The following is a 288,358-nucleotide window of genomic DNA, read 5'->3' as shown; positions in this document are numbered from 1 at the left end:
GAAAATCCTTTGCAGTCAATGACTGCCTGAAGTCTGGAACCCATGGACATGACCCAATGCTGAGTTTCCTCCCTCGAGATGCTTTGCCAGGCCTTTTCTGCAGCTGCCTTCAGCTGCTGCTTGTTTGTGGGTCTTTCTGCCTTCGGTCTTGTCTTCAGTAAGTGAAAAGCATGCTCTATTGGGTTGAGATGAGGTGACTGACTTGGCCATTGAAGAACATCCCACTTCTTTGCCTTGAGAAACTCTGGGGTAGCTTTTGCTGTATATTTTGGGTCATTACCATCTGCAATATGGAGCGGCGTCCTATCAGTTGGGCAGCATTCGGCTGAATCTGAGCAGAAAGTATAGCCCTACACACTTCAGAATTCATCCTGCTGCTTTTAGCAGCAGTCAGGTCATCAATAAACACCAGTGACCCGGTTCCATTGGCAGCCATACATGCCCATGCCATAACACTGCCTCCACCATGTTTGACAGATGATGTGGTATGCTTTGGATCATGAGCTGTTCCTTTCCTTCTCCATACTTTTCTCTTCCCATCATTCTGGTACAAGTTAATCTTGATCTCATCAGTCCAAAGAATCTTATTCCAGAACTGGGCAGGCTTTTTTAGGTGTTTGCTGGCAAAGGCTAATCTGGCCTGTCTGTTCTTGAGCGTTACCAGTGGTTTGCACCTTGTTGTGAAGCCTCTGTATTTACATTCATAAAGCCGTCTCTTGACTGTAGATGTTGACAATGACATGCCTACCTCCTCAAGAGCATTCTTGACCTGGCTAGATGTTGTGAAAGGTTTCCTCTTCACCATGAGCAAAATTCTGCAGTCATCCACTTTAGTTGTCTTCCGTGGTCTTCCAGGCCTTTTGCTGTTGCTGAGCTTGCCAGTTAATTCCTTCTTTTTCAGGATGTTCCAAACTATTGTATTGGTCACTCCCACTGTTTTTGCTATCTCTCTGATGGGTTTATGTTGTTTCCTCAGCCTAATGATGGCCTCCTTCACTCGCATGGACACCTCTTTGGACCTCATCTTGGGAGTTCCAGTGAACAGCTACCAAATGCAAATGTAACACTCAGAACCACCTCCAGGCCTTTTATCTGCTTGGTTGGTCATGGGGTACACAGGAAACAGGTCACACCTGGCCATGCAGCTGCTTGTCAGCCATTCGTTCCATTACTTATGAGCCCCCACCGACAGGTGTGTGTGTATGCCACTGGCTGTACTTCCTGAATGGTTAGTGCCCCACTTTTGTCAAACCCCTTGAATTACAGCTGAAAGTCCTGACTTCGCTGCCATCTGGGTGTGTTTCCTTTCAACTTCAATGTGGTGGTGTACAGAGGCCAACTGCCAAAACAGTTATCCTTGTTCCGATATTTCTGGCCCTGACTGTATATTTAAAATAGGCCAATTAATTAATCTCCATATTAACCTGGATTGTTGTCATTCTGCCACTGTCCTTACCGTATGCCTGCAATTTAGTGTTGCTGTAGTATTCAAATCAGCACCTGTCTTCAATACAACTGGAATAAATAATACTACTCTTTGTCATTATTCGGTGCTTTCTCTAAGAATTTTTTTTTAAAAAAAAATCTGTTATTGCAAACATATTAGGTCTTGTTCTGTTGTCACAGTTTAAAGAAACATCTCGTGGTTTTCTGTTTTGTACCTGCACCTGAGACTACATACAAACAACATGGTACAACACGGGCATGTGTGTGAGACTTTCAAGACCACACTTATGCCTTCAAAAGGTAATGTGAGAAGCAGAACTAAGGGTGCTTCCAGACGGAGAGTTCCTAGCACTACCAATCAAAAGGCACTGAACAGTTAGCTTTAGTTTCTTTCCTCCTTAATGTATTTTTCGTGGGGGTCAAAGGTGGAAAAAGCAGTGGGAAAACACAGGATTACAAATAGAAGACATGATTATCTGAACCCCATAAAATTCTGTGCATGAGGCAGGGCAAGTTTTGCATAATAAAAGCCTCACCTGGAAGCAACCCAAATTTCACTGTTATCTAGGGATGTACGAAACTCATACCTGGCTCCACGCCGGGCAACCCGTGGGGGCGGGGAGGCGCTCCGTCCCTCCCCCCGGAATCCTCCCTGGCCGGCTCCGCTCCGCAGCAACTCTGCGGAGCCGCCGGCCAGGGCCGCCCACAGCCGGACATCCGGCCGCTGGGCTGCACAGGGACGCAAATGGCGGCCGCCGTAGCCGCCGCCATTTGCATCCATGTCTTTAGCCATGATAGGCTACATAAATATATACATAGCCTATCACAGCTAAAGACACGGATGCAAATGGCGGCAGCTATGGCGGCCGCCATTTGCGTTCCTTCCTATTGCCATGATAGGCTATGTATATATTTATGTAGCCTATCACGGCAAAAGACATGGACACAAATGGCAGCAGCTACGCCATTTGCGCCCCTGCCCTGAGCTGTGATAGGCTACGTAGATACTTACATAGCCTATCATGGCTTGCCAGGGACGTAAATGGTGGCCGGCATAGCGGCCACAGTCCGGCAGCAGCTGGAGCCACCAGAGCCACCACTGCTGGAACTGCCGCTGCCGCCGGAGCCACAGCCATGTAGGCTCCATTTCACGGGGCTTTTGCGGGGTGGTGGGGTGGGTTGCTCCGTTCCACCATGGATTACGGGGGGCCGAATTCCCTGGAATTCAGCCCCCCTGGAACCTGTGGCGGAATTCTCTAACATCCCTACTGTTATCAGTAATTTATTCAGAGCTAGTTTAATATGAAAGTTACTTTGCTCTTGGCTTTAAAAATATCAACAGTATAAAAGGGTGTGGCAACCATGAAACCAGCTAAACTGTTTTTGTTTTCCATATGATCCATTTCAGGAATCTCCTTCTGCTAAGACTTTGGGAATCAACTTTCATCATGAAAAATGTCTAAAATGATGCAAGCTACAATCCAATACCCACTTACCTGAAATTAAATTTCCTCGAGCTCAGTGGGACTTAATTCTGAACAGACATGCATAGGATTGCACTGAAAGTGACTAAGGGCGCAATGTTATGCATGTTTAGACAGAGAAAAGGCTTACAATTCCCAGCATGACCCAGCCAGGCAAGCTGCCTAAGGCATTCTGGGAGATGTAGGGATTTTTTCTGCCTAAATATGCATAGGATTGTCAGGATTCCCTTAGCCCCCACTTTACTTCAATGCCCAAACATACACAGACGAGAGGCTTCAGTCTACAGCTTTTAATCCATTACTTCACAGGGTCATACAGATGCAAATTCTCAGAGGCTCTCCATCTATAAAGGAATGCCTTCAGGGGATTCAAATGGAATTTATGAGAGTTGCCCCCCATTTGAAGAGGGAGGCAGTCTGGCTAGCCTAACTTAAGGGGGGGGAGGCCCCTCTCTTGTTGTGAGGCCTCCAAGCACAGCTTCTCACACAAGGCCAATCGGGTAGACCGTCTGTTCCGCCCCGCCTTCTCTCTCTTTGCTCTGCACCTGTACCTGGCATCTATTAGGTCATCCTCCCCAAACCCCACCTCCTCCTGTTCACTGCCTCTCATGGGGGGGGTGAGGAGGGACCCTCATGCTCAGCCATCTGGATGTTTGTAACCTGAGAAGCCGGCCTACTCATATCTGGACTAGCCTGGGAAAACACCTCCCCCATGTCTGATGGTTCTCCTTCCTGCTATCCCACTCCCTGCACTCAGAAACACCCCTGACATCATCCCCGCTTCCATGATGCCCCCCACCTGCTCTCCCCATAGGGCCCCAGGCTTGTGGGGGTAGTGCTAGTGAAAATGGTGTAGCAGCAAAGGTGCATAAAATGTTTGGCCGCTTTCCAGGAACGTTCATCCAGCCCATACCCCGCCCAGTCCACCAAGTATTGCAGTCACCTGCGGAAAAGGCACAAGTCCAGGATGTCAGCGACTTCAAACTCCTCCCACCGCCACCACTGGAGGCGGGGGGGCAGGCAGAACAATGGCGGTCACCAGAGACCAGTGGGAAAAGCAAGGAGGGATGAAAAATAGGATGCACCTTCATGGAGGGGGGAGAGCCAGTCAAAAAGCAACAGGGTCAATCTGGGCCATAATCTGGAAATGGTCCATCCAGTGGGCTGTGAGCTTCTTAGTGGGGGGTGAGAGGGGAGGTACTGGGTGGACAACCACACCCAGTCCCCAACCTGCAGGGGCGGGGCAGGCTGGCGACGCTGGTTTGCAGTTTCTTTATATGCTGCTTTCGCTTGCTTGACGTTGTCCCGTAAGAGGTGGTGCACAGAGCGCAATTCCTCTAAAAATTCATGGGCAGTGGGCATCGAGGCAGGGCCGAGCGAGGAGGGGAGGGCCTTGGGATGGTACCCAAAATTGGCAAAGAAAGGAGATTGGCATATGGAGGCATTGTTATAAGCAAATTCCGCCAGAGGCAGCAGAGAAACCCAGTTGTCTTGTTGGTAGTTTATGTAACAGCATAAGTATTGCTCCAGCATGGCATTGGTGCATTCGGTCTGCCCATCCTTCTGGGGGTGGTGAGCGGAGGAAAGCCTGAGCGTCACACTGAGCAGCACAAGCTACTCCCACCAGACACGAGCCGTGAATTGGGCCCCCTGATCCAAAACAAGCCCCTCAGGCCAGCCATGCAGCCGGAAAACATGTGTCAAAAAGAGTTCTGCCGTGTCCCTGGCCGTTGGCAGCCCAAAGCACAGGTTAAAGTGGGCTATTTTCGAAATAAGTCCTGCACCACCAGAACGGTTGTCTTACCTTGTGAATGGGGCAAGTCGGTGATGAAATCGAGGGAGAGCAGCTTCCAGGGGCCAGAGGGTGTAGGCAGGGGATGAAGTAAGCCAGTGGATTTGCCTGTGGGGTCCTTCGCTCGTTGACAGATTTCACAGGAGGTGACATATGCTTTGACATCCCAACACACTCGGGGCCACCAAAAGTCCCCCGTAACTCCATATAAGGTCTTAGAGAAGCCAAAATGCCCAGCGGTGAAGGAGTGATGGCACTGATGGAGGACTTTTTCCTCAGAAGCATTTGGAAGGCACATAGACCCTGCATGAGTGGTAAAGCAGCCCACCTTGCAATGAGAAGGGGGTCGACTTGGGGGCATCAGCCGTGTGTCCCAAGACCACCACCTTATTGCGCACAAAGGGATCTCAAGCTTGTTCGGTGTGAAGAAGCTCTATCCAAGAGTGAGGTTCAACAGCAGTTGCCAGGCTTTGGGGGGAAAGGATCAGAGCAGGGGAGGGGCTCTCCTCACCCCCCGGCTGCAATTCCGGCTTACAAGAGAGTGCGTCAGTCTGTTGGTTGTCGGTGGCTCTCACATGGCAGATCTTGAGGTTAAATCTTGAAAAAAATAAAGACCACCTAATTTGATGCTGATTTAAGGCCCAGGCTGTCCAGAGATGTTCCGGTGGTCACTTCTCACTTCAACCGGGTGCTGTGCCCCTCCAAAAGATGCCACCACGTCTCTAAGGCCAACTTTATGGCTAACAGTTCTTTCTCCCAGATGGTATAATTCCGCTCGGACATGCTTAATTTCCTGGAGTGGTAAGCACAAGGCTGCAGCTCACCCTCTGCCGTTCCTGGCTGGAGGAGCATGGCCCCGGCTGCAAAATCAGAAGCGTCCGTTTGCACTACAAAAGGCTTCCGTGGGTCAGGATGTAAAAGGATTGGCTCAGAGCTAAATAGCCTCTTTAGCTCTTCAAAAGACTGTTGAGAGGAGGCTGACCAGTGAAAGGGAGATTTCCTGAAGGTCCAATTTAGTGAAAATCTTGGCTTGCCCCAAGTGCTCCAGCATCTCAGGGATTAGGGGGAGAGGGTATTTGTCAGGGATAGTAATGGCATTGAGGTTCCTGTAGTCATGGACAGGACGGAGCTCCCCCAATTTCTTTTTCACAAACATAGTTGGAGTGCTGGCAGGGGAGGTGGAGGGGCAAATAAAACCATGCTGCAAGTTAGTGTCCAAAAACTCCCATAGAGCTTGGAGTTCTGGCTCTGACATAGAGTACAGTTGCCCAGCTGGGATGGTAGCTCCTGGGATCAGGTCAATGGTGAAATCATGGGGGGGGGGGAGTTGGTCAGCTTCTTCCTTGTCGAAAACATTCTGGAAAGCCACATATTTTTCTGGTTGGTTCACCAGAGCAGAAAAGCTGCTTGGGGAAGATGAAGAGGGAGAGGAAAGGGTTAAAGCCTGAGCCAGGGCCATGGCAGCTCCCAGGAAACAATGCTGTTGACAGTAGGGGAATGAAAAGTGCACTTGATGAAGCTTCTAAGAAATCTCAGGATTGTGTTTAGAGAGCCAGGATATGCCCAGCACATTTGGGTGCTGAGGCACCTTGGCCAGGTGAAATTGAATTTGCTCCACGTGCCCCTGGGAATGTAGGGTGAGTAGAGTTGTAATCCGAGTGACTGCTCCAGGAGATAGGACGCCCATCAATAGTCTCTACCTTCAATGGGGCGGGCAGGAACAGAGCAGAAATGTTGTGTTGCCGAGCAAACGTTTCATCCATAAAACTGGTAGTAGCCCCAGAGTCCACCAGCACCATGACATGTCCCTCCCCCCCGGAAGAATGGAGGTGCACAGGGAGCAGCAGATGGGATGGGGGAAAGATGTTTGGGTGGCGTACTCCGGTTGCAGATGGTCCCTCCTCACTGGAGACCCCCAACAGACTTGGGGAGTGGTCTAGTCAGGCTTTGGGGGCAGGGGGTGGTGAGGGAGGTGGGGCTGTTGGTCAGAACCAGCAGAATTTGTCAAAGTGACTTTGCTTTCCACACCTGAAGCACCGATGTTTGGCATGCCGACGTTCCAGTTCTTCCAGCGACAGCATGGATCAGGTTGCTCCTACTTGCATAGAGGTCTCCTCCGCCCATGCAGCAGGGCTGGGGGGGGAAGCAGCTGCGGGGGAATGGGAGGAAGGAAATCCCAGCTAACAGAGCTCTACTTGGCTTGCCGGCACCCTTCCAGCTGACTGTAGACCTGCAGGCACGACTAGATGAGCTCAGCCAGCATCAGTGGGTGTGGCACCCGTGCTAGCTCATCTAAGAACTCATCACTCAAGCCATCCAAAAATTGGGCCACCAGAGCCGCATCATTCCACTGTAAATCCTGCATCAGCAAGTGAAAACTGGTCACATAACCTGAAACAGAGTCCCTGCTTTGCTTGAGGCAGCGGATATCCCGGGTCGCCATCTCGGCACGCAGGGGGTCACCAACCACCCCCCATCGCATTCATGAAACCCTGGTAGTCAGCCAGCAGGGGGTCATTAGTGAGGAGAAGCACTGAAGCCTATTTAACCGCCATGCCTGAAAGCAGGTTAATGATAAACCCCACATGAATCTGGTCCATCTGGAAATCCTCTGGCTGGAGGCGCATATACAGTTCCGATTGGGTGCAGAAAATTTGAAACAGTCCTTTATCTCCAGCAAATTTCTCCAGCAGTGCTACTGGGCATTTCCAACGGGGAGGGATCAGGGGTGGAGTGGGTGGAGGAGCCGTTTGTAAGGCTTGAGCAGTGCCCATCAAGTGATTGACCTGATCGCGAAGAGCCTGGTTCTCCTGCATCAATGTGTTCAAAGCCTGTTCCATGGTGCCGCCCGAGAGTGTAGTCAACGAAGAGAGGAGAGGGGAAAAAAGAGAATGGTGAGCAAGCTGTCAGGATTCCCTTAGACCCCACTTTACTTCAATGCCCAAACATACACAGACGAGAGGCTTCAGTCTACAGCTTTTAATCCATTACTTCACAGGGTCATACAGATGCAAATTCTCAGAGACTCTCCATCTACAAAGGAAAGCCTTCAGGGGATTCAAATGGAATTTAGGGGAGCTGCCTGCCATTTGAAGAGGGAGGTGGTCTGGCTAGCCTAACTTAAGGGGGAGAGGTCCCTCTCTTGTCGTGAGGCCTCTAAGCACAGCTTTTCACGCAAGGCCAGTCGGGTAGAGAAGTTCCGCGCCTGCCTTCTCTCTCTTTGCTCTGCACCTGCACTGGCATCTATTAGGTCAATCTCCTGTTCACTGCCTCTCACAGGGGTGAGGGGTGAGGAGGGACCGTCAAGCTCAGCCATGTGTACGTCTGTAATCTGAGAAGCCAGCCTACTCATATCTGGACTAGCCTGGGAAAACACCTCCCCCATGTCTGATGGTTCTCCTTCAGAATCTGAACTGCTATCCCACTCCCTGCACTCAGAAACACCCCTGACAAGGATTGTCCCCTTAAATGCTCTGAAAGAAAATTCTGAAATTAATTCTGTTGTAAAATAGTTTGATTTTAAAATCACTGTCATGATCAAGTGAGCTTTGAAGAATATGAAAACAGGCAAAACCTGAGGTTCTTGGCTCTCCTAGCCAACGAGCCTGGTCAGATGTCCCACTATGTTAACAGCTGCATTTCTTAATTATGGATGTTACTAAAGCATGCAAATTAGCTTTGGGCTTCTGCTTATGAAATATTTCCAAAGTGGCCCTTAGTATCAAACCAATTTCCTGTCCCTTCATTTACACTGACTGGTAGAATTTTTTAGGCCGTCAGCCTTTCCCGGCCTAGTAACACCTTCAAGACAAACCTGCAGAGGGGACCAACTTTTAATTTTTTCAATCTTAGATACAGTAAAGGTATCTTAGATATAGTTAGGGATGTCAGAGAATTTCGCCACGAATCTCGGGGAGGCTGAATGCCAGCGCATTTGGCCCCCTGAAATCGGTGGCGAAATGGTCTCCCCCCCGCCCCCCCTGGGACGGGACTTACCTTGGGCGAATCTCCCTGGCGGCGGCGGTTCGGCGGCGGTTTGGCGGCAGCGGCCAGTCTTCCAACCGGCTGCCGCCGCCGCCATTTCCAAGCTTTAAAAAAAAAACGTGATAGGCTACATAAAGATTTACATAGCCTATCACGGCTAGATTTTTAAAAAATACCGTGATAGGCTACGTAAATCTTTACGTAGCCTATCACGGCTGACTTAAAAAAAAAAAAGCGCGTACGCAAATGGTTTTTTTTTCTACGCTATTTGCATTCCCCTTATTTTCGCCGTAGTCTACGTAAATGTTTATGTAGACTAGACGTGCCAAAATAAGGAACGTAAATGGCAGCGCCCATGGGCGCCACCATTTGCATACGCGCGGTTTTGTTTTTTTTTAAGTCAGCCGTGATAGGCTACGTAAACATTTACGTAGCCTATCACGGCTGACTGCAGGGACGCAAACGGCGGCGGCTATGGCTGCCGCCATTTGCAGACCCGGCCGGCCAGGATTCACAGCAGGAGGGAAAGGGCGCCTCCCCCCCGGCCAGAATTTCAGGGGGGAAGGACGGGGCGCCTCCCCCCTGCCCAGAATTTCGGGGGGAGGGACGGGGCGCTTCCCCCCCCACAAATCAAATTTTGTAAAAGGTAAGTGACTTTCGTACATCCCTAGATACAGTAAACAGTATCTATCTTATCTCGACCGGGCCCTCTGCTTTTCTCCCCTCTCTCTCTCTGTTATATTGCATTTGTTTATTTATTTGTTTAATATTTGAAGAAAAAATATAAACCACACCTTCATCCCCCCAAAATGTTTTCAGGGCAGTGTACATAAAAAGACCCCAAAACAATACAGTACAAGTACAATAAAATCTAAACAATCTAAAATCTAAACATCAAAAAATAACACTGAGAGCCATAAAACTATTTCAACCAGCTAACAGAGCTTACATTTGAATCTATAAAAGTAAAAAAAAAACCCTGAAAGTTTGTTTTAAAATGCCTGCCCAAATAATATGGTAAAATATTGTTTTGGTACTGGTATAAACATTTTAGGCCACATTGTGATTTTGCTATGGGTCATGACATGCCCGCAGATGTCCCCAAACTTTTTGGGCCAATGGGTGCATCTGGAATTTCGAAAGTGTCATGGGTGCTCTCACAAAATGGCTTCCACAGGGGGTGCCTTACCCATTCTTAAGATGGCAACCATGGTGGGCATGGCTGGCTGCAGAACACTCATTTTCCAGAAGCTAAGCTGTTGAGGCTAAAAGAAAGGTAACTTGTCCAAGATCCTAAGTCATGTATCTGGGCTCCAAAACACAAAACCACTCTTTTGAGCCCAGATAAAGACAGCTCTGGAGATCAGCACTCCACTTTGCAGCAAGCGAGCCTTCCATTAAAAAATAAAAAATAAATACCTTAAGAAACAAAAATCAGGAGGAGCAGGAAGCATCACAAGAGCCAAGAGATGTCTGTGGGCACATTGGCACACACAGGCACTACACTGGAGAGCCCAGAATTATGTGTAGAAAACAAGACCCTAGAGGGAAATGAATGCAAGTTGCAGAAGATACTACTGAAAACCTTTTTATTCAACCACTGGCAGGAGGAAAGATACACAAAGACAGGGGGGCGGGGAATGAAGGAAGATTATACGTTGTGTATGGTAACCTTTGATGCCCTAATTAAAATATTTAACTCACTGAAATTATCTAATGAAAAAGGGAGGGGGAGAACACCACTGAAAGGAATCAGGTAGCTGCTTAATGTTTTATTCCTGGCTTTGTGTTTGGACCAGAAAAATAACAGCTTTACTTGGGTCAGTTAGCATTTGAATTATCCAAGCGTAGCAGACAAGAAAAAAACTGTTTATCTTTTTCCCATTCTTCAGTCCCGCCCCTCTCCTCTGTCTGGATTTAAATCTGTCCTTTGCACATGGGGAAATCACAGGGATCTGAGGCTTTTGTATCAGAGGAAACCCCACACAAATGCCTTTCTGTTGGTCCCTAAAGCAGCAAGCAGCTGGTAAAGCAAGGCCTTTTAGTCTAAAGCACAGAATTGTCAGGGGAGGGAACCTAAAATTCACCCTGCACTCCCAGCGGTGTGGCAGGCCATGTTTGATTTGGAAAAGAGAGGGGCCAGGAATTAAGCCCGACTTGGTCCCTCATGTCCACCTCTCCCTTTAGTAACATGGGGACTGTAAGCACGGTTTTGCTTTTCGAAAAAAAGGTGTACACTCCCCACGCACCGCGTTTTGAAGAGAAATCAGGACTTCTTTGCTGCCACCACCCCATCCAATATTAGCGGGGCAACAGTGAGGGCTGCAAAAAAGGCCAGGGAATTGCAAGTTGCCTATCCCTGCTTTAACATTTTAAATGTCTTAGGGCCTAGCTATGGACATCCCTGATGGCAGAGGCCCATTTGTGGGGCCTGTACAAAAGGGCTTTCTCCTGCATCACAGCAAAACTGTGGAATGTAGTAGATGACCACCAACTTGCACGGCTCTAGAAGGGGTTAGACAAATTCCTGGAGGAGAAGTCTAGGTTTGATGGCTACTAGGTTTGATGGCTATGTGCTTCCTCCAGTACCAGAGGCAGTATGCTTATGTACACCAGTTGCTGGGTTACATGGATGGAGGGTGTTGTTGCACTCATGTCCTGCTTGTGGGTTCCTGGTCAACAGCTGGTTGGCTGCTGTGTGAACAGAATGCTGGACTAGATGGACCCTTGGTCTGATCCAGCAGGGTTCGTCTTATGTTCTTATGGAATGCTCTCTCTTCAGAAGTAAGATCCTGTCTGAGGGGCCACCTGTCTCATTATGAACCTGCCCAGTTATTAAGATCTGCAGGAGACACCCTTTTGAGGATACTCCTTGTTTAAAGGTAAAGTCAAAGCTTACAGCACTGAGGCTCAATAATCATGTTACATGGGAGTTTTATTTTTTCTTTCCTGCACTTTAAACACACAGAGACAAGCCTCCCAAGAGGCTGCAATTCAGAAGAGAAGATGAGCATGCCTTCCGCCATGGTCATTTTTCAGCTTCTCCCACAAGCTGCTTTTTCACTTGCAGGAGAAAAGATATCGGGAAAGTGAAGGGAGAAGCTTGTATCTTTCCTTCTGCAGGTAAAAAACCAGCCTACCCAGGATGGTTTTGGTTTTTAAAAAAACAACTGAACTCTGTAGTATGTGATGTTGGATTTTCTGACTTAAAAAAAAAACAAAAAACACCCTTGATGATTAAGAAGTAACTAATATTGTGAGGAAATCGCTATTCTTACAGCTGAAATGTTTTCTGTTTCCAAGATCAGATTGGAGTACTTGGTACAGTACCAAGGGGCATGCTGGAAGCTTATTATTAACTGGAGTGCTACTCCAAATTTGCATATTTTTATTAAGGTAATTGGAAAGTGTGACAATTAACATGTTGGGAATTGTGACAAGTCCCCTCTCCCCAGATATCTTCCAGCCAACTGGGCTGATCACAAGCTACTGCCAAGCCAAAACATTAAGAAATCGCAGTCAATTGTGCATACTAAACCCTTTCAAAACTGTAAATCTGAGATTCCAAATGCTTTATGGTTTCTGATATTTAGGACGCAGACATTTTTTCTTGCAATCAAGAATAGGCCCATTAAAATTGCTGAAACTTTTTAAAAAATTACAAGGCTTCAAAGTTGTTGTTTTTAAATTATAGCTAAGAGGATCAAAATACTTAACAGTCCACAATGAACTCAGGAGTATTTTGTAGCCTCCATAGCCTTGGTCTATAAAACACATTTTGATTTTAGAATTGTGACCTGGTATTAAACTTCTCTCATCAGGATCAGTCTGAGGTTGGGCTTCTACTTTCTAAAGAACATTAGAAAATGAAGGAAATAACAACAAACAACAACAACAACGGTTTTGTAAAGTTAAAACGAGAAAATAATACAATCTTTGCTGGTCTTGTGACCATAATAAACTATTACTAACTTTAAAAAATAGTAAAATTATTCTTAAACTGGATATTTAAATTAATTTGGGGAGGTATGCTTAGCACCTCTATAAAAGTAGTAATTTAATGCTACAATATACGGACCATAACGACAGAAATGTTCATCTTCTACAGACTAATTAACTTCCTCCACAAGATGGAGTAGCACATACAGTTTAAGAAATTAAAGCAAAGGTTTCTGCAAGAAGCACATTTACATGGTAGGGTATAATATGCCAGTATTAATAATCATAAATTACTCAGTTCAGCTTTCAGACATCAAAAGTGATATTCAGAATAGCTAGCAACCCTTTGTGTAGGTGCAATTGACAGCTTCCCTTCCAACCAAATGTTGTTTGTCTGTGGGAATTTAAAGGGTCAGTTCAGTGGCAAGAACTGGCAGTAGAGAAGAGATGGTACATAGCCCATAAATGTTGAGAAACTGGTAGTTAAGAGCTGCGAGCTGTGAGCCAGGAAGTCCCCAGTTTGAATCTTGCTTTGCCAAGCCGCCTTAGGTAAGTTCCTCTGTCTCAGGCCCTCCCCATCAGCAATCTGAGAATAATATTGAAGATATTTTGTCTATTTTGTATTTTTTAATGCTGTACACCACCCTGAAATTTGTTATGACGGAGGGTTGTATAAAATATGCTAAATAAATACATTTCAACCTACCTTAAAGAAAGGATTACTGAGATAATGTGCATGAAGCTTTTTGAACAGCCAAAGCATGCAAAATAAATGCTACTAGATCAGTGATGTATTAAGCTCTTTCTCTAATAGTAGCAGCTCAGAATGGTCTTTAAGAGCACAATCTCAAGATCAGAGCCCTCTGTCCATCTTAAGCCCTGCTGGCAGGAGCCAGGCAGGACAGAAGGAGGACAGAGGTGGAAACGCCTCCTGTTCCTCCTTTTCTTTATGTGACTGGCTAGATGAGTCTCTCGTCTGGTTTAGCTGACTTACATCTTGGTGAGCAGGGCAGGATCCTGCAGACCCCAGCCTCTCTTCTTCCCTCCCCTCCCACCGACACCCCCCCTTTTCTCCCCCTCTGACGTCTCTTATGAGGTTGCAACCTTGTAAGACAAGTTTTCCACGGCTGGGGGAGGGGGAGATCCATGATCAGATCTCCTCCCTCATGGTCGTAACTCTGTCTATGGCCAAAGAAGAGATTGGCACCATCCTATGGCTACCCAGATGCTGCCTGGGAACCATAGGATTGCTCTGCCCAGCAGTTTGGGTATATATTAGTGTTACTCTGGCTGGCTTCAAAAGTTACGAACAAGAGCTGACAGGGAATTCAAAAGCGACGTCCACTTTTCACGTGTTCTGGGTGCAAAGCAGGAAATAACGCATCTCTCCAGTTCAAGATGCGCAAATTCAACATGAATGCGGAGTTTAAAAATAGCTCACAGTAGGAAAGTTGCAAAGAGTGGAGGCTGGTGGCTCCGATGTCAGTGGGGCGGTGAATCCGCTCCGGGTTTCAGTCAGAACCAGTCAGAACTCTAAAGGAGCTCTCCAAGAGCTCCTTTAGAGTTCTGACTGGTTCTGACTGAAACCCGGAGTGGATTCACTGCCCCACTGACATCGGAGCCACCAGCCTCCAGTGTCTGTACAAATTCAGATTTTGTGCAATACAGAGTCATGACAAATCTGCACAGAGATGTAAACTGGGATAAATCCTATCAGAATTAAAATCCCTGGCTGGGATTCAAAGAAGGCTATGCATGCACTCCTGCCAAGTGTATCCATGAAGACTTGGGAGAACATTCAATGAAAACATTTCCTCCGTGGAAATTCACATAGAAATTCTTTTCTCTTTTTTTTTTTTTGCAAACTTATAGTATCAAAATAAAATCTTAACCACAATCTCAGTCAAAACCATTCATCTTTTCAAAATGTACTAGACAGAGACATGAACTGAAAAAGAGTATGAACATACTGAGAAGAAAAAGGGAAAAATGGGTTGTCCACTAATCAGTGAATTCTTAGTTGATTCCTTTGCCTTTTAACAGTCATAAATTAATCAAATTTAAACAAATCTGCATATTCTCAAAACTTGTATAGGTGTTTATTTCAGGTACTGAGGAAAATGTAGATTTAACCACAGCCTCCAAAACAAACAAGTATGCCTTTAATTCTCAGCCATACTATCTGAAAACTGCCCTCTACTGATTAGTCAAATAAAGTTTAGCGGATTATTGCTTAAATCAATACAAGCTTGCAGCACTACAAAAAAGGTACATTTAACTCACAATATAAAGTTTTGCAAATATAGCAACACTTCCAGTATGCAGCTAAAATACCAACACAAATTCATATGACAAGATTTACTTGCTGAAGATTCTCCCACTTCACCCTCTTGTCTTTCAAGGCGTTTTTCTTTTCATATATATAACGTTATATAGATGTTTAATCTTTTATAATATTTAAATGAGTTGGCCAAACCTTTGGCTGGCCACAATCTGGCAGATGGTTGTTCCAAAAAGGAATCTTCCATTCAGTGACTTCTGTATTTTTCAGACTTATTGTCAGTGTATATGGTCTGAATAGCATCTCTGGCAGCCTGCCTTACCCCTGGCATGCCCAGAATTTACTCCAAAATTAATTCTCTGCTGTTGACAGTCTCAGGGTGCTGTTCACCATCTTTACCTAACATGCTGCAAGTCTCAAAGGGAAGCGGGTAGTGTTGCCTCGCATGCCAATATTTCCAGACCAAAGAACTGCAATATGTAGAAAGGATGAGGGATTTCTTAATGTTATTCTTACTAGTTGGCAAACATCTTCCTGCACATGAATATCATCATTAGCCAATCCCAAGCCACCACCCGTGGCCATGTCTTTTGGCAGATGGTAATAAGCCACCTAAGGTACCAATTTGGGGGGGTGGGGGTGTGCTTAGGATTCAGCTGAATCCCAATCCAAATTGAGCTGATTCGAAAAAATGTCGAAGATGTCCGAATCAAAGTGGGCCTCCTCTAAAGCAGACTGAATCTGAAGCCTCCTGAAGCTCCATTAGTGATTCAGAGGGGCCTGGAGAACCAGACAGTGTGTCTGCAAAAACTGACAGATGTCTCCTCAAGCTCTCCGTATTAGGAGGAAAATGTCAGGTGGGGAGAGGGGGGAGGCAGAGGAGGGGGAATCGTTTTGTGACAGACTGCACTACCTTCTAACCATAGTGGGTGGTTTTACTGGGGCTCTCCAATCTCAGTGCTATGGGGCAGGGATGTTGTATATCCCTAGACTATAGTATATTGTAGGACTGTTTCAGCATTCCATGTGCTCTACTAGTTTCTCTCCCAGGGGCAGGAACATTACAAGAACTTTTGAGGAGTCTGTGGGACCTGAGAGGGTGTAGTCATTAGCTGTGTTATTCCGCCCCTTAGACTGTTTAACAGGAACAGTCCCTGACCTTCTTGGGCAACACCTTTTTTGCTACTGAGGTACTGAGTAATGTGTTTCGGACTAATCCCAGTCAACTTTTCCCTGCCACCTGGTTCAATTCTTCTCCAGAGATTCCCAAGGGCTCACACAAACTCAGCAGGGCCACGCGTTGGAGTTGAAACAGCTGTCCTTCTCTTTCCCATACCAATATTTTCCATCCTATCAGTGCTTTCTTTGCAGATTGCAGGCGGAAAAATTCACGCACAGCTGGCAGCTGCAGAGGGCCCCTGACTGATCAGTGCAATACAGGTTCTAGACAAAAGCTGCTCACTTTATGGTGGTAAACAGCAGCACTAAACCATCCTGTGCTACCAAGAAATTAACACACGATCACTGCCCTTGAGCCAAACGAGGTTTTTTTTTTAATTGCTGCAGAATGAGCCCAAATAAAACATCAGAACAATAACAGTAACCAAGATACCTTTTGGTGGTGCCCAGTATTTCAGAGGCATGGTCCAGGATGACTCGGAATAGGCCTTTAGTAGGGTAGCGCCCACCCTCTGTAACCTCCTACCACTAGGGATGTACAAGAAGTTTGTTCCTGTTCAGAGATGATGCAAACATGTTCCATTCACAACACCAAACACGAATGTGCACAAGAACACAATTCTCAGGAAATTTAAGCAATTTCCCAAACTTTGTGTTTGTGCTTGAAAAAATCTGCACATGTGCAAATGTGCTTTTGCCCCCCAGATCTGCATTTCTGTGCTTTAGCCTATGGGGAAAATGTGCATTCCCGATTGGGAAAAGTTTGCATTATTTTTCTAAAATGCACCTTTTTTCAGCAAGAAGAAATGCCCACTGTTAAAAATGTGCAATTTTCCTGATTAAAAAATAAAGACGCTCACATTCAGGATTGCAAATGAGGCAAACCAAGCTTCGAGGAGGAATTTGGGGAACATCACATGTCAGCCCATCCCTACCTACCCCTACAAATTAGACAAGCACCAACTGGTCTGGGTCTTTAACACCTACTACAAACATACTTTTCCAACAAACATTCCCCAGGAAGGTAATATTGTAAGTAATAATATACAGGATTTAATTATAATCGTATACTGTATTTTTGTATATCACTTAGAAACTTATTTTAATGTAAGTGATTCATAAATATCATTAAATAAATTTCCATCTGATTCACCAACTGTCAACTTTTCCCTACTCTAGCCCCAGACCGTTCCATTTCAACCACCACAGCAGGGCTGGCAGTGGAATATACCATTCCACAGTTCTCCCTCTACACCAACTTAGCCCCCATCAGCGTACATATTTACTTAGAATTACTTGCCCCGATGCTCACCACTTTACACATACACTGAAATCCATTTGCCATTTTGGTGCCCATTCACTCAGTTTAAACAGAGATCCTTTCAGAGCTCTTTAAAATCCCATCTTGTTTTTACCTCCCTGAATAATTTGGTGTCATCTGCAAACTTGGCCACCTCACGCTCACCCCTAACTCCCGATCATGACCAAGTTTAAAAACCTAATACAGATCTAACATCCTCCTGTTGTGAGAACTGTCCATTTATTCCTACTCTGTCCATTTATTCCTACTCTCTGCTTCCTGTTCTTCAACCAGTTATTGATCCATAATAGCAGACCAGTCACTTTTATCTCATAACTGCTACATTTACTTGGGAGCCTTGCCTTTGTCAAAGGGATTTTGAAAGTCCAAGTACACAATTTTTACTGAATCACCCCTATCCACAAGCTCATTGACACTCTCGAAGAACTTTAAAAGGTTAGTGAGACAGCTATCAAATTTACTGCAGCAGCGGCAAAAGGAATGGGAGTTTGCTGTTACATTGCGGCGGCAAACCACACCGGTAGCCTTAAAAGGCCAAATGTAGCTTTAAAACAAGGCATGAGCCTTATTTGAAAGCTATGTTCAGCCATTTTAGGCCACCATCACAGTTTGCCACTAAAATTCGGTGACAAACTGCCGGTTGCTTTGCTGCTGTCACGGCTGAAATTTGGCAGCATGCAGCAACAGCAGTAAGAGTGCAGTTCCTGGGGATTCTGGGAGGCTGAAATTGGTTCCCAGAGACCCTGAAGTTGCTCACCCCTGTTCTACACACTTGTTAATTTTATCTTTAATAACGCTTTCCACCAATTTACCCAGAACAGATGTTAAGCTAACCAGCGTGTAATTTCTTTTTTAAAAAAGCATTACATTGGCCACTTTTAAGGCCAAGTTACACCTTTGTGTTAGGAGATCAACAATTTGAGTTCTTTAAGAACATTCAGATAGATGTCATCTAGACCTGGTAACTGATAACTTTTAATTTGTCAATGAGGCCTTGAACTTCATATCCTGACACCGCTATCTGCCTCAATTCTTCAGACTCCCTTCCTGAAAAAGTCAGTTCAGGCATGAGTATCTGTCAGTCTTCTGCAGTGAAGACAGACACAAATAATTCAGCTTTTCTTGAAGATGACGCTGTTTCCTGGTAGGATGCTTTTGGATATTTTGTAGTAACATTACAACAGGTCAACCAATCCATGTTGGAGGATTCATGTTCACAAAACGAAAGACGGTATGGGTGCAATCCTATGCATGTTTTAGACAGAAATACGTCCAACAGCTCCCAGCAGCCCCCAGCCACCCATGCTTTCTGGGGGATGTTGGGAGTTGTATGATTTATTTTGGTCTAAACATGTATAGGATTGTGCCCTATATTTCTTATAACCAGATTCTGGTTACTGAATATGTACACATTTGTTACACCTTGTGCTATTTTTAAGAGAAAAACAATAAACTAGGGCTGTGCCAAATATTTTCCACTTTTGATTTTTAGATGGAAACCAGCAAATTCAGTGGGGTGAAAAATTGTTCTCCAAGATACTTAGATTATATAAACATCTTTTTTTCAATCCTGTTCAGTGCCATTTTTCCCCTCTAGCTGCTGCTTGTTCCTCCTTCCTAGTCACAATTCCTCTCACGTTTATGATGTAGTGACCAGGAACATATCATGATGCTAGGTAGCTTATCATATTTGGCTATGCAATGACATCACTGATCACAAGTGAGAGCAATTTAAACTAATGGATGAAATTTTTGCAAGGCATGCCTAAACATTTCTGGGAAAGAGAGGTGTTCCTTCAACACTGCCAAATACGTTTGCAAAAAAAATGGAACTATTTTGACACAGCTCTACAGTAAACTTTTAATGTTGGGGGCATGCAGGGGGAGGGGGAGAAAGACCATCTGACCAGGTTAGGTAGCATATCCACATTTCCAGCGAAATGCATTTACCAGTTTACTGCTACCACCTCTCCCTGTATGCCTGGTTTGCTTCATCCCTCTCCATATGTTCTAAAGCTAAAAGTGATTTGCAATTAATATGGAATTAAATAGCTTAATCCCTCACTGTCACACAGAGGTGGCTGACCCATTCAGCTGCTGTGTGTGGCGCTGCCTAGCAACACTGCCCAGCGTTTCCTTGCCTCTATCAAGCACAATCTCATTCTGTGCTGAAAAAGCTAACAGGAAGCACAGGAAAATGAGGTGGTTCAATATTGCAAGACAAATAACTTCAGTGTTGGGCCACTTGATTTTCTCCACACACACGCCTTGAATAGTTTCACTGACTATTTGTCTTGACCTTCCCCACTCCCAAAGACCATAGGACCTGCCGCCAAACTTTTTAAAATGGTCAGTTCAGTTCGCATAAACAGAAGCATAAGTGGGGGGGGGGGAGGCAAGGAGAGCTATTACAAAATGGCCCTCTCCTTACTTTTTCAGTCTCGTCTTAGGAACTACATAGGAACATAGGAAGCTGCCTTATACTGAGCCAGACCATTGGTCCATCTAGCCCAGTATTGTTGACACTGACTGGCAGCGGCTCTCTGGGGTTTCAGGCAGGATTCTTTCCTCATGCTACCTGGAGAAGCCAGGGATCGAACCTGGGACGGTCTGCATGCAAAGCATGTGCTCTTTCACACTGAGCTATGGCCCCTCCCAAATCTTCAGACATTAGGACAGCAATCAAGCCTTTCAGGTCTAGGCTTCACCTTTAATCCCACCCCCCACCCTGCAACATGGGAGCCACTTTTACTTTTTCCTCTATCCATCTCTCCCCCCCACTCCCCCCCACTCCCTCCTGCCTTTATCTCTCATTTTAACATCCTAAACGAATTAACATCCTAAACGAAGAAAATGATAGCAATAGTGCCGCTGGTGACATACCTGTAAATTGGCAGGCAAGCAACCCACCACTTGGAAGCCAATGCAATAAGGTATTAGTGGCCCGTGGAACCCACGCAGAGTCACCTGGCCAGGCAGGAACATCCAGAGCACTGGGGAAGAGGCCTATCCCATCCCAGTTGCTGTTGGAGGCTTGGAGCCTTGAAGAACTGTGCCAGAATAGGAGCGAGTGGGGATGTGAGATATCATCTGCTTGCAGTTCTAAAAAAACTGGTTGCTATCTCCTGTGCTTTTAAGGAATTGCTTGCTGGTTTTATTTACGTACTTGAATGGATAAATCATACCAATCGATATTATGTTTTACGAATTGATATTGCCTACTTAGTAACATTTAAAATGTTACATTAGTATTAATTAAATGATTTATTTGGACTGAAATGTTTGGAAACAAATTGGTAGGGGGGTGTTCAACGTAATTCTGTATTCTTGCATTGTGCTGGGCTTATTTATTTCTTTATTTAGGGATTATACTTTTAAACCCCCCAAATAACCCACATCCTCTGGATGGTATACAATACATTAAAAACAAAATTCAAACAATAAAACAGTGAATAAAAACAGCGTATAATAAAACCAAAATAAAATCAATGACAAAGGGTAAAAGCACTATGTGGGAAAGCTGCATAGAAGTTAAAGTAATATTTATCCACTTACCTAATCCTTTTTATATTTATTATTTATTTGTAATATTTATATACCTCTAAATATAGTAAAAATCCCTATCCTTCGCTGCTTTTCTTTCTATAGAATAATCTGCCCACCTGAGGGCCCACCTGCTTTGACACAGTGACTGAACTAGTGAAGCCGCCCACATGCTACGCACAGCAGGCCCTGGTCCATTGCATGGCAACCAGTGATGTTGCACAGCACATCATTAGTGTCTTATAGTTATAATGGCACTATGTGCCATGCAAGGTTAGGACTATCACTATCACTCAAAATTTTTCAAGGTTAGCACTATCATTCAAATTCAAGCAGGGACTCCTAATAATAAACAGTGTATATAAACTGGATCATGTTTCCATTCAGCATGAATTTATACAAACAGTGTTTACAGGCAAATATCAATAAAAGCTGAAAAATCATTTTAATGCAGCTTGTTGTTAACCTTACCTCCCTCCCCCCCCCCCCCACACACACACACTGGTGAAACACCAATCATTTTCAGTAGTTCATATGGTTGTCTCTCAGCATGGGGAAGCATTTTTAATAGTGAATAACAAGATTTGCAGAGATTCTTTTTTTTATGATGACATTTCCCTGTGCAAAATGGATCGTATACACTCACCCTTAGTTGTTGCCTTATGATAAAGAAATCCTTTTTTGTATCTTCCCTTACTGGACTTATTACAGCACAATTAAAGTACAATCATTCAGTGATCAGTTAATCAGTGCTTAATGGTTCATCCTTAACCAAAAGCAGTTAGAGAGGCAGATGAAGCTCTTCTTTTTAGAGGAAGAAAGCTTCTAATTAAAGATACAGTAGCACAGATTAGTCTCACTAGAGCTTTGTCAGTCCACACTAATCAGGCTGGCATTGCATTAAAAATCACTCCAAATCAGGTCTGAAAAAAAGATGGAAGGAGAGCACCACAAATACTGGAAGGCAATGGGTTGGCAATGAAATCATCAGGATTCTTCTTTAAAAGTAAGCAAACAGGTGGTAATTCCAGACTAAACTACTAGTGTGGAAGCAACCAAGGTATGAATAGCTTGGGAGAAGTTACTTCTGTCCTCCTAGGCAAAAATAATTGAATAGTCTTTTCCAGAGGTAGCAGCCATTCTCAATACTCCCTTACCCAGTGCAAGGGAATATGAGATATAACCACTCATTTTCTTTTCCAGCCTTCAGACAAAGCAGAAAAGGAATAGGGTTGCAGCAGATGCTCACCCATGAACATATTTGGAGCAAAATTATTAGCACTTTTGGGGGGGCCTAAAATGATTCTCCAACACCCTCTTGCTTGCACTTTATTGGGTTTCACCACACCAGACTTTTTATCCCACAACTTACCAGGGCTTCTCCTTCTGGATTCTTTGCAGGATTTAAATTGGTTCTTTACACAGCTGGTTTTTCTTTTACTGTATAATACTACCTGTCATTTATACTAGTGGGTGGAGCCTGGTGGGATGTTATCAGATGTCAGCAGCATTGTATGCCCTCTGTCCACGCCCTCCGAGGTAGGCCCTCCCGTTTCTCAACATGAACTTTTCCATTTCAACTTCCTTGCCTCCCCTCTTCATTTCTGCTGCCTCTGATCCCTACCTTGGCAACTTCTATATACAATCCACTGTATGTTCGCAACTTCAGAAGTCTGCTCCCCCCCCGCCCCATGTGCGCAAGTCAGTATCATCTTTGTAAAAGCAAGCAGTTATGTTTCTTTCATTTGAGTATATACTGGGAGAGGAGATTGAGTGGAAAGCGATTGCAACATTGCGGGCATTCGGAGTAGTAGCGGTCTCTGCCATGCTGTACCAGTGAAATGCTAGTATACTGCACTTCCAAAGTTCCCAGTGTTGTTTCAGGAGTGGAATGGCAAAAGGTGGAAGGCCAAGGGAAGCACGGGGTGGTGACACTCCCACTCGATCATCATCACTAGGTGACATCAACACCGCACCACCCAACACCTACCTACACAAAGCGTGTCATAGCACGATGTCAGCAATACATAGGCAGGCGATGGCGGATCTGTTGCACAACTGCACAAAATACCACATTTTCTGAGTACAGAAATGTCATGGGGAAAATGGGGAAAATGGGGAAGGCACAGGACAGCTGCTGGAGGACAATGACATCATGCACTGCACGCGGGGAAAAACGTGAATAAAACATGTCAAATTGATCTGCTACTGAAGCTAAACCATTATTATTTTTCTAAAATATTTTACCTACATGATGACGCCACCATTCTAATGAAGTGGACAATCTATGTTTAGAGCTGTCAAGAGCTCCTTTCAGATGAGAATTTGGCAGCATACCCCAAATCAGATGGGTCACCCACCTCTATGAGAATATTGTCTTGCAAACACAGGACACCTCTGTTACATCGGCAGTATTATGAAGTCAGCAGCTGACTTCTGAAGGAGAGCTGAGCCTTCCAGTATCTTTGTGGCCCCATGCCTATACAGCTACTCAAAGAAAAATGAATGAGATTTTACCAAGAAGACTAGCTGAAAAAAGACATTTATGGGAACATGGAATCAAACATATTGCTGAAGTGGTAATTTTGTCCTTGGAAGCTGGGTAATTGGACAAAAGTCAACCACGGGTGCTTTATTAGAGATGGGTGGCAGAAGAGGGTTAGGTAAACCACTAGCCCACTGGGGCAGTGGAAAACTGCGAAGAGTTTCATGGAGTCCCTAAATAGATTTAGGGTGCAATCATATTCATATTTAGGCAGAAAAAAAGTCTTACAACTCCCAGCATTCCCCAACCAGCCATGCTGACTTCATAATACCTGCTAATCTAACAGAGGTGCCCTGCATTTGCAAGACAATATTCTTAAATGTTTCATAACACTGAATGTTTCATAACGCTATTATTGTTTTTAATTACTATTGTTTGCCTCTTATTAAATGTATACTTTTATTTTGCTTTTTATACTGAGCAATTTTATTATAAATTGCTTTGGTTATTATAATGGAAAAATGGGATGTAAATAATATACTAAGCATAATTCAATTCATTTCAATAGGTCATAGTCTTTATTTCTGGGGTGGGGAGGAAGGAGGGAGGAAGTAGTTTTACTGAATTACACAATCAACATGAATTACCATATTCATCTCTTCAGTAAGCTAAGCACAATGGAAGAAGTCTAGAAGGAGCCAACTTGTTCCCACTAGAGAAGCCAAGTATTGCTATCTGGCCTGAAAAAGCACAGGAGTTGTGTTCCAATAAAGTGAACACAAGTTTGAATTTCCAGGCCAAGTTCAAGTTTTTATTTATTTTAACACTTCCTTGGCCACTTTTCAGGGCAAAAGCCCTCTCATGGCAGCTCACAGAAATAAAATACATAAAAATAGTTAAAATATTAAAAGCAATAAAAACATAAACACAATAAAATAGCAATAAAAACAATAAAAGCTGACAATAAAACCAGCAACAACAGCAGTCATATCAAGAGAAGGCCAAGATAAAATGTTTTCAAGGCCTTCTTAAAAGCCTGCAATGAGGGAGCATGGTGAACCTCCAATGGCAACTTGTCCCAAAGGTGGGGCCACTGCAGAGAAGGCCCTCTCACATGTGATCACCCACCTAATTGCTCTCATGGGTGGGCAAATGAGAAAGGCCTCTCTTTCTGATCCTAAAGTGCAGGCAGGCTGATATGGGTGAAGGCGGTCCTTCAGGTAACATAGCCCCAAACCATTCAAGGCTTTGGATTCCACAGCCTAGCACTGGTGTATCTCAAAGACATCTGTCCTTGTATGATCCTATCTCATCCTGTTGAGATAATCAGGTAAGTCCTCAGAATTCCATTATTCACAGAGATTAGGGAAGCAAAAAAGGAACAGGGCCTACTTTTGAAAGTAGCCTCCAAGGCTTTGGAATTATTTCCCAGAAGAGATGGGCCAATATTCCTTTTTCTTGTCCTTCAAGAGGTAATGAAATACTCATTAGTTAGGCAAACATTTGGGATTGAGTTATGAAGCGATACGCTGGGACTCTATAGGTTATGCTGCTTGAATTAGGTTTATGATTTTTGTTTGTTTTTTAAAATTCACATTTTTAAAACATCATGTTTGCAAGCAATCTCAAATAGGTGGAGATGGGACATGAGTACTTTAAATAAATGAGTAATAAAAGATTGAGAAAACACCTTCAATCCAGGTAAATTGGGACAAGATGTGGGAAAACAGATTACAACGGCTCATCATACCAAATATACAGCAACCTGAAGTCTCATTTGGATTCTGTCACCAGTGAAGCAAATCTGCTCTATTTAATGAAGCCATTTGACAGCTCTGTACCTGTCAACATTACCCTCCCTGGCACAATCCAATTTAATCAGCTGGAACGATACTAGAATATAGCAACAAGGAGGCTGCAGGTTAGAAGGCAGCTTTGTAACACCTGCTGTTGCCATGTTGTGTTCTAAAAACTATTTTCCTTTTACAAATTCATCCAGCAACTTAGGAAAATAACAGAATCACTTAAAAACCCGTAATTACAGACTGGATCCAAAGAGCCCTGCCTCCACCCTCTGGAGTGGCTGCTCAAGGGGCTGCAGCTGAGGGAAGAGGAAGTGGCAGCCCACCTTCTTCACATATAGAACTGCTTTCCTGTCATGTCATGCAGAAGATTCTCTGGATCCAAGCCAGCATTTTTCACCAACACAAACAAACCACCCCATCCCCAAGCATCAAATGAAACAAAACCTATTGGAATAGATACTATTATTTTTAAAAGGTCAAAACAGCATATTAGCAATTGCTAAAGAACGTATCTGTAATTTGCACTGAAAATACCCTATATCCGTAGATGGAAATGGGGACTTGGCTACTGTGAACCATGTTTTGGTGACCTCCAGGCTGTGTTACTGTAACATGCTCTACCTAGGGCTGCCTTTGCAGAATGGTGGAGGATGTAAATCAATTCAAAATACAACTTCCCACTTACAAACAGAAGTGAGCCAATGACAGGTACTGCAAACACTGTGAGATTATATGTATACATATACATACATGTACACCCACACAGTAATGAAAGATGGGAAAAACTTGAATGAATCTTGAATGAATTAAAATGGCAGCAAGTTTCAGCATTAAGCAATGGACAGTGCCTCTTATACCCCATTAAGAATGAAAGGCTGAGTATAGTTACATATAGTGAAACACTTGAGAAAAACCTCTCAACCAATGTCTTAGAAACTATTTTGCAGCAATAATCTTGCTTTGAGGGAGCGCAGACCTGGCCACAGTTGTTCCTGCTCTGGAACAAGGGTGGGGAGCCTTTATCAGACCAAGGGCTGAATTCCATTCTTCTTGGAGGGGAGTGCATCCCATCTGTGGGCAGGGACAAAGGCAGAGTGGGTGGGGACAAAATGTGATTCTTACCAATTTTAAGATTATTCAGAAGCAATTAGGACAGGCCTCTGCATGTCTACTCAGCATTAAGCAGGCCTGAATAACTCAGGAGCACTTTCAAATAGCATCCTAAATACTAACCCTTTGCACATCTACTTCGAAGCAAGCATTTGTATGAGCAACATCTCTACTCACAAGTAAGCAGGACAAGCCTCAGAAGCAAGCAGGACTGCATTACTCAGCAGCTTCCTTCCCAGGGCCTGCCCCTGCTTTTTGCAGGGAAAAAGCTGATCAGGTAATAGTGAGAAAGCAAGCCTTTCTCAGTACCCACTCTTATCAAGCCTTTCTCAGTACCCAGAAAGGAAAAGCATGGGGAAAGTGTTCCGGCTGCTTAAAATGATGTGAGCACCCTGGGGAAAGAACAGATCAAATGTTAAGAGGGGGCTTAAAAGGCGGGGGTGCCCACTAATAAAGGCTTTGCAGGCCAAATTAGGGAGACCCACAAACCAGATTAGACCCATTAGAGGTCGTCCCCTCCCCAAGTAACTTTCAGACTGGATTACTGTAACATGCTCTACTTAAAGGTAAAGGTAAAGGTGCCCCCAACCAGTCGTGTCCGACTCTAGGGTGCGGTGCTCATCCCCATTTCTAAGCCAAAGAGCCAGCGCTGTCCGAAGATGCTTCCGTGGCCATGTGGCCAGCATGACTGAACACCGAGGTGCACGGAACACTGTTACCTTTCCCGCCGAGGCGGTACCTATTTATCTACTTGCAATTTCTTGCTTTCGAACTGCTAGGTTGGCAGAAGCTGGGACTGAAGACGGGAGCTCACTCCGTCACGCAGCACTCGGGTCTCGAACTGCTGACCTGCCGACCTTCCAGTCTGCAGTTCAGCGTCTTAACCAGTACCCTTAAAAAGACAAGTGGCAGCTAGGCTTATAGCATCTCACACAAGTCTTGTTGCAAGTCAGGATAATTTTTTCATCAGTGACTTGTTCCCAATAATCCAAGCAGTTTCAAAAAGACGACAGCCATCCAATAATGTTCGGGAATCTGAACAAAGCAGGTAGATCAACATAGCCACCCAGAATTGGAGCCAAGTTCAAAACAGTGAACTGGATATGCAGAAAGTCCTGCTGTCATACTTAAAAATCTGAAGGGGGTGGGGGGAATGAAACCATTACAAGGCATGCCTTCCAGCCAATAGACATTTCTGGGTAGGGAGTGTTGAACTGCAATTTATATAGAATCGCTGGACATGTCCACTGCTTGAGCCTTAGGTCTGCCAGTACTTCAGAGCTACCTAAACTACAGTATTGCGGAGCAATCACCTATTTTAGTAGCTAACTACAGTTAAAATAGCTATTTTAGTAGCTAACTACAGCAAGTTTATCAACACTAAAATAAAAAAACCGCGTCACTGGAATGAACTTCACACTCAAATGTTTGTCTGTCTCCTCTTTCGTCTATGAAATTAAGATCTTTCTTAATCTTGGTGCACTAAAACCAGCACCAAACCCTGGCAAAACTATTCTGAAGTTCTTTAACCAGTTGCATAGCCACATTATAGTCTCTTTTAGCCCACAATGCAGTATATGAAGATTTTGAAACACTAATACTTTGTTTTTAAATTATCATCAAAACAGGACATTTACAAAGGACAAAAAGGCAGTTTCATTTATGTAGACAAACTTTAATCAAATCAATTACTGTTTTAGTATGTAGACACGAACAGGACAAACTTTGACAGAAAGGAATCAAAAGCCCTTCTGAGCAGAATGTTTCTGTTTAACAGCAGAATCAAACAGAAAAGAAAATCTTAAAAGCTTCATCTATTTAATCTGGAGGCTATCATACTTTTGGTCCAAAATATAGTTTCCAAGTTCTCAGACAGAACATGGTAAAGTCTATGACCGTGTGTATTTGCCCCAGATGTGCAACATAAATACAGATGCAATAAAGAGAAGGCTCATAACAAGAACTGGAACAGGACCTCTGGAAAAGAAAAAGAAAAAAGAGCCTTTTTAATCACAACAATAGTTAAAGATCAGCTTTTAGTAATGGTATGTAATTACATAATTTTATTTTAAAACATTTTTTATCTCTCCTTGCCATCTAATAGATGCCTAAGGCAGCTGACAAAACATTCAAAGATATGAAACAATACTTATTCATAATGAGAAGAACCAGAGGAAAGTATCTACCACCTGAAGATGGGCTTTATTCAGAGGATTTCCTTCCCTCCAACCACCCGGCCATATCAGCCAGTTCGGCTTCTACTGACTTTTTAAAAAACATAATGCACCACCCAAAATTAATCTCCTGCTTTGTTAATACCAGAACGATGTTTCTCTTTACTTTTGTTCTTTGTCTATCAAGGAACTTGTGTGCTTCAAGTAAAACCACTAAGTAGCTACTGGATTGTATATTCTTCAAAAATGGGGGAATCAGCTATTGTTAGTTTGTCTCAAGAGTCCTAGGTGTAACCTGAAACCTTCAGGACACCAAGCCTAATCCATTTAACTCTGCAACTCTTTCTCCATTCCTTTTTAAGATTCTCACCATGCAGACTTCATGATTTCAACATCAAGTCTTCCCCCCACCCCCTCTTCCCACCCCCAGCTGTTTTTGTAACATCTTGCCTGATGAAAAGATCTCAAAGGTTTGCCTATATTTTTGTGTATTTTGGTTGGTCTGAATGAAAGTATTGCCTGTGGATTTTGGAATTCTTACGGTCGAACATAGCCTACTTTATTTTACTTTTAAAGTTACAATCCTATATCCATTTACCTTGAAGTAAACCCCAGTGAACTCAATGGGACTTACTTCTGAGTAGATATGGATAGGATTGTCCTCTGAAGATGGTTTGTGTAAAGATAAAAATAGAAAGAAGAGTTCTGTGTGGGGAAAGAACAAAATAAAGGCAGAGAGAAGTAAAAGTGGTTCTGGATGATGTAACCAGCTATCAGAGGAGTAAAAGCTGGGTGAAAAAATTATTAAAGGAAAGGAATTAAAATTGAATAATTAGGCCAAGTCGGGGAATTACTTCTTTTTCCACTGCTAGCATAAAATCCTTCTGTTAGTATTTTAAAAATGCCAAATGGCTTTTATGAACTATCCAAAGCCATATGGAATTTTCTCACCATTTCAACGTAAATTAATTTCATACAACACATGAGCATTTCCAACCGTTTAGAAGAGGAGGATATTTAGAGTGGCATTTTTTAAAACCTGCCTTTCAGGGCATACTGCCCTCACGAGGTGGCTTACAAGACTCTAAAACACATAAAAATAAGACTTCAATATTTAAACCACAACATTAAAAAGAAAAAACCCAGCAGCAACCAGTTTTTTCAAATACAGCACAATTCAACCAAATGCAGATTGGAATAAATGTGCCTTCAGAGGTGTGTTTCTTTAAACAGCAGCCCTAATGAAGCCATACAGAACAGAGTTCTTATCCCTAGTACCCACCAACCTAATAGCTCTCAATGGAGGGCCAGAGAGCATGGCCTTCATCATAGAGCATAAAAACAGCCCTGCTGGATCAGACCAGGGCTCCATCTAATCCAGCATTCTGGTCACACAGTGGCTAACCAGCTGTCGACCAGGAACCCACAAGCGGGATCCTCCCGCCCATGCCCCCAGCAACTGGCGTACATAGGCATACTGCCTCTGGTACTGGAGGTAGCACATAGCCATCAGGACTAGTAGCCACTGATGGCCTTCTCTTCCAGGAATTTGTCTAACCCTCTTTTAAAGCCATCCAAATTGGTGGCCATCACTACATCCTGTGGCATCAAATTCCATAGTTTACGTGCTGTGTGAAGAAGTACTTCCTTTTATCTGTCCTGAATCTCCCACCAGTCAACTTCATGGAATAACCCTGGGTTCTAGTATTATAAGAGAGGAGAAAAATATCTCCCTATCCACATTCTCCATGCATAATTTTGTAGACCTCTATCGTATCTCCCCTTACCCTCCTTTTTTCCAACCTAAACAATCCCAGCTGTTGTAACCTTCTCTCATAGGGGAGATGCTGCAGCCCCTTAATCATTTTAGTTGCCCTTTTCTGCACTTTTTCCAGCTCTACAATATCTTTTTTTAAGTGTGGCGACCAGAACCGTACACAGTATCCTAAGTGTGGTCGCACCATAGATTTGCCTAAAGGCAGTATGATATTGGTAGTTTTTATTCTCAATTTCTTTTCTAATTATGCCTAACACAGAGTTTGCCTTTCTTATACAGCGGCCACACACTAGGTTGACATTTTCATCAAGCTGTCCACCACAACCCCAAGATCTCTTTCTTGGTTGGTCACCGCTAGCTCAGATCCCATCAGGTTATATTTGAAGTTGGGATTTTTTCCCCCAACATGCTTCACTTCAAACTTGCTTCCACTGAACCGCATTTGCCATTTGGATGCCCATTCTCCCAGTTTGGAGAGACCCTTTTAGAGCTCCTCACAATCCCTTTTTGTTTGAACCACTCTAAATAATTTGGTATCACCCACAAACTTGGCCACTGCTTACACCTAATTCCAGATAATTTATGAACAAGCTGAACAGCATTAGTCCCAATACAGATCCCTGTGGGACCCCACTATTTACTTCCCTCCCTTGGGAGAATTTACCATTTATTCCTACTCTCTGCTTTCCGTTCTTTAACCAGTTACTGATCCATAAGAAGACCTCTCCTATTATTCCATGACTGCTCAGGAATCTTTGGTGAGGGACTTGGTTAAAAATCTTTTGGAAGTCCAAGTAAACAGTGTCTACCGGCTCACCTGTCTACGTGTTTACTGACACTCTCAAAGAACTCTAAAAGGTTAGTGAGACAGGACTTACCTTTGCAGAAGCCATGTTGATTCTTTTTCAGCAGGGCTTGTCCTTCTATATGCTTACTAATTTTACCTTTAATAATACCTTCAACCAATTTACCCGGAACAGACATTAAGCTACTAAAGTTTTGGCAGGCTCGTGCAGATATTGGTAATGTGGTCCCAAACCACATTACCAGAAGGTCTAGAAAGATACTATGGTCAATGGCACTGAAACTGATCCAGAAGAACCAAGGAAGGGACCATAGCTCAGTGATACAGAACATGCTTTGCACACAGAAGATCCCAGGTTCAATTCCCAGCATCTCCAGGTAAGACTAGAAAAGAACCCTGCTTAAAACCTTGGACGGCATGCTGCCAGTCAGTGTCAACAGTACTGGGCTAGATGGACCAATGGTCTGACTCAATATAAAAGCAGCTTCCTTTGTTCTGATTGGTTCACACTCCTTGTATCTATTCCTTGGCATAAACCATTCACTCAGTGACCAAAGCAGTTCCTGGCCTGAACCAAGACAAAAACTCTTCTTCCTCCCCTCAACTAAAGATTATAGCCATGGTTCTGATTGCTTTCCAAGAAGCTGTGGTTCTATGAGAAGACAAGGATACAATGCTAATAAATGGGTCTCCTATTATCCTTTTTTTTTTTTTACTTACACTTTGAGGCCAGGGGAATCCTCTGTATAGAATCTCCACATCCCTCCAGTACCTGCTGAAGTTGTACGACCTGCACTCCTTGTTCCACAGCTAGCATTTTTCCTAATAGAAAAAAAAAACATAATTGAAATGCATGAACCACCACCACATATTTTTCTTGTGTGAATGTCAAATTTCAGCTTTTAAAACGCAATTTCAAACAAACACAGAATTACAAAGCAACACTGTGCTTGTACCAGTGAGTAAACATTTGCCAGACTCTTGCAATCATCCTTTTGGGTGTACATACAGCTATAAGGGTAAGCGTTAAAACTCTTAACAATCTGATAGACACAGCACAGTTTCTAAACCTCTGCCCTGTGTTGATCCCATTGGTGGGGGAGTACGTGTGAGAAAAATAAGGAAGGCTTTTATGACAGCAGCCCCAAGAATTCAAACTGATCATTCCCCCAAGGCAGAAGGATTCTGAACAATTGCTTTTGAGAAATGCAGTTAAGTTTTTCTATTTTAGCATGTTTACTGCCTTTCTAGTTACTGTATTTGATAAGCTGGTGATTAATTTGTTGTTTTTATGTACTGGATTTTAATCTTATTTTTAAGAAACTTGAACATACTGAGAAAGTTACCTGTGTTTTAGGATACAACCCAATGCATACTTAGACAGAATAAAATCCTACAACTCCTAGCATTCCCCAGCCAGCCATGCTTTCTGGGGAATGCTGGAGTTGTAGGACTTTTTTTCTGTCTAAATATGCATAGGATTTCACCCTTGGATGATTCCAAGATTCCAACATCCTGCCAGGCTAAAGCTGGCAGGGCAGGAGGAGCGGCTGAGCTTATCTTCCCCTCCCCATCCTCCCTCTTTGGCACTTTTCAGCCCATCTAGTGAGGGCACTTTGAAGGGGGAGAGAAGAAGGCTAGAAGAGGCTCAGGATATCTGATATCCTGGCTTCTCCACTCTCCTCCCACCAGAATGCCCCTTTTCCTCTGAGGTCACTTAGCCAGAGCAGTTCTTTCCATACTGGCTGGGGGGGGGGGGGTGTCAGATCACCAATTTCTGAGATTGGAGCGTTGTCTCCAATCTCGGAAGGCCTTTCCGAGCATTCCTATGGTCCCTGGGCCTCTCTCCCAGGAACCATAGGATTGCTCTCTCTAATATAAAGAGGGCATACATGTTTTTACCGTTTTAAATTGTACTGTTGTACATCGCCCAGAGCGGCCGGCTGACCAGCCAGATGGGCGATTAAGAAATTAAATTAAATATATAAGCCAAACAATACATTAAATAAACAGAACAGGTTTCAGCATCGCTCCGTAATTACACATTTAACCATTTTTTACTGATTTGAACCAGGACGGTATCTGAAAAGCCACTTAAGCAAAGACACAAATTAAAGGGGATTGCAAAAATCCACTTTGTTAGGTCTTAAGAGTTTCCTCGTTCCCATTAAGTAGCACCACCAAGACAACCATTCCAATAACTGTCAGCAAGCCCCCTACCTCTGCCGTACGGTGGATCCTGCGGCTCGCGGGGCTACTGCTTTGCTGGGGGAGCGGCCGGAGGCGCCCACGTTGGTAGCGCTGGGATTCGGGCCCGGCTGAAAAATAATGGAGGGAGCAGGAAATCATCGGGAACATTAATACACACACAAACACACACACACCGCGCTTTCTTCAGAGTAGGCCGCCCTCTTCCCCATCCATTCTCTCACCATAGCAAACGCTGTGACAATCCGTCACTCAACCCCGAGACACGACACTCAGCAAGCTTCCCGGATCTGACACGCCACGTCTGAACTGTATCATCAGCTGAAAGGGGCCTCACTGCCCTCGGCCCACTAGGACGCCGGCGACCAGCTGCCTATCTCAGTGCCTGACTCCAATTCGTTCTTCCCACAGCTTAAGACACTAGCGGGCCGGGGTGTCGCCTATCCGCTTGAACAGGACTCTCGACTCGGGCACCTTTCGCCCGCCTCTAATCGTTCCAGGCCGTATTACTCGGAGAAGATGGGGAACCGGCAGTACTTTAGCCACCCCACCAGGGGAAACGCACTTAAGGCTGAGGTGGCGGTTCGAGTCACCCGCGCATGCGTGTTAAAGCAGAGCCGCGTGAAGCGGAAGCTGCGTGGAAACGGCGTCAACATGGCCGCCGCGGCGACTGAAGCGGGCGCAACCGAGCGGCCAGGCGGCCCGTCCGTTTTCTTCCTGCACCCGGACCTTGGCATCGGCGGGGCGGAGCGGCTGGTAGTCGACGCGGCTCTAGCGCTCCGCGCGCGGGGCTGCCGCGTACAGGTCTGGACGCCGCGCTACGACCCCGCGCGCTGCTTCTCGGAGACGCGCCAGCTGGACGTGCGGACTGCAGGGGGCTGGCTGCCGCGGAGCATCCTGGGAAGAGGCCACGCGCTCTGCGCCGCGCTGCGCATGGTGTGCCTGGCGCTGCACGTGCTGCTGGTCAGCGGGGAGGAGTTCGACGTCTTCGTCTGCGACCAGGTGCGGCGGCGCTGCGCGGACAGGGGCCCCGCGGGGGATTGGCCAGGGCAGCCTTCCCCCGCCTGGCGTCCTCCAGCTGGGCTGGACCACAACTCCTAGCATGGCTGGGGGATGCTAGCAGTTGTAGTCCAACACATCTGGAGGGCGCCAGGTGGGGGAAGACTGGTGTAGAACAGGCAGGAGGATGTTAAGACTACAGCTCCCATCATTCATTTCCATTGGCCATGCTGACTGAGGCTGATGGGAGTTGGAGTCCATAACTTTGGGATCTTGGGTACAAACGTACTCCCCCGTTATTTATCAGTGTAGTAGGGTATTATTTTAGTTATTATAATTCTTACTTGCTACATTTCTATACCATCCCATAGCCAAAGCACTCTAGGCGGTTTACAGCGGTTAGAATGTTAAAACTACAATACACAAAGTTTAGAACATTAAAACACACACAAACAGACAGTATACACAAAGACAACATATATCTAAAAAACAACATTGAGCAATCTGCCAAACCCTAAAACAAACCTAGGATCAATTGAAACTCATCACATGCTGCCGAATGTCTGGGAAAAGTGAAAAGTCTTGACCTGGCGCCGAGAAGGTAATAATGTTGGCACCAGGCGGGCCTGAATATTTCTGGATATCCTCTGAAAATATAGATTCTTGAATGAAACATTGAATCTGGGGCCAAGCGCTAACAAAATGGGCACGAAATCACAGGGAGACACCGAAATAACCAGGTGATATGGCCGCCCCACCTACTTCTCTCCCAGGGTCTTCTCATTGAGGCCACTGCCACAAGCAAAGCAAGGGACAGGCCTGCTTTTTCACATTTTCCCCTGTGCTGCCAAATCAGCCACGAGTTTCCAGGTCAAGGGGTGGCAAGTTCAGGTACACTTCCCTGTATTTTTTTTTTAAAGTATCCTGTTATCAATTAAGCAGGTGGGTTGGTGAATCTGCATCTCAGCTGTACCACTTCAGATCACTCTATGTTCAGGAAATATATAAGTAAAGAAGAGCATTCAGTCTCCTGAGTTCTTGTCTGCTGAATAGAGATGTGAAGGCCTCAAAAGAAAAAGAGTAGCAAAAAAGTGGCAGGAGCCCCCCTAAACAAAAAAAAAACGCCACGTAGGGGGATTTGTTTTTTTCCAGGGATTTTTGGAAAATGTAAAAGAAAACACCACCAAAAAACCATTTGGGGGCAGATATCAAGCCTTCATATTTCTACTACAGGCTGAAACGGTTCAGCTCAGACACAGGTCTGCCACTAAGCCTTTATTTCCATAACTTCATCTACTATATTGTTTTGTGCCAGGCTGCTGTCGAAGGCTCGCTACCTCCGTGAGAGCTAGGCCAAAATAATGGTGGGGAACTTTGGTTGGTTAATATATGCATGTCAGGCTGCTGTTAAATATACAGTAAACCATTTGGCCTATATTGGTGTAATTTGGTTTGTTGCTTGGGACAGAGCTAAAAATAAATTCAAGGTGACACTGTAACCAATAAGTATATAGAGAATAGGATGTGTGCATGTATTGAGGAGCAAATTGCAGTTCTACCAAATCAGATTTCATGCAGTCAGCACAAATGGATGCAGCTCTGAACTAACCAGTGTTGAAATTTCACAGTCTCAGTTATGTCACCCAAGCCTAAGCTGGATCTCAGTGGGCTTTGGTACTGGACATTGCTCTGGTGAATGAGGGTTATTCCCACTCCACAACAAGTTGGATTATACTTCCTCAGATTCACTGCTAGTAAGGCAGTAGCAGGAATTCATAATGAATGGTAACAGCTTTTCAGTATCCTGTTCCTGACACAGGTAGGGAAGGATCCATACTAGGGCTGTTTACCATCGTGCAACAGTAGTATTTCTGCAATCAGCTGAAGAAGGTGCGGTTGTTATTGTACTTGCATGTTGCATTTAACATCCTGTAATGCCTATCCCCATGGCAGAGGCAAATTTGAAGCCTTACAAGAATTGCTAAGGAATGTTTTCTCTGAGGTAAGTCCCATTCAGTGTAATGGGATTTTCCCCTCAAACTGTACTGGGATCTTCCCCCCACACACACACACACACAAAACCTGTATGGCAGTGAAAATGGGATTAAGTAAATCTTCACTCCCTCCCAGAAAGGGCAGGAGCAGGCAGAGCTCTTTGCATGCAGATACTCTAGCTTGAGGTATTGCAGTGCAGGCAGCTGTCAAGGAGCTGAGAAGGGAGATTTCATGAGGTGAGCAAGGGTCTTCTCCCTGCCCCACCAACCCCAGACAGCAGGCACAGCGCAAACCGAGTGAATCCCCAGACACCAGCACCTTGGCCGCTCCTTTCCGAATAAGGGGGAGGAAAGCTCCTAAAATGTTAGTGCACACACTGCTCAAAAGGATCAAAACCAGTGCCATAATGTCATATACACGGCTGTTAGTGCTTGTGCGAACCAGTTTCATTGTGAGCAAGAGAGGAACACAGCGTGGCTGTACATCAAGCAATTGGGTCACACAATGAGTTCTGCAGAAGTGTAGAAACGATACCACATTCCAGAGTTGTCTTTGAAAAAACAGTTGTGTTGACTTTATTTATTATGTATGCCTGCCTTTATCATTGTCTGATATTACTTTGAGACAGCGTCTTGTACAAGTATTGTTAAATGTCATTTTTTTTGAGATTGTGTATTCTCCTAAGACCGTTTCAGTTTAAAAGATAATAGTGTTTACTAAGTATCATCGCTTTCTAATTGTCCAAATTTACTGAAGACAATTTTGGCTGAGCCATCAATTGTATTGACTTTAGTAGGCATGATTGCCTTTATCATTGTCAGATATTATTAGCTTGAGGCAGCGTGATACATAAGTAAATTTTGTAATTGTTTTTTAAATGTGTATATAATTTATGCTGTGCTTCGCACACACATGAATAGCCTTGTATTTGACATCATTGCACCTGTTCTGGTCGTTTTGATCTTGTTTGAGACGTCAGTTGAGGGTTCCCCTCCCCTTTTCTTATGTAGCGCACACACTGAGCCAGGATCGCTAGTCACTTGCACCCCAGCTGCACCTTCCCTCAGCTGCACCACCAACTTCTAGCGGCCAAGGGGTGAAGGTGCTGGCCATTGCTCAATCCTGTTAGCAGCCAGGTCACACCTCTGGCAGTTCCCTCTTTCCTTCTTCAGAGCCTTCTCCGAAACTGACTTCACTCCCCTCACATACATACACACCAGGCAACAGGACCTCTCAGGGGCCTCAGCAGCAAGGAAAGAGGGCATAATTAATTAGGTAGAAGCACAAGATGCCTCAAACAGGAGAGAAATGTTAAGAATGATGTACCCCTGAGGGGATTGTATTTCTATTCAATTCTTTAAAAAAAAAAAAAAAACACCTGATTTTCTGTGGTTTGAGAAAGGACAAAAAATACTGGAAAAACTTTCATTTGCCATGGATTGATAATTATATTGTCTGGCCTAACTGTAAAAAGTGAGTGAAGGATAGCAGTTCTGGATTAAGTAGCCAGTGTGGTCCAACCACAAGAGCATTCCTTTGGGACGTTCAGGGTTGAGCATAGCCAAACATCACTCAGTACCACAGCTTTCTATCATATGTCCGTTTCTTTGTTTCTCCAGGTGTCTGCATGCATTCCAATTCTCCGTCTGGCCCGGAGACGTAAGAAGGTTTTGTTTTATTGTCACTTCCCGGATCAGCTTCTCACTAAGAGGGAATCGTTACTTAAACGTATCTACAGAGCTCCACTGGACTGGTTGGAAGAGTATACAACTGGCATGGCTGACTGTATTCTGGTCAACAGTTGTTTCACAGCAAATGTTTTCAAAGAAACCTTCAAATCCTTGTCTCACATAAATCCAGATGTCTTGTATCCTTCTTTGAATGTCAGTAGATTTGACACTGTTATTCCTGCAGATGTAGCTAGCATAGTCCCCAACAGAAAGAGTTTGTTTCTTTCCATCAATCGGTATGAGAGGAAGAAAAATCTAGTATTGGCTTTGGAAGCTTTACATGACCTTCGTGGCAGACTTAGCGCTCAGGAGTGGAGGGATGTTCACCTGGTTTTGGCTGGTGGTTATGATGAAACAGTTCAAGAAAATGTGGAATACTATGAAGAACTGAAAGCTCTTGCTACCAAGCTTAATATTGATGAGCAGGTCACATTCCTGAGATCTTTCTCTGATGAACAGAAGATTGCTCTTCTTAGTAACTGTATGTGTGTTCTGTATACACCAAGTAACGAACACTTCGGAATAGTTCCTTTAGAGGCTATGTACATGAGATGTCCAGTCATCGCAGTCAATTCAGGGGGACCTTTGGAATCAGTTGTAAACAATCAGACAGGTTTCTTGTGTGATCCTCTTCCAACTCAGTTTTCAGAAGCCATGGAGAAATTTGTGAAAGACCCTAGTTTGAAGAGGACAATGGGAGCTCTTGGGAGGACCAGAGTTTTAGAAAACTTTTCACCAGAAGCATTCACTGAAAAGTTGTATCAATATGTTTCTAGCTTAATACAATAAAATCAAACTCCATGATACTAATTTGTAATGTCTGCTTTGATATAGGGAGCAATCCTGTGGCCCCTAGACAGCATCTGGGGGCCACAGGGTATTTTAGATTCCCTGATTCGAGGTCAGAGACAGCGCTCTGGCCTCTGCCCCGTCCCCTCCCACTGGCATGGAAAGAATTGCACTGGTTTTAGGACTTTAAACATCAAAGCTACCATTTGAATTGTGTCCAGAAAAATGATTAGACCTTTTAATACTGAGATGCTTTTGAACTAGTATGACAATTCAACTGCTGTGGTCCAAATCAGTTGAAGTTTCTGAACAAAGGCAGCCCAATATACAGTATATTACAGTAATCTGACCCGAATGCTTCCAGAGCATGAATAATGGTGGTTGAGCTCCCTCTCTCAAGAAAGGGTCACAGCTGGGGCATGAGTCAAAAATGCTGAAAGGCCCCTCATAGCACAGATGATACTTGAGTGTATAACAACCCTCCTCCTGCGGGTGCAAGCTTGCTCTCTTAGAATCATAGAATGGTTGGGTTGGAAGGGGCCTATAAGGCCATCGAGTCCAACCCCGAGGGAGAGCACAGCTTCATGCAGAACAAGTTGAACACCATTCCCCAGAGTAAATGAACGAACTACCCACAGAACCTTTGTCTTGTCTGGGTTGAGCTTCAGTCCCCTCCTTCCAATCCAACCCATTACTGATTTCAAGCAACAATTCAACATTTATGGACAACTCCTAGCTTATTGTACTCCCTCATCCTTCTGCTGGTGTAGGTTTATCTACTAGAGTGACCCAGATAGTTTCTGTGTCAAATCCAGATTGGAAATTGAATTGACAGAGGTCTTGATAATCTAACATCTGAAAGGGAACTTCTTGAGAGTTGGCATAATTTTCTTGACCCAAGGTGGCTGCATGGCCACCTCTTTTACAGTATTCGAGGCCATCTCCTCTTGCACTGAGGTATTTTATTACCTCCTGACCCAACTAGTCACCCTCCCCTCGTTAGATGTTACCAAGCAAGAAAGGCAAACGTCAGGCAAGGACATGGTAGGCTGCAACACTTGAAGCACTTTCACATCCCGAACATCCCAAACTGGTGCCCTGCAGATGCTTTGGACTACATCTCTCAGCATTCTTGACCATGCTGGCTGAGGCTGATGGGAGTTGAAGTCCAAAACCCCTGGAGGGCACCAGGTTGGTGAAGGATGGTCCATATACTGCCCCTGATGTAATGCAGCTGAGCTAGCTGTGCCCTCCCAATATCTGCATATTGGGTGTGGATGTCTGTGTTGCTCACTCCTAGGGGCTTCTTTTCAGACATGCATGGTGCCAGCAGTACAGACCTTGTAATTGTGTGGATCCCGTTAACGTGTAATGTGTGAGTGGGCTATAGAATGTTCAGGGTGGAAAGAATCGGCTGATCACCCAATCCAAAACCCTGGGCTAAAGTAGAGTTCACACACCAGCCCTCTCCTGATTAACTCAACCCAGTCCACTGTGGTATGGACACAGAACAGGATTTATTTAAAACATTTACACTGTGCTGTGCAACTGGAAAAGGCTCCCAGAGCAGCTTACAGATAAACCAAGACAAGACCATCTGTAAACCCTCAGGTTTACAATGCTGAAGACATGACACAAAAGGAAAAGGGGAGGAGAAAAATAGCAAACTCAGGCACCACTTCTTAATGTTGTAATGGCTGTTGTTGGTTTTCTTGGCATGATGAGCTGGAATGAAAAGAGTTCAAAGAGGAGGAGCCAAAAATGGCTGGTCTCTCAGCTGAGCCAGTGGAGTGACTCTGCTTCCTATCCCTCCCTCTGCTGCAGCCTGATGGAATAGCTGCTGAATGACAGCTGGGGGAAAGGCAAAGCCCTATAAAGCTGGCTTCTCAAGAAAGCTGAAGATGGCCCTGCTTTCCTTGTCACAAACAAGGTGCATCATATGATTGCTGAGGAAAATAGCTCCAACTATTTGACATAAGTGAGCCATCACATGCTATGTGGAAAGTGAGAGACAATTTGACCACAATTGATCCAATTCACACCACCTAGAACCAAACACAAAATGTTTGAAAAATACCCCTCTTTCTCCCATTGACTAAAGCATGTTTATGCTTCAAATGTACATGGTTGTCAAGGGCATTCTCAAATCTACACATTTTTGAATGCATTTTGGTTGCATGAATCGCACTGCAAGTTCCAAAATGAAGAGACATCAGGAAGTGGATTGTTTAATCCACTTTAAGCCCTCACACATTATCTTGAACGCCAAATGAAAGCCACTGATTTGGGACAATAAGAAATTGTCACGGACATGGGAGGTAGGGGGTAGATTTGGGGTCAGTTGTGCCCAATAAAATCTTGGTTTGAAGAGATTACATTTATTTAACAGGGAAGGGAAAAGTCGGGAGGTGGCAAAACAAACATCCAAATGAATAATTTAAAGTAAGTCTCCAAATAATAAGCTAGAGAGAGGGAAGTCCAATAGTGATATGTTCCAGGAAAGTTTTTGTTTTTTTAGTTTTTTTTAATATACATAAACATGAATTTGTATATAATCCATCACATTATAGGAGGTGAGCGTTTATCCTTCCAATGTTGTAATATCAGTCTTTTAGCTGTCAAAAGGGCAGCTAAAGAGTAGGGGGTACTCTCTTTAGCTGAGAGTAGGGAGGGTACACTGACCATGAATTTCCATGAATAGTCTTGAATAGTTTGACCTAAAAACTATCTTCCATGCTTATCTCATATTTATACAATCATATCCTTCCAGCGATTCTCCTCCTCTTCCTCTTCATTTATTTTATTCTTTCAGCTCTTCTCCCTCTCTCTCTGGGCATCTCTACACCAGCCTAAGTTCCTGCATTTAAAACGGGGCTTTCTGCTTCCGTTTTAAATGCAGGATCACGACGACTCCCTTTTTCACATGCTTCCTTTCCCCCCACCCCTTTCCCCCTCCTTCTCCCCGTATCTGAGTCTTCCATTCTCTTTCATTGATCTCGCTCCTCTTCTTGTCACTTTAACTCTTTTCACAGAGGAAACTGAAGTGGAACACAACGGGGTAATTTGATAACAATCTATTTAAAGCAGAACAAAGGGCATTTAGTGCAAGAGCTGCCCAGGAGGGTCATGTAAAGAGCCCGCAAAAGTCCGTGAAGCACTCTCAATTGCAGGATAAAAGCTCCATGTGAAGGAGCCCTCTCAGCTGTAATCTGGGAGTTAACTAAACATTGTGGAATTTCCTTGTGAATAACCATGCATTACTCCACAAGCTGTTTTAAATCTGTGATTATAAAAGACATATTCTCTACTACTGTGATCATTCCAGTTGCTATTCCATGCAACTGTTCTGAATTCAATTGATCCATTTTATACATAGGTGATCCAAACTACATACATTTTTCCTGGACAATTATGACATGAATACTTCCATATCCCAACCTGAAATACCCCACTTACAACACCAGTTTGTAGGTATGCAAGTTTTCATCAGTTTTAAGCAGCAGATTAATCAATCAGAGCACTAGCTGCATAAGTGGTTAGGTTCCATTTTAATCAGTGAGGACAAATTCTAAATTGGTGAAGACTGCAGGTTTAAGACACACTTGTTTATTTTAGGAGGTTATTTTGGTTCTGGTCTGTTACTGTAATAGGGAATGTTTAAAAGATAGTCTTTCCTTCTAAGATAAATCTTGTTTATTAAATTATATGTCATCTTGCAGTTTCATTAGTATCTCAAAATGCATATACTGAGTTTTGCCATATTTTAATTTATTTAAAATTATTAATTTATTTATCAAAGGCAAATGATTAATCAAATTAGCACATTTAATCAGCTGACATCTAAAAAATAAAAATATATACAATTGGTGTGTAGCTTAAAAAGACGCTACTGCAATGATTTTGTTTGTTTGTTTGTTTTAATCACTGCTCTATTTACCATCTTTTCCTGCCATAATTGTGCCTGTTATAGTTGTCTTTTCAATTTGCATCCATAGAATGCTTTGATAACAGTCCCTCTGGCTATAATTAATATGCTCACATCTTTATATGTTTTTCATTTTCTAAAATGGGGGGAAACTTTTTGCAAGAGGCTAAGGATACATTTTTGGACTTTTACAATGGAAATTGTAGTTTTTAAAAGTCTCAGAAAATTAACCAGAGTAATCAACTTGCTTATGTGTGCAGTTTTTAACCTGTCTGAAATGGGAGTGCTTTTAAAAAAAAAATTAGATCAAAAATGCAAAATTTCTGCCAACTGTGTTGAGTAGAAGAGGAGGAGAGGGCTGTATTATATTCTTACATAAATTGTCACTGAATTGACAAAAGAAAAGAGGCTGTGGATGATGATCTGATTAGTGTCAGTGGAAAGTGCTAGAACTCAACCGCTGGCGAATGTCCAGTAGCCATCATTGAATAATCATCACCTCATCTTTCAGCCTCCTCAACTGACATGCAAAACATCCCAATATTCATTGCACATCTGTGCTAGACAGATTATGCATTAGCAATTCAAATCAATCCAATGCGCAGGCAGTTTTTGCAAAAAGGTGTCTGTTTGGGGGGAGCTGCCTTGTTGTCTGGGCTGGATAATAAGGCGACTCTGTGTAATCTTGGAGAACAATCAACCCATCTTGAGGAGGTGACTGACCACATCCGCTCTTGCCCTGACAGCGCTAGAACAATGCCCCCAAAATGCACTTGACTCATCTGGTAATAAAATCTACTTTTGATTAGCAGCCCTGGCTTGTGTCAATCACTGTATGATGCACCATTGTTCTCTGGTCCCAAACACAGCTTATTTACAGGGAAACAAAGCCCTTTTTGGATATGGCTGCCGCCCAAAGATTGCAAAATAGATTGAGCTGTCAGCCCCACACACTAGATGAAGATTAATGAGTTGTGCAGACAATAAATATGAAGCAATGACCATAAATATGCTAATAGGAATTATCCATATACAGTATAATTGGTACAAAAATTAAAACGTAGTGTGAAGGAGATGGGTCACCGGGTGACAGATAGATAATCTTGAGTGCGGAAGAACTGTGCCTCCATTAGATTCTCTACAGGTTTATCTTCTCCAATTAAATCTTTCAAAGGACTAATTGTTTAAAAGCCGCTTGAATAATCTCTTTTTAAACAGAGGTTTATGGGAGAAAGTGTTTATTAAAAAGTGACTTCAATGGAAGTCTTATTAGAATTTTTTTTAAAGTTAACTATCAAAATCAGGACATAAAAAGATTAATATTGGTGATCAGCTGCCAAGTTTCATTAAGGGGTGGAGATTTACTTGAATGGTCCATCAATCAGAACTTCTAGAAAAACTAAAAGGTAATAAAACACACACATGCAGGTGCTCTAACCCCTTGGGAAATATATAAAAGTGACAAGCTTATCATCGTTGCAGTACAAGGCTGAGATATAAACACCATCAATGGAAACTCATTAACCAGTATTACTGTCCCCCTATTTAAGGAAAGAGGAGGGCTGAGGGAGGCAATAGAGGCTTCCTCAAACCACCTAGCAAGTTCTTGGCTGATGGGAGATTGAACTGAAAACCAACTCCATGGCTCACACTTCACACTCTTAGCCAGTCCATTAAAAAAATTGTTTCAGTTAAGGGCACAATCTCATGCATGTTTAGACAGAAAAGAGTTCTACAACTCCCAGCATTCCCTCTACAACTCCCAGCATTCCCTCGCCAGCCATGGTGGCTGGGGATTGCTGAGAGTTGTAGGAATTTTTCTGTCAAAACATACATAGGATTGTGCCCTAGGTGTCAAAGGCTTCAGTCCTTGGCAGGAGGAAGTCGGAGGACCAGCTCAGCCTGTGGCTTCTTCAGTACAGCCTATTAGCTTAAAAAAAATTGTGGCTGCTGCATTCGGAAAGATCCGTATGTTTTTCTGTGAAGTAAATATTTAATGTACTACCCTCTGTGAATAACTAGACATAAACTTGATGTAATTCTCTTTTTTTCTATCTTCATCTTTAGCTTTTTTCTTTATTTTGTATTTGTCTTTGTATTTGCGAAACTGAGGCAACTTTGATGGAGGGAGGGGAGAGATTATACGAGTGACCATTTACTTCTACGTAAATTTGTTTAAGATCAAGGCCTTTCACAGCCTGATCCTATGAATTCATTTGAGTCTCAGTGATTTAAAAAAGAGCAGCTTGTAGCACCATAACTACAGCAGTATCCAATGCCTGGAAATCAAGTCAGAGCTGTCTAAGACTGCAAATGCTACACATAACTTACTGCTGGGAGTTGGGGCTCCTTCTCACCGGGCTTTTATCCTGCAATTGAGATCGCTCCTTCACCGAAGTTTGCGGGCTCTTTACAATACGCCATGTCCCTCCAGGGCGTCTCCTGCACTAAATGCCCTTCGTTCCATTTTTAAATAGATCGTAGATAATGAGCTATCAAATTACCCCGTTGTGTTCCACTTGAGTTCCCTCCGTGAAAAGAGGAAAAGCGGCAGAAGGGGAGCGAGAGCAATGAAATATAATGGAAGACTCAGATACAGGGAGAAGGAGTGGGGAAGGGGAGGGGGTAAAGGAAGCGCATGAAAAGGAAGTCAGTTGTGATTATGCATTTAAAACAGAAGCAGAAAGCCCCATTTTAAATGCAGGATTTTAGACTGGTGTAGAGATGCCCTAAAGTCTGGCTGAACTCAGTGGGGCTTAATTTTATAGGATTGCACTGTTAGTCTTACTTGCTAAGAGACACCAACCCTTCTCCATCTTCTCTGTAAGCGGTACATTATTTCAGAAGTGAGTCTGCTGTAGGATCTATTTACAGTCATACCTTTGTAAACAACAATCCAATTTGTACATTCCATGCATCAATTTATAAGAAATGAGTGGGATAAATATGTAATAGGCTTGAAACAGTTGTGTGGGATGGTTAAAACAGTATGGTCATAATTCTTGGCGCCTTTGTACCTCAATCCCCTTTAGCACCTCACTTATCAAAAATAGATTTCCACAGCTCCTTACTTTCATTTCAGTGTACAGTCAATATAGGCCCAATCCACACATAGCAGGTTTACCATTATCTTATTGCAATGATAACTATTGGTGCAGATGACAGTAATGGGCACAGATAGTTTTCACTGCAGTATGATAACGGTATAACTGCTATGTGTAGATTCAGCCTATGTCTAAATAGATTCATTCATTTCAGAGCTGCAACAGTTTTCCTCAAAGTAGTCTAAATCATGCCATGCAGTGATATGTGACCTCAAAAATTACCTTGAGGGTCATTTTGGGGGTGGCATTCCCTAATTAAGTAGCTCACTGAAGAGTGTATTTGTCGGGGGGGGGGTGATAGTTAGAACAACTTGTTCATGCCAGGAGAGAGGGAAGGTTCAGGAAGGAAGCAATTACTTTGGGGGGTCAGTGGACACCAGAGTGCAGGACACGGAATAATGGGCTCAAGTTACAGGAAGCCAGATTCCGGCTGAACATCAGGAAAAATTTCCTGATTGTTAGAGCAATATGACAATGGAACCAATTACTTAGGGAGGTGGTGGGCTCTCCCACACTGGAGGCATTCAAGACGAGGCTGGATAGCCATCTGTCAGGGATGCTCTGACTTGGATTCCTGCGTTGAGCGGGGGGTTGGACTTGATGGCCTTGTAGGCCCCTTCCAACCCTACTATTCTATGATTCTATGACACATTTATAATGTTGAAAGTGTGTCATGGGTGCTCTCAGCTTATCTATCCACAAAATGACTGCCATGGTCAGTGTGGCCTGTCACAAAACACCCATTTCCCAAGATGCAAACTGGTTAGACTAAAAGGATTTGAAGTAAGTTACATTTCTAACTCCAAGGCAGAGGTGGGGTCTGCGCTCCAAAAGACAAAACCCTTCTTTTGAATTTTTCTATTCAATAACACATTCTAAATATTCTATGAAATGTTCTTGGGAAGCTGCTATGGTCAGTTTATTAACACATGTGGCTTCAGAAACCAGGAGAGGACAGGATATTACAGCATTGAATAATGCAACATAGTAGGTACAGAGGAGCTTGAGGAACACACAGCGAGGGGCATGCTTTGGTAGTGAACCTTGCTGTAAGAACAGAGGTGGTTAGAAAGACACACGTCCCTATTTCATATGTGAAATTTTGGAGAGTTTGGAATCAGGTTCTGATGGGATGTTGTGCTATAATGAGGACCTTTGGGGTTGTCCTAACCATGGGACCTTTCAGTTTGATCCAATGTGCTCCAGCAGCAAACTCGGCTTAGAGATGAGCTGATTTCCCCTTATTGTTCTATGGGTTTGCCCTGACCTGTGTCCCATTCCTCTAACCAGGAGAATTTCTAAAATTACAGTTCGTATCCAGTGGTAGTCTAAGTCCCATTCATTTTGATGGGTCTACTCTAAGTACAACTAATAGGGGGTTGGACTCGATGGTCTTATAGGCCCCTTCCAACCCTGCAATTCTATGATTCTAATATTGGAGACCGCCCTAATTCTGGGACTGGAGCAAGTATGGTATGTCACAGCGTCCAGCACCAGAAGTTGCCAAGGTAGCCCTGCTATCTGATTATTTTAGCCAGAAATTTGCCTGTGAGATCAGGTATGTATTGTGGTAAATCCACAGGTTGGGCAGGTTAAGCTTCCTTGCTCAACAACGAGTTACAGTCTTGCTCCCTGCACCCCACACAAAAAAACTTTTTAAACAGCTTGTCTATTTGTTTGAAGCATATTTTAGGAATTGTGAGGAGTCCTCCTCTCAGGATGGAAACCAGTCAGGTAGGACAGCCATCTTTACATTGTTGATCTTATCCCACAGGCTCAGAAAGGTCAACCAACTGTCCAGATTGATTCCCTTTTACCTTTGCAGTAACATTCTCTAAGTTAATTTAACTAAGTAGGTTCTAATTGTTTGGGTATAAACAGGCCCCAGCTCCCCTATGTCCAGAGGAGGTCACACTGCCATTCTCAGATTCTGAGGTCTCCAGTCATGAAGATACCACCACACCACAGCCACTTCTCTCTTGCCACAGTCTGAGGCTGCTGAAACAGACCAGGCCCCCTTAAGAGAGAAGGCCTCAATCAGTGTGGAGGTGGGGCTAATCAGTATAATGAAAGCCAACCCCATACTTAAGGCGAGGGATATTGGAGAACTCTGCCGCGGACCCCAATGAGTCCGTGGTGGAAAGGATCCCTTACCTCCGCATCCCTGCAGAATCCTCCCCGGCCAGATCCTCCCCAGTGATACAGCCGCCATTGCCATGCCATATCGCTGGCTGAGGCTGACTCCGGACACAAACGGAATCCACTACGCCATTTGCGGCCAGAGTCAGCATGATACGGCACGGCAATGGTGGCCACCTGTATCACTGGCGATACGGAGCTGGTGGCTGGCTCCACAGAATCGCCGCAGAGCGGCGCCGGCCAAAGAGGATTCCAGGGGGAGAGACGGATTGCCTCCCCTTCGCAGAACCCCTCCCGGAACAAAAGGTAGGGATTCCACCCATCCCTACTTAAGGCTCACTCTTGCTCTGCTGCTTGTTGTTTGGCCCCCAGCTACAGCATCACTCTGAGGTCTCCATGGTGCTGTCTCGGTCCGTCTGGGAAACCTGGCTCCTACTTTGTTAGAATCCAACTGAACTTTGCCCCAAGACCTCAGTGTGAACCAGAGCCATATTAGACACCCTGTAACCTGGACCTCACAGTGCCAATGCCGCTAGGCCCTCATTGCAACAGGGCTTGCTGGCTGAAACAGAACTTTAAGCCTCGGAAAGACCTGGGTTCTGCAGGAAGTTGCTTATTTCTTCTTCCTGTAGAGATATATTGTTGTTGTACAGTTTTGAATAAAATGTTTGAAAAATGGAGTTAATGGTCAATGGCTTGGATCCAGATTTAGTCATACTTAGAGGAGACCCACTGAAAACAACAGAACTTAAGATAGTCATGACTACCCTAAGTTCCATTGATTTCAATGGGTCTACTCTAAATCTGGCTCCAACCCTTTCTGTCTCCATATAGGTGTCTCTGTGGGTCCCTTCCTCCTACAATAAATTATCTGTTTTTAATTTTGTTAAGCCTACAGGCTAGTAATTTTACTTGGTGTCTCTGCAGATTCCTAGTAGGGTACATGTTAGTAAAAATGCCTGCCTGGCATGCAAAAGTTTAAATTTACATTGGTGTTTTGCCAAGTGCTCTCCTGCAGCAGCAGAGGAGGAGGTTATTCTCATCGGGGGGGGGGGGGGCTTTATTGATCCCAGGGATTTCATTAATGACTCAGGAGTTTCATTAATAACTAGGAGCACCTGGATTCTACTTCCACCATTTGTATGAAGACTGGACACATATGCAGTCATTCAACAATTGTCTCCATGGAGAGGAATAGGGACTTGCGCTATGGCCCTCCAACCCCAACCTTCCCATGTTTCCCCTTTTAACCTGGAACCCGTTCTCTCTCCTGCCTTAAGTGATTTTGCATCTTGGATAAGTCCACAACCTCATCCAGTTCCCCAGCTATTATTGGGGTGTGCTGTTTGTCCTGGGCCATGGCTTTGTGTCCCCTTTGGGTATATTTTTGGTCCCCGGGACAGATGTAAACAACTTGCCTGTCAGGGTAGGGGAAAGAAGAGACCACCTGCACGGTACCTCTGCACTCCCTTTCTCCAGATCTGGACTTGCTATGATGGGCTTATTGAGGAAGGGGGAGCAATGGCCACATGCCCTCTCCACACCCACTGCTTTAATGTTGGGATGGGCACCTCTGTTTTGCCCAGCTAGGGTTAGGGGGAGAGAAGAAGCTATCCACTCACCATCACCCTGTTCCGCTGGGCTGGGTCTGTTTTGTGTTTGCCAGGCCATGGTTTTTTGTCCCTGGTGATTACGCCTCAGGCATCTGTGCCTTTTTCTTTTGCCATCCAGGACCACCTGCCACTCATGGGATGCCCATCCCTGGTCTAGTGCTTTAAAAGTAAGCAACAGCACCTTTAATTCAGCTCAGTAGTTAACAGGCACCCAATGTAGCCCCACATATAATGAGACTATTCCTATCCCGGAAAGGCTGCAACTAATGAACAAGACGAAGCTGGTAGGTAGGATCGCGGCAAGATTATTCTTGTGCTATGTTCTGTTGTTCAGCTGACAGACATTGGTAAAACACCACACATAATAATAAATCTTGATTACCTTGTACACACAGTCATACCAAGTTTGCTTTTTTGGTGAAGTTTTATTAATGCACATATGTGCACTGGTAATAAAGGGTGGAAGAAAAGATGTGAAAGAACTGAAGGAACTGAACGATGCGCAAATGTGCGTGTACAATGCTCAGCACAAAATGTAGAAATTAAAAATGGAATGGAGGATTCTGGTACATTGGTCCTCTAAAAGAACAGGAGGCAGTATCCAACAATACTGTGCTGATGCAAATTACGCTGCAAAAGAACCTCTAGCACAATGCCAATAGGGTTGGCTTGCACAACAGGTTTTCCAGGGAACCCTGTTGTGCGAGCTAATGCTGTTGGTGTTGCGGTAGAGGTCCCTTACGCTAGTGCAGCGTAATTCGCATTAGCGCAATGATACTGTTGGATCCTGCCCAGGAGCAGGTAATTTGGAACTCCAAAATCTAGGAAGAAACTTGGATGAGGAGAATTTTTAAAGCATTCCCTGTACTTGCTCACATAGTCAAGCCAATTTGTGCTATTTTATGAAACCCTTTGGATAAACGTTCTACATTATGACAAGCAACATTTTTGGTTAAATATTTGTTAGATTTTTTTTCTTAATGGAGAATGCTGTTTGAACTTTGAAGGCCATATAAAAACCTACATAGAAAATGCAACTTTTGTGGGGACAGGGAAAAACATGTGTTACAAAGGTGTGTTCTTAGAGCCCAATAGAATGTTTTGTTTTTGCATATTTTGATGCTAGACTTTTTATCCCACAGACACTTTTACACATCGCTCTTTTAGTCAGGTTTCGTGATTTATGGTTAGCCATTAACAGGTGTCTAATTTTAATTGTTAGCAACTTTTGATACAAGGCAGGTTTTAAACATAGTCCCAGGGGACTATTTCCTTTGGCAAGTTCAGAAAATGTTTTATGATTTATATTCCTCCCAAGAAGAAAATGCATAATAAAACCTAATGTATTCTATGGGCGTGAATGATAACATCAACCAAAAATGCAGGCATATTTTGCATCAGATAATTTCATCCCTATTTCAGCCAAGACTATTCCAGTTTGAATCTTATCATAAGAATATAAAATCTTACCAAACGCCTCAAAGCTTTGGTATATGTTTAGTCTCTTCCATGATTAGCATTAATATTCATTAATTTTCAGGTGCATTGACTTACATGCATTTGCCTATCTTGTGGCAGGAAGAATGCAATGAAAAATCAAAATGCCTTTTTATAAAACTTGTATATTAATACAATGCAAAATAAGAATCCCTCTCCCAAATATATACATCAATCTAAGAATAAGAAAATGTTAAAGGATGTTTAAAATTATCTAGATGCTGAAAGTGTGTGTGTACCAAGTAATTACTAGAAAGGTGAAGGAAGGTGATAAATCTTCCCTCACTTCAGAGGAGGGGGACCTAATCCTCCGCATGTTTATTCAGAAGGAAGTCTTACGATTTTCAGCAGTTTACTCCCTAGCATGTTTAGCCTTGCAGCCATAGAAAGCTTCATATTCTCTTCATCTCATAGTGACCTCAAACCTGTATTTTCTTTTCCCCCTCACAGAGCTAACTGCTGCTTCAGGAGGGTGATTTATATCTGGGGATGGCATGGAAAGAAAGGGTTAAACACCATCTCCCAGAGCAACACCTCCAAAGCAGCTCTGTAGGGATGCTAATTAGGAGGGAGAAAACAGTGGGAAATTCTAATCCTTATGTCTAGTTTAGTCCTGAGTAGTGATATGACCAACCAATATGTTAACTCCATTAAAAACATTAATTTCAATATCAGTAAAGAGCCAGTGGCAGGAGGGTTCAGCTTTGGACCCCTTCTAATTTTGGGCAACGTGTTGCTGACAGGAACTACTAGGCTGCCTAATTGTGCTTCTAGGTTCTACCTCTGCCTGATTCCTTGCTTCATGTCTTCCTACCAGTTTATTTTGTTATTCTTAAAAAAAAAAAAAAAAAGATTTAAATGCTGCCTTTAAAGGTAGAACCCAGTTGCTGCCTTTTACGGTATTTTATAGATTTCTGTCCTGCCTTTTATGGTATTCACACGCACACACCAAAGACAGCTCACAAACCAACAGGTAAAACAATGTAATAGAAGGCCTAGGGCATTTCGACACAAGGCTTTTATTGTGCACTCGTGACTGGCCACTCACAGAAGTTTACAGGTCCTTTACGTGACACCACCATCCCCCAGGGCATCTCCCATACCTTCTGGCCTTTATCCTGTTTTTTTAAAGATTAGGGATAATGCAGTAATAAGTGTCAATCTGCTTTAATGGCTGTGTGTAATTGCACAATTCCGCTATACTACAGCACCATCTACTGGCTGTATAATTTTATTTATTTCATTTCTATAGCCGAAGCATTCCAGGGGAGCTTAAAAATTAAAACCACAAAAGTGCAGCATAAAACAATATAAAATATGAAAGCTTAAAACCACAATGAAACATGTAGAACTTGCAGACAAAAGAAGTCCCCAGCAAAAAGGCCCATGTCAACCCACGTAAGGAGCCGATCTTAATCCCACAAAGAATCCAGAAGCAGAAGCCCCAGTCAGTTGTGGGATAAAAAGCCTGCTGTGGAGAAGCCCCTGGTCAGTTCAATATGCTGTCCACTCCCGATGTTTCTGGATGGACTTCTAAATTAAAAGGGATTGGATCCCGATGTACACTGGAAGTGTACAAAAATCAGGCAAAGGGACCTTCCATGGACAGAGCCCTTCGTCTCACAAAAGGTCCATTCCTCTCATGGAAGGCAGGTCCTGGATCCCACTCAGGATCTGTAACCCACCTCCTCTGTCTCTGCCCCCTGCAGCCTCACCAGCCAGTAGGGCCTCACCTTTCCAGCACTTAGTAGTGATTTTTTTATTTTCATAGATTTTCTGTTTGCCTAGTCTAGTTTTTTCCAGTTCTGTTTGCATTGTTACTCCTTCAATCTTGTCATTAAGTTGCTTGCTTCTGTGATTTGCCTTGCATGTTTACATCCACATATATTTCACTCCCAGTACACTGCATTGTCACCAGATGGTCGACACCGAAATCAGATTGACTATATCCTTTGTTGCCAAAGGTGGCGGACATCTATGCAGTTGGTAAAAACAAGACCTGGAGCTGATTGTAGTTCAGATCACGAACTTCTTATTGCACAATTTAGAATCAGACTAAAGAGAATAGGGAAGACCCACAGATCAGTTAGATATGAGCTCACGAATATTCCTAATGAATATGCAGTGGAGGTGAAGAATAGATTTAAGGGACTAGATTTAGTAGATAGGGTTCCGGAAGAACTATGGACAGAAGTTCGCAACATTGTTCAGGAGGCGGCAACAAAAAACATCCCAAAGAAAAAGAAAACCAAGAAGGCAAGATGGCTGTCTGCTGAGACACTGGAAGCAGCCCAAGAAAGAAGGAAAGCAAAAGGCAACAGTGACAGGGGGAGATATGCACAATTCAATGCAAAATTCCGGAGGTTAGTCAGAAGAGAGAAGGAATTATTTTTAAACAAGCAATGCGCGGAAGCGGAAGAAGAGAATAGAATAGGAAGGACAAGAGACCTCTTCCAGAAAATTAGAAACATCAGAGGTAAATTCCAGGCAAAAATGGGTATGATCAAAAACAAAGATGGCAAGGACCTAACAGAAGCAGAAGAGATCAAGAAAAGGTGGCAGGAATATACGGAAGATCTGTACAGGAAGGATAATAATATCAGGGATAGATTTGACAGTGTGGTCAGTGAGCTAGAGCCAGACATCCTGAAGAGTGAAGTTGAATGGGCCTTAAGAAGCATTGCTAATAACAAGGCAGCAGGAGATGACAGTATCCCAGCTGAACTGTTTAAAATCTTGCAAGATGATGCTGTCAAGGTGATGCTTGCCATATGCCAGCAAATTTGGAAAACACAAGAATGGCCAACAGATTGGAAAAGATCAACTTATATCCCCATACCAAAAAAGGGAAGCACCAAAGAATGTTCAAACTATCGAACAGTGGCACTTATTTCACATGCCAGTAAGGTAATGCCCAAGATCTGGCAAGGTAGACTCCAGCAATTCATGGAACGAGAATTGCCAGATGTACAAGCTGGGTTTAGAAAAGGCAGAGGAACTAGAGACCAAATTGCCAATATCCACTGGATAATGGAGAAAGCCTGGGAGTTTCAGAAAAACATATATTTCTGTTTTATTGACTATTCTAAAGCCTTTGACTGTGTGGATCATCACAAATTGTGGCAAGTTCTTGGTGGTATGGGGACATCAAGTCATCTTGTCTGCCTCCTGAGGAATCTGTATAACGACCAAGTAGCAACAGTAAGAACAGACCACGGAACAACGGACTGGTTTAAGATTGGGAAAGGAGTACGGCAGGGCTGTATACTCTCACCCTACCTATTCAACCTGTACACGGAACACATCATGCAACGTGCTGGGCTTGATGAAGCCAAGGCTGGAGTTAAAATTGCTGGAAGAAACATTAACAGTCTCAGATATGCAGATGATACCACTTTGATGGCTGAAAGCAAGGAGGAGCTGAGGAACCTCATGATGAAGGTGAAAGAAGAAAGTGCAAAAGCTGGGTTGCAGTTAAACCTCAAAAAAACCAAGATTATGGCAACCAGCTTGATAGATAACTGGCAAATAGAGGGAGAAAACGTGGAGGCAGTGACAGACTTTGTCTTTCTAGGCGCAAAGATTACTGCAGATGCTGACTGCAGCCAGGAAATCAGAAGACGTTTACTTCTTGGGAGGACAGCAATGACAAATCTTGATAAAACAGTGAAGAGCAGAGACATCACACTGACAACAAAGGTCCGCATAGTTAAAGCAATGGTATTCCCCGTAGTAACCTATGGCTGCGAGAGCTGGACCATAAGGAAGGCTGAGCGAAGGAAGATAGATGTTTTTGAACTGTGGTGCTGGAGGGAAATTCTGAGAGTGCCTTGGACTGCAAGAAGATCAAACCAGTCCATACTCCAGGAAAGAAAGCCAGACTGCTCACTTGAGGGAATGGTCTTAAAGGTAAAACTGAAGTACTTTGGCCACATCATGAGAAGACAGGATATCCTGGAGAAGATGCTAATGCTGGGGAAAGTGGAAGGCAAAAGGAAGAGAGGCCGAGCAAGGGCAAGATGGATGGATGATATTCTGGAGGTGACAGACTTGACCTTGGGGGAGCTGGGGGTGGCGACAGCCGACACGAAGCTCTGGCGTGGGCTGGTCCATGAAGTCACGAAGAGTCTGAAGCGACTGATCGAATAAACAACAACAACAACACTGCATTGTATGTTTTCTAGTCTTGAGGCTGCATGAATAGTTAATAATTCTCAAATGTGTGTGTTTCACTTGCAAGAATGAAGATCATTCAGTCCCAAAAAGGATTAATACGTGGTGACACTTAAGATGCGCGTGAAAACCTGAGAGCCAAACAAGGAGGAGGAGAATTTCACATGAAAGTGTTTAAAATTATTTATTACATTTATATTCCACTTTTTTCCCCCTCTTATAAGGAACCCAAGGTGGCTTACATGGTCCTTCTCTCCATTTTACCCTCACAACAGCCCTGTGAGGTAGCTTAACCTAAGAGTCAGTGACTGGCCCAAAGTCACCCAGTGAACTTACTTCATGGCCTAGTGGAGACTAGAACCCAGATCTCCCAAGCCCTAGTCCAACACTTTAACCACTACCCCACCCTGGCTCTCACTGGTTATCACATGGCACAGGGGAGCTGGCCCAAGAAAGCTTAAAATGTCACAAGAATGCATTTATTTCTAGGATATGTAATAGACATTCATGTATGCATCACTTGAAAGTGGATTCATTGGAAGAATGGATTTTGGAATGGCTACCAGAATGTTTGAACTGGAATTGGGGGAAAGAGGGAAACACAATTTGGCCCAAACTTGGGGGTTTGTTTTTCCAAGTGTTGACAGCAAATCTACAGGCAGAAAGAAAAAGCTGTGGCTCCCTAGCCCCAAGGGCCTTGATTTCAGTCCATGCACCTGACAAAAATGAGGCCCAGACACCCATTTCCAGGTAGGAGAAAATAGCATGAGCAGGTAGAAGCATGAATGGTGGCTTAGTGGTTAAGACGCTGAACTGCAGACTCGTAGGTCGGCAGGTCAGCAGCTCGAGACCCGAGTGCCACGTGACGGAGTGAGCTCCCGTCTTCAGTCCCAGCTTCTGCCAACCTAGCAGTTCGAAAGCAAGAAATTGCAAGTAGATAAATAGGTACTGCCTCGGCGGGAAAGGTAACAGCGTTCCGTGCACCTCGGTGTTCAGTCATGCCAGCCACATGACCACGGAAGCGTCTTCGGACAGCGCTGGCTCTTCGGCTTAGAAACGGGGATGAGCACCGTACCCTAGAGTCGGACATGACTGGTTGGGGACACCTTTACCTTTAGGTCAGGGGTAGGCAACCTGGTGTACTCCAGATGTTTTAGACTACGACTCCCCAAATCCCTGACTCTTGGCGATGATGACTGAGCCTTATGGCAGTGTAACTTAGCCAAGCTAGTACCCTGATCATCCCTGTTTTAACAATATTGTGCTATTCCGTTTAATCTTTTCATTAACAGATTTGCTAAGGACAAGCCAGTTGATAATCTTATTTGTAATCAGTTCACATCCCCAGTCCTTACTCATTTGATGTTTTTAATCTCTCCCTCTCACACACTCACACTCTCACACACATATATATGTATGTATATAACTCATTCATATAGTCTACATTGTTCTAGTATTTGCGTTGCCAACTTCCCAGCATATTTCTGAGAAAGTTTCCAATAGATGGCACCTTAAAAAGCTGAGATTGAAAAGATCCTGTACTTTGCATAAAGAGCAGAAATACACAAAGACATTAACAGCATTATGATTATTCAGATAATGTGTTTTGCTGACTTGGAAAGAAGTTGTGAGATTAATAGCATGGAAAAAAATCTAAAGGGAATAGAATTACCATTTCACATGGCGTTTGAGAGATGTTTGCTTTAGTGATGTCTCATCTCTGAGATATTAGCAATTAGTCTGTAGTGGTATCCGCTGGCAATATACAAGAGCTGTATGTATTTTCATGCTGTCAGGAATTCCAATATCATCAGTTTACTTTCCTTTACAGTAGCATTTAATTCCTGGGGTTGGATCTGACTTAACGCTGGATCAACTGCGCTGACAGAAGTGGAATTCCCTGCCCACTCCTTCCCACAGCAGCCACTCCAGTCCCCTGGAAATGTAACAAAGAAGAATTAGGAGACCCAGCTGAATGGCATGAGCTGTGATGTGGGTGGAAGGGGGGATCCCCCAAAATTGGGCAGGGGAATATTACATTAGCTGAGCCCTTCCCCTCGCAAAAAGTCCCTTCCTCTTGCCGAGGGCAGATCATGGATCCAACCCATGCTGTAGATAGATAGGCCATGCGTCTTAAAGGTCTGTCAGGGGACAAACCTCTCTTTGAAGGAGTCCTCTGTTTGAAGGGCTGTCCAGTCTGTGTCCAGTATAAAGATCAAGAACCATCAGAAGGGGGAGCTACAGGGCCTTGAAGCTGCCCATCCACAGCACAGACAGCAGACTGAGCAAGGCACACAGGTTACCTGGTCACATTCTTCCACACTAAGGGAGATGTACTCTATTTCTATTTAAATTCTAGTAATCATTTCTAAATTTGTATCTATATGTATAAATTAACATATGCAGATTTTATTGCAAATGTGTTTTTTTGGATGATGCAGTTCCTCTTTCTTTGACAATACGTAAGTGGCCAGCCCCTGTATATAACCTAGGATGAACCTGTTCCCCTAGAGACAAAATCATTTCCTGAGCTGTTCATCAGTGTGGCCCTTAACTGAGCAAATTGTTAATTAACAATCAGGCAAACAAACACAGCTAATAGAGGTAGGTTTTGTAGCAGCACAGCAGCTAGGAGTGTGAGATGGGAAGCCCCCGGTTCACCTTTTACCTCTGCTATAAACTTACTAGGTGGCATTAGACACGCTCCTTTCATCTCATCCTTCCTTAGCACCCCCATCCGCAATACAGGAATATTAATACTGACATTACGGCGTATCTTTTAAGAATTACTAAAATTGCCTTTTTATACACACTTACTTGGGAGCATGTCCCATCGAACTCACCGGGGCTTACTTCTCAGTAGACATATATAGGATTGCACTGCGAGATAATGTACGTAAGCACTTTAGACACCACAAAAATACTATGATTTTAGTATAAGTATAATTTTATTAGTATACCGGGCAAATAACATTTAATCTTATTAACAGTCTTTCCAAAAAGCATTCAACATAGGATAATGTACATTTTTTAAAAATCCACAGCAATGAAGTACAATATTCTTGGATGAAACTGTGCTGGAAGCAAGTATAATTAAGGGCTTTTCCCCGTAGGTTAATCAACCAGATAAATAACCCCCTCGGAAATTAATACAATAGCCATAATTGTAGAACAATCTATTGTAGAATAGATTCTACAATTAGAACAATAATGGTAGAACAATCTACAATTAATAGCCAGCTATCCCATTCATTGTTGGGTTCCATGAACCCCACCCCCATTAAAAGAATGCAGAGGGTGGGTCACAGGGACGGGTGGGTTAATCCCACCCCCACCACGTGGCATGGCCCCATCCCCTGCTCATGATGCCAACAGTGCATATGCTTTCCTGCCATCCATGCATTTGGCCAGTGTGGGAAACAGCTCTAAACCTGTACTGATGTAAGCATGTAGAGCTGCTCCACATGAGAGGGAATACTGATTGGGCAAGATCCCCCCTCGCATGGAGGAATTCTATGCGCATACCATCAGTGCACATGTAGAGGCCTTCCACATACTGGGCAGGCGCATTTCTGCAGTGGCTGTCAGCAGCAGGGTGCGTAGCCACAGCACACGTCAACGGTGGAGGTGGGGCGAGCCCACACAGCCAGCACTCCCCCTTCATGCATTATTTCAAGGCGTATGAACCACCCTCCTGTTGCTGTTCTAGGAGGTGGAGCACGCAGTGAGGTTTGGACAGCTTCTTCGCTTATGGAGTGGTGGTGGCGGTGAGTGTGTGTGTGTGTGTGTGTGTGTGTGTGTATAGGGTGGAAGCGAAGTGCTTTGGATAAAGGACCAAAATTCTCCATCCCTCAGACAAGCCAGGCTTTTACATACTATCATATATCACAAACATACCTGGAAAGAAGTGACTGTTTCTGGGTAAGAGCCTTCTTTGGAAAATGTGAACAACCCAGAGACATCAAGATTATGCCACCAGCCTGCCCAGTTCTCCAAGTTAACCACCCTGCTGCCGCCACCACTCCCAGTGCTCTAATAATTTTTAAAGAAGTGTTCAGACAACATCACTGTAAATCAGAAGAAACAGTTATATGTAAATGTAATGTTTCAGGCCTTGGGCGGCGACTGATTTAACTTTAACCATCGCATTGCAGGCCTGTTGCACTTCCTTTCTTTGGAGAAAAGCTTGCTCCATGAAAACTGAAGAGACCACAAAACTAGTCTGGAAGACCTTTCTCCAGGATGTCTGACCCAATGCCTGACAATAATTAGTTCAGGTTAATTACAGCAAATCTGTAGATTTGTAGCCTCAAATCATCTCATCCTCTAAGCTGCCAGCCTCCTGAGGTTCGTTTGATGAGCTCTGCATCCTAAGGGTGGATTTAAAGTAATGAATTTGTCTCTAATAAGATTCATAGGTTTGTTCCCTAAGCAATGGTGTCAATTATACAGTCTAACACTGATGGCTTATTTTGCTGGAAAATGCAGAAAATTAAGGTGGGGGGGGGGTCAAAGTCATGCAGGTTTCGAATATTCTTCTTTCGGTCTTTTTGTTATTACAAATGAGACATCTTAGCATGATATAGAAATATACAAGGAAGCCAAAAAACACCCCCAAAATCAGCTAATTTCCTACTGCTGCTAAAAGGAAGAGATTAATTTAAGTGCTTTTTGGAGTAATCCACTCAGCTTCCACCAAGCAAAAATAGCTGATTCAATCCAGATTTAGGTGTGTGCAACTGGGCTAGTGGAAGTGTATTTCCCTGCCCCCCTCCCCATGGCAGCCCCTCCAAACTCCTAAAAATGCTACACAGAGGATCAGGAGATCCTGTTGAATGGGGTTAGCTGTGGTGTGGGGAAGGAGAGGGACCCCAGAAAATCAGGTGGAGACACCTTCTGTGAGTGGAGCCCTTCCATTAACAGAAGAGAGATCCAGATCCAGCCTATCATGTATGGGCTCAGAAATATTCCCCAAACAGAGAACAACAGAGTACAGGAATATTTCCTGTAACAGAGCAATCCTGTACTTGAGTTACGCCGCCTGAGGGGCTCTAAGTTCTGGCAGCTATCCTTGTAGAATGTCAGATACACCACCTTCATAACAGATACGCTGGCAGAACACCCCAGATACGTCAGCGAACACTCCATTGGTGTACTTGTTCCGCCAATGAAGATACACCATGGGAATGGCTAAACGGAGCAGTCACAGGTGGCACAGGGGAGGAACATACCTACACCATAGCCGTACTCCTCCAGACCACAGCCCCCCCCCCAGTCATCAGTGGAAGTTCACACCAGCCCTAGACCTGGTGCAAAAAATGTCCTTTCCATTGATTTCAGTGGGAGAGGGCATACCAAATAAAAGCTGTCAACGTAACAGTGCATAGGATATGGCATAACTCCGCATGCAACCACAACACACGACCAGTATATAAGCCCCCACAGTCCCATAGTCAAAGTTCCTCCTTATGAGCCCTAAGGGCGATGTCCTTCAGTGTCCTTCCACTAATGCAAGTTGCATTGCATAATGGTGACCTGATCAGGCTCAGCGTTAAGGCAAATTAGAGGGCGATCCAATAGGCAAGCAGACAAATGGTCAAGCGCAGTATTACCTGACAAGTAGGTGGTTTCCAGATGAGAGGTCTGAGGTGCAGCCAAGGTCAAAACACAGAGAAGCAGTCAGATACAAAACACAGTCCAAGAAGCAAAGGCAAGCAGGAGTGTAAAGCCCAGTAGCACAGAGAGCCAATCACAAAGCAATGTCAGGGAAACGCGACGTACGGCACTGGAGTTGGTGTGACAAAGTTGCTCCAACATTGTCTAGGCTGAAACTGAAGGGTTATATAACCAGAGCTTCCAGCCCTACCCAGGGTTCAGCTGCAGTGCGTTACAGGCCTTCTGGCAAAAGCCCTACTCAGGAGGAGGGCCTTGCTCCCAAGGAGTCCTTTCCTCTTGAGGAGTCCTCCTTTGTAGTAGGGCACTTCTCAAAGGAGCTCTACCGGCCTGCCTCTTGAGGCAACAATGCTCTCAAGAGCTAGGTAGTCGCCCAGCCTCTGCCTCAAAGGCGGAACTTCCCTCCCCCTGCCAGGACAGACCCGCAGCCATCTACCCTGAGGGTCCAGGCTCCTCCAGTCTCCTGACATGGGTGGCTCCTTGGTATTATCTGTCTCTGGGAACATTAGCTCCTCCTCAGAAGGGAGGTTTGTCTCTGAGAAATCTAGTTGGTTTTGGCTCAGTGGAGTTCTGTGGTGTATATAGCTCACTTTGCATCTGTGAGCCAAGCTGCAGGGTGTTCCCTGAACTCTCTGAACTTTTTTGCACAGGGTTGGGGTGGTGGTGGTTCTGCAATGTGCGCAAATTACGGTCAAATTTGTGCAAATTATGGCCAAATTTGTGCCAATTGCTTAGAAATTTGCACAGATTGCAGAACCTCCTCCCCCAACCATAACATTCCTGGAAAATCTGTGAACTGGCCCAACTTGCTGAATATCAAGTCAGGCACTGCAGCAGGAACCAAAACAAAGTCTGCGGGGCTGAGCCTGGGAAAACCCATCAAACTCCAGCCCCCAAATGGATTTCTCCAACATCTCTACTTCTCAGAGAAGGATTCCTCCAGCAGGGGCATGACAAAGGGACCCCTAGTGTTGCCAATAGTGTTGCATGATGGAATTCCCTGGAAAACTTGTTGTGCCAACGGACGTAATATCCCTTATGCTACCACAACATAATTTGCATTAGTGGAATGACACCGAAAGGGACTGTCCTTAGAGCTCACAAGGGGGAACTTTGATTATGGGAAACAGGGAGAAAGGGCACTTTGCACAAAAGGAACAAACAGTTTGACTCCAGAACGCTCCTAGGAACTTAAGCACATCGCTAACACTTCTCTGCCTTGAACCCTTACAGGTACTTGTCCTGGGACCCCAGACAAAAACACAAAATTCCACTCCACTCCCACTCCACTCATTTCTTCCCTCTCCCCCGCCCCCCATTCCTTTTTCCTTGTGGGTCGTGTCTTTTTTCAGTTGTAAGCTTGTAGGCAGGGACCATCTGGGGCTCCTCCACACCGAGCTTTTATCCTGCGATTGAGATTACTCCTTCACGGAAGTTTGCGGGCTCTTTACATGACGCTGTGAACCTCCAAGGCATCTCCTGTACTGAATGCCCTTTGTTCTGTTTTTAAATAGATTGCAGATAATGAGCTATCAAATTACCCCGTTGTGTTCTGCTTCAGTTCCCTCCCTCAAAAGGGTAAAAGTAAGATCAATAGAGGATAATGGAAGACTCAGCTATGGGGAGAAGAGGGGGGAGCACGTGTAAAGGGAGTCAGTTGTGATCCTGCATTTAAAACGGAAGCAGAAAGCCCTGTTTGAAATGCAGGATTTTAGGCTGCTGTAGATATGCCCCTTATTTACCTGATTGTATGTAAGACACTCTGGAAAACTTTTTGGTTGAGGATAAAAAATACTTTAAACAAACAAACTGGATTAGCAACATCGAAATACACTGGTATTAGCTCCAGGAGCTCAATGTATTGTAACAAGAATGCTATTGTGCAATGTCAACTGGTAAAGAGATAACACCTTTAGACTTTGGGAGAAATAAAGGTTTTTCTTAAATTGATTTTAATGGTTTGGATCCAGGATCTGCCTCCTGCAAGAGGAAGGGACCTTCTGTGAGTGGAAGGTCTCCACTTGTGGAAGGTCCCTTCCCCCCAATTTTGGGGGAACCACAGCTCACCCATTCAGCAGGGTCTCCTGACTCTGTGTAGCATTTTCAGGAGGCTGGAGGGGCTGCCATGGGAAGGAGGGGACAGGGAATTCCATTTTCATCAGCAGAATTAATTCAGTATGTAAATCTTGACCCAACCCAATGTCTGGTAGCTATTAGAAAGTATGAGAGAACTACAAAGCATCCAAAATAAATCCAAGAAGAGAGAACTAGTCTCAAGATGCTGAAAAAATAGTTTCATTCTTTCATAGAAGGCCGACATGTTTCAGCCCAATATATTATGAATGACCTTCCTTGGCGGAATTCTTTAAAAAGCCTTCAGAGAACTCTGTCAGGGTTGTCTCATATATTAGAAGATAGGTGGGGCTGGATGGAAACAGGCATTTGGGATGAAGCCAGAAAATGAGAATAAGAGTGCAATCCTATGCATGTTTAGACAGAAACAATTCCTACAACTCCCAGAATGCCCCATGCTGGCTGGGGCATACTGGGAGTTGTAGGACTTTTTTCTGTCTAAACATGCATAGGATTGCACCCTGAATGTCTGCGTTTAGTGAACTGGGTGGCCTAAAGCAACTTTTAGGGGACTCCAGAGGGTTGCTGTTTGGGTGTGTGTGGGGGGGGGGGGTGTAAGCTGCTTCAAAGGCTACCCCTATCTGTCTGGCTGCTTACTTACTCCCCCACACTCAAAGAGTAAATTTGTATATTAAAAAAATCACAAAACCTTCCACAAGTCTCAAGATATCTCCCCACACAAAGAGCTTGGCCCCATAAAAGGTGACCCTGGAAAATTCCTATCATAACCATGCCCTATGCAACCATGCAATATGTTTTGTCTTGTGGAGAGTATTCTGTGTGGGAAAACCATTGAATGAGGCCCAAATGGTGTAACAGCTCCCTGGTTTAATCCTGTTTCCTAATAAGAACCCTCTCCGGTTGAAATTTGTAACCCATTAATTACCTTCTCCTCATTTATATGATAAGTGGTTCATTTTCTTTTATTGTGATTGAAGCCTCTGCCAGCGTTCCAGGGGAGGGGGGGAGTTACAGAGGATGTTTGATTGGATTTCATTGCTGTGGGCCATTTCTTAAACAGGTTACAGGCTGACAAACACAGGAGAAAGGGTCGATATCCATCCTCCGCCTCATTGACAAGACAATCTTTTCTGTAAACATTTCATCAGTACCTGCCATTTGTATACATACCTGCCACTTGGGGACGGAGGAAAGCATGGCTTTATATAGGTTTAGGCAACTGATAAATGAAATTAAACCAATATAAGTGGGACAAATCTCCAATAAATTTGCAAATCACCTCTTGCTCTCCTGCTGAAAATACACAGCCACTTTTTAAAAAAGAATGCTTTAGATTTCAGCAAGGATTTGACATCTCATTTTGGCTGCTTAGACTGTAGTGTTTCATCTACAAGAAAACACTTCTAACTGTGCAACAAGCCACTCTGGAAATGCTTGAGTCAAATAAAGATGAATAATCACCTCTATCAAATATATACAGTCCGCTTACCTTTTCGGAACAATTCATCCAATCCTGCAAATTTCTCCTTTGCACACACTTGCCCAATATCCCATATAACACTATACCCAGTTAGAACTGCAATCAGTGTTAACTGGCCCAGACAGAAAACCAGCCAGGTAACTAGTACTGAGGTCTAAAAATCCAGTAAAAATCCAGTAAAAATCCAGATTCTGACACACACTAGACTAGGGGTTGGCAACTTGTGCCCTCCAAATGTTTTGGCCTATAACTCCCATGAACCCTCACCGTTGGCTATGCTGGTAGGGCTGATGGGAGTTGTAGGCCACAAGTCACCCAGCCCTGTTCTAGATGGTAAGCTCCTACCATTACCAATGCAAAGGAACTGTGGAGCTATTTTGTCTTTTCTTTCTTAATGGATTGTTTGTGGTATGAGGAAGGGTGGAAGAATTGGTGGGAAGACAAAGGAGTGTTACAAGTTGAAGGTGATGCCTGCACGCCCCTGTAACACTCTGCGAATGAGGCAGGGCGATGGTACCATAAAAACCTCATCTGGAAGCACCCACTGTGTGCATGAACTGCCAGGTTCTAAGCTCCACACACAAATCCCCTAAACTGCCAAGGTTCTGTCCTAGCTCTGCCTCTGCCCCACCAGATTACTGCTTGCGTCGAGCTGACAGTTATGTTGTCGGAATTCTCCACAAAAAGTGAACGAGCAATACGGGGCCGGCATCAAGCACAAGCACGGTTGGCCACCTGCCAAAGGCCCACACCCCAGCAGGGGCCCACTGACAAGAGCCCCCTGGACTTGCTCCTCCCCTTCAGCATTGCAACCTGCTTGTTCACTGGCCTCTCACTCTGGCCCAGACAACAGTGGTGGTGAGAAGGAGGAGCAGGAGATGCCATTGCTTACTGGCTCACTGCTTCTCTGCCTGTCAAGCAAGCTGTAGCAATGATGTGAAAGAGGAGGAGGAGGAGGAATACCAGCTGCTGACAATGGTGGAGGGAAGGTAGACTCACTGAGGGTGTCTTGCCCAAAGGCCCTCAAAAACCTGGAGCCGGCATGGGAACAAAGGATGGGAATTCCAGAGTAAGCAGCTAGTGTGGGAGCAAACTGCATTAGGTTAGGTGGTGGAACATGCTTTAGGCAAAGCAATCTCAGATTGCAGCAAAATTTACAGGGACAGAGAAAGGTGGTTGCTCTATATATGAAAGGCAGAAAGACTCACAGCAGAGTATTCAGAAACTATATTTAAGCTAAACATATCGGCTTCCGCCCTCATCAGTAGCTCTGCTGTTAAATGGATGTCAGCAGCACACACACACACCAGCAGTCATTCAGTTCTGTCTTTGACACAGATCAGAATACATGGAAGCTTTGTGCGTCAGACGGCAGAAACAAGCCCAGCCTAACCCTTGTCTCAATCTTACAATAAATAGCAGAACGCAAGCACTGCGCGCACAAGAGCTCAAGATCCACTGCTGACATCTCCAAGTAGGGTTGGGAAAGACTCCTGTCTCAAAGCCTAGAGAACTGCTGCCAGTCAGTGTAGGGCAGCCTCCCCCAGCCTGGTGCCCTCCAGATGTTTTGGACTACAACATGCTGGCTGGAGTTGATGGGTGTTGAAGTATTTGCCTTCCTACCTGAGGACAGCATGAAGTACACGTACAGCAAGTGCAACTTTGTGGCTCGGCTGGAAGTGAAGGTGAATGGGCTCAAGGCATGACTCTCCACTCCAACTTATTGGGTGAAAGGTTTGTAGAGGAGAGGTAGACGGCCCTCTCCTAAAAGAGTACCAGAAGGATGATATTTCCAAAGAAGAGGAAGAAAACAAAGGGCAAGACGCAGGGGAGTGGAACAAAGTGACACATAGAACAAAAAGAATCAAGGGACGTTCTGTGCCGCTGGAGCTAATAACCAGTACTAGGCACTTCCCATGGAGGGTGACCCTGGGCCACCTGAAGGTGAAATGCCATGCTATGCTCCACAGCACACTAGGGGAGATACTCAGGCCCAAATGGATGGGAGGAATTTAACCACCCCCCCGAGGAGGAGCAGATGTGTGGTAGTCGTTGGAGACTGCCTACCGAGAGGAACATCTCATCTCAAGAAGTGTGTTGCCTTTCTGGAGCATGTATTCAAGATGGAAGGGAAAGGCTGCCAAGGCTCATCAAAGCAACCCACTACTATCCTTTCCTGCTGATCTATGTGAGAACAATGATACAGCCAGAGGAAATGTTGGATGGATCTCCAAAGACTATGAGGCACTGGGTAGGAAAGTGAAGGAATTAGGTGCACACGTGGTGTTTTCATCAATCCTTCCTGTCGAAGGTCAGGGCATCGGGTAGGGAAAGAAGGATAGTGAAAGTGAACAACTGGCTTTGCTGATGATGTCACTGGGGAAGTTTTAGTTTCATATGGACCTATGATACCAATGTGAAGAACTCCTTGCGGATTATGGGGTGCACTTCATGGGGACAGGAAGAATGTTATTGGCAGGAACTCTGTGAACCTGATCAAGAGGGCTTTAAACTAGTCCGCGGGAGGGCGGGGGCAAAAGCCTAAAGCTAACCACGGATCCAAGTGTTAGGGAGAAGAACACAAGAGACAAAGTAGGAGGTAAGCCAGTGGAGGTGGAGCTCAGTTATTTGCAGGCAAATATAGCAGCCGAACCAGGAAGGTGCAACACCCATGACTTCTGGTATATACTAATACATGGAGCATGCAAAATGAACAGGATGAACTTAAAATCCTAATACAGGATGATAAGTACAATCTAATAGGTATCACTGAAATATGGTGGAATGAGACTCACAACTGGAATATAGCAATTGAAGGGTTGTTCAAAACAAATAGACCCAACAGAAAGGGAGGGGGAATAGCATTATTTATAAAGAATATATACACCAGAAGGCTAAAGAAAGAACAAGGGGTTCTGCTGTCCTGGACTTAATCCTGACCAATAGGGAAGAACTAGTTGAAGTGAAAGTGGAAAGAACCTTGAGGGAAAGTGACCATGTCATCTTGGAATTTGTGACAGCAAGGGATGGGGATTTTAGGAGAGCCGATTTCAAAATCTCAGAGAAAGGTCTGGTAGGATCTCATGGTTAGAAATTCTAAAGGAGAAAATAATTCAAAAAGGATGGAAGATTCAGAAAACTGAAATAATGAAGGCACAAAACTGCAAACTATTCTCATGAGAAGGAAAAACAGGGGTCCTGAAGAAGCAGTGTGGCTGCACAGAGGGGTCTCTGATGAGCTGAGACTCAAAATGGATATGTATAGAAGATAGAAGGAGGGACATATAACCAAGGAGCAGTACAACAGAGTAGCCCAAACCTGTAAGGATGGTATCAGGAAGGCAAAGGCCTAGAATAAACGGAAGCTTGCGAGAGACACTGGGCCTATTCACACGCACACGGGAGGAGGGTGGTTAGGGGAACTACAGAGGAAGCTGGTTAGCAAAACCACTACATTGGGACCTGTCACATGGTTCTGCTACCACCACCCCCATAGATACCGAGCGAGCTTACCAAGTGGTTAGGGTGCATCCCAACATCCTCCATTTTGCGAATGGGTTCCCAGTGGCCGCTCCATTGTCTGGAATGGCTATGTGACCATAGAGAAAGTCCACGATGGCTAGAGCGTCACCTGCACTAGTGGATGCTCTAGCTGGCGGACTCCATGGTTATGGCCTGAAGGTCCTCTGGGGCCCATTTTAACCACCTGGGACCCCGACTATGCGGTAAGCCTCCCTGGGCCCCTTAACCCTTTTGCAGGGGGTGGTTACTGGGGTGGCCTAGTAACCATGCGGAATGTGGTTTTCTTCCCCCATATGACACATTAAGCCACCATGGTTACCGGAAATTCCGAAACCACCATGGCTTAGTGTGACATCTGAACAGGCCCACTATAAACAACAAAAAGGGTTTGGGGCTACTATGTTAGCAGCAAGAGGAAGATCAAGGAAGGGGTAGGTCCACTGCTTAGGGAAGATGGTGAATTGTTAACAGGTGACAAAGAGAAGACAAAACTACTCAACTCCTATTTTGCCTCAGTTTTCTCCCACAAGGGAAGTTGTGTTTAGCCTGGGACAAGTAGAACAAATGATCTACAGAGGGAATTGCAGCCCAGGGTAAGTCAGGAGATATTTAGAGAACACCTTGTTGTTGTTCAGTCGTGTCCGACTCTTCGTGACCCCATGGACCATAGCACGCCAGGCCTTCCTGTCCTGCGCTCTCTCCCAGAGTGTGCTCAAGTCCATATTCATTGCATCGGTGATGCTATCTAGCCATCTCATCCTCTGCCGTCCCCTTCTCCTTTTGCCTTCAATCTCTCCCAGCATCAGGGTCTTTTCCAGTGACTTTTCTCTTCGCATTACGTGGCCAAAATATTTGAGCTTCAGCTTCAGTATCTGTCCTTCCAATGAGCAGTCAGGGTTGATTTCCTTTAGGATGGACTGATTTGACCTCCTTGCAGTCCAGGGGACTCGTAAGAGTCTTCTCCAGCATCACAGTTCAAAAGCATCAATTCTTGGGCGCTCAGCCTTCCTTATAGTTCAGCTCTCACAGCCATATGTTGCTACTGGGAAAACTATAGCTTTGATTAGACGGACCTTTGTCGGCAAGGTGATGTCTCTGCTTCTTACTATGCTGTCTAGGTTTGCCATAGCTTTCCTCCCAAGGAGCAAGCATCTTTTAATTTCATGGCTACAGTCACCGTCTGCGGTGATCTTGGAGCCCAAGAAAATAAAATCTGTCACTGCTTCCATTTCTTCCCTTCTATATGCCAGGAAGTGATGGGGCCAGATGCCATGATCTTAGTTTTGTTAATGCTGAGTTTCAAACCAGCTTTTGCACTCTCCACTTTCATCCTCAACAAGAGGCTCTTTAGATCCTCTTTGCTTTCTGCCATTAGGGTGGTATCGTCTGCGTACCTGAGGTTGTTGATAATTCTCCCGGCAATCTTAATTCCGACCTGTGATTCATCCAACCCAGCGTTTCTCATGATGTATTCTGCATATAAATTAAATAAACAGGGTGACAATATACAGCCTTGTCGTACTCCTTTCCCAATTTGGAACCAATCGGTTGTTCCATGTCTGGTTCTTACTGTTGCTTCTTGACCCTCGTACAGGTTTCTCAGGAGACAGGTAAGGTGGTCTGGTACTCCCATCTCTTTCAGAATTTGCCACAGTTTGTGGTGATCCACACAATCAAAGGCTTTAGCGTAGTCAATGAAGCAGAAATAGACGTTTTTCTGGAATTCTCTTGCTTTCTCCATGATCCAGCGAATGTTGGCGATTTGATCTCTAGTTCCTCTGCCTCTTCAAAAACCCGCTTGTACTTCCGTAGTTCTCAGTTCACATGCTGCTGAAGCCTAGCTTGTAGGATTTTGAGCATCACCTTGCTGGCATGTGAAATGAGCGCAATTAGTTTGAACACTCTTTGGCATTGCCCTTCTTTGGAATTGAAATGTAAACTGACCTTTTCAAGTCTTGTGGCCATTGTTGAGTGTTCCAAATTTGTTAGCATATTGAATGCAGCACTTTAACAGCATCATCTTTTAGGATTTAAATAGCTCAGCTGGAACACTGTCATCTCCGCTAGCTTTGTTGTTAGTAATGCTTCCTAAGGCCCACTTGACTTCACTCTCTAGGATGTCCGGCTCAAGTTCAGTGACCACACTATCATGGCTATCAGGGACATTCAGATCTTTCCTGTATAGTTCTTCTATTTATGCTTTCCACCTCTTCTTAATCTCATCTGCTTCTCTTAAGTCCCTGCCTTCTTTGACCTTTATCATGCCTGTCTTTGCACAAAACGTTCCCTTGAGATCTCCGATTTTCTTGAAGAGATCTCTAGTCTTTTCCATTCTGTTGTTTTCTTCAATTTCTTTGCATTGTTCATTTAAGAAGGCCTTCTTGTCTCTCCTTGCTATTCTCTGGAACTCTGCATTCAGTGGGATATATCTTCCCCTTTCTCCCTTGCTTTTCGCTTCCTTTCTTTCCTCAGCTACTTGTAAAGCCTCCTCAGACAGCCACTTGGCTTTCTTGCATTTCTTTTTCTTTGGGATGGATTCAGTTGCTGCCTCCTGAACAATGTTACGCACCTCCGTCCATAGTTCCTCAGGCACTCTGTCTATCAGGTCTAAGCTCTTAAATCTATTCCTCACCTCCACCGTATATTCATAAGGGATATGATTTAGGTCATACCTGCATGGTTAATGGTTTTCCCTACGTTCTTCAATTTAAGCTGAAATTTTTCAACAAGAAGCTCATGACCTGAGCCACAGTCAGCTCCAGGTCTTGTTTTTACTGACTGTATAGAGCTTCTCCATCTTTGGCTGCAAAGGACATAATCAATATGGTTTCGATGTTGACCATCTGGTTATGTCCATGTGTAGAGTCGCCTCTTGTGCTGTTGGAAAACAGTGTTTGCTATGATCAGCGTGTTCTCTTGGCAAAACTCTATTAGCCTTTGTCCTGCTTCATTTTGTACACCAAGGCCATGCTTGCCTGTTATCCCAGTGATTTCTTGACTTCCTACTTTAGCATTGAAATCCCCTATGATGAAGAGGACATCTTTTTTTTTTGGTGTTAGTTCTAGAAGGTGTTGTAGGTCTTCATAGAACCGATCAACCTCAGCTTCTTCGGCATCAGTGGTTGGGGCATAGACTTGAATTACTGTGACGTTGAATGGTTTGCCTTGGATTTGTACTGAGATCATTCTGTCGTTTTTGAGATTGTACCCCAGTATTGCTTTCCCCACCCTTTTGTCGACTATGAGTGCTACTCCATTTCTTCTAAGGGATTCTTGCCCACAGTAGTAGATATGATGGTCACCTGAATTAAATTTGTCCATGCTTGTCCATTTTAGTTCGCTGATTCCCAAGATGTCGATGTTCAATCTTGCCATCTCATATCTGACCACCTCCAGCTTACCTTGATTCATTGATCAAAAAGCTTTTGACAAAGACCTGTCATCAAAGACTGCTGAACAAAGTAGGTAGTCATGGGATAAGAAGCCAGGTTCTCTTATGAATCAGTAACAAGTTAAATAATAGGAAGCAGAGAGTAGGAATAAATGGACAGTTATTGCAATGGAGGGATGTAAACAGTGGGATCCGCAAAGGATCTGTATAGGACCAGTGCTTTTTAACTTGTTCATAAGTGATCTGGAGTTCAGAGTGAGCAGTGAGGGGGCTCCCCTTCATGGATCACTGCCTTGTTGTGGCGAAGGGGCCTGCGTAACTCAGTGAAGCCATAAGCTATGCTGTGCAAGGCCACCCAAGACCAACAGGTCATGGCGGAGAGTTCTGACAAAATGTGGTCCACTGGAGAAGGAAATGGCAACCCACTCCAGTATGCTTGCCAAGAAAACCCCATGGAATGTATCACAAGGCTAAAAGAGATGACACCGGAAGATGAGCCCCTCAGGTCTACTACTGGGGAAGAGCAGAAGGAATTTCCAAGTAGCGCCAGAAAGAGTGAAGTGGCTGGGCCAAAGCCTAAAGGACACTCAGAGAACACCTAGCTACTTTAAATTAGTGCAAATCTCCAGAGCTAGATTAATTACATCCCTGAGTGCTGAAGACAGAGCTAAATGTCTGTAATGTTTGACACTTTCTGGAGAACAGGTGAGCTTCCAGAAGATTGGAGATGGGCAAATGTTGTCTCCACTTTCCAGAAGGGGGAGAACATGGATCCAAGGAACTACAGACCAGTCAGCCTGATGTCAATACTGACCAGAATTCTAGAAGATATTATTAAGTGATTGGTCTGTGAGCGTCTAGAAATAGTAGAAGGTGTCAACATGGGTTTGTCAGGAATATGTCATGCCAGACCAACCTTATCTCTTTTTTTGATAGAATTACTAGTTTGGTAGATCGGGGGAATTACATGGACATAGTATATCTTGATTTGAGCAATGCATTTGAGAAGGTTTCCCATAATATCCTTGATTTTAAAATGTGGGTGCTACTACTGTTAGGTGGATCCACAGCTGGTTGAGCAACTGTACTCAATGAGTGCTCATTAATGGCTCAGCATCCTCCTGGAGGGAGGTCTTGAGTGGAATGCCACCAGGCTCTGTCTGTCCTAGGCCCTGCGCTATTCAACATTTTTATAAATGCCCTGCAAAAGGGTGTAAAAAGGTTGCATATCAGCTTTACAGATGACACAAAGTTAGGAGAGATAGCCAACATCACAGAAGGTAGGCTATTCAAAGCAATCTTGGCAGGCTGGAACACTGCTGAAATTAATTCTTCCACTTTTTTACCATTCTCATACAATTTGATAGAAAAAGAATTGCTTCCAAAAAATAAATTTGAAAGAGAGGAAAATTTCAGACATGTTCTCATGGGTTGTGTTTGGGGTACTTGTACTTACCTTACTTATGAGGTGTCCAAACAGTATGCATAAGTGTCCTGTCGTCCATTATATAATCATTTCTCCAGCAGCCTGTATCCTCCTTGGCTTCCTGCACTTTAATTCAACCCCATCATGAGGCAATTCCTCCCATAGGGCTTTTTCAGAACAAGAAGTGCAAACAGCCTGGGAGGCTCCAGAACAATGGGGAGATGTGTAATAGAAAGAAAAAATGTACACAGCACCCTCAGCCACCTCACGGTGATTGAATAAGCTAACAAACACCACCAAAACACATTCAAAATAAATTATAAATGCCCTGAGAATGAGGCAGAAAAATGGAAGCCTCTTTCAAGGGGGAAGAACACTTTCAGGAAAACAGAGGACAGATTTTGGCACGGCACTACCTCCACTTCTTCCTTGGAGCTGCAGCCAACAGTGCCCCCGTCACACCCATGATAGGTCTTTCAGGGAAGTAACGATATTATAAGATATATCCACAATCACCCCCACAGAAATTTAACATTTGGAAGACATCGGGGAAGGTGCTGAGCCCTGAAGAATGGTAACTAGAGATGATCCAAAATTTCTCAGAAGACATTTTTCTCAGAAAAGATTTGAGATTATTGTTTTTACACCCCTCATTTTGCAGAATTTTCTCCATTTTTTTCACCATTTGGGGGAGGTCATGGCCACCTTCCCTTTCTCCCCACAGTGTCACAGACACAGTTCCCTTAGCCCCCACTTCACTTCAATGCCCAAACATACACAGATGAGAGGCTTCAGTCTACACCTTTTAATCCATTTGGGGGTTGGACTCGATGGCCTTGTAGGCCCCTTCCAACCCTACTATTCTATGATTCATTACTTCACAGGGTCATACAGATGCAAATTCTCAGAGACTCTCCATCTACAAAGGAATGCCTTCAGGGGATTCAAATGGAATTTAGGGGAGTTGCCCGCCGTTTGAAGAGGGAGGCGGTCTCCCTAGCCTAACTTAAGAGGGGGAAGTCCTTCTCTTGTCGGGAGGCCTCTAAGTGCAGCTTTTCATGCAAGGCCAATGGGGTAGACTGTCTAAGTTCCGCCCTGGCCTTCTCTCTCTTTGCTCTGCACCTGGCATCTATTAGGTCAATTTCCTGTTTTTGCTGCCTCTTGGGGGGGGGGGTTGAGGACGGACCGTCAAGCTCAGCCATCTGGACGTTTGTGACCTGAGAAGCCGGCCTACTCATATCTGGACTAGCCTGGGAAAACACCTCCCCCATGTCTGATGGTTCTCCTTCAGAATCTGAACTGCTATCCCACTGCTGCACTCAGAAACACCCCTGACACGCAGTGCCTGAGAATGTCACTAGGTATGGGGCATTGTGGAAAATGCAAAATGTTGCCCAGGCTGTCGACAAAGGTGCTCCTGTTACCACTTGCAGTGCCAGTACAAAAAAACAAAAACCCTGAGGGAAAAAAGGAAGAAGATGTGCTATACCCTACCAGTAAAGAGACTTACCTGTGAGAAACTCTTGGGAGAATGTCTTCTCCCCCTGGAGAAATTTGGTAAAATCCCCCCCCCCCATTTCTCTGCCCACAATTAGGGTGGAGAATTTTAAGAGGCCATTTGCACACAGCTCTACAGATAATATTGGCAGGGAGATATTCTCAGAGCAGGGAATGAAGGAAGCCCTGAGAATTCCTCTTCCTTCCTTCTCACCTGTAGAGATTTCTGCAGGAGAGTGTCAGTTAGTAGCCATTTTCTGAGATGGCTCAAAGGAAGGGGTCTCCTCCAGTTTCAGGATATCCTAGGACTCCTCCTTTAATGCAGAAGTTGCTGAGTCCAAGTCCTGAGCCATGACAGGTCCTTAATTCAAAGTTTACCATCTACAGATAGACCTTTGAGGAATGCAAGACAACAAACAGAGAGAAGATGAGGCAAGGATGACAAAGGATGTTTCTTCTAACCTTGCTGCAAAACCGCTCAATCAGAAAATGGGGGGGGGGGCACATTCTGTATTTGCTTTTGTTGGAGGGACTCGGGCCATGAGTCACTTAACCTGAACTTGAAAGGTTAATATGTACCTGAGTCAGGTGGGAGGGGATCTCTGGGAGATTGTATTGCCCTTTCCTTGTCTCCTCCCCCTGCTCTCTATTCTTTTTCCCCCTTCAAGGGATACTGACCATGGGGCTGACCCCAGCCAACTTACCTCGAGATGTAAGCTTGTTATATCTCAAGTAAAGTCTGTTCTTAACCCACCACTTGAGTATGTTTTGTCTACATCCGTGGCTACTGACGGGGGGAGAGTGATTAGGACTTCAGCTTTAAAGGCAACATATATCATTTTCTGCATTATTTCTTTGCCTTGCAATCTGGCAATGTCTTTGGCCTAACAGAATTCTCCTGGGACTCCCCCTGCATTCAACTGTTAAATACCCATCAGAGTGCTGAAGAAAAAAGTTAATTGATGGTGACTGATCTAACCACCCAGAGCACCAAATACAATAATATAATAAAAAGACTGATTTACAGTTTGGGTCAAATCATATCATATGTCCTATTTTTCCCATGTAGAAATGTCTCTGACTTAAATATATATGTAGGTTTCTGCATGCCTCTGACTGAATACCCTCTTCTAAAAAGGGTTCTGTTAACATGTAATAGTCTGGGGAAGGATTTAATATGAAAATTTCTCTCTCAATTAGCAGCCTCCTCTCAGGTTATTAAGCTAAGCCATGCAGGTCTGAGAATTTTCAGTTTAAATCTTGTATTTATTTTTTGTTGTTGTGTCTATTTAGACTAATTGGGCGAACAGATTAGAATGGGCTAATTCATGAGGGAAAAGTAGTACCCATAACTGTAGGTTAATTGCTGGTAAATGTTACACCGACAGCCTTGGTTATGTTGATTAATGGGCTCAGCGGACAGCTGAGAAATCGCTAGGGCTGTTGGAAAAGATCATTAGCAGTTTTAAGGCTTTGGACTATTGTGATGGGCACGCAGTTGTTCGCAAGGTTCCTAATGCTGTTCATCAATATTTTATATGTGGACAGTTTGGTCCACGGTCCTGCTAAAATGGCCACTATTGCTGCAGTTCAACCTGCACCAACACAAGCTACTCAGTGATATCTAGGGATGGCGGAGAATTTCTCCCCGAAACTTTGGGGGGCCGAGCGCCAACGTGTTCGGCCCCCCGAACAAGTTTTGGGGAGAAATTCTCCGCCGCCCCCCGCCCCCCCCCCCGGGACGGGACTTACCTTTGGCAAATGTCCCTCCCGGCGGCGGATCCGGCCGGCGGTTCGTCGGGTCTTCATCCGGGGCGGGAGCGGCAGCCGGTCTTTCAACCAGCTGCCACCGCCGCCATTCCAATAAAAGGGGGAAAAAACCCGCCCCCGTGATAGGCTACGTGACGATTAACGTAGCCTATCACGGCTAGATTTGCAAAGTCAGCCGTGATAGGCTACGTAAATCATCACGTAGCCTATCACGGGTGACTTTAAAAAAAAAAAAACAGCGCGTACGGATAATGGCGGCCCCCATAGGGAGCTGCCATTCACGTTCCTTATTTGGTCGCTGTAGTGTACGTAAAGATTACGTAGACTACGGCGAAAATAAGGGCAACGCTATTTGTACTGCCCTTATTTTCGCTGTAGTCTACGTAAAGATTTACGTAGACTACACCGACCAAATAAGGAACGCGAATGGCGGCTCCCTATGGGGGCCGCCATTTGCGTACGCGCTTTTTTTTTTTTTTAAAGTCACCCGTGATAGGCTACGTGACGATTAACGTAGCCTGTCACGGCTGACTTTGCAGATCTAGCCGTGATAGGCTACGTAAATCATCACGTAGCCTATCACGGGGGCGTTTTTGTTTTTGTTTTACTTTTAATTTCGCGGCTGGGCGAGGCGAGGCGCCTCCTCCCCGGCCTGAATTTCGGCCGGGTGAGGCAGGAAGCCTCCCCCCCTGGCCTGAATTTCGCGAGGAGGGCAGCGAAGCGCCTCCCCCCCACCGCGAAAAGCTGCGAGACCAGGTAAGTGACTTTCGTGCACCCCTAGTGATATCTACACTACGCTATAGGTGTTATACTAGTTCAGTGCCAGCTCCAGGTTTTGGAGGGCCCTTGGGTAAGACACCTGCAATGGGCCCTCTCCCTCAGTGAGTCTACCTTCTCAGTGCCATTGTCACCAGCTGGAATTGCTCCTCCACCTCTTTCTCATCAATGCTGCCACTTGCTTGCTTGACATGCAGAGAGTTACTGAATAAGTAGGCAATGGCATCAGCTCCTCCTCCTTACCGCCGCTATTGTCTGGGCCACAACAAGAGGCAGGTGAACAAACAGGTTGCAATGGTGTAGAGGAGGAGCAAGTCCAGGGGGGCTCTTGTCAGTAGGTGCCCAACCGTGCCTTTCCTTGATGTCAGCCCTGTCCTAGTTTAACTGTCCTGCCCCTCTCCTCACCCCCCTGCAAATCTAAGGAAGTGTATATTGGTGACAGGGCTGAGAATTCAACGCAGAGATTCCTAGGCCCATGCAGAACTACAGTTCCTGGGATCCTCTGGAAAGAGGGAATGACTGTTCCACCAGATTAAAGTGCAGACATTCCCAGTATCCTCATTGACAACACAGTAAATATTTTTAAAGAAGAATTGCAGCAACAGTGGCAACTAATCCGTATAGCTCCCCCACCATTTACCCAATTATATTATCACCCATCCACAATAAGTTCCCCTAGGAATTGTGTATGGGAAGCACCATTCATATCTGACATGAGTGAACGGTTCCAATACCGAAATAACTTGTTTTATGATAGAAAAGCCTGACACGTAAATTTGTAAGAGTGAAGGGAAAGGAGCCGACCTATGACCTAATGAGATAAGTTAATACTCAAGAACGCTGCATCCAGGACCAGAAAGCATGGGTTCGAACATGGGTTCCAGGTAGGTGCTGCCACTTTTTTCTCTCTCCTCAGCTCTGAACTTGGCCACAAATAAAAACAAACCAACCATGAATTTATGGCGACTGTCATGCTTACATAATAGTTTTGAATAGAGGAGAAGATGCAACCAATCAATTCAGTAGGAAGTAAGACACAAATCTAGGTTTCCCATGAGGAAGGGCCACATTGTAACGATCCTTCAGAGACATCACTGTCCAAGGGATGGTAGTGGTTTTGATCAGTGCTGGCTCTAGATTTTTGAGGGCCTTGGGCAAGACGCCCCTCCCTCAGTAGGTCTACCTGCTCACTGCTGTTGTCACCCGCTGCTACTCTTCCTCCTCCTCTTCTTTCTCATCACTGCCACCACTTGCTTGCCTGAGAGGTGGAGAGCCAGTGAGCAAGTAGGCCATGGCATCTCCTCTCCTCCTTCTCACCACCACTGTTACATGTTATTCCCATGTAAGAGTGCACAGGCTTGCAGTCTAAGCCCCACCTGAGCACACCCCAGAGGCAAAGATTAGCTCAGTGGGTCCCTAAATTGGCCAGAGCCTTGACACCAGTTAGTGCTGGCCATGGAATAAATGTTGTGCTAGATGCCAGGTTGATACCAAAACACCATTAATAAATTAGTCCACAGGGCTCTATTTATGAAAGCATTGGAGAATCTTACTGCCCCCTCCCAGGATTCCCCCTTTTCTCCCTGCAAATGTTGTAGCAGATAGAGTGGTTTCTTTTTTAACGTTTCTTCATTAAAACATAAAGTATTTTAACATAATTCATTAAGACATAAAGGTTGTACTCTTGGACAAAAAGAGCAATAAACATTGGTCCAACCTGTTGAACAGCTGCCTGGCCTAATGTGGTACTTGCTGAAGAGCAATACTGCCATCTACCGGAGAATAGTGAAATAGCCTTAGCAAGTGGGATAGCTGTGCTTAAAGTGTCATACTTAAATCATTTTCTGATGAGTGGAACAGTGTTGCTTTCCTACAACCCTGATACTTTAAAGAAAAAATGAAGGCCGCTTAGAGGTGTATTACCAAGGCTTTAAGAAAATGTGAAAGCCAACAGGGGAAGCAAGGGAATGCTTGGGGAAGATGCTTGTCCACTAAAGATGGATGAATCCGATAATTTTGGTTTCTCTCAGTTTCTCATTTTTCCAATCTTAAATTAGGTTCATCCTAAACTTTGATAATTTTTCCAATCTAAAATTCAGCTCATCCTGAACTCTGAGAATTTTTCCAGTCCTTAGTTTAGGTTCATCTCAAATGTTGTGATTTTTTAAAAGTTAGTATGAGAATTCATATGCATTTTTGTATGCATTTCTCCTAATACATGCAGTTTTGTACAGAATTTTGCCTAAATACACATTTTTGCAGGAACTTCTAATATAATGCATATTTAAATGTTATTTTCACGAATACACAAATTTTTCTGTGCTTCCCCTAATATATGCATTCTTGTATGCATTGTTTTGTATTGAAGAACTCCACTGCAAAATTCAGAGGAGTGGGAATTTCAAAGGATAACTGAGTTTTGGTTTGCGTATTGGTTTGGAAGTATGACATTAGATAAGTACACATTAAAATGCAAATCAAACAAATTTCTCCCCCATCTCTAAGGTGCTGTCCTCATCCATATACGTCTGTTGTATCTTAATAGATAGCTTCTCTGCTATGTGTTTACAGACTCCACGGCAGTGAAAATCATGGGCAACTCAACCTAGTGCAGCTGCTGCAGAAGCAAACTGAACTGCAAGGTGGGCAAATGATGAAACTATAGAAAAGGATTAGAATGACACACAGCCTGAATGTCTCATAAAAATTAAAGCCGCCATTGGCCAGGGATCTCTATGGGCACAGAGTGCTGTTGCTCTACCCCTTGGCATCACTATGGCAAAATCAAGTGTGCTTTGCAGTGGACTTTAGTGTGGACAGCCAGTTCAGTTTTAGATCAAAGGCGCCAAGAAGGACCGTGATGGTGTCGAACCTTTTTCTGCCTCTATGGGTGATTGACGGGCATGGCATTAGGAATGGCCACAGTTAGGCATGTGACCATAACTGTCAGTACTTTCTACATCTAATTTTCATCTGACCTCACTGTTTACAGTTCTCTCCTTGCCCCCCTCCCCGCCCTGAACTGTATAAAAACCTGGAATTCTCAGTAACAGGCTATGCATCTTATGAAGTGGACTATAGTCTACAAAGCTTAAAAATAATGACAGAATCCTACTGGGAAGCCCATCAGCCTCCGAACCCGGAGGCTGACAGGCATCTTATGCAGAGTGGGAGGAGCGTGGAGGCAATCTTTGCCTCCCACTGTGCATATTTGCTAGACAGACGATTTTGCCCATCTGGCTGGGGCTGTGTGACACAGGACGGAAGGAGGCTGAGGAGCCCTGAGGATTCTTCATAAGCCGGTCACCCCAGCCCCCTCCCCATCCACAGAAACACCCCTTTTCTGCCCTCTTTTGCGATGTCAGAGAGGCAGCTGGTGCAGTTCTCTCTGTGCTGGCTGCAAAGGGGAGGGTGTGAGGAGCTCGGGCTCCTAGGTCCAAGTGCTGTCTCTGACCTTGGATCCAGGAATCCAAGAAATTCTATGCCCCCACCCCAGACCCTGCTGGATGCAGGATTTACCTTCTGCAAGAGGAAGGGCTCTGCTTGCTGAACATCCCTCCACCCAATCTTGGGGTTCCCCCTCCCCCCATAGCTCATCTCATTCTGCAGGGCCCCCTGACTCTCTGTGTAGCATTTTCAGGGGGCTGGAGGGGATGCCATGGGAAGGAGGAAGTGAGGAAATCCATTTCCATCAGTGCAGTTGACTCAGCATAAATCCAGATCCAACCCACTGTCTTTAAGGTGCCACAAGACTCTGTTTTTTCTGCAGTAGACTTAGGGAGCAATCATATGGCCGCTAGTCAGTGGCTAGATGGCCATAGGATATCTTGTTTTCTGGGAACCAACCTCAGAGCCTGCGCTCCAAGGTCAGTTCCTGGAGAACCGACCTTCCTCCACTTCTGCATTGCCTCGCAGGCAGCACGGAAAAGCCCTGTGCTCTGCGCTCACAAGAGTGTGGAGCGGCCAAAATGGGCATTCCCAGGGGGCGTTCCAGGGTGGAAATGCCTGTACAACACATCCAATGTGTCGTACAGCAGCCTCCTCCCCCACTCTGCCCTCCCGCGGCTAGACAGCTGCAATCGTCTGTCTAGCGGAAAATGTAGGGCAGGAGAAGTGCAGAGGGAACGATCCCCTTCATGCTTCTCCTGCCCTGCATTGCATAGGCGGTTGCCTCCGGGTTTGGAGGCAGACGCCTATCTGCATAGGATTGTGCCCTAAAATGGCTACCCTCTGTAATGTGAATGTTTGGATGCATGTAAAGGGGCAAGAAAAAAGGAAGGCACATGGGCTCTGTGTATGTGTGTGTGTTTGCCAAGGAAGGGAAACATTTAAACGTTGCATCTTAATTTCTAGCAAACTTATTCTAGTCAACACCTAGATACTTCAAGATAAAGTTTGGAAAGTTTGGATAAATAGTTTTCATTTTATTAAGATTTAGAATGTCCAGCCTTTAATAAATGTGAGATGAAGTTTTAACTTTTAATTCTGATTATTTAGATCATTGCTATTTTTTGGTTTGGTTGTAATCTTACATTGATGTTATTATGTATTTTAATTATTTTGTATACTGCTTTGAGGGTCTTGGCTGGAACTAGGCATAAAACAGTAACATAACAAGAAGCCTAGTAAAAATGTATTTTGTGCCTGGATAATTCAAGGTTTAAGATTACTGGATTAAGTACAGGCAAAATTAGAGTTAACAAACATAGGATGGCTGTTGAAAACAGCAATATTGTGTCTTGTTCCTACTTCTGTGCCCCATAATGGCTCATAAGAAAATGTTCAGTGTGATGTCATAGAATCATAGAATAGTAGGGTTGGAAGGGGCCTACAAGGCCATCGAGTCCAACCCCCTGCTCAGTGCAGGAATCCAAGTCAGAGCATTCCTGACAAATGGCTGTCCAGCCTCGTCTTGAAGGCCTCCAGTGTGGGAGAGCCCACCACCTCCCCAGGTAATTGGTTCCATTGTCGTATTGCTCTTACAGTCAGGAAGTTTTTCCTGATGTTCAGCCGGAATCTGGCTTCCTGTAACTTGAGCCCATTCTTCCATGTCCTGCACTCTGGGATGATCAAGAAGAAATCCTGGCCTTCTTCTCTGTGACAACCTTTCAAGTACTTGAAGAGTGCTATCATATCTCCCCTCAGTCTTCTCTTCTCAAGGCTAAACATGCCCAGTTCTTTCAGTCTCTCTTCATAGGGCTTTGTTTCCAGTCCCCTGATCATCTTTGTTGCCCTCCTCTGAACCCTCTCCAGTTTGTCTGCATCCTTCTTAAAGTGTGGTGCCCAGAACTGGACGCAGTACTCCAGATGAGGCCTAACCAGTGCTGAGTAGAGGGGAACTAGTACTTCCCGGGATTTGGAAGCTATGCTTCTATTAATGCAGCCCAAAACAGCATTTGCCTTTTTTGCAGCCACATCACATTGTTGGCTCATATTCAGCTTGTGATCGACAACAATTCCAAGATCCTTCTTGCGTGTAGTGTTGTTGAGCCATGTATCCCCCATCTTGTAACTGTGCATTTGGTTTCTTTTTCCTAGGTGCAGAACTTGGCATTTATCCCTATTAAATGTCATTCTGTTGTTTTCTGCCCAGCGCTCCAGTCTATCCAGATCACTTTAAATTTTGTTTCTGTCTTCCAAAGTATTAGATATCCCGCCCAATTTTGTGTCATCTGCAAATCTGATCAGCATTCCCTGCACCTCCTCCTCGAAGTCAAATGATAACAGATGACAAAGAAAAGGCTGAAGTGCTCAATTCCTACTTTGGCTCAGTCTTCTCCCAAAAGAGGGTCTATGACCCCCTGGAAAAGGCGAAGTACAGGCTGAAGGGGCAGGATTGCAGCTTGAGATCTTGAGTTTCCTTCTCAAAGCTTCAAAGTCTGATGTGATCTCTTCGTAGCTCCGCTTGGCGGTATCATTTGTTCCCATATGGATGAGAAGAAAGGGATACCTGTCAGTGGGCTTTATGAGTGCAGGCAACCTTTCAGTCACATCTCTAATCTGTCCTCCCGGGAGACAACATACCTGGCGAGTCCACGGGTCTTCGCAACATACTTGGGTCTCGATCCCATGCAGCAAGGAGTCTCCCACTACTACCACTCTTCTCTTCTTCTTCTTGTAGGCCTGAGTTTCATCGCCTCTGTTTGACTGACCTTCAGCCTCTTGCTCACTCTCATGCAGGTTCCCCTGTGATTCTTCCTCTGCAGGCCGTCCTCCAGTCTCATCTGCAAGTACCTGGAATCGGTTCCACAGCTCCACTGCTTCCATGGTGCAGAGTGGCATCTAGTTCTTCTTCTCCTGTCACCCTTTTCCAAGGAGTATCCTCTACTCCATTTTCTTCACCTCAGCATTTCCCACTGCCTCATCTTGCTGTTGCTCTTCAAGCTTCTGGTCTTCCCTTTGCTGCTGTAGTTCCCCCATTCTGTCCAAGAACTCTTCATGTTCTCTTATTCCCCAGAGGGTCAACAGTCGCCACTCCAGTCCACTTACTTTTTCTTCCAGCAGCGTGATCAACTTGCACTTGTTGCAGGTGTAGGCCATGTTGTTCTCAGGCAAGAAAACAAACGTTGCACACACCTTGCAGGTCACCACCACTGGAGAGTCTCGTCCTTCCATAGCCTCTGTTCCCTTTTTGTGTCTAGCTTTGTGATTGTTCTAGACTAGCCTGTGCCTGCTCCTCTACTCAGTAGAGGTTAAAAGCAGAGTCCCACTGGTGTGAAAGTGTGTGTTACAAGACAAATAAATGGAAAAAAGTTAGTTAAAAAAATAATAAAAAAAGAAAATTAAAAAATGTTAGGAGCCTCCCCCTGGCCAACTCCCCTGGCCAACTCCTGTTTGCTCCCCCTGTGTGCTCGCTCTGTTGGCTCGCTCTCTGGGAGCTTGCCTGCTTCTGTAGTCCCTGGACCAGCTGGAGCAGCTTGCTCTGCTCTGCTCTGCTCTGCTCTGCTGGGAGGCGGGAAACAGACTGAAGCTTCCCGCCCGGTCAGCTGCTGGGACTTTGAACCATTGCAGCAATGTTGTAGGACAAGCCTTCAGAGGACTCAAAGTAGAGGTGCTTCAGTTCTAGGCTGCTGGTGGAGGAAAATGTTGTGGCTGTGATCACAGCACATTTGATGGTGCACAACATTTGTGAGATGAAATGTTCATCTCTACCACTCGTTCAAATCTTCACCAAGGTTGGCCGTAGAATCCCTGTCCAAATGTCTGGAGACGGTGAGTGGCTGGATGGGGAGGAATAAGCTGAAGCTGAACCCTGACAAGACCGAGGTACTTTTGGTGGGAGACAAGAGGAGGCTGGGGGATGTTGACCTGGTGTTGAATGGGGTACGGCTACCCGTGAAAGACCAGGTCCGCAGCCTGGGGGTCATTTTGGACTTCCAGCTGTCCATGGAGGCTCAGGTATCAACTGTGAGCCGGACAGCGCTGTATCAACTCCATCTGATATGGCGGCTGCGCCCCTTCCTTCCTGACCATCTGCTCCCATTGGTAGTACATGCCCTGGTCTCCTCTCGTTTAGACTACTGTAATGCGCTCTACGTGGGGTTACCCTTGAAGACGGTTCGGAAACTGCAGCTGGTACAGAACGCGGCGGCTTGCCTGATTAAAGGCAGCCGCCGGCGAGATCACATCACTCCAGTGCTGAAGGAGTTGCACTGGTTATCAGTTGTTTTCCGGGCCAAATTCAAGGTGTTGGTTTTGACCTTTAAAACCCTATATGGTTCTGGCCCAGCCTATCTTAAGGAGCGCCTCCAGCAGCACCAGACAGGCCGCTTAACAAGATCAGCCTCGGATGGCCTTCTGTCTGTCCCATCAGCCAGGACAGCTAGACTGGTGGGGACGAGAGGGAGAGGGCCTTTTCTGTGGTGGCCCCCATTCTGTGGAACTCCCTCCCTAGGGAACTCCGTCATGCCCCCTCTTTAATGAGCTTCCGTCGTGCATTAAAAACGTTGTTCAGGCAGGCATTTGGGGTGGGTTAGGGTATTTTAGGAAATGTTTTTATTGTAGAATTTTATTGTTTTAAACTGTTTTATTGTATGTTGTACATCGCCCAGAGTGGCTGGGTGACCAGCCAGATGGGCGATTAATAAATTTAATAATAAATAAAAAAATAAAAAAATAAATGAAGAGACGTGTCCTGAAGGAAGGCCTGAACGTTCTTGAGCATGTCCTGTTGCCACCACAGAATGAGGAATATCAACCTTATGACAGGGATGTGACAGAGGGTAAGGAAGTGCATGCTGCAACCTTCCATTTCCTTGCTGGAAATATCTGATGGTTTTCATTCACTCACCCTACACTTTCATCACACAAATAATTTAAGCTTACACATAAATTGGCATACAGACACGGTGATCAGAGGCCTTAGCAAGGAGAACATAACCCATGTCCTTATTCACAGCCCATTTTTCAACACCCACATATATTGTATCGATTCCTTTTGAGGTAGAACCCTGTCTGCTTAGCCAAAACACCTCCAAATTGGTGCAAAAGTGAGGAAACTATTGGAAGAAGGTGGAGAGGCTATCCTGTTTCTGTAATGGAAGTGGTAGAAAGATTAATCTCTCTCTCACACTCACACACACACACCCTCCCTAGTATCTTCAGTTTCAGGAAGATTGCTCTGTGGTCTTGCCACTGCAGAATATCCTGTGTACATGCACAAAGTCACATTGGCCACTTCCTCTTTTGAACATTTTCCTCCAGCACCAGGCCACTGTAGCATAGTGCTTAAGTGTACTGGATTCTTTACTTGAGAGACCCTGGTATAAAACCCACTCAGCCATGTAGCTCAATGGGTGGCCCTGTGCTATTCACTATTATTCAGCCTTACTTATGTTACAGGATTGTTATGCTGTTCAAATGGGGGAAAAGGGGCATGAATGATATGCTAAGCTTGTTGTATGAAGGGTGCTGTTAATTCATATATTCATTACATTTCTGCAAGAGTAAACGCATTGCCACAGAAGGATAACTATCGACCCTGTGACAACAGGAATGCTGCAGAAGGCAAGGAGGTACATTATACAATCTCCCACTTCTTGACTTGTGGGACTCCTGGGAACAATATTTGGACTCATTGCCATGCTTCACGTTTATGTCATTTCTTCATTTAGATGTTCTCCTTTAGAGGCCTGTCTCATGCCAGCTGAGGAACCACAGCGGGCGTAAGACTAAAGGAAGGCTGAAATCTTGCAAGAGCCAGGAATCAAGCTCTATTGCGAGATTTGGGGCAAGACTGGGAGAGGCTAAGAAAGGTCTTGGCCCATGTCTTCTGGACTCATTGTGGGCCAGCAAGCCTGTTGAATAACTTTCTCTTTTACTCCCACTCCCTTTTGCCTGACATGACAAGATTCTTCCTGTTTCTTATTTTTCTGTAAGGGAATCTCTGAAATTTTCCATTGTCCAATTTAGGGTGCAATCCTATGCATGTTTAGACAGAAAAAAGTCCTACAACTTCCAGCATTCCTCAGCCAGCATGGCAAACTGGGGAATTCTGGGAGTTGTACGACTTTTTTCTGACTAGGCATGCATAGGATTGCACTTAAATATACAATTACATGACGTTTGTAACCAACCTAATGATTTACAAATGTGTTCTTGCTTCCTCCTATAGTCTCAAAACTCTGCTCTGTTCAGTGCATTGACAATTTCTCTAAAATTATAACTAAAGCAATGATTAGTTTTAAAACAACCATAAATACTTCATATGAAAAATACTTAATTTCAAATATTAATTATGCTATGTGGAATTCTTGGTTACATTTAATGTGATCAAACTTACAGTGCATGCTGCAGCATAACTGAGCTTGAAGAAATTTAAGATCAATTTAGTATTTTTGGTGCCATATTCCATTACTTTTAAATACAATTTGAATATTCTTGAAACTAAGTTCTACCCAACATATGAATTTGAGGAGTGCGGGCTGGGGTGAAAATTATTGATCCCAGTTGCACATAGATGGGCAAATAAAAGGTCCGCCCACAATACATGCTCAAAACTTTTTTTCTGGCCCCATCCATCCAATTGTATATGTTAAATATCCCGGGTATAATCCATATACTCCATCACAATCCCATCCTGGCTGTGGGTGCTGCACCCTAGTGAAGATAGAAGATTTAAGCACATGCAACTGAGCTAAATTGTAGCTAAAAAGAATTCTGTAGGAAAAGAACTGGAGAACCATGCAGTCCAAATTCTGTCCTAAGCAAGGTTCTGTAACATGTATAATTTGTCACATTTGATCACATTTTGATTAAAGGGGCACAGGCAAGTCACAAAAAAAGGTTCTGCCATTATAAGCCTCAAAATTCTATTGCTTATAAAAATGACAGCTGTTGAGCTATTAACTTGAAACTTGGCATCCATGATCTACCTGATGAAGTCTACAACTGGGCAAAAATAATTTCCCTATTTTGTCTAATTTACTCTACAATGTTCGCTGCCTTCCATAGTTTATTCTGGTTTTGCTAGTCAGGGCTAAGGAAAGAACACTGAAACCCTTCCCCCTAAAACTACTGAAAATCTTATTCAGCCAGGTTTTAGCTTCTGAACTTTCAGCAGGAATTATTCACATTCTTTTAAGCTTATCTTTGCAGTTGTCTTTAAAAATGAAAATGAATTTCTCAGAAGCAGAATACCACTGTGCTTAATACCAGATCTGGTGTTTTCCTTGTGTTCCCTTGGACTTGCAGCATACACAAAGCCCAGCACTTTCAATTATGTATCTAATAGTTCAAGGAATGGGAATATTTTTTCTAGAAGTGCATTTGACTACAGGATATACAATCTTTCTTAGACACACAGTTAAAGTGGGGTGGGATAGGGGAGAAAAGGGTTTTGATTTCTAATGGTGGCAGAATCCCGATCTGTATGCTTTCCCATAGTCACTGCTATGATGCGTATATTTAATGTAAACCAATGCAAACACTGTATCATGTTAACTAAATGGATTGCTTGGGTTCAGGGTTTTTTTTAAATTATTATTATCATGATATATACACAACCCTGCCTATATTTACAAAATTCTGCACCATAAAATGGTGTATTCTGCAATAACAACTGCACACTTCCTCTATTTCCAGGATTGCATAATTTGTATAATTTATTTTGGTTTTGCCAGTCATGCGGAGGATGCAAAGCACTGAAGCTATGTCCCCAACCACCAGAAACCTTATTTAATCACACCTCTTGGCTTCTGACATTTCACGTGCTTTTAAGCATACCTCCACAGCCATGTTTGCTTTCATTTTATGCAGAAATTCTCAGAAAGCAAAATTCTGCATCCCCAACCACACACTGTATTTTTTTTTCTGAACTCCTGCGGAATTGCAGCATATTAACAGCCCTAGGTACAAGCTGCTATGTGGCATCCAGGATTTCATAGGATCATATGAATGTGTGCAGAACTGTAGCAAAGTATTAACTAATTCATTGTCTATTATAGATGAATTTTTCCAAGAACCGAATTCAAATTTCAACTGATTGGAAAACTTTTCATGCCAATTCCACACCTTGCTCATTATAAAGAAGACTGGAATTTTCACCTACTGTGTTCCCAGTGCTATTTAAAAAAGACCACCATGATTCCCACACGTGGGATTTGTCACAAAATACAATTTTTTTTTTTTAGTATGCATCAGAGAGAGCCCCCAAACACCACACAAAGAGCACAAATATTTAGAAGTGCTGCGACGGAGTGTGTATGTTGAGATGAAGGGTTGTTGTTTTTTTTAACATCATAGACAAAGTCAGACTGTTTACCTACTTAAAAATGTTGGAAAACCAGAACTTATTGAAAGAATAATCTAAAAGTTCTCACATTTGAACTTTAATTAAAGCTTATACATGTCTTTTTAAAAGGGACCCTACACAAATGCAGAGTTTTAAACCATTATGTTGTCACATGAACTCATTTTTGCATAGTCCACATTTTGGGCTTGCTGCAGTTCCACTATCCTTTAGCACGGCTTCCATACAAAAGTGCATTTTGGTAGGCAGGACTGCTTCTCTGCTAAACATGACTGAAGTTAATGTCTCTGTAGTAAGTTCTAAACACTGTTTTAAAGCATGGGGTACCATTCAACCTCGTTTAATATAAAAAGATCTGTTCAATCTAATCGAATGAATTCTCAGTTTTGCTTCTCGTGAGCTGCTTAAAACAGTCCTTTCCCCCTGTCCAAGTTATTTCTTTGGTGGTAGAACATTTTGTTCATAGTGACCAGGGTTTACGATATTGCCGGCAGGCTCATATCTGGCCACCACAAATGTAGAGCCATCGCTTGCTGCCGCCTTTCCAACTCCCATCTTTTTTGTGTTCTTCCAAACCATTGCTGTGAAGTGTCCTGCAAGAAAAAGCCCAGATAACATGCATTAGCTTTAGACAAGGCTATACTGAGCAAGATCAAAGAAACACCAAATTATTTGTTTTAGGGGAACTGCTGTAAGGAATTAAAATTTGGTAAATCTAGTTAACTTTGTGCGTCACAGAGTTCTTGCTTATTTTTTTTAAAAATTAAAGAATGATTATTCTTGCACTTACTGAAAGGTGCTAACAATTCAAAATCCACAGCTGGGCAACACCATTATCAGGACCAACCAAATTCCACAGAAGAATGTGCAAGCTTTCCACAGCTAGAATGATACATTTGCCTTTGTCATGTACTGTGTAGAGCGGAAGTCCTTGAATTCAATTTTGGAGAAGCTCACAGGGACCACATTCCAGCGGTGGGTGGAGCCAAAGAGAAAAGAGGCAGATCCAAGGCAAAAAGGGGGCTGAAATACCACTATATTTTAGCTTGAAGCTCTTACTGCCTGTAACTAAACCTCAGCTGACATATTTCAACCTTCTAGAATGGGGAAAAACCTGCACAAAAGCTGGGAAACCACCATTGATGGTCAGGGGAAGGGGGCATGGCCATCTGGGGAACCCTGGAGGGCCAGATTTGGCCTGCAGGCTCATCAACACCCCTGAGGTTCATCAACACCACTACGTAAAGAAATATGTATGATCGAATTAGCCCAAGAGGGGCTCTAACATTTTTCCGCACTGGTGTTATAACGTGCCTATATATTCTGTTATTTTGGGAATAGCCCGAACATGGAGTCTCCACTCCAGCCTTAGGAAAGACACAGGAGAGCCCTCCACCATTTCTGGAATTCAGCCAGGGAAAGTTCAAGGCACGCACTGTGTATGTGACCTTTCACAGACACCTTTCTGTGGAGTCCATTGTGTCTAACCTTAAGCTCTGCCTTCAGTATCCCTCTGTGGATAATGCTTGAAAAGGGTGTAAATCGTGCCTCAGGCAACAGCTGTGGATACGACCACCAAGTAATGCATTTAGCTATACTATTTTTTTTTTTTTTGCCTCCCTGCTTACGTCAGGAGAAAGCAAAATTATCAGTCAGTTTAGCTAGGCTGACACCTTTCAAACCTCTCAAGCACCCTAATCTCAGTTGTGGTGGACCATTAGGAAACAGGAACCAAGCCAAATTATTAAACTCAGACATGGGCATATAAGATACAGCATGTTGCCCTGAAAAACTAGGACTCTTTTCTCCTACAAAGGAATCTCACCCTTTGCACAAGAAGGATCTTGTGGCACCCCCTTTCTCTCCCTCTTTTTTTCCCTTTTCGCTCTAATAGAAGCTCAGCATTCAAACTGTGTCGCACCGCCAGCTTTGCAGATTGAAAGGGCAGGTAACTGTCCTGCAAACTAACCCCTATCGTCTCCTCAGGAAGGTCATTACCTTGCTGAGCCTGTGTTCTCCGTTTCTTTTCTGGAGCTCTAGTTAGGGATTTTGCTCACTGAGTTGTGGATGGCTCCAGAAAGGTAAGTGGCTGGCTGACCACCCTTCCTTTCATTGCTTTTGGGGGAAGCACCTTCATTTTCCAACATTAGACAAGGGGAATTCATTACACTTACAGTGACATGTCTATCTCCTATTTTCTTCATGGTAGAAAATGAAGGTGCTCACTTAGAGCGCAATCCTATGCATGTTTAGACAAAAAAAGTCCTACAACTCCCAACATTCCGCAGTCAGTATGGGTGGGTGGGGAATGCTGAGCACTGTAGGACTTTTTCTGTCTGAACATATATAGGACTGAGCACTTAGAGACCAAAAGAAAAGTTTAACCAAGCTCCAGTTTGAGACTGTGTAGTACAGTGTCTAATTGTGTCTGTACAGTAGATGAAAGGAACAAACCAGAGACACCAACTTAAATGGGTTATTAAATTGGCTGCAACTTTATTAGTTTTGAATAGGATTTGCAGAGGCAGAGGGTGTGGCAGCCATCAGGCAGCCCAGCCTCTATCTGATTTTCCTTCCCAGCCCGCCTACCAGGAGTGTTGGTGGTGGATGGAAAGGTTAGAGGCCCACCACAGCACAACCACTAACACGAACCCCTTTCCCTCCACCCTGGATGTGGCACGCCTGCAGCCACCATGTTGGCCTAGTCCTGGTGCCACACCCGCTTAGACCCTTCAGAGGATCCCACCGCTGCGAAGTGGGGAGCCCAATCCCGCTCCCCATCCCAAACTGATCCAAAGTTGTGACATAAACAATACAATTCAACCTTAACAGCTCTCAAGTAAATCGCTCGACTTATTTACACACGGACTCATCTTGCAATGAGGAAGGCAAAAACCCTGCCCCCGCTTTCTTGCCAACTGGAAGGCAGGTAAAATTACTTCCCAGCCCCGATAACAGGCGACTGACTTCTGCCCACTGCAAGATCTAGTATTACCAGGTGTGGGTGGGTCAGGAAGTCGGCAACAGCAATGGTGCCAGCTGACCCACAAGGCCCTGCTCTTCTGCCCACCAGGCGGACCAGAGAGTGAACCACCTGCAGCTGCTCCCATTGAGTTTGTACCCCCACAATGCCACCACTGCTGAGCCAACCGGACTTTCGATTGGCTCAGCGCTATCAGGCTGCAGGGAGCCGCCACCGCTGCACAGGCTCCTGCCAGCTCCCTCCCTTTCCTGCCACTGGCCCTGCATGCACCAACATCCCTCTCTTTACTGCGAACTCTCTAATTTCCGCTACACCTTCACAAGCCTCTTTACCCATCTCAAAATGGGATTGCCCAGAATGGGCACTGGAATGTGGGTTTTGTGGACATTGTGTGGCTTATTGTATCAATCCCATGTAATAATGTATGAATGGTGAATGTGGTTGGTCTGGCTCAGTTGGAAATTGATTTGGCTCAGTTGGAGGTTCCGGGCAATTCCATTCTGTTTCGGGCATTAAGGGGTTCATAAAAGTATCACACTGGAAGGGCTTCAGTTATAAAAGATTGTCCTTAAGTGTCTCTAACGCATCCCATTCTTTGGGGCATCATCTGGTTTTTATAAAGGGGCTGTTGTGGTCCATTCCATCCTGGCTTGTATACTATTCACTTCAATTCATGTCTTTTGAATGTACGATTTAAATTCACTTTAATAAAAAAAAACAATTGCTTCCAAGGTTCTTATCAATGATCTGTGATTCCTTTAACCCTTAAGGTGCCAGGTCGTTCAGCAGTGCTCAGTATAAAAAGAACCCTTACACATATGTTCAGGTTACATGTATAAAGTGTGCATGCGTGTGTGTTAACTAGCACACTTGTTAACACTAGACTTACTCTTTGTGTAAGTAAACCCAAGGCTACACTACGTATTACTTTATAGCACTTTTAATAAGTGCTTTAAAGCTCCACAACTGCCTTCATCGTGGAAAATAAGGGCCATTTCACAATATGCATTGCGTATGTTGCTTGATTAATCAAAATCGGACTCACAGCTGAATATGTGAAACCACTGCAGTGAAAAATGTTAAAAAATGCAAGTGTAAACACTCCCCAGTCACTATTATTCCAATTTTATAGGTGGAGAACTGTGCCTGTGCGATGCTGCATGGCTTTCGGTGGATCACCAAATCCATGGCAGAAGTGGAATAAATCTTGGTCTGTCTGATCATCTTCACTGACCCAAACTGGTTTTTAAGTAACAGCAACTTAAGGTTTCAAATTGTGATGGGTTAGAATGGAAACAAGCCCAAAGCATATTTAAAAAAAAAAGGGGGGGTTTAGTCCACTTAGACTGTGATTTCCAAGCATGCTTAGAACAAATTAAATCACCAGACAGCAAATACTGCTCAGATAAAGCTTAGATAGCATCCGTAATTTCAAGAAAGTAAACCCACAGGAAGGACAGGCCAGTGCAGAGGTTAACACAACACAGTTAGTAAAATATCTCAATAGTATCTCTGCTACTTCCTGAAAAACTAAACTATGCGTGTCTTTGGAATCAATGCCTTTTCAACTTATGATGTTAGAGGAAGGTTTAAAAATGACACATAGCTTCCTCATATTCCTATGAGTCAAAAGTGTGGCCACCCACCAACAGTTTCCTGTTACAGTCTGAAAAGAATGATTTTCCCACTCTACTGAAATGCAATGAAATGTTTATGCGAAAGCTTAATTTTTTGAATACGCTGGGAAACTGAACTTTTCCTTTTATGCTGTCTGTAAATAAGCAATGCCAAGCCCACACTCACCTGTCCCAGAGGAAAATCCTGGGCTCTGAAAGTTGTAATTCTTTATTTCATTATACCATCTGTCAGCTACTTCACTCCCTGCAAGTGAAATGAAAAGATGATGTGGAGTCACAGTGGATGGCGTGAACAGTCTAATTACCAGTCTGATCTTCCCTTCCAAGGCATGTCAGCTATAGATTATCAAAATCCATTTTAACCAAGTTAGAATTAAGTTAATACAAACCTAACATTCTTAGAAGGGAGAGGCTCACACACCTTTCTGACCAACAGCAACTATGAGCTGATTTTAAATAATGAATTAAAACAGAGAAAGCAAGTTTTGACTACATAATATTTTAGGAAGCTGCATTGTTAAAAGCTTTTTAAAAGGCCCAGACACCAGCCCCAGGAGCTACCTTTTATTTATATGATGACCTGTACATATTTTAAGTTATTTGACTATTTTTTTCTAAAAAATCTTTCAGCTAAGCCTCCACATAACAATAAGAGGAAGAACAATGATTTTGAGCTGCTGGCTGCATTTTTAAAAATGTAGTGTTTTTTTTAACCTGCCTTTCAGGCCACACTGCTCTCACAAGGCAGCTTACTATATTTCAAAAACATGAACATACAATTAAACACACACACATTAGAAGCTGCTAATGATTTTAAGCACCAAATGCAGACTGGAATAAATGTGTCTTCATGTGTTTTTTAAAAGCCAGCAATGATGAGGCCATACACATCTCTCTGGGGAGGGAGTTCCAAAGGTGTGGGGCCACCACTGAGAAAGCCTTATCCTTAGTACCTTAGTACCCACCAGCTCTTGCTGGTGGGCCAGAGAGCATCTGAGTTGTTTCAGGGCAGGGACACACAAAGGACCTAAAGTGAGATGTCTATGGATCGCACAGGAACTCGATAGCTAGATGATGTGCATGTGACTGAGGGCACTATCTGTCTTTGGACAAATCACCACCTCTCAGTTTACCCTACCCCACAGGGTTGTTGAGAGGTTAAAATGGGATAATCCCTATGTATGCCACCCTGAAATCCTTGGAGGGAGAGTGAAAAGTTTATGTATTATATTTTTAGTCTACTCCATGAAGAGTTGTCTGGGAGAATTACATGGTAAACAAGGGTGATGTGAAACAAATGTGCTATATCCAGCAATTCATGTGCATTCAAGATCAGGTTCTTTTTCAAAAGTGTACTATACTGGTCAGGACCCTCCTTCATGGCCCAGCCTGCATATTGGATCAATGTCTTGAACCAATAGCTGCATCATTGCTGCCTGGCCGTCATCCAAGCCCCTTCGCGACATGACAGTAAACCCTATGGGACTGAGAAAGATATTCCCATAGGTGGCAGCATACATCATTGTCTCTCGGCCACAGATACTGTATGTACAAGAAAGTAAAAGATGTCATGATGGATTTGAATCGGAGGGTCTCTTACTCATCTTTAGACTGGCAATGTTGTCAGTTTAGGGTTACTATATGCTCATAACGCTTATGGATTGTTTAAGTTTTAAGAACTCTGTCCATACTAACTAGAAAATTTCTTAAAAGCAAAGGAAAAAAATCCAAAATTCATATTAATTCATTACGCCAACTCAAAGATCAGAAAAATGTGCAAAACTTTCTCAAGATCTTCAGATCCTTTCATTAGGCAAGATGTTACAAAGGCAGATTGGGAGATGGGGCAAATAGGAAAATCATAATCAGGCTTTTTTTTCTCCTCCTATCCATCCCCCAGCCACCCAAGCTGCCATTTTGTGGCATCTTGCCTAATGAAGAGACCTGGAGATCTCATGAAAGCTTGCACATTTTTGGTGACCACTGAGTTGGCCTAATAGAGGTATTACATATGGATTTTAGAAAAAGTCTGTCTGTTTTTTGTGAAGAAAGAATTAGGTGTCCAAACTTCAAAAAAAGATTTATGGGGAATGGGGTGGAACACTCCTGAAGGTATCAGACATCAATTGCTATTAGCAAGGAGCCATTTTCAAATGGATCAGTATGACTGCTATCCAACAGCAACGGTTTTGCTGTTGGATAGCAAAGGACAGAATATCAAGAGGCAATGCAGAGGCAGCCAAAACCTGAGAAGGCAAATCTCTGGCAAAAACTTTGCTTTCCTCCTGGCAACAGGAGAAAGGGGCAAGGAATAGGGGGATGTTGGAGGAATCTGATCTTTGCTAAGGTTGGTATGAATGGACCTTATCTGCATCAGCCAGACTATTGTGCAAATTGGAACTTGGTTATCCACATACTTTTGACACTTCCCATATGTTCAAATGCAGTTCTGGTCTGAAAAATGTACACAATACACTTTCAAATTTCGTGTGTGTGTGTGTGTGTGTGTGTGCGCGCGCACCACTGCACATGTGTGTGTAATGTGTTTTAAAAACACATATTTAAATGTGAATTATCATGCAGATTAATTTAAAAAGCCCCACAGATTAATGGAGAAATGGGATAGATGTGTGGGGTGAACACAAGTGAACTAGAAATACATGTTTCAGCCATCCCTAGGAAGGAGTGGGATGGAGTATCAGGACAGGGAAGGAGGGGAGGGAATCCCATTAGGCCAGGACTGAGGAAGCATCAAACTACGCTAGAGTCACATAGATAGGGTGGGGGCATAGACTCTGTATTAGGCAGAGCTTTCGAAGGCATTCTTAAGAAGTGATGAAATAGTGCAGCAGGAACACAGTTTTAGAGCTTCTTGTTAGAAAAGGGAGCTTGTGCCTCTCGTTGCACAATGCACAGTTCCCCTTTTCCAAACATTAGACAAACAATGTGACTCTCTGACTTTCTGCTTCAGGACTTTTTAGAATGTGCAAAAGCTCTGGCTGGTTACATTCCAACAGATTTAAGTGCACACTGAGCTCAGAGTTCAACCATTCACTTCAATGGAGGCAAGGTGGACGCACATAAAGGAATGCATGCACAGAGCTGCCTCCTCACTGAAGTGAGTGAGGAAGCTTCGTGTGGATACTGAATCTCACATTTAGAGCTCTGGATGGGGGGACTATGTCTGTGAATGGTGACAAGGCTGTTGAGTAGAGCAGAGCCGTTACATCCCATCCAATCTTGGCTACTTTATTCGCTACTGTGGTAGGATTAAACAAAATCACTTGATGCAATACTAGAGACATGCAGCCCCCTGAAAACAGAGCCAGAGTTCTGAAAGAGAGAAAACATTATGCCACTTTCCTTTTTCTCACCTAGCTCACCAGCAAAAGTAATTTCAGTTAGAATGTCTCAGGCCCCATCTACACGGAGACACTTTCTGAGGCGATTCCGTTTAAATCTGGATTTTCATGAATTCAGGTTTGCTCCTCCCATAGCACGCATAGCCAGTAAAGCAGTGTATAAAAATCTGCTTTCACAGGGCAAACAGCACCTGAAACCGCATTAGTTTGGGCTTGGGTGGGCAGAGTCCTGCAAGTAGAACTGAATGTCATCAACTGCGTAGGTGTGGGGTAGCGAATGAGTGGAGGCCCCTCTCCCCACTCCCGTGCTCAGCGAAGTGCAATGGAAGACAATGAGTTACTTCTGAGTAGACATGTTTAGCCAACACCTCTCCTCGTGTCTACCCTTTCATGAAACTTTCCCTTCCGTCTATCAGCATTGCTCCCTCCAGCCCACGCCGAAGCCAATTTTCAGTGGTGGCCCCCAAATTATGGAATGATCTCTCCGATGAGGCCCACCTGGCGCCAACATTGTTATCTTTTTGGCGCCAGGTTAAGACCTTTCTCTTCTCCCAGGCATTCGGCAGTATATGATAAGTGTTCAATCGATCCTGCAATGTCTTATGGTTATGGTTGTTTGTTTTTGAGATTGTTGTTTGAAGTTGTTTTAGATATGTTTCTTTTGTGTATATTGTCTGTTCATGTGTTTTTTATGTAAATGGTTTTTAATCTCTGTATATTGTATTTTTAATGTTTTTAATCTTTGTGAACCTCCCAGAGAGCTCCGGCCATTGGGCAGTATAGAAATGTACTAAATAAGAGTAGTGGTAATAGTAGAAATTGAGGTCACACAGACTCCCAAATCGCAGTGAGGCCACCGCAATGGGAAAAACCAGCGCAAAATGACTTTGCGAAAAAGTGTCTTTTCAGGCAGAAAAACCTGCCGTTGATGCGGAGTGGGAGTAACATCATCTGCCACGATCGTCTGTGAAGAGCAGTAGAACTGGAGTAAATTCCCTGTGTAGATGGCACGCATGACAGCGTTCCCCAGCCTGGTACTCCTCCGGATGTATTGGAGCACAACTAGAGATGTCAGAGAATTCCACAACAGACTCAAATGAGTTCAGGTTTCTATGAATCTGACCTGCAGACTGGCTTTTTCCAAGTCGCACAGATTCTGTAGACTTGTGGTCTAGTTTTTCACTTGGGGGGTGGTGGGCTGTGGGCTGTGCAAATTCACATTAGCGCAAGTGGAATGAAATTCTCGTACACCCCTAAAAAAACCCTGATTCCGTCAGTGAGCGGTTGACAGAACAAAAGACACCTGGCAATCCATGAAACACAGACGAACAGATTTAACAAAAAACTTTACATCCCTAACTGCAATTCCCACAATCCCCCAGCCAGCATAGCCAATGACCAGGAAAGCTGGGAGTTGCCATCCAAAACATCTGGAGGGCACCAAGTTGAGGGAGGCTGACTTAGGGGGAATCATGCTAAGAGAAGGAAGAGGGGACAGCAGAGGGGCTCCAGACTGAGCCATGGCCTCGAGGCCACAGCTCAGTCTGCTTCTCTCCCAAGCATGTATTCCCAGCTGGGGGAGGGGAGGGGAGGGTGAGAAGCTGGCTCTGGACTGATCCAGCGCCTCGAGGAGCACTCAAGGCAGTTGCTCAGTGGGCTTCACCTGCCATTCACCTTTCCTGATCGGTGTCAGCTCAGTCAGGAGATGTCATGCCCTGACTGTAGAAGTCCTCCTCAGAGGAGGAGCTAGAGGCTCCAGAAGCCCAGGGTACCCAGACCAGGGGCTGCCACCAGACCCACAGGAGCCTGAATCCTTGGGGGAGGTGGCTGCAGGGCCATCCCTGTCAGGGGAAAGGGACTCTGCCTCTGAGGCTAAGGCTGAGCCACGCCCTGAACCCCGAGAGTGTCGTCACTGTAAACAACAAGCTAGTCGGGGTCCTGCGCGAAGGAGTACTCGCCTTAAGAAAAGGCCTCCTCAGGAGAAAGGGACTCCTCAGGAGTAGGCTCTGGAACGGGAGCGCTGATTGGTGCAGCTGAGCTCCAGGTAGGGTCCAGCTGGCTTTGGGCTTAAAAGCCTTCATTAGAAACCCAGCCAGTGTTGGAACAACCTGGTCCATCCAGCCTCTGCCATGTACCTTGCCTCCTGAATCATACCCTGTGATTGATCCTTTGTTTCATGACCTTCTGCACTGCCTAACGATCCTGCTTCTGGACTGTGTAACGTACCTGACCGATTTACTGTGTTCTGACCTCTACCTGGATTTTGAACACTCTTGCCTTAGCCTAAACCTCTTTGGATTGAAACCTGTGTGCTTGACCATTTCCTTGCCAACTTGACTATTCTATTGCATCGCTCCCTGTATTTGCTTACAAACAGCCAAGACTCGATCTAGAGCAGGACAGGAGCCAGCTTTACCGAATGAATGTGCATGTGTGAATGGTGTATGTATGTGTATATAACAGAGACAGAATGGTGTGTGTGAGCGTGTGCGATAGAGAAAGAGAATGGGGATGCGTGCGGAAAATAGAGAATGGGGTGCAAAAGAATGAGGGGCGCATGTGTGTCTCGAATTCAGGCAATCACAGCAGGGACTGCATGCTACAAGTGGGGGTAGCCATGCCCACTTTGGGATGCTGTCCTGCCCACTGCTGGCATACAGCCCCCAACATGTTTTGGCCCATGGCCAAAAAACTGTTCCCCACACCTAGTCTACATAATCAAAAATAAAATATTTTCAATGGTATTTCTATGGAAACTTATACTGCAATTTTTTAATAGTGTTTGGAATAAATGGTCTGAACACGGACGCTTTATAAGTGTTTTCTATTTAAGAACAAAGACTCATCTTACCTGTTTGATCATAAGAAGCCCACGCTAGATTTTCTCCACATTTTCCACTGCTGGATTCAGGACTGTGTTTGAGGATTCTTGTGCTAGCAAGTGCTTCTGAATACCTCAATTAACAACAACATGCTCATTACAGAACAGTATACAGATCACATTTAGCATTATGCTTATGCAAAGCGCTTTGGCAGAGACAGCGAGCACACAGCACAGAATCTGTGTAAACACAGAAAGGACTCAGTGGGAAGGGCACTAAATTCAGGACCAGAGCAGTGTAGCGCCCTAGAGCTACTCCAGCTAGGACAAGGAGGCTTAAACGTGGCCTCTCTCCTGGTTCCCCCTTTGGTCCTCCTGGATTTTACTTCCCTTGGCCTCATAAATGGAGGGGAAGGGATTAAGGAGCACCTGCTTCCTCCTCGCGCTCATTCTTGTCTCTCAGCAGTGGAGCAAAGGCTGCGCTGTCTTCTGCTTGGCCTCCCACCTGCATGTGCCAAATAGAGAGTTGCAACCAGTACTATCTTGTGAGAGTTTCCTCATTTCTCATGAAACTGTCTGAAGGTGGGATTGTACCCCTACTGCCATGGCAACAGAGCTGCAGCTCACCCTGTCACTCAAATGCAACTCTAAAGGAATGTACAGCTCCTTAAAGGGGCCAAGTGTGTATCCCTGCCCCGCTGTGGGCATTTTATTTCTCTATTCCAAGATGGCAGGTGGATGGGACAGTGAAGTAGTGTCTGGATCAGCCCCACATAGGTGCTAAGGACACAGTCGTGGAAAAGCAAAAATATCCCCAGTAGCATTAGCTAGGTGCTCTTCTCTGTAAAAAGTAAGGAAAGCAAGTGCAGTCAACTCCTCTACTAAGGTTTAAATGCTCCTTTAACACTCTTCTTCCATAATATAAACACAAAGCCCCCCCCCAATGTTGGTGATGACATTTAAGACCCTAAATGGCGTCGATCCAGGATACCTGCCTTCTCCCACGCCACGCTGCCTGCACCCACAGAGGGGCCCTTCTCTATGTCCCAACTATGACGGAGGCTTGGCTGATGGGAATAACAGAAAAGGCCTTTTCTGTGCCCACACCTAAATTGTGGAATCCTTTGCTCTGAGAGGCTCAGTTAGCCCCCTCCCTTATAGTGTTTCACTGTATGGCAACAGCCTTCCTGTTTAGGAAGGCATTGATTCATCAGCTAAAAACATATATATCTGATGTCTCTGTTTTATCTGCTGCACCTCTCTCTGCTTTTATATAACATAAACACCAGTAAGTAAAATCCAGGAGGACCAAAGGGGGCACCAGGACAGAGGCCATGTTTAAGTCTTCCAGTCATGGCTGGAGTAGCAATAGGCATAATATAATTTTATTATATTTTATTATTTGTTTTAAGTGTTGCTAGCCACCAAGATGTGAGTAAGCACCAGAAGGGCAGAGATACATTTTCATATAAATAAAACAAATATTCTCCATGTTCCTTTCTCAAACTGCCTAAGCTTAAACAAGGCCAAATTTAGAGCAATGAAAGATGTGGTACATACCCACCCATGGTTATTCCACCTATGTCCAGTCAGCCAGTTCATATATTTTTCTCAAAAAGAACCTGATATTAACTGCTTAGTTTTCAGAGCATAAGAATCATATTATACAACTCTTGCTGGATTGTGCCACTTCAGGTTGCAAGTGAAAGGCTCCATGTTTGAACACACACACACACACACACACTATTTATTATACAAATGTATATGGCACTTTCCAGGAAGTTATCAAAGTGGTGAACATACAATGCGATAGCCACTAAAATACAACAATAAAACACAACCATGAAACAATACAATAAAGTAACAAATAATTACTGATTAGCAATAAAACTATACACTCTACTATGTACTACAGACTATAACTGGCGGGGTCACACCTCAGGAATGCCTGTAAGAAGAGATGGGTCTTAAGAGATGTCTAAACTTCAAAACTGTGAGCACCTGTCTAATGACAATTGGTAATGCGTTCCAGAGGGTGGGTGCTGTAAGATCCCGATACTGAAGAAATGTCATTTGTTGTTTGAAGAAACAGGTCCATGCAAATCAGAGTATCAAAAGGACAGTATCTAACTCAAGTACTATAATACTAGCTTGTTCCCAAATTAACAAGTAAATAATCAGTTGTACTCACTGCTGTGCTTCCCTGTTTAACTTTTTGCAGAGTTTTAGTGAAGGAACACCATGCTTCTTCCTGTAGTCATTGTGGGCTTTTAAGACTTCATCTGCAAACTGTTTGGAAGCTAAAATGGTATAAAACATTAGAAAAGCTGAAATGTTGCCCGTCTCTGCTGCAGATATGTGTTTGGTCTTATTTTGGAGGTCCAGGGGTACTGGGAACAAACAAGCCCTATGGGGTGGAATGGAAGAAATCTTTTAAACAGCATCACTATCGATTTCCTGTTGGAAGAGAGGGCAGATATTTTTCTCAGCCTAGACCTCTAGATTCTGAAATGAGGGGAAAGACAGATAACTGGTTGCCACAGTGACCACACCTTGGACAAACTATAAGACAATGGACCAGCGTGGGGAAGATACAAATTTTAGTACTTCCAATGGCTCTGTGCCCAGAGTGTACTCTGATAAGACCCCAGGATTACATCAGTTGCCCCAAGATAAAGGGAAGTGGTTTCTGAGCAGTAAAATAAAAGTGGTGTGATTAACTTCCCCCCTGCCATTTCCCCTGACCAGCCATTTACCAATACAGAACCAAAATTTTAGTTATGAGTAGGGATGTTGGATAAACTTACAACAGAACCAAATGAGTTCAGATTTTCATGAATTCAACCTGTGGTTTCCGCAGTGGACTGGCTTTTCCCCTGTCGGGCAGATTCTGCAGACTTGCAGAAGGCTTTTCTAACTCTCCCAAATTTTGCACAAATTTCATTGTTAAAAAAATACGCAAAAAAACCCCAGCCACAAATATGCATTTCCACCATAGCCTAAAGCATGAAAATGCAGATTTGGAAGGGAAATCGCAATTTGTGGATGTACAAATTTGCACAAATGTGAATCTGCACAAATTTGGAAACAAAAGAATCAGATTCTGTCGATGGGCAGACGACACAATGAAAGGTGCCTGACCATTTGCGAAACATAGACAGAACGGATTTTAAACAATCTGTACATCCCTAGTTATGACAGCAGGGAGAAAAGAGAAGTAACCAATCACAGAGCAGGAAAAGTTCCAGGGTGTTGGGAAACAAAGAGAAGCTTCAGTTCTTCTTTTTCACTAGACACCATCTTAGCTTCAGCTCTCTTTTTACATACAAGTGGGTTGGTTTGTTTTTCCTGATGCCCTGTGTGTGCTGAAACTTATCTCTCTTCTCTGGAAGACAGAGAGAAAGTCATTGTTTTAGATGTAATTGTTTTTGTATGATAATTTTACAATGGGTTAGGGTTTTTCATGCTGAGTTTTCCACAGACTGTTTGCACAGCCATCATTAAACTTTGTTACTTCTTTGAGGAGATTTTATTCCTCCCTTATCAGAACTGTTCCTTGTGATTTTTACATAAAGGCAGGGGTTTTTTTTACATGGACAGCTTTGAATAAATATAGATTCCCTATCTTTCCCTTCCTTTCTCCTTTTATTTCATGGTAAAGCTCAGACTTTACTTGGATTTTCTGTCTGGATTCCACTAGATCCTACATCTTGGACTCTCACATGAGCCTGTCTCCTCTGCTTGGGATAGGTAGCTATTAAGTCTTTCTTCCTCAATCTTTAGGCCAAACTGCTATACAACTGGGAACATAGTAAGATTTAACTAGGGGGCTGGTGGAATATTAGGGGCAAATGCTGGGTTTTTATAACGTACCAACCAGCTCATTTTGCATGTCGAAAGCTTTGTATTTCAGACCCACTTCACCTTATGCTTTAATCCAAGTTGTTCCACATTACACTTTACATTTACTCATTGCATTATATTTTCTCTAAAATGAATATATAGTGTGCTTTTATGTTCCTCTGATTTCTCATGTACCTTCATTTCTTAGACCCAATTCCCTGTTTATCTATGGTGATTAAAGTACATTTTTCAAGTATATTGCACCTGTAAATAGTCTTGGGTCATTCTTGGTTATGCCCCTTGCCTGCTAAAACAGGACCAAAATCCATACTACAAAATCGTATGCTGATCTTATATTTTGCAGTCTAAAAAAGAAGAGAATTAGTCTGACCAACTCATAGAAGACTCATCCTAAGATACCCATGCCTGGGATCACTTAGTCACATGAATACTGAAGAGAAGGAATGCATTTTGAGTACAACCCCCCCCCCCCAACATATATTTGTAGAATTAAAAACTTAATTTCAAACCAACTTCATTAATTTTGAAAAGTTGTAAGTTTCAATATCATAATCATAACCTACTTGAATTCATCTCAACAAACAATTCAAAAAGGTTCAACATTGGCTAATTTTGACTTGGGGTCACGAAGAGTCAGACACAACTGAACAACTACAACAAAATTTTGACTTGCTGTTCAGCTACAGTCAATTTTATATTATTTTTACTATCTAACATTAGCAATTCACAACAACTTTTACCTTTGTTGATCCTCATTTTATTTTGTATTTGTCACTTTTGCAATGCTAAAATACAGCTCTCATGTTCATGCTCATCTTCTGTCAAGGACCTCGATCAGCACCTAGCTTTAATGGAGGGCTACTTTAAGGAAAGGTTGGAGCACTAGGAAGAGTCCAGCCCCCCACCCCACCCCATTACCTGGTTAATTCACACTATCAGCTTTCCCTTGTCATTGTTATGTACTGCTATGCATCTGAAACAGGGTTTTACTTTTGAGAGTTTCCTCGTTATGAACCCCGATGACTCTTTTACTAGATTAACATTTTTCTCCAAATAGGGACAGGAGTTTTATCTGACAACTTGCTTCAAGATTCACATCCCTGTCCTCAGTGTCTAGGAATTATGCATCCAAGAAAGAAATGCCAAAGAATATGCCTTTCTTGCCCTGAACAGACTTCTTTCAAGAAATAAAGAATCTTCAGGAGACTCTTTTCTACCTTGAATCGCTTTGATACATTTGCTCTTTTAACACTTCTGTACTGTATCGGACTTTCAGCTGACCTCCAAGAAGCAGGAAAGTCTGGAAATATTCCATGTAATGCAACATATCTTCTACATTACCTGCTTTCTCTGGAATTTACATCATCCATTCATTCACCCAATTGTTCTGAAGAATCCAAGTGAAGTCACTGCCAAACCATTGCATTCCAATGTTTTCTGATTTGTCCTTCCATATTTTTCAAGACATAGTTTGTAGTGATTCTTTGTACTTTAAATGCAATTTTGGTGCTTTTTCCTACATCAAATCCAGTCTATACTTGCAGAGCACTATTGATGTACCCTGTGGAAGGTGTGGTCAATAAAAGGTTGGTGATGACCTGCCTTTCCGGTCTCCATTTCCTCCCTGCATTGTCACTGCACGTCCTGCAACATGGTCCCTTTTCTTATTTGTTTTCAACAGCCAGTATTTTGCCTTTTACTCTTTTTTAATTCTCATGTTGTTTCTGTGCTAAAGTGCGAAGGCACTAATAAAATTTTAAAATTGAATTAGCAAGTGCTGGGATTTTTATGACTCTAAACAGGAAATTAGCAAATAAAGGGCCAATATCAATAATGCCAGTGGCCAGGAGAAGAAGGACCTACTTTAAACCACAACCAAGGAGGAGATCTTACTGACTAAAGGCTGCAATTCTAAGCACACATACTAGGGAGTATGTCCCATTGAACCAAATAGAACTTACAACTGAGTAAAGATATTTATTATATTTTTAATCCACCCAATAACCAATATTCTCTGGGTGGATTACAAACAGCTAAAAGACTAAAATGGCATATAAAAGTTAAAATATTCATTCATTCATTCATTCATTCATTCATTACATTTAGATCCCGCCTTTTTTTCCTCCTTAAGGAACCCAAGGTGATGTACATTAACTTTCTCCTCTCCATTTTATCCTCACAACAACAACCCTGTGAGGTAGCTTGGGCTGAGAGTCTGTGACTGGCCCAAAGTCACCCAATGAACTTCCATGGCCAAGTGGGGACTAGAACCCAGATCTCCCAAATCCCAGTCCAGCACTCTAGCCACTACATATTTAAGAGAATAAAATGCAAAACAAAACAAAGCACACAGGAATAGATAAAACAGCCATAAAAATTAGAAGCAGGTCTCTAAAATGCCTGAGAGAAAAATAAGGTATTTGCCTGGCACTGAAAAGTTAACAGTGTAGGTAGCCGGTGAACTTCTTTGGGAAGGGCATTCCATAACTGGAGTACCATCACTGAGAAGGCCCTCTCTCTTGTAGCCACCTGCTTAGTTTCCTTTGACGGGGGCACCCGGAGTAGGGCCTCTGAAGATGAAGGGTCCGAGGAAGAACATATGATTGGAGATGTCTGGTCTCAAGCCATTTAGAGCTTTAAAGGTCAACATCAACACTTTGAATTGGGCTCAGAAACAAAGCTCTGTTTTGAACTAAGTGAAGTTTCCTAACTGTCTTCAAAGGCAGCCCCATGTACAACACATTGCAGTAATCCAACCAGGAGGTTACCAGAGTGTGGAGCTGGGCTATCTCTGTCCAGATAGGTTGCAGTTACCCAGATAGGGTAAACATATTTAGGATCTTGCTGAAAGGCTGCAATTCTGTGTCAGTAATGCATCCACTCCTTTTGCCTCTGCTGTGGGGCAGGCATGGTGGGCCGGTTATGTGAAATATAACTGGGAAGCTTTCCTTGAGTGACCGACCAGCCGCCGTTTATTAAATTCAGTCTTATCAGAACTTGTTTCTTTTTAAGATGTTTTAATTGTTTTATTCTTTTATCTTTGCTGTTCACCACTCCAAAATCTTTTGATGTGGAGGGAACTATATAGATATTGTAAATAAAGTAAAATAAATAAATAAATAAATAAATAACTATATTAAGCACCATGTGGAACCACAGTTTTAATTCTGCTTTCAGCTGATAGTTGTTAAAAATCAAAAGAATGGGCCAAATTTGTATTCCCATCAAATGCATGCCCTTCCAATATTTAACAGTGGAGAATAAATACACTGTTTTGACTTCCTATCAGCAACAGGTTGATTGTGTAATACTGCACGCAAGCCAACTCTATACATTCTAGTAGCATATAAACCTAAGAACCAAATCCCACCATAGGTCCCATCTAACCTATTGTTGTCTAATCCAACTGGGAGCAGGTCTTTCTCAGCCCTGCTTCCTAACAGCCTTTTAGCCAGAAGTGGGACCTTCTGCATGCAAAGCATACAAATAACTATAAAGCTATGGCTCGCTCCAACAGCTTTTCCATCACTAACATGATACATCCTTCTGCAATCTAGAAAGCACACTTAGGGTGCAGTGCTGTGCATGTTTAGACACAAAAAGGCTTAAAATGCCCAACATGCCCCAGCCAGCCATGCTGCCTGGGGCATGCTGGGAGTTGTGGGCCTTTTTTCGGCCAAAACATGCATAGGATTGCACCTTTGGATATCAAATTGCTTTTGAAATTTTTGTACATCTTTTTTGTTTAATGATATGTGCATTGACTCACACGAAACCTTCCACATCTGAGTTTGTATGCAGACCCGCCACCCAGCTCTATTTGATTAACTCAGTCTAAATGTATAGGAATAACACGTTCTAAATCTGTACGTACAGTTCTAAGAATAACCAGTGATCTCTCCTACCCTGTCACACAAAAGATAAGGAGAAAGCCTCCTAACATATTGTAACTATCAACGGCTTACATCAAGCCTGAATCATCCAGTTAACAGTCAAGGGATGTTGATATTCCGTAAAGTCGCAACTATCCTACTGCTAGGAAACACGAACATTCTGTTGCTAACAATAAAATGACTAATTCACTCCTTGTCTCTGTCCCCTCTGGAGCCTGAAAGACATCCAAACACAGTGAGAGCTTTGTCAGTTTGGTAGTCTGAGCATGATAGATTTCTCAGGGCCCAGGGAAAAGGAGGGAATAGCTGAATTTTCCAACAAGCTTGGAACAAGAAACTGTAAAAGCTGCTTTTTAAAAAACAAAACAAAAAAACAAGCTTTACAGGAAAAACATTTATTTGAATTTGAGCAATATTAACTGATAATCATTAGACTCTAACGCATAATATCCCTCTATACATTAATTCCTAAGAATGTCATTCTAAACATTTAAACTGAGAGGGCTTACTCCTGGCTAACTGTGCTTCCAGATGGAGGGCTCCTAGAACTACCAATTAAAAGGCATTATAAAGTTCTTCCACTTTTCCTCCTTAAAGGATTTTTTTCTGGAAAGAAAAAAGATGGGAGGAAGGGTGGGAAAATACAGGAGGGTTACAAATTGAACATGATGTCTGGACTTCCTGTAATATCTCAAATCAGGATGAATGCACAATCAAAGCTTCATCTGGAAGCCCTACAACTTTCAAACAATTGCAGCCCCAAAATGTTCTTTTAATGTTTGTGCTGTGTAAGTAAAAGCCCTCTTTTAATGTAAGTCCTTTGAGCATTTAAAAATGGTGTATCAACATTTTTAATGCTATGTAACAGTAACTATTTACTCCAGTTAATTCTGCAAACAAGCCTACCTCTTTTTATTAGCACTACTCACATGCCTCTTGGCAGGTAGAGGTTTTCCCAGTGCTTATCTCCATCCCAGGAAAAGATTCAATTGCTATGGCGTCAAGTATCTTTATCCTGAATTGCTCATATGTATGCTTTTTGCTTTTAAAACTGTGAAAGTATTCAAAAGAATGTTATATGTGATCCTCCCCAAGGACATTTTAATCTATCAATTTTTATACCCACTCAGTGGATATTAAAAAGTAGAACCCACAATTTCTGATAAATGGTGCAGCTTCCCTTGCTTTGAACACTGACCCATATAAATATAGAAACTGATTACACAAACTGAAATGAGTCACTGAGTCTTGCTTTTTTCACACAGTCTTCAAAACGTTCATGACTAAGGTCCGTATAAGCCAGCTGATTATGCTTTAGAGCAAACATATGCACAAATCTTTTTAACAGAGCAGAGAAAAATGGGACCTTCAGAAATCATGAAGATGAGGATCTTCAGTGTTTGAGGGGATGATGAACAGCTGCCTGGGCTACACAAGTTAGTATCCAACTGGAAGCTGCTTCCAGTATCCGACTGCTTCAGTCACTGGCATCAGACTGTAACTACAGTACTTTTCACCACAGAGGCCCAGGGTAGACGTAACACTCCCATTCTCCCAACCAAAGTGTGGAGATTAAGAACATGCTGCAGGGTCATGCATTCTCTCCCCTCGCCACTATGGCCTGGTTCGCACATACCAATAACCCAGAACATGGGTTGCTGTAGAATCATGAGTTGTTGTTACGTGCAAACCCTGCACTATGGTTTAACTATGGGTTGTTAACCCCGAAAAACCCAGGAAGAGAACCCATGGTTTGTTTTTGGACTGTGAACTTTGGGTTGTTCATGGTTAACAAACCATAGTCAAACTATAGTGCAGGGTTCGGATGTAACAACAACCCACGATTCAACGACAACCCATACTCAACCCATACTCTGGGTTGTTGTTATGTGCAAACCAGATCTATGTCAATTTCCCCTTCCTTCCCATGGTTTTCTTTAACCATGGGAATGCATGGTTATCTGCATGTTGCTGTTGACTGAGGCTTGGAGTGGAGCCACAACTGGTTAATTAGAGCAGGTCAGCTCTGTAAGATGCCTCTCTGTTTCCTGGGAACAAGGAACCAGGGTGAGACAAGAGCAGAGTTTAGCAGGGAAGTTAGAAGGGGAGTCCAGGGAGACAGCAGATTTACCTGGAGATCTAGCACTGAGGGAGCCGATGTGGTGACCGCAGGTACATGCCATGTTTGTCATCCTGCCAGAGCATGAGCTACTTTTGCAGCAACTGCAAGCTATTATTCTTGCTGGAGAAGAAACTGGAAGGACTCAAGGCACGCCTCTCTACACTCCAGCTTATCAGGGAGGATGAATGGTTTTTCAATGACAGGCAAGATGCACTTGCCTGAAAAAGCACCAGGAAGAAGGTGTTTCCAAGGGGCAGGAAGAAAACAATAGGCGAGAGGCTGGGATGTGGAGGAACATGACACACAGGACCAGACTTTCTGTGTCATTAGAACAGAGCAACTTCCCATGGAAAGTGACCCTGGTTCATCTGGAGAAGAAATACCACCCCATGCTTCATGGAACATTAAGGAGGACATTCAGACCCCGTGGAAGGAATTCAACCACCACTCTGAGGAGGAGGAGATGAATGCATGGTGGTGGTTTGTGACTCCCTAGTCAGGGGGATGAAGGCAACGGTGTGCAGACCTGACATGTCATCTCAGGAGGGGCAGTTGGAGAGATTGAAGAGACTCATCAGTCCCACTGACTGCTATCCATTCCTGCTGATCCACATGGGACTGAATGGTAAAGCCAAAAGAAACCTTGAATCAAGCTATGAGGCTCTGAGTAGAAAGATGAAGAGCTTGGAGGCACATAGCATTTTCATCACTCCTCTCTGTTGAGAGTCACAGTTTTGGAACAGAAGGCAGCATACTAGAAGTGCACATCTGGCTAACACTGGGAAAAGTTTGGTTTCTTAGACCACCCAAATGTAGGACTCCTGGCAGAAGATGAAATGCACCTCATGAGGACTGTTTGGCAGGAGCCTCACTAGCCTGATCAAGAGGGCTTTAAATGAAATCCTGCATGAGAGGGAGACAAACGCCTGGAGCTAAATTCTGAGCCAAACATTAGGGACAAGAACACAAGGGACAAAGGAAGAAATGGAACAATGGATGTGATGGCCAGTACTTGTACAAGTAAATGCAGCAGGGAAACAGCGAAGGACTAACACCCTTGGCCCCTGATGTCTATATACTAATGCATAGAGTATGGGTAACAACCAGATGAATTTGAAATCCTAAAATGTGAAGGCAAGTATGACCTGATAGGTATCACTGAGACTTGGTGGGATCAGGCTTATGATTGGAATATAGTAACTGAAGGGTATATGCTGTTCAAATGAATAAACCCAACAGAAAGTGATGAGGAGAACGTTATATATAAAGAATGTGTACGCCTGCACAGAAATCCAAGAAGTGGATCCAAGAGTGGAAGCCTTGTTAAAAAGCATCTGGGTAAGGACAGAAGGAGAGAGAAACAGAAGTGATTTTGTTGTGGCAATATACTACAGATCCCCAGCCACCAGCCAACTGGAAGATATGGTTGATGTTTTCCTGAAGCAGATGACAAAAACTTTCACAGAGGCAAGCCATAGTAGGAATGTGGGATTTCAATTACCCTGACATCTGCTGGAAATCCAACTCTGCTAAGAATGGAACGTCCAACAAATCCTTGCTTTGTGACAACTTCATCTCCGAAGGTAGAGGAAGAACAATGGGATCTGCCCTAATCTGACCAATAAGGAAGAACTGGTTAATCAAGTGAATGTATTGGGAACCTGGAGGGAAAGTGACCATGCCATTTGGAATTTGTGATAGCAAGGGATGTAAAACTGAGTACAGTTGGTCATACCCTGGACTTTAGGAAAGGTGATCCCAAAGAGCTCAGTAAAAAAAAAAACTGACTGGATCCCATGGCTAGAAATTCTGAAGGCATTCAAGAGGAAGGGGAGGTTTTGAAAAGTGAGATACAATCAAACTATTCCAAACAGAAGGACAATGGGAGATCTAAAGAAGCCAGTGTGGCTGCACAGAGATGTCTCTGATGAGTTGAGACTTAAAAGGGACATGTACAGAAGATGGAAGAAAGGACATATAAGTACAATATAGCAGTCTGACCTGAAAGGATGCTGTCAGGAAGGCTAAGGCCCAGAAAAAACAGATGCCTGTAAGGGATGTTAAAATGACCAAAAGACCATCCTTGGTTGTGATTGGAGCAAGAACAAAGACAAAAAGGGGTAGGTCCACTGCTTGGGAGTGAAATGTTAGTGTCAGGGTGGACATTGAGCCCATAGAATCCCAGAGTAGTTCTGATGCTGAGGAAGAGCAGTCGCTCCTGGGAGAGGAGCGCGCTCCTCTTTCTCAGGACCAACAGCTGACGGAAATTTCCTCCCACCCACATTCCTAGTTTAGAAAGCAGTCCAGGGAGTGACCCAGCACAGATAGCAGACTTGGTGGATGCGCGGCGCAGACGCAGAGAGCGGCGCCAAATGGAGGGCGCGGAAAGGAGGCGTAGTGCCCGGTTCGCGCTCAAAGAACGGTTGCGCCCAGAGGATCCAAGGGAAAAGGGGAGGGATTCTCCCTAGTCCTTATATTCAGGGGTCTGCCAGTAATTGCCTTTCAAACGGGGACCAACTGTTCCAACTTAGGGCATAGGGATGCTGCTGCTCAGATCTAGTTGCTACCTGTAGAGTTGTTAAGTTGTAAAAGAAGAATAAAGCTTTGAAAAGAATCCCTTTGTCTGTGTCTGGACTTGGCTACTGGATTAGACTGAGAGAGCCCTCCAAGGAGCCCTTGACAGTTAGTAGGTGATGAAGAGAAGGCAGAATAACTAAATTCCTATTTTGTCTTGGTCTTCTCCCACAAGGAGAATTGTGTTCAGCCTGGGAAAAGTAGAACAAATGATAAGGAAAGACTTGCAGTCCAGGACAGGTAAAGAGATGTTAAGAGAACACCTAGATATTTTAAATCAATCATCCACAGCCTGATGACCCAGGGTGCTGAAGGAGACTGCAGATGTTATTTCAGAGCCACTGACTGTATTCTTTGAGAATTCTTGGAGAATTGGTGAAGTACTGGAAGATGGGACATTCAAATGTTGTCCCTATCTTTAAAAGGATGGGGGGAGATGGATCTGGGAAACTGCAGACTGGTCAGCTTGACATTGATAATGGGCAAAATTCTAGAACAGATTATTAAACCATCAGTCTTAAACATCTAGAAAGAAATGCATTGATTACTAGCGGCCAGCATGGGTTAATCAATAATAAATCATGCCAGACCAACCTTATCTATCTCCTTTTTTTGTTAAGAGTTAGTAATTTGCCAGATCATGGAATTCTGTTAACATAGTGTATCTTAGTTTCAGCAAAGCATTTGATAAAGTTTCCCATGATATCCTTATTGATAAGATGGTAAAATGTGGGACAGTGGATCTACAACTGGTTGAACACTCATACCCAATGCGTGTTCATTCATGGTTCTGTGCCAACCAGGAGGAAGGTCTTGAGTATGGTGCCACAGGGCTCTGTCCTTGGCACAGTGCTGTTCAACATGTTTATGCATGATCTGGATGAGGGAGTACAGGGGATGCTTATCAAAAATGCAGATGACACAAAGCTGGGAGGGATTGTGAACACCACGGGAAACAATCAAAATTCAAAACTACAGGCTGGAATGCTGGGCCAAAACCAACAAGACAAATTCAGTAGAGATACATGTAAAGTCCTGCATTTAAGTACAAAGAAGATCAAAGGAACAAGTATAGGATCAAGGAGACCTAGTTTGCTTCAGTACATGTGAAAAGGCTCTAGGTGTCTTAGTTACTTACAAGATGAACATGAGTCAGAAGTGCACTGCAGCTGCAAAAAAGAGGTACTGTAATCTTAAACTACATTAACAGAAGCAGTGTGTGCAAATCATGAGAAGTAATAGATCAGGCAAGATTATAAAAGATTATACACTGATCAATTATACATTAGCCCCTTCAGAAACCTGCTTGTTCTGATTCGTTCAATAAATATTTAGCATATAACTTGGAAACAATGCCCCAAAGATTAACTGGGCAGCAGTTATAAGGATTCTGTTTACTGACCTTTTTGAATACTGGAAAAATTATACTTTGTTTCTATGCAGTTGGGAAGACACCCTGCTAATTTGAGTAAACAGTTTGGCCAATATTGTTGTCCATCAGCCAGAAAATTGTTCATAAAATTTCAGACACATCGTGTCTTCCCCCGGTGCCTTGTTGGATGAAAGGACAGAAAAGAGGGCCTTTATTTTATCTATTATAAATAGTGGCTATTGGGGTCAATTTGTTATATCTAACAAAGAAATCTGTCCATATTCCAAAGAAGCAGGCACAACTGAAGCCCCAAAGATCTTGTGTGTACCATCCCATGGCAGATATTTGCGCATCTACAAGGAGTCTGACAGATGAAAGAAGGGATGGCTATAGTTGCATCCTGCATTGAGTAAAGCATTAGACTAGATGACCTCCAAGGTCCCTTGAGCGCTATTGACCTTATGCATCAACAGTGGTAACCACAGTTAAGACTAGCCAGATTTCCCCTAAACTTGAGTTTTAAACAAGGATTTGAAGTGATTTTACAAATCCTGGTTAAGAGGAAATTTGATTAGTGTTAAGCATGCTTAGAGCCTATGAAGATGTAAAGTACATGCTCAAACTGTCTCTATTCTCCAAGGATCTGGCACCTGTCCCTTCTAAATAACTGTTCTGACCTTGCCTTTGAGGGAGATGTTGCAGATGCCTTTTAAACATTTTTCTAGGGTGTACACATGTGCAGTAGAGTTCTTCAGATTTTAATCTCCTGTCCTGGTTCTCTGGAACTTAAATCTCTGAATAGATAGTGATGGTGATAGATGCATCTTGAGTTTAGTGAGCAAGAACCTTAATGCATGCACGTGAATGCAAACTGCTGGTGCACTGCTTTCATTCTATTTCTCTACAACCATTTCTTAAGATAGTGCATGTTTGCTGAAAGTGTTTGAATTGTAACTATTTTAAATACAATCAGATCCAGTCTGAGATTATTCTATTAAACACTGCTAAGATTAAAAAAAAATAAAATAAACTGTTATAGGGCAATTTCATGAAAACAGGGACATGAAAGTTGAAAAATTAAAAATGGTACAAACTGGTGTAACTTTGTGGAGAAATGTTTGAAGATCAGTCATTCATGCACATTTAACCCATGCCTTGATAATATTATTGACCAGAAAGTCTGAAATGTCTACCAAAAATACAGTGTTCATGGACATAGAACCGAATTATTAAATTATCAATAGTAAAGAGACATAAGGTGCACTAACAGTGCCATCTAATGCATGTTTGGCTGGGGAATGCTGGGAGTTGGAGGACTTTTTTCTGTCTAAACATGCATAGAATTGCACCCTAAATGTGCATGATGTATCCTAAAGAGGACACTTGGGATTTTACTTTCTCCAATTAGTAAGTTCTTAAAGAATGAACAAGGATCACCATGTACACTGTAAATAATGTATAGCAATTCTATTACCATAAAACATGCCCACAGTTTTTTAAAGGGGTAACCAGTGCGAATCATTGTAAGCAAAGGCAGTGTTTATTATTATTTTTAACATCTCTCCAAAATTCATGGCAATGGAATAATTTTTCATAGTAGCAGTATCATCACAACCCCAGTAATGAGCTCTGCTTTTTGTTGGGCTTCCTCTATATACACAGTCCGACAGAAAGTAGACAGTTTGCCATACTTGACCACCAAACACAAGACTGTAGCCAGCATTCTTCATTAAGTAACAGTAGGCATAGTTGTAAGTATACCTTAGTTAATTACCTTGTTGGCTAGCAGGCAACACTACAAAATGATGCTGTTACTACACACACTGATTCTGTTATCGGTATATTTTTCTTGTGATTAAATTAAAATATGCAGAGAAAAACTAACGAGTGCCAAACTTGGAACAACGAATATAGTCTACCCTATACCAGGTTCACAAGTGGTCCCCGCCTATTGCCCCAAAAGAGTTAAGTATACCATCAGTTTAGCTGTTTATTGAAAAGAAGTGGAGCCTGCCATCCACCACATACAGGTCTCCTAGGTGGCTACATCACTGGTATTATGGCTACCCCTTGTCACCTGATCATAACTAAAATGGCCCATCAAAGACAGGCCTGTAAGATAGTTTACATGACCAAATAACAACAGGTAGTCTTCAACAATATTATTTGGACATGGGACTTTAGGGCTGCCACCTTTATTTCAGGGAGGAATTCTGTGCCTTTGAAAGCTGCATCACTAGCAGCAATGCAATGGCTACTGCTTTTGCCATCACTGCATCTGTTATGTTGTGAAAAGCAGCAGCTGTTGCTTTCCTGCTTGTTGTACAGCTTTAAAAGCGATAGAAGCCTTGCCATAAATTAAAGGTGGCAACCAAATGGGACTTGAGACTGGTGGTCAAAATCTCTTCTCACCACCTCGGGTATGGTTGCCAGACATTCCTGATTCTGATCCAGAACAACACTGCTCAAGGAAAAAATGTTTCTCTTTTCAAAGCAGCTTCTAGATCAGTGACATTACCTCCAGTGGCTCCCTCACTGTGAAAATCTGAGTAGCCGTTCTAAATGTAGGCCATGAAATACAAAAAGGATCCAGTTTGTTGAATGTCTCATTCGAGGACAGTATATGGGAGGGGGGGAAAGCTTACTCCCTCTCATCTTAGCCTGCACAGCTGTGGAGCCTAAGATCCAACATACCATAGAAGTTATTTGAATTCTTGCCAAATAGTCTGGTGCTACTCACTGCTTGCTTCCTGCATACCATTAATCACATCCTCCTAGGAAACGAGTGCTTAAATCATAGAATCATTGAGTTGGAAGGGCCTTCGGAGTTCTTACCCCCTCCTTTGTCCTTTGTGTTCTTGTCCCTAATACTTGGCTCAGTAGATAGCTTTGGGCTTTTGCCATCCTCCTCTCCAGGAGTTAGTTTAAAGCACTCTTGATCATGGTCATACAACAGCCGGTTTTAAAACTGTATGACCCTCATAACAATTGCTTTTGCACATGTTCTGCAGATCAGCTTTTAGATTACCATCCTATATCATGCTTCAAACAAATCTAAAACATAACAAGTTTACATTATATACAGTGGCAATTGGGTTTCACTGCTGTAAAGGCATTCCTTCCATGCTACCATCTAGATAAAGGGAAGCTGATAACCCTTAAGATTTATAGTAAGTATCAAAGTACGGGGGCAAGATTTTAGTTAAAAACAATGCAAGATATAATCATTCACCAACCTGATTTTCCCATAGTCACGTTCTTGATTGTTAGTTGGAGAAGCTGCTTCTCTGAATGCTGGTTTTGTTTTGCTACCAGCTGCTTGCAATTTCCTGGTAGTGCTCTGAGCTTCTTGCCTGCATGAAACAGACTGTGAACAATAAAAGTGCAACCACCCATTCACAGTACTCAAGTACTCTGATGATGCCTTATAAGGAATAAGCCCCCCTTCTTTTTTTCTTCTTAACTAGATGGCTCTTTGTGGTCAGGGATTATTTATCTTCCAGAATAACTCAGCAACGCAAGAAAACACAATATGGCTTCACATACCAATTTAGTTAAGCAACAGAAAATTTATGTACACTAGAATGGGGAAAAAGTAATACTACTTGAAAACATGCTAGATACATTTTTTAAAAGACAGCACTTGCATATTATAGCGAGAAACACAGGAGTCCCCAGAAGTGTAGTTTCTTACATGTTGCAATCCTGAATGACATTTTATCAAGCATGCTCTGCTGATCTAAGATAGCTGTGACAACAAATTGCAGTTCTAACCACACAGAGCTGGTTCACACATGCATTACATAACTTTATTTCGCATCACCTGATAACTGGCAGTTAGTGAACTAATGCCACGGAAAAGCTTTACCACTGGAACTAATACAGAAGTAGCATCAACAGTATTAGATTCATGACAGCTCATTCACGCTAGCAGGTTGATGTTGCAATGAAAGTATGAGCAACACATAGGTGGAGCAGTTCTTACTTCCAAATAAATCTATTCATGATCGGGATATGAAGCATGACATTCAGCAAGTCTTCTTGTTCAACAGGATGGATAAAAAATAAATTACTTTTAAAGATTTTTTTAATGTATTTTAAAATTTTAAATTACATTTGTACATTTAAATCAGTTTTATTTTTAAAAATTATAAATACTAAATTTAACATTTAAAATATAACATAATTACAATTAAATGTCATCGTAAACATGCTTGAACCTACACATATAGTCTCAACAAAATGAATTCATGTCTCTGTCTGTCATAATCTTGTACAATGAATTATCTACCCATCAGACAAGGGTATTCCTCTCAGTTTTTCATCATATGAAAATAGCACTGTCCAGCCTGCCTACCAGCTCTTGCTTCTTCAAAGTTGTGGACTTTTTGTTTTTCTAACTAAAATCATATGTGCAGAGGAACAGCTTGGGCAGAATTATTCTTATGTGCTTTTCAGGGGTGGAAGAGCAGGGCCAAGCAAGGCAGAGGAGTTAGTCAAGACAGAAAATCAATATAGCGAAGTGGATAAAATTATCTTTAAAATAATAAATCAGAAATTAATCAATTCTGATGCTGGCTAGGGTGTGCTGGGAGTTACAGGCCTTTTTCTGTCTAAACATGCAGGGGCCTGTGCCCTTATTTAGCTTGGTAGATTTTTTTTTAACCACCATGGCAGTGCGAGGGGAGCCATTTGGATTTTCTGCCTTAGGTACTCAAAATATATTTGGTTGAATCTGCATGTGCTGTAAGGTGGATTTGAGGTCCAATTCATATGATACCAAAGTAGCGTAATTGCTACTTTCAGGGGGCAGATAAAAAGGGTACTTAATTCATACCAGTACTAGAGGCCTGGATGGGAGGAGGCCTCGGTGTAGTAATGACCTGTGTGGCCCTAGCAACCATGTACAATACAATCACTCATGGGAGCATCCAGGCACTGTAGAAAATTTGTTCTTCCCCAAAACTAAAGTCATAAAATGCCAGATAGCAGGTGGCAAAGGGTAAAGGCAAAGCCTTACATTAATGCTTTAACTGGTTGATGAATTTTATTTATTTCATTTATATCCTACCTTTCTTCCATCATGGAACTCAAGGTGGCTACATGTGGTTCCCAGGTGGTCTCCCCTCCAAGCACTGACCAGATCCAAACCTGCTTAGCTTCAGAAAGGTGGCTGCATCATGTGCTTTCAGACTACACCCATACACATTTGTTTGTTGAGGATATTTTGGTTCTACTGTTTTACTTCAGTAGGGACTAAAATGTGTTTACTAGGTATTAAAATTCAATAGTGTTTACTTCCAAAAAAAATATGCTTAGGATTTCAGCGTAAATGCTTGTCCAAAATGATGTAGAATATAAACAGCACAACAAAAATAGGATTGCTGCTGCTATTACTTAAAGGGTTGGCAAAGCACGTTGACCTGCATTAAAGACATACATGCAAATGCTCACAAGTTCTTTGTTCAAACTACTAACCCCAGAGTAGTCACAAGGATTAACAAAATGGAGAAGGGCATTACTACTCATGGGTCTTAAAAGGGGGAAACTACTTTATTTCCACGGAAGAAGCATCTTCAGACATTCTTGCAGTTTGTTGTTCTAGGATATGCTGTTTATACTGAAACTGCAGAACAAGTTCTACTTCTATTATGCAAAGCAATGCAGCAGGAGTTTCCAGGAAAGAGAAAATATATTCTAAAGAAAGTACTTGAGCTGGACCGGAACACAACAAAACACAGTCATGGGCTTATTTCCTTGAACTCACCTGGACTGCCAGGGCAAACTGTGCTGATTTACTATGGGGTTTGAGAAAGTGCCTTAACTTGAGTCCCATCGTGACCTATTTTCTGCAGTTCTGATCCGGAGAGAAAGGAGTGGAGGATTTTTGAAACGCCAAAAGAAAGAGGGTTTGCTTTGAACTGCTGATTTGCCCCTCTTGTTCATCCCCATCACTTTTGGCTATAGAAGTGCTATGCAAGCTCTTCACTCTTCTCATACGCATCCAGAAACAACAACCAGGCAGTTACTCCTTGGCTTTTATTTATATAAATAAAGGAGGAAGAAACCTCCCACCAAAACATAGCATGACAGAGGGAACAACATAGAGGACGGCAACTTTAGAAATATAATATGGAAACAATGGACACCATTTTTATCTCTTTCTTATAATACTAGAACTTGGAGTCACCCAACAGAAGCTGGGTGGTAGCAGGTTCAGGAAAGGCAACAGTAAGCATTCCTTCCCACAACACATAGGGTTGTATTTAATGTTAGTCCTACTCCGAGTAGACCAGCCACCCCCAAACTGGTGCCCTCCAGATGTTTTGGACTTCAGTTCCCATCAGCCCTGGCGAGCATAGCCAATAGCCAAGAATCCTGGAAGTTATAGTCCTAAACATCTGGAGGGCACTCAATTCGGAAAGGCTGGATTAGACCCATCAAAATGAATGGGACTTGTTAGTCATTTGGGATCCTGGTCAGAAACCGAAAACTAACCCATTCATTTCAATGGGTCTACTTTAAGTAGGACTAACATGGGATACACCCCATCAGGTGCTCCCAGACAAGGCTTTTATTGTGCTATCACCCTGCCTCACGCATGGAGTTTTACAGGGCATCCAGCCATCATCTTTCATTTGTAACCCTCTTGTGTTTTCCCACCATTTCTTCCGTCTGTTTTCTTACCTGAAAGAATCCATTAAGGAAGGAAAGATAAAATAGCTGCACAATGTGTTTTGATTGGTAGAGCTAGGAACCATCTGTCTGGAAGCACCCATAATTCACTACCAGAATTCACAGACACAAGACTGTGGGCAGGGAGGGGCAGCAGCTGCTGCTGCTCAATCAAAGCTATGCTAAAATCCAGGATTTCTCTACTGAATTCAGTGAGAAGCTCTCGCTTCTGCTGTGGGAAAACATGAAAAATGGCTAAATAGTGTTTATGAATCCAGCTATGACATGCATATGGCTATAACCTGCTTGTTCCCCTCTTACATATATAACCAAGAAGACAGAAAACATGCTATTTCTGAACCTGCCTCCTTGTCAGTCAGAGCTCTGCTGAGAACCACAGCTGACAGAAAGCAGCAATGGGATAGTTTGTGTTAATTTGTGTGGTCTGCCTCGCTTTTCTGCTTCCTAAACTTCAGCTGGCTTCTAAAGTAGTTTAAAGAAAAGTTGTCTCATGCATACCCTCTTGTGAGATTCCCAGTTAGTCCAGTCTTTCACAGACCTGAAGTAAGCCTGTAAATACTAACCTTAGACTCCCCCCCTTCCCAATTAAATCTCTGATGCATACTCTAGTGCACATAACACAAACACTAAGGCACCATGCACCATAGCCTACCATTTCACAGACTGCAGCTGCTGAGATACAGTTTGAACTACTGGTGACATAGTGTTGTAAGATCATTGTTTTTTCTAGTATTTCTTTGAACAAAAGAATAATTACACTCTTGGCTTTTAGATGAGTGGAGGATGCACTATTGCAAGGTAAATGAACAGAGCATACTGCCAGGGAGTGAGAAGCCTTCAGCAATATTTAACAAGGGAAGGCCTTCTCCTATTTTTATTTATGAACTGTTGGAGAGAGAAAAATGCCATGTGGTGGTATTAAGACACAGGGGGAGAGAGCACCAAACTGCATACTGGCAGGAATAATGTAAGGAAATGCATTGAGAAATGACGTTCTCTACATGACATGCTCTACATGGGACTGCCTTTGACCAGGGCTGGTTATGGGGAGCATGCGATTCCCCTGCTACAGGACTTTTACCTTCTACCGGTTTGTTTCTGGGCAAAATTTGCAGTGCTAGTTATGACCTATAAAGCCTACACTGCTTGGGACCAGGCTATTTGAAAGACCACATTCTCCCATATGAGCCTGCCTGGGTTTTAAGATCCTTGGGAGACACCTCTCTGTCCTGCCATCAACTGAGGCACATTTCACAGGAACACAAGAAAGGGCCTTCTTGATGGCTGATCCGAACCTCTGGAATTCTCTGCCTAGGGAGGCAAGGAAACCTCTACCTTTATTGTCCTTCTGCCAGCAGACAAAGGGCTTCTCTACACCAGGCTTTCATCCCACACCTTTACCAGGGCTTCTGCTTCCAGATACTTTGTGGGATTAAGATCGGGCCCTTTACATGTGCTTTTTCAGGTATTTCCGCTATGCAAGTTCAATATTTTTCATTATACAGGCACTAGATGGCGCTGTGATATAGCGGGATTCTGGAAATTCACCAGCCCTTGAGGCACTTCAAAGCGCAGTTAAATCTATTGCTGCATTTTCCCCATTAAGAAAAAAGCCAGGATAACGGTTATAAAGCATGGGAGAGGCCCTGGAGTGTGATGACATCATGTAAAGGCCCCTTAAACTTCCATGAGTGACCAATCATGAGCTCATGAACTGGGCTTTAGCTGGTGAGTGGTCTATTTATTTATGTTTAACTGATGTGGTTAAGTTTTAATTATATTACATTTTATCTTTATTTCATTATTGTTAGAGCCCTTGAACACTATTTTTAGTGGTGGGAAATAAAAGGAAATAAATACATAAAACTTCTTATGAAGAATACTGCAGCCTATGCAGGTGAGATGAGTGGTACTTTCCTAGACTCATACACTATATAATATATTATTGCATTAGTTTTTATTTAATTTCTCAGGGCTCAGCTATATATTACACACAAAAGTATGGAAGAAAAGCCTCCTAAGAACATAAGAGGCACGCTGGATCAGACCAAGGGTCCATCTAGTCCAGTATTCTGTTCACACAGCAGCCAATCAGCTATCCACAGGAAACCCACAAGCAGGACACGACCGCAACAGCACCTTCCCGCCCATGTTCCCGAGCAACTGGTGTACATAGGCATACTGCCTATGATACTGGAGGTAGCATATAGCCATCAGGACTAGTAGCCATCAGTAGGCTTATCCTCCATGAATCATTGCTCATTTCCTTGCTACAAAGCAGCATTGGGGGGAGGGGGCAATTTGGAGAGAAAAACAGTGGGTGGATGCTTAATCCTTCCCCAGCCTACCACTTAATTAGCAAATAGTTCGCATAGAATCATAGAATAGTAAGGTTGGAAGGCCATTGAGTCCAACCCCCTGCTCAATGCAGGAATCCAAGTCAGAGCATCCCCGACAGATGGCTGTCCAGCCTCATCTTGAATGCCTCCAGTGGGGGAGAGCCCGCCACCTCCCTAGGTAATGGTTCCATTGTCGTATTCCTCTAACAGTCAAGAAGGTTTTCCTGATGTTCAGCCAGAATCTGGCTTCCTGTAACTTGAGCCCATGATTCCGTGTCCTGCACTCTGGGATGATTGAGAAGAGATCCTGGCCTTCCTCTCTGTGACTACCTTTCAAGTACTTGAAGAGCGCTATCATATCTCCCCTCAGCCTTCTCTTCTCAAGGCTAAACATGCCCAGTCATATACAACTGGAAAACAACAACCCTAGGTGACGATCACTAGCATAGACAGCTAAAAGAAAATTTAGAAGGTCAACATCTTGCAAAATTGATCTGTCAACAGCTATTAATCTTGAGAGCTAAAGCAAATCTCCTGGTACAGACAGAGTCTACTTCAAAGAACCAGGTGCTGGAGACAGAGAACAGGGGAAGAGTATTGCCTTCATACCCTGCTGGTGAGCATCCCAGAAGCAGAATCTAAGGACCTTTGGCCTAACACAGCAGGGTCAAAGGTAGGGATGTACGCTGTGTAAAATCCGCTCTGTCTGTGTTTCACGGATTGTCAGGCGCCTTTTGTTTCATCATCCGCTCAAAGACACATGCAAAAAATTTTCCTGTCATGCGGAAAAATACGCAAATATGTAAGGAGTTTCGTAACAATTTATATAATTTACCTTAGTACGTAACATTTAGCGTATTGTCCCTCATTCCATTCAACTTTTCCGCAGCAGAACATTGCGTATTTTCCTACAAGTAAATATGCATACATTTTGGGAAAGTAAAAAAAAACATCCAAAAGTCCACAGACTCTGTGCGGCCTTAGGGGGTTGCTCCACAGTGGATTCCGCAGGTTGGCTTCTTAGAAATCCGAGCTAATTTTAGTCTGCTTCAAATTTCTCCAGCATCCCTAGTCGAAGGTCCTGCTATGTCCTTAAAACCACTCCCCACCATACCACGTCTTAGAGAGATGAATCCCAGGTAGGATGGAGAGAGAAAGGCACCCCACCGCCAGAGCAGAGCGCTCACCAGCTAGGTTTCCTTCTCCTGCCTCAGCAAGAGTCTAAGGAGCACTGCAGTTGCTGATTATTTTTCATCAGAATTTCCCACCATGCTCAGAAGAAGTTTCCCCTCTGTGAACAAAAGTTCCCTCCACAATTCTGTTAAAGTTGTCAAGACAGCTTTTATGTACTAAACGTGCAAAAGCACATTTCCCCCCTCTTCCTTCCCCAACCCTTTTTCCTTGCCTGCCTTTTTATATTGTTAAGCCTGGGGGCAGGGCTGTCTTCTTGGGCTGATTGTACATAAGCCGCTCTGGGAGTCTTTTTTGGCTTAGCAGCAGTCTGAAAATACTTTAATGGTGCAATCCTATGGGGATAGGTGGCTGCCTCCGAACCTAGAGGTGACCGCCTATCCAATGCAGGGCAGGAGAAGCATGAAGGGGATGTTCCCTCCACTCTTCTCCTGCCCTGCATTTGCGGCTAGACAACTGATTTTGGCTGCCTAGCCGCAGGAAGGCAGAGCAGGGGAGGAGGAGGCTGCCGGACAACACATAAGATGTGTCATACTGGCATTTCCACTTTCGGTGCCCCAGAACACCCCGTTTTGGCCACTCTATGCTCCCCTTCCGAGCGCAGAGCACAGGGCCATTCCGCTCTACCTGTGAGGCAGCGCAGAAGGGGGGGGAAGGTCAGTTCTCCGGAAAGTCACATATCCTATGGCCATCTAGCCGCTGACTAGCGGCCATAGGATTGCTCCCTAAATAAACAAAAAAATAAAGCAGGAAAAATGACTAGTGTGCAACCATCATCACAAACATTCTTCATTGCTAGATGGAAAGGAAATAGAATGTGTTGAGGCTAGAAAGTAGGTAGCCTTCAGCCTGAGTATATTTGGGAGCCAGTATACCAGGAGTGGGTAATTTGTGGTCTTCCAGATGTTTTAGTCTACAACTCCTATTACCCTCACCACTGGCTACGATGATGGAGACTGTAAGGTGAACCATCTGGAGAGCCACAAGTTTCCCATTCCTTCAGTATACAGATCGATACAGGACAAAAACTGCAGCTATCTGGCAAAACTACACAGATTCTCACAAAGCTGTTTACAGAGAATCCCCCTGCCCCCCAAGAAAAAGCTCCTCTTCTCATCTTAGTATAAGATGAGCGGACCCCGCCCCCCGGAACCTTTCCTGATTTCTTAGTATAATCCCCCTATGTCAAATTTCCCTTTTCTATAAAAGCTGCATACTGGGCTGAGGAACACTGTTTCCAGGCCAGCATTCCATTCCCAACCAGTAGATCAGCCTTCCTCCAGATGTGTTGGACTACCACTCCCAGCATCCCCCAGCCCAACACATCTGGAGGGCACCAGGTTGGAGAAGGCTGCAGTAGATGGCTCTAGGCCAGGGTCTCACCCACCGCATTTTTATCCCACCCTTTAGCCCAAAGGACTCCCCAGGCGGCTTATACAGATAAGAAATAAGGCAGTCTAAAATCTTTTACAATTTAAATAACGGAAAAGGAAAGGGGGTTGGGAGGGGGGAGGAACAGAGCAAAAACAGGCACTAGAATCTTTGTTGCAAAGTTCAGCAGGTCGGCCACTGGGTAGCCCTCCTAATTTTCTCTGCCCCTCGTGTTTGACCCTCAGTGATAGACTGCCCCTGCCCCTGGAAGTTCCATTCAGTGATCATGGCTCACACCTGCTGAGAGCGGACCCCCCCCCCCCCCCCGCGGAACCTTTCCTGATTTCTTCCACCTGCCTGAGCCGGGCGCGAGCGGGAGGCGGGTCGCGCGCGCGAGCAAAAGGGCGGGGACTGGCGGCCATGGCGGCGCTAACGGTTCTTTCGCGCCGTCGGCTCTGCCGGATGCGGCTCCCGTTCGCGCTTTGGTGGTCATTACTCCTCCCCGTTTTTCTCTCAGGAGCCGCCCGTAAGTAACGGGACAACAGGAGAGAGGAGCATGAGGCGAGCTGGGGTAGGGGTTTGTCGCCAAAGGGGGCTGCCTTTTTCCTCCCCCGAGCCGCAGAGCTCCCCCGTCTTATTCCCGTCTTACCTCAGCGGTCCAGCGGTCCGCCGTCGCCTTCCAGAGAGGGATAAAAACGGTGAAGAGATGGAAGAACTGGCTTTCGCCCCACCACGCCCCTTCCTTAGCCTCTTATGCCCTGCTCGGGAGGGCGGAGGCAAGAAAATACTTGAATCAGCAGTCGAAAGGGAAAGCTGCCCGACCGCCCCTGTAGTCACAGGAAGTCTGATAATGTTTAGCGTTATTGAAACAAACACAGAAGCGGCTTCCCCGCGGTTTTTTTCCTCTCTGCTGCTGCATAATAGGCTGAAGACTAGCAGGCGAAGAGAAGAGTGAGGAGAGGTAGAGAAGCGAAGCAGCGTTTGGTTGGCTTCTACCTGTCAGAAGCAGCCATAAAAGGCAACAGCAGCCCTCCCCAGCCTGCTGCCCTCCAGACGTTTTGGATTACAGTTTCCATCAGCCATAATCAGGGTGGGAGATGGCCAGGGTGATGAGAGCTGAAGGGCACCACATTGGGAAAGGCCAGGCTACAGAATCCCAGATTCAGGAGTGGGCCTAACATAGATCCCCAGATGTTTTTGACTTCAACTCCCAGAAGCCCCTGCCAACATTGCCAATGGTCAGGAATGCTGGGAGTTGGAGGGTTTTCTACCCACATCTGGAGGGTTTTCTACCCACCACAACAGTCCTACTGGCAGAAATGGGAATAGAAAAGAGAGTTGTATCCAATGTTTGTTGTTGTTTATTCGATCAGTGGCTTCCGACTCTTCATGACTTCATGGACAAGCCCATGGCAGAGCCTCCTGTCGGCAGTCGCCACCCCCAGCTCCCCCAAGGTTGAGTCTGTCACCTCCAGAATATCATCCATCCATCTTGCCCTTGGTCAGCCCCTCTTCCTTTTGCCTTCCACTTTCCCTAGCATCAGCATCTTCTCCAGGGTATCCTGTCTTCTCATGATGTGGCCAAAGTACTTCAGTTTTACCTTTAAGATCATTCCCTCAAGTGAGCAGTCTGGCTTTCTTTCCTGGAGTATGGACTGGTTTGATCTTCTTGCAGTCCAAGGCACTCTCAGAATTTTCCTCCAGCACCACAGTTCAAAAGCATCTATCTTCCTTCGCTCAGCCTTCCTTATGGTCCAGCTCTCGCAGCCATAGGTTACTACGGGGAATACCATTGCTTTAACTGTGCGGACCTTTGTTGTCAGTGTGATGTCTCTGCTCTTCACTATTTTATCAAGATTTGTCATTGCTCTCCTCCCAAGAAGTAAACGTCTTCCGATTTCCTGGCTGCAGTCAGCATCTGCAGTAATCTTTGCGCCTAGAAAGACAAAGTCTGTCACTGCCCCCACGTTTTCTCCCTCTATTTGCTAGTTATCAATCAAGCTGGTTGCCATGATCTTGGTTTTTTTGAGGTTTAACTGCAACCCAGCTTTTGCACTTTCTTCTTTCATCTTTGTCATAAGGTTCCTCAGCTCCTCTTTGCTTTCAGCCATCAAAGTGGCATCTTCGGCATATCTGAGATTGTTAATGTTTCTTCCAGCGATTTTAACTCCAGCCTTGGCTTCATCAAGCCCAGCACATCACATGATGTGTTCTGCGTACAGGTTGAATAGGTAGGGTGAGAGTATACAGCCCTGCTGTACTCCTTTCCCAATCTTAAACCAGTCCGTTGTTCCGTGGTCTGTTCTTACCGTTGCTACTTGGTCGTTATACAGATTCCTCAGGAGGCAGACAAGATGACTTGGTATCCCCATACCACCAAGAACTTGCCACAATTTGTTATGATCCACCACACAGTCAAAGGCTTTACAATAGTCAATAAAACAGAAAGAGATGTTTTTCTGAAACTCCCTGGCTTTCTCCATTATCCAGCGGATATTGGCAATTTGGTCTCTAGTTCCTCTGCCTTTTCTAAACCCAGCTTGTACATCTGGCAATTCTCTTTCCATGAATTGCTGGAGTCTACCTTGCAAGATCTTGAGCATTACCTTACTGGCATGTGAAATAAGTGCCACTGTTTGATAGTTTGAACATTCTTTGGTGCTTCCCTTTTTTGGTATGGGGATATAAGTTGATCTTTTCCAATCTGTTGGCCATTCTTGTGTTTTCCAAATTTGCTGGCATATGGCAAGCATCACCTTGACAGCATCATCTTGCAAGATTTTAAACAGTTCAGCTGGGATACCGTCATCTCCTGCTGCCTTGTTATTAGCAATGCTTCTTAAGGCCTATTCAACCTCACTCTTCAGGATGTCTGGCTCTAGCTCACTGACCACACCATCAAATCTATCCCCGATATTATTATCCTTCCTATACAGATCTTCCATATATTCTTGCCACCTTTTCTTGATCTCTTCTGCTTCTGTTAGGTCCTTGCCATCTTTGTTTTTGATCATACCCATTTTTGCCTGGAATTTACCTCCCATGTTTCTAATTTTCTGGAAGAGGTCTCTTGTTCTTCCTATTCTATTATCTTCTTCCGCTTCCGCGCATTGCTTGTTTAAAAATAATTCCTTATCTCTTCTGGCTAACCTCTGGAATTTTGCATTTAATTGGGCATATCTCCCCCTGTGACTGTTGCCTTTTGCTTTCCTTCTTTCTTGGGCTGCTTCCAGTGTCTCAGCAGACAGCCATCTTGCCTTCTTGGTTTTCTTTTTCTTTGGGATGTTTTTTGTTGCCGCCTCCTGAACAATGTTGCGAACTTCTGTCCATAGTTCTTCTGGGACCCTATCTACTAAATCTAGTCCCTTAAAACTATTCTTCACCTCCACTGCATATTCATTAGGAATATTAGTGAGCTCATATCTAACTGATCTGTGGGTCTTCCCTATTCTCTTGAGTCTGATTCTAAATTGTGCAATAAGAAGTTCATGATCTGAACTACAATCAGCTCCAGGTCTTGTTTTTACCAGCTGCATAGATGTCCGCCACCTTTGGCTACAAAGGATGTAGTCAATCTGATTTCGGTGTCGACCGTCTGGTGAAGTCCACGTATAAAGTTGTCTCTTAGGTTGTTGGAAGAGAGTGTTTGTTATGCACAGTGAGTTGTCTTGGCAAAATGCTATCAGCCTGTGTCCTGCTTCATTTTGTTCTCCCAGACCATGCTTGCCTGTAATTCCAGGTGTCGTTTGACTACCCACCTTAGCATTACTCCTGTAATGAAAATAACATCTTTGTTTGGCGTACTATCCAGTAGGTGCTGCGGATCCTCATAGAACTGATCTACTTCTGCTTCTTCAGCATCTGTGGTTGGGGCGTATACTTGGATCACTGTGATGTTAAATGGCTTACCCTGCATTCGAATTGAGATCATTCTGTCATTTTTTGGATTGTATCCAAGCACTGCTTTAGCCACTTTATTATTAAGTATGAAGGCTGCTCCATTTCTTCTGTGGTCCTCTTGTCCACAGTAGTAGATCTGGTGGTCATTTGATGTGAAGTGGCCCATTCCAGTCCATTTCAGTTCACTGACACCCAAAATGTCTATCTTTAATCTTGACATCTCCCCAATAACCACACCCAATTTGCCCTGGCTCATAGATCTTACATTCCAGGTTCCTATGGTGTGTTGATCATTAGAACATTGGATTCGTCGTTCACCACCAGCACCATCGGCTGCTAGCCGTCCTTTCAGCTTTGAGGTAGCTGCGTCATCAAATCTGGGGCTAGTTGAACTTATCCTCTGTTCCTCCCCAGTAGCATTTTGACCATCTTCCGATGGTATACCGACATATCTCTGGTTGTACTGATCCATTTAGTTTTCATGGCAAGAATACTGGGGTGGGTTGCCGTTTCCTTCCCCAGGGATTGTATTTAGTCTGACCTCTCTGCCATGACCTTCCCGTCTTGGGTGTCCCTTCACAGTTTAGCTCATGACGTCACTGAGGTGCTCAATCTCCAGCACCACAACAAGGTAATGATCTCCTTTGCTGGAGGTATCCAATGTTAGTCCTACTTAAATTAGACCCATTGAAATGAAGGGGACTTACATTAGACTAACACTGGATATAACCCCAAACTACCAATATTATACTGTCCTTATACCAATCTGGTGCAACCACACTTGGAATACCACAGAAAGGGGAACCTGGGGCATATGAACTTTACTAGTAGGAGTGAGGGGGAGCCACATAAAAGCACTGAAATGAATCAAATGACCTTAAGATCATGACAATTGGGGTGGGGGGGGGAGCCACACAAACACATTCCTTTGGGCCCATATCCTGTTCCAGCAACAACTCCCATTGCAGAGAAAAGAAACAGTAAAGTAACCAACATAATAAGTGAATCCCAAATATCTTCAGAGCAACAAGGGAAACAGTATTTTGAACCCAGCAGCAACCCTATTACAAAAGGAAAAGGGGACACACAGAGCATGCCTTCAAAGCTGAGTGGGGGTGGGCTAACAATCATACAAGACTCCACATTTCTCTACAATCCATTGGACAGGAAAAGGAAACTGAGCTATCCATGTTAACAAACTGGAGTGCAAAAGCAATGGACATGGATTTAACCAACAAAAATTGCCAAACCCCAAAAGAGGTGTTTAAGAAAGGCAAAACAAAAAATTGAAATGAGTTTACAAAGTGATTAAAATAACCAGAAAATATTTTAAAACATTCAGAAACCCACCATCTGGTCTGGATTCAATGAGCTAGCCTTATACACGTGTGCGCACACACATACACTCACTCAGACTTACTATGAATCACACATCCTTTCCCTCTCTTCTGCTGCAACCAATTGTGTAGAAAGCATAGAAGTAAAGCAGAGACGGAGAGGTTAGAGCACTCCATCACACTGCAGCTGCAGAATGAATGCTCTGTTCTAGTCAAGGAGGAGGAACGATATATTAGCCAGCCACCTGTTTCATCTGATTTCCTCAATACCCCAGTCCCCTAATTGGCTTGGGGGGACCAGGTATGCTCATTTATGGAAACCATGCAGTGTGGTTCTTCCAGGTAACCTGCCTGGATGCCTGATTCTTTGGAGGGGAGTAGGACGAGCATGGAGCATGCACAGAGCTCTGCTCTTTTTTGCATATACACAGCTCTGCACTGGACAGAACAGAAGAACAGACAACAAAGTCCTGGTTCCAATGGACTATAAATCTCTGTGCAGTGCAGCAGTAACAAAAAAACACACACCCAACATCTAGTTTGGGGTTTAGCCAGCTGAGAGTTGGCACAGCGGGCCCTGCCCCTCTACCCTAAATGGTGGCCCATCCCTGCTACACACCCTGGCTTTTCCCTGCAGCATGCCAGGGGGTGGGAATGGTGGGTGAAGGGACCAAGAGAGGGGAGTGGGGTGGGTGCAGCCATAGCTGTGGAGCTGTTGAAGGATGACAACTAATTTCCAAGTTGTGACTGGCAACTTTGCCACAATTCACACAAAATACTTGGTTTAAAAAGTTCATCCAAGTGTAGAAGTCAGATCTCTCTGCTTGCCTTCCCTCAAGGTTCAACAGTGTTTAGGAAGCAATAAGTAATAATAACTTAACATTTCTTTAGTGCTTTCAAATGTTCAAAGTGCTTCACATGCAATGGCTTGTTAGCCTTACATAAACTATAAAGTAAATCAGTATTATTATTCCAAGTGGAACCTGTAACAGAATGTTGCGGTATGGAGTGCTATTCAGTGTTCCAGCCAGCCATACCTTTTTCCAGGATACGTCATCCCTCCCCTGCCCCGACACTCAGCATTCTGTGGCCACTGAGCATGCTTAGTCATCAATGTGCTGTTTGGTTTTCTTTTTACCCCTCCCTAGGTCCCCCCCCCATAAGATGTATTCTCCTTCTGCGAACTTTGGGGTTTCCCAAGCCATGTTGAAACCTCCCTTATTCCTCGGTAGCCCTGTTGCAAAACTCCATGTAGTGGGTCAAGTACTATTAATATTTTTATTGTATTGTTTTTAGTTTACATTAGCATAACAAACAACCACAGCAGCAACAAAAAAAACCTTTTGTTCCCCTTAAGTTTGCCTTTTTGTTATGGGATGGGGAAGGAGTGTAGGTTTCAATTTCCGGGGTTATCATAAACATACCTTTACCTAGGCGTAAAGTTCAGTGTAGATTTGCCATGTATCTTGGTAAGCATCTAGCTTCTGTAATTTGCTGTATGTAACTAGAGCATGTATGGAAAGTGAGTATTCACTATTTTAATTAGAAATGGTAAAAAGAAAATGAAGATTTTGTTTTGATTTTTTGATTTTCAAACTATGATATATATACTTTTTCACACTGCTGTAGTTGGAAGTCCATGTTTTATGAATAAAATGTGCCATATAAGAAAAAGGACAATATACTTGAAGAGAGAAACTGGAGACACATTACCAGCTACAGAGATTCAGTATGAAACTATTACATCTACCCCAGAAGCTCAGGAAACTTCTAATCAAATAGTTGGAACAGAAGGAAGAACTGGTAATACAAATTGCTTCTCAAACCTGTCAATTTCGGACTGTTGTTCAAGGTCTGGAACTCTGCTGCAGTCTTAATCCACTGTGTTCCATATATTTACTTCCAGCCCTGCAGTCATAATATGCAGACTGATAATATGAAGAGTTAAGCATACCTAACCTCATTCAAATTAGTGCTCTTAATTATACCTAATTCTGCATAGGATTGCAGCTTTGGGTGCTTCCAGGTGGATGGCTTCTTTCATTCTGTACAATGACCAATGAAAAGTCATTGTGCAGCTGTTCTCTTTCCCTTCTTAACAGATTTTCTGTGGTAGGAAAAAAGATGGAAGAAGTTGTGAGAGAACACGGGAGGGTTGTAAATGGAAGATAATATCTGAACCCCTGTAAAATGTCATGAATTTTACAATAAAAACCGCATCTGCAAGCACCCTTAATGTAATTGGACCTGAACCTGAGAGGGCTGTTATATACATTCACATCAAGTAGGGGCATTGCTACACCTGGGCCCCAAATATAGTTCCAAGACCTCCAGCTCTATTTCCCAGAGCTCTGAGTGTACATTAGTGCTAATGGAAGGTTTTGGCTATGATTAATTATGATTGGGGGGGGGGTCTTCTGGGATAATTGCAGCTGGGGAAGAAGAGTTAACAATCCCTCCCATGTGCTGCAATCCCCCATCCAAAATCACACACACACACACACAACATGGCAGTAGAGCTTAGAAAAATGCTTCCATTGGTGCCAATGGAAGATTATTTTCTAAGCATAATTGTTATGCGGGGGGGAGGGGGATTTCCAGGGGAGTTGTAGTTGGGGAGGGGAGGGTTATCCCTCCTCTTTTTGCATGCTATGACAACCCCAAATTGCCCCGGCATGTCAATTAAACTTGGAAAAAGCCTTCCACTGGTGCCAATGGAAGCTTCTTTTGTAAACATAATTGCATGGGGTGGAGAAAGAAAGAAGTGGGAGAAGGGACAGAGAGAAATGAGTGGGGGAGAAAGACAGAAATAATTGGGCTTAATAATTGTGTAAAAGGTTATTTAATCTGGGGAAGAGGTCCTTTTCCCTGTACCCCAACTGTGAATTAGATCCTGGTTTTGTGGGTGTGTGTTGCTGGCTCCTTTTGATCTTTTCGGGTCTCTGTGCCATGAATTGTGGCACATGGATTGGTGATGTTAAGCGTGGAGTTTCCTAGCCTGTGCTACTTGTGTCTTCTGTGTGTGTCTCTGTGTGGGGGGGAGGGGGTCACATGTATTCACAACACAGAGACACAACTCTAGAAAACTCAGAGCAGAGAAAGGTAGAGAACCATCCTGTCACCTCTCTTCCCTTTTCCTTTCTAGTCTCGCTCTGTCTTCTCCATGCTGCCCAGTCCTGTCCCATCCTTCCCCTCCCACTTATCCCCATCCTCAGACCTGCCTGTTCATTCCTTCCAGCCTCCACCTTTATGCTCCTTCCTAATCTTCCTTACCCCCATTTCCTGCATCTCCTCTGCTGCACTCTCCAGCACTCACTCCTCCTACCATGCAACCAGCATTTTGAACCCCCCTCAAACAGAATTGTGCACTACTTTGTTTTATTTTATTTCGAATTTAGTTTATGAATGTAATAATGTTTGATGAATGGCGGTAAATAATTGAAATGGAATTGATCAGATTTTGGAGCAGGATCTGTGGTTGAACTGGGAAATTTATTAGGGGTGACCCTCTGATTTGCCCTTGGCTTGCTTTTGAATTCATGCTCTGAATTCTTTTGCAGAAGTTGTCATTTCTAAGTGTGTGTGTAAAGGGCTCATTTAAAAACAAAACAAAACTACCAGCCAGTCTTTTTTGTTCATTTTTTCACACCTGTTCACAATCATTGCAAATTAATTGTAACTGAAGAGAATCTACTGATTTGGGATGATCTGGAGTTGGTACATATTAATTAAAGAATATATGTTATTTGGATAGGAATTTAATTGGCTGCCTTTGCTTTCTGTGAAATTTAAATAAATCCTAGAAAGTGTTTCTAAATCCACATCTAAAGAAATAAATTGGCATATGTAAATTTTACTCAGATTTGTGTCCTATAGGCATGTGCCCTAAATCTTTTAGGGTGCAATCCTATCTAGATAGGTGGCCACCTCTAAACTTGGAGGCGACCGCCTATCCAATGCAGGGCAGGAGAAGCACGGAGGGGATCATTCTCCTGCTTCTCCATTTGCAGTTGGCCCCTCCTACTGTCATATGCATTTTCATGTAGCTACTATACCATGTAATTTCTTCATTCACCAAATAAAGAAAGAACAACTGTTTCTTAGCTTCAGATTTACAGTACTGAAATGAATTAGGGTGCAATCCTATGCATGTTTAGACAGAAAAAAGTCCTACAGTTCCCAGCATGCTGGGACTTGTAGGACTTTTTTCTGTCTAAACATGCATAGGATTGTACCCTTAGGGTGCAGTCTAAGTAGATAGATAGAATCTAAGTAGATAGGCGGCTGCCTCCAACCTCGGAGGTGACCGCCTATCCAAAGCAAGGCAGGAGAGGCACAGGGGGGATTGTTCCCTCCGCGCCTCTCTTGCCTTGCTCTTTTTCGCTAGACAGCTGTTTTCAGCTGTCTAACAGTGGGGGGGGGCGATTGGGAGAGGAAGCTGCTGTACAACACATAGGATGTGTCGTACATGCAGCTCTGCTCTCCCCACCCTGGAACACACACCCCGCCTCGCCCCTTTTCAGTCGCTCCACACTCGTCTTCCAAGTGCGGAGGATGAAGGAGTTCAGATTTCCAGGAAGGAGTTCAGATTTCCAGGAAGCGACCTCAGAGCACAGGCTCTGAGGTCCGTTCCCAGAAAAGAGCATTTCCTATGGCCCTCTAGACAGTGTCTAGTGGCCATAGGATTGCTCCCTTAGTGTATTTCAGTTGACTTCATTTAGTGCAGTACTTTCACTGGAGTAAGCCAACTCGGTGTAATTGCCAGGCAGTGCTCCTCCATAATTTTAATTCATTTCAATGGGCTTGCACAGGAGCAAGGCTTTGTGAAATACATTTGTATTATTTTTGTTAAGCAATGTGTATTCCTATATCTCATAACAATGTGTGTGTTTTTTACTTCAGTTTCAGTATACATTCTTATTCATTCAAATAACTTAATTCTAAACTGCTTGACTGAAAAGCTATTAATGCAGAAAATCATTGATCCAAAGTACCAATGGACCGGTCCCCTAGGGCAAATAACTAAAGGTAACTACTGTTTTAATTGTAAGTAAAATTAAGAATGCAGACCCTAGCACAGTTACAGTGGAGTAAGCCCTATTGGACTGTGGGACTTATTTCTGTGCACACACTTAGGATTGCACTGCACATTTTTAAAACACATTAAACTGTGAAGTTTTCTCGGCAGGTTTGATGGGCTCAGATAGTTCTAACAATGCTTCATAGAGAAGCTGTTGCTAGATCTGTGTCTCTGTAACTGCAGTAATATGGCTTGTCCCCTTAAGTGATATTACTGTAATATTCTAGGGTAGGGCAACTGACAGTACAGTACTTTTGCTTTTGTACTATGCCAATGCTAGTGATAAGGTAGGGTTCAGCAACCTGTGTAATGCCAGCCCTTCTGATGTTTTACTGGTGAAGGTATGCTTGTGCATGATTTGCTGCGAACCTGATGCAGTGGCTCATGGGATCGGGCTAATTAAACCTATAAAAGCAAATGTAGCTGTGCTAGTCCATAAGGAAACACATCCACAATTGGCTAATAGCATTGTTAGAATCAACCAAAATACCGCAAAAGAGTGCAAGCTTTTGAGTTCCAAACCGAGGTAGGTGAAAAAACAAAAAAGTACTAAGATGAATCCAGACATTGTGGCTATGATGTCTGAAGTTTAGACTCAATCTCAAGATAGAGATTGCAGACTGAATGTATTAGTCACTAAAGTAGATGCTGCGGGTATCGGATCAATCAATACCAAGAATTCTTGGACAAATGAACAATGGCTGACCCCCATTTCTGAAAACATAACTCAGGTCTCTCTTCTGCATTGGGTGAAACACACTGGTTCTTGGGTAAGCAAAGAGCAGAAAAGAAAATTGACAGTCTTAAAACTAGCAAAGCTGGAGTTTAATCTTAGGTGGTGTGCTAGGTGTTTTACATGTTTCTTAACTATTTTAATTATTTCTTATTTTTATCTTGTTTTAATATTGTTATGTTAATGTAAACCGCTTAGGGATTTTAATATACTAAGCGGTACAGAAGTATTGTAAATAAATAAGTTAGAGAGAAATCCTATGGCCCCTAGACAACGTTTGGGGGGCATAGGATAGTTCGGATTCCTGGATCCAACGTCAGAGACACCATTCCAACCTCGGACCCAGGAGTCCAAGCTCCCCCCCCCCCGCTCCCCCTTGCAGCTGGCATGGAGAGAACTGCACCAGCTGCCTCTCCAAGCTTGCAGAAGAGGACAGAAAGGGGGTGGTTCTGTGGGTGGGGAGGGAAGTGGACTGGGGAAGCAGGGATATAAGCTATCCCCAGTCTTCCCCAACCTCCTTCCCTCCCCTTCTGCAGAGCCATAGCTAGACGGGCAGAAACACCCACGTAGCAAAAATGCAGAGTGGGAGAAGCATGGAGGCAACAATCACCTCTGCACTTCTCCGCTCTGCGTAAGATGCCCATCAGCTTCCAAGTTCAGAGACTGATGGGAATCCAAATAGGATTGTACCCTTAGTCAGTCAACTGAAGCCAAATTGTATACTGTTACCTAGAAGCCGGAGGTGATTTGGTTGATAATATTTATGTTTCTGATAAGACTGTGGAGAATAATAAGATCTGGACCTACATGTATGGGGAGGAAACAGTGTGAGATAGTGGGAGTGCAGTAAGACCAGCTCTATCAGCCAGAGCATTTGGGAGGCTGGGGAAGAAGGAGCATCACTGCTCCTCCCCAGCATTCCTGTTTTACTGCTGCCAGCCTCATCTGGAGGAGAGATGAGGGAGCCATCTGTGAACCATTTGAGAAGAACCTCCCCCTCCCTTGCCCCAGAACTCTATATAAGCCAGGCCTTTGTGGCCTCTTGGATTGCAACAGCTCTAGAGCTAGTAGCATAGATTAGCTGTATTTTTTATTTCCCTTTTTTGTCTGTTAATTTTGGATTTGCTCTGTACTTGTTATGTATTACATTTAGGTGATTTCATTCAAGTACTGAACTTGTCCTATGTTTCTGGAATTGTGTTTTTTTATGTGAATGTACCGATGTCACGTAACATACATTTTTCAAATATTTATATTAATAAGTTTAAAGTCACTGTGCAGTGCTTTGGGCACAATTCACTGTGGAAAAGCAGCATATATATAAACTAAACTTAGAGTTCAATGGGGTTTACTCCTAGATACAGGACTGCAGTCTTAAACTTATAACGGAAGCTTAATAGCACAATCCTATACAGACTTATTTGGCAGGAAGCCTCATTGACCATAATGGAATTTACTTTTGAGTAGACATGCATAAGATTAGGTTGCGATGAGAGTTACTATTCTGTGTGCAGAGAAATATATGAAGGATAGAGCTAATAAGTTGTGGAATATCAAACGTTACTCCAGATCATAAAAACATGAATGCAGCCAGTAAAGATTACCCCAAGAATTTTCTTCCCAGGTTACTAATCGTATTTTTATTTTATTTTTATTCTGAACAATAATGCTTGATGGAGAACCTTCTAAGATTCAAAGGGTTGTAACCTTAAGATCAGGAGTAGGTGATGTAAGGAGTATGAATGCTATTCATCCTGCTGATCATTCCAGAGGAGAAAGGGAGTAAAGCCTTATTAGGCTGGAAGAGTTTTGTGGGCCTTATATTGCCAATTGCTGCTTTCAATGACTGTTTGGCCTAAAAACGTATGTTAAAAGTGCCATCAGTTAAGGAGATTTAGGGTGTAATCCTATGCATATTTAGACAGAAAAAGACCTACAATTCCCAGCATTCCCCAGACAGCAGTGCTGGTTGGGGAATGCTTGGAGTTTTAGGACTTTTTTCTGACTAAACTTACATAGGATTGCATCCTTACTGTGCAATCCTGTCTTTGGGTTACACCAGCTAGACCAGCTAGCAAAACCCCTTATGCTGGCATAACTCTAGATTATGATAGTATAGGTTATTTACAATGGTGCAGGGATGTTCTTATACCTGTGTAATCTAAAGTCCACGTAAATCCTACAAAGCATAACTGCTGGCGTAACAAGGAAGAAATGGATTTGGGGCATGACAAGGGAGGATTAGAGGAGGGGAATTAGGGTGGGGCAGAAGAGTCCCTCCACCATTGGAGTGGATTGAGCATCCTGGTACGGCCTGTGGAAAGCTCGGCAAGTGTAGGGTTATCGCCAGCAGTGTTTCTGCTGGCGGTAGAAACAAAGACCCCTTCATGGATCACTGCCTTGTTGTGGCGAAGGGGCTTGCGTAACTCAGTGAAGCCATAAGCTATGCCGTGCAGGGCCACCCAAGACGGACAGGTCATGGCAGAGAGTTCTGACAAAATGTGGTCCACTGGAGAAGGAAATGGCAACCCACTCCAGTATTCTTGCCAAGAAAACCCCATGGAACGTATCACAAGGCTAAAAGAGATGACGCCGGAAGATGAGCCCCTCAGGTCGGAAGGTGTCCAATATACTACTGGGGAAGAGCAGAGGGTATTTCCAAGTAGCGCCAGAAAGAGTGAAGCAGCTGGGCCAAAGCCGAAAGGACACTAAGCTGTGGATGTGTCTGGTGGTGAAAAGAAAATCCGATGCTGTAAAGAACAATTTTGTTTAGGAACCTGGAATGTCAGATCAATGAATCAAGGTAAGCTGGAGGTGGTCAAACATGAGATGGCAAGATTGAACATCGACATCTTGGGAATCAGCGAACTAAAATGGACAGGCATGGGCGAATTTAATTCAGGTGACCATCATATCTACTACTGTGGGCAAGAATCCCTTAGAAGAAATGGAGTAGCACTCATAGTCAACAAAAGGGTGGGAAAAGCAGTACTGGGGTACAATCTTAAAAACGATAGAATGATCTCAGTACGAATCCAAGGCAAACCATTCAACATCACAGTAATTCAAGTCTATGCCCCAACCACTGAGGCCGAAGAAGCTGAGGTTGATCGGTTCTATGAAGACCTACAACACCTTCTAGAACTAACACCAAAAAAAGATGTCCTCTTCATCATAGGGGATTGGAATGCTAAAGCAGGAAGTCAAGAAATCACCGGGATAACAGGCAGGCATGGCCTTGGTGTACAAAATGAAGCAGGACAAAAGCTAATGAAGTTTTGCCAAGAGAACACGCTGATCATAGCAAACACTCTTTTCCAACAGTACAAGAGACGACTCTACACATGGACATCACCAGATGGTCAATATCGAAATCAGATTGATTATGTCCTTGCAGCCAAAGATGGAGAAGCTCTATAAAGTCAGTAAAAACAAGACCTGGAGCTGACTGTGGCTCAGATCATGAGCTGCTTCTTGCAAAATTTTGGCTTAAATTGAAGAACGTAGGGAAAACCACTAAACCATTCAGGTATGACCTAAATCATATCCCTTATGAATATACAGTGGAGGTGAGGAATAGATTTCAGGGATTAGACCTGATAGACAGAGTGCCTGAGGAACTATGGACGGAGGTCCGTAACATTGTTCAGGAGGCAGCAGCTAAATCCATCCCAAAGAAAAAGAAATGCAAGAAAGCCAAGTGGCTGTCTGATGAGGCTTTACAAGTAGCTGAGGAAAGAAGGGAAGCGAAAAGCAAGGAAGAAAGGGGAAGATATATCCCACTGAATGCAGAGTTCCAGAGAATAGCAAGGAGAGACAAGAAGGCCTTCTTAAATGAACAATGCAAAGAAATTGAGGAAAACAACAGAATGGGAAAGACTAGAGATCTCTTCAAGAAAATTGGAGATATCAAGGGAACATTTTGTGCAAAGACAGGCATGATAAAGGACAAAGAAGGCAGGGACCTAACAGAAGCAGATGAGGTTAAGAAGAGGTGGAAAGCATACACAGAAGAACTATACAGGAAAGATCTGAATGTCCCTGATAGCCATGATAGTGTGCTCACTGAACTTGAGCCTGGCATCCTAGAGAGTGAAGTCAAGTGGGCCTTAGGAAGCATTACTAACAACAAAGCTAGTGGAGATGACAGTATTCCAGCTGAGCTATTTAAAATCCTAAAAGATGATGCTGTTAAAGTGCTGCATTCAATATGCAAACAAATTTGGAACACTCAACAATGACCGCAAGACTGGAAAAGGTCAGTTTACATTCCAATTCCAAAGAAGGGCAACGCCAAAGAGTGTTCAAACTACCGCACAATTGCGCTCATTTCACATGCCAGCAAGGTGATGCTCAAAATCCTACAAGCTAGGCTTCAGCAGTATGTGAACCGAGAACTACCAGAAGTACAAGCTGGGTTTCGAAGAGGCAGAGGAACTAGAGATCAAATCGCCTACTTTCGCTGGATCATGGAGAAAGCAAGAGAATTCCAGAAAAACGTCTATTTCTGCTTCATTGACTATACTAAAGCCTTTGATTGTGTGGATCACAACAAACTGTGGCAAATTCTGAAAGAGATGGGAGTAGCAGACCACCTTACCTGTCTCCTGAGAAACCTCTACGAGGGTCAAGAAGCAACAGTAAGAACCAGACATGGAACAACCTAGTGGTTCAAAATTGGGAAAGGAGTACGACAAGGCTGCATATTGTCACCCTGGTTATTTAACTTATATGCAGAGTACATCATGAGAAACGCCGGGTTGGATGAATCACAGGTCGGAATTAAGATTGCTGGGAGAATTATCATCAACCTCAGATATGCAGACGATACCACCCTAATGGCAGAAAGCGAAGAGGATCTCAAGAGCCTCTTGTTGAGGGTGAAAGAGGAGAGTGCAAAAGCTGGTTTGAAACTCAACATTAAAAAAACTAAGATCATGGCATCTGGCCCCATCACTTCCTGGCATATAGAAGGGGAAGAAATGGAAGCAGTGACAGATTTTACTTTCTTGGGCTCCAAGATCACCGCAGATGGTGACTGTAGCCATGAAATTAAAAGACGCTTGCTCCTTGGGAGGAAAGCTATGGAAACCTAGACAGCATAGTAAGAAGCAGAGACATCACCTTGCCGCCAAACGTCCGTCTAATCAAAGCTATGGTTTTCCCAGTACAACATATGGCTGTGAGAGCTGGACTATAAGGAAGGCTGAGCGCCGAAGAATTGATGCTTTTGAACTGTGGTGCTGGAGAAGACTCCTACGGGTCCCCTGGACTGCAGGGAGGTCAAATCAGTCAATCCTAAAGGAAATCAACCTTGACTGCTCATTGGAAGGACAGATACTGAAGCGGAAGCTCAAATATTTTGGCTACCTAATGTGAAAAGAAAACTCTCTGGAAAAGACTCTGATGCTGGGAAAGCCTGAAGGCCAAAGGAGAAGGGGACGGCAGAGGATGAGATGGCTAGATAGCATCACCGATGCAATGAATATGAACTTGAGCACACTCCGGGAGAGAGCGCAGGACAGGAAGGCCTGGTGTGCTATGGTCCATGGGGTCACGAAGAGTCGGACACGACTGAACGACTGAACAACAACAAAGAAACCAAGTATTGTGAGGTGGCCTTGTTCCTTTGAGAGGATCCTGGATTGGGTCTCTCACCTGTGCCAGCCTCACCTATGGCAGGGAGAAGCTGGTGTAGGAAATTTCCTTTCCATTAATTTCAGTGGGAGGGAATTCCCTTTTCAGAAGAAGAAGAAGATGCTGATGCTGCTCCACCAGGAAATAAAAGTAATACTATCCCACCTCCTGCCCTTGCTGGTGAGAGCTGGCAGAACTTTGAAAGCAGTGGATTAGGATTCTCCATTAGTCTGGCTCCTATCCTTCCGTAGGGCAAAGTTGCACCTCCAACCTCTCTTGCTGGTGTAAAGTTAGCAGTTTTGAATGTCTGTTACCATTGCTACACTATCTCTTGTTTCTATTAGTATCATTTTGCTTTCGCCTTACTGCTGGTAGTGCATAGGATTGTAGCTACATTACACAGATGTTATGTTACTTTTGCCTACTGGCATAGTATGATTATAGGACTGAACTGCCTATATGTTCATTGTTAATATTTCCGTTTTTCTTTGCTTGTGGCACACTACTGTATGTTTTATCAAGGGCTGTATAAAATGCATGCTAGGAGTGCTTTATTATAGGGAATCATGCTATACTGCTGAACATCAGACTAGCAGCTTCTCCACACGGGGCTTTTATCCTGCTATTGAGATTGGTTGCTCATGGAAGTTTGCATGAAGTCATCAACCTCCAGGGTGTCTCCCGCACTAAATGACCTTTATCCCATTTATTCAAAGATTGGAGATAATGAAATATCATATGACAGTGCCTTGAGTTCCCCCATGAAAAGTGGAAATCCTGCAATAAGAGGAGCTAGACCACAGCGCAGCCATCTAGTGGCTGTATAATGAAACATGTAGAACAAATAACAATGCAGATAAAAGGGGAAAACGGGGGGGGAGCACTTGTAAAGGGAGCCTGTTGCGATCCTACATTTAAAACCTAAGCAGAAAGCCCCAGTGAAGTTGTGGGATCTTAGCCTGGTGTAGAAATGCTCTAGAGGACCTTCATAACCCTTAGAAATTAGAACCCCACATATATATGGCTTTATAGTTATTATTCATTAATATTTAATTTCACAATGTTAATATTTTTGATATGTTTTTATTTGTAGAATCACAGAGATTTGTTTTATCTGATGATGGTAGCTTGGAGATGTATAATATTAAGGGCAGTGACTCTGGAGGTTATACTTGCAAAGTGAACTATATATACAATGGTGATCAACTGACTACAGAAATCCATTTCATGATCTATGGTAAGTAATGTTTTAGTAATATTGATTTCTAAATTTATATTGTTTTGTAGCTATGACATTCATTTGTGAAAGATTCAGGAACTCATTTGCATGAAAAGCAAAAAAAGTAGAAGAGAGTAGTAGAATAGGGCATTTCACTTGTACAAATCCACAAGTTGCGAGCCCACAAGGAATTGCTGGGGCTAGGTGAGCAGGACGATGCTTATCTGCATCTGAACCTGAACAGAATATTGTGGGTGAGGATTTTTTCTCTTTCTCTGCAATGAATAGGAGAATTGGAGGGGGGGGGATTGGGGCTGGAAAATGCCCAACTGCATGCCCAACCCTTATTTCATCCTTCCTTCCAGGATACTTTAAGCTGTTGGGGGTCTTTGGATGGATGGAAGAGAGGAATCACTTTACCACTGAACCTGATTCATGCCTCAGGAGCCGTAAAAGCTTATTGCATCCTGAACCAATGGGAATTAGGTTTGGAGGATGCATGCCTCCTGGTGCACATGCCTAAATCCCCATACCCTCAAGGTTGCTATAAATTGTTAACAGCAGTCTGGCCAATTTCCTCCCCAACTTTCTCTTCTCCCCACTCTCCTCAACATTCCTTGGCTCATGGAGGGATCCATCCAGATTTGTTAAACCACAAACTGGAAAACTCTGGTATGTTGGATTGTATTCTGGACATTTATATCCCACCTTTCTTCTATTATCAAGGTGGCATGCATGCGCATTCCCAGGTTTCCCCCATCCAAGCAATGCCGAGACCCAGGTCTGCTTAACTTCAGCAAGGTGGCTGAATCATACAAATTAGAATTTGAAACCAGAACAAAGGTCTGATCATGCTCTGTCCTCATTGGGCTGTTATGGGGTGGCGGGGTGGGATTGCCCCATAGGGTTTTTCCCCTGAAAGAATTGTTTGTACTTTGCAAAAGTACTTTGAACTTTTTTTTGTACTTTCCCCTGAGCCTGCAGATGCCTCCCTCTTGTATACGGATGGTGCTGTTTTAGCTATGGAAGGATTGGTACTCCCGCATGTTGCTAATATAGGGAATGATATACAGACCCAACCCGCTACAGTTTTGTTTAAGGCAGTCAGCAGAATCAGATGGGGAAAATAAGCAAGAGTTTACATTTTGACTCCATGTTCCAGCCAGGCCCATGGGCTTCTGCTCCTGTCCTGCTGCCTGTGCCACTTGTGGTACCCATAGCCTTAGTGGTTGGGGGACGGTATCTGTAGGAAAGTCTGCTTCCATTTGAACTTGGTAAGTTAAATCTGATAATGCCCCCACCCACCCTGGGTCATGTCCTCCACAGAGGTGATATTTACCCTGTGGAATGCTCTTTCAGTAGTGAACTCTTTCAATAGGCCACATCCCTCCTGAGTTTAAATGGCAGGTGAAAGCCTTTTCCCCCTTGACTATTTAATTTGGGGTAAGTGTGCTTCTGTTGATGTAATTTGGGCTTCTTCTTTTTACTCCTGTCTGCTTACATATTTGAAATGTTTTTATTTTACTGATTTTTTATTTTGTTGTTTTCTTAAATTATGTACCCTCTTGAGTGCTACATAGCAGAAAGGTAGATTAGACACTTTAAACATAAACAAAAATATATACCTTTGCTTTTTTATAATTTAGCTAGGATTGTGCTATAAGTATTTACACTACTTATATGCTGCAAAATAACAGTGTTCTTTGGGTGGCTTACAACAATAAAACATTAAAATACAATAACACTCAATGAAACAACAAAATGCAACATAAACATTTCAACAATAGGTCATAAAATAAAATACCCAGCATCACTAAAAGTACACAGCAGATCTAAAATTCATCCAATTTAAAACTGCATGAATCTAAACAATCTGGGAAAATAAAAGGTTCTTCATCGGGGGCTGGAAAAAATATAAAGAAGGCATGAGTTGGGCGGGGGCAGGGGGGAAATCCATAGCCAAGGTGTCACCACCAAAAAGGCCTTTTCCACAGTAACCACCTAGCGCACCTCACTTGGCAGGAACGTCTGGAGATACGCCTCTGACAATGATCTTAGGGTCTGGGTAGGTGGTGGGAGGAGGCGATCCTTCAGGTAACCTGGTCCCAAGCCATTAAGGGTCTTAAAGATCAAACCCAGCACTTTTAATTGTGCCCAGAAATGGCCTGGCAGCCAGTGCAGATTATAAAGCAGTAGAGTAATATGTTCTAATCACCCAGTCCTCATTAATAAAGTTGCAGCCTTATTCTGGACTAGTTGGAGTTTCTGGGTTGTTTTCAAAGGCTGTCCCATATAGCATTACAGTAGTCCAGATGTGAGGTTAACAGAGAATAGGTAAGTGAAGCAGGGCTATCTCCATTCATATAGGAACGTAGTTAGCATATTGGCTGAAGCTGGCCACCAAATGCCTCTAATGACAATGCTGGATCTACCAGCACCCGCAAACTGCAAAACTGATCCTTTAGGGGAAGTGATCCTTTGTTGTTGTTGTTCAGTCATATCCGACTCTTCATGACCCCATGGACCATAGCATGCCAGGCCTTCCTGTCCTGCGCTCTCTCCCGGAGCATGCTCAAGTCCATATTCATTGCATCAGTGATGCTATCTAGCCATCTCATCCTCTGCCGTCCCCTTCTCCTTTTGCCTTCAGGCTTTCCCAGCATCAAGGTCTTTTCCAGAGAGTTTTCTCTTCGCATTAGGTGGCCAAAATATTTGAGCTTCCGCTTCAGTATCTGTCCTCCCAATGAGCACTCGGGGTTGATTTCCTTTAGGATGGACTGATTTGACCTCCTTGCAGTCCAGGGGACTTGTAAGAGTCTTCTCCAGCACCACAGTTCGAAAGCATCGATTCTTCGGTGCTCAGCCTTCCTTATAGTCCAGCTCTCACAGCCATACATTACTACTGGGAAAACCATAGCTTAGATTAGACAGACTTTTGTCGGCAAGGTGATGTCTCTGCTTCTTACTATGCTGTCTAGGTTTCCAAAGCTTTCCTCCCAAGGAGCAAGCATCTTTTAATTTCATGGCTACAGTCACCGTCTGCCGTGATCTTGGAGCCCAAGAAAATAAAATCTGTCACTGCTTCCATTTCTTCCCCTTCTATATGCCAGGAAGTGATGGGGCCAGATGCCATGATCTTAGTTTTTTTAATGTTGAGTTTCAAACTAGCTTTTGCACTCTCCACTTTCACCCTCAACAAGAGGCTCTTTAGATCTCTTCGCTTTCTGCCATTAGGGTGGTATCATCTGCGTATCGGAGGTTGTTGATAATTCTCCCGGCAATCTTAATTCCAACCTGTGATTCATCCAACCCGGCGTTTCTCATGATGTACTCTGCATATAAGTTAAATAAGCAAGGTGACAACATGCAGCCTTGTCATACTCCTTTCCCAATTTGGAACCAATCGGTTGTTCCATGTCTGGTTCTTACTGTTGCTTCTTGACCCCCGTAGAGGTTTCTCAGGAGACAGGTAAGGTGGTCTGATACCCCCATCTCTTTCAGAATTTCCCACAGTTTGTTGTGATCCACACAATCAAAGGCTTTAGCGTAGTCAATGAAGCAGAAATAGACGTTTCTCTGGAATTCTCTTGCTTTCTCCATGATCCAGTGAATGTTGGCGATTTGATCTCTAGTTCTTCTGCCTCTTTGAAACCCAGCTTGTACTTCTGGTAGTTCTCGGTTCGCATACTGCTGAAGCCTAGCTTGTAGGATTTTGAGCATCACCTTGCTGGCATGTGAAATGAGCGCAATTGTATGGTAGTTTGAACACTCTTTGGCGTTGCCCTTCTTTGGAATTGGAATGTAAACTGACCTTTTCCAGTCTTGTGGCCACTGTTTAGTGTTCCAAATTTGTTGGCATACTGAGTGCAGCACTTTAACATCATCATCTTTTAGGATTTTAAATAGCTCAGCTGGAATACTGTCATCTCCGCTAGCTTTGATGCTTCCTAAGGCCCACTTGACTTCACTCTCTAGGATGCCAGGCTCAAGTTCAGTGAGCACACTATCATGGCTATCAGGGACATTAAGATCTTTCCTGTATAGTTCTTCTGCGTATTCTTTCCACCTCTTCTTAATCTCATCTGCTTCTGTTAGGTCCCTGCCTTCTTTGTCCTTTATCATGCCCGTCTTTGCACAAAACGTTCTCTTGATATCTCCGATTTTCTTGAAGAGATCTCTAGTCTTTCCCATTCTGTTGTTTTCCTCGATTTCTTTGCATTGTTCATTTAAGAAGGCCTTCTTGTCTCTCCTTGCTATTCTCTGGAACTCTGCATTCAGTGGGATATATCTTCCCCTTTCTCCCTTGCTTTTCACTTCCCTTCTTTCCTCAGCTACTTGTAAAGCCTCCTCAGACAGCCACTTGGCTTTCTTGCATTTCTTTTTCTTTGGGATGGATTGAGTTGCTGCCTCTTGAACAATGTTACGCACCTCCGTCCATAGTTCCTCAGGCACTCTGTCTATCAGGTCTAATCCCTGAAATCTATTCCTCACCTCCACTGTATATTCATAAGGGATATGATTTAGGTCATACCTGAATGGTTTAGTGGTTTCCCCTACGTTCTTCAATTTAAGCCGAAATTTTGCAAGAAGCAGCTCATGATCTGAGCCACAGTCAGCTCCAGGTCTTGTTTTTACTTGGACTTATATTTGGATATCTGTTCTGCTTTTACTGAGGTTTATGTGTAACCTACTCTTTTTCTCTTTTTTTCTCCCTAGAATATTGTAATATTTGAAACTGAGGATTTTAGAATATGTTGTTATATTTTTAATTTTGGGGGGTTTGATCGGTTTTTTGTTTTTGTTTTTTTTAAACTCACAATAAAAATTGATTAAAAACTTTATGCTGTTGTATATAAAGAACATTCAATAAATTCAAGTTTTAAAAATATTTATGCAAGAAATGTAGGTAATAAACTTGGAAGAAACTAGAATGGTGCACCTTGGGATCACCGCCCCCACTTTTATAGGGATAACAGAAACCTGGTGGAACAATAACCATGGCTGAAATGCCTGCATTGAAGTATTGAGGTGAGGCTCTTGGGAGAGGGCATTCCACAGATGGGGTACCATCACTGAAAAGGCCCTCTGTCTTGTAGCCTCTTGCCTCATTTCGTGGGGGCACCTGGAGGATGGCTTCACCTGATCATCTTAGTGTCCAGGTAAGTAAATATGGGAGGAGATGCTCCTCCAGGTAACCTGGCCCCAAATAATGTAGGGATTTAAGAGATAAAGCCAGCAATTTGAAATGGGTCTGGAAACAGCCTGGCAGCCCGTGCAGATCTCAAAGTACTGGCAAAATATTATTACATCACCCAGTCTTGCTTGGTCCCCTTCAGTGGGAGGTTCTCTGTGACCCCCACTTTGCAGAAATGAAAAAATGCAGAGAGAGAGAGAGAACCGTAAAGAGGGGGATTCCAGAAACAGCTCAATAACTGAGTGTGCACAGTTGTTAGAGAATGCTAACTGTCTGTTGGGGGGGGGGGGAACAAAACCAGGGAGAAGCGGAACGGATGAAGTATTGTAGAGGAGGGCACAGGCCTCCTCTACAACTTTTTTGTTGCAATTCCCACTTGTCTTCTGTGCATGTTTTATATGTGTGTGGGTGGGAGTGCAGGGGTAAATATAACTGCTTTTAAACTTTGTTTTTAATTCATTACAGTCACAGACCAGCCACTAGGAATACAAAATATGAGCCAAGCTAACTAATTCAGTACCAGCTACAAATACAAAGCATACATAGAATAACAGGTTCAGATCATACTAGCTTCAATGACATTATCTATTAGTATTGGCTAACACTAAGATGAACTGTAATAAGATTTAACCTTTGATTCCTAATAGAACATGTGTGGGCACAGAATTTTGCCACCTTAAAAGTTAGTTTCTTAGTAAAGACTGAAAGAAGATGGGAGGAGTAAAACTTATTAGATCTGCCTGGGAGTTTTATTAAAATCAGGGCAATATACTGGGAGCAAATGTCCTTATAATATAAGACATGTCCAGTTGTTTCTACCATGCCTGTCTGAGAGGAGCAAACACATCGAGAGTGTGGGATTCATGGGCATCTCCCTTCCAGAAGAGCTGATGGTAAGACATTAATATGAGCCAGGATAAAGGCTCTGCAATATTTGGGGGTTTCCAGAGCATAAAGGTAATATGTGGGAGCAAAGTTTTTATTGTGATTACCAGCTGTCAGATAGTAGTGAGACTTTGCTCTGTCTTCCTGTAAGGCTACATCCCAGATCCATTGCTTGATTATTTCTTTAGCTCTTGAAAATCCCAGGTATAATAAGATGGGGGCGGGTGGAGAGTTCATACCACAGTAATTTCTCCTCAAAAGCTCTTGCCCAACTAAAGGAGAAATTATCTGATAGGATCGATGTCAGGGTGGAAACTGAGCCGATAGAACCCCAGAGCAGTTCTGATTCTGAGGAGGATCAGCAATCCGTGGGAGAGGAGCCAGCTCATCCCTCACAGGCACAGCAGCTGGCAGAGATTCCTTCTGCCGGCATTCCTGAGATAGATAGTGATCCTAGCAGTGAGAAAGTGCGGGAGTGGGGCTTGCTAGACGCTCGACGCAGACGCACGGAGCGACGAGTGATGGAGGGCGCAGAAAGGAGGCATAGCGCCCATTTGGCACGCAAGCAACAGCCGCTTCCCGTGGACCCAAGGGAAAGAGGGAGGATCTCTCCCTAGCCCATAAGTTCAGGGTCTTTGAGTGATTCTCCTTCAAACGGGGATCAACTGCCTACCCGGAGCATAGGCTACTCTGCTGTTCATTGCTTAGTTGCTGGTGATTAGCATCTGAAATAGTCATTAAGTTATAAAAGGATTAAAGCCTTGAAAAGAATCCTTTCATCTGTGTCTTGACTTGGCTATTGGAGTGTACTGAAAGCAGCTGCTAGGGCGCTCCTGACAATCAGAAAGGCTAGTCCAGAAGGGATAAGATTTAATTTAAACCAGTAGTTAATTACATGGAGCCAGGCACGTACTTCAAGTGGAACCATACCAAATTCCACTGTAATCAGGGCATTAGGAAGACAGCGTGGTACACCAAGGTTAGTCCTCAAAAACTTGGACTGAATTGCTTCCAGGGAGCAGAACTCTTTATATATGCACAGTTGTGATCCATACATAACTTGGGCTATTAAATTGCCCTGGAAGACTTTTATCACAGATGAGTTATGTGAGCCTCTTTTAGGAAAAAAAAAAAAAAGACCCTAACAATAGTGGCAGCAGTTCTTTGGGTATTCCCACTTTTAAACTCATCCCTGGAGGAAAGCTGATAGGAGCTGGAGAGCATCTGTTTGGGGATGAATGGTCAGATCTAGGGGATGAGGGTGAAAACGTTTCTGATCATCCCGATGAGGATGGGATAAAACTAGGGAATGAGCACAAAATGGGATATGTAAGCCAATAGGAGGCCACACATGCCAGAGACATTTGGAGAGGAAAACCATCTGTGGTGTTTATAGGCTATTGCTAGAAGCCTCTGAGCTAAGATGAGGGAGCTGGAGAGCTTAGTTTTAAAAGATGTAGACTGGGTTCACACAACATGACAACCCATCATAGGCAGCCAGCCACAGTTGCTAATCATATCACCTGAACACAGAGTGCTTTCTATGGGGTGGCTTATTTTTCAGCAACAAGCTATGGCGAGAACCCATGGCTTATTGTAGGGTTATTTTTACCCATGATGGGTTATCATATTCTCTGAAGCTAGGAGAGCAATTTTATTGTGGGTTGCAGTTGTTAAGGGAATATCCAAGGCAGTTTAGGTTGAACAGTCAGAAATTTATTAATGCACATCACAGCTGTGGGAGAGACAGACGAAACGGTGTCTCCCTAAAAAAAAGAAACACGATGCATTTATTCAGACTGAAAGTTGGAGAACAACAAAAACACACTACGCATACCAATTAGTACTCAGCAACAGTCTTATCAGCACAGTGGCCTTCTTATCTTTAGGGATGAGTTACTTTGGTGAATAGGAATGTCTTGCTAATGAGCAAGTTACAATTACCTTCTCATGGTCAGACACACACACACACTCACTCACTCACTCTCAGTCCCATTAAGCACCTCGTCTGAACCAAACTATTTACAAGGCTTAGTCAGGCCTGCCTTCACAGTCCCCCCTTTGAGCCTATCACGCTCACCATCTATGCTTGTATTGTTATCGGTTGTTCAATCTCTTTTTCACATTTCTCTTTGCATTCTACTGACTATCTAGTGCAGTTCAGCTTTATGCATAGTTTTTGTAAGAAATCTGATACAACATTTAATCAAAGCAATGGTTACCTGGAAGAAAACAATACAAACAACAATTATGTGTATTACATCGTACATCTTGCTAGGTGGCTGTTTCTGGTAGATCTAGGTAATAGGGTTTAGTCATTTTAGTCTCATTTTGTGGGATTGGGATTATTGGTATGCTTCCATGAGCATGGACTGCCACGTGGCTGCAGATCTAGCAGTTGGATACATTTAAGTCTACTTGAATCTTGTTCGCTACTTTCAGGAAAGTGTTCTTTGCTTTCATGCAACTGAAGATGTCAAGCAGGAGAAGGATGCAGGTGGCCGCATCACGCGAACATGCCTCTGATGGATGATGAGACAACTCTTCACTAACAGGAGCTAGGCTCACTGCTAGGCTTATGCTCACCTCGCCAGCAAGTGCTTGGCTCATTAACAGTCTTTTAGAGGTGGCTATTTTGTAATCCAGAGGAGGCCAAAGTGCCCAAAGTCTCACAGATCTTTGTGAAGATCTCACAAAATAGCAGGAAAAAGGGCAACAAGTCAGCACCATGATGGCAACCAGAGATATTCTTCTCTTTCTGGGTCCAAAATGACTCAAAGGGCTGATGAACTCTGTGTTAGGGCACATCCAACGTTGTCTGGATCTGGGGCACATTGTCTCCAGGGGGCAACACTTTCTTGCAGGGGATGTGGGGATCCAGGTAGGCTGTCTTTGCAGCTTCATGGTGGTTTGGATGGTCAACAGCACCTGATGGGGTCTTTTCCAGTGAGGCTCAAGGGAAGATTTCTTCTGATGGACTTTGATGTAGACTCAATCTCTAGGCTATAGGTTGTGACACTGTATCATAGGAACATCTGGAAACACTTTTTAACCTGTGACTGGAAAGCCTTCACACACTTCATTAATGCTTGGGAATAGTTCAACACAGTCATCACTTCAATGCAAGTTAGTAAGATGTTATTTAATAGGTGCTGAAGATGGGAGTCTCATGGGTCTTCCTATAAGGATCTCAGGGGGACTGAGTCCAGTCTGTCGGTGCAAAGTGGCACACATGCTCAGCAGGGCCAAAGTGAGAGCATCAGGCCATTTAAGTCCAGTCTTAGCACAGGTTTTGGCTAATTTGTTCTTTAAGATTCAATTCTTTTTTCTACCAGCTCTGCTGGCTGGGGATGGTAGGGACACTGGAAATGCTGTTGAATTTGAAGAGATTTGTACACACAACCACTAATACATATTTAAAAGAATAAAATTTCTTCATTTGAATGAAATCTATTTGTATGTTAAAAGAAAGCATACACATCTCTTAATTCTCAGTTCAGTCACTCTGGTTTCCAGGGGAGTGACGGGGCATCGTACTTCGAGGCTGGCTATCTGAGCAGGAGGTGCACTTTCTTTCTCTCAGGTCAGAACAGATAACAGGGTAATTCACTCAGGATTCTATAGAGTAAGTCTCACTAAGTTAGAAAACTGTCAGAAAGTACACACATTGCTGGCCCCCCTTCACCAAGGCCTTTCTCTTTTGGCAGCAAAATAATTTTTCTCACAGTAAGAAAGAAGCATTCCCTATAACTTAGAAGGTATACAGTGTGAAGAGCGAGTACGATGCATTGTTTTAGCTTCTCTTAGTAGCAAAAAGCGTGGCTTTCCCTGTATGTGAATATAACTATGAGAACAAACTCTAAAATCATGAAAATTGCCAACTTTTTTTTTAGCATATCAGAGTACTTGTGCTATTGATTACTGCATTATTACCGCATATGATTCTGGGCAAATTTACACCTGACTGCTTGCTATTTTCCTGAAACTAAATTTAATACACTCCTCCCTTAATTCTCACAGATTCTATATGCAGTTGTTTATTAAGCAATTAAAACAAATCATTTATCATTAAGCTTGCTAGGCTACATACAAAGCAAAAAGACAAAGCAAGAGAATAAGAACAACACAACGGGACAATGCACAACACATAGGATTTCAAATCTACTGTTACTTCAGTGTACAAATATATCTCCCCAGTGATTTTTAATAAAAGTTTACACTTGCTCAGACCACTTTAAAATCTCGTTCTCATCTTGACAGCATCATTCTAGCACATGCAGCATCTCTCAACTAACATTCAGTTTAGTTTGCATTTTCTTCTTTGTGAAGTAACACTTAGTGGTACACACAGAAGGTTGAGCTCAAGCTACAATACATGTTCAAACACATTAGCTAATACATGACCATACAGACAATCCTCAGCCAACACTCATTCTCTATTGCCAGTCACACACAGTCATTGCATCTTGATTTTTACATGGGAGAAGATGCTGTGACAAGCTGCTGTTGTAACTTTCAAGTGGCATATAGGACAATCTGTCTAGCAGACTCAAAGAACAGGCATTTGATGACTAAGAGGAGTAAAAAACTCACACTTCCACATGGCACGAACAATAGCCACAAATACAGATATAAGGACATTTTCTCTAAAAGCAAAAACAAAGTTTCTGAGTGCATTATGCAACATGCTTGATCTAAATCATTGTAGCAACTTCACCTCTTAGGGGATTAACTCGATTGATTCCACCCTTATCTGCTACTACAAGGTGGCGAAGAAGGACCATGGGTGCTACCAGGCGGCCATCTGGGGAGCACCACAAATGGTCAGTGTATTGAGAACAACCAGTCAGTCTCCACTTTTCTTTTTCAACATTTGGGCCTGATTTTGGAGTTGTGCACCATCTTCAAAAGTTACCATGGGAGACTGGTTTATTACTGAAAGGAATAAGGCAGTAGCCCTAGAGAGGGCAAAGACTTCTGCCACTTACAGTATGGGAAGTACAGACAGCATGTCTTTTCAGTATTTGTTTGACTAAACCCATCTACAAAATACACACAATCTACATTAGTCAGTGGCTCAGAAGGATCAGGCAGCAAAGAAGCAGGATTTAGAGTGGAACAACATCACGCTGTAATATAACTGCTAGAGAGAAGCAAAATTTCATACATGAAGAGGTGTGATTGAGATAGGTGCAGAGTCTTTGTTTTAAGTAGAAGAGCTGCTACTGAGTGAGGTACACAAAGAATTAAAGGAAAACTTAACACAATATTTTCAGAGGCTTGAACAAGGAGGGCAGCGGCTGCAGAATCAAGGAAAGTACTGTAATATGTCACTAGTCAGTTCTTATTTCTATGCTTTTAGGTAAGCACACTAAGAGCACAATATAAATTTTTTCATAACAGAAGAGAGTGAATGGAATAATTAGGAGGCCCAAGTTGTTTTAGAACAATGCTTGTTTTGGAGCAGTGGAAGCAGATTCAGCTTCGGAAGACCAGGAAAGTGGCTCAGGAATATCTAAATATACTCTGTCAGGGAACAAAGATAGTGCAGCCAAGTTTACACAAAAGGTCCCTGGTCAATAGAAAGAAACAGGCATTGATGAAGTTATAAACCTCTCAGCTGTCTTAGAAGTTCTAGGGAAGAGGGGGATGTGTGAAGTCTTTCTATCACCAGGCCTGTGAGGACACTTATTTTTCTTATGCTCAACTTTGGCTACAAAAAAATGGCAGCAATTCTAGAATGTTTTTCAACAATGTCTTTAGACAATCTATATAGTCTGCTGTAGCCTCACTTTTGATTTGTTTATAATTGATGGTTTATTTTGTTTTATTTTTTAGCCTAATCAGTTTTCTGCAGACAAATTTCAGGGATTATTCCTAGGTGTCTGATGCACACTTGGTCTCTAGGGAGCTTGTACCATGGCAGGGAGTGAAGGAAAGGTCAGGTCACTCACTGTAATCTCCGTTCATTCAGGAATGATTTATTCAGGAGGGCCGTGCCTTGCCAGCCTGCTCGTACCATGGAAGGAAGAAGGAAAACTCACACAAGGTTCCAGTGACTATAATTTGCTCTGCCCCTTTTTTACCTCAGTTCATACCAGGCAACTCTCGTTCTATTCTTTTCCTTAATTCACACAAGGCAACTCTCATCTGACGCCTTATCCCATGGACCTCTATAACCCTAAAAACAAACAAAACAAAACAAAAAACTAAAACTTACCAAGTGCTTAAATTACTGACTGTCTCTTTAAAGGCAGTATCCCATCAGCCAAGGCAGCATCATCCCACAGGCAGCCTCACACTGAGTCCCAGACTTCAAAAGGTCTCTTACCTTGGTGTGCACTTCTGGTGTGTTCAGTGAACGGTGGTCCAAATTGGTTGGATTCTCCTCAGCATATGGGATCCGAGTCATGGCACCAAATTGTTAAGGAAATATCCAAGGCAGGTTAGGTTGAACAATCAGAAATTTATTAACACATATCACAGCTGTGGGAGAGACAAACAAAATGGTGTCTCCCTAAAAAAAAGAACAACAACACACACACGTTGCATTTATTCAGACTGAAAGTTGGAAAACAAAGAATGCTTCTTCCTGGTCTCTGTACATCACACATATGGGCTCTGTTGCTGTGCAGAGCCTTGATTCAGGAAACTTCTGTAGCTGAGGAACATGTTTGTTTGTTTGTTTTTGGCGGGAATCCTCCCCCACTGTCCACTGTACATGTCCCTGCAGGTTCCCGCCCATTCCCTCAGTTCTCTTTCGACTGCCGTAGTGGTTACCTTGTTGGGAACGTCTTCCAATCGAATTGATTGTTTTTCTTCAATCGCTGAGGCTCTGTCCTTCTTTTTCTTTGTTTTTATTCCGCCTGTTCTTTTCTTCCTAGCGTTTTCCTAGCGTTCACGATCATTGATCGCTATCTGCCTTAGGCGGATGGCCCCATGGGCCCCCTTTCAAAGGTGTGTACATTGTGGGAGCAAGTTGCCGCCTACGGATGGACACTCTTTGTGTTTATTTTACTTGGGGGAAGCACACATCGTCCAAGCCTGCCACCGCTGTCAGTCTTTTTCCAAGCAGGCTTGCAGAAACCAGGCAGACAAGTTGAAGGCGGCGCTTTGTAAAAAGGCTTTGGAAGCGGTGGACATTCCCAAAGACCAAAGGTCTTGCGGATTGGAGACCTCTCCTATATTGTCAGGCATGGTGTCGCCATGACCAGCATCACCACTACAACCTGCCTTGGCTAAAGAGCACCCAAATCCGCCGACTCCTGGACATTCTTTGTCACTTTCATTGGCAAAAAAGTTGACTAAAAACGTGAAGGCCTCGAAGCATCCAGTAGAGAAGAAGGGGAGAAAAAAGAAAAACAAAGAGAAGGGGGAAGAAAAATCTTCTATCCCACTGCCTCCACCATTGCTAGATTCTCCTATTCTAACAGTCTCAGCGTCGATGTCAGGGTGGAAACTGAGCCCATAGAGCCCCACAGCAGTTCTGATTCTAAGGAAGAACAGCAATCCATGGGAGAGGAGCTTGCTCATCTCTCACAAGCACAGCAGCTGGCAGAGATTCCTCCTGCCAGCATTCCTGGGATAGTGACCCTGGCAGTGAGAGAGCGCTGGAGGGGGGCTTGCTAGATGCTTGGCGCAGACGCAGGAGCGGCGACAGATAGAGGGCACCGAAAGGAGGCGCTCCGCTTGTTTGGCGCTAAAACAACGGTCGCGTCCTGAGGACCCAAGGGAAAGAGGAAGGATCTCTGCTGGTACCGATCACCTCGCTACAGACGAGTATCTATGTCAGAGGATGAGATAAGGGATCTCTCTCCAACACGTTCATGTATTGGTTCTAGGGATGTCGGAGAATTTCTCCACGAATCTCGGGGAGGCTGAATGCCAACGCATTCGGCCCCCCAAAATTGTTGGTGAAATTCTCCGCCCCCCGCCCCCCCCCCGGGATGGGACTTACCTCCCTCAAATGTCCCTCTCGGCGGCGGGTCCCAGCGGCGTTTCGGCGGGGGCGGTGGCCAGTCTTCCGACCAGCTGCCACCACCACCATTACAAAGTAGAGTAAAAAAAAAAAAAACACGTGATAGGCTACGTAACGATTTACGTAGCCTATCACGGCTGACTTTGGAAATCTAGCCGTGATAGGCTACGTAAATCGTTACGTAGCCTATCACGGGTGTTTGTTTGTTTTTTTACATTTTCTTTTTTATTTTGCGGCCGGGGAGACGGGGCGCTTCTCCCCGGCCTAAATTTCGGCCGGGCAAAGCGGGGCGCCTCCCCCCCGGCCTGAATTTTGGCCGGGCGAGGCGGGGCGCCTCCCCCCCCGGCCTGAACTTCGGGGGGAGAACCGAATCGCCTCCCCCCCACCACGAAGCAAGCTGCGGGACCAGGTAAGGGACTTTCGTCCATCCCTAATTGGTTCACTTCTTCGGGTGCAAGCTTACCCTCCGTTAATTCTGAATATCGTGATTCTGCCATGGGATACACTTATTGGGACAAATGGGACTATCGGGACCATGAGAGATACTCTGATTGGATGTGCTATCTAGGTGCTCCTGTCCCTTGGTATTGACCACCTCCATCAGCATCTCAGCCTCCAGTGGATAAAAATTCGCCACCTCCACCACCACCAGTATTGAGGGATTTCCTGCCTCTTCCGGTTCCACCGTGCTCTTCTTCATTGCTCAAGCACCAGGACCAACATCACCTTTCAGTCCCACCACAGAGGCACTCACCCATACCTCCACCACAGGTGCAGGCTCAATGCCAAGAAAAACCCTTCGTGGCCGCCGCAACCTGACCGTCGGACGCCGAGGACTATGAGTCGGATTCGACTTCTTCTGTGCCGCCTTTCATATCTTCCCCTGATGATGTCATTGGTGTCTTGGAGACAGCCTCACCATCAGAAGATATGGGACATTTCACAGACCAAGTCCTTTATATGGCCCAATCATTGGGCATTGAGACCCAACAACCCACAGAGCAATTGCAGGACCCGGTGTTTGACACAGTTTACATGGAGTCTTCAGGGCCAGTAGCAGTACTGTTTCTACCTACCTTGCTACAGACTGTACAGCTTTCATGGAAAGCTCCGTCTTCAATGGCTCCAAGTTCTAAAAGGCTGGAGTTGATGTACAGGGTGCAAGAAAAGGGCACTAGCTTTCTTTTTTTGCACCCAAAACCGAACTCTGTCATCGTAGAGTCTTCGCAAGGGAAATCACAGAAACTACATGCCTCACCACTTGACAAGGAGGGTCGCCATTTAGACTTACTTGGTAGGCGAATTTATTCATCAACGACCTTGGGATTCCGTGTATCTAATTGTCAAGTTATGATGTCTCGATATCAGCTCTTCCTATGGAAGAAAATTGGATCTCTCTGTGACTACTTACCAGACGATCAGTGAGAGTTGGCTATAGTGTTTCAGTCGAAGCCCTGAAACTATCTAAACTACAAATAAACCCAGCTAAGCACCAAACAGATTGCGGGGCAAAGGCCATGGTTGGAGCAGTAGCATGCTTGGTTACATTTGGCTGGCTTGGCCCCCAAGGCCAGGTCGCAGATAGAGGATCTCCCTTTCGATGGAGTGGGGTTGTTCAACTGACAAAGCAATGGACAATGTCCAGAAATGCAATGTCCACTGCAAGAAAAATGAGTTTAGGTTAGATACAGCAGCCATACAAACCATGTAAATGGTCTAGACCACAACCATACTATCCTCTGCAACAGTACATGGATCGTACATCCCAACAACGGCCTTTCTTGCAACAAAGGCACTCTTATGCATCCAACTGCTTCCGTCAAAAGTGAGGGAAGACTGACCAGGGTTCTAAGCGGTGTCTTTGACTTCCATTTTCTTTGTATTCAACCCCCTTTGTCAGGCCCTTTATTTGGATCCCATTTGGTTCATTTTCTCTCCAATTGGGAAAAGATCATGTCAGACACTTGGTTATCATCAAACAAGGATACAGGATCAAATTCGATACCCTCCCTCCCCTCGGTACCGTAAAACATTCGCCGATCACAGATGCGCTGCTATTAGAAGCGGCCTCTCTCCTCCAGAAGGGAGCCATCCAATGGGTGGCACCCAGTCAGCAACCAGATGGGTTTTATTCCAGCTATTTTACAGTACCAAAGAGGGATGGAGGTCTTCGTCCAATCCTAGATCTCTGAAATCTCAATTGCTTTGTTCACACCAGAAAGTTTTGGATGTCTACACTAGTGACCATTCTTCCCCTTTTACAGAAGGGTGTGTGGTTCTCAGTGATTGATCTCAAAGACGCATATTTTCATATAGCGATCCACCCCTCGCATTGGAAGTATCTCCGCTTCACTATTGACCACAACGTTTTTCAGTTTCGGGTCCTGCCATTCAGATTAGCCACAGCTCCAACAGTGTTTACCAAATGTATGGCCACAGTGTGTGCACATCTCAGGACCCAACACATCGAAATATACCCTTATCTAGACGATTGACTAGTTGTGGGCAGTTCCAAAGAGGCTCTGTCTCAGAAGATACTTCTGATATGCAGTCTTCTGTGGGACTTGGGCCTCTGCATCAATGAGGAAAAATCCAAGCTCCAGAAGATTCTCTTCATCGGAGCAATACTGGACTCCAGGGCTGCAAGAGCTTTTCTCCCTCGGGAAAGAGCATTGGCTACCCTTGGTCTTGCCACATCACTAGTTCGACAAAAGAAGGTAATGGCTTGTTGTATTCAGCATCTTCTCGGTTTAATGGCAGCCATGGTGTCAGCAGTGGCGTGGGCTTGCCTACAAATGTGGTTGCTTCAAACGTGGTTCATGCGTGTTTTTTCCAGAACAGAGGATGCACATCGAGTCCTATTGACACCAGATGAAGTCCTGTGATCACTTTTATGGTGGACATCGATAGGGAACCTTTCTCAAGGCATGCCTTTTCTTCAAGAGCTGCCTTCCTGCATTCTCACAATCAACGCTTCACTCCTCAGATGGGGAGCGCACTGCATGTCCCTTCGGACCCAGGGTCTATGGTCCGGATCTGAGAAGAGGGTACATATAAACCATCTAGAACTCCTGGCAGTGTGGAAAGTGTTGAAGGCTTTCAAACTGAATATAATGCATTGCCATGGACAGATCGCATCGGATAACACAGCAGTTGTTTGGTACTTAAGCAAGGGGGAACTCATACACCAGCCTTGATCTCCCTAACTCTGAAAATATACTACTAGGCAATTCACAGAAGAATCTGTCAGCGATACACATCGCAGGGAAGGACAATGTGCTAGCAGATTTGTTGAGCAGGACACCTCAACAGTCTCACGAGTGGCAACTTGCACCCGACATCCTACACTGCCTATTTCAAATGTGGGGACTCCAACAGTAAATCTCTTCACAACTCCAGAGAACACGGTGTACGAGAGCGTCTGCACAAGAGCAGGAATAGAGTCTTGGTCTCACGGGGATGCTTTCCTTCTTCCCTGGACAACTGACCAATATTACCTGTTCCCTCCTTTTCCACTACTATGTTTTTCTTTTCTTTTTTGACTTAAGTTTTATTCTACTTTTTATCTTTATAAATGAAATAAAGAGTACCAACAACATAATCACCATCTACAGTTTCCAACATTACAGTATTCTTGGGGACACCGCAACACCAGAAAAGCAAAAAAGAAAATGTAGAAGGAAAAGAGAAGGCAAAAGATGAAAGAACAGAAAAGCAAAGGGAACAAGAAAAAGTATTAAAAGAAAAGAAAAAAAGAAAGTCACATATTACAGATAAACTTCAAGTATCACTCTACTTAAAAGATTATACCATTGCCAATATTACAATTCAGTACAGCCTAGGTAATCCATCTTATTTCAATAACATATCCTCAGATTTATAGAAAAGAAACATGCTATGAATTTTCCCCTAGCCATAAAATGCTTTTCAGCTAATATATAATGATAAAGCTAAAATCAACCAACCAGGAATATTACTAATCATAGTCTCAAAATAATAATAATAATAATAATAATAATAATAATACTCATAATAATTAAAAAAGATTATTAAGGATACAAGAAAACAAAATCAACAACAATCACTAGTATATTTTATACTATCTATATTGTAGATAGTATTATTTCTAAATATATATGTGAGTGTGTACATTTCTATACACCCACAAACCAAAATTTTATATACAGTATATCATGTCTATTATACATATATATAAAAAAGGAGTTAAGAGAAAATGGAAGGAGAAAAAAACGGATATATGTAAACAATCATCTCTGGCATACTGCCCAGATCTTATAACCCAAACAAACCGACAGGTGACAATTGTTTGTGCATTCCCAGCTCACGGGACTGAAAAAGATGTCTCCCATGCTTTACCAACAAGCCAAGCCTCTGCCATTTCATGATTTAAAAACTTTTTCATCTGTCCTTCAACGAGGATGCAAAATGTGGCAGGGTATTTTATGTGGTATTGTAAATTCATTTGTCTTGCTTGATTTCTTGCCTTAGTGAATTGCCTTCTTTTATCAGCAATTTCTTTAGCGTAATCCGGAAATAGCATAATCTTAACTTGTTTTGGCCTTTTCCGCTACATCGAAAGTCATTGCAAAGATGGTCCAGGATGGAATGCAGGGGATTCTGGTCGCACCATGGTGGCTGCTGCAGGTTTGGTTTGCTCCCCTGCTGGCCTTATCCAGAGGCAACTTCTGGCAACTGCCAGTGATACCGACAGTGCTGTCACAAGCCCAGGGGGGCCTCAGGCACCTGGATTTAAGGACACTCAAGCTGACAGCTTGGAATGTTCAATGAATACCCTACCTCTTCCTGTAAGGTCAGTACTGGAGGCAGCTAAGAAGCCTTCAGCAAGGCACTCTTATGCTGGTAAGTGGAGAGCGTTTTCTATTTTTGCAGCTGCCAACAACGTGGATCCTCTTCATTGCTCTGTGGAGCATGTTCTTTGCTTTTTGCATTCATTCTTCCTGAAAGGTTTAAAGTATTCTTCTATCAGGGTTTACTTGGCAGCTATTTCCACTTTTCGTTCACCACTACAGAGTTTCACAGTCTTCATGCATCCATTGCTGAGACAGTTTCTCAGGAGTTTAAGACATTAATGCCACCAGTTTGAGCGCCTGTCTCCCAGTGGAGCTTGTCTGTCATTCTCCATGCTCTCATAAGTAAGCCCTTTGAGCCCCTCGCCACAGTTGATTTGCACCTTGTGTCTTGGAAGGTGGTCTTCCTGGTTGCAATTACGTCAGCAAGGAGATCAAGTGAACTTTGTGGGTTAAGGATTGACCCTCCATACCTTGTATTCCACAGAGACAAAGTGGTGTTGAGGCCGGACATTACATTCCCACAAAAGGTAGTGTCCGAATTCCATTTGAACCAGAATATAGTTTTGCCAGCTTTTTTCCCGGCTCCTGTTTCAAAATTGGAGACCTCTTTACATTCACTTGATGTTAGGTGAGCACTGGCTTTTTATAAGTCGCGGACTGAGTCATTCCATAAATCTAACAGGCTATTCCTTTGCTACAGTGGAAGGCAGAGAGGTGTCCCAGTATCATCACAGAGGTTAGCAACATGGGTTGTTCAAACCATTCATTTGGCATATGAAATTGCCAATCAGACTCCTTCATCTCCAGTGAAGGCACATTCAACAAGAGGTATCGACAGGGGAATGACTTTCCTGACGTTTGCAAGTCTGCGACCCAGGCGAAGCCATCCACGTTTGTACGACGCTACAAGTTGGATGCTGGGCACGGGCAGACTGTTCCTTTGGTCATGCAGTACTGTCTTCAATGTTACATTGAGGCACCGACCCACCCCAGTAAGTGAGCTTGTTACTCGCCCATATGTGTGATGCACAGAGACCACGAAGAAGAAAGGCAGGTTGCTTACCTGTAACTGTAGTTCTTCGAGTGGTCATCTGTGCATTCATACAACCCACGCACCCTCCCCTCTTCGGTGGCAATGTCGCATTTCATGTTGGTACCACGGTGTGGTTTTCTCCCTTTGGTTTCAAGGCCACACTGGACAATCTCAAGGAACTGAGGAACGGGCAGGAACCTGCAGGGACGTGCACAGTGGATGGTGGGGGAGGGTTCCCCCCCCCTCAAAAAACATGTTCCTCAGTTATAGAAGTTTCGTGAATCGAGGCTCCGCACAGGTGCAGAGCCCATATGTGTGAATGCACAGATGACCATTCAAAGAACTACAGTTACAGGTAAGCAACCTGCCTAACATACTATACATGCTCAGAAACCAATTAGTACACAGCAACAGTCTCATCAGCACAGTGGCCTTCTTATCTTTAGGGATGAGTTATTTTGGTGGATAGGAATTTCTTGCTTATGACCCAGGTACAATTACCTTATCATGGTCAGACACACACACTCTCTCAATCCCATCAGGCACCTCGTCTGAACCAAACTACTTACAAGGCCTAGTCAGGCCTACTTTCACACAGTGATTGGCTACAGAGCTGCTCAGCAAGAGCAGCGAAACAGCCTGTACTGTTTACTTTTCGCAATCTCACCAGTGACTGTCCTTCCAAAGTACCAAAACGGCACTTTGGAAGGATCATCTCTTGTTCCTCAGCATTTTTAAAATTTTATTTTTCAGTGCCTCAAACCTGTGCAACTGGGATTGTAATTGGTCAGTCTTGCACAAGTGTTCTTTTATGGCTGTCTGATCCATGGGGTCTTGCTTGGTAAATGTCCTTGTCTGTTTCAGTTGTCAAAAGGAGCCAGGAAGGGGAGTAGGAAATGTACAAGGAAATTGACAAGATAAGGTTGCCTATCAGCTAATTTGTGCAATTTACATGCACCAAAAATGTGGGGGAAATGCCCAAGCAGTAAGTACACCAAAAGGCGGGGGAGGACAATATCTCCCCCTTGGCGATGAGATCCCCTGCTTTTTAAATGTTGGACCTGATACTTCTCATTGTCCCCCACCTTTTCAGCACTTCCACAAGTCTGCAGCTGCTCAGTAAGGGGAGATATTAACCCTCCCCACCTTTTGCAGCTCCTTTTCAGAGCACTGACTGCTGCATTTACTGCAGTTCCCTGGCAATTCATAAAGAAACCCTGAGCAGGTGGCTGCATGGGATGGAGTGAATGGGCCCCTTGGGGGGGGGGTGTAAGTACTGCTGCTGCTGGCACCCCGTTTGCTCTATCCCATTCTGCCACCCTCTACAGCTTTTGTTTTGTTTTGTTTTTTTAGACATTGGGGAAATTTGTGCATTTTTTGAGACTGGGAAGTAAATGGAAGGGAAGGGTATGCGAATTTAATGGCTGAGAAGTTAATGGGTGTAAAATTTGTGTAAATTTAAGGGCTGGGAGGTAAATGGAGGGTAATTTTGTGCACCTGCTTTAACTGCTCGGTTACTTCAGGTGCGCAGATTTCCCCTCTGTGTATTTATCAGCTCTTAAATTTGCTCAGATTTCACCTCCATTAGTTTCCCAGCCATTAAAATAATACTATGTCAAGTTGATATGACCATAACGGTTAAATAAATAAATCCCTTACCTATAAAAAGCAAGATGATGATGATGATAATAATACTATTATTTCTCCTCTGGTCCTTTGCAAGTGTATGCAAATTAGCCAATAGTTAATTTCCTTGTATGCTGCTTACTCAGCTTTCAGCTCCCTTTGACAGCTGAAACAGATAAGGAAATTGACCACACCAGACTCCACATATTGGACAGCCGTAAGGGCGCATTTGTGCACCTGCAAAAGACCAACAAATTGTGACCTCACATTTTTAAGGCACCGAAATATTTTTTTTTAAAGCAGTGAACAGAAAGGAGTAGCAATTGGAGCAACCCCAATTGTGCATTTTTGAGGCACAATTGTGCCCCAATTGTGCCTTTTATTAAAAAAAACTGGGGAACGAAAGGGGTACTCATCAGAATGGGGAGGGGAAGACAAGACAGGTTTTGCCACAAAGTCCCCTGGGATATGCACCAGAGCTGGCTCGAGAACTGGAGGGAAGGAGATGGAAAACAAGCCATGGCAAGCCCAATCGTTTGTTGGGCATACCATCGATTGTTCAGCAGACAGCCCACACCGAGTAGCTTATTTGCATGGGTGGCTAAGGCTTAGCGTTATGTGCGAACTCACCCATAGTGTGGGCATAATGAAACCTGGTGGAATGGAGAGAACCAGTTGGATTACAAAGTCTCAACTAGCCTTCCCAAATCTGGTGCCTTCCAGATGTGTTAGAATACAACTCCCATCATCCCCAACTAGCATGGCCTATAGAGGGCACCAGCTTGGGGAAAGGCTGCTCTGTAGGAAAGACAGAGAAGGGCACAGTGGGCTGGTGGTGTTGCTCTGTATTTCGAAAATGGCTTTGTGTCAAGTAAACTAGAAATCTCAAAAGGGCAACCGGCATGATGCAACAGCCCTCATGGGTAAATAAAGTCATGGTGGGCGTCATGCCGTGCTAACCAGGTCAATGGTTATTAAGTCATGCTGGGTATATGCTACCTGCAGGATCAGAGGCACTATGCCTTCACCTGAATAAGGCACTAGGGAACAACAGCAAGAGAGGTCTGTTGTCATGATGTGCTTCTTGTGGGCTTCTCACAGACAGGTTGCTGGAAAACAGGTTGCTGGACTCGACAGACTTTATAATTTACTTTTGCAGGAGTTAATAGGTTTGGGGGGACCCACATTCTGGTTTTGATTCTGCTGCATTATGTCCTGAAACTGGAGGAGGCACCTCCCACTGAAAGGCACAAAATATGAAATAATTTTCATAGCCCTGCCTCCGAAGCAATTGAGAGGAGTAACCCTGGCTAACCTGCATCCACTAAAAAGAATGAAGACACCCAATAAGCCCAACTTTCCCATCTGATGTACCAAAACTAAATCTTGTGGCATCATAAAGACTAATATATTATGGCATAAACTTTTGTGGATCTTGTCAGATTCATGAAATGTTATCATCAGTTGGCAGTAGATAAGTTGCTTTGTATCCACAATGCATTTGTAAGTGCTTGCTTAAAGAATGCTAATTAACATAACAGAATTCATATGATCAAAGATTATTTTAGGCAAAGTTTGATACAGACTTCTAGACTCAGATCCTTGAATTAAGGTTCTTGTTCATGTCATAATAGGAGAATATACTAATAGGCAGAGCATAACAGGAGGACTCTTATTTCCCCAAACTGGAAAATAAATTTTTGCAGTAGCGGCAGCTTCACCAAGTAATGGCAACTTATATGGATAATGAATACAAATCGATGCATTCATTGTCCTTAAGAGGAATTCCTGAATATTAGCTTTGGGTAGCTCATATACAATGTTAAGAGAGAATATTTCCCTTTAATTTTAAATAGTGTATCATAAGCCAAGGAAGAGTATACATCTGTCATCTAAATTCACAATTGGAACATGTGAAACCAATGCAGTTGCTTCATTTGAAAAGTATCTCTTAGAGAAACTGGAGAGCTTAATCTACGACCTGGGTTGTGAGATCAAGCAGTGGAGTACACAGTGTCATGCTTCTACAGACACACTGGAAAAGATAAAACACAAGCTTACTTTTCAGTTTGTAGGTAAGGTGAACGTTTTACTCACTACTTCTGTATATTGTTACTTTTCAGACTTTTACATGGGAAAATATTGTAGGACTTAACATGCAAACCCAAGCAAAGGGACAGTGAGATCTGAGCACAATCAGCCTATTTTAGTATGTATGTCAATTAAAGCAGTGGGGTCATAATATACAGTGACAATAACATAATCTGTCCATATCACAAATGGTTCTAGATCCGCCATTGTTTCTGAGAGACAAAAAGAAGAAAACTGGAGTGAATATCTTATGCGGACTATGAAGATTATATCTTTACATGGTTTGACAAATACTCCCCCCACATCACCACCACCACCACTACCAAGGTCCATAATAGTCTTTGCTGGGCCAGTTCAAGTCATGTGAATATATCCTAAGAATCACTTATTCAGTGAGTCATGCTGAGGTCTTCATGGCCCGTATCTCAGATGTTCTACACCAGCACGTAACTGCTTTTGATTGGGTATATCAACATTTATGTCACTGCAAGGTCATATGATACATCATACAATGGACTGAACTGGACTTGATATGGGTATTCAATCAGCATTGGGACCAAGGTGTGGTTCTGTCTCTATCTTGTCAAGGTTTAGGTCTCTGCTTTGCTTTTGCCTTTTATTAATTTAACACAATGTTCAATCCATTCCAATGTATAAACTCCAGCATTTATTTTTGTCAGCCCCTCCCATACCTTGGGAATCATAATGGAACTGTTTCAACTTACATTCTTCTTCGTGGTCTCTGTGCATCACACATATGGGCTCTGCACCATAGGAATATTATACTGTTGCTGGGACGTCTGAGTGAGCATAGGAGTTTGACCAAGTCCCCTATGCTGCTGCTGCCCATTTTTGGACTTCAGCATTATCAGCATTATGACAGCATAATTGTGGTGCAGTGCCAGCGTAGACCCCTGACACTTCCTTTCAATGCCAGGTCTGAGACACTGATAATATTTGGGTTTTAGATTTTGTTTTTTCTGAGCTTTGTTTTTATGTTGTAACTGAGTAGCAATCTAAATTAAGGTTGGGCAATTGGTGGCCCAACTAAGCCTCTAGTGTCTTCCTGTGTCCCTCCTGATCCTATTAGTATGCTCCCGAGCAGTTTTCTCTGAAGCTGAGACACAGGCAAATTATTTTTTTGAAAGCTTATTAAATGGGGAGACCTAGGCTGCAATTACACTGAAGGAAAAAAATGCAGTCCTCCCACTGTGGAGCCTTTCCACGTTTACAGCAGGCTCCCAGATGGCAACCATGAGATTGCTGAGAGGGGAAGTTTTTAATTTTCAAGGTTCCATAAAGATCGATGAAACAGTGCCATCTAGTGGCTGTTTTAATAGTGCAACAACCCGACTTAAATAGTTCATTATTTCCGGATCTTTTTGAGATGGAATAACCAGGAAATACCTCTGGATGTGCCCTGGAGGTTGATGACATCATGAAAAGGACCCATAAACTCCCATGAGTGAGCAATCTCAATAGCACGATAAAAGCTCTGTGTAACGAAGCTCCTAGTAAACACCAACAGCAATTTTGAAAGAACTCTTTGCTTATGCTCCTCAGCTGCTCACTCTCATGCACAAGCCAAGGCACTGTGGGTTAGATCCAGACTTTGCTCCCACTGATGGGAGCATCCCCTGAATGGAGTTCTGCTGAGGATGGCCCCAATGGGAGAAAGAGGTGGCCATTTTCACCAATTTTTGTCTTCCTCCTGCAGCCCCTGTGCCACCTCTCATGCTGTTCCAGAGGGTTCCCAACCCTTCAGAGTATTTGGGGGGCAGGGGCGGGGATAATTAAAAATCACCTTCTCCCTTGTTCCACCAGCAAGATTCCTCTGCTGGATCAAAAGCCTTCCATGGACAGAAGGAGCAGTTCCATTCACAGGAGGCAAAGTCTGGATCCAAGCCAGTAAGTGGAAGCGGGCAGCTTGGATGCCTAAGGAGAGAACATTGACAGATTGCTATTCATACAAGATGAGGAGTCAGTCACTGGCAGCTTCAACTACTGGCTTGTCAGCCCTTGCTCGGTTCAAAATATAACCAATTTTTTTAAAAGTTGCCAACCAGGGATCTAAATAAAATATAGGTGAATGGATGACACTTAAGTGTATCTGTTTATACATTGTACGTTCAATTATAATTTTTAGATTATATCATCCAAAAATTTCATTAACATATAAAACCTTGGCAACTGTGGATTATTACATCTGGTAAAGTCACCATGTTGTGAGACATGGATTTTTTTTTTTTTATCACATGGGAATGCTTTCAAAAGAATACTTTAGCACACTTCATCATGCAAAATCCAACGAAAATATTAAAATGTTTATTCACTTTCTTAATTTGCAGTGTTTCCTTTAGCACTGACTACAGCAGATCTCTGTAGAGATTCTCAGTGTGAAAATTCCATGAGCAACATTAAAAAGGTGTAGTAGAATTATTCTAAAAATTCTGTGTAATAATGACTGTGATATTTTGGAGAACGACGTGCTGTATTACCTAGATATGGTAACAACAACAAAAAGATAACGTATGATTCTTCCAAATCATTGTAAATTCACAATATGAATTTGTTTTCCCCAGTATTTATATCGTACTAGTGATTAAAGGCTTCTATTTAATGGACTATGATTCTTCCAAATCATTGTAAATTCACAATATGAATTTGTTTTCCCCAGTATTTATATCGTACTAGTGATTAAAGGCTTCTAATTAATGGACTATTTTGACTGATGTTTGGAGAAAACACCCCCCCCCCCCGCACCCTTATTTGACAATTATCTGTGGAGAGAGCCAGTGGGGCAACAGAGAAGCATTGGCTAGGTTTAAAGTGATGCACAAATCTCATCCATTGCTTTTGGGCTAGCTTGAGGGAGCAATGCCAGCCAAGCCAAAAGCAGTATATACCAGTCTTGCATGCTACTTCCAACCGAAGAAGACTCTTAGATGATATCTTGTGTGCCATTGTCAAAGCTCTACCTAATGCCCAAGTATGGCTCAAAACCTGGTTTTCCCCAATGTGAAACTATTATTTATGATGCCAGTAGCCATCACAGAAGCATAAAGGAGCACATTGCATCATGTTTTATCCATAATCTCCACTATTGTTACACTTCTAGGCATATGCCAAGATCAAGCAGTTCTTTGAAGTCCAAAACACTGATTCGTCTCGTAGTGATCATTTAAGTTATGTTCCTGGCAGTCTGGCTGGTATTAAAGTAGACCACTGCAAACCAGGGTTTGGGAAAAACATAAATGCCGTAGACAATAATACAATGTGTCCAGGATGTTGTGGTGAGTTTCCAAAGTTTGTGTATTAGATAACTCCTTGAGAAACTACTTTTCATGAAATGTAGGCTATTATTAATTTTTCTTTTCCCTAAGTATTTTATTTACTGAAAATAAACTAATTTACCAGGGTGGACAGAAAGATCATGCCAAAAACAACTGGAAAAGAATATAGCATTGAATGTTATTGTTAAATGTCTCATTCTGGTACTGGTAATGATGCCAATATTTCACACTCCCTGTGGGATGACCTTTCCTGGGAGAGAGACGAGGGGAGTATGACCCTGTTGATTTTCCTGGACTTCTCAGAAACTTTCAGTATCATCATCTATTCTATCCTTCTCAATAGGTTATCTGGATTGGGGATTGGGGCATTGTTCTGAAGTGGTACTGCTCCTGTTTGGTCTAATGATTCCAGAAGTTACTGCTGGGGGAATACTGTCCGACTCCTTGGCACCTGTGCGCACAAAATTATTCACAAGCACTACACATTACCTGATAATATCATAGCGACGTTGCAGGTGCATAAGGTAGATGCTCTCACTTCCACAGCTGTCTTTCCACCTGACAGAGAGGGCAGTTCCAGTGGCTGATGTGACAAAAGAGTCAAGGTCGCTCTCAACAAAAAATTTGAAGGCTCCTTTTCTGCCTTCCATGCTTCAGTTATCAATTTCATCTTCAGTAGGGCATTCTATCACTGGACGGAAGAGACAGCCATGGCCAAACTGCCCCCAAAGCAGCTTAAGATGGGCTAAGGAAAACATCTCACTCTGCTGCCTTGTTGCCAGATTCTTCTTTGGGTGCAGTGCATCTTGAGTCCATGATGGCCAGTTTGATAACCTGAGACAACATCTGGCTGAGGCAATGGGAGGTGGACCTGGGCTCCTAGTTTAATCTGGCATCTGCTCCCTTCACAGGAGCTAAGTTCTTTGGGGAGCTTTTAGAAGCAGTCCTAGTAGAAACCCCTTCATGGATCACTGCCTTGTTGTGGCGAAGGGGCTTGCGTAACTCAGTGAAGCCATAAGCTATGCCGTGCAGGGCCACCCAAGACGGACAGGTCATGGCAGAGAGTTCTGACAAAATGTGGTCCACTGGAGAAGGAAATGGCAACCCACTCCAGTATTCTTGCCAAGAAAACCCCATGGAACGTATCACAAGGCTAAAAGAGATGACGCCGGAAGATGAGCCCCTCAGGTCGGAAGGTGTCCAATATACTACTGGGGAAGAGCAGAGGAAATTTCCAAGTAGCGCCAGAAAGAGTGAAGTGGCTGGGCCAAAGTCGAAAGGACACTCAGCTGTGGATGTGTCTGGTGGTGAAAAGAAAGTTCAATGCTGTAAAGAACAATTTCGTTTAGGAACCTGGAATGTAAGATCAATGAATCAAGGTAAGCTGGAGGTGGTCAAACATGAGATGGCAAGATTGAACATCGACATCTTGGGAATCAGCAAACTAAAATGGACAGGCATGGGCGAATTTAATTCAGGTGACCATCGTATCTACTACTGTGGGCAAGAATCCCTTAGAAGAAATGGAGTAGCACTCATAGTCAACAAAAGGGTGGGAAAAGCAGTACTGGGGAGAATCTTAAAAATGATAGAATGATCTCACTACGAATCCAAGGCAAACCATTCAACATCACAATAATTCAAGTCTATGCCCCAACCACTGATGCCGAAGAAGCTGAGGTTGATCGGTTCTATGAAGACCTACAACACCTTCTAAAACTAACACCAAAAAAAGATGTCCTCTTCATCATAGGGGATTGGAATGCTAAAGTAGGAAGTCAAGAAATAACTAGGATAACAGGCAGGCATGGGCTTGGTGTACAAAATGAAGCAGAACAAAGTCTAATAAAGTTTTGCCAAGAGAACATGCTGATCATAGCAAACACTCTTTTCCAACAGCACAAGAGGCGACTCTACACATGGACGTCACCAGATGGTCAATATCGAAATCAGATTGATTATGTACTTTGCAGCCAAAGATGGAGAAGCTCTATACAGTCAGTAAAAACAAGACCTGGAGCTGACTGTGGCTCAGATCATGAGCTGCTTCTTGCAAAATTTTGGCTTAAATTGAAGAACGTAGGGAAAACCACTAAACCATTCAGGTATGACCTAAATCATATCCCTTATGAATATACAGTGGAGGTGAGGAATAGATTTCAAGGATTAGACCTGATAGACACAGTGCCTGAGGAACTATGGACGGAGGTGCGTAACATTGTTCAGGAGGCAGCAACTCAATCCATCCCAAAGAAAAAGAAATGCAAGAAAGCAAAGTGGCTGTCTGAGGAGGCTTTACAAGTAGCTGAGGAAAGAAGGGAAGCGAAAAGCAAGGGAGAAAGGGGAAGATATATCCAACTGAATGCAGAGTTCCAAAGAATAGCAAGGAGAGACAAGAAGGCCTTCTTAAATGAACAATGCAAAGAAATTGAGGAAAACAACAGAATGGGAAAGACTAGAGATCTCTTCAAGAAAATCAGAAATCTCAAGGGAACATTTTGTGTAAAGACGGGCATGATAAAGGACAAAGAAGGCAGGGTCCTAAGAGAAGCAGATGAGATTAAGGAGAGGTGGAAAGCATACACAGAAGAACTATACAGGAAAGATCTGAATGTCCCTGATAGCCATGATAGTGTGGTCACTGAACTTGAGCCAGACATCCTAGAGAGTGAAGTCAAGTGGGCCTTAGGAAGCATTAGTAACAACAAAGCTAGCGGAGATGACAGTATTCCAGCTGAGCTATTTAAATCCTAAAAGATGATGCTGTTAAAGTGCTGCACTCAATATGCCAACAAATTTGGAACACTCAACAGTGGCCACAAGACTGGAAAAGGTCAGTTTACATTCCAATTCCAAAGAAGGGCAACGCCAAAGAGTGTTCAAACTACTGTACAATTGCGCTCATTTCACATGCCAGCGAGGTTATGCTCAAAATCCTACAAGCTAGGCTTCAGCAGTATGCGAACCGAGAACTACCGGAAGTACCAGCTGGGTTCCGAAGAGGCAGAGGAACTAGAGATCAAATCGCCAGCATTCACTGGATCATGGCAAAAGCAAGAGAATTCCAGAACAATGTCTATTTCTGCTTCATTGACTACGCTAAAGCCTTTGATTGTGTGGATCACAACAAACTGTGGCAAATTCTGAAAGAGATGGGAGTACCAGACCACCTTACCTGTCTTCTGAGAAACCTATACGAGGGTCAAGAAGCAACAGTAAGAACCAGAGATGGAACAACCGAGTGGTTCAAAATTGGGAAAGGAGTACGACAAGGCTGCATATTGTCACCCTGCTAATTTAACTTATATGCAGAGTACCACATGAGAAACACCGGGTTGGATGAATCACAGGCCGGAATTGAGCTTGCCGGGAGAATTATCAACAACCTCAGATATGCAGATGATACCACCCTAATGGCAGAAAGCGAAGAGGATCTAAAGAGCCTCTTGTTGAGGGTGAAAGAGGAGAGTGCAAAAGCTGGTTTGAAATTCAACATTAAAAAAACTAAGATCGTGGCATCTGGCCCCATCACTTCCTGGCATATAGAAGGGGAAGAAATGGAAGCAGTGACAGATTTTATTTTCTTGGGCTCCAAGATCACGGCAGACGGTGACTGTAGCCATGAAATTAAAAGACGCTTGCTCCTTGGGAGGAAAGCTTTGGAAACCTAGACAGCATAGTAAGAAGCAGAGACATCACCTTGCCGCCAAAGGTCCGTCTAATCAAAGCTATGGTTTTCCCAGTAGTAATGTATGGTTGTGAGAGCTGGACTATAAGGAAGGCTGAGCACCGAAGAATTGATGCCTTCAAACTGTGGTGCTGGAGAAGACTCTTACGAGTCCCCTGGACTGCAAGGAGGTCAAATCAGTCCATCCTAAAGGAAATCAACCCTGAGTGCTCATTGGAAGGACAGATACTGAAGCTGAAGCTCCAATATTTTGGCCACCTAATGCGAAGAGAAAACCCACTGGAAAAGACCCTGATGCTGGGAAAGACTGCAGGCAAAAGGAGAAGGGGACGGCAGAGGATGAGATGGCTAGATAGCATCACCGATGCAATGAATATGGACTTGAGCACACTCCAGGAGAGAGCGCAGGACAGGAAGGCCTGGTGTGCTGTGGTCCATGGGGTCACGAAGAGTCGGACACGACTGAACAACAACAACAACAACCTAGTAGAAACCAAGGACAAAAAGAAGGCCTTGCCCTCAAGTCAAGAAGGAGGAATGCAAAAAGGCCACTCAGTTATTTCGTCCCTTCAAGCTGCCTAGGCAGTCCTCTTACAGCACTTCCAAAGCCAAAAGATCTAGCTTGAGAGCTTTGGGCAGAGGGACATGTTTTACACCCAGTGCATTGTCTTCCTCTTCCAAGGGCTCCAAGATGCTCAAGTCTGGAACAGACCCCAGGCCAGATCAGTGGCCACCTGCTTTTTTTCCTCTCCAGCTGGGGAGGAGACAACCTCAGATACCTAGGTTCTGGAGACGGTGTCACAAGGTTATGCACTGGAATTTGTTTGCGTGCCCAGGAACAAGTTCATTACCATTCCAAGATCCAGAGACCCCAACAAACACTGGTTGATGCAATCAGCCATACAGCACCTCATGAATGTCCAAGCCATAGAGTGCATCCTCCCGGGCTAGAAGCACTCCAGAGTCTACTCTGTATCTTTCTTGGTGCCAAAGAGAAATGGACAAGTTTGTGCCATCTTGGATCTTAAATGGCTGAACATATTCATGCACAAGATTCACTTTCAGATGGTAACTTGGAGGTCAATTATTGTAGCCATTGCCAAAGATCATTGTCTTCCATAGACCTATCAGAAGCATACATTCATATTCACATCAGGCTGAGCCACAGGAAATCCTTGCACTTCATCAACAACAAGGAGCATTTCCAATACAGAGTACTCTCCACTGGTCTCACCTTGGCTCCCAGGGTCTTCACCAAGATCCTGGTGGCCCTCATGGTACATCTCAGGCAGAAGGGTGTATATCTATGTGCTTCCCTGAGCAGCATTCTGATCCACTCCTTGTCCAAGGATCAGGGCACCAAGGTTGTGAAGAAAACACTGCAGTGTTTCAGGGATCACAGCTTTGTGATCAATACACAACTCAAGCCCTGGGGCATCTGATATTATTTGTGGATATAGTGCAATTCAGAGTCAACCTCTCACAGGAGAGATGGGAAACTGAATTGGCAACTTTGGTTCAGAAGGCAACCAAAGTGAGGATCATGTCTCTAGCTCCACTTTAAGACATGGTGGTTTCTTGCCAGGATCTAGTAGAACGCTCAAGAATCCACTTGAGCCTTTGCAGCAAATTCTGCTTCCCTTCCAAGAGCAGATAGCCTATCACACATCTGTCCAGATAGATCTTCCCTATAGTTTACATCTCTCCTTGGACTAGTGGCTGGCAGCCCATTGCCTTTCCTCAGGAGTGAGTCCTAGAATCACAACAGATGCCAATCTTTTCAGCCAAAGTGATCACTGCTCTAGCTGACTGGCTCAGCTGGACATCTCTGACGGAGTCAGAATGGATGCCTTCAACAAATAACCAGCCACTTTGGGAGATAGACCTCTTCACAAGTGAAGAAAACACTGGATCCCAAGGTTCCTCTTAAGGCACCTCTCTCGAAGGGCAAAGGGCATAAATGTCCTGGAGGCTCCTTGGCCAAGGGGTCTCTTCTGTGCCTTCCTCTAATTTCAGTGATCCCCAAATGCATCCAGGAGCTGGGGGAAGATCTTATTCTGGTAACCCTGCATTGGCCCAGGAGACCTTGGTTTTCAGACCTGGTGAATATGTCAGTACAAGACTGTGGAGGCTGCCAGTTGCAAAAGTCTCCTCCAGCAGGCTTGGACTGCCATCCTCACCCAGAGACCTTCCATCTGACAGCATGGAGGTTGAAGAGAGGGGGTTGGAAACAATATACAGATGCTATAAATTTTTTTTCATTACAGCTTAGCTTGGGGCAATAAGAAAAACAAAAGAACCCTGACAAATTCCATGAGTAAGAAATGTAGGTTTAATGGAGGAATCTTTGGTTTTAAGTTGGTTTTGACAAAGTAACGAAACGAGATATAATCCAGAGATCTCAACAACAAATAATAACAACTGTTCCACCAACTACAACAATTGTAATCATTGTCTGATAACAAGCCCACTATATTTATATTGTACTATCACAGTAATACCCCTTTATAACTATTTGGTTCCTTTCTTTATCTTTTGCACAAAAAATGGACTTTATACACTAAGAAACCTGAAATGGACATTTTAAATTTATATCAATAAAGGGCATTCCACCCTTAGTGGGGACCTGGACAGTTGTTCATTCATAACTCTACAGACTTCTGATTTTGCTGTATACGTGCAGTAGGCAAGGAATCCTTGGCGTACCTCCTAGTTCTTCTCCACTTGTTTCTTTCAGTTTGCCTCATGGCAGCAGTAGTGAATGTGCTGTATGTTGAGGGCTGAGAGGCTCTTCCACTTGTCCAGTCCTGTCTGTTCTAGGAGAGCAGGAAGATGGTCCCTGTCCTTGAGAGAACAACTAAAGTTCTTGGGCCCTGCTTCCTGAACAAGGGGAGGAGCCTCATGAAGATTCTGGAATGCATTCCATTGATCAAGGATAATGGGAATACACTGTGGTGACACTCCAGCTATGGAATACCTTACCCAGAGGGGCTTGCCTGGAATCTGCTGATGCTATTTCAGTGCCAGGTGAATATCTTTTTATTTTGTCAGGCCTTTCATATGTTCCCACTTTAAAATAATTTTGCCTGGGCTTTGTCTTTATGCTGTTTTATGTTTTATTGATTTATATATTTCTAATTTATTTTTATCTTGTTTGTAAGACAACCTGAGAACATGTAGTATAGAATATAAATATTTTAAATAAATATTAAACAAATGCCCCTCATTTCCTCAAAAGATATCTAAATTATCTAAGTTTCTCCAGATGATTTATTCATTTCATGTTCAAACATTTTATGGCATCTTGTCATTTCTGGGTTATGGGTTATGGCCTTCTGAGCAGAAGAGTGCCATAAAGCAAAATTATGGATATTAATTTAGCCTTCTTGTTCTACATGTGAGGAGGCTGCCTGAGGGGCTTGAAAAAAATCTGTAAATTTAGTTGATAATTTAGCCCCATCTACTGTCTTCATCGTCTTTCAACCCCCCCCCCCTCCCCCATAACTGATATGTGCCATCTTAATGTCAAATCTTCTTAGTTGCTGTTTTAGAAAACCGAACTCCTTCCTCTTACGAAATTTTTCAGAGCTCAGTTTTGGGGAAAATGGTAACTCTTGATCTGCAGTTATTACCGTATTTTTCAAAGTGCACTCTATGTAAAATTGCTTCTCTTGCACACCTACTCAGAAATGTAAAACTTTCATCTCAGGATTTCTTTGTGTGTAAAGCAAACTCTACATTTATATAACATGTAGCTTTCATAGCTACACTATAGTCCGATCCTAAATTCATTGATGTGGAAAGGAGGGGGAGTAATATTTGTAATATTTGTCATATGGTAAATTTAATGTAAAGATTGAAAGAAGGTTATTAATTACTAGAAGAGTGAAATTTTATTATAGTCTCCCTAGAATAGTCAAGAGCTGTTAAAATGACTTTTTTAAAAAAGTTTTTTAAGTCACTTTAATAGCTACAAGAAGGCTTCCCACCCCCACATGTAATTGTTTCATGGTGAAAAAAATCCCTTCCCAGTTTGTTCAAGGCTGACTACATACACAAGTTGGAATCAATAATTGTTATCCAATGTTCCCTTCCACGATAGCAGTTCTCTTAGTGTTAGTCAAAGAGTTCCCATTAGTCAGGTTAAATTCCATGCGTTATCAGTAACTACAAATAAGCATTGAATTTAACAGACCTGCTCTGTGTTTATGTAATTGTCTCAGTGGGCAAGGCTACTGCTTGACTGCATCTGTTTCATTATTTTCTGTTCTTTGAGTGCACATCTCCCTATGTGGAATGGGTGTATGTGTGTGGGTGTGTAATGTAGTGTATTGGCCTTCGTCATACCAAGGAGTGCCTGTGTTAGTTCTCAGGCACTATGCTTTCAGTTTGCTTGTTCTCAATAAGCTTTATGTATTAAAGTTGTTGTTAGTTTTGCTTCTGTGCGGGCTTCTCTTCATGATATACTTCAGGAAGAGATGCAAAGGATATATTTCAGAAAGCACCATTACGTGGCGCAACAGGAAATATGAGGCACTTGTGCTTCCTGTTCTTTTCATAGTAGCATAACGTCTAAAGAGTTTATCACAAATGGAGGACAAAAGGAGGCTAATAATAATAATGGCTAATAAAATTAAGTGTCTATGGCTGTAGTATATTTAATTTTGTTGCCCCTTTCTCTTTCTGGATAGTAACATGTCCGCCAGGTAAATTCAGTGCAAAATATGGTACCATCTGCACTCTGTGTCCTGCTGGATCTTATAATGAAAAGTATGGCCAAGCGGCATGTGAAAATTGTCCAAAATCTCAGAGCAGTGATGAAAAGGGTGCAAAGACAGACAGAGAATGTCACAGTAAGTCTGTGGAATATGTTGCCAAAGAAATTTTCCTAAATCCAAACTTCCGTTTTTAGGAGGCATTGAAAAACTTAAAAAACAGAGAAATTTTGGGAGGATTGTTGGGCTAGAGGTTCTTTTTGGGCATCTCTACACCAGCCTAAAATCCTGCATTTAAAACGGAGCTTTCTGCTTCTGGTTTAAATGCAGGGTTACAACTGACTCCTTTTCCCCTCCCCCTTTCCCACTCCTCCTTCCCCTTATCTGAGTCTTCCATTATCTTTCATTGATCGCGCTCCTCTTCTTGCCGCTTTTCCTCTTTGCACCGAGGAAACTGAAGCGGAACACAACGGGGTAATTTGATAGCTCATTATCTGCAATCTATTTAAAAACGGAACAAAGGGCATTTAGTGCAGGAGACGCCCTGGAGGGTCACAACAGGGCCACGGCGTCATGCAAAGAGCCTGCAAACTTCCCTGAAGAAGCAGTCTCAATTGCAGGATAAAAGCTCCATGTCAGGGAGCTCTTTGTTTGTTCAGTGATTTTATTGCATAATCTTGTTTCCTCTTTTGAGATTTGTAAGTCATCTGCAGTGGTCGTTGACTATGCGTTAAATGAGATGATGATGATGATGATGATGATGATGATGATGGGCTCAGATTCTAAGATAAGTTAACCTAAGGAAGTTCACTAATGGAAGGTTTCCTGTTTACCCCCCCCCCCCGGCCCAACCTCTGCAAAGGATCTGAGGGGCTCCTGAACAATGTGAGATGGGGTGCATGGGCCTGCTGCGAAGGACAGGAAACATTTTCCTTCCGTGAATTTCCTTGTTAACTTCTCTTAGGATCCAAGCTCGATTTTAGGAATCCCCCCTGCCTCCGACAGCATCCCCCTACCCCCATGTTCCATTTCACATTATTCAGGAGAGGCTCCATCGCCAACCCTTCAGAGAGGCATTTTGGTGGGTGCAGGTAACTGCAGGGGGAGGAGGGCATGTGAAGCTTTCCTTTCATGAACTTGACTGTCTACAGTGCTACAAACCATGACATTTCTATGCCGTCATAACTTGAAATATAAAACAAAACACATCACATTTTTGCATCCACTTAAATCTATAGTGGCAGGTCCTCTGCCAAGGACCCAAACAGCCCTACCGAGTCGGATGGGGAGCAGGTTGGCCAGACTGAGCAGGATTGTGCCACCAAGGCAAATGGGAGAAGTGCAACCTGGCAGGGCCAGATGCCCTTAGGGGTACAGTGCCATTACCAGGGTGATGGTAACATGCTGCTCTGCTCTCGAAGGCTTGGATGTCTCACTGGGAGTACGTCTGGCCCGCAGCAGCCTGTTTAAACCTCGATTTCTTAATTGAGGAGCAGGGGTAAGTTCATGCAAATATGGAAGATTTGCTTGATTTTCCACAACTATGCCTCTAAATATTAGTTGCAGGAGAACATGGGTGAGAGGGTGCTATTGCCCTCATGTCTTGCTTGTGGATTTCTCATAGGCATCTGGTTGGCCCCTGTGGGAACAGAGTGCTGAACTAGATAGGCCTTTGGTCTGATCCAGTTCTTATGATAAATGTTGTTTTTTTCCCACCCAAAAGTCAAATGTTTTATGAAAGTTCTGGCTAATGTGTATAACTCTGCTGCCAACTTCACCACCCATACCTTCTTGGAGCTTCTCTGTCATTCTAAGAAAAACCACTTGCCACATGCTCCTTCCCGCTTCTGTCCTGCAAGGCTGCATTCCTTTTCACCATCATATCTGCCAAGAGAGTGAGTGAACTCTGTGCACTTTGGCATAACCCCCTCTATTCCTTGCATAGGGACAAAGTGGTCCTTAGACCAGATGTTTCTTTTCTCCCCAAGGTAGTGTCCCAGTTCCACCTTACTCATCATGTCATCCAGTTTTCTTCCCTAACCCAGTCCTCACTCCATACCTTAGACATCCAGGTATTGACTTGTTACCTGTCCAGGAGTGGGATCTTCAAACAAACTGAGGCTTTTCCTCCGCTATAAGGGTCCCCATAAGGGCAGGCAGTGTCCACTCGGCGCTTTTCATTAGGGATGTCTGGATTTTGTGAAATCAGTCCCATGTGTGCTTTGTGGATTGTGCAGTGTTGTCGGTGTCTGTTCACAGATTAGATTTTTCTCCATTATGCGGAAAAATGTGCAAATAATTCCATGAGGGTTCGCAACAATTTACATAATTTACATTAGTGCATAACATTTAGCCTATTGCCCCCCATTCCATTCAACTTTTCCCTGACTATATTTTCCAGGATGGTGTATGTCTCAGCATAAACTTGTGTATTTTCCTACGAATAAATGTGCATAAATTTCTGGAAAATAAAAATAAAGATCTGAATCCATGGACCCTGTGCAGCCCGAGGAGGCCAGTTCGCAACAGATTCCACAGATCGAATTCTTAGACATCCGAACTCATTTTAGTCCATCTCAAATTTCTCCAGCATCCTTACTTGTCACACTGGGTTTTCTCAACTGTCTGCCTGTGCTACAAGCTGGCTAAGCTCCCAGTCCCAGATTCAGTGCAAGAGTGCTCCATCAGATTTGTTGCAGCCTCTGTAGCAGAGACATGGGGCAAGTGCTAAGCAGCCAACAAGCTGACTGCAGCACTACCAAAGGAGTTGTTGAACCAGACCCAGATGTCTAGACTATAATGCCCGACAAACATGGAAGGCTGGGACCATACAGCTGCCCTGCAGGGTGCCGCCGCCACCACTCCCCAAAGGAAGGTTATAGAGCAGGAGAAGGCAACCTGGTACCCTCGTTGTTTTGGACTACAACCTCCATGAGCCCCAGCCAGCATGGCCAATTGGCTGTGATTATGGGAGTGATAGTCCAAAACACCTGGAGGGTACCAGGTTGCCGTCTCCTGCTCTACAACCTTCCTTTGGGGAGTGGTGGTGGCGGCGTTCTGCAGAGCAGCTGTATGGTCCCAGCCTGGTCCAACAACTCCTTTGGTAGCGCTGCAGTCAGCTTGTTGGCTGCTTAGCATCTGCCCCATGTCCAGTAACTAAGCGTGCTAATCTCCCCATATGTGGGCCTGCACAGAGGCCACGAAGAAGAAGTACAGGTTGCTTACCTATGTAACTGTATTTTGGGTGGTCATCTGTGCAGTCACACAACCTACCTTTCTACTCTGTTGCAGGTTCCATTATGCCTGTGTTTTTCCACTTCACTCCAATTGGAGGATGGGAGCAGGGCTCCTGCCAAAACAATAGCCTAGCTATAAAGGTTCCTGAAGGGGGCTATGCATAGGTGCAGAACTCATATGTGTGACTGCCCAGATGATCATGTGAAGAAGTACAGTTACAGGTAAGCAACGTGTCTCTTCATAAGCTAAAAAATCAAAAGAACAATAAAAACTGAAATCTGATGTAAATGTAAATATTCTCTTACTAGCCTAATCCTGTCCACCACAATCTCACTGAAACATCAAAGATCATAGCAACTTTGCCTGAAGATGTTGAGGCTGCAGTATTGGTTACCCTGCAAGTACACAATGTTTGTGTGTGCATAAATATAGTAGGCATCCTAAATATATGTCTCATCTTGCTTGTGTTTTTCAGGAATTCTACCAATGTGGATGGCTTTTTTAATATCTTCCACAGCAACCAGTCTTCTTCTTCTGACAATATGGGTGTAAGACCCTCTAACAATTTACCGTATATTTTTGTAGTACTTTAGATGCGACTTATCTAATACAATCCCTGTGTTCCCCTTCAGTTTCAGCAACTGAAGAGTATGTTATAGCTGAATTCCTAGGTAGAGCAGGGAAAGGATGTCTTCCGTAGCAGGTTTGATCAGTGTAAGTCTTGAAGCTACAGGCGTGAAGGCAGCTGGTAGTTTTCTACCCAGATCTTTTCATGCCTAGAATTTCTGACCAATAATGTGCATTAATGTTTCACTTTCCTCCTCCATTACTAAAAAAAACCCCATTAGCATACTTAGCTCATACGTTCCATGGAGTTTTATAAAACCATAATACAAGCCAGAGTTTATCTGTTAAATACAAACAAGTCAGTGTAGTCCAGTGGCTGGAATGTTGAGTTTGAATATGGGAAATCCAAGGTAAAAATCCTTGCTTAGTCTGAAAGACAGTGAGCTGCCGAACCTACCTCATAATGAGAATGGTTGTGAGAATAAAACAACATATCCCCTACCATACCTCACCCCACCTCTGGACTCTACCGTGACCACCTTGGATGTTATCATTCCAGTTCAAATAATTTTCATATGGAAGCATGCAAACCTTCTTGCTGAATGTTATCACCAGTGTAAAAAAGGTGTTGTGCAAAAAAATCATCATCCAGCTTATTAACCTCAGGTGAATGCTGATTTTTAAAAATCTGGCCTGACTCCCATCTGTTTCTGTGGGAATTATATCAGCACCATCATCCTTGAATAGACTGTAACAGAAAAGTGGACTCTAAATGTTGCACTTAAGGTTTCTATACTGTTAGTGTGTTTCTTTCTATAAATTGGGTTTATTTTAGCTTAATAAAATAAATTAAATATGAACATTCTGTCATCTTATATTGCAGTGGGCCCTGACTAATTTTCCCACATCTCTCTCAACAGCATCATAACCAAGTGCTGCAAAAAAACAATAGCAGCCCAATACATCAGAGAAGCAGAATCTGAACTTAAAAGGAGGGTGCAAGCTTTTGCAAATATAGCAAGTGATGCAGAAATTCAAGAGCAAAGAAGTAAATTAAGTCCCATCAAATTACGAAGAAACAAAGTTGACTTTCTAGAAGAAGAATCCATGGGATTATTAAGCAATGATGAAGTCACAGAGCTATCCACAGCTGCTGGTACAAGTCTATCTCCTGACCAGACAGGACCAAGCGAATTAGAAACTAGCTTTGAAGACCAATCATCACCCACTTTGGAAAATGAAAGTAATTTAATTCCAAAGGACCTGCCACCTAATCAGAGGAAATTAGTTGACATAATGAAGCACAAACTGTCCTAGCTGCAGTGAGTGAGGTCTTTCAAAATTTTGTATGAATCTGCAGATAAGAGGAGAAAGGAAGGTTGAATAGTGTCCTAAAAAGTACTTGTAGGAGAGCTGAAAAATGAGATTACTTGGTGCTTACAAATGGGAAGCAGCATCACTTTCTCTCAGAACCACCATTTATAGCACTTTCTTTATGGAGGATATTTCAGCAGAAGTTATGCTGTTGCCTAAAAAGGGTTTGCTCAACTATTTGTTTGTGAACTGGCAAATTGTTCAGATTTATGGACAATGGAATTGTTAAAGTAGCTTACTTTAAAAGAAACCTTGATGGAGCCAAAGTACAAATTAGACCCAATGTGAAGCTTTGAACGACTGTCGTCTTTAAGCCAAATGAAAAAATTATGGTATAGAACTGAAGCTACAGTAATCTGAGTATGTCCGATGTGACTTGCATTGTATATTGAGTTCAGAGTAAATCTGGAAAAATGTATTAGAATTTCTGTTCAAAAATGTTAAACTGAAGCAGTGTAGCCTGAGCACATACTGTAATACTGAAATGTTCAGCAAGAATATGTTATGGGAACAGGCCACGCTTCTCTCGAATAGGGGACTTAACTCTGTTGTCTGGTTTGCTGCTTGATGCATAGTCTCAACCAGATTATGCCAGCATTAGCAGTCAACCAGTATAGTGAAAGCATAGGAATGGTTGGTCTGTTAAGGACAGAGCCAGCCTTCTCTCTCTCCCTCTCCATGTAAACATGAGAACTTTGCTTGCCTTTAATCCACTGTTTTGCTAAATAAGGGTAAAACGTACAGCAGAACCCACTATCTCTAAATGTCTTGAAGGAAAAACAAGGGCTGCCACTGAAGGTTGGTTTTGAATATTCTGTCAAATCTTAAGGATAATTTTTCAGTTACTGACATGTTTTCTAAACTTGCTCTGTTCCACAACACATTTGTACATGCAACCCAAAGACTTCAGCTCATGCACGGAAACTCCCAATTTTCACTTCCAGCTGCAGTTCTTTGTGCACTGTGATTGCTTTCTGGAAGCCATCTAAAGGACAATAAAATGTATGCAGAAGCTGGCAGGAAACAGAAGCAATGGACAAAGGTTTTTAGCTTTTCCTTCAATGTTACCCTTGCCTGTGGAATAATGCACTGATTTTTTCCCTCTTAACTGTATGTATATTGGGTGGAGTGAACAGATGCAGAGTAGGACAGGGCTTTTTTTTTACTGTCAGCAATTGTCCAGAAAAGTGAATTTTGTAAGGGACACTTACGTGAGCAGGAGAAAAGCTGCACCATCTGAAATTTCCCTTTATACAAGTATTAAAAGTACCACTTGTTCTGTCTTTTATACTTCACCTATTGTACAAGTCTCAGGTAGAAACTCTGCTTTTGGAAGGACTTTCTTCCCATGTGTCCCTTTATTACTAGAATGTAAGACTCTATTTTTCTTTTACTTCTCCTTCCACATAAGCCAGGTAAAAGTCAAAATTAACAGCAGGAATGCCTTTTCAGAACAAAGGTGTAAGGGCATACATGCATAATTAAAACTCTGGGTTCTTCCTTTAGTACTGTGCTTACTCTAGCATTAGTCATGATCCAGTGGAAACTGCTGTTGCACATAGTGGATTGGGGTGGTTATTGTCCTGATTACTGTATTTTTTGTCCCCTTGATTTCATTTAAAATTAGGGGAGATCTGCTCTAGCACTAGAAGAGAAGATGTTGGTTATCCCAAGAACTATTACTTTATACCAATAAAATGTTACACATTTTTAAAGGACACATGAGAAAATAAACATTCTTTTTATTAAAACAAAAGCTTTTATATTGCATTACAAAGTTTTTCTTCTTTTTATATGAAAACAAACACTTGCTGCAAACACTTAAAACAACACAGATGTCGAAAATAATTTTCAGTGCTTTCTTTTAAAGTACAACAATTTGGCAAAGACGATGCTACCTTTATACACTTCAAAAGTTGACTATCATAATACTGATACAAAATACTTCATGTAGATAAAGTACAGGTGCACAAAACCTAAGGGCACAATCCAGCAGAAAGGTCTCCTGGGTGAGTCATATTAAAGGGAATAGGACCTGTGTGAGATTGTTACTGTACTCTTGCACAACTCCTATTTACTTTAATAGAGCTTGTACAGGAGACCTTACTGCTAGTTTGGGCCTTAAGTATTAAAAAATATGCTTTGTATAAAACATTAACATGAACACATAAAGTATAAATTTAGATAATATGCAAATGCTGCAGTATCTTGAATGACAATGTATAAATAGCTTAACATTCTTCATAATTTTGCCCCTAAAAGGAGCAAACTGTATTTGCATCTTCAGTCTGTACATTGCATACATTTCTTATGTAAAGAAGATACTAGCTTAAAACTTGATTGACACTTGGGCGGAGGGGGCAATGTTCTGCAAACCTTTCTGTGCATGTGTAATTTTACTCAACCATGTTGTTATTTGCAGAATCAGGCCCATGGCTATATTCTTCATAATAAAATATATAATGTATTTACATGAACAGTTACTTATTCAATTCATTTTTTGGTAAATTAGTTAAGTAGCAGCAATTTGTTTCCTTCAAAACTTGATGCTTAAAAATAGGTATATGTTTATCATTCCGAATGATATACCTCTAAGTAATATAAAAATAATACTTTTCAATAATCTTATACAATATGTCTCTACTGCTGAAAATAAAATATTTGCGTAACCATGTCCTCTTTCAGGGAAATGAAAACAGTCACCTTGATCCAGCAATTATTTTGCCTTCTCAGTAAGGAATTGGTATGTGTGGAACAGGTGCTCTGCATGCGCAAAAATATGTGCTGGACAGATCAAAAGGTCAATCTTCCCTGCAAACAGGTAAGCTCAGGATGCTGCTGTGTTTGGGTCAGTCACCCTGTGGACATGGTTGCAAATTGGTGGGGAAATGCACTCCCAGCCACCCCTGCATAACACAGAGGAAGGTGCACCTTTTCATCCGCCTTTTCATATAATCTCATGCCTGAGGCTGCTGTATATAATTTTTCCCATGTAATCCTGGCCGTGCCCAACATCTTATTATGCATAATTATCTTTGGATGAGCCTGGCCTACTGTGTTAGAAACTGTGTATGTTTTAACGTTAGTAGGGATAAGGGAACATTATTAAGACTGCAATCCTATGTGCACTCAAGCCTAAGCACCACTGAATACAGTGGGATTTACTTCTAAATAAACATGTAGTTAGGCTGCTTAAATTCCACTTATGTGCTGGGTTGCAACCTAAGGCTTGAGATAGAGGATAACTTCTTTCCCAGAGAGGTGAAAGCGGTATGATGGAGCTATCATTGTACACATTCATTTCTTTTGTCCTGTTACCATCTTCGGTCAAAAATATTTGAGAGTTCTTGAAGAACTACAGAACCTTCCAAACTTGTCTGATCAAAAAGGGAAGAGGCCCAAAAGAAATGTGTGTGTACACAACAGGCACAACTATGACTTTAATAAAATGAAAAAGGAACCTGTTGCCAGAATAAATTGTGCATGGCTGCTTGATATTTTAAATTAAAAATTAAGACGATGCAAATAATATGCTAACATTGTAACGCAATTTACTCCTGGTCTTGTGTGGAGCAATTACTCTGGCCGTGTCTGCTCTCAGATATAAATATATGTTGCATTATTAATACATCAGCAGTTCTGAATGTCTTTCGCAAATCAAATACAAAAACCTACTTTTTGTTACCACTATGTATTACATACTGTGGCTGTGAAAGTGAACACAAGGCTCCAGATGAGCAAATGCAGTGCTGGCATAACCTGACTACAAGAAGAAAACATTCTGAATGAAATTTCCACCTGGGCTACTATAAGCGCTGAGAGTGGCACATGGGATGCTAAAGCAGGACTGTCAGAGTTGATGAGTGATTCTATCTTTTCTGCTTCTTTATTGCAGGCTTCAATCTAGGAAAAATTAAGAATGAAAAGTATCTCCCTACTATGTAAATATTTATATATCAGTTGATATTACCTATCACTCTCCCTCTGGTTTCCAGAGGGCATCCTCAAATCCTCTGGAGAATGCCTCCTTTTACAATAGGAGGCAGGACAAAAACTCTTGTATAAACGCCAATGGGATGGGCTTTCCTGCCCTCCCCAGACCAGCCGTGTCTAATGGCAGAGAAGCAAGGTTTTTGTTGAACTCCTTGCGGCATTTGCTAATATTCTACCTTCTCAGTGATTGTTATGTCTGTTAGCCCCTGACATGGCCTGGGCAGGGTTGGGAGCCACCACCACCCTTGTCCAAGATGAGTAACGGAATCAGAGTGCAGCCATGTGCCAACACAACTGAAAACAGTTCTGTAGTATTCCAGTGGAGACCATTGACAACACAACACTCCCTCCCTGCCACCTCCCTCCTCTCTATACATTTGGCTGATCCAGAAAGTAGCTGTCTGGTGCCAAAAGGCAGCATGGTTCTCCAAAGAAATGGTTAAACTATTCAGGATTAACCAGACATTCCCCCTGCTCCCAATTTTAACAGTTATCAGTCAACTGGAGGTCCTCCAATAGCTAAACTCTGCCACCTGGGAGGGATTCACCCTGCATTTGTTCCTGCCCCAAAATGCAACACCAACCAAAAGACAAAACAAAACACCAGCAACACAGACAAAAGTGGGTGGGGCTGAAAAATCCAAACATCCCTTCACTCCACTGTACCAGTTTATAGTAGGAAGCATGTTTACTCAGAAGTAAGCATGAACAGCATATCTACTTCCAAATAAGCAGGACGAGACTTTGCATGTCTACTCAGCAGGACAAGGCTCAGGAGAAAGCGGAACTGAATCACTCAGCAGCTTCCTCCCCTAGCCCTGCCCTCTCTGCCCTATAGCAAAAAGCACTTATCTCTAACTGACAGTGGATTGGAGAGAAGTGCTTTAGTCGGCTAAGCAATGAGAAAAGGAGCCATTTTCAGTGCTAAGCAGGGGAAAGAACTTATTTCCGATCAGCTGCTGGTCAGAGATAAGAGCTTTCCTGTCCTGTGGGGGGCAGGGGGGTCAGCTAGGGGAAGACATTGCTGGGCTGGATAAGGAAGACCATCAGGCCAGAATTTCTCCATCCCTACTCTAAGCAAACTTGGGGCGGGGAGGACACAACCTGTGGTCCTAGGACTGCATGCAAACCTCAGCCTAATTTCAAAAACCCCTCTGCAAGCCATCAGTTCAGACCTCCAGCAACAGCGGCCTCTCCCACCTGATAGCTTGCTGGTTGGGGAGGAAGAGAGTGTCAGAAAGAAAGAAAATCAGGTGACATTTCCCACTTTGTGGGCTGGCCTTCTCACCCACTAGCATGTGTCCCCCATAAGATTACCCCCAAAGGAATGTGGCCCAAAAGAGAAAAGTTTCCCTACTCCTGCTTACCCTTCTTTGAGCTTATCTTACAGAATCTGGAAAGCTAGGAGTCAAGCATAGAATCATAGAATAGTATAGCTGGAAGGGGCCTACAAGGCCATTGAGTCCAACCCCCTGCTCAATGCAGGAATCCAAGCCAGAGCATCCCTGACAGATGGCTGTCCAGCCTCGTCTTGAAGGCCTCCAGTGTGGGAGAGCCCACCACCTCCCTGGGTCATTGGTTCCATTGTCATATTGCTCTAACATTCAGGAAGTTTTTCCTGATGTTCAGCCGGAATCTGGCTTCCTGTAACTTGAGCCCATTATTCCGTGTCCTGCACTCTGGGATGATCAACAAGAAATCCTGGCCTTCCTCTCTGTGACAACCTTTCAAGTACTTGAACAGCACTATCCTATCTCCCCTCAGTCTTCTCAAGGCTAAACATGCCCAGTTCTTTCAGTCTCTTCTCATAGGGCTTTGTTTCCAGTCTCCTGATCATCTTTGTTGCCCTCCTCTGAACCCTCTCCAGCTTGTCTGCATCCTTCTTAAAATGTGGTGCCCAGAACTGGACACAGTACTCCAGATGAGGCATAACCAGTGCTGAGTAGAGGGGAACTAGTACTTCCCGGGATTTGGAAGCTATGCTTCTATTAATGCAGCCCAAAATAGCATTTGCCTTTTTTGCAGCCACATCACATTGTTGGCTCATATTCAGCTTGTGATCTACAACAATTCCAAGATCCTTCTCGCTTGTAGTGTTGTTGAGCCACGTATCCCCCATCTTGTAACTGTGCATTTGGTTTCTTTTTCCTAGGTGCAGAACTTGGCATTTATCCCTATTAAATGTCATTCTGTTGTTTTCTGCCCAGCGCTCCAGTCTATATCAAGATCACTTTGAATTTTGTTTCTGTCTTCCAAGGTATTAGCTATTCAGCTCAATTTTGTGTCATCTGCAAATTTGATCAGCATTCCCTGCACCTCCTCCTCCAAGTCATTAATAAAAATGTTGAAGAGCACTGGGCCCAGGACTGAGCCCTGCGGTACCCCACTCGTTACCTCTCCCCAGTTCGAGAAGATCCCATCGATAAGCACTCTTTCAGTCCGATTCTGTAACCAACTGTGGATCCACCAGATCGTTCTTTTATCCAGCCCACTTTGAGCTAGTTTGCTCATCGGGGTATCATGGGGCACTTTGTCGAAAGCTTTGCTGAAGTCGAGGTATATTATGTCCACAGCATTCCCACAGTCCACAGGAGGTTACTTGATCAAAAAATGAGATCAGATTAATCTGGCAGGATTTGTTCTTGACAAATCCATGTTGGCTTTGAGTAATCACTGCATTGTTTTCAAGGTGCTTACAGATGGATCGCTTTATCATTTGCTCCAGAATTTTCCCAGGGATTGATGTCAGACTGACTGGTCTGTAGTTCCCAGGTTCCTCCTTTTTACTCTTTTTCAAGATAGGGACAACATTAGCCCTCCTCCAGTCATTTGGAACTTCACCCGTCCTCCATGATTTCTCAAAGATAATAGACAGTGGTTCTGAGAGTTCTTCTGCCAGTTCCTTTATTACTCTAGGATGCAGTTCATCTGGCCCTGGAGATTTCAACTCATTCAAAGTAATTAGGTTTTCCTTGACCATATGCCTATCGATCTCAAGCTGCAATCCTGCCGCTTCGCCTTTTCCAGGGTGTCATAGACCCTCTTTTGGGAGAAGACTGAGCCAAAGTAGGAATTGAGCACTTCTGCCTTTTCTTTGTCATCTGTTATCATTTTGTCATCCTTATTTAATAGCTGAACCACCATTTCTTTCCTCTGTCTTTTACTATGCATGTAGCTGAAGAAAGCCTTTTTGCTGCTTTTAGCATCCCTCGCTAACCTCAGCTTGTTCTCAGCTTTAGCCTTCCTGACGCCATTCCTGCAATTCTGTGCTACCTGCCTGTACTCTTCCTTTGTTGCTTGGCCTTCCTTCCACTTCCTATATGTGTGCTTTTTTGTTTTCAGGTCATCTCTCAGCTTTTTGTGAAGCCACACTGGCTTCTTCTCTTGTCTTCCACCTTTTCTTCTTGTTAGAATTGTTTGTAATTGTGTCTTGAGAATTTCCCTTTTTAAAAACTCCCACCCATCTTGGACTCCTTTTCTCATTAGAGTCACTTGCCATGGGACCTTACTGATCATTGTTCTGAGTTTATTAAAATCTGCTTTCCTAAAATCCACAGTATGCGTTTGATTACACTCGGCTTTTGCTTCCCTTAGAACCATGAACTCAAGTACAACATGGTCGCTTTCCCCCAGAGTTCATGTAACTGCTACTTTATCCACTAAGTCATCTCTGTTGGTTAGGATCAAGTCAAGGGTAGCCAATCCTGTAGTTCCTTCCTCTACTTTCTGTAGGAGGAAGTTATCTGCCACACAAGTCAGGAATAGTGCAGCTCTTACTGATACTACATCCAGATTTTCTACATGCAATCTGAATTAGATCCTTGCTCCTTCAATGGGAGCTATTTGGTGCCAGTGGCAAAGTATTGCTTAGCATTCCAACCTTTTAAAAAAGTTTTTCTTGTGGCAGGAGGTCTGCCAGGAGAGTTTTTGAGGTGAGAGCACTCTTGTCCATCCCTGAGCATTGTATCTTTCATGAGGATAAGGTGAAGCTTAGGTCTGACCTCTATATTCATGCCCAAGGTAAACAATTTTTCATAGATCTCAAGGTATTCTTGTGTTCACTTTGTAAGAAGCCAGTTAACCAACAAGAAAAGGAACAAACTGGATGTGTGGAGCTCTTTGTTTCTATTTGGACAGGACAGCTGCCCTTTGAAAATCTAAGGCCTTCACTGTGTCAGTTCTAAACCTGACCAGCTCACTAATTATGGTTTGTTTGGGGTCAACAAACTGGGATCTGAAGCCACAGTTTGTATTTCCATGTGACAGTAAGAAAGTATTTAACAGTGCAATCTTATGTCTACTTGGAAGTAAGCCCCATTGAGTTCAGTGAGACTTACTCCTGGTGTATAGGACTGTACCCTAGGTCTACCATCCCTAGATGTGCAGGAACTGTATTATTCTGACTTATTAGAGTCTGAGGAAGCAGAGATTATGGTTCATTCTGTTAGGGAGTTAGCCACCTTGGTAGCTTTTATTTCACCACTTAAGATGTGCAGCAGTGCAATAGGGAATTTGATCCACACATTTCTTAAGCATCATAAAATTAATATTTCCTCCTTTGTAGATTCTATCTTTAAGAGAAAGGTACTCCAGAGACCAATTAGCGCCATTAAGTCTCCTGGTCTAAAGGGAGCCCCACCCCACCCCCTTGGGACAGAACTGTTTTTTTACATCCCAACGATTTGAGAATGCCTTCAGAGTCAAGGGAAAAGAGGCAATTTTGTGCTGTGAATTCCTGTTCTTCATGGCTCCCCGATGGTTTTCTCCCCAACACTGTATTATTGTGGGACCCATTTGCCTTATGGTTTCTGGTTTGCTCTATATATGTAGATAGGGACCGCTGGAGATACCCACTCTGTGACAGTTCTTTCCTGTTGAACTTAACTTTTGCTGTGACTTAGCATTGCTCTTTTTACTACAGTTCAGGGGTTTACTACTGTTTTTTCCAGTCCAGTCCTTTACAGGAGTTAATGCAAAGTTCTCAACTCTGACTCCTGTCTCAAAGGACAAGTGCTTTCCCAAAAATTTGAGAATGCCCTCTGCGAGCCATGGAGCAATTTCCTTTTCATGTATTTCAATATAATCTGTTAACATTTGAAGCGGCATGCAGACTCACAAACATAACACACATCTATATTTCTTTACATTGTTTCACCACTGTTTCAGTAGAAAATGGAAGGCATTTATGCCTAGCAAGACAAATAAAGCCACATGAAAACAACTGCATAATAAATTATACCTGGAGAGGCTTGGGATTTTGATCAACAGGAACGATAAGAATCACAATTTCAGATTCAATGCTGAAGTATCCAAACACATCACACTGTGGTACAGAAACATGGAGGCGGATTTTTTGAAGTATTTCAAGTACCATGATTGGCTTTTTGTTGGTTATCTGGAAGAAAATCAAAATCCCTGTAACACTTAGAGCAGCTTACAAAATTGTGCTTCTCCATTACAGAAGCTTAAGTTAGTATCAAGCTAGGACAGGTTGTTTACCTGTAACTGTGGGTCTTTGAGTGGTCATCTGGGCATTCACACATATGGGCTCTGTGCCTGTGTGCAGCCTCAATTTGGGAACTTTATATAGCTGGCAAAATTTCAGCTGGAACCACTCCCCCACTGCGCATGTCCCTAATGGTTCTTGCTCATTATTTCAGTTCCCGGAGACGGACATTATAGCCTTGGAACTGAAGGAATCTCTCGGTATCATTGAACTCATATATGACACCGAAGCGGGGACAGTGGGAAGGTTGTATGCATGCACTGATGACTATTCAAAGAACCACAGCTACAGATAAGCAACCTATCTTTCTTCTTTGTGGTCTCTGTGCATCACATATATGGATGAGTAGCAAGCTGGCTTACCGGAGGTGGGTTGGCGTGTCAACTTCGGATTGAAGAAAAGATTGCTCTTCCAAAGGTGCAGTCCGCTCGAGCCTGAACGTTAAGGTGATAATGCCAAACAAAGGTTGATGCTTGTGACCACATTGCTGCTTGGCACAGAGCAGGTAATGGTACACCTTGCTCAAATGCGACTAATGTAGCCACTCCTTGAGTCAAATGCGCATCCACTGGTCCCATAGTCTGCAGATCCATGAGGGTGTACACTAACTTTATAGCACAATCCATGCTGCAAAACATTGGGAGGAGATGGGTTGTCCTTTCTGCACACTTCCATAACATATCAAAAGCCTCTGCGACTGCTAAAACGATTCTGTCCTTGACTTATAAAAGGCTAGTGGTCGACAAACATCCAACGTATGCATTGTAGATTCTAGTCATGACAGGAAAAAGGTAAGTAAAACTATATTCTGATTAAGGTGAAATGAAGGCACTACCTTCGATTAAAATGCAACGGGACACAGCACTACTTTATCCCTAAGGAAAGCAGTATACGGAGGATCTATCCTTAAAGCACAGAGCTCACTAGATTGACAAACTGACATGCTGGCAACTAAAAAGGCAACCTTCCAAGAAAGAAGTCTAACGTCCGTTGAAGCCATGAGTTTGAAAGGCGTCACTGTTAAGGCTTTAAGCACCACTGAAAGGCTCCAACACAGGACCACTAATCGAACTGGGGGAGCAAGGTTCTTCACTCCTCTAAGGAACTGGTGCACCAGCGGGTGCGAGAAAATTGAGAAACCATCAACTGTGTTATGTCTATCGGAAAATGCTGCAAGATAAACTTTAATCAATGCTAGCCTAGCCTCAGTCCCTTATCAAACAATGAATGGAGAAATTTAAGAGGGTCCCCATGTTATCCCTTTACAAATGTCTCAAAGACTGCCCATTTGTGGGCATATGAGAGTCATGTTGCTGGTTTCATTGCCTCCTTCAACACCATCTCTATCTCTGGAGAGAAAAATGGAGGAGTGTCTAGTGTTGCAACCCCCACGCCTCCAGTCGCCATGTAAGAAGATCACAGTGTTGAATCCCGCTCTGGTCCCGAGACAGGAGAGCTGGCATAGAGGGGACCATGAAAAAATGCTCCTTTGCTTTGCAAAGCAATGGAGCAAACCACAGCTGATGGGCCACCAAGGGGTGATCAGTATGCAGTTTGTATTGTCTGCTGCTATTTTTGCCAACACCCAGGTAAGAAGGGGACAAGGAAACAGATAAAATACTCCTTCGTCCACTGAATCATAAAAGTGTCTCCCAACAATCCGTATCCAGACCCTGCTCTGCTGCAGAATGCCTCACACACCTTGTTGCTCCTGGTAGCATAAAGGTCCACTGATGGCATGCCCCATCGCCAGAATAAACTGCAGACCCTCAGATCCAACTGCCATTCGTGGCTTCCCTGGCAGGAGCAACTCAGTGTGTCTGCCAACACATTGTTGGTACCAGCAATGTGGACAGCTACAAGATTGATGTCCCTCTGGATACACCAACTGTAGAGATCGAGGGTCAGGGAGGTCAGAATTTGTGAACAGGTTTTGCCTTGCTTCTATGCCACAACTGTGGTGTTGTCAGATGCTACCTGGATAAGCTGGTTTTGAAGGCTGGTATCAAACACCATGACAGCTTTCCTGACTGCAAAGAGCCTGAGGAAATTGATGTGGTGAGTTTTCTCTCCAGGTTGCCATACACCTTGAATTCTCAGAGTCCCACAATGAGCTCCCCACCCATTGAGTGAAACATCCGTTGTCAATAGTGTTCATGGTCACCGACGAAGAAAAAGGACCCCTGCCAGCACACTGCGTCTGTGAGTCCCCATCATCAGAGGGACTCCAAGATGTTGGCAGGTAATTGTAGCTGGAGCCAATGTGGATTCATGGAGGGATCAAAACCCCTCAGAAACCAATTTTGTAGTGGTCACATGTGAAGTCTCACTCATGAGACCACTGCTGCAGTTGCCGCCATGAGCCCCCAAAGTCTCTGGACTGTGGCCACAGTGGCTTTTCTGCTTATACATACTGTCTCCACTAGGACAATAAGTGTGTCTGCTCGCTTCCGAGGTAAGTAAACATGTGCTGTTGTGGAGTCCAAGAGCGCCCCAATGAATTGTATGGTTTGAGAGGGACTGAGTGATGAGTTCAGGTAAAGTCCCAGCTCTTGAACTAATCATACTTTACTTGGACATCCCAATGAAGAATGGCATTGGTAGGAGACACTATCAAACATTTGTGCAGGTAAGGATACACTTGGAAACCTCAGAGTCAAAGGTGTGTGCATACTACCACCATGCACTTCGTGAACACACAGGGCACTATTGAGAGACCAAACGGGAGTACTTGAAACTGGTATGCGTAGGGACTGACTGCAAATCGAAGGTATTGTTGGTATTCTTCTATCGCAATACAGAAGTAGGAATCTTTCAGGTCCACTGAAGCAAACCACTCCCCTCTGCAGCAGTGGTAGAAACACAGATAATGTTGTCATCTGGAACTTTTTTGGTGTGATGAAGGAATTGACATCCCTGAGATCCAGAATCAGGCGAAGCCCTCCATCTTTCTTCGGCACTGTAAAATAGCAGGAATAGAACTCCCTTTGATGATGTTGAGCTAAGACTGGGTGAATTGGCTCTTTGCGAAGGAGTGACAAGGTCTCTTCTAACACCACCATCGATGGGGAGGTAGAACGGATGCCTAGGAATGGAGGGAGGGTGTTGAATTCAATTCTGTATCCCTTTTGAATGATCAGCAGTACCCATCTGTCTGATGTTATACTCTCCCACACTGGGAGGAAAGTGGACAGGTGAGAGCCAAAGAAAGGGAGACAGGTAGAAGGATGAATGTGAACGTGGGAGTCAAAGATGTCATTTGCCTGAGTTGTCTCTGTTGTTCCTGGATGTTTGAGGCCAAAAAGATGACTATTGCCTCTTTGATCCCGATGGAGGTTGGTGCTGAGTTGATCGTTCTGCTGGTTGACGGGATTGGTAGAAGGGCTGACACGGCCAGCAGCAGTAGCACCAAGGTTGGGCTTGCTGTTGTTGCTGCCCTATCCTGATCTTCCTAGCCGTGGTCCTTGCTTTCTGCACCAACTCCATAACATCATCTGTGCCTGTGTTGAAGAGCCCATCACTATCAAATGGGAGATCTTCAACATGTGAATGAGCCTCTTCCAGCAGTGAGACCCACTGAACGTAACCATGTGTGCCTTCTCAAAACTATTGCCCCCACCATAGTCTTGGCACCACAGTCAGCTTGATGCCTTCTTGTATTAATCTTCTGGCATGATAGCTTCACCTCCTCAGCTTGAAAAATCCTTGCCAGTTCCCTCCAATCATCTGGTAAATAATCGCATAAGGAGCCAACCTTCTCCCACAAAAAAAAAATGGTATCTTGCCATAGTGGCTTGGTAATTTGCCAGTTTTAGCACTAAAGCAGCAGAGGAGTATAACCGTCTACCCATCAAGTCAAGTCTCCTGCCCTCCTTGTCCACTGGTGAGGAGTGTATTTTCTGAGACACACTTTCTGAGTCTCCTTGCAAAGACTCAACAATAATGGAATTCAGTTTTGGGTGAGAAAACTAGAAGCCTACATCCTTTTCTTCCACCTTGTACATGGCCTCTAGTATTTTCGATGTCAGGGCCATCTCTGAAAATGACTTCCGCAACTGCTGCACAGTTTGCAAGAGCATAGGGAGAAAAAGTATGGCAACTGGCATCAAGGTCTCTGTATAGACAGTGTCAAATACAGGCTCCTTTAATTTATGAGTAGGTTGTTGGGTTTCCAAACCCAATGACTGGCGCATTCTGAGGACTTGATCAGAGAAATATCCTCAGAAGGTGAAGCACCCTCCTGTGTTCTCACAGCCCCATCCAGGGATGATATAGATAGAGCCACTGATGAAAAGGAAGGAGAATCAGACTGACATCCTTCCTTATCAGACTGTGGGGAGAAGGAACGTCTCAAATCTTGAGATTGAGGCCGAGCTGGCATAGCAGGCAGATTTCGCTGTGGAGTTGGAGAAGGAACTCTTATTATAACTCTTATAACATCTGTGGGAGCAGTGAGACCTGCAGTGTGTTGAAGCAAATCAGTCAGTTGTTGAGAACCTGGTACTGGTGAAGGTATAAACACATCCTGAACTGGAGGCTTAGAGATACCAAGGGGACTGGCCAGTCCCAAGGCTGACTGTGTGACGATACAGCCCCAAGGTATCACATGTGATCATAGTAATAATGTGTCCTGACGTGCCCTCCAGTCAGACCAATATGAATGTTGATAGGCAAGAGACTATTCTGAGCACCTGTCCTGCTCAGACATTGGGGACCGAGATCTCTCGTGTCATGACAGAGGGTAATAATGGGTCTCCCTTTGCTGTCGTCTATACAGATCTGAGACAACAGAGTCTGAAGTTCCCTCTCGGTATCGAGGATCACGTCAAGCTCGAGGGCTCATAAAAAGGCAACTAGCACGATCGTCCAGACCCAGATAGTACTGAGGAGGAGAATCTCTTATTTTGCCCTTCGAGGTTGAAGGTAGCATGATTGGTTCCTGACATGCTTCCTGAATCAGTACTGATGGCACAGTGACCACTGGAATTGGTGAGTCCAAGAGAGGTGGAGGAGCTGGTACAGCAGGCAAAGATTTCTTTGGACACTGTTTAGGCTCTCTAGACTCCCATTTTTTCATCTTCGTTTTCTGAGAGTCTAATGACAATTCACCGAAATTTCCTCAGCTATAGAACGTTCCCAAATCAAGGCTCCACACAGGTGCAGAGCCCATATGTGAGACCACGAAGAAGAATAGATTTTCCATCTGAAAACAGACATTTTTCAGGTGATAAGCACACTTTCCTGACACCTCCACACATGATAAAACAAAACTGGGTAGCCAGGAAGTGGTAACTGGCATGATGTTAAAAGCAGTTATGCACATACCATGGTAGGCAGTCATGTGGTAAGTGCCCCTCTATATTCACTTCATGTGGTAGACATCTTAACATTTAAGTCCTGCAATCTAGGGGCTTCAATTGTATACATAGTCCTTTATACATACAGAGTTTTCTTTATAGAATAAAATAAGTAGGAACATAGGAAGGTGCCTGTAACATATGCTTATTATATTAATGTATTCAGTATGTGTTTGCGCTGTTAAATGTGACCCAGATAAGATGGGGTTAATAGAGTGTTAGAGAATGCGTAAAGGTGTGAGGGGCTTGTGTGTGTGTGCAGAGGATGCTGAGGTTCTGAAAGGAATGAACTGACAGAAGATAGATAGGGCCTTAGGGATTGAGGAAGCTACATCTAGTGAGTGGGGTTTGGGGAACAGGATTTAGAAGGGGTAGCCCAAACATAGATTGATTAATAACAGTATATATCACTCTTTTTGTGTTTTGTTTGTTTTTAGTACAAAAATCCCACATGTTGATTTGTCTTATTGTGCTACCATTAGAAAAACGTATTTCCTTATTACTTCTCCTGTATTGGGTAGTGGGAACCAATTAGTCATATTGGGGCTGAAGCTTTGAGCGTCAGTGAGGACAACTGACCCAGCGAAGGCAGATGTCCTGAAGGGGTTTGCTTCTCGGTTTCATCAGGTGGAAGCTGGCGAAGGTAGAACCCAGGGCAGGAGCATCACATTGCCTTATACTGAGTCAGACTATTGGTCCACCTAGCCCAGTACTATCCGGCAGCAGCTCTCCAGGGCTTCAGGCATGTGCCCTACCGCTTAGCTGCAACCTAAGGTCATAGCTATTGCCTGGCAACAGGTATTCCCCATTCCCTCCCCCCACTGCCATGCACAGTTATAAATTCCTCTGAATATCTGCACATACATAATTGTGTGCTGGATTGCAGCCATAATACTCTAACATTTTCATAAGGAAGCCTGAGCTTACTTACCCTGGCAAAGATATCCAGCTTTTCTTTATCATACAAGACCCTCAGCATTCCAGCATACAGAGGACAGCAAGCTCCTGCACAATAAACCCACACCCAGAGTGAGTGAGATCAAGACTTCTCGAAGGCATTTATGACTTTGTGGTTCACACTGTATGTGAGTTGTTCAAATGCCACAGGAACATAAGCACTCTGCTGGATCAGACTGAAGGTCCATCTGTCCAGCCTCCTGTTTTCCATAGTAGCCAACCAGATGCTTCTGGGAAGCCCACATGCAAGAACTGAAGGCAACAGCCTTCTCTGTCTCTTGCTGCTCAACAGCTGAGATTCTATTGAGCCATCATGATTAATAGCTATCCTCATCCTGAAAACCAAATGGGGATCTTAAAACATTCCTGTCAAATGCTCAAAAAAACTGAAGGGTTTTTTCAAGCATTCAAAAGAAATGCTCAAAGAGCTCAACTGATGCTAGATCTCTGTCAACAACCACCACTTTCTCCCTGGGGGGAAGGGCAACAGGACAGAGGCTTGCAGAGATGGCTGAAGACACCAGGAGGCCCACTGAGCTGCTCCCCCTTCAGATACATCTTTTGCCACTTGGGATTATAGGCTGAATCATGAAGATGCTGCCAGTGTCACTTGCTTAAAGGAGAGAGGCTTCTTTTATCTTCTTTAAAACACTCTACTGGCTCCTGCCCTATCCCTGTTCCCCACAGTGACCTTTTCCTTGGAAAGGAACAGAATAGCAGCTGCCAGAGGGCTTGGGGGTGCAAGCAGAATTGGGTTGGCCGTGCCTGCCTCCATTGTGCTTGCACATATTTGAGCAAGGATGCTTTCATAGTCTATGAATTTGTCCAATTCTCTTTTAAAACCAGCTAAGCTAGTAGCTATTATCACATCTTGTAGCAGTTAATTATTTTCCTTGTTCACACAACATATAAACACTCACTCGATGGATGCTACAATTATTGCATTCCTAAAATCTATGAATCAAGAATAAAACAGAGCTTGACTGCACCTTAGTTTTATACCAGACTTTTATGGTGTTGGTTCACGGGACCAGCACCTTTCTTTATCGGACTGCTGCCAAATTGCACTTGAACCGTGGGATTTAGACAACAGTAGACATCACTGTGACAAGACAACTATCCTCAGATTTGTCCATTTGCTTTTCTTCCACAGTAGAGGACAGGAATCCTGCAGTGAAAAGCAGCCTGTGCACATACACATAAACCTCCCCAACTCATAAATGGACAGCGCATCATTGTGGGTACTCTTAAGAGATGTTAAGACCAGATCGTCTATCAGTAATTCTAACACATGCCAGGTCTAAAGCTATGCTCTTTTTTAAAATGGCAAAAACCAATATTTTTCATCTTTCAGATGTTCTTAAACTTCAATTGAATATCTGTATCAGTATTCTCACCTGGCGGGATAATAGGCTTGTATCCAGTTGCTGAAAGATGAGGACATGTAACAGACACACATTCTCCTTGATAATTGTAGTCAGAAAGGACTCCTACAGCTTGACAAGGTCCACTGTAATCTACAGCCACACGATCAGAATAGGCAGCACATACATTGCTGTAGGTTTCACCATTATGGCCGCATACCAAATCTACTGATTTGCAGAAGGACTGAAAAAAGGAGCAGAGGAAAACAGCAGTATAGATTTACAATTCCTTGCAAATTTCTGAAACTGACAACACTTGTGTAGAAGCTACACAATTATCTTCCAAAACTGGTTAGTCAATGGGGAAATGGGTGAGATAACCAGATTCAGTGCCCAGTAAAACTGACATCAATATACAGCACAGAAGCAATTACATTTCTTAAATATAGAATACATGAGGTAAAAACAATGCTGTACAGCATTCACACACATGCTGTACAGCATCTTAAGAACTTCTGACAAACTTGTTCTTCCTGATAGCAGTGAATGAAAGTGTATCAGCTGCATATATTCCTGCCTCAAAAACATATTTTATATAATCAAAGGTGGGTTCACACAACCATACATGAGAGCCAGTGTGGTGTAGTGGCAAGAGTGTTGGACTGGGAGCCGGGAGATCCGGGTTCTAGTCCCCACTCGGCCATGGAAGCTCACTGGGTGACTTTGGGCCAGTCACACACTCTCAGCCCAACCTACCTCACAGGGTTGTTGTTGTGAGGATAAAATGGAGAGGAGGAGGATAATGTAAGCCGCCTTGGGTTCCTTGCAAGAGGAAAAAAGGTGGGATACAAATGCAATAATAAATAATAAATTTTGTAGCCTTATGGTGGATATTCATGTGCATCAACTCTTATAACATGCATGTTGCATGCTGTCCCACATTCAGAAGTCTTACAAATCAAGATTCCTGGACCCAGGTTGGCTTGCAATCTAACTATATTATGAACCATCACAAAACCAGGAAGTATGTGGACACTTGCCAGGAGGTGACTTCATTCAGTCACTTCATGGTGGAAAAAGCAGTCATGTAAAACAAAGACTTCACTACTGAAGTTTTCAGGCTGTCACTTTCTTGGCTGGCTCAGCATGGTTTTATTTATTTATTTGTTTGTTTGTTTATTTATTTATTTGTTTATTATTTTATTTCTATACCGCTCAATAGCCGAAGCTCTCTGGGCAGTTTTACAATTCCTTCTTTGCTTATGTAGGATTTGTGAATGCCAGCAGGTCACAATCTTTCAAATTTAAAACAAAGGCTGAACAAAGCAATGACTGGAAATAAAGCCACAAATTATGCTAGAAAGAAAGGAGGGAGAAAGTCTAAGAATCTTCCTAGCATAGTAAATTGCATTCAACTGCAGATTGTCAACCATCTTTCTCCTAGGTAGAATGAACTCTTACATCTTACACATTATAATATTAGCAAACCATAGCATGCAAAAGGGATACATATCTTCATTTATGACTGCATGTACACACTGTAGGGAGCCACAATTGGCCCTTGCACTAATGCATAGCCATGATAAAAGAAGCACAACAGTAATAATAGTAAATCCTCAGAGGGAAAGCAAACAAGATGCCAACATGATGTACCCTATGTGCAGCTGTAGAGAATGCAAGGGAGGAATCAACGTTTGAATGTTACCCCCTATCCCATATAAAATCCTCCTGAAATCTGAGAAGCATTTTACGTGGAGGAGTCTAAAACGTTATACCCAAGCAACAGATAACATTGTCTTCTGCTTCTCTCTTTTAGCTTAAAATCCTTTTAGTCACCAGTACTCTTTGAGGGAAGTCTACATTTGGATTGAGGTAGGAGGCAAGGCGAACAAAAATCCAAGTGAATACCCCACTGATGCTTTCTGTTATTGTGAGCACCTATTACTGTGTTTCACATATGCTATATTCAAATGTTGCCTAGCTTTTAGATACAATTTTTCAGATGTCCATTAGGGAAAAAACTAAGAAAAAATTTAGAATGGATATCTAAATGGAAGCCTATAGTACTCTGAAAAGAATTAGAGCTGCTACATAAATTAGTGGGTAAGCTACCTTTACCTGCAATATACAAATATGAGAGACAAACTCACCTTTTCTGAACATGTGTATAAGCTGGGCTACGTGCAGCTCCCTACAATATGTACAAGTGGTCAAAAAAACAGGTTTGCCCTTCACACTGTACCAGGTACACTGTAGATACATGTATGTATTTGTTATTTTCGCAAATAGTCCTTGGTCTAAACTGAGTAAGAAATATGAAGAGAAAAAACTTGCACATTGCCACAGTAATTTATCTTCTAAGGTCTTAGTACTACCACTACAAAAAAGCAATTTAAGATGGAGGGTTAAGGGAGTGACAGGCATGCTAAACCAATGCATCTAATACCCCAAAGGCTCACAGGGACTGTGCCATCATCTGTGGTGACTAAGAGTTCAGGTTATACAGCCCAAATCAGTGCCTATAGAGTGAATCACCCTGTCTAGAACGTTCAGGTTCTCTCACTTGTTTAAATTTCACACAGAGAAAACTAGGCAGGTGAAGAACGAACGAACCAGATGGGCGGCTAATAACTCTAATTAATTAATTAATATGAGAGAGAGAGAGAGAGAGAGAGAGAGAGAGAGAGAGAGAGAGAATTTTTAACTGGGTCTGTCTTAACAGTGGAACAATAAATACCACAAGTAATGATTTCGAAAGATTACTCCATACCTGACATGGACCTTTGTAGGATACACTTTTTCCTTTTTGGTGCAGAGCACACAGATTGTTATATTCTATATTGTCTGTGTCACAAACAGGATCTTTCAACTGGTCACCACAACTGAATTGTCTGGGCACACATTCATACTGGTTACATCCAAACTTCTCAAAACTGGTTAAGCAAACCTGTGGTTTTGGTATGCATCTGATAAAATAATATTTTCATATTTATGTTGTTGCTTCCAAAAAAGAAAAACAGCAAACTGAACTTATTTCATAAAAAGGAAAACTAACTCTGACTGTCAATTGTAGAAACTACATATGCCAAAAATATCTCAGTTTGTATCCAGCTGCATTGCAAACATAAAACAGATGCAAGTGCAGATTAAAAGGACATCCTTACCCTAGAATTTTTCCTGTTCTTGGAGAGATGAGGGGATTATGACTACATTCAGATGCAACAATACGCCAGGATTCCAGAGAACCCTGGCTTATTGTTGCATCTGAACACAGCCTACATATAAAGTTATGTCTCACCCCCAGGAATCAGGAAGACAGGGCTGAAAAGCTGCATGTTGTGAAGTGGGACCTCTCCTTCCCCTCCCAAGATGGCAGAGCTATTAGCAATAGCAAATTCAACTCAACTAGTTACCTAAAAATGGCAGAATAGGCTGGAAACTAGTTGTTTCAACTGCAAGAAAACTGAGTGGAAATTATGAAAATCTCTTGAAAATGACTCATGTGACTTAGACAAGTGAGGCAGAATGCCCTCTACGAGAATAAAAATTTAGGTAAGGATTTTCTTTGTTCTCCTTATATACAGGATTATACATATGGGAGTCAAAAAGCTGCTAACAAATCCATGCTCAAATACTCAGCCAATGAAATCTAATGCTAATACCCTTCTCCCAAAAGCTGTCTCATTTTGTGGCAAATTGCTTTTTAATTTTTTTTAAATATGTATCTAACACCAAGCAATACCTTGGCAAATACATCATTTATATCAAGGGGGAGGGGACTTTTTCTGCCCAAGGGCAGTATTCCCTCCTGGCTAACCGTCAGGAGTTCTGTGCCAATGATAGGAGGAGACAAAAGCAAAGTGGGTGAGACAAGAGGTGGCAGTGGACACAGTCACCTCACTTACACAGACACATAGCACACCGTGTCAAACCGCATCACAGACACCACAAACGCACAAAGCACATACCAATCAGCTGAGCAGTGGAGGGAAGAGACTGTATGGAGGGGAGGTCTAAACCTCCCTTCCCTGGGATCTCCACTTCTCCCGCTGCTCAACTGTTTCCCAATTGGGAAACACAGTAAACTGGCAATCCAGGAACATTGTGATCTCTTCCTGAATTGACAGCCTGCTTGGATTCCTCTCCATGCACTAAGAAAAGGGAGATGGGGATGGGGAGATAGCGAAGACCTTCCATGAAAGGAACCAGTGAGACCTTGGGGCACTCATGAAGCAGGATGGAGTTCTGGGGTATGAGCTATCCTTAGTCCTTTCATATCGGGGAGAGGGAGAGGAGAGATGGTATCTTTCTCTAGCCCCTCAGTATTATGAGTGGTCACACTTGCTCCCATGTTCCTTTCTCTGGCTGCAAGAACAACAGGAGGAAAAGCCCCCTGAAGAGCTCTTGTGCCTGTCATGGTGGCATGACAGAATAGCTGCATGAATGGGCCACTGGGACAAACTGGTCAGCACAGTTACATGGCAGCCCTGCAATAGTTGAACCTTTGTTAGGACCTTGCAGATTCAGAAAGTGTCTGGAATGTTGAGGCTTGTGTCCCTAAGGTTTAGATTTTGAAAGCCTGTAATCAAATGTAGCTTTAGGTTATGTCACAAAGACCAAGCAAAAAATCTCTCCCTTTAGTATTAGGTGCAGGATTGGATTTGGAGGCTGTCTGACTCACTGTCTCAGTGAGGTCCCACTGGTCAAAACCTCAGTGGGAGTAGAGTAGCAACTTGTTCCTCTGGAACACTCGCAGGCCATATCTCCTGTCCCCAAATTCTGCTTGGCCATGGCACCTAAATGGCACAAGCCCCCAGCCATGTGTAACATTAAGGGAGTACAGGGGGAGGGGGGTTGCTCAGGACGTGATTCCCCTGGCCCTTTCCATGCAACTTGGTATGAAGGGTGTAGGGTATTGAGAAAGCTGGAAGAACTGGTTGCCCAGATTATTTTCCTGAAGATGCTGACTTTTTCCTTCTGAACTTTTTTCACAGAGTGTCTGAAGAGCGCTGCAGAACCCTGCCTCTCTGTCAAAGGCAGTAAGACAACTGAAAAACTGATGGGACCTCAATTTCACAGGAAGTGGCCCTCCTTCCCCAGTCCCAGGAGTCCCTATAGATATGCCATCTTGCCTATGACAGAAGAAAGCCATTTGTTTTCATAACCTTTAAGAAAAATCTTTGTTTCCAGCTAAGGCATTTTTGTTAAAGCCTGGTTTTAAAAGTCCTTTCCACTGAATCTTGCTTTCTGAATCCCAAGTTCCAATAAAAAGCAGGGTGTGACACAAAATAAATGTAATTCTTTATATAATTTAAATTGATACAGTGATCAGCTCTAATCCATTCTTGTCTGTTATTAGAAAATGAGAATTAGGATGTGTAGAAGGTACTTTTCCTAAGCAAGAAAACCTGTCAACCAGAAGTACCTCCCCCAGCCCTGCAAATGTTCTTAAATATTTACCTCTGATTTTTAAGACAAGGATTAGGGTTGCAAGGATCCTTGGATATGCAGGATCCAAATTCAAACTGATTGTCCTCCAGCCCAACACAACGTGCTATACATGCACTTGGATAAGTGCGTCCATTCTGCCCACACACTGGGACAAACTGGTCAGCACAGTTACATGGTAGTCCTGAAAGAGTTAAACCTTTGTTAGGACCTTGCAGATTCACAACGTGGCTGGAATTTTGAGGCCTGTGTCCCTAAAGCAAGCCTGAAATGAATGGCCACAATCCAGCACAGAGCTGAAGCCTGCTGAAATCAAAGGGTTTAAGCACACAACTCTGTGTTCAGAGCATGGCCCTCCTTTTATAAGTATGTTGCAATAGGTTCCTAAAATTCTTATAATTCATCTCTCCTCAGAATTGTGGGTTTGGCTTTTTACATTTAACTACGCCATAAATGTATTTTATTGGGCGCCATACGCAATCTCAGGCAAGCCACTGAATTTTCTTCAACATCAGCCAACTGAATGAAACCCAAGAAAAAAAAGGTCAGAGAGAAGAACCCCCCACCAAACATACTGCATTTCTTTTAACGCTCCTGTTAACAATAAACGTTAACATTTCTTATGACTTGAAAATGCTACCTGTAAACATGTGACGCTCATCATCTGAGCTGTATTCATTTAGACACTGACGAGCAGAGCATATCAAATTCCCAGCAAAACAAGAACAGACATTGCAATCTATATTAAAAGATGTTCCATGGCCTTAAAATAAAAAGAAAGGCATTAATGTGTATATTGTATTTCAAAATGTAACTATGTATACAAATTCATGCATCATTCTTATGAAATACTGGCCTTCCAGACAAATAAAATAATATTTTATGTAGTTATAGCTGATTCAGTCAAACCTCCATGCCTGCCATAAAAGGAAAGTATGAAGATTTAAACATTCATCTGCTTATTTACATTTTGGAAGAAACCTCTTTAGTATTCTTTACCTGCACTGTTTTAGACAACTTAATCACTTTCCATTCTTTAATTTAGATGAAAAACTATAAAATTACTAGTAAATTCTGTTAAAACAGACTGATATAAAGCAACTTTTGCAAAAGTGCATACTATGTACCAGAAAGACTAATTTGTTCTTTAAATGGAACATATTTCTGTGTAAGGGCACAGGATCATAGGCTTAGTTTCTTGCTATGGAGGACTCCAACCAGAATTTGTCTTCAAATCTGCAGGTATCTAAAATCTAAAATGCATCTTCAGGAAGGTAATCTGTTTTTTTCAAACATCTAAACCTGTGACTTCTCAGAGTTAACAACCTGTGATAGTACTTACTTTTTCTTTGACCTCCAACAATACATGACTTTTGGAGGTCAACACAATGCATTTCCATACAGTTTTCTAACAGTCCACTCTGGCCACATGTGCAAATTTTATAGCAACCGACATCTGCAGAGGATGGAACTTGGATGAGTGTACCTTGGCGGACAATAAAATCAGAAGCTTCACCCAACTTGCAGCCTATGTAAAGGAGGCAAGTGTTACTGAATTAAAGGAAGAAGTATGTTCCATAATTGTATTTATTTATTTAGAGTAGCTTCATCCTGTTCCTCAGCCAAAAAGGTTCCCAGAATAGCTTCCAAATAATCAGTAAAAAAAGACAGTTCTTCCCCACAGACTTACAATCTAAAAAACATGACACAGGGAAAAAGGAACAGGGAGGGAAGGCCGGGGGGTGGGGCTGGGGGGTGGATTAAGTATTTCAGCAGGACTGGTGTAATGGCCCTGCTTCCCCTCTCCATCTCCCTTAGTACAGCCTCCTGGAATGGCTGCTGGTGGTGACAGCTGAGGGAGGTGGAGCCTTCATGAGGGAGGCATTTCAGCAGGGTTGGTGGGATAGCCCCGCTTCCCAGTCTCAATGTTTAAGCATATATATAACAACAACGGAGACATATTTACAAAATTACTCTGGGTGCTATTTATCAGTTGACATTCTACTTTAGTTTTGAAAGTCTAAAAGCAACCAGATACAGCCCTTTCTTTGTAGAAAAGTGTGTCTAATAGCAAGAACTGTAAATACTATTTCCCTTTTGAAATCATACCAGCATTGCTATAAAACGCTAAAAATAATTAGGATGACTTACCCTGCACACAACAATAAGGAAGGCAGGGTTCCCCAGGCTGGCACCCCTTTCTGTTTACTTCACACAACTGATTGGCTGCACAAGGATTTGGATTACAGGGGTGTGTAACATCCTCCACAATGTTACCTAACGCACTTGGACCTAAACAACAACAAAGAGTAGGTAGAGTTCATTGTAATTGCTTCAGAAGAAACTGTTTGATTTTTTGAGACAGCATGCCATTTCTGTTTAGAAACTGAACCTGCATACATTTGTTATCATAGAATTAAGGCTGGACCAAAAATCTGAGAAACCAAACTTTTCTGGCTAAACTGGACCAAATTTTGGGGGATGAAAGGGGCAGGTGTGAAATCGCTTACTTTCTTTTGTTTTTCTTCACTGCAACTGCCTGTATTTTGTGTTGTGGTGGAAACAGCAGTAGTATGGCTGGCATTTTCCTCTACAATACTCCTTCTGTATGATACTAGTAACATGTAGAGGAGGGTTCTGGGGGAAAATGGCAGCCCCCACTGGCAGCCCCAATTTTTAAGCACTCCCTCCAAATAATCAAAATAGCCAATTTCACCACCTGCGAAGGGGGGGGGGGTCAGCTCAGCACTTTGAACAGTTTCATGTACTGGTTCATTTCTATTACCTGGGCAACATCTATTTCCAGAGGAGAATGTATTTCTGCCAGCTCAGATGCAAGCATCAAGCTGCCCCGGGGGGGGGGGGGTGACCACAAAAGGAATGATACCAAAGGGGGTAGTTCCTAGGGTGGAGGGGAACCACTCCAAGGGGAGACTGTGAGAGAAGGCCACACCATTTAGTAGTGAAATGAGATGAAGGGCGTGGTTAGTTGATTCCTTAGTGAGAATTATCATTGTTAATGATTCTAGCTGAGAGACAAGAATAAGTTTATTGACTATTATTTTGAAAGCTCTCCTTATTGATGGTGGGGCCTTACCAGATTTCACATGTGGGGCCATTTTATTTTATTTACTTACTCTGTTTGGCCTTTTTTTTATCATAGTGGGGTTTTAGATCACGTGCCTGGGAGGTGGTTCTGACATACACCTTAGGAGGGCTGAGAGGGCCCCTGTCAGTGTAGTTACAGGTAGGGGGAAGTATGAGGGAGAGGACTGATGTGCCAGATGAGGAGAAGAGCTATTAGACATCTTATGCCTATTCCCTCATTGTGAAGAACTGTACAGCTAGCCCTCAGGTTTACTGGTGCTGTTATTAAATGCTGGGTCAATTAACAAAATCTTCCTCATCCATGATTTAATTATGGATGAGGAGGCCAACCTGCTATGTATAATCAAGACCAGGGTTGGGAAGTTGGGAGGAGTTAGTCTCTTCCAGATTTGTCTTCCTGGGTGTTCAGTTTAGGACCAGGGTAGACTAGTAAGCCAGGGAGGGGGAGTTGCTGTTATTTATCCCTCTGTCTCTCCAGGCTTCCTGTCCACTTGAGTGCCAGTCTGGAGTGTTTGTATCCTGCATTGGGCCCCTTGGCATGTGTGCTTTGGGGACCTCCAAAGTTCCATCTTGTGCCCCACTCTGTTCAACATTTACATGGAAACTTGCTGCTGTTTCGATGCCATTTATTTTTGTTAGGGCTTTTTTCCCTTTCTATAGTGATCCCAGCCAACTATGGATCACAGTGATGGCACTATGCTACATATCTAACTAGATTTGACAACCATCTGATTGCATGGGTGATGCTCGCCAATAAGGGATCATGTAATAAACATGATATAATGCTATACAGCCAATCAGATCTGACTACTTATTGACATCTGAGAGTGGATGTAGCTTATTCAGAGCAAAGTCAGTGCTTCCTTAATAGGTAAAACGTTTCTGTCCCTTTTCACAGGAATTCCTAAAAAAACTGCTAAAATGGGAGAAACTTTTGAATGCTAGCAATAAAAAGGGTTGTAAAGATTCCTCCGTGCCCCCCGCATTTTGGTTCAGCTGCAGAAATAAACTACTTTTTAGCAATATTGCAGAACATTTTTTTTTTATTCTAACTCTGAATTACAGGGCTAGTTCTTCAGTACTTACGAATATATGTATCTAAGGGTATGCAAGTCTCCAAGTCATCTGTTGGAGATAAAAGTTCACAAATGCTTTCAGCCATGTGCCCTTCAGGAAATTTGCTTATGTCACCACATTTCTTGAGAATTTCCACACAGTCTGATCTTCAGGAAAATAAAGTATTTACATATTATGTACCCGCACAACACTTGGAACCCAAAAGAAAAATGCATTTGCATAAAAACATAATTTCTCCTACTACATACACAGCCCTACAAAGATGTACTGATTATATGGAAATAAGGGAGATACACACACACACACACACACACCATTCAATAGCATTACAAATTTATATTATATAGTGTGATTTTTAATTTGGCCATCTTTCTTTTGTAAGTATATTGGCAAGAAGCTCACAAAATGAATGAATTTCCTAGCTCAGTTGGTATATTCTGGGATGAAATCACAACCCATAAGTGTCTTGGAATTTTGCAACCCCTCCAAACCATTTAAGGGCCATATAACATAATGAGTGAACTCTGCCATACCACTTTTATTTGAACCCATGATCATGGGGCATGGAAATCCTACTTTCCCCATACTGTGCATTCACTCCCAAGAATATATTGTGTTGCGATTTCTCCAACTTGGCACAGCTCCTCATTTCAGGATTCTGTGCAGTCCCTGACCTAATCCAAAAGGGACAAGCTGAGGGAAATGCATTGACTGAACACGGCAAGAGTATATCCAGTCTCCTTTTATATACATTGTGCAGGGCATCCCTTTAGCCCATGTGACTGTCTGTAGCCCTATTCCTATCCACAGTCATATGGGCTAGATGACGGGTTTACACAAGATACATAAAGGAAGATCAGCAGTTTGGCAGCTCAGGGTCTGTCCAGATTCCTCTTTAACCATATTGATTCAGTGCCAGTGCAGACTCCACAGCTCTTTCAACTAAGACTACACAACTTACTTGGGCACTCCATGACCCCTCAAAATGGAAAAAACCCAAACATTTTCTATAGCAGATGTCCAAAAACTCTATGAAAAATATACGCTATGCTCACCTTATTTGAAAACCTCTGAGGCTCAACGCAGGCATTATGCCAAACCATGATTTGTACTAACCTTAGAAACCAAACCATGGTTTGAGCTTCCAAACATTAACAGAGCTGCTTGTCTGCTTTCATTTTATGTCTTCTCAGAACTCAGCTTCCTAAACTTATATGTTTGCTTCTATTTCCATGGTGCAGCCACCTCTAGAGCTGTAATGATGGCTCTACCAATGGTTTGTTAATGAAGTCATCAGCTAAAACACAGTACCACCAACCACAGTTTGCAGCCCCAGTTCAAACTGTAGTTTCTGATCCTGCTTTATTGGAAGATGATAACCCATGATTTGTCAAGTCATACATCATACATCGTTAAGCCTCCTTGACCATGAAGTCTGGTGTGATGACAATGGATACTTAGAGGGGTTTTCAGCTCAGCTCTAGGATCAAATAGATTTGCAAATATTTTTTGATAGTCAAAAGAAGAGGTAATGCAGTACATTAGGTTATTCTAGTTCCCAGCTTTCGTTTTTGCTTCTTTCATTTTTTAAATAAGACTTTTTACTAGTCTACAAATACCTTAGCTTTCTCTTTCTACATGCATTTACACAAAGAAAAGCTACTACAGCTGAAAGTTTAAAAAACTGCTTACTTGCAAATAATGCTTCCTCTAGATTTACTGTGACAAGGTTTAATCTGCAGCGAACAAGCAATTGCCTTCCACATTTCTGGTTGACATATTTTAATATCAAGAACAGGAATATTTATAAATGGCATCTTAATGCTCCCTTTCTCCCAAAGTTTCATGTCATTCATAGCTCCTTGGTCTGATTGGGCATTACAGCTCCTGAAGAGTTCAGTTGGCCTTCATGGGAAAATGCAATATGGAGTCATGTTGAAGGGAAGAAAAAGTGCTTTTGAATATAACACCAATATATGTACATTTGTAGACATATTATGCAAAACAAAGCCCAGCATTCTCTGGGGAAATGAGTTATAAGAATGCTATGAATCTATTGTAATGCTTAATATGTTTAGAAAAGAACAGTGAAGTAAGCATGTTTAGTCTGCTAATTTAATTAATTTCAATAATGTAATTGTAGTGGGTGAGAAGAATGTTGATGACCAAAACCTGAAATCTCTTCCGTAGAACAATCTGAGCAGGAACACAGACAGTTAATGAGGGAAATGAAAGCAGTAACTAGAAATTTAAATTAAGAATTAAATAAAAATAAAGCATGGAAGAAATTAATCAAGAAATTCAGAAAAAAATCTAAAACTATGTGGAATTTCAAAAAGATTAGATAGAAGCAGTCTGGTGAAATTTCTGGCAGAACAATAGCTAAATCCATACAATTAGATAATGTACAGTTGGAATAGAATCATCATGTAGAACTGAGTCAATTCAGGCTCGCAGATAAGGACTTCCTAGAGATATATTAAGTATCAATCTGCATGTCAAGGATGTGGTGAATTACAAATATTGGGCAGATGAGAAGTTAACCACTGGGGGTCCTCAAGTAGAAATATTGGCAGATATACATCCAGACACCTTGGCAAAGTGAAGGGAATTTAAATTTCTAACACCACAAGTCAGGAATACAAAAACCAAGTATAGATAGGGTACCCTATTTTAACTATATATTATATAGAGGTGAATGGATTACAATTTGGACTACTGAAGAAGCACACCAAATTGAGAGCAATCCAAAATCTGTTGCATTTTATCTAGTACTGGCATGGGCAATACAATGGCTGGGGAGCAGGGATCAAAACTCCCATACGTAGGTGGCATGGCATGTTCAGTATAAAAGTCAGAATAAGGGCCAATATGGCAGAAGATACAAGTCTTCTTCCTCTTCCATTCCTCTGATCCAATAGTGGAAGTCATTTTGCTCTTGGTCTTCCTAAGCAGAAAGCACTATAGACCGCCCCGGAGTCAGTGGAACCTGTGGGTCTATGACTCGATCCCAGTACTGATGGGATCTGGTACACAAATATCCGATCACTCATATCCAGTGATGATGTTGGTAGGGCTGGAACATCTGGTACCTGAAAGGCCAGTAGAGTATCCAAGGCAAAGAGTGACATGGCTGGCACAGGATGATTGTGGCAGCCAGGCACAATCTTCCAGTGCCAAATCCAAGGCCTGGAGTGCCCGCTCCCAGAGGAGGGCTCAAAGTCTGGAAGGTCGGTTCCTATGGGCCTGCCATGTAATGTTCTGGCAATGAGGGCAAGAGTCAATGAGATGGCCCTCTCCAAGGCAGAGGAGACACTAGGCATGCCCATCAATTAGGGGCAATTTGCTCCCACAACAAGAGCACTTTCTAAAACCCGCCCTCAAGGTCAAAGGCCAAGAGCAAAATGAAAGGCAGCCAAAGATGCAAGCAAAGAAAAATGCTAAAGCGATAGGAGTAAGAACACAATAGAAAGAGAATAAAGGAGAGAGAATTAACACCAAAGAAAATAGATATACAACTCAACCCATCTTACTAAGATGGAGAATGCTCCTCACAATACTGTTGCTGTGGTGGTCGAAAATGAATTGAGCAGGAAGAATGGTAGCCATTCCCTTTGAGCATGCGCACTAGGAAAGGAGGGATGGGCTCTTGCCAAAACTTCTCAGCTCTAGAAAGTTCCAAGAGAGGCTCTGCACAGGTGCAGGATACATATGTATCATGATCCATAGACACCACAAAGAAGAAATGAGTGTATTGGCCCCAGGAGTGTAGCCAAATCATTTATAGTGTTAGAGGGGCCGAGAGATCCATAATGCTTGCTTAAGTTCATTACTGGTGCAACTCCCTTGCTAGTGAGCCTCTGAGCATGTGCAGATAAGTCAAAAGGCTGATAACAGCCTTCTCAGAACATTCCTTGCTAATGAGTGCCTAATCAAGCATTCAGAGTGCCTAATCAAGCACTCTGCCTGGGAAGCAAAGTTTGTTTACAGGTGGCTGTGCTTGAGAACCAAACACTTCTAGCCTATGCTGGGAATGAACGCTAGAGGCGCTTGCTGCCATTACGCTGCCTTATTGCCAACATGTAGAGCATAAGACCCATTGTACCCAATGGCTCAGGGAAGGGGTATACAGTGATCTGGAAGGGGTGTACAGTCACACCTTCCCCCTTTGAGCTGATGCAGAGGCAAGGAGCTTTTGCTGGAAACATCCCGCCTTCTGGGCTTTTTAGAGACACTCTGCACATGGACTGGAACTTTGAATTGTCAGAGACTTGCCATGGAAAGTACTGTGAGGCTTTTCATGGCCTTGAGCTATCATTGCTGTGGATTGTGTGTCTGTGTGCTTATAGTCAGCTCAGTGTACGGCAGGCTGAGTGTGATCTATGACTTTTAGACTTCCCTCTGCCAGAACTCATGCAGCGTAGAGTTGCCATTGCAAAAGTGGTGGCCTAGAACTCTGTGCATGTGCAAGTATGCCCTTCCTGTGATTTTGATGGGCCCAGCCAGAGGAGCAATATGATTGCTGGATCTGCTCCATCATGCCTCGCCATGCAAGAAATGTTTTCCAGTCATGGTGTTAGATTTCAATGAAAGTTTGTTGTGTGTATTTTATGATTTGTTAAATACTATGTGGTATTTGTAAAAGTTTTTGCTGTCAGTTGCAACTCCAAATGACACTGAGTGTGCTTTACAGTAAACCCAATGGTTTACAGGGGCAAAGACAAAGACAAATAGAAAGAGACAGAGGCAAGTAGAGAAAGACAGAGAGGAGAAAGTGGCAGACAAAGCAAAAGAGAAAAAAAAGAGGCGATGCAGAACCATAAAGAACGCCCTAGCATTAACTGGGCCGCCCCTAATGGTAGTTATCTGTACAGAAAAAGCGTGGCCGTGGTTGCCCCCAGGGTGAATTGGAAGCAGCTGACTATGCCTGGAGCCTATTCCCTGGGGGTGGAGTAGCCACCATAATATAAGAGTTTTCTAGAAGGCGAAGAAGAAGAGCCTATCCCAAATGTACGTCATTGGAACTAGTATAAGGCAGAATGCTTTAAGTAAGTGAGTTTCTGTTGAAACAATGTCAAACAGCCTAACTTGCAGAGAAAAAAAGTGAAGGGTTAAAGCTGGTGCATGGCACAGAAAGTTTTATGTAGAAAGTTTGAAACACGATCTGCAAGACAGGCAGGTCAGAGAGAAAGAGAAAGATTTATCTTCCCAAACAGGGAGAGGAAGTAATAGCCCACCTCTGGGCTGTATCACAGCGTCAGAGCTCTGTATGTGCAAAGTGAGAAAATACAGTACCTAAGAGGTGGTTTCATGGGTGCTGGTTTTACGGGATCGGGTGGTGGTGGAAGTGAGTGGTTGCACTAATTCTGACTGTTATTGGCTGTTTTATAGCTTTGTGTGCTTGCTCATATGGCTGTCACATTTTAAAGTATACAATTAAGTAGACGTCAACCCCCTGGTGATCAAGTGGCAAAGCAGACTATCGGCCTTTGATCATCTTCTGAGTGTGGAATGTATTGGCCCCAGGAGCGTAGCCAAGTCATTTATAGTGTTAGAGGGGCCTAGAGATCCATAATGCTTGCTCAAGTTCACTATTGGTGCAATTCCCTTGCTAGTAAGCCTCTGAGCATGTGCAGATGAGTCAAATGGCCGATAACAGCCTTCTCAGAACGTTCCTTGCTAATGAGTAGAAAGCCTAATCAAGCACTCTGCCTAGGGAGTGAAGTTTGTTTACAGATGGCTGTGCTTGAGAACCAAACACTTCTAGCCTATGCTGGGAATGAACACTAGGGGTGCTTGCTGCTGTTATGCTGCCTTTTTGCCAACACGTAGAGTATAAGACCCATTGTACCCAATGGCTCAAGGTTCAGAGAAGCTGTCTGATCTAGGGGTATACAAAACCCCACTCGCATGGGTCCGCAGGGGGTCTGCTGGGGGGGGGAGGCAATCCATTCCTCCCCCCCCCAGAATCCTCCCTGGCCAGCGCCGCTCCACTGCAACTCCACCGAGCCACCAGCTGGGCCCATCCACAGCCGGACCTCCGTCCGCTGCCGGGCTGCTGCGGCCATTTGCGTCCCCCCTGTAGCCAAGATAGGCTATGCAAATACTTATGTAGCCTATCACAGCAAAGAGCAGGGACGCAAATGGCATAGAGGATGCCATTTGCGTCCCTGCTCTTTGCCGTGATAGGCTACATAAGTATTTACGTAGCCTATCACAGCTAAAGCGGGGACGCAAATGGCATCCCCTACACAGGACGCCATTTGCAGCTGCACACCGGAGCAGGAGACTATAACGGCCGGATCCAGACCTGCCCGAGGCAGGTGGGATCCGGTCCACAGGACTTCGCAGGGTGGCGGGGGGAGCAGTCCATTCCGCCATGGACTCCGGGGGGCCGGATTCTCACTGAAGTCCATGGTGGAATTCTCTGCCATCCCTAGTCTGACCCAACCACTGGGTATGCCTGTGTGCAGTAACTTACCCAATAAAGTACTCCTTGTAAGTAAACCTTTGAGTCTGATTTATCACTATCTTGGCACTTCTAACCTAAGAGTTCAACGCCCACTGCAGGGGCAATACAGTGAGTTATAAAGAAAGAAGGAAATTATTGATAAAGTTAGAAGAACAACATAAAAGGGACTATTCAATAATATATACAGGATGAGCAGTTAGAGAGCTAGGAAAAAAGTGGACAGAGCTGACACTGAACAAGCAGAGAGCACTGGCCTTTAAAAAACAAATATATTTTGGAAAAGGAACAAAACAAGATAATTAATTAGCTTGGTGACTAGCAAAAAAAAAATAGGATCCCAATTTACTACCTATGGTTATTAACACCTCTGGCCAATTGACTAACAATTTAGAAGAAGGTGAAGAAGAATTCTAAACATTTTATAATGAAATGTGGGAAACTTTGATTACAAGTGAAGAATAAAAGGTTTTATTCACAAAGGATAATGATTTAATTTAAACAAATTGGGAAGGACACAGACATTTAAATGAAGTGGTATCAATATACCAGAACAGAAATGGAATACAATCTGCCAGTTGGTGAAGAAGACGTCATTACGTTTATCAGTACAGGAAGCCCAATATTGTTTTAATGGTATTTAATGCCTGTTTGGCAAGTCCTGCCTCATTCACAGAGTTTTATGGGGAGTCCAGATACTGTCTTCTACTCATAACTCTCTCACATTTTTCCACTGCTTCTTCCATCTTTTTTCTTATCACATTCGTTATGGACAAAAAAGTATGGAACAGCTGCACAATGTCTTTTAATTAGTAGCACTAAGATCTCTATCAGGAATCACCCTAAGTATTATGAAATCTTTAATACTGAATGTATTAATTTAAGCAAATGTAGTGTGGGCACATATTGAAAAATCCACAACCCCTCAATAAGGGAGTGGCTACTAAAATACAATACATAGAAGGAGCAGCAGTCATCAATTAGTACTGCTGGAAAATGGACATGGTTTAGAGCAGGGGTGGGCAACTTGTGGCCCTCCAGATATTTTGGCCTACAATGCCCATCAGCCTTAGTCAGAATAATCAATAATGAGGGATTATGGGAGTTGTAGACCAAAACATCTGGAGGGTCATATGTTGCCCATCCCTGGTTTATAGACTATTGGAACGTAGATTGTGGAAACAGAAGCCTGGACAGGAATTTATTAATCAAAGTGGTGCAATCTGTAAAACTTTTATTTGTTGTATTAATGTTGTTTTTAATAATGATGATGATGATGATAACAATAATAATGTAAAATAGCCCCTGAAAATCTAAAAGAAACACATAATCAGAAATGATGGCATAGCACAAAATATATAGTCACCACTATCCAAGCTCCATGACATTTTGATGTATACATGGAATTCTCAATCACAAGGAATGCACAGAATGCATAATGACTTAGGAGGCTCTGGGATTGGAAGAGGAACCAACTCTATCTTCCCAATCCCCAAAATAGTGTCCTTCAGCATCCACACATGAAAGGGAAAAAAACCCTTTAAATCTTACAAGCCCCAGCAACCATATCAGATCCTACTAATTATACATTTCACTCAAAGACAAAACATTCTGTATAAAATATTGAGTGTACCTTTCCTACCTGTTATTAAAATTAGTGCAGTAAGTAAGATTTCTACAGCCCAGCTGACAAGGTTCACGTACATCTGCTAAACAGGTCAACATGGAAACTTCGACTGGGTTATACTCACAAAAACGATCAAATTCTTGCCAGCTCTGTGTATTGCCCCAGCTGCTGCTATAAAGTTTAGTGCATAAATCTCTATGGAAACAAACACACAATCAAATCAAATCAAATCAAATCAAATCAAAATATTTTGTAAGTTTGGATAACAATGTTTAGGATACAACTCATAAGATTTAGTGCCCCAAGTTTTCCTATACTGGAAAGGGGAATATGTGCACATTGCAGAAGATGCATAAATGAAGGAATGTGTGGAATCTTTTAGCACATGTGTGTGGGGAGCCATATCCAACAGGTGAAGAGATTTTGAAATATGATTATCAGAGAGAGGTTGTCAGCAATCTTTTACACACTTACTTGGGAGTTAAGTTCCACTGACCACAGGGGGCCTTACTTCTGTGTAAACATGCTTAGAGTCATACTGCTTTCTTATTTATTAGGCAATATATAAATGAAAGAGCCTGTTACAATTCTTCCTAGGTCACTGAATGTAATTGATGATGCTTTAAATCTTCTTGTTGCAGAAAAGTAAGGGTTGACTAGACACTGGAACCTTAGTAGAGCACCATCTCAGAAAAAAAAAAAAAGATAAGGTTGTGGAGATGGAAAAATTAACCTCTATCTGATGTCTTGGCAATTAAACATCAACTTGCAAAGGGTAATTAACTTCTGAAATAGTCATCATCAACATTTACAAATGTGTTCTTACATATTCTCACTTCCTTAATAGGGAAGACACAAAATACATGGAATGTACTGTTTTACTTCTTCCTTATTATTGGTTTATAATTTCAATTAAAAAACTAAAAAAGTGAAGCACTTTTTAAGCTAGCACTTTTTTGAACTGCATGAAAAAGGGGAGGTGGGGAGAGATGATGTGCAACTAATTTCATTATCCTGAAAATAATGTTATAGTTGACATATGGGTGGCTCATTTTACATAAGACCATGGGGAAGGGACAAGGCATCCTCTCCACACACACTGCTCCACGTTCACCCTCACAAAATATTCATGGACTTCCCTGATATAGGCCAAATCGCAGAACTTTCTAATAGTGTAAGTTGAACAAACAAAACAAACAAATCAGTGACAAGTATTCATGTAAACATTAACAAATGGAAGGTTGGAAATAAAAAGACAAGATTTTCTTTCACAAGAGCCTGTAAGAGTTAGAAAAAGAGGAAAATATACTGACCTACATGTGGAAGTATTTGCTTTGGAACAGCAGTGCAACTTAGCGCCATCCATGCCCGTTGAAGGTGGAGGATGTAGAGTGACTCCAGGGTGAACAGATCTTGAGCTCTCCAAGAAGCATTGCCAGAGAGGATCCTGTGGAAGAGGCATCGTTTTACAGCTTTCAATAAGTCCATCCACAATTTCAAGTTCTGTTTTCATTGACATCAGAATCCTTTTACAAGCTGTTTGGCAGGCATAATCTTCTGCTCTATCACAGCAGTATAAACCTAAGTAGCGAAGAAAACATACATACCGTTACCTATCATCTAATTGTGTTTATGGAACACTATCAAATCATCACATTTTAAAAAATCACAGTGCAATTAAATAAAATCAATAGAAATGAACAAAGGAATATTCCTTATACCAAGTGAGACCATTGGTCCATTTAGCTCAGTACTGTCTACACTGACTGGCAGCAGTTCTCAAGGGTTTCATCCAGGAGTCTTTCCCAGTCCTGCCTCAGGATCCCAGGGGCTGAACCTGGGACCCTTGCATGCAAAGCACTACCACTTAGCTACAAAGTTTCCCATAGGAGAAACGGGTTATTTATTTCCTTTAATTTTAAAAGTGAATATATAGAATTGTAGGGATAAAAAAAAATGCAATCCATGAATTAATAGATCATAATGCTTATATGATAGATAACCTTATTGCAGGAATGGACAACATGTCGCCCGCCAAATGTTCTTGGACCACAACTCCCAGCATAACCAATGGGGAGGAATGATGGGAGTTGCAGTCCAACAACATCTAGAGAGTCACAAGTTGTCACCCCAACCTTATTGTATATTTCCATAACATTTGTCATTTACATTTTTTGTGCTAAACTTTTTTTTTCATACTTACTATCTGTTGAGTTTCTCATTGGATAGGATTGTGTGTAGTTGTTCACACAATGAATTAATTGTGGGCTAACAGAGGCACAGTAATTTTCAACGGCTTTTATTTGGGAAGGACCTGGAGAAGAGTCTGTTCGAAAGATTGCTTGGCAATATTCCCGGCAGTTTGTGTGATGAACAGCGTAACTGCAACAAACTGATCCCACTGGGGAAGGGGAGAGGGATGGCAGGTGGAAACAGAAGCAAGACAATGCATCACAAAGAACACTTTATTAGTGGTGAAAGAGATACAGAAATATGCCTATGTTCTATAGCAGGGATAGGCAACTTGCCTTGGATTGAGGGCCGCATAGGATGTTGAGTGGGTGGCCAGGGGCTGCACATGCACACACATGCACATACAATACACACCTCCAATGCACCCATGGACCATGACAACCCAACCATTCCCATGCCCCCCCAATCCTACTACAGATCCCTGGGGTTAGGGGAGGCTTTAATCTCACCCCCATCTCAGCAATACTATCCTGATTCTCCAGGGAAAAAGGGCACACAAGGAGTTTCTGCACTAATTTCTGTAACACAGGGGTGCTACAGAAATTTGGTGGCACCTTCGGATGCCACATGTGGCCCATAGGCTGCACGTTGCTCACTCCTGTTCTATAGTAATGTTGTAGCTGTCTTGAATGTAAATACAATTGGTTGTAAACTTGCATTTGGCCAAAACGTTCTGAGATGTATACACAAAACATTACATTCCCTCTGAATATCAATCTGGTAAGCCTGACAACCAGCTTGAGCAGTTGTGAAATGGATATATGTTATGTCAGCTCCTTATAAAAATAATGAAAGACAATATCTCAAAAAGGAGGTAAATGAAATGAAGAGAATGATGAAAATATAAATTGGGAAGTAAGATTTTAAAAGGTATACTTACTTTCATTTCTGTTTATGCAACTAAAAAGGGCATTCTAAAAACAAAAACAAAAAGCATCATCGAACAGCTAGTAATGAAAAAAACTAAAGAATGGCAAATAACGATAAACAACAGAATCTAAATAAACTGTGCCTACACACATATAAAATCATATGAAGAGTTAAAGTATTGTACAATTAATAAAAAGGAAAATTTCCTTAAAATCATTTGTACATCTGAAGGCTATAACTAAGACCTTTTACCTTCCCAGCAGGCAAAACAGTCCATCTCCATTACAGGGCTGGTTTTCTCTGGTTGCAGATTTTAGAGCTATATTTAAGACCTTCATGAACTACCACTAAGGTAAGAAACAATGCAACAGGAATGACAGCTATATTGTTATACATCAGAGGAAAGGGGCATACAATAATTCTCCATGAGAAAGTAATAATGTATTTGCTGAGAACTTTTTTTGCTGCCTCCAAAGTGTAGGCTGAAACCCAAAGCTGAAATTGAGTAAATTAAATATAAAATAAGCATTTCTGAATGTATTCCTTGACTTTCCATTTGTTTTTTGCATTGATTTTAAATTTTCTTGGTTCAGATGTTAATAGCCACACTTATGCACACTAGAATTTACAAAGATGGTTGAATATGCTGCAGAAGTCTTGAAAGGAAGCTTTCAAAAAAGGAAAAAAGGAAAGGAAGCTTCAGCTGTGACTGAAGGAAGCTTCCCAGTTTAATGTTTCCTAGTTGTTGCTATTTTTAAGTTCTGGAAGGGCTTGAAAATGGCCATAGAAGTGCACCTTTGTAATGTGTGAATTACCATTTGAGATGCCATATCTTGATGTTTTAAAAATCATGGCCATTCTTCAGGACTTTAAAGTCTCACATCTGACAATTCATACACTATTTGCAGCCATTTCCCCACTACTTCCCTGTTCAGGTCATAAGAACCCAATATGGAAAAAGTAATATAGGAAAGCTGCTGTTGCTGCACGTGGTACTCTATACTGCAGTTTCCTGATGCCTCCCCCTACCCCAGCTCTCCCAGTTTAACTGCAAGTTCCCTTCCCATGGCTGAATAAGGCTCAGTTTATATAATATTAGGTAGGAAGTCTAGGGGCTGTTAAAATGTTGCATTCTACTGGCTTTGTGTTTACTTTCTGTGCAAATGAAGAATGCCTTTATAGCCTGATAATGGGTAGGTTATGACTAACTATCCTCCTGCGTTCAATACTATATTTTTAGGCAGTTGAAATTTTCCTTTCTGTTCAATTTCCTTCTGTCAGCCAGCAATCAGATAATATTATATCCCAAGGTTTCAAAAGAAGAACCAGACAAACATTTTTTAAAACACAGCACAAGCTACAAAGCCTAAAGTCTTTGCCAAGAAAGAAAGCAAGGTCAATATTCTGCAGATCAGGTACTGAGTTCAAAACTTCCTGCCTGTGATTAGAATAACTCAGCGATGTATACAGCAGATGTCTGAAGTTGTGACCTTGCTGTGGTCAGATCACTGCCCGCAAGAGACAGCTAGCAACCAAAGTGTCACATTTTTAAACTATTCTTTTTAATGGTAGTACAACAATCTGAAAACTCAGCCACTTCATCAATCCATAATGTACATCCTTAACACTCCAATAAGATATTATAGCTAGGATCCAAAATGCTTGGGCATGTCCAGTGGGATTCTGGATTTTCAACAGCTCCTCTTGCAAAATGCCATCCCACAAACTGCCCATGAAAGTCTTCTCAACTTCAAAAATGATTTGCTGTATAACATTTGCTGATCTGCTACTTGGGAAGCGCAAATTAATAGCAGAGTGTGCCTTATATAACATACTTCTCTAAATAAACCAATTTATATCCCAACTCTAAAAGACTCCCCACATCATTTCCATTTTTACAATGCTCAGGGTTTGGCTCAAAAATCTCAAGTCTTGTAAATTTTATTTAAATTTTTTCCCCTAAGACTTTCCAAAAACACTGCCTGCTCTTACAATAATTTGATTCAATCTCCTTCTGATATACCTTCATTCTCACAAATTATTTCAAATCCATGGAAGAAAATATCTGGACTACTCATGAGGTTATTTTTCTGAAATTCTGTAAATCCTTTTCCATAGCTCTATTCATTCTGTGTAGTTATTTCCTAAAATTCATTTTTTTGTCTTGAACTCTGTTAATTTCTATTCAGCTACTTTTAAGAAATTATTTCCTATCTAGCCTTGATCAAACAAACCTTTTAATGTGCTATTGCCTTGCCCCACTTGCACGATTCTGCAAGCTGCCCATACGACATCTTGGCCCTGCAGCTGTCCTGTGATTTCCCCCTGCTTTGCCCATATTTTTTCACAGTGAAGAAAATCTGTTAATGTTTTCTGGCACACCATATACTGCAGAGAACCACTGGTGTGATCCCGGTTTTGGGGACCTTGCAGCATTTCTGCAGGGGCATGGTTGTGACATTACTGTGATGTTTCTGAACAGGCATGTCTGTGTAGCACAATTTTGCTACCCTTTGTGTCATTTCATTTCTAGTTGGTATAGCACAAACACAATTGTTTTCCCCTTATTTTTTATTTTGATGGCGCAGTGTTAGTGCTCCTCTAGAGTTACCTCCTCCTGAAAATTCACATTTGCAAACTTCCACCGTAGTCTTGAGCAATTCCTCATTTTAAAAAAAAGGTGTGTGCACAGGTGAATTGACTCACCTAAGTGCATGCCCACAGAGGGAGACAGCAGAGGAAGAAGGGAAATGGTAGTGGAGGGGTGGGGTGGGGAAGAGAGCGCAGTGGGGAGGGACAAAAGGTAGGTATGTAGACATGAGACCATGTAACATACCGGGGGGGGGGGGAGAGAGAGAGGAAAAACTGGGCAGTGTGATAGATATAATGAAATTCCACTTTTAAAGAAAAAACGGAACACAATGAGCTGTTCCCGCAAGAAGGCTACAGTGTGATCAGACCATTGGTGTTATACACCTGCAGTTTGTTGTAGGTGTCCTAGTTACAGTCAGGGCCAGAAATATTGGAACAAGGATAACTGTTTTGGCAGTTGGGCTCTGTACACCACCACACTGAAGTTGAAAGGAAACACACCCAGATGGGAGCAAAGTCAGGACTTTCAGCTGTAATTCAAGGGGTGTGACAAAAGTGGGGCACTAACCATTGAGGAAGGACAGCCAGTGGCATACACACACACCCATCATTGGTGGCTCATAAGTAATGGAACGAATGGCTGACAAGCAGCTGCATGGCCAGGTGTGGCCTGTTTCCTGGGTACCCCATGACCAATCAAGCAGATAAAAGGCCTGGAGGTGGTTCTGAGTGTTACATTTGCATTTAGTAGCTGTTCACTGGAACTCCCAACATGAGGAGGTCCAAAGAGGTGTCCGTGCAAGTGAAGGAGGCCATCATTAGGCTGAGGAAACAAAATAAACCCATCAGAGAGATAGCAAAAACATTAGGAGTGGCCAACACAACAGTTTGGAACATCCTGAAAAAGAAGGAATTAACTGGCAAGCTCAGCAACAGCAAAAGGCCTGGAAGACCACGGAAGATAACTAAAGTGGATGACCGCAGAATTCTGCTCATGGTGAAGAGGAACCCTTTCACAACATCTAGCCAGGTCAAGAACACTCTTGAGGAGGTAGGCATGTCACTGTCAACATCTACAGTAAAGAGATGGCTTTATGAATGTAAATACAGAGGCTTCACAACATGGTGCAAACCACTGGTAACGCTCAAGAACAGACAGGCCAGATTAGCCTTTGCCAGCAAACACCTAAAAAAGTCTGCCCAGTTCTGGAATAAGATTCTTTGGAATGATGAAACCAACAGTAACTTGTACCAGAATGATGGGAAGAGAAAAGTATGGAGAAAGAAAGGAACAGCTCATGATTCAAAGTATACCACATCATCTGTCAAACATGGTGGAGGCAGTGTTATGGCATGGGCATGTATGACTGCCAATGGAACTGGGTCACTGGTGTTTATTGATGACCTGACTGCTGATCAAAGCAGCAGGATGAATTCTGAAGTGTATAGGGCTATACTTTCTGCTCAGATTCAGCCAAATGCTGCCCAACTGATAGGACGTCGCTCCATATTGCAGACGGATATTGACCCAAAACATACAGCAAAAGCTACCCCAGAGTTTCTCAAGGCAAAGAAGTGGGATGTTCTTCAATGGCCAAGTCAGTCACCTGACCTCAACCCAATAGAGCATGCTTTTCACTTACTGAAGACAAGACTGAAGGCAGAAAGACCCACAAACAAGCAGCAGCTGAAGGCAGCTGCAGTAAAGGCCTGGCAAAGCATCTCGAGGGAGGAAACTCAGCATTGGGTCATGTCCATGGGTTCCAGACTTCAGGCAGTCATTGACTGCAAAGGATTTTCATCCAGGTATTAAAGGTGAACCTTAAGTTTGAAATTATGTTGGTTTGTTCCATTACTTATGAGCCACCAACAATGGGGGTGTGTGTATGCCACTGGCTGTACTTCCTGAATGGTTAGTGCCCCACTTCTGTCAAAACCCTTGAATTACAGCTGAAAGTCCTGACTTCGCTCCCATCTGGGTGTGTTTCCTTTCAACTTCAATGTAGTGGTGTACAGAGGCCAACTGCCAAAACAGTTAACCTTGTTCCAATATTTCTGGCCCTGACTGTATCTATGTAACTAGATACATAATTATAAAAAAGTACATCATTCCTTTTTCTGTTACAAGAATCAAACAGAATTAATATTTTCATTATAACATACCACACAGTTTTTATATTTAGACTGAACCTCTTTCTGTCCCCTTCCTCATCAAAGATGTCTATGATTCCCTAGCTCTACCCTACCAACAAGAATTCTGTGGTTACAAGGCAATCTTTAGCACTTAGTGTACTGTTTCTCCTCCAGCACTAGTCATATCAGGTGTATAATTTGACATGATCAAATTATAAGGTTTCAGACCTACTTCTCTCTCAAAGTCTATTTTTCAGATACAGGATTTTTTAATAGATAGAAGAAGACATTGTGGGTATTAGAAAAAGTGACAATACATGACATAAGTGGCACCATGGCAGACTATATTTCCTTTCCCCTTGAATGCAATCTTACACAGAGGGCTAAACTACGCGCTTATGTTAAATGTGTAGTGTGCAGCTGATCCTCACCATTTTGTTTAAAGTGTAAGTGCATGGCAATGAAGGGTTTTTACTTTTTTAGTCCCCACTGGGATTTTGGAAAAAAAGTAGTTCGGTGGAAAGGTTTAAACCTCCCCAACCCGCACATGGTGCTTACACTAAGGTAAACAAAATGGTGAGGATTTAAAAAAAAACAACCCAAGATCTCTAAAGCAGGCTTGTAATCAGTCACTCACCTATGGCAAGAACAGTTTGCTTCCAGGCAACTATAAGATCCTGGTGGTCTTGAACTAGGGATGTGAGCAGTGGAACACTGGATTCTTACTGCCTTTACCATTGGTGCAGCTCATAAGCAGAGGGAACTGCTGTTCGGCAGCACCACTTCTGCAGATGGTTGGATGGGGTACTGCAAGTTTCAAGACCAAAAGGATCAAATCATCTGAAGACTCATTAGGGTTCCACCAGAACTTCTATAACTACTGTCAATGTCCTGGCTTCTCAGTATGAGCAAATAATTGCCCATTGTAGGTTAAGTTGCTACAGTTTGCCTGGAATCACTGATTGAAACTGCAGAACCTCTAATCTGTTGACTCTTCTGCCTCATAGTCAGCAGGACTGGCAGCCATTTAAACTTTTGCTGTAAATATCTGTGAGACATGTTTAAGAAGCTGAATCTGTTATATGGAACAACTGCAAAACAACTAAGGTTGCCTCTGGATGTGCAAGTGTAGGTGGAGGGCTCTTGCCAAATTAAGGACTCTCCTTTCAATTGCATGTTCAGTTTTAACTCAGCCTTCCCCAACTTCGTGCCTTCCAGATGTTTTGGGCTACAGCTCCCAGCATTGCTGAACACTGAATATGCTGGCTGGCGCTGATGGGAGTTGAAGTCCAAAACATTTGATAGGGACGAGGTTGAGGAAGGCTGTTTTAGCTTGTTACTGGAAATAACAAGTATACCCTTCTGCATTTATAGGCATGGAGTGAACACAAAAAGAAAAACAAGTGACGAAGTCACAGGCAAGCAAACCATACAATAAACAGGCACAGTTGTAACTTCATCACTTGTTTTTCTTTTTGTGATTAGAGTGCCTCCCTGTTGTTGCTCATGGAGTCAAGCATCACAGATCCCAAAAATTTTTTTTTACATTTATTATTACATTTCTATCCCACCTTTTTTCCTCTTGCAAGGAACCCAAGATGGCTCACATGGTCCTCCTCTCCATATTATCCTCACAACAACCCTGTGAGGTAGGTTAGGCTGAAAGTCAGTGCCTGGCTCAAAGTCACCCAGTGAGCTTCATGGCGGAATGGAGACTAGAACCCAGATCTACCAAGTCCCAGTCCAACACTAACTACTACAGCACACTAGCTCTCAAAAATTGTGGCTTACAATGTGGTAGCTATATGTCTCTGATGCTGTAAACATGGAAGGATATAATCTACATAAAAGAAAAAATACCACCAGGTATTAAATGCAAATAAATTCAGTTATATGATATTCTTCTTTGTGGTCTCTGGGCATCAAACATATGAGCTCTATGCCTACACAGAGCTCTGTTCAGGAAACTTCTATAGCTGAGGAGTTGTTGGCAGGAATCCTCCCCCACCATCTCAGTGTGCATGTCCCTAGCAGGTTCCTGCCTATTCCTTCAGTTCTCTTTTCACCTCCATTGTAATAGCCTAGTAGGGAATTTCTCTCGTTGCTCACTATTCACAACACTACTGCTGAAGTGCATTTTTTTAATTCTACGTTGTCTAGAACTGAAAATGTATTCTAAAATAATTTGGAAGAACAATTCCAAAGTATATGGAGAACAAAACATCTGCTTAGACAAAGAAAATATTGTGGACTGCTTTTGTAACTTTACCCAACACCAGCTATTTCATTCCAGTCTTTGAAATCTTATGTTCTTGTAGATTGTCAGTTGAGAACATAGAAAGATGCTGAAATATACTTTGGGAGAATCACCACCTCACTCCCAAAATCTGGTAAACTGAACTGGTGTTTAGCATTGTACAGATTTCACCATAAAACTTGTCAAAGCACCTAAGATTTACCTATAAATAATGGTATGCGGAAGAAAAGCATGGAAATGTGAGAACTTGCATTATTTTATAACTAACTATGCAAAAGCTAGATAATTTTATGTTTGCAGTATCTGTAATCATTCTTGAAAAAAATCCACTTATTTATATAAATGAAATATGACAAAAACTTTCCAACAAAAACAGAAAAAAGAAGAATTAGGAAAAGAAACTACTCTGTCACGAGCAATGATCACTATTTCACTCCCATTTTTGAAAACTCTCTTACCTGTCCTTTCCGTTCTCCAACAAATATTGGTCAACCTCCTACAGCAATGCAGAAATCCAGAAAAGAGAAGGAAACGCACTAGCATAACAGAGGAAAGGTTACAGATATGGGCAGTGAAGTATAATACAGTATTAGAAGAGATAAAGCTATTTACTGTAGGGAGTTATCGTTCAGGAGAACCCAAACTATGAAAATCCCAGCAGCTAAAGATTGTAGAAAAAGAAAAAAAAACCCTTCCTTTCAAATGTGTATTTTCACTAAAAACAGAGCTAAGCAGTATCATATATACTAATGGTGATCTCAATCCTTTAGAAAATATATTCAATTGTTCTCCCCCCCCCCTCCAATGAGGATTATGCATGCCCAGTGAATGCTGACTGACTATTGTGGAAGAAAATGGAAAATGGGGGTAAGGGTGGGGATTGGAGAGGCGTGGCAGTCCACACTGCAACATTTTGTTGAAGGTCCCACTTGTTTAATCTAAATCAAGCTTCCAAATGAATGAGCAAGCCACTGTATTTATCCCCTAATCTAAAGAATTAAGGTATATAGAAGGATCAATATGGTGACTTTTGTTTATGAAGGCGGCTAATGCAGATTGGGACCTAGTCTCTTTATCTTCTCCAACCGAAACACAAAGGCCATTGTGGCTTTGGGTTGGAGTTACCCACTTTCAGTGGCAAAAACTACCCATTCTGTTCAATGTCATGTTTTCACAATGCCTAAGAGTGTCAGAAATATTTCATAGAAATTGGAAAGAGCAGTACAAGTGGTGCTTGTTGCCCACCTGTGGCCCAGATTTTATATACTGGCCATGTTCGAACATCATGGCAAGCTAAGGTTTAGCATGACAGATGCACAAAGGAGCTATAATGGGACTTGGGTTTGAGTGGTTCCCCACCACCTCATTCCCGTAAGGATGGGAGAAAGGTTTCAGAAGCTTTTACTTGTTGTTAACTGTGGTTTTCTGTGTTCTCTGGTGCAACGAACTGAGATTAACACTAACTATGGTTACTTTCAATCAAGCCAATTTCAAACAATGGTTTCTGAAGCTGGCATGTTAAAATTAACTATAGTTAACTACATTTCCCACTTCAGACAACAAGGGAAGTCACAACTAACTAAAAACAGACGTGACTGCTTCTGAACTCCTTCCTCTTGATCATGAAGGAGAGGGAGGGGGTGAGTCCAAGGCTCACCAACACTCGTGCACATCATGGTAAACTATGTATTTTTTATTTTATTACACAATTCTACCATGACAAATTGACTGCCTAATCTGATCCAAGTGAATCAAAAACGTAACATCCTAAGATGAGTGTTCTTGCAGACAGGATAGGTAAGATAAAACAGCATGTTAAGGGATTTCTGTTTTGAAGAGAAGGTATATGCTGGAGACAGATTCCTGAAAATATTATTGCTTTTTATACATTATTAAATATAATGTAACTCAAATATTTGGCAGTAACTGTTTTAAACAATTAACCAAAACACTTCCAGTTGAATATTTGTACAAAATGAATTCATGTTGATTTCCAACAAAATGTCTATGCAGTGAAAACTAGTCAAATACTTTATAAAACTGCTTAATTACAACAATCTCTTCTACTGACTAAGCATGTTTACTTTTGACAAAGAATTACTTCAGTGAAAAGTTAACTTTATGTTGGAATAGCAAATAGTACTTTCAGGAGCACCCGGCAGATAATAAAGAATCCCTAGTTCACCAAAATGTATTCTGCATGTTGCCTGTAGCATAAGATTTTAACTTCAGCAATGTTTAACACAGAAGCCTAAAGAAGATGTAACGCTGGTTCCCAGCAAACCATAGTTTGTATACACAGTTAACTTTCTGAACACCCAATCCCACCCCCACCCTTCTCAATCCACTGTTAGAAACAGAATGCTGGACCAGATGGACCTTTGGTGTTACCTAGCAGGGCTCTTACATTTTATATCCTCCTCTCCCCAAATAAATTATTTCCCTGCCCACTCTATTAAACATAGGGTAGTTAACACAACTCCCTGTGCGTTGAAGGAATACACGAGAGGCAAGCACAGGGCGATGTGGGCTAGTCTTACCCCCATGCCACCCACAATGGAAATCCTTCTCCACCATCTGCATGTTTAGACAGAGTACACACTCCATGCAAGGAGGAGCCCTGATTAGGCAGAGTTATTTCATGTGTGGAACTCTTAACGCATATTAATGTACATGGAGAGCTTTTTCCCGCAACACCAACTGCATGGATGGCAGGGATATGTTTCCATTGTGTTATGGGCTGTGCTAGACCATGCGCCCCCTTCATATATTCTTTGAACATGTGGGAGGGTTCATGTGACCTACCCCATGGTGTCATATCACAGGTGCACCAACACAAACTGGCTTTCACAAACCAGATCGCCGTGGAACCATGGACTTTAAGCCCAAACTATGGCTACACTCTCTGGTTTACAAAAGAAAAATAGTTTGTGTTAATTACTGCTTGTGTTGGTGTACATGAAGTGTGAAACTGAAGCTAATACTGACATGGAAGGGGGAATTCCAGAGATAGGAGGAAGGAGCGGGAGGAGTCCAAGTTTACTTTGGTGGCTCCCAATTTGCAAAACACAGTTTGCTGGGAGCTAGCATTACTTCTCATCGGTAGTGGGGGAGAAAGCTCAACTTGGTCTGTTTTTCCTCCAGAAATGTTTATGATTCAGAAGTTACCAGACTTTATAGTCTACCAATATTAGGAAAGTTTAAGCATGCTTACAGGGAATAAAAGAATACATGTTATGTGCTTACCTCATATTCTTTCCTGCAAATTTTCAAAATATCATTCTTGGAAGATGCCTGAAATACATCCATTTTATTATCAAGACATACTCTAGACTATTCAAGAATAGATCCTTTTAATAAGAAATCATATAGAAAATAATTAGATTGTGAAAAATTAGAAATGTCACCATTATGTCTGGTTTCTTCTATAACAATTATTCTTAATCACTTCAATGTACTAAATTTTGGAACATAATCAAAACCACAAATCTGTTCTTTTAACAAAGATTTTCATATTGAATTTAATGTGAGTATATAGACAAGGTAGGCTGATAATTTTATTATAAAAAACTAATAATTAAAATTAAGTACATTTTAACTAAGTAAAATATTTAAAAAATATTGGAGTTGATAAAAATGTATTTCTTACACATTTTTTACTCTTACTTGAGCTAAATTTGAAGCAATATAAAAGATAGTTTAAAATTATTTGGACTCCTCATGTAGCCAATCAAATGTTATTAATCAAATATTCTGTAAAAAGTAGAGGACAACAAAGAGAGAAGAATACTTCAGGTGAATGACTGGCTACAGGGGCAGTTAGTTCACATGACTCAACAGCCAATTGTGGGTTAATTTACCTATGAGGAGCTGCAGCACATCCCCTCTGCCATTATGAATATGCAAGCCCTGGTCAGGGATTGCTGTAGCTTGTCGTGTTGTTGGAACCCGGACAGCTGAGGTTGTTTGAGGGTTAAACAACCCCTGCATTAACCCTAAAACAAATTGTGGGTTATGCAAGGGTTAACCCTCAAATAATCTCTGCCACCCGGGTTCAGACAACATGACAAGCCCCGGCAGCCCCCCCACAAGCATGCATATTCATAATGGCAGACGGCATCTACCCTGGCACCCTAAGTGTTCATTAACCCATGATGGACTGATGAGTCGGCTGAACCAGGTCTCTGTTGATGAGAGAGATTTGGTTTCAGGGACCACGGTCTAAGAGTTTCCTGAATGAAGGACTACTGTCAGGAGATGAGTTGCACTTCACAAGGACTGGGGAAATGTGTTTGGCAGAAGCATGGTGCGCCTGATCAAGAGGGCTTCAAACTAAATCCAGTGGGAATGGACACAACAGCCTGAATGGGTTCAGAGGAGGGTAATGAAGATGATCAGTGGTATGAGAAACAAGCCCTATGAAGAAAGGTTGAAAAACTGGGTATGTTTACCCTTGAAAAGAGAAGACCAAGGCAGGACATAATAGCACTCTTTGAATACCTAAAGGGCTGCAACACAGAAGAGGGGAACAAATTGCTTTTGGCTGCTCCAGGATACAGGACTAGATCTAATGGGCTTAAGTTACAAAAGAGTAGCTTTCAGTTGAACATTAGGAGAAACGTCTTAACTCTAAGAGCAGTTTGACAATGGAACCAATTTCCTAGAGGGGTGATGGTCTCTCACTTAATGGAGGTCCTCAAGCAATGGCTAGAAAGCCATCTGTTGAGGATACTCTAGCTCTGGGTTTCCTGCATCAAGCATGGTCCTGAATTAGATGGCCTACAAGGCCCCCTCCAACTCAATAATTCTAATGGGATAAATGGGTCAGATATGCGACCCTAAAGAAATTGCAATGCACAGCAAGTCTCAACATGTAAATAGGAGTAGGAAAGCTAACTCTAAGGAGGCACTCAAACAAACAGCACGTTATATTTCATTTGTCCAGAAATAGCACATAATTAGAACCATTTTTACAGAAGGCAAACCAACATTAGTAGAAAAAAACCACTGGTTGAGGGGTAAGCTGTACCCCACAAATGTGAACTGTTAAAAGGGAGAAATGGAAAAGCTTATTTGCTCTATTAGAAGGTGCAATTCTAGGCTGTGCTGGAGCAGAAAGATCCTCTCTTCAACTGGGCTAAAAGCAGCCCTATTCCTCCTGAAACATCAGAAAAACACGGTCTCAGTAAGACAGGATCAGGAGCTATAGGGGCCTAGGAGCACTGTAAGACTGCTCCTCTCACATTCGTTGGAGGCAATACAAAGAGCATGGACATTAGCAAGGTCTATCTAGAAGGGTACCTCTGAAGCACTGAGATAAGCATGCTGACAGTATGTTAATACAAAGCATCTACAGGTCCACCCTTGCCCCACTTGTAGCATTGCCTATCAGCAGGGAAGGAAACACATCCTCTTAAAAAAGCATGGATATTAATCCAGAAATAGATACCAGACTCAGAATCCCTGAGTAGTTAAAGTTCAAAATGGAGCAGTTAAGCACAGCATCTGCTTTGTTTCCTCTGGCGGAGACCATAAACAGGCAAAAGAAATGGAGCAGATATGTTTCAGAAGGCATATGTCTGCTGTCTAAGTGGGCAAACACCTGACTTTACTCCTATCAGCATCACATAAAAATCTTACCTGTTTACATGCTTGTCGACATTCTACAACAATGGCTAACTCACAGCAACCTAAGCCAACCCAGCCATCAGATTTCTTCAAAACACCTTTAAAGAAAAATTCTTAAACATATTACTACCACTGCTGTGTACATTGCAAGGCCATAACCTGTATCTAGCAGACAATATAGTACTGCTTTACCATGAAATTTTATTAGTATTCCAAATAAGAAGTGATCAGATGGTTCACCCCAAGCCTAAGACGCTTTGCCAATATAAGACCCACTAAATTCAGTGAGGTTTACTTTGTAGTACATTAAGATTAGGATTGCAGCCTAACTCCCCAATCATAAATACATTTGCTTTGAAATAAGCCTTGTTGATTTCAGTGGAATAACTAAGCATGAACTCTGGAAAGTCCAAAGTTGTTGATCTTGGAAGAAGATCAAAATCTCACATACAGCCAGAAATGGTGTGTGTGTTGGGGGTAGGGGATTGATTAGTTTAAAGCATACTGTGACTAATCCCATATTCTGATGTAGCTCAATAGTGCCATCATATATTTCCTGAACAATGGTGCAAATCTGACCTCTAAGCCATGTTAATTTGCAACTAAATGATTATTAATACTTAAAAGGTAAAGGTAAAGGTGTCCCCAACCAGTCATGTCCGACTCTAGGGTGTGGTGCTCATCTCCATTTCTAAGCCGAAGAGCCAGCGCTGTCCGAAGACGCTTCCGTGGTCACGTGGCCGGCATGACTGAACACCGAGGTGCACGGAATGCTGTTACCTTTCCCGCTGAGGCGGTACCTATTTATCTACTTGCAATTTCTTGCTTTCGAACTGCTAGGTTGGCAGAAGCTGGGACTGAAGACGGGAGCTCACTCGGTCACGCTGCACTCGGGTCTCGAACTGTTGTCCTGCCGACCTTCCGGTCTGCAGTTCAGCATCTTAACCACTAAGCCACCGCGGCCCCATTATTAATACTTACATACCATTTAATATAATAAAATATCTAAGGGAGCAATCTTATGGCCTCTAGATGCTGTCTAGAGGGCTATAGGATATGCTCATTTCTGGAAACTGACCTCGGAGCCCGTGATCCGAGGTCGGTTCCCGGAAAACTGTCTTCTCCCTCGTCCGTGCTGCCTCGGAGGCAGCGCAGAGAAGCCCCATCCTCCGCATTCGGAATAGGAGCGCAGAGCAACTGAAAAGGGGCGGGGCAGAGGGGCGTTCTGGGACGGAGACAGCGGATCTGTGCATATGACATATCCAATGTGTCATACAGCAGCTTCCTCTCCTGGTTGGCCCTGAAAATGGCTGTCTAATGAAAAATAGCAAGGCAGGAGGGGCGCAGAGGGAATGATCCACCCCGTGCCTCTCCTGCCTTGCTTTGGATAGGCAGTCACCTCTGAGTTCAGAGGCAGCCGCCTATCTTGATAGGATTGCGCCCTAAGAGGTTTACAAATAAATATTAAAAATCACATTTAAATACATATTAAAAACAATGTCAACTATAATAACAATACAAATCACATTTAAAACATACTATTAAAAACAATTTCAGCTATATCTCTGACTCACTATACATATTTTGCATGCTTTCCTTTTTACCTATACAGGGAATGTCGTTAAAATATTCCCAGAGAGTCTTTATTATAACCAGCACCCATGAGTGTTTGAGGTTAACAGCACAATCATATACATGTCTACTCAGAAATAGGTTCTGTTGAGTTCAATGGGACTTACTGCCACGGGCTTACTCCCAGGTAGGTGGGTATAGGCCTTAGTATGAAGATATAGGAAGATGCATATTGGACAATTTTGTCTCCCTCTTTCTTTTCAATGTTCTGCTTTCTGCTTCACTCTGTATTAGCCCAGCCTAGCTCTCAAACAAAAATGAAATGGCCATTGCCAATATCTCAAGGCAAGGTTTAATAGTTACTGGCATGAAAAAACCTGACGTAATTTTTTTTAATCCTATTTTTTCAGTGGTGGCCCCCATCTGCGGAATGAGCTCCCTGATGAGGTCCGCCTGGCACCAACATTGTTTTTCTTTTTGGCACCAGGTTAAGACCTATTTCTTTTCCCAGGCATTTGGCAGCACATTATGAGTTTTAATCGGTCCTGGAGGTGTCTTTAGTTATGACTGACTGTTGAATGTTGTTTTTAGTTATATGGTGTTTGTATATATTGTCTGAGTTATTTAATGTTAATAGCTTTTAAACTTTGTATAATGTTTTTTAATGTTTTAAATTCTGTAAACCGCCCAGAGAGCTTCAGCTATGGGGCAGAATAGAAATGTAATAAACAATATATTTTTAATTTTTTTAAGCAGCGGAGGGAGCAATCCTATGCTCCCCGGACAGTGTCGGGGGGGGGGGGGATAGGATAGTTCAGTTTCCTGGCTTCGAGGTCCAAGACAGGGCTTTGACCTCAGAGCTGGGAAACCACACTCCCCACCCCTCATAGCTGGTGCAGAGAGAACCACACCGGCCTGCCTCTCCACACGTGGAAAATGGAGGGAGGAGATGGGGAAAAGTGGGCATTCCTAGGGGTGGGGAGTGGAGAAGACCAGAGCAGCTTCATATCTTATGACCACCGTAGCCTCCTTCTCTCCCCGTCTGAGGTGCCGCCACTGGATGGGCGAAATCGCCCGTCTAGCAGAAATGCAGGGCAGCTGGAGCATTGAGATGAAGATCGCCTCCACTGTCCTCCTGCCCTGCATTGGATACTCAGCAGCCTCCGAGTTCAGCAGCCAGCAATCCATATAGGATTGCGCCCTAATTTTATCCACTGTGCTATATTGTTTTTCTGTCTTAACTAATTTGTCTGCCTTGATTATCTAATTCCACCACCACATAAGCACAGAACGAAACAATCCTATCTACCCTGTGCCTTTGCACATGTGACTTTAGGCAGATAAACTGAAAGTCCAGGAATTTCAAGAAGCAAGAACTGTTAGTTAGGTTGGTCAAAGCCATTTTCATGAGATGAAAAACTGAAATATATGCCCATGTTTGATTGATAAGTAATTTCATTTTTATAAGACCGTAAATGTAGGCTTAGCATATTTATGATGGAATTTTAAAACTATGTTACTTTTAAGTTAGAGAGAAATCTATTATTGTATTTATGTTTCTTTTAAAAATCCAAACAATCCATTTAAATTTTAGAAACCCAATTTAAATTTTTTAAATCCTTTTTGTTTAAATCCTTTTTATTTACCCTGGTGTTCATGAGAATCTGCCTGGGGTGGCAGCCTATCAGTAATTCTTTTTGGGAGAAACCCTGTAAAGGGGTCCACCAGTAGGAAAGCCCCCCCTCCCCCCAATCCATGACATACTGATTTTTCTGACTCTAGAATATCCATCTCTAGCCAATTAAATTGAAGGCTAAACAAATAATTAAAGGGGAAAACAAATCTTTCCAACACTTAAACTGATAAAAGCTAAATTATTCTCAGTTACTGTTCAGAGCTGAAATTTGGGATCATGATGAATTAGCAGACATAGAAAGGTCTCCAAAGTTTTTTTTATTTATTTCTTATATTCTTAGTTCACCCAATAACAAAAGGTTTTCTCGGCCAATTCTTAGAACAATTCTTAGGACTATTTTGAATGCTCCCTAATGTATACCATCAGTACAACTTAAAGAGGAAACAGGAATGTTACCTCTAGTGATGGGATTTATTGGATTTAAATTACATTATGGGGCTCTCAACAAGATTCAAACCCTTCAGAACATTCTCAGCCCCCTCTTACATCAGAGGACAGGGCCTGAAACTCCTCCAGGGGTCTCTGTTCTTGGACCTTGGAACTTCGGCTGTTGTGGCCCAGCTCCAGCACTGCAGTAGGCCTTATAGTTTATAGCCAGAATCTGATCAAAAGTGATCCAGAAGGGTTTGGGCCTATTCAGCTTGTGGAATGTCAGAATCAGAGTGAGCTTATCTCTGTCAGTGTTCTCAGAGGAAGGAAGGCTACTTCCTTTCAGCTGCTAGCTTCAACCTTGGCAGGGAAAGGGGCTGGTAGCTTCTCTGTGAGAACCTAACAGAAGAGTTTTGGAGGTCTCACACAGGTTGAAGTGTCATCCCTGAAGGCAGAATGGAGACACCCTGTTTGGGCAGGGGCCTTGTTGATGGGCAAAAATCCCTTGTCAGTTAGTTGTTTAGGAGGAGGGCTATCGCAGCCACACCTTCGCTTTGAAGCAGATACCCACACTTGAAGCCTTTGCTAGGAACATTCTTGTCTTCACTGCCTTCTCTGTTTGGACTTACTACTGTCTGAGCTTCTTGAGGCATTCTTCACTTTGGACTCTCCATCCAATTTGGACTCTTCTCTCTTTGAACTTTGTATTGATAAGAACCTGCTATGTAAAGTACTGCCATACTTTTCATAGACCTTGAATTCTCCTTTGCTGTGGATTACATATATAAGAACATAAGAAGAGCCATGCTGGATCAAACCAAGGGTCCATCTAGTCCAGCATTCTGTTCACAGTGGCCACAAGTAAGACATGAGTGCAACAGCACCCTCCTGCCCATGTTCCCCAGCGACTGGTGTACATAGGCATACTGCTTCCTATAATGGCAGTATTATGTGCAGCATCATGTGACAAATCTGTCCTCACCCAGGAATTCTAAGAGATAGAATACCAATATTTAGGGGGGCCTAACCCACCAGTAACTACTCCCACTCAATTTCCCCTAGAGCAAGGTGTCACCAGGAAATGCAGGTTTTTACTGGCTTCTGGTACTAGACACAGAGTTGTAGTTCAGTAACAATTCTCAGAGACCAAGCTTTTGTCTTTTCTGTGTTTTACTTACTTCAAGTAGATTCCTAGTACAGAATAAACAATAAGCATACAATGCTAATATAAACAAAATCAAAACAATTTCAAGATACATTTCTAACAAAAAGGCTTATGAAGAGCAAAACATCATACTACATATGTTATCTTACCAGTTTTCTCAGATCAAGCAAAGACAGTGAGTTCTCCCATGGAGAACTGAAATCTTTGATTACTGGACTGCCTTTTATACATGTTATACATTTTTACACATTTATCTGCTTATGTACATTCATATTTCAAGTTGCTTCTCAATACAATGGAAATATCAACACGTTACTAAATCCCTAAAAATATCTATCTTCTGGCCTTAAAACCGGGTTTCTAGCTATAAAAACATGTCTGTGAGACAACATCCATGATCATCATAATATCCAACTGATATATCAGTGACAAATGAAATGACTGTCTTAAACATATGCATTTTAGCCTGGGAGACCCGATGTTTCCCATTTCAAGCATCCCTTCATGGGTCGATAATGTTTCTAGTTCATGGCTGTTATTGCTCATGACCTAATACCACTGTGAACTCCTTGATGGATAGTATCCTATTTTGACACTAGAACCTCCACTGTCAGCTAATTACCACTCTACATCATGGCACAGATGTTTCCCAGAATGTTAGATATCACAGCAAGACTCTCACAGGGCTATACTTTGAAAGACTTTATTCTCGGCCTAAGAGGCCCAGTTGGGATTGGGTCTGGAATAAAATCATGACATCCTTATGCAGAATATCCTTCAATGCATTTGATCATGGAATCTCCTAACTGCTTAGCTAAGTCAAGCTGGGCAATATGGGTCCCAATATTTGCCACAGTCAATTAGCCAGAGCACTTGCTGGCTTGGACTGATCCTGACTCTTGGATTTTTCTATGCCTGGACTCACGTAGCATGGAGATATCAAAGTGAAAGCTATGGTCTTTGAAATCTCTGCATGTTTGGGATTACTCTGAACTTACTCTTGAACCTTGGATCTGAAAGGCCTTGACCTGTGTAGCACAGAGGTTCCAATGAAGATTTCAAGGTTGGACTTAACCTCTGCATGTGCAGATTTGTTTAGGTCTTTTTCTAGAACCCTTGCCTTTGACTGACTGGGATGGCTTATGCCAGGAATTATTCGAGCCCCTGCCCTGTATTTGGAATTCCTTGTCTCAGATTGCCTGGGATGAATTACGCCAGGAATCTTTCCAGTCGCTTGCCCTGTATTCTGAGCCACAGAGATTGTAACAGGGAAACCAAGTTGTCTGGATCTCTGACACTGTTATAGTTACTAGCTTTGGATTATTTTGGAATTATTTATGGAGACTATGGCTAACTGTCACCAGGTATATGATTTCGGAAAAATGTAACCATTAAGCTTTTACCATGGGATTTGCTACAATAAAGGAGCCTCACTGGTTTGGAGTGTCTTGAGTCAGAATGCCAGAGTGTGTGCATGAAAGATTGGCCCATGACATCATTATGTGGGAGGGTTGAGAACTGTCCATTCCTCCCTCCTACAAACCACCTAATCATAACCAGAGCCTTCCTTAATTTCCAGACCTTTCAGTGCTATGTCTCCCCCCTTGCAATATTTCTCTGGCTTGTAAGTCTTTCTCCATGTTCTCTGCTGCTTATAAAGCCAAAGCTACCCCTCCTGCTTGTCGCAAGCCTCTGCTTTCCCAACTCCGCCCTTATCCAGTCCAGCTGTGCTTAATTTCAACCAGCTAGCACGGGAGGGGAGCTAAATTCTATCTCTCCTTCTCTCCATCTCATCACATGTCAACTGAAGATTATGCAAACTTTTTTTCCAGGAGAGATCCACTGGCTCCTTAAAAGAAATAAGTGACATCAAAACACTAAATTATTAATTCTGTGTCATGGCCTTTCTCAGATATGCAATCAGTTGCAGCTAAACTGACCTTTAAAAATAGCTAACTATAAACCCCATAATCTCGAGCAATAACTGGTGCTCCATAGATAATTTTCAGCCAAGCAGAGGCCTTGCAGGGACTCTCCCATTTGGAAGTAAGCCCTCTAGACCACCTGTTACCCCCTCCTGCAAGATAAGCCTTTTTTTTTTAACTTGGGGAAGGCAGGAGCCACTCATCAACCAATTGGGGTTTTTTATTTTTTCAAACATTTGATAAAAATACTCCTTGAGTTGTGTGTGTGTGTGTTTGACAAGAACATCTAAAAAGCCCAAATGGTTTTCAGGGTGAGCCAGAGGAGGCTCACACTACACTAGTTAAACGTTGTTTTGGCACAGTCTGATTTGTCCTTGATTTCAGAAGTTAAATCATTGCCTTGGTATCATATGATTAATGAAAGTTATTTAACATTTCTCACAAAGCTTTGGGATGGCTACTGTATCTGTAACAGCTCTTTTCTGGCACTCTTTATTGGTCAGAACAAAACATTGATTTTTAGGTGGCAAACAGGTATATAATTGAAAAGGCAAATAATTGGCAAAGAGGTATATAATTGGCTTCCTTTGCTTTTTATGGCAATGCATTTATGTAAAAAATACTTCTTGGAGCATGTGGTGGACTACATGATGCATGTTTGTCCAATGAAATATATTGTCCAATGAAATTACTTTTTATGTCATATTTATAAATCTTGAGCAATTTTGTTATGACCTGTGATCTTGTTATGACCTGTGATTTTTCCTAAACCCTATGCTGATTCCCTCCTCAATGTACAGTCATGCCAACATGGAGGTGAATCTTAACCTTTAATATAATTTATTCATTCATCTTTAATAAAGTCTATAAACCAGCAATAAATATGAGTTACAACCAATGAGAATAATGCCTTGAAACTAAGGAAGAAAAATATAGTGTAGTCTTATATATGTCTACGCAAAGGTAAGCCCCAATGAGTTTAATAGGACTTATTCCCAGGTAAGTGTGCATAGGATTGCAACCAAAATATAATACCACCTCTTACCTGGTAAAGAAGAATTTATACAGCCCCAAACCTCTCCCTGAAAAAAGTAATTATATTTTATAATTACAAAGTTGGCCATATGACATGGCAAACATTTAAAAAATAACTGAAAGCAAAATAACCTTAAGTCAAAGACTAACATATTTAAAAGCAGATGTTGTAGAACAAATAACAACAAATCATCAGGTGACCTCATCTAGAATAATGTATTCAGTTTTCAATATCATTGTGCTTGGGACCAGGTTCCCTGAAAGATGATCCTCTCCCATACAAAGCTGCCCAGGTTTTAGGATCATACGGAGAAGCTTTTCTTTGTCCTGCCAATCTGCAAGGTATATTTAGTGGGGACTAGGGAGTCATCTCAGTGGCTGCTTCTACTCTCTGGAACATTCCCCTAAGCACGGCCCAATTCACTTGCCCTCTCCCCTACCCCAAAGACCTTCCTCCAAAAGGTTTTTATATGATGACATTTTTCTTATGATTGTTTATTTTGTGTTCATTTATTGTTGTTAACTGCATTGAGCATGTTTTGATGGAAAAGTAGTATATAAGTTTAAATAAAAAGCAAATAAAATAAGAATGCTGACAAAGTGAAACTGATTCCAATAAGAGCTACCTGATAAATGTTTTAGAAGATAAGTCATATGAGAAATGCATACTTGCAATTAGCTGCCCTACTGATCACCTGCAGAAATAAGAATAGCCCACCAGCAGACCAGGAAAATTCCCACTCTCTCTTCTAAACTTAAAGAGCTATTGGGTACTCTGCAATTCCCATTTCTCCCCCTACTCTCCACCCTACACTTGCTTTTCATGTTTGCCTGTCCCAGCTTCTTGTGCCTGAGTTGTTACTCCCCTTCATGCCTTCCATTTCCTGAGCAGCACCTGCAAAAAGGAACAGATCAAGTGGTCGAGCACCTAGCTGAGGAAGGAGGACCACAATAGCAGCAGTGAAGCAGGAGTGACAACAGAAATAGCCACAGGGATCTTAAAGAGAGAAGAGATATTTAACCATCCTGAAGATGAGATGGGAAAGAGCAAGACAAGTCTACACGCTGGCAATGGGAGGTGGAAGAACCCTGAGCAATAAAAACATTATAGTAGCGTGCTCTCTCAGCATTTAGTTCTGGACTAAACTGGAATGTTTTTAAGAATGCAGCTGGCTAACACCAATGTAGAGTAATCAATGATTTTTATACAATCAAATATCAGAGTCATAAAGACTTTGCAGACCCATTTTATCACATCTCAGTCCATTGTATTTAACACATAAGTCCAAACAATAAGATATTGGGATGATGCTTTATAATTACAGAGAAAATAATGAAAATAAATCATTTACTTTCAAAATGTCATGTTGCCGAAGTGAACCGAAAGGCTTTAATCTCATAATTTGCCAAAGATAATTATACCTACCATTGTTTCTGGACAATATTCAGGTGCACGTTGTAATAGGTGTTTCAAATAAGAATCACTCTTGGATGTCAAAATCTGTCAAAGTATTTTTTTAAAAAAAATGTTGCATCATTACAAAAAATGCAAGTAAACACCTCAGGTTATTTTAAACTTTTATTACTCAAACACACACCCAATGACTTAGGGAACAATCCTGTTTCCCCTAGACAGCATCTGGGGGGATATAGGATTTTTCAGTTTCCTGGCTCCACACTCAAAGACAGGGCTCTGAGCTAGGAAACCACACTCCGCGCCACACTCCCCGCATAGCCAGCGCAAAAAGAACCGCACCGGCTGCCTCTCCGCGCTTGGTAAATGGAGCGTGGAGATAGGGGAAAGGAGGTGTTCCTGGGGAGGAGAGGAGGACGGGGCAGCTGGTTTACACATGTTCCTATCGCTGCCCCAGCCTCTCTCCCTCCGCAAAGCCTCCACTAGACAGGTGAAATTGCCCATCTAGCTAAAATGCAGCGCGGGAGGTACAAGGCACCTCCCTCTCTGCATAGGATACTCATAAGCCTCCAAGTTTGGGGGCTTATGAGTACCCAGGGCGCAACCCATAGGATTGCATCCTTAGAAATCTTACCAATTTAAATGCAATTTGCTATCAAAAAAATGTATTTTAAACTATTTTAAATAGTTTGATCTCAATACATTTTAAGACTTTTTTTTAATGGCCTGTCACATTGATAACATTCTCATTTCCTACCTGAATTTTAGACTTCATGGAAGCAAATGGGAACTTTGTTTAGAAAGGAGCTAACTGCCTTGGTTATTATTAGCAAATATCCAAAGAATAGCACAAGTAGCGCCATTTGTTTCTGATACAATGGTCACCTATCTTACATGGACAGGTGCTTTGTTCCAACTGATTTACAGCAGCAGAATGATAACAAATTGCTCACAGTGTTTGGGATCCAAAGAGCTACTTTTTGTGAGCAGTGCACCCATCTGGACATTTGACTCTGAAGAGCAGAATTCCTGCTATTATCTGAAACTGCTTTTAAAATTGCCCTTAGGGCACAATCCTACCAGTTTGTGCCCTCAGTGATTGGAATCCCCTAAACCTGGAGGAGTCCAATCATCCAATGGAGGGCAGGAGGAGCAGCGGAGGTGATATTCACCTTCCTATCCTCCTGCCTTGCTTTTTAGCCTGTCTAGAGAGGATGCTTTGGAGAGGAAGGGAAGGAGGCTAGAAGAGGCTCAGAATAACTCTTATCCTGGCCTCTCCAGTCTCCTCCCATCCCTGCCCACCAGAACACCACTCTTCCTCTGAAGTTGCTTTTCTGACCTTGGAGGGCAGCCGGCATGGTTCTTTCCATGCCAGCTGTGAGGTGAAAGGGAGGGAGGTTGGATCTCTGACTCCCTTCCAAGGTAAGAGGGCTGTCTCCTATCTGAGAAGGGGGAATCTGAACAATCCTATGGTGCCTGAGATGCTCAAACAGGGACCACAGGATTGCTCTCTTACTTTCAAAAACAGCTGGTCATGGAGCATAGGAATATCATGTCTGAACAGGGCATCAATCTCTATTTACAGTCCTCTCCATCCCCCCATGCCTGTTAGACTTAAACTGGTTCATCAGAAAACTCTGGGTATTGAGGGGAACAGCTAGGGATCTCAAACAGAGAATTCTCAGCATGCTCATCAAACTACAATTCCCAAAATTCTTTGGGGAAACGATGACAGTTAAACTAGCATAAAATCAATATAAGTTTGTGGTGATATCTACACTACAATCTTATATTGGTTTGCACATAACAGATATAAAATGGTACCCTTACAATTTTATCTGGTTAAAACTTCTAAATTTCAGCTCATCAGACCAATATCTTGTGTTGATGAGATGTGCATGACATTCAAGGATCAAGCAAGGGGGGGGGGGAATATCTAAAATAAAAATAAAGGGTTCTCACTCACAGACCATCTGGCCCCTCTCAAAGGGTGAGATGTCAACAACTATGACACTTTGTAAGTGTCAGTGCACTTAAGCCTAACAGAGCCTTTCAGGTCACAATGTGTTCATGACAGCACATTTTGATGACACTGAAGGAATTGCTTAAAAGTTCAGTGTTCAAGTTAAACGTCATAAACATAATTTCAACACACTTCTTTCATATGGCTATAGACGTCACGGGTATGCACGTCCAAATTTTAAATTTGGTGTAAGTTCAAGAACCAATTTACCTGTTCACAAACTTCACGGCACATTAAGTTACCCTTTGCAAGGTAACAACATGATGCACCTGTGTGGAAAAATGTGAGTCAACATCAGTAAAATAGCTGTGATCTCTGGGTGTTTTGATAAAGTATTATTTCCAAATTTATAGCATTAATTGTTAAAATAAGCAAAGCCCCAGACTTCTAAGGCATTATTTTGGAAATTCTGAATATTCTGAGCAAGGAATTCATCCAAAATACCAGTATAAATAAATGTAGGAGTTGAACTGGCAACAGGAATTGGAGCTTAAGGAATGGAAGAGAAGAGCAAATACTGTCCCCTCCACTGAACTGAATGGGGAAGCTCTTGAAGATAGCAGCACTCTATGTGAGCATCAGTGTCCTCTTTTTTTGCAACAGATCATTTGATCTGGGTGATAAAGTAAGAATGGAAGGGTTCTGAAACCTGAAATGCCAATAACTTGTAAACTACTTTTGCGAGGATCCTCTCTGCCCCTCCTCCATTCAGTTCCTCCTTATTCTTTCCTTATTCTATTATAATTAGCTTTGCATTTTGTTCTTTAATGTTTGCTTTGTCTGATGTTCAACTGCTGCATGGTTACCACATGCAGATTATAATCTCATGTTAATATGAGTAGTTTATAAAAAAAATTAAGCAGAATTACAGACCACAATAAAGACACAAAGTTGTAGTTCTCTTGGTTGAGCAATTTCTCAGAGCTGGATACCAGGATATCTCCATTTCAGCAGAGAAAGTGCTTGCAGAGAACAGAACATTTCAGAAGATAAATTTAGGGCACAATCCTGTGCATGTTTAGATGGAGAAAAGGCCTACAACTCCCAGCATGCCCCATTGCTGGCTGGGGCATGATGGGAGTTGTAGGCCTTTTCTCCATCTAAACTTGCACAGGATTGCACCCTTAATGTCATAGCTTCTGACATACTGAAGTATGTGTTTTGAAAATAACTAATTCTATCTAAGTAACAGTTGTACAAAATTGTTTCCCCATATTTTTAGAATCAGGCTGAGAACATCAGACTTGCCTGCCTGAATTTGGCCAAAGTCCATTTAGCCCAGCATTCTGCTTCCAACAGCAGTCACCCAGTTGCCTCTGGAAGCTCACAAATGGGTGATGCTTTCTTCTGTTTGTCCCTAGCATCTCAGGCGTCAGAGATATGTTCATCAATGTACAGACAATTCATAAACTGCTGGATAACTGATATTCACTTAGCTCGCATGATTTTTTTAAATTGTGGGATGCGATGGAACTTTTTCATTATAACAACCAACAAGGGATATTGTTGCAAGAAAATATTGCAAGAAAACATCAACAGCTTTAAATAGCCCCAAATGCCATATCATTTCACAATCATTCATGCCTGATTAAATGTGAAGAATTACAGTACTCAGTGAAACATCAATATATATTTATTTAGCAATATTTATGAATTGCTTATATTAAAGAAATTTCTAAGTGATCTACAGATGACAAGATTAACTTCCTGGGAAGCCTATGGGAAAAGGCATGCTTTTAGTTGGTGCTGAAAACCCAGAAGGGTTGGAGCCTGCCTAATTTGTAGTGGTAGGGAGTTCCAAGGAGTGGGCGCTACAATAACCAACAGAGAGCTTATGGCACGTTAAAGACTGACATATTTATACTGGCATAGGCATTCATGGCCATTGTCTACTTCATTATGTGTTAACCTCAAATTGGGAGATTTATAAGCACATCGATACATAAGTGCATAATGAATCCAAAATAATTTGTTTCCTCTATGATTCATAAGTATTTTAAAATATGATGACTGGCAATATATCCCATTTTGCAACTTTCCCCCCAAAATCTAATACATGTACTCTGTCAGCATAGAACATGTAAGTAACAACTTGTTTCTAAATATATTAACCCAGACGTCAGCCCCACTGCTATTACTGATCAGTGTTTAATCTGCTCTTTCACAACTCCTCAAAGTAAAAAGAGTAAAACATGTCGGGGTGAACTCAACAGCTCACACCAGCCTTGCTACCCATGACTGAAATGCGATGTTTATTTGGAATTAGACTCCGCTGATTTCACTGGGGCTTGCTTCCGCTTTATTCGGGAGTAAGTTCCACCGAGTTGCAATGGGGATTTACTCTGTTAACTGCACTCTGGACCGCAGACTTCAAGGAAAACAAAGCGAAGTCTGAGGGGAGAGGGGGGAAAGGGTCTCTTTGTTCAAACTCATAGCTCTGCCCGGTTTTAACGGTGGCGGAGATGTACTACATCATTTTGACTCTTTCCTACGTTACGGAGGTCTTAAAAAACAAACCAGAAAATATTATCCCGCCGTTCCTTGCTGCTCGCTCTCCGCAGCGCAGGGTTAAGCTTGCTAGCTGTTAAAATTTTAACGCACTTAACAGGCATCAGCAGCCCACCCCACCTCTCTCTTTTTCTCCTCAGCGCCCCCCCCCCCGCCGCGGGAGCGCGCGCTACTCCCACTTGAAGGGTCCAGCTCGAGCTGAGGCCCCCCGAGGGGGCCTGGCTGGCTGAGGGAATTCCAAAGAAGGGCTCGCCCACCGCGGCGCTCAGTCCCCGTTTCCCTGGCGCGGCCTGCCCGGCCATTACTCACCCGCCACGCCTGGCAGCAACAGGAGCAGCGCGGGGACCGTTACCAGGGCCATCCGGGTCTGGCCGGTCTCCCGCTGCGGAGGGACAGTGAGTGTCGCCATGGCCCGGTCCCGGCCGCGCGCCACCGGCCAGCCACCCCGGCGCCTCCTCATTGGCTGGAGGACCCGCCAGGCCCACCCTCTTCCCTCTGAGGGAAGGACAGACGGAGGGGGAGGGGCGGCGTGGGAGTCCTGGCAGGGCGGGGGGGGGAGGAATCTTCCCCGTCAGTCCCGCGAAGATCTGGAGAGCGAGACGCAGACGCCCCTCACCCCCTCACCGTATCAACGCCCTTAACCGTCCACTCAACACATAAGTTCTCGCTGCTTCACTTCCCCCCCCCCGCAAAAGGGATATCGTGACACCACCACCCGCCTGTATAAGTTATCACAGAGAATTAGGTACCTCAGGAAATGAGCCCATAAGGTACAATGTTGACCAAGGCCGGAGCAACCGGAATAGCTGTTCGAAATATTAAAGGAGTCTGAAGAAATGCATTAGTTCTATGGCGTGTACACACACACGTCTTTGTCCCAGTGTTCCCTCTGCTCAGACATGTTTTGCAGGGTTTCTGGACGGCTAGATAGCCTATTTACCGGAGACGACAGTAAGATAAGTGTACACAATGAAAAAGCAGTGATGAATTGCTTCCATATCACTTTCAGTGCTTTGACATAGATATTGTTTGCCTCCAGGCACAGAGCCTTTACCTCCTCCTGAGGTTTGGTTTGGCAACATTCATTTCTTTTTATTGTTCTTTCAAATTGGATTCAGGCATACGTGCACTGCGAGGATGTGTAGTGCAGGCAGAGAGCAATTCTCGGCGCATGAAAAAGCCAACCCTATCCTCCAAAATACGTTTTCCATTGTCCGCTCTTACTGTAATGTTGCATTCCTACCAGTATGATGTAACTGCATTTGTTCACTTTCAGTCTTATTATTGTCTCTCTCCCTTCCCTAGCTCATTCCTGGATTGCAAGATCCTTAGGACACAGCTGCCTTTTTCCTTGGCCTCTAAAACGGGGTGGGCAGAAAGTAGATCTCCAGATGTTTTGGACTTTAACTCCCAGCATTCCTGTCCATTGGCCATGCTGGTAGGGGCTTCTGGGAACTGAGGTCCAAAACATCTGGAGATCTATCCTCTGCCCACACCTGCTATAAAGCACAAATAATACCATGTACTACAATGTTACATTTCCCTATCAATATAGAATAATAATTCTATTATTAATAATTAATTCTATTATTATTAATAATAGATATTTGCCCCAGGGACCTGAAGAAAAAACCTTCAGACCAATAGTTCTAATTTCATCCCTAGATACAAGCAGTCTTTTCAAAGGCCTTTCTTTCTAATTTATTTTTATTCAATCCTCAGTCATAAAGGCTTTGGGACTAATTTACATCCAATAAGTAAAACAAGACAGCCACTACCCACAGGCTTACAACCTAAAAAGACATGACATACAAGGAAAAAGAGATGGGGAGGGAAGAGGAAAACATGAAGCAGATTTTCAGCAGGGCTGGTAGAATGGTTCCACTTCCCCTCTCCATTCCTCTCATCTTCCTTTGTACAGTGGGTTGGAATGGCTGCTGCTGGCAACAGTTGAGGGAGGAAGAGCCTTCATGGGGGAGGACTTTCATGCTGGTGGAATGGCCCTGCTTCCCCTTTTTTGTAGGAACCTCAGATAGAAGGCAAAAGGTAAAATTTCTAAAAGGAGTGCTGAACACTTAGGCCTGCCTTAGGTGTTCCGCACTTAAGGTGGGGGCAGAGGAAGAGGAGAATGCAAGCGCAATCAGCCAATTAGTGGGGTGGGGTCGAGAGCAAAAAGCAATGCAATTGGCTAGATGCAGTGATGCTCTGCTCAGGTGCTGGAAGGGAACCTAAACCTTGCTTGATCAACATGGAGGGAGACTGGGAGGAGAAGTCCAGAAAGGGCTCCAGCCAAGTCTGGTGCGCAGTGTCACTGCTTGACTAGGGGTGGGGAAGAGGAATGCCCCCCCACACACAAACACACAGCCCAGGAAAGGCCCCCAAACGGCCTCGGTGGCGGTGCCTGGAGGCAAAGTGGCTCCTGCTTGAAAAATAATGATCAATGAGTTAAAACTTTACTTTGTATGCCTCTTCCTATGTAGATTATCCCTCCCAGTTTCAAAACATAACATAGCAGCAGAGGAGGAGGAGGAGGAGGCTTGGAAACTCCTCATTAACAAGTCAAATCCCTCACTAACAAAACACAGGAAATTAAGACAATAATGCAACCCACATAAGGCCAGAAACAGAACAAGAGGACCAAATACATCTTCTGGACTCAGCTATTGTAACTGAGAACCAGAAAGTCTCCCCCCTACAATCCCAATAGTGAGCATTGCCAACCCAGTGAAGGCAAGATATCCTCCATCCACTGCAGAAATGGAACATCACTGTAACTTTGTATCTTATCCAATGTTCTATTTTCTTAGAGTGGAGGAGGGTATCTTTGTGTGGGATGTCCAGAAGTGGTTCCCATCACAGCTAACAAAAGGTTGGAACAGCCTGCTAAAGCACTTGCCTTCCACAGAGGAATAAATGTACAGCTAGCAGTGTCAAACAAAGGACAAGACCAAGGACCATATAGTTGCCCTACAAATGTCAACTAGGGGTGCATGAGGTCACCCCTCATTACCATTTGTAGGGCAGGTACAAAGTGTGGCAGCACATTGTGTCAAATGGGTGGCAAGCAATACCACCAGGCAAGCAGATGCCTCATAACACAAAGTGAGGCATGCTTTGATCCACCTTGAGCAGGTAGCCTTGGACATTCTTTCCCATGGTGGATGCGTAAAATAAGACAAAGTCTAAAGCACAAAAGTCTGTATTCTGTCTGGCATATACCTTGATCTCTCTTAATATGTCTAGCCTGTGCCACTCTTCCTACTCCAGATGACTTGGGAATAGACAAAATGAAGGTCAAACCAAGAAGCACAGCCGGTAGGAAAGCAAACAACAGGCTCCTGGGCCACTGCATTATAAGGGCATTTCTAGGTGAAATTTCTAAGGGCATTTCTAAGTGCCTCTGCTCCTTCACTCTGGAAGCTGTTGATGAACCTGCTCAAGTTGTTGTTGACTGGTGATACAAACAGGTATGAAGACCCATGGATACAGGTTCCACTCTTCCTTATCTGGGTAACTGAGTTAGCCTGCTCTGGTGTTTAATTCCTTTTGGATGTGCACTGCTAATAGGGATTCTAGATGCTATTCTGCCCAATCTAGGAGGAATGTAGACTTTTGCATAAGGGATCTTGGCCTGGTACCCCCAACAGTTGACATGAACTTTCACTGTCTGCACTAACACATGCTTTCCCTGTACCCTGGTCTGAAACGCTTGCTAGGAATCAGGTGGCACTTTTTAGGTAAACCCTTTCCCAAGCATTTACAAGAAACCCATGCTGCTCCAAACAAGCTAGAGTCATCCTCACATCTCTGATACCCTGAGGGAGAGGAGACCATATGAGCAGATCGCTTAAGTATGGGTAGAGGTGCACTAGAAGTGCCATCAGTTTTGTAAACATCCTTGGCACAGATGAAAGCCCAAAGGCTTGTACTGTTAGTGGCTCCCTAATACGTAAAGTGAAAGTATTTGCAATGAACTTGGTGAATCAGAACATGAAGATATGCCTCTCAACAGAAGCTAGGAAATCCCACCCCCCTTCAAATGCTTTCTCTAATTGCCTTCAAGGTTTCCATGCAGAATATGCATTCCTTTTTAAAATCAGTTTAACCAGTACAAGTCCAGTATTACTCTCCAGCCTCATTCTTTTGGGGAATTATGAAAAATATAGTAGGTGCCATGGTAGCACTGTGCTGATGGAACCCCCTCCATCACTATTATCTCCAACAGGTAGCCTATGGCTTGCAGCATCAGCTGGGGTTTCTCTTCCATACAGAACCTTGGGGACATCGTGAAATGATTGTAAAGAAAGCCTGTAAAGTCCAGAACAGAGCCTCCCACACTTTGGGTAGCCCAATTCCAAACAAAGCACTGCTGCCTCCCCCCACCAGGCGGCTCAAGGAGTCATATAGACTCCTGCTTTCTAGCGCCTGTGTACTTGAGGCATTATCTTGTAAAAAGTTCTGTTTCTGCTGCTGCCTAGGCTGGCATTTAGGTTAATTCCAAGAAGGCTACAGTACTTCACCCAAGTATCCCCCAAACAGCTTACCTCTGTTGAAGGAAGTGGATGCCAAATCAACGTAGTCTTGAAATCTATATTCCAGCTCTTCAGCCACAGCATTCTACAGACTACCACATCTGCTGCCAGAGCCCTGGCAACTGCCATGATGGTAGATTGAGATGGCCTACTGCCATGAATAGGGACCAAATATATTCATCTCTTGCAAATTATTATCTTGGGGCACTTCTTTAATTAGGTCTTTTACCCATTGGATAGGTGCTGTTGTGGAACTGATGCTTCTGAGGCAACCCTGATGACAAAAGCTGAAGTTTCATGGATGTTCTTAAAATCAGTTCTTTTATCATCTGGATTCTTATGGGGCATGTGACCATCTCATGGCATCACAGCCCCCAATATCAAAGCCATTAATGACATGTTTAGCAGCGATAGTCCTAACTTATCAGTCATCTTCTTGGAAAGGGCATAAAAGTTCTGTCAGAGCTCTAAAAGGCCTAGTTGACATTGGAGTCTTCCATTCTCCCTGTACCACTTCCTCAGAAACCTCTGGGAGGGGATCACAGACTTTAGGGGCTTGCCTTGGGGGAAAATGGTCACCACCGAGGATTGGGTCTGATTATTCCCCTCATTGTGCACCCCTTGCTGAGCTCTAGAAAGCCTTACTTAGGGACACTGGGAAAACCTCAGCTGAAAACAGCCTACAGGATATGGAGTGCTGCACAGCAGCTTCATTTTCAGACAGCTCTCCCTCCTCTTTCTCAGAAGAAAAGGAAAATTCTCCCCTCACAATGACCTGGTTAGAATCCAGGGTCTCCAAATGTGCCAGGGCCTCTCTAGCTACCTTAATTAGGTGAGTAATTGGATCACTGGCAGGAAACCTAATGTTACCTATTAAAACAGGCTTCTTCAAGCCATGGGTCCCTTGTCCTGAGGTCCTGGGTCAGGAGATCCTCTCTGATCTGCTCAGGAAACCATACACTCTATCATGGTATGAGGTCCTCATGGGTGGAAGCACCCCTTTTCAGAGAGAGGGATAGCTGATGGGTTGAGAAGAGTGGTGATTTCTTGCCCCCTTTTTAAGGACTTGTCTCAGTACTGCTTGAAGGCTTTCTTTACCCCAGATCCTTTATTATCTACTGAATCCACCAGCAGAATTTGGGGTGCAATGACTTCCCATCAATGTTGGGCAGTAGGCGCCATCCTCAGTCCTCCACATTTACCTGTTGTCTCCATCTCAGGCACTCTGTGCTCCCCAGACATGGCACGTAAGAACTGCTTTGCAATTACTGCCCTGTGCTGCAGAGACTGTGTTATCTAGGCACTTCTCCTGGAGCTAGACAAAGTCCTTTTTCAGTGGAGGGACAGTCCCACCATGATGGGCAGACTTTGTTCCCTGGGTGTGTAATGATTGGGAGGTATGCCCTTGCTTGCATCCACCCCAGCTGCAATTTTGTGGCCCAATACTTAAGCAATCTTAAGCAGCCAAGAAATGGATCCCCCCCACTCGCCCACCACTCCTCTTCCCACCCTAGCTACTCCAACACAGAGAAGGGAAGGAAAAACACCACGTAACGTATCAAGGAAAATTGGTGGAGCTCTACTGAGGGTGTTTCAGGGAGCTAGGCAGGGCTGGAACTGGAAGGGGCTCTCTTCCACACAGGAAAGTATACAATGGCTGTTTTGCATAGCCCCACCTAATGGAGTGAGAGTGAGCAGCGAACCATACAAGGGTATCATCCTCCTCCTCTATTGTAGGGAAATGAGCATATAGTCTTTGCCTGAGAATTCTATGAAATATTGAAGACCAGTATATTAAAATTCCTTTTATAAGGTCACTTTTTTTTTTTTACTCCCAACCCCTAAAATCTCTTACTCTATTAAGATACTAGAAGTCACATTTGTTTCTAAGCAGATGAGAATTAAGTCAACCACATGCAGAATTATAGAAGAGATTTATTAAGGAGAGTTAGCCATGTATCATTAAACTACTTGGATTGCAACAAAGGTTAAAGTTCCACAAGCTAGTCTATACGCTAGACTATGACTGAGTTTGCCCAACATGCCAACCAACAATGGTTTGTTTTCCTGAACCATCGTAGCATGTTATCTAAACCCAGACTGTGCTTCTTCTCAGGGTGGATTGTTTTTCCCAAACAGCCCACCCTGAGAACCCATGGTCTGCAGAAGGGGTTGTTTTACTCATGGGTTGGTGTGCCAGCCCATTGTGGCTAAAAGGCATCAGGCAGTGAGCCACTTGGCAAGAGCAGCAAAAAACCCTGCCACTCTTGCCCAAGCCGCTGCCCGTGCCCTCTCCCCTTGCTTGTGACAGCCCCTTCGCCCTCACCAACCCCCCCCCCCCGTCCTGGCTCCAATCACAATCTTCATCATGGTCAGAACCTTAAAAAAAAAATTTCCTGCCCTCATTTTATGCAAAAGGGGGCTGGGAAAATTTGTTAAAAGCCAACAATTGGGGGTGGGGGGCCAAATCCAAGCTCCTCCCAAAGACTGCATTGCCGCAACAGTCCTTGGGAAGGCCTGGATTTGGCCCCCTACCCCCAATTTCCCGCATGGGACACCTTTAAATCCCTATGCAAGCCTATGGAGATCGTTCTGTAGGCTGTGGGAAAATTACTATCAGCCCAGCTATACTCTGCAGTGTTGTGGGAGAGGTTCTCATGAAGATTATATAAATAAAAACAGATAAATGAGTGAATAAAATGTATTCAGATAGTCCTATCCAAGCTAGTTTTTACCTTCAGCCCTAGCAGGATATTCATTTTTAGGTTAATCTAATATTTTACCTAATTTTCCTGTTTACACAGACATTAATTAGGCAGCATGTACAATCGAACATGTTCTGGTTCAGTAAATTCTACTCCTTCCCAGCCCATTTTTGTCAAATGGACGCTATTATAAAAGTCAACCGAAATGTATCTCCAGAATCAAAAGAACAGTAGTTCTGAGTGGCCAGGGGAACTTTAGACTGTTTTCTCCTTGAACAGCATCCCACACCAAGGTAAACGTTTTTGAGACTGGGGAATTTCAAAAGTAGTTTGTGATATAGTATGGTGGTCTGCTGTTCAAAGGGAGGAAAATATCAAATTCCATTGAGCTAGCACAAACCCCTTGTATGAGCCCAAGCTCTTTATATCCAAAGCCCAGCCTAAAATTCTAGTTCTCATACTTAGGGATGTCTATTTCCAGTCCATGTCACTTTTGCATATGTTCTTTATTCTGTTTTGTCCCATGTTGACATAAATCTGTTGTTTTAAAACATTTGCATGAAAATGTGTCTAAATACCTATTTTTAATGTATTTTCTCACAAATAATGCATTTCTAAACCTAGCCTAAAAATATGCATTTGGTACCTTCTTTGAGCTAACAACTACATTGGAAAATTTGGAGAAGTACAAAATCCAAAGATAACTGTGTTTTGATCCACATGTTAGTCCTAGATGTGCAGATAAGGTCAATTAATATCAGAATTCACTAAGGAGTGAGTTCTCAAGCATCCCTATTCACAGGTTAACATACCCTTGTTTTTAAGAAAAAAAACACTCATCATAACAGAGCAATGTACAATCTGGGCAGAATTACCAATAATTTAAATGTCAGGTCCCCAAAATAAAGCACAAGCATGTATCTACTAAAAAAAGAGAAAAATCTGTCATTGCTTTATTATTTTCTACTGTAGTGTTAGCACTCAACAATAACCATCACTCTTCTACCATTTACAATTATCTGCTTTATACTCTACAAATACATAATTATCAGGCATATATGGGGAAATGAACAATTCTGTAAGGCTTAAAAGTGACATATTTGTACAGATTCTCAAAATGCATCATTCAAAATGTAAAAATGTATATGTGTCATTACCCATATAGCTCTGGAAGGGCTGATGCTACATTGACAAAACAGCAAACATATTTGCAAAAAATACAATACAGGGGAAAAAAGTATGCGATCTGGGCAGAAGATACAATCAGCTCAATCCAGGCCCTGTTTAAATATGCAGATGCTCCAATGTGCACACACAGCTCCCACACAAGCAGTGAATTTGTATTAGAGGCAACTCTGTGTATATATCCACACAAAGCACACCAAGCAGCCCCCCAACACTGATGTCAACAGGAAAGCCCACCTTAAAAGAGGTTCCAGGTGACAGAGCACACAGAGCTTTGGATGAGCCAGTTAAGTACCAGCAATGTTGTAGGCTTATCAGTATAATACCCATATCCGAAGAGACAAATTTTAAATGACATGTAATAGCAAACCTTGAGAATGTTCTGAAAAAACATGAAACATTATACACACAATGAGGTAAATGTACCTTGGTCTTTTAAAGAGGTAATTTAAGTTTAAAGCAACTGATTTTTTTTAACATGTAACACCAGTGAAATACCACTGAAATCACTTTAATGGCACAGGATAAACAAGGCGCTAACTAAAATGTGGATGCATGACATTCATCTGACAAACCATTACTTTGCTAGAATAGTCTCTTTCACATGCAAGTGGGAAAGGCTACCAAAAACTGGACAGGCAAATTGAAATACATGACAAAACTCCAGCTCTCAAGGATTAAGAGTCCCTAACAAGTTCTAGCATTCCAAGTACACTTCCAAGTTCCTTCTATGCATCTTGTAAGTGATCTGATCATATGTCATGATCTGAAAAGCAATTTTAGTACAATGAGAAAAACTTTATACGAACCAATATCAAGTGTCTACAGTGTGAAGATTTACAATTGTTTGCATCAGTGTTATATCAGAAACTGTTTTGGTATATCCTTGAAATTATATAAAATTAATGTTAAGAGTGCTTAAATATTTTGGTCCCCAGGACTCTTAAGAACAAAACATTCTACTCTTTAAAAAATATTAATGCTTTCTTGGGTAAAAGTTTAAAGATCTATATTAGCATGTCATGGAAGATCAGAAACCAACTTCCATGGTTCTTAAAAGACTGCTTCTAAAGAGAGGCAAGCTTCTAAGACATCCACCCCTCTCTGAACCTCCCTACACCCTTCTCCAGCTTGGATCAATAGCTAGGTTGATGAAGGACTCCTGGATTCCACCCTGCCCCAGATTTCAAAACACATTCCCACCCTTCATGCTACCTTCAAGTGGAAGGCGGCAGCAACGAGAATGAGTATAATTTTTCCTTCCTTCCCCTCCTGCTCTATCCTCCATAGTACACCAGGACTAAGAGCAGTGGTCCTTAGGAACTGGCATCTTGTAACCACTGAAGTGCTTTGCAGTGCTCTGGGAGGATGGAGAAAGAAAGAAAAATTCCTTCACGCTGCTCTTGTTGCTACACCAGTCCCCTGCCTGAAGATACGGAAAAGGGAAGATTGGGGCAGCGCTTTGGGGGCTGACAGGGCTGGCTTTGGGAGAGCAGCAGAGACAGGCATGGAGAAAAGGGGGAACCTTCTGAAACATTCAGACTGGCTCTGGACATATCCCAGGTTGTCCTGATTTGGGGGAGGAAAACCAGTCCAAGGAAAGGATTTGTCCATGCCCAATCCATATATGATTTTACAGGCAACAGATAAAAGAAGTTCTATGCAATATGTGCAGACACTTATTTACAAGACATTGCCAAATGATGGAAAACATATGAACAAAATTCAAATTATGTTACAGCCAAAGCCACAAATAACCATGCACGGTTTTCATGATATGCAGGTTGCCTGTTGCAAAGCCTATTTTAAGAACTGCTCAAAAACTGACCTCTCACATGTTCTGAGTTACTTTACAGCGGTCTCCTTTTACAAGTTCTGTTGTATATCATGGATATTTAATAAACTAAAGTAGAAAAAACACTTTAGCATGAGGGAATTATGGATAGTCAAGATGATAGATAGCTGCTATACAGTTAATGTTTATTATTTTTTCTGCATTCCTGTAAAAATGATTGCAGATCTTCAAAATCTTAACTTTTAATTCATATGTGAGTGAATAAAGGCAAGAGACATTCAAAATACACCTTGAAACACAAACATTGTGCATATTTTCAGTGTTCCGGGTGCCAGCGCCAGATATACTAAGATGGGATTTTTTGCTGTTTCACAGAACTAAACCCATTAGTCAGCATCCAAGTTTTCTAGTTAACTATATGTGCCAGATATGCTGATAAAAAGAACAAAACATGGCTTACAGGTTTCCGGTTGCCACTTAACAGGCGGAGGTCTCAAGTCAGACCTTCAAAGAGAGCCATGGGCTGCGGGAGACGGCCAGAGTGGAGAGTTCCAACAGCTCCACCTGCTGAAGGGGGGGGGGGGGAGGCCTAGATTCAATCCCACCACCTCCCCAAACTTATACAATGGTACGGTCAGAACCAAGAGTGCCAACTAACTGTTAAGAGATACATGTACTGATGTGATCCACACAGCAGTCCCATATGCTAAGAAAACTCCCATTTTGCACATGTAGACTCCATCTAGTAAGGCTATTCACATGCATTATTTTCACATGTGGATCACCCTTGGAAACGCAGGGATCAGCTGATATTTTAGCAAAGCACTATTCTTTAAACAGATAAAATCTGTGCAGAAACATTTTCCCCCATAGATGGCATTAGAGAGCTAAAATTTAATTTAAACAGATTAGTCCTCATATCAAATTTAGAACCTTGAAGTGCTTTTTATAAGAGCCATTAAAAGTTAAGTGCCACTTTTGACACCACAATTCATTGTGACATACAACTGCGATAGCATTGAATAAATCTGTATACTTTGATTCCTACAGACTACAGAATTAGAGTTTTTGGTAAAAAGAAAGGAATTCCACATATGAAGATGAAATCCTCTTTTAGCTAAGAGCCATATTATTTAATGTCACTCTATAAGCACCAAAGTCTTTGCATGTCCCTACGGAATTGCATTAAGATTCAGAAGATTCAGAAGTGGCACTAACTGGTACAGTACAATGTACAAGGCAAGTAATGTTCTGAAGTGAAAGAACAGAATAGAGTACAAAATATAATTGCATATATTGTGTATGTTTCTCCAGGCTGAATGAGGTCATGTCTGTAAATCCTGATAAAAAGTGTCCAATAGTAGTGTCATAGTAGCCAAAAGACTACACAATCTGATGAAAATAAGCCAAGAGTGGTTCAGAATATACAGTGTACCATCATGAGCAAAGCAAATAGCTTAAAAAACTTTCAAGACTTCCTTCACTGCAATAAATAGTGCGCACCAGCTCCACTATCTTAAGCATGATCTTCATGTTCTCAACACAACAGAGGCCAGTGTTAGTCCTTGAAAAACCGAGTTACATAGTACTGAAGCTAGACTAGCGCCCTGGGAAAGAGGTGTTCATAGTGCACAATAAGAATCTTTACAACTGTTTACTGCATTTATAGAAATCCTGGGCTAGAAACTGATCTTCCTATCCTGTATATAAGGCAGCAATATCCTTCTGTTCCCTCAGTGAGGTAGAACAATTAGCCTTCTCAATGCACAAACCAGGTGCAGATATGGACCTTTAAAAGTTTCCTTCAGTATCACCTCCAAGACTACATTTTTATGCCTTCTTGCTGACTGAGCTGTGAAAGTGTTTTCTTTATGCGTAAAGCTGTTAGCCTTGCTGCACCATTGGCATACCAACATTCTCGCATAATTTTGGCCATTACTCGTAATGCCTGTAAAACAAAAAAGAAAAGAAAAAATAGTAACATTAGTTTGCATACCATAACTTCACTTTTTTGTTATCACAAACTAGGCAGTTAACTTTGTTAAAATGTTTTTAAATTTGTGTGATCAACTTTCTCCACAAACCACAGGTGAATTGATATCCTTCAGAAAGGAAGAAGAATCCTAAAGTTTGTTACCTTCACTCAAAATAAGTTTAAATTCACATTCTATTAAAACATTCCATTGATTAAAGTATTTTTAAATATTCCAATTCTGATACATTCTGAAAAATCTCACCTCACAGCTCTGCCATCTGTTTGGAATATTGGGTCGTAGCTTCTGTTCACAAACAACTTTCCTCATTTCTTCAACTGAAGGATCAGAAGGGACTAGATCATAATAGGGTAATTGGTAATCTTCATGAATTCCTGAGAGGTGCAAACAAAGATGCAGCTTAAGGTTCTGTCATGACAGTGATTAAGTAAATTCTATTTGATTTCTATTTGTACCTACCACCAATTGAACATCGGCGAGCTATTTCCCAGAACACTAATCCCATTGCATAAATATCTGCTCTTTTGAAAGATTCAAAATGCTTCATGTTTATGGAATCATCAAGTACCTCAGGAGCCATGTACCTATTAAAGTAAAAATCAATAGATATTATTTACAAAGCAGTGCTTTTCAACACAAATAGCCATCTTTTCCTTTAACTGAGGCACTATACACAGCTCGAGCCACTCTGCCAATTCAGCATGGTCTCACTATTGTCCTAGCTCTTTACTCCAGCCAAAACCACTAATGAGTACTTCTAATAGAAGCAACTACAGTAGCTGGCTCCTGGATGCCTGCGAAGAAGTGTAGTCATTTAAACATCGGCTGCCAGTTCCACATCCAATTAGATAGAAGGGAACAGTCAGCTCTGTTCCTTTTCTTGATGTTTCAATGTTCTCTAGGTAGAGATATATGAGAATTCCATTTGGGGGGTGAAAACTCGACAGATTTTTCCAGTTCAGCCCTGGTGGATTTTGTTCTGTTTCCTCCCACTAACCACAACTCGATCTGTAGAGAACTGACCCAATACTCAGATCCTGTTTGTTTTTTAATGGTGGCAAATTGGATTTTTTTTGGTGGATCTTGAAATTTGTGTATTTTGTTCATTTTTTTCCCTTTTTTTCGGTGTTACCAAATTGCACAAATGGGTTCCTCCTTTGGCTGGGTTCACATGACAGAAGCCATGATGATTTATTTTTTCTGAATTAGCCATGATGGTTTATCGTGTCGTCTGCAAGCAGTTTTCCCCAACCACGGTGGTTTAGTTAGTCAAAATAAGCCACCTTGATAAGCCATGGTATGCAGTGAGGTTTATTTTAACCATCATGGCTTATCATGTCATCTCACACTGCAGAGTGGTTTAAACAGATCACCTACAGAGTCTGGCAACAGCAGTCAAAACCACTGCCACCGCTCTGCTCCTATTAGGCAACCTCTGTTTCGGAGAACTGCTTAGCAACAGATTGCACTCTCCATCTGTTTCCGCCGTCACCCTTCCCTCCGCGGTGCACTGTGCAAACTTCTAAAGTGTCAAACCCCCACATTTCCCACAGAGAGGCACAGCTGTGCAGGGTTTTAGTTCTGCCTCGGGTGCCTCACCACAATAGGATCCTATGTATAAAAATTTGTCCTGTTCCTGCAAACTTCCAAGGGTTTAGATCCACCACCCCTTTTGTACAAAAAGTAGACAGTTGGAAAGGTATCCTCTTTAGCTTAGGACAATAAAGACACCTAAAGCTGTCCTGTGTTTTATTCTAAATAATTTCTGTGTAAGGAGATGGGAACCTTTAACCACTGACATTACAGGCAGCTCTGCTATTCTTTTTAAGAAATAGCATGGAGAGGGAAAAACTGCATAGATTCTTAATTCTTGGGCCATTTTCCTGCTGAAAACCAACCGTCCCCAGCTGCTGTTATCCTCTCTCATCCCCACCATATCTTTTTCTCACTGGCTATTACCCTTGTTGAGGAAGATATCAGGGGCAGGGGGGTAAAAGCAGCTATGGAGAGGCAGGAAAACAGAAGGAAAACAGCCCGAGAATTATGAAATGTCTCCCACCCCAAACTGGAGGTTTCTGCATACCTGGGGAAGCCTAGAGGTATGTGAAAGTACACTACATTTTAGAAGGACCCCTAAAATATCCAGTTTCTTTGTGATTCCTTTACGTTTGGCTGAATGTACATACACAGGTAGGCCCAACGAAGTGCTGCACTGTGTCCCCTGTATGCCCCACCCCCACTGTTTGAGTCCTTCCTTCTGTTCATCTGTTTTAGATGTTGTAACCCCCAGGTGAGACTCCTCTTCAACAGCCACCTTAATCTCCCACTCTTTTATTGTGATGAGGTACTAGACAGCTTCATCTTGCCTAGAGTGACTGTTAAACATCCCTCTGTGTATCCCTACATAGTAAAACCACAAGGGAAACTTTTGTTTGCTGCTTCATTGGGAAAACTCCACACCATTCTCCTTCAGCAGATGCAGTGCTGCTGCCTCTGTGTATCACTCGTTTATGTATGTATACTGATGCTGCTTCCACTCTCACTGCCCCAGCATGGGCAGCAATATCCTGCCTTCCTTATCCCTGCACACATAGCTAGAGCCAGCACAGCTGTTGAAATCCTGTCAGCTTCAGGTTTAAGAAGTTATGCATGCACTCTCCTGACACAAGTCCAGATCAGTGTGCAACAAAATGATGGAACAGGATAAGGCACAATTTGGGAAATCTGCACCCTTTTCTGAGGCCTGCCCTATTATGAAGGGAGGGAGTCAGGATGTCTTAATGGTGCTTCTGCAGCTAGCTATTTTTGTGGTGCTTTCCAGGCTAAGAAAAAGGTCAGGAGCACTTGCATTAATGCTGCGCTGCAACTGGGCCCTGCTCAGCCCAGGGGAAGGGTAGGGAGGACTCCTGAGAAGCCCCAACTGAGTTGTATTGCTCCCCCTTCAGCACCCTTGAAGTTCTCAGTCCCTGCTGAGTTATGCGGGGGGTGGGGTGGGGAATAGAAGACCGAGGGGGAGGGGGAAGAAAATACTCAGAAAGGTCTAACTAAGAAAAGATGGAAAATCCTTAAGTAACAAACAAATGGTTGGGCTCTTGAGAGCTCCAACCAGACTCAACCAGTCTCCATGCTTGGCAGGGCTGGTCTGGAAGGATGGGGTGGACCCTCCCATAGGAGACACAATTTGAAGATTGGACTGGGCCTATCTGAACCACAAGAAGGCATCATCCCAGTATGAAGGGATGCCTTCAGAAGCCTCAGGGAAACTACATTATGTGTAGTTCTGCCTTTAGACTCTTTCTTGTCTGATTATCTCTGTGGCCACTAGAGTACACTATAAAACTGCAAAACACATACAGAGAAAAAGATAAAACATAGGATGCACAAGACTTTTGTTTTGATCCTTAAAAAACAAAACAGAACTTGCCCTATTCACCCCCAAACACAAACACATATTTTGAGCATAGCTTGCATATTCCCAAACTTGCAATCACATTCACAAGATGCATTTGTTAGAAAAAAAATGCATTTTAACAATGTGCACTTTGAAGGGGAAAAAAGAAGCATTTTCATGCTTCAGTCATGGGAGAAAAGTACGCAGTTGGGTGCATGCTTTAAAACAATGTGAACCCAAATGCACTTTTCCTGCTCAAACAACAGCAACAAAAGCTCGCATTTGGGTACATGGCAGACCAAGCTCAAACCTTGCCCATTCCCCCATTCCCTACAAAAAATAGGTCTAGTTCTCAAAGAGAAGCTGAGATGAGCAACAAGTAACTGGATTTTACCAACTCAGGCTTGTAGATGGGTTCTCATATGATGGAATGCTCCTCCATACAGAAAACTGATTTGGCAGGGAGAAAACTAAGTGAAGGGGGTTTTTTTGCAGGAGCATTCCATCATGTAAGACTCCATCTGCAGACTGAGTGGTACAGCCCAGACAGAGGTTTACAACCTCTTTGACTGCTATGTAGAGATGTAAAGGCCTGGAAAAAAAATGGAATATTCAGAAAAAACAACAACACTTTTTTCCATTTTTTCAAACTGTTTGTTTGTTTTCCCAAAGATTTGGAAAAACTGAACTGCTTTGGATTATAAAATATTTTCTTTTACAATTTAAGACAAGGTGTTTATATATTGTTACCAAGTCTTTACTCTCCCCCAATTAATTTCCGCAAACTATGTAATAAGAAGACTTTTACAGAAAGACTAGAGAAGTAAAATGTCTGGAAATAATGAAGACTTCGGGGGGCAAAGTTTCTTAATCCTCTCTGTAAGATTCTCAGCATAGTTATTTCTTCCATTTCATATTTAAATTATTGATCCAATGTTTTTTACTGATAGCTATTTTGGGATGCTCCAAGTCATACTCAGTTTCCCAACATGTGAATAGAGTCAACATATGATAATATGGAAGAAAATGTACATTCTTGACAATTTAGTTTTTGTTCTACAGAGCCCTGTGTTTCTGGACTTGTCTTCCTCTGCCTCCAGTTCTTCCTGCTTCTTCTGGCTTCTAGGATGATCCAGATGTTTCAGGGACTACTTGCTGAAGTTCCCTCTGGTGAGACATAAACTACGTATAAAATCTAAAAAACTTTTGTATAATCTGGTTTGCTCATAAAATTAAACATATTTGGTATATTAAAATTTTAAAGTATAGTTTATTCAGACAATAATTACAAATTTACTAAGTTCACTTTTAAAAGTTTTCAAATATAATAATAATTTTATGAGCAAACCATGCTATACATAATGTAACTTTAGGAATATAAAGGCTGCTTTACATTCCTAAAGCAGCCTTCCTCAGCCTACAGATATTTTGGACTACAACAGCCAACATTCCTGACCACTGGCCATCCTGCCTGAGGCTGAAAGGAGCAGAATCCCAAATTTCTGGAGGGCAGCAGGTTGGATAAGGCTGTCCTAAAGCAACCGAGTGACTTTAGATCTGTAAAGTCCTTAAACTACTGCTTATTTTTCAGTTTTTCCCAAAATTTCCATTTTTCCCAAAGTCCCCCAAGAAACCCCCTCCCCCCCCATGGCTTCAAAATGTCTGGATATTTTACATCTCTACTGTTGTGAGAACCAAACCTATTTCAAATTACAATAGCCTAGCCACATATCTGCCCTCAAGCGGTAACTCTTTAAAAAATTGTATAATCTACCTTGACACTTACAAAGGTTTTCAAGGCTGCTTACACAAATTATTCTCCAAGACAGTAGGCAGACATAGATGACTGAAAGAAGCCTGGTCTCAGGGGCAGGGCACATCCTTCCTCTCCACGGTTATTTTATTTGCTTATTGTTGTTTTATTAAACAAGATGACTGTAGAGAAGAAGGATGTGCCTTGCCCCTAGAACCAGGCACCTTTCAGTCACCCATGTTGGACTACTATCTCAGACAGGAGGCACTATCTTGCAGTTCTGGATCATCCGCCAGTGAGGGCAAGAGGAAAAGAGTGAGGGATGGCACATTATTGGCCATCACCCAAGAATATACAGCAATGTTTTAACCTCATTAATCGCCTTGTTGTCAGATAGGACAGGATGACAAGCAGCAATTTCCAACAGGTTTGGACTTAAATCTAAGTTTTCCCTACCCTAATGCTGCAAGGTAAGATAGTCCACTACTGATTTCCATTATGAGAATGCCTGCTGTCAACAGACCCTGGAGAGTATTGCCCACTTGCCTTCCAAGTTTAGAGCAGTGCAATATATTCTATTAAAAAGAGAGTGGCATTTTACCTTTTTGTTCCCACCCTGTGGTTTGGTGCAATATCTATTGTGTCTGTAGCTGAATCGTGTCTTACTGCCAGGCCTAAGTCTGCAATACAGCATGTTCCATTTTTCTTTACTAATATATTTTTTGATTTCAAGTCTCTATGAGCGATAGCTGGTTTTCCTGCATTGAAACAAACACATAAGAGCACTAGTTGAATATTATTTTCAAAGCAGAAATGTCTTGATTTATTACACATGTAAATCAAAATTCACTGCTGAACCTTGGCAAAATTTTGGTGTTAAATTAAATGGTATCTAAATATCCGTTTACACTCTGAACAATTTTGAGAGCTTGTAAAATTAGAAAAAAGAGATAGAAGGACATGACTTTTTTGAATTAAAGTATTTGACAAATATGAGTAAGATTACCGAAATGAAGCTCTTAAGTGCTTAGGAGAAGTGCAATAAGAGTATTACTGCTACTACTACAACCAAATAAGGCCACAACTCATCCTCAAACCTGAGCAGCCTGAAGGTCATCAATACATTAGGACACTAGTAAGTTAGGCTGTAGCTCAGTGGAAGAGTACATCCATTGCATGCAAAGTGTCCCAGGTTCAATCCCTAGCATCTCTAGGTAGAGCTAGGAAAGTTTCCAAGTTGAAATGCTGGTGAGCTACTACCATGTAGTGACCCAGTTCACACGTAACAGCAACCCTTGGTTGTTGTGGCAGCTCACAAACAAGCGCATTGCCTTCCACCCACTCGCCACTTCCGTTTGCATCTGGTGCAGCAAACAACCCAGGAATGCCCAGCTTCTCGTTTGCCGCAACATCTGAATCTGGCACTCTGGGTTGTTGAGGGAGAAACAACCCAGAGTTTTAACCCTTGGTTTGTTGTTGGATTAAAACCCTGGCTTGTTTCTCCCTCAACAACCCAGAGTGCCAGGTTCACAAACAACCCAGGAACTGGATGCAAAGCAGGTGCAGCAAGCAGGCAGGAAGCACTGCACTTGCAGCCCCAACCAACCATGGGCTAATTCAGTTGAGTTGATTAATGTATGTACGTATACATACACACACATGAATGAGAGCACAAATGTAACCATGTAAAGTTTTTCATATTAGGCCAAATTAATAATGCTACAGACTCAATGTGATGTTACCTTGGGTGCCAACAATCTCCATGTGAAGATGTGCAAGTCCACTGGCAGTAGACAAAGCAAGTTTTATCATTCCTTCCACAGTTACTGTATACCTGTTTAGGTAATCAAAGAGAGAGCCATGCTCATGATAATCTGACACCAGCCAGAGCTGTGTCCATGTACCATTGTCTGCAAAACAGAAGAGATACTATAAAAGAACTTTCCAAAGACAAAACAAAAACACCAATGAAATGCACAAGTTATTCTTATCCCATGCACAGTCGGCATTCATTTAACCTTCCTCTTTGCCTCAAGGCAATGGAAAGCATTTCCACTGATGTCAGATAATAAAAAATAATGGCTACAATTGTGCACATACTAGCAGTTTAAATCCCAGTGAAGTCAATGAGATTTAAGTAGTCCGTGTGCATAGGATTGTAGACAAACAATAGTGTTGTGAATAATATGCTTTTGAGAGTTCCAAGATACCAGCAGAATGCCTGGAATCCAGAGATATAAGTCATCACAATTACAAGTCATTTGTACAGTAGCATTTCATTCAAAAGGGACAGGACACTATTCTCGTTGCAAGTGTCTGACTCTTTGCAGTATATGAAGAATGATACAAACGTACTTCTTTGCAGAGACTAGGACTGCAATCCTATGAGCCAGAGATTCCCAACCTTTTTGGGCCAGTGGGTACATTTGGAATTTGGGAATGTGGGCACGACCTTGGTGGGCACGACCAGTCAGAAAATATACATTTCCCAGATGGCGAACTCATGAGACTATAAGAAAATAACTTGCCCAAGAACAAATAGAAGGTAGAGGTGGGGTAAGAGTTCAAAAACATAAAACCATGCTTTTGAACCCACAGCTTTCTGCTCCAACACTCATTTCACAGAAGGCAAAAAAAGGCAACACACACACAGACTCTCAGCACAGGCAGAACATTTACGCCCTCACTACCCGACACCCCCTAGCCTCCAAGGATGCTTCCTCTCACCATCACCACCGCCGCCACCCCACCACACCCCCTCCCAGTTTACCTTTTTCTTTTTTCTGGGCATGCTTCAAAACAAGAGTACTAGACTCCAGTCACTCACCATTTTTATTTTTTAAGAAAGCCCCTGGGGCCCATCATTTGGAAATAAAGATGATGCTGGAGGCTGATGCATCGAAATAGAGGATGTCAGCCTCCCAGCTTTTTTTTAAAAATTAAAAACATCTAAACAAATGTTAAAAGTCAGAAGAGGCAGGGAGCCTAATTGACACCAAGTGAGGTGTCCACAGGCATCATTTTGGAAACCCCAGCTATACACATGTACCTGGTAATAACCCTATTGAATTGAAATGAAACTTGTGAGTAAACATGTATAAGATTGTGCACTAGGAGTTAATATGGGGCACATAACATGGAAAACAAGTACTTGTGAAGCTAATGCAAAAGTTATTCCAAATGGCATTATTTTCTTTATTTAAAGTTATCTCCAAAAAGGGCGTCTTTTTTTCAAATACAGCAGGGCTCACATTACGCCCAAAGTTTTGAACTACTGATATGCAAATGAATTTTACAACAAGCAAAGGAGACCAATAGTAACTTTAAAGACTTCCTAACCTTTATTGTCTGCAGCTATAAACCCAAGAATATTTTCATGGCGTAGCATTACAGTTTGATAGATTTCTGCCTCACGAAACCATGAACGTTCTTCTCTCGAAGAAAAAATTTTCACTGCAACTTCTTCTCCTCTCCATTTTCCTCTCCAGACTTCTCCAAACCGACCCTTTCCAATACTTTCTTGTAGTACAATTGTTCTTGCAATTGTTCTTTGAACAAGTAATGGTAAACCTACAAAATCAAAGTTTGTTTTACAGTCAGTGACAAAGTTCCAGTTAATTAAACCAGGCGTCATTTGGACACAGTGCTACCCCTGGTTTAGAGATCCAAATCAAGCCTCAGTGAGTCCTAGGCTTGCGTACTCCACCTCACCTTCTGGTATGTCTGCAAAAATTTAGAAGCTTTTGCTTCCATTATATCTGGGGTGAGGATTTCAGCCCGAAATTTGGTGTTACCATGGTTTAGCATTACAACTAAATGCAGCCACAGTCTTTGCAAACACTGCCTACATACCAATACAAAATACTATATCCTACTGATCTTACAAGACCTTTCTACAGGTTTTGATACCTTTTGCCTTGAGTTGGTGTCATGACTGAGATTAGGCCAGCTTTCACAGAATTACTCAATAGGGTGCTTGCATGACATGACAGCCGCACCGCCATTTTAAATATGCAACTCCCACTTAGGGGTTGTCATGTCATGCGAACACAGCAAGTGTGGGTTAACCTGGCATAAACCACAGTCTGTTTTTTAACCCTCACAGAACTCACACTCAAGTGTGGGTGCATATGTAACATGGCACCCACAAGCACCGCAATTTGTCGTGGGTTAAGTAACACATGACAAACCATGGCATGTCATCCAAACCCAGTCAATGAGTTCTACTCTTCCTTGGAAGATCCAAAAGGATGGTTACACTTACAGATCACCTGCCTGATTTAGTTTTTTCAATGCATATCAGGAGTAATAAGCCCTGTATATGATAATAGCATCTTACAAGTCTTGGGATTAAGGTATTTTAGTGGGGTTTGCCTGCAATGGGGGGCTGTATTTGGGCACACCACTGATGCTAAACTTCAGACAATCTTTACTTTTGATTTGAAATTTAATTAAGATATGGATATCCCTATAAAACAAACTAAAGAGGTTTCTAGGACCAAAATGCAAGTTTCTTGGTGATATAATAAACAAGACATATGAGGAAAAGAGCCAGACAATTATTAAACAACACTTTCAGTGACATGGCTTTTGCCTTTAGCTAACCACACAACCCCAGTAAAGACAGCAGCCATTATTCCCATGCCATTTAGCAAGTTACTAAGGTTGCATAGCAAGATTAATATTACCTTTTAAAAAGGTGATTTACTAGTATTGGGGGGATGGGACCTCTGTTACCTGATCCTGAGCCAGATGTAGTCATATCATAAATTAAATCTTTTAAAGTAGTTCCCTCAGATATAAAAGGACGATCCATTGAAGGATCTTCTTCACTTGGAACACGATGATGTATGACGGTACGATTATGGCAAATATATAGGATCAACATGAGTGAAATGCAAACAAAGCAAACAGGCCCAGCAATGACAGCAGCCAATTCTACTGGTCCTAGATTAGAAGAAAGCTTTCCTGGTATAGGACCTAAGAGTGGAGAGGGGAAAGGGAAAAAAACAGAAGAGTGAGAAAAACAGTAACTTAATAGTTAAGCATATACACTCAGTACTTGGTGTTTTATCAGCTGGAAAAAAACAGAATTATATCTCTATAGGCATGTCTTTGTACACTGATTTCCCCCTATCCCGCTGGTTCCCAAGTATACTCATTCAGTGCATCCAAAGAACAGAACAGAAATGGGAGAAACATTCATGTGGATGTGCCTTAATATGCTTATAGGCTGTTCCAGCATTTGCTTTCAATTAATTTGAACTATTTAATCTTCTTTTTTATATTATGCTTTGTATATTTTGGAAAAAGGTACCTGGTGTTGGAATAGGGAGATCTATTTTATTGCAGAGGTCTTTCTCACAGCAATGAGGCACAGTAGTAACTCCTTCACTTGTTGAGGGGGCGCAAACAAATGGCCTATCTCTGGGAATCAGATCAATTTCTGCTATGCACATACTGTTGCGTACGATTTTGTCTCCGTTCCGTGTTACTGAAGTAATGCAGAGCCCATCTGTTGTGCATGTAAAGTTCTCTTTTGTACAATGAAGGCAAAAACACTGTAAAGCTGTAGCAAAGAAAAGATTTTAGTATTAGTTATGTTACGCATTGTTGAAGTTATAAAATTTAAGTGCACCTAAATGCCCCACTGAATTCAATGGGACTTACTTCTGAGTAGACAGATAGGAGCGTGCTTTTAAACACCTAATAGCTCGTATGTTTGGGGTAATATCTGCCAATCATCATTTAAGTAAATGCAGGGACAAATGGCAAGCATGTATGCTGTAAGGACAAGTTTCTGCATGAACATTTCTTCTATCACAGTTCTAATCAGTTGATATCCAATATTTGAAAAATAGCATTCCAGACTTACTTTCAGATGGCTTTTTGTTTGTTTGTTTTTTTGGGGTAACCATAACATGAAATATGCTAGCAATTATTCAAATAACAGTGAAATGAGATTTGGCCTTAACATGGAAACAATCGGTATATATTCCAATCTCTCCACGTTTGATAATAAAAATAATCTTTTCTCATTACTGTGACATTCCATATTCTAATTAGCTATGGTTGGTTGTGACATGTGCCAGCAGCCATTCTGAATATTGAACCCCGGGTGGGGAGTTGCCATGGTTTGTTGTGTCGTCCACACGGGTGGCAGGGGTTGTTTGAGGGTTACATAACGGTCAAATAACCTTACAACAGAGCATGGCTGTGGTGATAATGTGAACCTGTCCATTATGTACAAACCAAGAACTCTGGCTTGTCTCTCCCCTAACACGTCAGCATCATAAACCAACAACAAAACATGGCTTATGACTCTGGCTTGTCAGGGGAGGGACAAGCCAAAGTTTCAAGTTTCCCATCAACAACAAACAAATCATGAACAGAAAATCTGTGACTGTTTTAGCTATTCCCGCTTACAATGGAAGGAATCGGCAGAGTGTACAAGCACAGTGCTTCCCCCAGAGCACTGGCTTATCGTTACTGGCTTATCATTACATCCAAACCAGACCTATAGCTGTTAACCAATATATATTATTCCCAGTTTCAGACTTCCTTTTTAACAAATGCATGAATGTTATCAGAAAGCAATATTTATGGAGTATCTGGTAGCTCATATCATCTCTGTCCAGCAAGTTTTAAAAATAAGTAGTTTTTTGTTTTTTGTTTTTAAACCCAGGTATTTCTGTAAATGAAAGGCCCCAAAGTGTCCACCAAATTTTGATCTAGTAGCCCAGTGAACTAGTTCAGTAAATGACTGATACCCCTTTCTATGCTGCAGCACTGATCCAAGACCAGAATCTAGCATGAATTCTATAAAGGCCCCCATCAGTCAATGTCCCAACACTCTCACAGGCTGATTCTCACACAAAGGTTCCCACTCAATCCCCTTTGTATCACTATTGCTACTGGCCTCTATTTCTTATGACAACAAAAGTCCATACTTTTACTGAAAAAACAGCAATTTGGGGGTTGTGATATTCAGTGGGAAAACAGTGCAAAGGTAAAGGGTTAACCCCTCCAATCCAGATTATCCACGCACAGCTGCTATTTGCAAAAACTTAAAACACACAGAGACACATTCACACAGTTCTGCTCTCAGACATTCCCTGTAGGAGGTGAGACAACAAAAATGAAACTAGTATTACATGTAGTCAAGGAGATCTTAGTTCATTTTAAGAGTTCAAGTTTTAGATCAATGTTCGACTAACCAGGAGCACCTCTGTCTTGTCTGGATTATTCTTCAATTTGTTCTCCCTCATCCAGTCCATTGTTGACATCAGACACTGATTAAGAATTAGAACAGCTTCTTTGGATTTTGATGGAAAGAAGAATACCAGGCTGTTAGGTGGTTGCTCGGGATAGGAGGCTGGGAGACACTTCACCCCAATATTCTTTGGATATTGTTTGAGGTTGCTTTAAGAGGCTTCAGCCTTGCCCTATGTGGAAGGACAAGCATAGAGAACTTGCAGCTCTAGTTGAAATGTGCAAGAAGGTCAAAGCAGCAATTGCCTCCTGGACTGTGAACTTTTGGTCATGTACACAGGACAGGATTTAACAATATAACCTGATGCCACACTAAAATAAGTGCCCCACAAGGGGAATCAAGGCACATAAATTAAAAGTTAGGTGTGAATACTCCCCATGAAAGAGTTCTATACCCCAAGGTGGTATATAAATACAGTTAAATATGATGGCCTGGTGGAGGTTTCCACCCTGTGGTGCAGCACTACAGGAAGATTCTGTTTTGTTTAGATTTGGCAGAGTATTCATCCTAGTCAGGGTACTTCCCTTTTATTTCGCTTTGTTTAAAAATACTACATAAGGCCAGGGCTGTAGAGCCCATTGTTCTCATGGATTTCTTTAATTCTAACCCTTCTGCACCAGGTTCTGGCTGGTGGATCTCAAGATTCTATTTAAAAAAAAGTAGATACTGAAACCTTAAATCTGCCCACAACTGCCTTATAGCACTTCAGCTATCAAATACAGACTTCACTGCTATATAATTGATAACACAGTTTCTTACCTTCATTTAGGGGTATGATATGTCCAAATTGCTTCATTATTTTCAGAGCTAAAACAATTTTCTAGAAAACCTGGAAGGGTCGGCGCCTGTCTAATTTGTACTGGTAGGGAATTCCAGAGTGTAGACTGATACTAAAGTATTCTGAGCCATCATGGACCAGACCTCTGAAATATTAGGCACAATTAGGAGGGTATCTCCTGATGAGTGCAGCAACCAAACAGGCAGGTAGGAAGGCAGGCAGGCAATCTCTTAAGTATCCTAGTCCTGAGTTGTTTAAGGTTTTGTAAATAAGTACCCAAACCTTAAATCTTGCCTGGTAGCATATAGGCAGCCAGTGCAGTTTCCTCAGCATAGCTGCAGCATTCTACACCAACTGCAGCTTCCAGACCAACCTTAGGAGCAGCTCCACATAAGGCATATTCAGTTCTGAATTTACCAATGCATGGACCACAGTAGTCAAGTTATCCTAGTCCAGGAACGGACATAGCCATCTTACCACTTGAAGCTGGTAAAAGGCACTCCTAGCTATCAAAGACATCTATCTCTTCAGTTACAGTGCAGGATCAAGAAGCACCTCCAAACTACGCTCCTGCTCCCTCAGGGGGAAAGTAACCCCATCCAGAACAGTTGACTGACCCAATTCCTGGACTTGGGAACCACTCACCCACAGAGCCTCCATCCTGCCAGGATTCAGACTTAGCTGAATCCTTAGTTTTGCTGATTTTAAGCCTATTCAGAAGTAAGCAGAACTGACCCTCATCTAATCCACCACTGCATCTTTCACCCTATGTACAATTGATCTGGCACGAGTGCCTACTTTTAACATGTCAACAGCGATACAAGTACAACTACCACAAGAGGCCATCTCCAGCATGGTCAAGGAAGCTATAAGAGAGCCAGTGTGGTGTAGTGGCTAGAGTGTTGGACTAGGAGTCGGGAGATCCAGTTTCTAGTCCCCACTCAGCCATGGAAGCTCACTGGGTGACTTTGGGCCAGTCACAGACTCTCAGCCCAACCTACCTCACAGGGTTGTTGTTGTGAGGCTAAAATGGAGAGGAGGATTATGTACACTGCCTTGAGTTCCTTAAAGAGGAAAAAAGGCAGGATAGAAACGTAATAAATAGATAGGGGGATAGGGCTTCCTTCAGAAAATGGAAGTTGTGCCCAAACAAGAGCAAAAAGGAACACAAATGTGTACAAAAGAAATGCCAATATAGTTACTAACACTAAGACCAACCATTATTTAAATACAACAGACTAGGGAACCAGCTAGACGCAGTCAGACCATTGAATGACGAGGGAGTTAAAGGAGTACTAAAGGAGAAGAAAGTTGCAGAGATGCTAAACGAATTCTTTGCATCTGTCTTCACTGCAGAAGATATAGGGCAGATAGCCGTGCCTGAACAGATGCTTTCAGGAAGGGAACAAAGGCAAATACTGGTGACAACAGATTGTTCTAGATCAGGCATGGGGAACCTCCAGCCCATGGACCAGATATGGCCCATGGGAATTCTCAACCCAGCCCACCCACTTCTTCCCCAGGCCCCTGCCCCCGCTCTCTGTGCGAAAAGTTGCTATCTCTGATCAACAGCTGATCAGTGATAAGAGCTGTTCCCTGCCAGGTAGAGGGCCAGTGCCTGGGGAGGAAGCTAAGAGGTTCAGTCCTGCTTACTTCTGAATAGGCTTAAAATCAGGAAAACAATCTGGCCCCACCCACTTTGGCCATTTCCACAGATGGAACGCAGCCTCTGAGACCTTCCCCAGATTGGAATTTGTCCTTCAGACTGAAAAAGATTCCCCACCCTTGCTCTACCATAATGACAAATTGAAAAACAAATCACTGGGTCCAGATGGTATACATCTATGATTTCTTAAAGATTCAGATGTGAAATTGCTGATCTTCTAATAAAAATATGTAATTTGTCTCTAAATCAGCCTTTATTCAAGAGGACTGGAGAGTGGCCAATGTAACACCAATTTTAAAAGAGTCCCAGGGAGGATCCAGGAAATTACAGGTGAGTTTTTGTTGTTGTTCAGTCGTTCAGTCGTGTCCGACTCTTCGTGACCCCATGGACCATAGCATGCCAGGCCTTCCTGTCCTCTGCTCCCTTCCAGAGTGTGCTCAAATTCATATTCATTGCATCCGTGATGCTATCTAGCCATCTCATCCTCTGCCGTCCCCTTCTCCTTTTGCCTTCAGTCTTTCCTAGCATCAGGGTCTTTTCCAGGGAGTTTTCTCTTTGCATTAGGTGGCCAAAATATTGGAGCTTCAGCTTAAGTATCTGTCCTTCCAATGAGCAGTCAGGGTTGATTTCCTTTGGGATTGACTGATTTGACCTCCTTGCAGTCCAGGGGACTTGTAAGAGTCTTCTCCAGCACCACAGTTCGAAAGCATCGATTCTTCGGCACTCAGCCTTCCTTATAGTCCAGCTCTCACAGCCATACGTCACTACGGGGAAAACCATAGCTTTGATTATACGAATCTTTGTCGGCAAGGTGATGTCTCTGCTTCTTACTATGCTATCTAGGTTTGCCATAGCTTTCCTCCCAAGGAGCAAGCGTCTTTTAATTTCATGGCTACAGTCACCGTCTGTGGTGATCTTGGATCCCAAGAAAATAAAATCCGTCACTGCTTCCACTTCTTCCCCTTCTATATGCCAGGAAGTGATGGGGCCAGATGCCATGATCTTAGTGTTTTTAATGTTGAGTTCCAAACCAGCTTTTGCACTCTCCACTTTCACCCTCAACAAGAGGCTCTTGAGATCCTCTTCGCTTTCTGCCATTAGGGTGGTATCATCTGCGTATCTGAGGTTGTTGATAATTCTCCCAGCAATCTTAATTCCGACCTGTGATTCATCCAACCTGGCATTTCTCATGATGTACTCTGCATATAAATTAAATAAGCAGGGCGACAATATACAGCCTTGTCATACTCCTTTCCCAATTTTGAACCAATCCGTTGTTCCATGTCTGGTTCTTACTGTTCCTTCTTGACCCTCGTACAGGTTTCTCAGGAGACAGGTAAGGTGGTCTGGTACTCCCATCTCTTTCAGAATTTGCCAGTTTGTTGTGATCCACACAATCAAAGGCTTTAGTGTAGTCAATGAAGCAGAAATAGACGTTTCTCTGGAATTCTCTTGCTTTCTCCATGATCCAGCGAATCTTGGCGATTTGATCTCTAGTCCCTCGGCCTCTTCGAAACCCAGCTTGTACTTCCAGTAGTTCTTGGTTCGCATACTGCTGAAGCCTAGCTTGTAGGATTTTGAGCATCACCTTGCTGGCATGTGAAATGAGTGCAATTGTGCGGTAGTTTGAACACTCTTTGGCGTTGCCCTTCTTTGGAATTGGAATGTAAACTGACCTTTTCCAGTCTTGCGGCCACTGTTGAATGTTCCAGATTTGCTGGCATATTGAGTGCAGCACTTTAACAGCATCATCTTTTAGGATTTTAAATAGCTCAGCTGGAATACTGTCATCTCCGCTAGCTTTGTTGTTACTAATGCTTCCTAAGGCCCACTTGACTTCACTCTCGAGGATGTCCAGCTCAAGTTCAGTGACCGCACTATCATGGCTATCGGGGACACTAAGATCTTTCCTGTATAGTTCTTCTGTGTATGCTTTCCACCTCTCCTTAATCTCATCTGCTTCTGTTAGGTCCCTGCCTTCATTGTCCTTCTTATCATGCCTGTCTGTGCACAAAACGTTCCCTTGAGATCTCCGATATTCTTAAAAAGATCTCTAGTCTTTCCCATTCTATTGTTTTCCTCAATTTCTTTGCATTGTTCATTTAAGAAGGCCTTCTTGTCTCTCCTTGCTATTCTCTGGAACTCTGCATTCAGTGGGATATATCTTCCCTTTCTCCCTTGCTTTTCACTTCCCTTCTTTCCTCAGCTACTTGTAAAGCCTCCTCAGACAGCCACTTGGCTTTCTTGCATTTCTTTTTCTTTGGGATGGATTCAGTTGCTGGTTCTTGAACAATGTTACGCACCTCCGTCCATAGTTCCTCAGGCACTCTGTCTATCAGGTCTAATCCCTGAAATCTATTCCTCACCTCCACTGTGTATTCATAAGGGATATGATTTCAGTCATACCTGAATGGTTTAGTGGTTTTCCCCATGTTCTTCAATTTAAGCCGGAATTTTGCGACAAGCAGCTCATGATCTGAGCCACAGTCAGCTCCAGGTCTTGTTTTTACTGACTGTATAGAGCTTCTCCATCTTTGGCTGCAAAGGACATAATCAATCTGGTTTCGATATTGACCATCTGGTGATGTCCATGTGTAGAGTCGCCTCTTGTGCTGTTGGAAAAGAGTGTTTGCTATGATCAGCGTGTTCTCTTGGCCAAACTCTATGAGCCTTTGTCCTGCTTCATTTTGTACACCAAGGCCATGCTTCCCTGTTATCCCGGTGATTTCTTGACTTCCTACTTTAGCATTGCAATCCCCTATGATGAAGAGGACATCTTTTTTTGGTGTTAGTTCTAGAAGGTGTTATAGGTCTTCAGAGAACCGATCAACCTCAGCTTCTTCGGCCTCAGTGGTTGGGGCATAGACTTGAATTACTGTGATGTTGAATGGTTTGCCTTGGATTCGTAGTGAGATCATTCTATCGTTTTTGAGATTGTACCCCAGTACTGCTTTTCCCACCCTTTTGTTGACTATGAGTGCTACTCCATTTCTTCTAAGGGATTCTTGCCCACGGTAGTAGGTGTGATGGTCACCTGAATTAAATTTGCCCACGCCTGTCCATTTTAGCTCACTGATTCCCAAGATGTCAATGTTCAATCTTGCCATCTCATGTTTGACCACCTCCAGCTTATCTTGATTCAGTGATCTTACATTCCAGGTTCCTAAACAATATTGTTCTTTACAGCATCGGGCTTTCTTTTCACCACCAGACACATCCACAGCTGAGTGTCCTTTCGGCTTTGGCCCAGCCGCTTCACTCTTTCTGGCACTACTTGGAAATTCCCTCTGCTCTTCCCCAGTAGTATACTGGACACCTTCCGACCTGGGGGGCTCATCTTCCGGCGTCATCTCTTTTAGCCTTGTGATACGTTCCATGGGGTTTTCTTGGCAAGAATACTGGAGTGGGTTGCCATTTCCTTCTCCAGTGGACCATATTTTGTCAGAACTCTCCGCCATGACCTGTCCATCTTGGGTGGCCCTGCACGGCATAGCTTATGGCTTCACTGAGTTACGCAAGCCCCTTCGCCACAACATGGCAGTGATCCTTAATGTATATTCTGCTGAAAAAGAATCAACATGGCTTTTGCAAAGGTAAGTTCTACCTCACTAATCTTTTAGAGTTCTTTGGAAGTATCAGTAAACATGTGGACAGGGGTGATGTGGTAGACACTGTTTACCTGGACTTCCAAAAGGCTTTTAACCAAGTATTCCTGAGCAAACTTGGCAGGCATAGGAAAAGAGGAGAGGTTCTCTTATAAGGATCAGTAGCTAGTTAAGTAGGAATAAATGGACAGTTGGAGGGATGGAGGGGGGGGGGACAGTGGAGGGATGTAAACAGAGGAGTCACCCTAGATCTGTATTGGGCCTAGTGCTTTTTAACTTGCTCATAAATTATCTGGAGTTCGGAGAAAGTAGTGAGGTGGCCATGTTTGCTGATGACACCATATTATTTAGGGTAGTTAAAACAAAAAATAGACAGTGAAGAACACCAAAAGGTTGGAAAAATTCCAGATAAACCAGTGTTGCTGTGGCCTCATACACAGCCTTTTCAATCAGGTGACTGCTGTGGTAGCCACCATAAAACCAGAAGTCTCTGAATGTGATGTGCCCTGATGGTTTAAATGTGAGAGACTCTGTCTTCTGGTAAAGATGCTCAGCCCCCTATCGAGTCTAGGACTGGAACAGTAAATTTGGATAGGTGTCACATATTTTTCTGTGTTGATATACATATCCAGGTCTCCAAGAAGCAGCAATGTGGCAGTCAGGTGGCTAAGGAGCAGATGACAAAAGGATGTCACCAAAAGCCAGTTGTCGATGAATGGGAATATGCTGATGCCCTGAAGACTGAGGTGGGCAGCTATGTCAGCTATGGACTTACTAAAGACCCTTAGGGTCGTGGTAAGGTGAATGGCAAGACCCTGAACGAGAAGCTACGATCCCTAAGGAGAAAGTGAAGAAAACAGCAATGTTATGGCTGGATACTGATGTAAAGACAGGCGTCCTTTATATTTATGGAATCATGAGAGGATAAGCAATAGTCCCAACACCCTGGCAAGTGAGACTATGTTCTAAAGGCCTTAAACCCATTATATTCCTGCTAGTATTGCCCCCAAAGTGACCAACACAGGGTGGGTGACCATCAGACATGAACAGGAGAAGGATATCAAGAATGAGGGGAATCATGATCCTGGTGCAAGGGATATGACTCCTCTTGCATAAGTTCAATTTCTCCTTCAGACACAGACTACCTATAAGCTAGTTGGTTTTGAGTAATTAGACTGAAGGCAACATTTCCATCACTGAAATATGTGGAAAGACAACAGCAAATATCCCTACTACTAGTGTTGGTGGAGAAAGGAGTGTCAATCCTGACCACTTGCTCCAAAAAGTGCTTCAGTGCCAGAAGCTTCTCAGAGAGATTTGAGATGTGGCACAAAAGGCCAATGCCATTTCACACAATTATAGTAGCTCTCAACTCAGCACTGGCAAGACCACAACTATAGTATTCATTCCATTCTGAGCATCACAATTTGAAGATATTGACAGAGTAGAAGGGATTCAGCAGAGATTCAAGGATCACGAAGAGGATAAAAAGCAAATGAGGAATGAACGGAGTGTTTTAAGCTTAGAGAAACAGATTACAGCAGGCCTGCACAACTCGTAACCAGCCAAGTCAATTGCAGCCTACCAACAATGTATAGGCTTCTAGAAGCTTGATAAACCTCTTGTGTTTGTTGCCTATCTGTGCCTGAAGACTTCTCTCACACTGTTAAGAAATATTCCCAGAAGAACTGTTAACCCTGGGCCTACAAAGAAAGAGGGAATTTTGTTGACTCAGCCAACACAAAAAGCCACTGGCAGGACAACACTGGGTCATCCTACCTGCCAATTCCCTGTAAAGAAGTCATTTGGGCTGCAAATATCAAATATGCCTCTGCCCCTCCTGAAAAGTAGCAGAAGGGGCTCAATAACCAAGTGGACTCTGACTGTACTGGGGGTGGGGTGGATTTGGGCTTGGCTCATATCCTCAAAAATCACTTATCTCCCCCACACAAGACCCTTTCAGTGCTAAATAGGCAGTCCCCCGTTACCACCTTTGCTACTGAAAGTATCACTGGATGTGGCTTAACATCTGTAAAGTTTCCAGAAGTCTCTTACAATATAGGTACATTATTATAAGCCATCTTTCTGGATCAAGTCCACCCATGTGTATATCAAATGTAACAGTCAGAGCTCGACAATCTCACTCACCAGGTGACTGCTCACTCAGCCTCTGGCAAGAGATGAGTCAGAGGCTTCTCCCCCACCGCCACCCACCGCCAGAGCTGCAGAAGGGGAGGAATGATTCCTTCCCCATCCCAGGTGCCAGAGACAGACCATTTGTTTTAGCACGCTGGGCACAACCAGACAGCCAAAACAAACCTCCCGCCTCCTCTCTCTGGCTCTGAGCTGGGATGGGATAGCAAATAGGTATACTAAAGTTTATGTCACAGCAGCGGCCACACACTAGTCTCATGGTTTAAAAAAGTTTTAAAAACTGATTCTTTGATTTAAATTTGATTTTTAAAATGGTAAATACAAAGTTTATCTTAAGGAATAACTTGGCTATTAATAAATAATCTGAATATAAGCAGGTTAGGCCCACAATTACAGCAAAATCCTATGCATATCTATTCAGTAATCAGTATGTACCTAGGAGTAAGCTTCATTGAACTCCATATGACTTACCTCTCTGAGTAGACATTCATAGAATTGCACTTGCCCTCTACCATGGAACAGGTTAAAATATGCTTTTCTATGGAAATGAAGAACCAATTCGATCATTTCTCAAATATCAATATTTACACTCTATCTACTAAACATAGGCATTTCATTTTCAACTCATGAAAATAAACTCCTCTAGTCTGCCGAGTAAGCACTGGGCCTTGCTTCAACCTATCAGTCACAAGAATTTCATTTTTGTTTGCTACTTTATTTTTGTGAGGGTGGGGCTGGGTCCAGGCAGACTGAAACAAAAATGAGCAACACTGGAAAGAAAAGACAAAATTGTCCAGTGCACAGGTTCCTATATTCCCATTCTTAACTTCACAAACTGCCATAGCTACTGGTCATAAGACTGACGCTATATGGCAGGGGAGCAGAACCCTTAGCCCACCAGGCTCTCCAATCCAGCCACAGAGTCTCCTGGTGTTCCTCCAGAGGATGGGGCTTGACCTCCAGGCCCCATCCCCCTAGAGGAATCCATCCTAGAGGGAATCCTCTGTTATCATCCTCTGATATCATCCCACTACAAAGTGGTTCTGCACACTGGTATATGGGAATATTTTAAAGACTTTTTCTCTGTAAGTAAAAAAAAAAAGTGTGCAAGATATATACAGTGTGACAAAGATATGCAAGGCCTCCTTGAAAGAATAAAGCAATAATGTAAATAATACTCTATTTACTTGTAAATTAACATGACTTGGTGGCCAGATTTAGGAAATATACGAGGAAATATGTAGATGACATGAATCCCATGCAAGTCAGAACCTTCAACCTCTCTTTTTTAGGCAGTACATCCACCAGGATTCCATGTGGTTGAAACACAGTCTGTTCCTTGCCACAAAAAAGCCTACTACAGTTTTTCTACCTTGCTTCCTTTCCAGCCCTTTCTTTGACAAACAAGATCCTTTTTCACAACTTTCTTCCCTCATTGCTTGCCATAGTCAAACTCTGCACAGAACAGGAAAATTCCAGAAGAACCATCTCAGCAGGTCAGTAGCTTTATGTCAGATGGGGGGAAGAGGGGCCTCTAGCTTTGGGTACCTGTGGCTACAGCAGGCTGCAGCACCTTGCCTTTGCATTTCTGAAAGAGGAAGCTGTGGCTCAGTCCATTCACATGCCTGCATTTACAATCACAAAGAGTTGGCTTAGTTGAAAATGTGGGCGTAGAAGGAATGTTGGCTCTGTTACAGTCTGATGATGTGCAGAGCTAGATTAACCTAAGCCCATTGATTAAGACACTTAAGTTGGTGTAGGGTTGTTAGGCTCCCTTGTGCTGAATAATTCAGACTGTGGAATACACAAGTGCCCCCCCCCTCCAGTGACAGTCTGGTGCTCACCCTGCGGGTGCATTGCAGTTTGAAAAACCATGCCATGTACTAAAAATGGGGCTGGCCTTGGTGATAAGCTTGACATTTGCTGTAAAATGCAAATTACATTTTGTACTAATACAGACGAAACATTACTTGTCTCTTCGGAGCCTTTTCTTCTAGCACATCACTGTGGTTCCTCAAATCCCATTATGAATAGCACATGTGTAAGAGGAAGAGTAATAGCAGTAGTATATGCTGTCCTTTCAATTACAGTTATTTAAGAATGCATTTCATTGTAGTGGCCAGTCTTCTCTCACCTGCATTTATTTACTTTTCAAGTGGGTGAATTGCTCTCAAAGCTGTAGAGAACCAACCAAATGTGCCTGTAAATTTTCTGAACTCCCTCATATCCAAACAGCTTTATTGTTACTAGGTGGAGACAAATTTTAAGTGGCCTTTGCACCAGCCCAAAATTTGTGGTTACCAGGATATTCTCCTGCAGCTCTGAAATCTAGCACAAAATCAGGCATATGCCTATGCAGGTCTGCCGTCTCACACTAGAGTGGAGCTGGTGAGGGATGGCTGAGGCATGCTGTTTTTTCCTGCCTCTGTGTCTGCCAAGGACTTGGAGGTTTGACTTCATAGCAGGGACTAGGCACAGAAACAAGCTGATTCGCCTCCACTGCCCCACTCCGAGGGCAGTGGAGGCATGCTGACTTGCTCTGCCTTTATGCCTGCAGGCAAAGAGACAAGCATGCACTCCTCTGCCATTCTCCTGGCTTGGTTAAGGATTGAGCAAGGAGTCCTTACCTATTGGGATCTAATGTGGGGGGAGGCCCCACTCATGTGCATGCCTTGTAGTGTCCCCCTCATTGTTAAACACTTCTTGCTGGACTGTCCATGATTTTTGTGTTCGTGGCAGGCCTTTCTGCATGCTCTGATCTGAACGTAGTCTCAATTCTGGGGGATGGTGTTGAATCAAGTTATAAACTTTATTTGCAAACTCTACTGGATGGCTGTCCTCTTTTTAATACTGTTTGGATTGTTGGGGACAAATTGCTCACAGGATGAATCAATTTAAATTAAAGCCATTTAAATCAATGATTTAAATCTGCAAGAAAAAAGGATTATTTAAGCCATGGGTGGGCAACTTCCAGGGGTCAAGGGGCTGCATTGCCCCCACCCCAAGGGGGGCTGTAGCCTTGCCCCACAGCAGCACTGCTGAAATTTAGCAGTGTAGCAGCAGGGGGAAGAAGACTCTTTTGAAAGGAAATTGGTAGTTCGCTGCTGAATTTTGGTGGCAAAAGAGTGCTATTGTGTTTTTAAATTTTGCTTTAAAAAATGTAAACTACTGATTTAAATCAAAATTCCTATTTGATTTACTTCATATTTCTTCATATATTTCCTAAATCTGGCCACCAAATCATGTAATCGCTCTTTTCCCTGAAAGTACATGTGAGGAATGGTTCATTCCTGAGGGACATGCACTCTTTCCTTTATTAGTACATCAAATGTTCCAAGACTGAGACCAGGTAAGTCTAGCTGCAAAAAAAGCTAGGAAGGTAGGAGCTTTCACTTGAGAGTTTGCCTGTAGCAAGAGAGGAAAGTTGTCAAAAAGTCTCTCTTGGGTGTTTTATTTTTGCTGAAGACTAGGTGGAAGGGAAAAGCTTGGAGTGGCAGGGAATGAGTTGTGTTCTGCTGGACGGAAGACTGGCAAGGGAGGCAGAGGCTCAGTAGTGATGTTTACAATACAGTCATCAGGGATAAGGTGCATTTAGAGGGTGGATCAGAGGTTGGCAACCTGGCTTCCTCCAGATGTTTTGGACTACAACTCCCATAAGCCCCACCTAGAATGGCCAATGGTCAGATATTCTGGGAACTGTAGTGCAAAACATCTGGAGGAAGCCAGGTTGCCTACCTCTGGAATATATTAACTGCTTTGAGGATGCCAGTTGAAAAGCAGGTTATTTCTAAAACAAACCAATATTATGGATTCTAAATGTAAAAACTATGAGAATAATGGGATTTGATCCCTTTATGTGGGCTTTCACAGGACTGCAGTGATCCAATACAGTGAAACAGATTAACACTATAAAATTGTACTGCCCACATACCATGTGTTTGATAAGTCTGCATTAAACTACAGTGAGAATGCATGAGGATTTTCAGAAATATAGTATTTTGGGGTTCTGAAATACTGGAACACATAGTGCATCCATGATTTTCATGCTGAAAAGAAATGTGATTAATATGGTGGGTTTAGACTCTGCATATAGCCATTATGAGAATCCACAAACCAAGTATGGGTCGTGCATCACTGCAGGGCTATGAAGTGCTGGATCTGTTATTATTTTGCAGTGAATAGGTACAAGTATGAACTATTATTAGACAAAAGATTTCAGGGTTCTGTTCGCAAGAGAGAGAGACCATGAGCATCTGTGCCCAGGCTTTTGCACCACTACAAAGCATTAGCTTAATTATTTTTATTAATTCCATCATCATGTATGTGCAGTATAATTAGATAGTGGTTGGGGGGCATTTAGATACAATAATCAAAATCCATGTCTCAAATCCAGGTTTTGCATGTCAACCAAATCTATGATTTTTATGATGTAGTCTAGGGGTATGGATGTAAGGTGCAATTAGGCAATGGATTTGGAGTGTTTCCATGTAAAAACATGAACATCCATATCTCAGATCACTAATTTTGTGGTACAGCAGTACAACAAACAGCTGAATCTATTCTTCTTATGGTGCAATTTTTGAGCATGTGAAATATGCTTACTGGATTTTTGTGGTTTGTAAAATTCATCAGGATCCATAAACATCCATATTATGAAACTAGATTTATTTTTTTGCACTACAGCAATGCCACGAGGTGCTGTCAGAAACATTTTTATGGTGCAGTCTATGAGCATGAACATGGGCTATGTTTATATCATTCATCTGGGGCATCTGCCTGTAAAACAGTAAGGATCCATGAACATGCATATGTGGAATGGAGATCTTTGCACCACAGGTGCCATGATGCATTTAATTTATTTTTTAAAATCTATGGTACCCTTCAATTAAAACTCTCAGGGTAGCAACAGAACTGTGATTTTCATGCTGCAGTTCCTGGCCACAGATGTGAGCTGTGATTAAATGGTGAAGGGGAGGGGGTGTCTGTCCATTAAAAAAAAAAGAGGAATAATGCCCGAGACCTATAGTTTTGCACCACTGCTGTGCCACAATCTGGTGGATCACTGCTGTTTACAATAAAATCTCAATAGATAGATGCAAACTGCGATAACCTGATAGGGTGTTGTGGTCTAACTATAAGAATCATGGAGACCCAAGGGGATTCATGCCTCAGATTTAGGTTTTTGCATTATGATGGCACAATGAAGTGCTGGACCTCCAGTACTTATAGTACAATCTTTCAATACAGATCAGCCATTATCAAAGCAGGTTTGAAGCACTTCTTGAAAAATCAGCTGAATCCACATCTCAAATCCATAGTTTTGTACCACAGCAGTGCCACAAATAAAAGTGCTGCATCTGAGATTTTAGTGGCACATTCCATGGTTAAGGATAGGACCTGTGATTTTATATGTTTTTGTGGGCTGCATATAAAAATCAGGCAAGTTCAGGAGGATGTGAGGAGATCCAACTTTTACACAACAGCTGCCCTTCTCGCATATTACAGAAATAGATAAAATAAGTTTGAGTTCCATGTGATTCTTCCTATCCCTTTCATTTCCTGGTTTCATTTATAATTTCATTTTCATCCCAGTTTCATTTACAATTACAATGCAATCCTCAGTATTACTGCGTTTTTATCTCAACCCCAAACACATTCACTTGGAACTTATGTTGATTTCGCTTAGAGATATGAAGGCGGGGGGGGGGGGGAGAAACTGGGGGGAAAACATGAAAAATTGGGAAGAAACAATGTTTCTGTTTTTTCTAGGGTTTGTGTCATTTCTTCTGTGTGTGTTTTTCCCCAGGCCTTCACCTCTCTAATTTCACTTAAAAGTTTATTTCAAGTGAGTGTGCTTCATGTTACCTCCTAAAGAGGAGACACAAAGTAGCATCTTGCACGCTTTCCCACGCATTATCACAGTGTATGATTAACACTGGATTTCCCCTGTTTTTATTACAGAAGTTAGCGAGTAAGGAAAGCTTGTGGGGAGAAATGTGAATCATCCAAATACCACTAAATTACCAAGCACCAAAATCTTCTGCAGTAGCTCCAGTAAAATTAACATCAAGCATTGCAAGGAAAACACAAGCCTAGCTGGTGCCTGAGCACTAGCCACGGCAGAGATCATGGTCTACTGAACAAGATGCCACGGAGCCTCCCTTGAGGAGACAATCAAAAGCTCCCATCCACCCCATCCCGGCCCCTCTTAGATAGGAAACGCATCTGCAACAAGCAGCGAGTAGCATCTGTCCTACGGAACTGGGGGAAGGGGTGGGTTGGGTGCTTTCCCAAAGGGTTTCTGAGGACGGGGAGGGGCGGCGGGCGGGGGGGGAGATAATGCGTGGTCCCCCTACTCTGGGCAGAAGGGCGCTCTTTGGACCGAGAGGGGAGACAGTCCACAGCTTCTGTGGATCTTACCAGGGGTGTCCCATAAGCTGCACAAACGCACGTAATATTTACACACACACACACCCCAGAATGCGTGATGTCCTACGCTCATCCACATAACGGCAAGAGGAAGCGCTCGGTGTGGGGTTCTGCTTTTTCGTAGCACTTATTCCTCAGGGACGTGAACAGGGAAGGGAAGAAATGAGGGAGCCCCACGGGGGGGGAGCTCCTGGCCACTGGGGGGGGCGGGGCGGAAGACCCTGGGCTTTGTGCAGGAGCAAGGAAGGCCCGCCGGCCGGGCTACTCCGCCCGCGAAAGAAGCCGCGCTGGCTGCTCGGGGCGGCCGCTGCCCGGTCCGCCGCTGCGGCGGCCCCCCAACCATGACGCGCGCCGTCCCCTCTCCCGCGCCTCACAAGACTCCATCCCCGGCGCTTCTTTCTCCCGGGCGGCCCCAGAGGCAGCGCCATGTTGCTGGGGCGCGAGGGGGGGCGGGGGGGGCGCGAGGACGGAGTCGGCTGCTCCCAGGCCAGCCCGTTATAACTGTAATCCGCGACTCACCCGTTGTCGCCTCAGGGAGGAGGAGAAAAAGGAGCAACCCAGCCGCCGCCGCCGCCGCCGGCGAAGTCGCCCAACAGCCAAAACTTCCGCGCGGCTCCCGCAACTGCCTCCGACTCCGAGAGGCCGCCATGGTCCCGCCGCCTCAGCCCGTCTCGTGCCCCCGCGCAGGCACACGCAGAGACAATCGCAGCCCGCTCGCGCCGCGTCCCGGACCCGCCCCCTTCTTGCCCGCGCCCCGCCAGACGGACGGACAGACAGAGCAGCTCCCCCCCCCCCCCCCGTCGCCTTCTCTTTCTCCTCCTCAGCCACTAATAACATGAATTGTGCGACTGGCTCCAGTCAATCTGGCAAGCAAGGTCTCGTCCTGATTGGCCGTTGCCGCATCTCGGCACCGCCCACACCACTCCCTCCCGCCGCCGCCGCCGCCGCCGCCGCTGCAGACACAATTCGAAAAACAAGTAAGAAGTGCGCAGGAGGGGGAAACGCTGCTGTGTTCGTAGTGCGCACAAATGGGCCAGCGCCAGCCCCCCGCCCCACAAAAGAGAGAGATGGGGGGGCGACATGTTTGTAGGCGCACGCGCCCACTGTTATTGTAACGGAACTAGCAGCAACCCCTCTTCAAATCTGTCTCCTCTAGTTCCTCATTTTTGTCCCAAGGACTAGAGCAACGTCTTGTGATGCGTCGCTGCCACTTGATTAGGGACAGAGCAGCGAGCAACTATGTGGAGTTGCTTATCCATCCTTCCCCAGCCTGGTTTTTCCAGGGCGCTAATGCAGTGGCTTGAACGCTCTGCCTTTGGAGTATTGATTTATTTACTACATTTCTATCCTGCCCAATAGCCGAAGCTCTCTGGGCGGTTTACAAAGATTAAAAAACATGAAAAATACAGTATGCACAGATGAAACGCCCTTT

The 288,358-nt window shown here is 43.1% G+C and overlaps 6 protein-coding genes and 1 pseudogene across 16 annotated transcripts; 3 read left to right on the top strand and 4 right to left on the bottom strand.

Moving 5' to 3' along the window:
* Positions 1 to 28,023: 28,023 nt before the first annotated feature.
* On the bottom strand, positions 28,024 to 33,644 carry SEC61B (SEC61 translocon subunit beta). The gene is made up of 4 exons (XM_084857630.1): positions 33,558 to 33,644; positions 33,346 to 33,443; positions 31,846 to 31,947; positions 28,024 to 28,346 (listed from the first exon to the last, which is right to left on the bottom strand). Exons 1-4 carry the CDS (start codon positions 33,558 to 33,560, stop codon positions 28,259 to 28,261), a joined length of 291 nt encoding a protein of 96 aa, XP_084713756.1. The 5' UTR covers positions 33,561 to 33,644; the 3' UTR covers positions 28,024 to 28,258.
* Positions 33,645 to 33,952: 308 nt separating this feature from the next.
* On the top strand, positions 33,953 to 43,558 carry ALG2 (ALG2 alpha-1,3/1,6-mannosyltransferase). Its single transcript, XM_084857629.1, has 2 exons — positions 33,953 to 34,335; positions 37,947 to 43,558. Exons 1-2 carry the CDS (start codon positions 33,988 to 33,990, stop codon positions 38,844 to 38,846), a joined length of 1,248 nt encoding a protein of 415 aa, XP_084713755.1. The 5' UTR covers positions 33,953 to 33,987; the 3' UTR covers positions 38,847 to 43,558.
* A 44,438-nt stretch (positions 43,559 to 87,996) lies between these two features.
* On the bottom strand, positions 87,997 to 125,628 carry GLIPR2 (GLI pathogenesis related 2). Of its 4 annotated transcripts, XM_084857627.1 has the most exons (7): positions 125,551 to 125,628; positions 123,175 to 123,247; positions 116,541 to 116,657; positions 101,671 to 101,779; positions 99,510 to 99,613; positions 93,463 to 93,540; positions 88,006 to 89,269 (listed from the first exon to the last, which is right to left on the bottom strand). In XM_084857627.1, the coding sequence occupies exons 3-7, from the start codon at positions 116,551 to 116,553 to the stop codon at positions 89,109 to 89,111; spliced, it is 465 nt and encodes a 154-aa protein (XP_084713753.1). In that variant the 5' UTR covers positions 116,554 to 116,657; positions 123,175 to 123,247; positions 125,551 to 125,628; the 3' UTR covers positions 88,006 to 89,108. The 4 variants fall into 4 exon arrangements, with proteins under 4 accessions (XP_084713751.1, XP_084713753.1, XP_084713752.1 ...); XM_084857625.1 differs by lacking the exon at positions 123,175 to 123,247 and having other exon boundaries at positions 87,997 to 89,269; XM_084857626.1 differs by lacking the exon at positions 123,175 to 123,247 and having other exon boundaries at positions 116,541 to 116,671.
* A 9,470-nt stretch (positions 125,629 to 135,098) lies between these two features.
* Positions 135,099 to 185,803, top strand: LOC146344563 (zona pellucida-binding protein 1-like). The gene is made up of 8 exons (XM_084857623.1): positions 135,099 to 135,166; positions 142,682 to 142,825; positions 166,212 to 166,430; positions 168,795 to 168,871; positions 169,565 to 169,739; positions 178,119 to 178,280; positions 181,855 to 181,927; positions 182,867 to 185,803. Exons 1-8 carry the CDS (start codon positions 135,106 to 135,108, stop codon positions 183,261 to 183,263), a joined length of 1,308 nt encoding a protein of 435 aa, XP_084713749.1. The 5' UTR covers positions 135,099 to 135,105; the 3' UTR covers positions 183,264 to 185,803.
* On the top strand, positions 161,514 to 162,328 carry LOC146344564 (uncharacterized; annotated as a pseudogene).
* RECK (reversion inducing cysteine rich protein with kazal motifs) lies at positions 185,032 to 248,187 on the bottom strand. Of its 7 annotated transcripts, XR_014792255.1 has the most exons (22): positions 247,976 to 248,186; positions 245,369 to 245,427; positions 243,148 to 243,222; positions 241,732 to 241,768; positions 233,972 to 234,057; positions 231,578 to 231,625; positions 221,360 to 221,393; positions 220,430 to 220,627; positions 219,540 to 219,807; positions 218,242 to 218,421; positions 211,823 to 212,035; positions 210,140 to 210,276; positions 208,097 to 208,237; positions 207,288 to 207,473; positions 206,586 to 206,708; positions 205,958 to 206,129; positions 203,268 to 203,463; positions 200,531 to 200,741; positions 199,108 to 199,181; positions 193,182 to 193,446; positions 192,553 to 192,708; positions 185,033 to 187,223 (listed from the first exon to the last, which is right to left on the bottom strand). XR_014792255.1 is itself a non-coding variant. In XM_084857616.1 (21 exons), exons 1-21 carry the CDS (start codon positions 248,124 to 248,126, stop codon positions 187,008 to 187,010), a joined length of 2,961 nt encoding a protein of 986 aa, XP_084713742.1. In that variant the 5' UTR covers positions 248,127 to 248,162; the 3' UTR covers positions 185,032 to 187,007. The 7 variants fall into 7 exon arrangements, 6 of the variants coding, with proteins under 6 accessions (XP_084713742.1, XP_084713747.1, XP_084713745.1 ...); XM_084857616.1 differs by lacking the exon at positions 193,182 to 193,446 and having other exon boundaries at positions 185,032 to 187,223; positions 247,976 to 248,162; XM_084857621.1 differs by lacking the exons at positions 193,182 to 193,446; positions 211,823 to 212,035 and having other exon boundaries at positions 185,032 to 187,223; positions 210,140 to 210,271; positions 218,351 to 218,421.
* Positions 248,188 to 255,823: 7,636 nt separating this feature from the next.
* On the bottom strand, positions 255,824 to 287,806 carry TGFBR1 (transforming growth factor beta receptor 1). Of its 2 annotated transcripts, XM_084857615.1 has the most exons (10): positions 287,446 to 287,791; positions 272,239 to 272,466; positions 270,339 to 270,590; positions 269,759 to 270,001; positions 268,361 to 268,591; positions 266,764 to 266,931; positions 265,623 to 265,779; positions 260,337 to 260,461; positions 260,121 to 260,251; positions 255,824 to 259,831 (listed from the first exon to the last, which is right to left on the bottom strand). In XM_084857615.1, exons 3-10 carry the CDS (start codon positions 270,478 to 270,480, stop codon positions 259,706 to 259,708), a joined length of 1,323 nt encoding a protein of 440 aa, XP_084713741.1. In that variant the 5' UTR covers positions 270,481 to 270,590; positions 272,239 to 272,466; positions 287,446 to 287,791; the 3' UTR covers positions 255,824 to 259,705. The 2 variants fall into 2 exon arrangements, with proteins under 2 accessions (XP_084713741.1, XP_084713740.1); XM_084857614.1 differs by lacking the exon at positions 272,239 to 272,466 and having other exon boundaries at positions 287,446 to 287,806.
* Positions 287,807 to 288,358: the final 552 nt, after the last annotated feature.

The sequence above is a fragment of the Heloderma suspectum genome, chromosome 5 (genome assembly GCF_057233095.1).
Source record: "Heloderma suspectum isolate Gila_16-S chromosome 5, 16-S_ref, whole genome shotgun sequence".
Taxonomy (NCBI): Eukaryota; Metazoa; Chordata; class Lepidosauria; order Squamata; family Helodermatidae; genus Heloderma; species Heloderma suspectum.
Note: the sequence above shows the minus strand (reverse complement) of the source record. Positions and strands in the feature narration are given on the sequence as shown.

Coding starts and splice junctions, on each gene's coding strand:
- SEC61B (XM_084857630.1), bottom strand. Junction 31,948..33,345: donor GGATCCACCGTACGGCAGAG/GTAGGGGGCTTG, acceptor TTTTTCTATTAG/GAAAAATGCTAGCTGTGGAA. Junction 28,347..31,845: donor GATTCCCCTGGCCTCAAAGT/GTAAGTAAAAAA, acceptor TTTCTTTTCCAG/AGGTCCTGTTCCAGTTCTTG.
- ALG2 (XM_084857629.1), top strand. CDS start 33,988: ATGGCCGCCGCGGCGACTGAAGCGGGCGCAACCGAGCGGCCAGGCGGC. Junction 34,336..37,946: donor ACGTCTTCGTCTGCGACCAG/GTGCGGCGGCGC, acceptor TTGTTTCTCCAG/GTGTCTGCATGCATTCCAAT.
- GLIPR2 (XM_084857624.1), bottom strand. CDS start 116,700: ATGGGTGGTTGCACTTTTATTGTTCACAGTCTGTTTCATGCAGGCAAG. Junction 101,780..116,540: donor CGTGACTATGGGAAAATCAG/GTTGGTGAATGA, acceptor ATACCATTTTAG/CTTCCAAACAGTTTGCAGAT. Junction 93,541..99,509: donor GGCTTCTTATGATCAAACAG/GTAAGATGAGTC, acceptor TTTCACTTGCAG/GGAGTGAAGTAGCTGACAGA.
- LOC146344563 (XM_084857623.1), top strand. CDS start 135,106: ATGCAGAAAATCATTGATCCAAAGTACCAATGGACCGGTCCCCTAGGG. Junction 135,167..142,681: donor CCTAGGGCAAATAACTAAAG/GTAACTACTGTT, acceptor TTTTATTTGTAG/AATCACAGAGATTTGTTTTA. Junction 178,281..181,854: donor GACAGACAGAGAATGTCACA/GTAAGTCTGTGG, acceptor TGTGTTTTTCAG/GAATTCTACCAATGTGGATG.
- RECK (XM_084857616.1), bottom strand. CDS start 248,126: ATGAGGAGGCGCCGGGGTGGCTGGCCGGTGGCGCGCGGCCGGGACCGG. Junction 234,058..241,731: donor TATAAATTCTTCTTTACCAG/GTAAGAGGTGGT, acceptor TTTTCTTTAAAG/GTGTTTTGAAGAAATCTGAT. Junction 210,277..211,822: donor AGAGGAAGCATTATTTGCAA/GTAAGCAGTTTT, acceptor ATTTTCCTGAAG/ATCAGACTGTGTGGAAATTC.
- TGFBR1 (XM_084857614.1), bottom strand. CDS start 287,575: ATGGCGGCCTCTCGGAGTCGGAGGCAGTTGCGGGAGCCGCGCGGAAGT. Junction 265,780..266,763: donor GGAGATTGTTGGCACCCAAG/GTAACATCACAT, acceptor GTTTCAATGCAG/GAAAACCAGCTATCGCTCAT. Junction 259,832..260,120: donor ACAGATGGCAGAGCTGTGAG/GTGAGATTTTTC, acceptor TTTGTTTTACAG/GCATTACGAGTAATGGCCAA.